At 29.9% G+C, this 231,857-nt stretch overlaps 2 protein-coding genes across 9 annotated transcripts; both read right to left on the minus strand.

The window, feature by feature from the left end:
• Positions 1 to 24,156: 24,156 nt before the first annotated feature.
• Positions 24,157 to 167,364, minus strand: LOC142317691 (TATA-binding protein-associated factor 172-like). Of its 8 annotated transcripts, XM_075354252.1 has the most exons (30): positions 161,746 to 162,313; positions 124,393 to 124,516; positions 103,680 to 103,921; positions 90,582 to 90,710; positions 86,215 to 86,396; positions 83,435 to 83,677; positions 83,144 to 83,302; positions 80,526 to 80,661; positions 76,770 to 76,906; positions 72,206 to 72,474; positions 70,807 to 71,011; positions 67,190 to 67,339; positions 66,912 to 67,077; positions 63,713 to 64,056; positions 60,988 to 61,828; positions 57,602 to 57,708; positions 55,824 to 56,091; positions 54,099 to 54,334; positions 50,522 to 50,659; positions 48,769 to 48,920; positions 48,074 to 48,215; positions 44,871 to 45,078; positions 42,626 to 42,726; positions 36,292 to 36,432; positions 36,037 to 36,173; positions 34,310 to 34,321; positions 34,082 to 34,216; positions 28,277 to 28,439; positions 26,195 to 26,331; positions 24,157 to 24,354 (listed from the first exon to the last, which is right to left on the minus strand). In XM_075354252.1, exons 2-30 carry the CDS (start codon positions 124,401 to 124,403, stop codon positions 24,336 to 24,338), a joined length of 5,310 nt encoding a protein of 1,769 aa, XP_075210367.1. In that variant the 5' UTR covers positions 124,404 to 124,516; positions 161,746 to 162,313; the 3' UTR covers positions 24,157 to 24,335. The 8 variants fall into 8 exon arrangements, 1 of the variants encoding a protein (XP_075210367.1); XR_012754769.1 differs by lacking the exons at positions 24,157 to 24,354; positions 26,195 to 26,331; positions 34,310 to 34,321; positions 161,746 to 162,313 and adding an exon at positions 167,226 to 167,364 and having other exon boundaries at positions 28,300 to 28,439; positions 36,044 to 36,173; XR_012754768.1 differs by lacking the exons at positions 24,157 to 24,354; positions 26,195 to 26,331; positions 34,310 to 34,321 and having other exon boundaries at positions 28,300 to 28,439; positions 36,044 to 36,173; positions 161,746 to 162,312.
• Positions 167,365 to 194,693: 27,329 nt separating this feature from the next.
• LOC142317493 (protein O-mannosyl-transferase TMTC4-like) lies at positions 194,694 to 195,935 on the minus strand. The gene is made up of 2 exons (XM_075354056.1): positions 195,793 to 195,935; positions 194,694 to 194,869 (listed from the first exon to the last, which is right to left on the minus strand). Exons 1-2 carry the CDS (start codon positions 195,848 to 195,850, stop codon positions 194,694 to 194,696), a joined length of 234 nt encoding a protein of 77 aa, XP_075210171.1. The 5' UTR covers positions 195,851 to 195,935.
• Between the last annotated feature and the right edge of the window lie 35,922 nt (positions 195,936 to 231,857).

The following is a 231,857-nucleotide window of genomic DNA, read 5'->3' on the forward strand; positions in this document are numbered from 1 at the left end:
CTTAAGTAGTAGTCCTTCTTTCCAGACTGTGTTATACGCTGAACTTAAATCAATAAACGCAGCAGATGTTTTAAGCCTTTGTTGAAATCCTTTCTCTATACAGATTTAAGCGAAAGGAGCAACTTCTTCCTAGAATAAAGCCAACCTGCTCCATTGGTATGGGTGTTAGACGCACAAGTAGTATTCTTTCTAAGATCTTGACACATACACTTAAACGTGTTATTGGTCTGTAGCTTTCGGGTTGAGTGATGTCTTTCCCAGGCTTAGAAATGGCGATTACTTTTTTTTCTTGAAAAGTTTTGGTAACTCATCCCTTCGCAGGATATCATTATAAAGATTTAAAACCCATCATTGTGTGTTTGGACTGATGTGTTTAATAAACTCAGGATATATGTTGTCTAATCCAGCTGTTTTTCTGATTTCAGCACTGAATTCTTCCAATGTGATATGGTCCATCATATTGCGGAGGAGCTGTTTATGAATTTTACGAATTTCACCAATTGCATACCTCACTTCTATCCCCCCTTCAAGCAATAACAAGTACCTTTACCTAACTACAGTTACTGATGGCTAGATTAAATGTCTGTACCACATAAAATGATGTCAAATCTGACAAGGATTTGAGCCCAGAACCTTCTGGATAAAAACCAGAGGCACTGCCACTCCACCACCAGAGGTTGTTGGAGTAATAACAATGGTTTCAAAACTAGAGGTATGAATGAAGCACTACTACAAATAACTCTGTAGTCAACATGGATGTGGATCTATGATGCTTCAATCATCATTGTACACCATGCTTAACTGTTTGGTTCAGTTTTTTAGCTCTGAGCATTTCCCCCCTCCATATTCATTTATTACATTTTAATTCCAAATATATTAACTAAAATAATTATTTTTTAATGTTTAGCACATTAATAACAGTGTAATTAAGCCGGTAGTGAATGTGTAAAGAAAAAGGTCTGTCAATAAAGGAAGCATTAGTGATTACTTTTAGAACATAAATGCGTAGAGTCTAGCCAAAGTAAGAGAATGGATGCAAGATCGTATGAGACTAAGAGAATATTTGCAGATGATTTTGGGATTAATAAACAGAAAATTCATCAATTTTTAATGAAGATTTGATCAAGATGGTTGCTTTCTAATCTGTCACAAACTCAATAATAAGACAACCGTGAACAGTAAACAAGAAACACCCAACCGGTAAAAAAAATTTTATTTTGCGGTAGAGAATGAAAATTCATATTTTCATTATGATCCTGGAAAATAAAAATCCTGAATGAAAATCAATAATCACTGAAAGGCAAGAATATATAGTTATCAATTCCACCGAAGGAGAATTGTGACTTTAACAAAATATTATTAAATAATTTTAATAAAAAAAAAAATTTACAGAATTGCTCCTTTGAAGTGAATTTCAGTAATCGATACATTTCCTTTACTTTTAATTCAGTTATTTCGACTTCTCATTGTGTAAATAATAATTATTTCCTACTCATTTTATTTTCAGTAGTCATTGTAAAATGCAAAGAGAAATAAAAAAACACTTTAGTGAAAAAAAAATCCTATAAAATCTACATTCCGAAAACAAAAACAAGTTGCTTTTTTATATTATATAAAATAAAGTAATATATTACGCATTATTATAGATTGGTTCAAGTTTTTATTCTCATTCACCGTTTAAAAAACTAACCGATTGTTGTTTTTGAGAATCATACAAACTAAAATTTCATTTTCACTAAAAAAAAAAAAAATAAACAGAATTAACAGAAAAATATAATGTGATATATCCAATGAATGCTGAAAAGCAAACTGTGACAATTATCACTCAAATGTTGTCAACCAGAGCAGCAAAAAAAGCCTTTCTGCTGTCATGTCACTTATTGCTTGAACTTAAATTATAACTTGACCTGACAGTCATATAGCAAATTGTATCGAGTGTATGGAAGGCCTAAGGAAGAACAAAAAATCTCTGGAAATTCAATTATTCACTGGGACCACAGTTAGTTATTGCTTCAGAGGATGAAATGGCAATTTTGTAGCATGTGAAAATGCCATGCATGACCGGGATTCAAACCTGGGACCTCCGGATGAAAGGCAGGCCAAGACGCTACTACTTGCACCATGGAGGCTGGCAAAAAAATGCTGATACTAGTAATAAAAGAAAACAGTGAAATGTAATTAGTAAATGAGGAAAATGTACAGACATTTAATTTGACAAAAGATGCAATTAGTACCCTCAGAACTCGCATAACTTATGCAGGATTAAGAATTCGATCAGAGGTTATGCTCAAATATAAAACTATGTGAACACAAATTTATAATATCTAAAAACTATATCCATATACTATTATTAAAAAAAATTATATAGATATTTCAGCTAGAAATACATATATTATTTTATATGTTTGAATACAAATGGATAATCTGTAGATACAAATTTAGGTGAGAAAATAGTTCACACTAAAGCTGAAAATAATTCACTGTCAAACTATAATTCACTAATCACACTATATCAGTAAAATTTAAATATTACAAGTTAATTTTTTTATTAAAAAAAATATATATATACATATATAATAAAAGCTTAATCGTTTATTATTACTTAAACAGCAAAAAAGTCTCTTATTGGAGAGCATGATGAAACATGAAAACACTTTAAAATTAAACGACTTTCAAATTATTATTTTTCCAAAGACTCTACAGAGTTAATTTATTGACTTCATCTGTGGAATACCTGGTAACAATGTTGTCAATAATGAGTCACTTTAGCAAAGATAACAACCCCACTAAGTATTTGATTGAATTATCCATTCAGTCTATCTTGAATTTTGTTATTTTATCTTGTTTTTATGTTTATAAATTTAATACTGTTTAAACATGATGTAAATTTCTTTCTTGAATACTTTCTATGTTGGTTGATATATGTTAAGACTATGTATTTTCTGTCAGTAGATGCATTATAGATTTTATTATATAAATGTGTAACCATTAAATTTGTGATACTGTAAAAGAATAGCTGTTTTTACTTAACTTTTTCTAATAATTTCTGAGAATTATCTTGGATATTTAATATAATAACAAACAGTTATTCCCACAGATTCATATAAAGAGGCTTTGTTTTAGTTTTAACTATTTTTCAATTCCAACAAAATAATTAAAAACAAAATGATTTTTAACCGAAAAATCTTAAATTTTTAGATTAAAATATAAATTGTTTAAAACAAAAAAGTTAGGTAATAAAAAAAAATTTTGGCCTAAGTGAAGTTATGCAAAAATCATGATTGCATTGGCAGTGTTAAATACAAAATTTTTGAATTAAAAAAAAAAAAAGGTTAAAAAATTAATAAATTACAATTTAATTAAATTACTAAAGTCTAATTCCATACTGATGTTAGATTACCGTACAATAATTATATTAGTATAAAAATTTCTTTTTAATTCAAGTACTGTCTATCAATTCACTTAATTCGTTGATAAAATCTATAAGAAAAATACAATACATATATTCAAAGAGTGAGAAAAGTCTTTTTTCAACTATTTTACATATTTAACGGTTATTTTTTTATAATCAAGATAAAATAAAAAAAATATTTAATTTACCATCACGGTTTTTAATAAACAATAATTTTATTGATGGCAACATCAATATAATAAATAATCAAACAGTAAAATCAATGTCAAAACTAGAAATGCAATATATGCAGTAACACTGCATGAGCAATTTGAAAAAAGAAAACTGTAGAGAATTACAAGAGAAATAGTAGCAATAGTAAATAATTTGACAAATTCCATTTAAAGGCACTCACTCACATACTTATATGTCACATACATTCATTAATTTGATATGATTGGTGTATTAAATATTTATTCTTCTTTATAATATAAATATAACAAGTTTCTATACAATATAAAAGATTCAAGAATTATGCAACTTTCATAAAATCATAAAGATTACTTTATTTAATAAAAAAATAAATAAAACTTTATCAAAATTAAATATGTAATATATAAAAATATATATTTAGGTAGTAACAAAAATAGAAAAGGTTAAAGTTAAAAACCTTTAATAGGCAAGAAAAGACAAATATTTTAACAAAAAATATACTACCGATTTAGGAACTTTAAAACAGCAATAAAAAAAAAGAAAACATGCACACGTAAATTTTCGAAACGGCTTAACAGTGCTGTAAAGGGCAAACTTTTTTTCACTGTAACTTTTAATTTCGTGATAGGTTGATTTTTTTTTTTAATTTTTCTACGAAAACATAGTAAATCGTGGTACTGTTGTGCTAACGGGGAAGAGACTTTTTAGTACCGTTAATTATTGTGTTTAGTTTACTGATGTTAAGAAGCTGTATGCAATTTATAAATTAAACAAGTTCAGCGAGCGTAGGTTATGTTTGGTTAGAAAGTCGACTCTGTGTACTGACGAATCCTATGTACAATATAAATAAATCCTTTTCCATATTAGCTATTAATTATTTCTCATTAAGGTTTAATAAATTAATTATTATTAATATTATTGTCTTTAGTTTTTATATCTTTTTCTACAGTATCTGATAAAAATAAATTTGTAACTTAACTTTTTTTAATAAATTCAGTAACAATTATCTCTCTAAATTCGTCCACGATTGCGCAGGACAATAAAACGAACTAACGCGGGGACGTTTTTATTTTTTACACCGATCTCTATATAACTAGAGAAGGGACATATATTAGAATTGGTAGTTTGATGCATAAACTAGCGCCACTAAATGAGTGGTAGAACTAAGTAAAATGAAACAGTGCATGTGCAGAGGTAAGCGCAAGCGTACAATAGTTTTATTTAGTTCCCAGCATCTCATTCTGTGGCGCTGAAGAATGCTTCAATTAGAACACTTATTGTATTTTACACCAAAAGTTCCTAAGTTCCTCTATCCAGTTATATATATATATAAAACTATATAACACTATATATATATATAGTGTTTTTTATCACTTCTTTATTAATATTAAGACTTGTAAATTCTAATTTGCTTTTAAATGAACAATTAAGACTAAAACAATTAACCCTTATTAAACTTATAAATGTGAGATGTGCTTCATATCTTAAGTACTGCCCGTACTTACTGTTAAATTTATTATTATTTTTTTTTTAACCTCCGGGTCCAAAGTTAGGTATTGCTTTAGAGGATGAGATGAATGACAATTTTTGTAGCGTGTGAAAATGTTATGCCTGACCGGAATTTAAACCCGGGACCTTTGGATGAAAGGCCAAGATGCTACCAACTGCGCCATGGAAGCATCAAATTTATTATATTACTGATACATATGTATACTCAGACGGTTGATTCTATGCAAATATCTTAAGACTCTGACAAAAATCGGGGTGATATGTGATTATAAGTACTTAACAAAGGAGTCCTTTTTAGCCTCTGTTATCTCAATTCTTCAACTTCCAACATACTGGAGGTGTCTCTGTTAAGCCGAGCATCTCAGTAAAAGGTGTGGTACCCAATTCCGGCAGAAAACTGAGTCAGTGAGGAGATAGGATCTGGAGGTCAGTGAAAGGCAACAAGAAAAAACTACTAGTAATTTTCCCTTGGCAACCTTATAGCTTTGCTCAGTTCCAGTTGTACAGAGCTTCAAGTTCCCCATTTGAATCTCATAGGGGGAGGGAGAGAGGAAGACAGGATTGAGACAAGCCAATATATCATCACAGTTAAAAACATTCTTATGCAGAATAAGAAAAATTGAAATATGGAACCTTCGCAGTCTCCTGCAGTTCAGTAAACTGGCAATCATGGAGAGGGAGATTCGTTAAATTGCCTTGGATTTTTTTTGGAATGAGCAAGGTTCATTGGAAAGGATGTATGACCCATAATATAAACACAATGTATTTTTCAGGAAGTGTTAATAAGAGTCAGAATGGCATTGAAGCAGTTGACCTACTGAAACATGTATATGAAAGGATATCACAGTTGTAAAGACATATCCAACTTTTTCAAAATTTCTAAAGGCGTTGTATTCTCTCCCCACAACTGTACAACATATATGTGGAACATGTCATTAGAAAAACCCTTGATGGGGCTGGACTGAAGACATATCAGTTGATGGAAAGACCATTAATAATTTGCAGTTTGCTGACAATACCACTCTTCTTGCCAAAACTGAAGATGAACTTGCTCCCTTACTAGTAAAAATCAAGTACACAAGTCTTAAGATATGGAGTAGTTATCAATATCAACAAATTTAATTGATGATGATGAAGATGACAGAGGTGAATAAGTCTAACTCAGGGTTCAATTAAAGGAACTGGAGGTGATGCACAATTTTATTTACCTGGGGTCAACCATCTGTGACAAGAGAAGTTTGGAAAAAGAAATATGAAGGTGAATAAATTTAGGATAAATTGCCATGAAGATCATGAGTATCTGGCAGAATAGAGCAATAAATTAGAATACAAAGGTCCATGTTATTGAAACGCTTGTATTTTCTGTATTCTTGTACGAGTGTGAAACTTGGACCCTCAAGGGCAAAGATAAACAACGTACCAACTCTTTTGAAATGTGGTGTTTGCGTAGGATGCTACAGATACTATTAATTGTAAAAAAAATCAATGTTTCAGTTGTTGAAGAATTGAACATCTCAAAATAACTTTCTTCCTGTGTCAATCAGAAAATCCTTCAGTTTTTTGAATATTGTGACAAGAAACAGAGAGAACCTCGAAAAAGCCAATGTAGAAGGAAATATTGAAGGGCAACAGACCACGGGAAGGATAGCAAGCAGATGGATAAATCAAGACAAAAAAGTCACTTATTTATCAATACAACAGGCCTTAAGGGGAGCTGAAAATTGTGTCACAACACTCTGCAATGAGTAAAAATAGACTGATGATGATGATGATGTGTACACTCCCTATTGTTGTTCTTTATCTTTATGTATTTTATCTCTTTTGGTTTTATGTATTTACCTTTTTCTTTGTAACATAGTTTTTAGTTTTTGTATTCTGCACGTAACATCTGAGGAAGGTACTGTGTACGAAACAGCTGTCACTTTTTAAATAAATTTTGTGAAAATCAAAAAACATTCTGTTTTCATTTCCTTTTTGAAAGTAAAGTAGGTTCACAGCAACATCAAATCAATGTTAATTCGTTTTTTTTATTTTGATGCTATTATGAATAGCATTTCTTCTGTTAGGTCAAATTGTGAATAGAAAGTCCTATTGTGATATTCTGAGGCAGCTCGAAGAAAATATCCAACAAAAACAGCCTAAAAAAAGTCTTTATTCATCCACCATGTTAATGCATCAACCCACATGTCACTTTTGCATAAATTTGTGGCATTTACTAACATGACATATTATTCCACAACTTCCTTACTTACAAGACCTCATTCCATGTAACTTCTGCCTGTTTCTGAAGATGAAACTGCAACTTAAGAGGCAATGTTTTGAGCCCATTTAAGAGCCACAGACCTATTTGCATGAGGTAATGAATGATTTCATTGTTATGAGAAAATTCGCAGAGTGTTTCCAATCACAGGAAAGATAGTGTGATTGAGTTATACATGTAGAAGGAGACTACTTTAAAGATGGTGCTCAATAATTTGTATAAGTTGCTTGGAAACTTCTGGGTCCCACCTGTGATAAACTTAATAACTTTTCTATACAATGAAAAGTTTGCTACATTTAAAAAAATAGTTTAAAATTTATATAATCAATTCCCTTACTATTAAACCATTTTATGCTTTTCATATTATTAAACCTCAATGATATACTTTTCCTTAATCTGAACTGATTTGTTTTTAGACTGAATTACTAGTACTCAGCTGATAACTATCTAAATAATAAAGGAACTAATCATTAATTCTAGGCCTAATACACCACTTCAATGTTATCTACGATTTATGTAACAGCAAACAAAAGCATAACTTTTGCCTGTACAGTTTACAAAACTAATTTTAATTATTATATCTCATATATACAACTGATGGAAGAAAAAATTGAGTTTTATAAATATTAAAACCATTTTCTACTTTATGTTTTAATTTGGAATTTATTATGTGTGACTGGTAAGTTTTAAGACAGGTGCGGCCACTACTCAATAGGAGGAGGTAGGTTTGCCCACGAGTATAGAAGGGAAGCTTGTTTTGTCCTTGAAAAGATCAACATGATAACTTTGCTCAGTATAGAATGCATCCTAGTAAATTCTTGTCTTCAGTTCTTAGATGATTGATTTCACAAAATGGATGAAAAACAGAACAAGTTTATGTAAAATTTTGTTTAAAAACTGGAAAAAAGCTTCAGAGATTGATGAACTCTTAAAAACAGTTTTCTAGAATAAATGTTTGATCTGGTTCAACAGATTCAAAGATGTCCTTGATACAGTAAAAAATGACCCACAGGACTGGCCGTTCACTTAAACCACTAAAACATTCAGAAAGTTTGCAATTCAGTGCGCTCTGACCATAGACTTAGGGAGATAGCTGGATGAATTGACTCTTAAGTTTCCACGTACTTTTTCAATTTTAACACAAGATTTAAAGGTGGGTCAAGTGTCTGAAATTTATTCCGAAATTGTTGTCAGACCAGCAGAAACAACACTGACTTGATGTGTCTCAAGAACCGATTAATAGAACTGAAAATCACCCAAATTTGCTGAATAGGGTAATTACAGGCAAACATGGGTTTATGGGTATGACCCAGAAACAAAGACAAAACCATCATAGTGAAAGAGTCAAACTTCACCACAACCAAAAAACATGACAAAGTTAGTTGAATATTAAGACAATGTTAGTGGTTTTCTTTAATTCTACAAGTATCATGTAACATGAATTTGCACCTAGGGGGCAGACAGTCAACCAGGAATACTATGAAAGTATCCTTCAGTGTTTGCGTAAAAATTTGCAGAAGAAAAGGCCTGTACTCTGGCGAGACAAGTACTGGGTCCTCCACCACAACAATGCACTGGCTCATCATGTATTCTCAATTGCGGAATTTTTTGTCAAATTCCAGTACTTCTGCAACCCACCTATTCCCCTGATTTAGCCCCTGCTAATTTCTGCCTGTTTCCAAAATTGAAATTTTTGAAAGGGTAATTGTATGACTCGATTGAAAACATCTGACCAAATATGGAGAGGGTTCTTAACAACCTTAAGAAAGAACATTTCCAGGAATGCTTTTCAAAAGTGGAAACAAGTTGGAGTCAATGTGTTCAGTCAGAAAGGGACTATTTTGAAGAAGATTCATCACAATAGCCTATATCTACTGCCATTTTGAAATTACAAGCCCGGTCTTAAAACTTTCCAATAACACCTGATATTTAAAGGAAACTTACACAAATTCTGTAAAATCATTTATAAAATGTACCCGACTTTTTATATTGTTTCCAGTGGTCAATGTTTTATTGAAAAACTATTGCAATATGATCTCATTTAGATATATAACAGGGGTGGAATCAGCTGCCTCCCCTGGATAACATTAAACTGATCGTGGTCACCTTACTAGCCCAGAAACAAACTCAATAGCGACTGAGCCACTGAAAGTGTTCTAACTCAAGCCTACACAACTTAAGTGAGACCCATTACGGAGTATGGAAGTGAACTTATCTCAACATCGTCTAGTACCAACTTGGAAAAATTAAATAGGATCCAGAATCAAGTTCTGCAACTCGACTCGGTCCTCTCTGTTGCCGGTCCTCTCCAATAGGTACAATGGAACTCCAAACCCAGTGGACACCCAGTAGTACCCACTGGAAATTAAAAGAAACATTGAAGCCATAAAGTTCAGTGAACAAATAAGGTGCCTCGGCATAGACTATTGGGAAAATTATAAGCCATCTCACCAAAAACTGAAGACCCAAATGTCCCTGTTGGTAAAGATAAAAGAGTTAACCAGGACATATGAATTGGATATAGAAGACAGGAAAGTTTTTCCAGCATGGCTATTAGAAAATATTACCTTACCTAGAGCTGCAGGGAGGTTGTACCAGGTCCAATCTGTGGGCAAGAGTAAGATGCTGCCAACAAGATTAAAAGCTATTGTCCTGGAAACGATTAATAAGTGGCACCCTGCTGTAGACTGGTTCTAAATTTACACTGATGGATCTGCTAGTGGCACATGTGATAATGGTGACGCCGAAGTTTTCTCTCAAAAATTTTAGATATCGGAACCGGTGGGAATGATTGCATCATAATTTGATGGTGAATTTCGCGCTATCATGCTGGTCTTAAAACAGCTAAGGTTTGCCTCTGGAAATAGAACAGTTATTTTTGTTGATTCGCAAGCGGCGGTGTGGGCATTTACTTCTTTAGAGGTAAGTATATCTGTCGACGTCTGGCAAGGAAGAGAAATGATGGCAGAGCTGCTACACACCGGTTGGACCATGATGCTGCAATGGAATCCCAGTCACAGTGGTGTCTGGAGTAATGAGAGGGCGGATAGATTGGCAAAAGAAGGTTCCAAGAAACTGCAACCACAGGCCCCTCTTGAATTCAGTACGGTAAAAAAGATTATTACAGAACAAGGTGAAGGTAAAGGCAAACAAAAAACGTGCGACCAGTGCTAATGCCAAGCAATGGTCTTCATTATTGCTGCCTAATGCGAGAATTCCCCACAACCTTCTGCGAAGTGTCACTGTAGCCTGTTTCAGGATCATTTCTGGACATGACTGCTAGAGTACTCCCCTATATAGAATTGGATAAACCTATATAGAAGTGGCAGACATCCCTGCGTGTGGGTTATGCAGCTCAGGAGATCTTATGAATGGTGTCCATCTCAATACATGTGAAGCACTGACTGAAGTTTGACGATTGCCACAAAGGCAATCGTCAAACTTCTAAATTAACTAAATTAACAGGTGAGTAACAAATATATATTAATTTAACTGTCAACACATAATATTTTTATAAAACTGAGAATTTGTTATACAGATGTACAGTTTTATTTAAATCATTCACCTGCATTTAGAATATTTATGAAATACAAACATACCTCAGACAGTACAGGTAAGCAACTCGTAAAGTGAAATTATGTATAGTGATCTTACGGTGGCAGAGCATGTTGAAAGGCAGTTTTTTAAATAAGCTACTAAGCATATTTGCTCAACAGTATTGGTCTTTAAAAACATATGGAGAAGGAGGCGACTATGAGTGGTAGAGAGATACCCTACCACAGCATGGTGGAGTAGCGCCAAATAAGTTAGGTGTGGATTGAAACTGAAAGAAATGTTTCCACTTCCTATAGTGGTTAATGTGTTCAATTAACAATTAATTCTTAATTCAATGCAAAAGCAGTTCAATAAAATTTTTTTGTGGAATTTTAACTAACATTGTCAGTGTGTTAATCGCGGGCAGCGACTAACTTTAGTCGTACTACTTCCATTACTCATGAGAGTATCCAGTAAAAAACGAATGACTCTTCTCGCACACATATAAATTACAAAAATAACAAATTAAGGTAGTTCGTAACTACTCATTAAATCATATTATATTACCTATTCTATATTTTCTAACAAATCTGTTAAGAAAACGCATTTCTTATAACAAAAGTATTAATTTCGTTCCACTTATTATTTAATGAATGTTACAACATATTTAGAGTAAAAAGGTCATCTGAACAAACGTAAAAAATATTATAAAAATCATTACCCAATTCAAAAGCTATCAAACTGAAAAAAAAAACAAATTAAGTTTACAAAACCATACCTTTCCGGCCGCGATGTTTTCCATCTGAACTTTCTTTCCAGCATCTCGTTTTGTATTTTGACCTGCAACGCATAAAATACAATTATTAAAATATATTACTAGATAAATAATAAGTATTATTAAAGTTTATGATCAGATATTACGTACTGAGAACTAAAATAGGTGTTGAACCTGGACCGAACATTGTCACAAAAGCAAACACGAGGCTATATTGCTGAAGAGTTCTTAACCTATAAATCTAATACTGAATAATTTCAACCGATTGAAAAAGTAATCATAGTAATCAGATAAAATAATAGTAATTTTAAAGAAAAATTATTACATATATTTCATTAAATAATTATATATCACGAAAATATTCCGACAAGTATTATACAGACTTTTTAAACATAATTATATACATAGTTGGATGTTGCAAAAACTATTTGTTAATAAAAGTGATGTTGTCGTATACAAAGTTTTCACTGTATATTAAACTTTCCCAGAATACATAATAACCAGAACAATTTTTTAAATATAAGTATATTTGGTTGACTAGAAGGCCGTGGTTTTATGATGGAAGGCAATGCTCTGCGAACAACGTCGTTTAGCGGAGGTTATGATTTTTCGATAATAGTACATTATTCAACGAGACTATGATGACAGCCATTAATGCGCGACTGTGAAGTTAGTAATTTAACTTCGCGAGAGTGCATTAATGACTATTATAGAAATTTGCGTACCATATTTTTTTCTATAGTTGAAAAAATGTAGGGATTATTGATTTAAATCACTGATAGAATACATTGTTTACGGAATATTATTTAAAAAAGATTTTATAAAATACATTAAACTATACATTTCTGTGTAAATGGGTTATTCAGGCAGAAAGAAGTGACTTTTCTTAACTATTGATAGGTATTAACGACATTTTTCTCTCAGTTCCGAATCCGGTTCCAGCCGCGTGTCAAATTTTTAATACAGCCGTAGAAAAATATAATTTTCTTGAGTTAATTCCCAGTTATGAAAATTATGTCTTACTTTTTTCTTAAATTTTACAAAAGCTTATGTTTTAACTATTACTTATAAAGCAATACATGTATACTGTTAAATACATATTTACTAACAGTATTAGAATTGAATCTATAAATTAGGAAGTACAATGCACCAATTATATCATCATATCTGCCTTATAAAACTCTTCAAATACATTTTATACATTGCAGACACTTAAAATATTTTATGTATTGAAGTAAATAAAATAGTTTAATACATGAAATAAGTATAATGTATTCCAGAAAGGATTATTCTACTATGAGAAAGACATGCTTGATTCAACGAAAATCATATTTTTAAAACATTACAGAAAGACATCTGTATTTGTTGGTCAATGATTTCTATTTTTATTAATTTAACTGACTACTGTTTATAATTTTTTTACATAGTGTTCTTAAAAATACGTTGAAGAAAATCAATGGAAAATGTTAAATGTATAGGAAAATTTACCAATATAGCCCTGAGGTAGGTAATCCCCACGTCCGGAACACAACATCTACGTTCCACGTCCAGGGCGCTAACAGCCGTACTTATGTACAATACATATAGCTGGCTAACGGGGCTCCGAGTAAATTCCTCGGATATGCTTTTCTTTTGACCTGTTTCCACCTTCAGGTCCCCTCATGGATTGATTTTTTTTTTTGGCCACCTGCAGGATATGAACAATTTATGGATTAGGAAGTGGACATATACCAAACTTAGAGCTGGCGATGTGGCGGCTACGGTCGAAGTTATTTGCAGGTGTAACGGAGACCTTTTGTTGTCCACATGCCCCCCGCGATGGCAAGCATGTAGTTAAGGTGCCCATGTTGTTCGGAGCATGGGAGCCCTGAAAGCCTCGGTGTGTAAGGGCCTGGAGTCAGTGCAGAGACTGCGCATCCGCTCTCTGCCAGGACATATGCCGGTTCCACCGGAGTACCGGAACGGACCTCCAGGGTTGGTAGCCCTGGAGTGGGGGTGTACCCCGGCGGCTAGCCTTACTACAGAAGGGATTTATTGTTCATGCAAGTTGAACAATTAAACGTGGCAGAGGGTGCACGTAAACACCCTCATTTAGAACCAGCCGTTTCGCCTGAGGCAAAACGGAGGAAAAGTACGGAAAATAAAAAGATAGAGATTGAGGCTAGAAAAAGCTTACAAAAAGCTTTTTTTAAAAGTAGTAATGTACCGAAACCCAAATATTTGGTCATTACAAAGGAGGATGGAAATTTCTCGAGGGTGAGTCCTTTTCTCATCGCTCGAGAAATAAACAAATGTGCTGGAGGTCCTGTTAAAGAAATAAGGAAAACTTTTACGGGACTTCATGTAGAGACTGTTAATGATATACAGTCTCAGAAGATTCTAGGGCTGAAGAAAATTGGAGAGCTAGCGGTACGTGTTGATCCCCACGGCACGCTCAACACCTCAGGGGGTGTTGTGGTCTGTCGGGATCTTTTAAATTGTAGAGGAACAGGCAGCACAAGGAGTAATAGAGTGCCGTCGATTGAACATGAGAAGGAACGGTGAGGTCTTACCCTCAGCTTCTCATGTCCTCACTTTCAACCGGCCTACTTTGCCGGAAAAGATAAGAGCAGGGATTCACCGTTTGGATGTGCGGGCATTTGTCCCACAGCCAATGAGGTGCTTTAAGTGCCAACGCTTTGGCCACACCGCTCTTAGATGCGAAAGACCGCAAATATGCGTGTGCGGTGAAGAGGTGCATGAGGGAGAGCCGTGTAAAGAGCCTCCTACATGTATTAATTGCAAAGGAGCGCATTCTTGTAGATCAAGGAATTGTCCTGTCTACAAAGATGAAGTAGCTGTGCAGGAAGTAAAAACCCTGCAAAAAGTCAGCTACTTCGATGCAAAGAAGATAGTTAACGCCCGTAAGCCTAGAGCAACAACATCTTATGCTCAGGCTGCGGCTACTGTTCCTGCTCCTGCTCCGATTGCTGTAGATGAGGCTCAAATTATAAATAAACTTGCGCCTACTTTGGCTAACATGATTGAGAGGATCATCGAAAAGAAGATGAAACCTTTTGGCAATAAAGAATTTGTTAAGCCAAAGATAGTGGTACAGCCTGCTGAAGATAAGTCGATAAAAGTGAAAGTTGCTCCTCCAGAAAAGAAAACGGACACCAAACCAGAATGTCAAGTCCGTCTCAGCGAGATTCTTGATGAAAAGAAAAAGGTGATACCTACAGAGTCTGTTATGGAGGCTCCCAAGCCTCCTGTAACTGAAGTGGCCTCTAAGCCTCAGAGGCCACAAAAAATCACACAGGGGGGGCGAGTGTCCCCCCTCCCACAGGCGGTGACCGGTGCGACCCCCGTGTTGGGGAGCGGCCAGGTTGCCGCCTCTCAATCGGCGCCTGAAACCGGCGCTGATCCATGCCCGTCGTCGTCGGCGGCTTCGGTGGTCTCCGATACGGAGACCGGAAGCCTTACAGGCGACGACCTTCTCCGCGAACACGATGCTGTTCGTAGGATGGAGAAGAAAAGGAAAAAGGGATGGCCGAAAGGAAAACCCAGACAATAATTTAATTAAAAATTAGCGAGTCGATTGTACAATGGAACATCAATGGATGTTTTTCAAACATCCATGAGCTCCAACGCTTGGTACATGACGTAGACCCGATTTGTATATGTCTGCAAGAAACGCATTTCCGCCGAAATGAAAATTTTAAATTAAAAGGATTCGATATATTTCGGCGAGATCAACCGCAAATGTAAGAGTTAGAGGTGGAGTAGCTATATTAATATCGACTAGAGCTACCACCGAAGCGGTTGTTCTAAACACAAACCTACAAGCGGTCGCCGTTAGAATGAAGCGACCGCTTAAGATCACTGTGTGCAGCATATACTTACCGAATTACGATTGGAATAAGGATGACATAGAAAGACTAATTTCCGAGCTTCCCCCACCTGTTTTACTGGTGGGTGACTTTAACGCTCATAATTCTCTCTGGGGATCGGATCGAGTAGATCCCCGTGGAAGAGAACTGGAAGGGTTCCTGATGAATTCAGAACTTATTATTTTAAACGACGGATCAGGAACCTTTTTCAATGCCAGAGATGGATCGACGTCCTGTATAGATCTTGCACTTATAAGCGGATCGATAGCACCGAGGTACAGCTTCCATGTTATAGACGATCTGCATGGAAGCGATCATTTCCCGGTGCAAATTGTAACTGATGTTACAAGAAAAACATACCCCATCTCTAAAAGATGGTTATTTGATAAGGCAGACTGGACGAGCTTCACAGCTAGAACGATACTCCCAGAAACAACTGGAGTTATCGGAGACGATGTCGACGCCATAACAAATGCAATAATTGAGTCGGCATCGAGATATATTCCCAAAACATCTGGGAAACTTACAAAGAAACCCGTTCCATGGTGGAACGATGAAATAAGTGAAGTTATAAAAAGAAAGAAAAGGGCGTATAACGCCTTTAAGAAGCGTCCTAGTATAGAAAATCTTGTTGCCTTTAAGAAATACAGGGCGTATGCAAAACGTCTTCGAAAAAACGATCCTGGCAGCAATACGTGTCATCCATCAACCAAACTACTACTGCATCAGATGTTTGGAGGAAAGTGGAATGGAATGCAAAGTTGGCAGGAGTCTATTACTCCCTATTTTATCGCAGAACCTGGACAGAGTCCCTTGCTGCTGGATCATTCTAATCGGGCTTGTTTTTTTAAAAGGTTATTTTTAATCTCGGATCTAATTTTTCAATTTTTGTCTATTATTATTTTAGTGAATTTAAGACGGATTTAATTGCATTCCAATCCGTTGTTAAACCAGCGTTATCGAACCCATTTCATGGGCCGACCGCGGAAGGCTAGGCTTATAAAGCCTGTCCTCCCGACGTAATTCCCCTTCAGACCGTCCACTGAAGTCCTTTCGGTGCTAACTCTTTAATAGGCTAGCAGGAATACGCCACAACGGGGCACTACCTGTAAGGAGGGAGCAATGCGTCCCCTTTTCCGAAGGAGTCGCAATTGCTGGGTTATTTTATCTTATTGTAAGTTTTGAAAAGGAGAGGATGTTTAGAAGCTCTTCATCCGCTTCTGGTATGGCTGCCCTTCAGGACGCATCTCTGCTGGGCTCTGTTCCGGACTCCAGTCCGTGATGTTGAGACGAGTGGCTGGTCTTCCTTCTTCTTCATCTTCATCTTCTCCCTCTTCTTCTCCCGAAGACCTCTTCATTCTTCTTTGGCCTGCACTTTCCTAGAATTGATAGTAACCGAAGTTACATACCATTAACTTGGAGGAAAGTGAAGGCGATTTGTGGGCGTAATGATTTTGCTCCCATAACTAGCCTTCAAGATGAAGATGAAATAAAAGATACTCCATATGAAATTGCAGAGCTGTTGTCCAATCATTTCGAAAAGGCCAGCAAAACGGCCAACTACGAGGAAGGTTTTCGAACCAAAAAAGAAGAGCTCGAAGGTCTACTAAATTTTAGAACTGAGTATAATTACTCATATAATGTACCATTCAAAATGGAAGAATTCGCGAAAGCGTTGGAAAAATCAGGTAACACAGCTGCTGGTCCGGATGAAATCCACTATAATATGATCAGGCAGCTGAATACCACTGCAAAGTGTAGATTATTAGAACTTTATAATAAAATATGGCGGGATGGAACGTACCCGCAGCAGTGGAAAAAAGCTCATGTTGTTCCAGTACCAAAGAAAAATAAAAATTTAACAGACCCCAATAGCTACCGTCCTATTTCTTTGACGTGTGCTATGGGGAAAATATTGGAAAAAATGATTAATAATCGACTCGTCTGGGTTTTGGAAAAAGAAAACCTGATATCACCGTATCAAGCAGGTTTTCGACAACACCATTCTACCACTGATCAAATGATCAGCTTAGAGGACATTATATATAACAGCTTTATTACAAGGAAACATTGTGTCGGAGTCTTCTTTGATCTTCAGAAGGCTTTCGATATGACCTGGCGTCATGGTATAATGCTCCAGTTACATGAATGGGGCATTCGTGGCAATCTGCCTGTTTACGCCATTCTGGCATAAAGTTTTTCCGTTATTTCTACGAATTCACAGCTAGGGTAGGTCCCGTTGCTTTGTTACAAGGAATGTTTGAATTCCACTTGGTTTCGTATTGCTGGGTCCGTAAAGTCCACCTGTCTCTATTATTGTTATTGTGTGCGAACCTCCCCCCGTCATCCTTAGCGACCGCGCCCCTTATTCTATCGAGCTATTTCTGACTACCCTTTTCAAACACCCGTTATCTTTTCGTCCTCTTACTAATATACACACACACACTCTCCTGTCCAGTACCTGGATCTGGTTACCCCCGCCTTTTTTTCGCCATCTTTTCGACAGAGTACCTCCAACATCTCACCACTGCAGTCGCCTCGGGCAATACTCTCCTGCAAAATCTGTGTTAACATTCACGCTCAAGCAGAATTTCAAACTCATCACAACACATTTGAGATTCCGCGCCTCACTCTACCACTAAACCACATCACGCCGCTGTATTCCTGGTTCACCGTGCGGACTACGCCCAGGACTACAGAGGTATTCTTCCGTACTTGCTGTTACGAGGTCATCTCTGGCAAATATTTGGGTGCTACAGGCAAGTTCAGTTTTTCTTTACTCATTACGTTAAACCTTTATGTTATCATTCAAATTTGTGGAACATTCAGTTCATCCTACCTATGCCGTTCAAGTTTCAATTTCACTTTAGTACAGTCACGACAGGTCACTTACAGAAGGCTGCCAATTCAGCTGCAACCCATTTCATGTGCTCAATTAAGTTCAGTGTGATTATATTGTAATTAATTCTTTTGTACTGTAATATTATTGTGTATTTTTCTACGTCAACTAAAATTACATTTTTACATTATTTAACGTTAAGTTTGTGGTTCATAAATCAGGAAAGGCCAATGCCAATCAAGATTTACTTTAATTTATTTTTCTAAGGTTATGACATTTGTTCATTACTAATTTTTCAATATTACAGCATTTGTCAGTAATGCAATAGTTTTCCAGTCATATTATGTTTATTGACGTTTTGTTTTTCTAAGTATATAATTGTAAACCTCATTTTAATAATATTATTACTGATATGCTGATTTCAGTTGATATTTCTTATGTGAAATTAAGTTATGTTTATTTCATAATTTCATTTAATTTAAGGTTATGCTTTAACATAAGTTCAGTTGTTTTACATAATTAAAAGTCCAATTTCTTTTGGCAAATACTAGCTGTGTGTTTTTTTATTTTTTAACTTTACCCAACACTGCCTATACTGCTCAGCAACTACATGAATGACCGCACCTTCCAAGTACGCGTCAAAAATGAATATTCATGTGAAAGAATATTGGAAAATGGCATACCGCAAGGTTCGCCGTTGAGCGGTACCTTGTTTACCATTGCCATTAATAAATTGATATTAGCCATTCCAGTAGAAATCAGCAAAAGCGTCTATGTTGATGATCTGGCAATCGTATATGCCAGCAATAAGACTGCTATGGTGAGGTACAAACTGCAACGAGCGATCAATGCTCTAAATGAAGTTGCAAGGAATACAGGATTCCAATTCTCACCAGAAAAAACATGCTGTGTACACTTTTGTAGGAAGAGAATTCCTCATCAAAGTCCTGCTCTGACAATTGATGATAATCCAATACAATATAAAGACAGCGTAAGGTATTTAGGACTAGTATTGGATAAATCCCTTACATGGGGATTACATATACAGGACTTGAGTGATAGATGCAAAAGAGCCCTAAACATTATAAAATGTTTATCGAACTTAAATTGGGGCTCAGAAAAAGAGATATTATTGAGACTGTATAAAGCATTGGTTCAATCTAAACTAGACTACGGATGTATCGTATATTCATCCGCTAGAAAGTCGCACTTAAGAAAGTTAGACGTAGTTCATAATAGCGGAATAAGATACGCAACAGGTGCTTTCCGCACAAGTCCGGCGGCTAGTCTGATGTCTGAAGCCGGAATAATGCCACTACATTATAGAAGAGAGATCCTCTTGTTAAAATATGCAGCAAATATATGGGCATTCCCTGCTCATATAAATAATAAATTGTTTATGAATCATCCCATGGCTGCATTATACGAACGTCGTGCTACCTATTCCAGACCAGCCGGAATTAGGTATCACGAATTAAGAAGAAAATATGAAATTGCTATACCAGAGACACTAGCAATTTCTACTAGAGAAATACCGCCATGGCTCTTGCCAGCGGTAAATACAAGTTTGGATCTCTCTCAAGGAGAAATAAAAAAGAAACCAGCAGTGATCATCCAGCAGGAATTTTTAGCAACCGTCAGTAGTTACGAAGAACATATTAGAATTTATACTGACGGCTCTAAAACCGAACATGGTGTTGGATGCTCGATATATGTAAATGAAGAAGCCCACTCTTGGAGACTGCCAGATGTGGCCAGTGTCTACACGGCAGAACTCACTGCAATTCAGCAAGCTCTTCGCTACACTGAACACTATTGCGAAGAGAGAGTGCTAATATGTTCTGATTCATTAAGTGCACTCGTCGCAATTCGGAACAAGAACATTAAGGATGTCCTAATTGCAAACATCCTGTCCATTTTATACGTACTAAAACAACGAGGACAGCGATGCGTATTTGTATGGACTCCGGGGCATGCTGGTATTACAGGTAATGAAATCGCAGACGAAGCTGCCAGAAAGGCAACAGTCTGCGATGATTTAGATGCATTTCCTGTAAGAGTGGCAGATGTTAAAAACCGTCTAACAAACATAGTAAGAAACAAGTGGAACGCTGAATGGAGGAGTTTAAATACAAAATTAAACTCAGTTAAAACTTCTCCTTATAAATGGAAAAGCGACTTTAAGTTGACTCGCCGTGAACAAGTAGCGGTGACCAGACTTAGAATTGGTCACACGCGATTAACAAATTTATATTTGTTAACCGGCGAAGTGAGACCAATGTGCGGTGTTTGTAATAAAACACTGACAATCAAGCATCTAATAGAAGAGTGTACCATATATGAGGACCTCAGAAAGAGGTTCCGTCTTACAAATAATATTAGTGCTGATCTGGATAATGGAAATGAAGAAAATATAGTTGCATTTTTACACGCCAGTGGACTTCTTAAAAGTCTATAAAATGGAAGTTTAAAGCTGTGGTAAAAGATACTCTAAGCGGTAGTTTTATATATACATATAAGGGAGTCTCGAAGCGTGGCACGTATAGTGACGGGAGGTAGCCCTCTTGCCTAGGCCATTTTGGCTCACCTGCATTCAAGAGCAGTGAGTCGGGGTGTGTCCGATGATGGCATGGGGGACCCTCAAGGGTGGATTGAGGGCGCGAGGCTATGGGTGTACGCCGTGCATGCCTATGGCCTGATATAAGAAGGATTCAACTGCCACGACTGATATACTGCTCAACGACGGTTCTGGTCGCCCCGAGAGTGCTTAAGCAAACTATAAATGAGACTTTGTAGAAGAAAGAAAGATATGGTATTGATTAGTTTAATTTTAATTTTAAGTTCATGGTCTTTTGAGAACCTATCTCAAATTTTAATATTGAGGCCCTTTACACCCCATAAGTGTTTGTGATTGTCCTTGTCTTTCATGTTTTAATGTTTATTGTGAAGTTTGTGTTTTTAAATAAAATGTAAGGGCCCTTTACACCCTTACATATGACGATCCTGATGGAGATAATAATTTCTTTTAAAGAATGTGACGAGGCCTAATGAGCTTAGCAGTCGATGCCCGTAAAAATTCAGTTAAAAAAAAAAAGTTTACCAATATATTTATTTTTTTTTTAATAAAAATTGTTAAAAGTATATAAATTTTTTTACCTTAGATTTTTTAATAAAATAAAAACAGTATATTGCATTAAAACATGTACTTTTCATACATATATTGGTCAAGAATATAGAACAGATTTCACATAAATTTTTCTATAAGCTATCAGGTTTTTATCATCCAAAGAAGAATGAACTTAATACTAAAATATTAGTTTACATTCCCAATTCATTTTTTCCTAAACAAAAAAACTGATGTGAGCACCACATAACTTCCTTGTACGTCTGCTAAATTGCATATACACATTTTTACTGCACTTTAAACTTATTTCATTTGAAAGTGAGATATGGTCCTCCAATTCTTTGATAAAAGTGGACAGTTACACAATTGCTAAAATATTAGTTTTTGACATCAAATATTTATACAATTATTAATTCAAAAATCTAACCTGAAATATTAGATCAGAGTAAAAGTCCCTTGATTACTCTTTATATAAATTGTTTACCAAATAATCTAATAATAAAAACTGATTATTCTACACTATAAGGTCAAAATTAATATTTGTAACCAGTAAATGTCCACAGTAAAAATTACTAAAGTGAATATGGCCAGTAGGTAGAGAACAATGATAGAAAATATGCTTGGCTCAAACTTCAGGTATCAGCCATTGTCAGATGGTTGGTGAAATGGTGAAGCTATGGTAATTAGAACTGATTGCTGGCATGCTTAAAAAAAAATACAAATAATATGTAGGGGGTGCTGGGGGTTGAGTCTTTATATGCATATGTATGTCATTATTAGCTGATCCCATTGCTGCCAGAAAGCTATATAAAAAGTGGCGTTCTACTATCTGCTAAAATGATTACTAGTGAGATAATCTGGATTGGACCAGTGGCAAATTAAAGGAGGTAATAGATTTTAAAGTCTCAGTTAGAGAAATTAATAAGTGTAATGTAATCCAATTTAATTTTCACTAAGCTTCTGTAAAATTTAAGCATATGTGGTCAATCTGCACTCCACATATTACCATTGATTTTTTTAACACTTCTCATCTTTTTAAATATAAATTTTGAGTTCTCAAATTGAAATACCCAAAAATTATATTTAATGAATAGTGAAATTTAATATAGATTAAAAAATAATTTTAGTGTATAATTGGTTTGCAAATTACAAGCATATGTATGTATGTTGTTTTATAAACTGAACATTTAAACCCAATATTTTTCACTCAGTTTTTTAATGAAGAAATTGAATTATGCAGCAATGCTCTACAATTACTTTTGACTATGAAGATACATAAACAGCAAAATCACTGACATAAACACATGACAAGTATTTCAGTGTATTTTATGTATATGTATACAATTAGTCATATTAAGAAATTTATGTCTTTGACTGCCCATAAATACTTTATCTAAGGCTGTTTGCCAAAATTTTTGCTTGGACATCAAAACAAGTTCAAAAAAATTTACCTTAAAATCAGCATCTTTTTGTTGAATATAACAACAAAATAGCAAATTTTCAAAAAAGTTCAAGGTTTTCAATATTTTAATTATTGCCACAGTGCTGTCATCCTTCTATTTTTTCCTTTCCTACACTACTGAAAAAAGGTTACCTTAGAAATTTCAGGATATTGCTTTGGCACTGTAAGTTATTACAATGTTATTCGATTATTTAACAATTGGATACAGTAGTACTGTTTTAAAAGGTTATCAGTCTGTTTATATACAACATAAAAGGTAGATAGATTATATTGTATTCTTTTTTTTAACAGTTTTGGCTTCCATACAAAATTTCAGCTAATCTGGTTGGTAAATAAGATACCTACACCTAATCAAATATTAATATCTTGCTAAGGTACAACTGTTTTAAAAAAGGTAGAGTATTTTATAAGCTACATTTTTTGTCTGCTATACTTACTAAGTATAAAACCATGAATCTTATCATCTGCTATTTTAATATGGTTTTTTGGAGAGAGTGATGATAAAGATATTGTTAATCATATCTAAATTGAATCACAAAAGTCAATCACTGACAAGATAAAATTCTCTTGACATATTACAATAGATTAGTTCAAGAGATGAAAATATAAAGCGACAAGTAAAGGTGAAATAAAAATATGATACATCAACAACAGAAGTTTCATTTGAGATTTTTTCCCTCCATAAAATCCATATGCAAACAATTTCCAATCACATCAATTTAACATTAAATATTAATATGTAGGAGTGAATACATTTTGCTTTAAATGTTAAGTGTAAACTTAAAAAATATAGATGATGAAATATAATTGATTATTTATAAAAAATCACAATATGTCTATAACTCACTCTTTAAATACCTTTCTAGATATTTGATAAGCGAGTTGTAAATACTTTAATATTTCACAAAAGTATTAAAAAAAGTACAAAAGTACTTAAAATGACACTATTAACCACATTTAATAACATTTTAATTTAAAAAAAATTATTTTAATTTTATAAAATTGATATAATTTAAATTTATTATGTCCTTTTACAACATTATTAGAGCTAAAAAATTTGTAACACTATAATGTTATAGGAATTATGAATAAACAGTTTCATTATTATTTAAAAGAAACACACATATAAGAAAATAAAAAAGCATTTCTTTCTTTCATTTTCAAATGTTGCAATCTTGAATCTTAATTTAATGGTAATAATAATAATGATTATAAAAATTCAGTCCACTGCTTTAAGTGTGTGTCTATATAACCGAGTTTTTAGGAAATATCACCCAGCAGTCTCCTTTTAAAAATACTTATAATATCAGCTATAAAAAATATTTCTACTTCTATTAATGTAGCTCTTCATAGAAATTCTTATGTTACTGGTTCGCACCTGTGCAAAAATATACAGTCTCAAAGTACAGTAAATCCTACTGCATATGATTTTTATTATATCATAAAGTAGGGTTAAATTTGGTTTTACATGCTCTAATTATCATGAAGAATCTATTTCACATTATATCTGAAAGTAGGAATTCATGAGGCTGATTACTGAAGAACCTTTAAAATAAATTTACTCCACCCCAAAAAATTCAAATGGAACCTACGATAATTATGATGTTCACTTATGATATTTGCAATTAATCACAAAGCATTTAACAAAGTCATTTGAATCTGTAAAAAAAAAATTGAAGATGACCTTTGTATTACATTACTCTGTGATGTATCAATCTCTTTTTGTTATGTAATTAGATTCGCACATCAATACATGTGTGCGCCTACGTGCATAAACACACTTCTTCAACCTCTGCTGTAATAAATTATATTTTACGTAGCAAATCCAGTAAAATTAATTGATCAGTTAAAAAAGGAATTTAAAAATGCATCAATCCACAAAATGACTGAATTAAGTAAACAATTAACTGATTATTATTATCATCTCCGAAAAAATGTATATTAAAAATATGGTAATCAGTATTGCTGATATTATGTATGCTTCTATGATGAAAATGATATTAAAATGGGCTTTTATGATGATACAGAAATTCATATGAAACTCACCAGTCAGTCTTTTAATAGCAGATATTTTCACTACAGTACTCAGTGCATACTTGAGAAATTTAATTAAGTAAAAAATTTCTAACTGCAACAGAATATGAACATAAGGGGAATATGAAGAAATTAATATAAGGGGAAAAACAAAAATACAAAAATTTAGCAGTAAATTTGCTGGATTTTTAATGATCTAAGGAAGAAAATATCTGTTACAATAACTAATACAGATATTTTATTAACTCATGAATTAATAATACTCTCCTGTACACAACAAAAACAATTTATACATACGATTTTAATAGAGAACAATATATTAAGAGAACAATTATATATAATTTTAAACAATAAAGAACAATTTTAACAATAAAGAACAATATATCAAGAGAATAATTTTGCAGTCTTTGAATATGAAATATTTATATAATTTCAGTTTATGAATAATAATTATAAGAAGTGAGATAATTGTTAGAAAAATTAATAATTAGAGGAAGTCAAATAAACATTTTGAAATGTATGAAAATTTATGTATAAAATCAACTAAGTAACTATTAAAATACAAAGAAGCAGTTTTTAACATACATAAATTAAAAAATAACTTCCTTGCTGTAGGTTATGAAAATGTAAAACTCATGTGTATTGATTAATATACTATTTTCAGCTTTTACTCTACCCCTTGTGAAAATTAACTATAAAATAAATTATTACCATTATAATAGAAAATATATGGGTGTTTCATGAATATTATTATAGTATTGTTATATACACTTTACAAATGGACCAAACATCACATGACAATATTAATGTTGCAGTTAGATAGTTACAAGGGAAAAACAATGTAAAACTTCAGAACAGTTTAAATGCTTTAGGGTTTGTTTTTGAACTAGCCAATTTGCCTTAATATTTACTTTTTTTTATGTATACAGGTTATAGTACAATAAATATGACTTAACTTTGACACACCTGGAAAATTTCTTTTAAACAGAGAAATAAAAAGGTCTAAACAGATAAATTTTATAAAAAGAATGAATTTGAGAGGTCACAGAGAGATATTTTTTACTTTCATTGAAGTTGTATGACTAAATGATAAAATAATACAATTTTTGTCGTTCCAAATAGAAGAGCAACAAAATTATCAAGTTATTTATTATCATAAATAATATAAGAATAAGAAAAATTACCCCATAATTTTTTCTTCCAATGTAGCTCTAGTTATCAACCTGTAAACATTAACAACTTTCTTCTGTCCAATTCTGTGAGCACGATCCATAGCTTGTAAATCTTTCATTGGACTCCAGTCATGCTCAACAAATATTACCTGAATAAAAAATAAATAATTTATTAAAACATAATAAAGACAAATTTACAGAAACAATGAACAAGAAAAAACAAATTAAGCAACAGGCATTACACTTTAATCTAAAATTAGAAAACATAAAAATGAAAGATACAAATAAAGGTATTGGATTAAAATTCATATGTTACAAGTAAAACAAAAATTATTATCAGTCAATGCCACTTAAAAAATAAACAACTTTTTTCACTATGTTATATAAATATTAGTATTAAAAGAAAAAAAAAAAGATTGCCTCTCATAAGAGCTATTTGGACCAATTTCTTTCAATATCTCATCAATTGCTTACAGTAATTTGAAAATTCTCAAAATGCTGCCTTCCCTGACAGTTATCAAACATATTTAAATAACCCCCCTTTACTGTTAAGGTTTATTAATTCCTAATGATTTGATGTAGAATTTATTTTCTTGAAATCTGTACTGTTTAATTATACTACTTTCAATTTCCTATCCTACATTTCCACCTATTTGAGGAGATAGGTAGAAATGACCTTTACATTTCTCAAATTACATCCGGGGGTTTCATAAAATTTATTGTTCATATTTAAGATGATAGACTTAATTTAAAACCATAAAATTTAAATTAAAATTTGAAAATGAAATTAAAATTTCATTTTAAAGCCATAGAATAAAGCTAAATTATAATTATTAGAAAACAATTAATATATGCCCACAAAATAGCTTAGTTTTATATTATGTTCACCTGCTGTGAGTATAATGCTCCCTCGATCTCCTATCAGTTGATAAAGAAAACAGTATCTAATATTGTTTTCAAACGATAAGTGACATATATTTAATACTGAGGAAGTGGTTATGCCAGATATTTGAAGATAAAATAGTACATTTTTTCATTAGTAATTCATAATCACTGACTACAGTGATTGCAATGAGGTAACTATGACTCTCTGTAACATCTACTTCTTTCAGCTTACTTGTTTAGATACACGATTCAATATTGTTGCATAACAAAATTTCATTGGATAATGTTTTTTATTGCTTGTGTATGAACTGTGTTTAAACTATATCTAGTAGACTGTAATAAAAATAAGGGCTGGTTCAGACAAGCTCTATAGGAGGAGTATACAGAATCACTATTATTGCCTGCCTTTTAGTTTTAGTGGCACCTCTTACAACCTCATAATGAAGCCAAAACGATATTACTTAAATTCTTCTGCCAAAAATTAATAATTAAAATGTACTGGAAGGAGCTGGAAGCACTAAAGCAATACTTACATTCATAAATAACTGCATATGATAAGACTCTCACTTAACATGTATAATCTTTGAATTTTACTTCACTTATATTTTAATTAAGAAGATGAATTTATGATTCTGAACAAAATAAAATAGAATATAATTACTTTGTAATAAATAATAATTTTCCAACCAGTTTTCTAGCTATTGCCAGGTCTGGGTGTGTATGAATAGGCAAATGCAATTACCACTACCGGCTTACCAGGCCTGAGTAGCTGCAATGTAAGTGTAAATGTACTGGTAAACATGTAGTCTGGAATAATCTCAGGTTGACCATTCAACATATAAAATTCATATAAAAGTAACTGCCTTTATAATGACTCTAACCTTGATAAACAAACATTTCAAAAAGTAGAAATAGACTTATAACATTTTTCAAATTTTTTACCTTTTTATAATGATATATAATATACATTTATATTTTACAATAGATCATTGTCCACTTTGTCATCTATCTAATATTATGCTTTTTATTCAGAAAAAATAATTTAAATTTTAGTGATTTAAACTTCTCTCAGACCTTATGAAATCAAATTACTGTAATTATACAACACAATAATCAGAAAAAAATTTAAATAAAAATTTCTTCCATTACCACTAAATTATGATATAATAACACTAAATAGATATATATTATACATATAATTAAACATACCGTATCAGCTCCAGTTAAATTGAGGCCAAGCCCTCCAACATGTGCGGTTAATAAAAGAACATCAATTGTGGGGTCGTTATTAAACTGTGTTACAACAGAATGTCTTAAACCAGGTGGTATTGAACCATCAAGCCGAAGGTAAGTGACACTAGGCATGTTCTTCCTAAAGAATAGAAAAAAATTTTACTAAACAAAAATATTATCAATAATGTACATCATATATACTATGACTATTTTTAATAACTGTTTGCAATTTTTCACCACAAATCAAAACTGTTTTATTCAGAGATAATAATAAGTTCTGGCAAATGCTCTTAAAAGTCTTCCATGCAGCTTTCGCTTCCTCATTTAATGTACTATTGAAGTTGTCATCTATAAATAAATCTGTAATCTGAAGTCCTACAAAGATTCCTTCTTTGAGTTTTGCTTCACTGATCTTTGAAAACTTATATTTTATGTCAGAAAATTCAAGCCCACTTTGATTCATTGCTTTCACAAAGTTTTTCATAAGCCCCAGCTTTATTGGAGTAGAGGTAAGTAAACTTTTTTGAATCAACAAGAAGTGCATTAACAACATTATTCTTTCCTAGAGTTAATGCTGTTAAGTTTGGAGGAAAACTAAGTTCTGAGCCACTCAGACTTGCAGGATATTTCAGCTATGGGGTTATCAACATAAGATGACTTTCAGTCTGGAGAAGACCACTATGATGCTCAAAGGATGTTTGGCAGGTTCATGTTTCGATGGCTGGCCAGCTCATAAAATACGTTCAGGCTCAAAAGTACTTTGGGGTGTTTCTTGATGAGAAAATGCAATTCAAGAAGCACCTTGAATTGCACTATGTTATGGAGAAGGCCTGTAGTACATTCTTCAGTATTTGGTATGTGATCAATCCTGATTGGGGGTCTTAATTTTAAGACCATGAATATCCTGTATAAGGGCATCTGCGAGGCAATTATGCTATATGTGGTGCTTGTTTGGTTGGGTAGTTTAAGTTTAAAAGCTAACGGGACATATTATTGAGGGCTCAACGCCTTATACTTTTAACGTTAGTCGGTGGCTACCGTATGATTTCATGGGAGGTGATTTTGGTGATGGTGGGCGTGAAACTGATAGACTTGCTTGTGTAAGAGCGTGTTATGTTGCAAGAACTTAGGTGAGTTAACTTCTGACAAAGTCTGGGAAATTGAATAACATGGTAATGCTTTGTGGCAGGCCAGATGGGATGGGATGGATATCTGTTTCCTGATATTAGTTTACAGGGCACCTCTTGGGTACAACTGAATAAGTACATGACAAAATATCTTTCTGGGACAGGCTGCAGATATTCAGCCTGGTGGACTCAGGAATGTGTCTGTAATGTAGACAATTGGACGACGTACATCATGTTTGTTCAAAGTATGAGTTGAGACTCATGGAAATCTGTCAGGTTGATATTACTGGGTCGGCGCTGGATCTACATGACAATTGGAGAAACCAGTCCAAATGGTTAATAGCTGAGAATTTTATACACTATTTGGCAAAAGAAAGGATTGCCTAGGAAATTTAGGATGCTGCCTGGGCCTTCCCGTGTTCTTCTTTTACTTGTTTTGTAATTTGTTCATTTTTGTTGTTGGTTTGTTTTGTTGTAATTGTGTGTTGAACTCAGTCTTTTACCTTCAGGTAGGTAAAGGATTTCAGTTCCTTTCCATATTTTGTTTACTCAGTCCTGTTTGAGACTAATGTAACATGTGTTTTGTTTTTAGTTTGCTGTTTTTTTTTTTAGGGGTAGTAGTATCTGATGGAAATGTCACATGTGGCATTCGCATCAGTGGCATCCTGACTCGGCAAAAGGCGCCTTTTGCCGAGGTTTTTGAAGATGACCTCTGGTAAAGCCCCTTATGGGCTCTGGAGGGTATGGTGGGGGGGTGTGGCAACCGCAACTGTCACATGGTGGGTGTCTTCCCCTATGGGGTCAGGATGTCTCACTCGCAAAGAAAACAACAATATCTGGTGAAACCAAGTTGAAGACCTAGCAACAGAGCAATTTCTTTCAAGTCACCAGAGATATTCCACTAAAATTCTTCACACTTTATTTTATCTAGTGGTAATGTAACTTTCATGTTACATGTTTGTAAGTTAATGTAAGTTAATGTAATGTAAGTTCATGTTAATGTAAGTTTCATGTTAATGTAAGTTTGTTTCAGACCCATGGTGTAAGCTAGTGGCACTGATGGAAACTCATTTCCAATGTGCAAAAGTATGGCTTTCAGACTAGCTTTAGATGAATCAATAAACGAATGCCACCCCTCTGTTTTGTATTTGACCAAATGATTCATTACGGACAAAACTTTATTACAGAAAACGTGTCCATCTTCAAATACAAAAAAATTCTTGAAGTCATTATGCCTATTTATAAAAATATGTACTTTTATTTCATACTGGAGGAGTTTCCAACCATTCAATTGTGAGTCTAAAAGTTCTGCCTTCATTTTTGATAAATTCAGATCTTGTACAATGTCAATGAGGTCCCCTTGTGTTAGAAAATGTGGTTTACTCATATGAACATGATGGTTCATAGTTTGGATCAGCCTTACATCATCATTATCCTTGGCCAAATCTTCGTGCTGTTGATCATTGCTAAGTATGATATTTTCTGGTGGTTTAGACACAGGCAGTTCTTCACTATGAGCCACAGGCCTTATGGCAGATGGTAAAATGGGTATGAAATAGTGTGCTTTGATTTTGAACTAATGCCCACAACATTAGTCAGACAAAAATAGTTTATGTGCCGAGAACCCTATAACCAGCTTGTAAGGTATCTGACACAGGTAGCACAACAAATGTGAGGGGTCAACGTTTGTCTATTACACAGTATACAAACACTACAAAATATATGCACTACATGTCTTGAATTTAAAAGATGAAATGTAAATTTAGAAAACATCATAACTGAGAAACGTTTACAGTCAACTATATTGTATCAGCACATATGCATGAAATATCTACAGGTATCACAGAACACTGAACACAGACTGGCTACGACTTGAACGAGTAACTCAGATAATTAAAAGAGATGTTGCTTGTAACATCACTTAGACAAACAACGATGACAGTCTATAAGAAAGCCATTTTCTGACTCATCTTAGAATTGCATCATCCAGCAGTTATGACTAATTATATTGTTCTATGCCATTGCAGACTTTCTTTCATAACAAACTATACTCATTACCATTTATAACGGTGGTTTTACTGACTACTTGTCGGTAGCATCTACTTGCCTTATCACCCCCACTATGTTCCAACTTTCCCATACCATATGACCATGTACAAGTTACCACAAAAACATGGCAGTGTAAGTGTTTCTGTGACTGTGATTGTAGGAGTGCTTTCTTGTGTGTGCAGTCTATTGTTAAAAATTTCTGTACTTTCATCAGATTTACTAAGTCAGAGTAAGAACTTTGTGTATAATGTTTGTTTTACTTTTAACATTTAAAAACTCCCAGTAATGTTTTTTGTGAGTATTTTTCCAAAGCTCAACAAGCCACAGCAGATGGTTGTTGTGTTTCTCTCAGAACTGTTGAGCAAATTACTGCTGAGGGTAATAAGACCACTACCAAAAGGAAAGCTGATAACAAAACAAATGTGAATTCTTTTTCTTCTCCAAAGAAAAAACAACCACATAGTGATAGATCTGAATGATTTTGATAAGGATGTAATCCATAATACCATCCTTAAGTTCTATGACTGTGGGGAGTATCCTACCATTCACAAAGCAAAACATACGTTACAAGAGAAAATTTATCACTGTGGTAGCATGATGTCTTTACGGATAATTTTTAAGGAACTTGGATTTTCATTCAAAAATGTATGATGGTAGAAAGTTTTTAATGGAAAGGCAAGATGTTATTTTATTATGGAAGGCATTCCTTAAAAAATGCATAAAATTTGAAATGAAAAAATCCATACCCTATTATTTATTTAGATGAATCTTGGGTAAATCAAAACCACTCAAAAAATATAATTGGCAAAATTTGTCAAGTGCAGGTGGCTTGAAGGTAAAGATTCCCATTTAATTTTATGTGATGCTGGATCAGCCAGGTATGATTTTACTAATAATACAAAATTAATATTTCAATCGAAGAAATCTGGTGATTTCCATGACAAAATGAATGCAGAGGTTTTTACAACCTGGTTCATGGATTTGCTTTTTGGATTAGAAGAAGGATACGCCATTGTCATGGATAACCAAGTTACCATTCCAGATACAAGGAAAAGGTGTCGACTAGCAACATAAAGAAATCGAACATAAGGGAATGGTTAAAAGAGAAAATCATTGATCCTGGTTCTGTAGTCACTAAAGTTGTAGTAGAAAATACAAAATTTATAAGGTTGATGAGTTGGCAGCAAGTATGATTTATGACGTGGTACGCCTTCCATCATACCACTATCAATTTAACCCAATTGAATTTCTGTGGGCCCAGATTAAAAGAGATGATGATGACAACAGTACTTTTAAAGTAAAAGATGTTAAAGTGTTGCTGAATGATGTCATTGAACGTGTGTAACCACTGATGACTGGGTTAGGTGCATTAGTTGTGCTGAAAAACACAATATTGTCAAAGAAGGGCTATGAGAAGAAACAATGAATCATTTTGTTATAAATCTTCATGATGACAAAGACAGTGAACCTGATGATTTGTCAAAGTAATTTACTTTTTGTATTTTAAGATTGTAAAATAAATTAAATTTGTATATTTTATAAAAATTTTGTAGTCAAGTTAAAAGTATATTTACTTTTTTTTTAATATACAGTGCTGTTTTATCAGTAACGTTCATATTATTCAAGTGATATAAATTTAAGTGATCATCTATTTAATCACCTTTCAGTGAATAAGTATGAGTGATTAACATTGCAGTTCTGAAGATTTACCCCAAAATTTACTGAAATAAAAAAAAACTGTTTTGACAAGGTCAGTAATTTACTAAATTTATAAAAGTTATTTTAGACTTTTCATTTTATTTTAATTATTTTTAGAATAGGCCTATAATAAATAAAGGCCAATAATAAATAAATTAATCTTCTCTTATCGTAACTGCTTTCCGGGATGATGATTTATCGTTTACGCTATTAAAATTATTACCATTATGATTATGCCTACAGCAGTATTTATTTATAACTTACACGGGATAATATTACAGTATAACCAAAACTATTAAAAAAAAGTTCTTAATTTGACAATTATTTTAGGTCAGTAGAAAAATAAACAATGAAGATTATTACTACTGCAAAGATGATGATTATGTTATTTAAATCAGATTATTTTCTCTAAGATATGTATTCAATTATTACAATATGAATTGTACACAAATTACACAGTGAGCAAAACATTGCTCATCGCAAACAGCCTGTTTGTGAAAGAGCATATATGTGTATAAACTGAGATCCTATAGCGGGGACTGTATGCTGCGCGTGCAACCCGCCTATATTAACGGTAAAGTTTATAATCATTTTTAAATGCTTAATCAATACAATTTTTATATTCATTTATGTATTATAAATACATAATACCATAACATAATTGCATAATTTCCATAACATACATATAGCACTGAACAGGGTGTAACTTGAAAACTAAGGAGATTAATGAAAAATTCTGTTAACACTTTTAAGTTCAAGGGGAAAAATAGATATAGACATCACTTCTATTTGCTCTAAGAGAAAATTTTGTACACTAGTGTTATTATAAATGTTTTACGTTTAATAAAAAGTACTATATACTAATTAATTAAAAATAATTAATCAAATTATATAACTGATTACTTACTTAAAAAGATCATTTTCAACGATATCTAACATAGCCTTCAATTGACAAAATACAAGGGCTCTATGCTGATTGACGACAGGTTCCGTGTTACATCCGACAGTATCACAACCTATGCCACAATCTAACAACAATTGTCTAGAAAAAAAATTCAAATTAAATATAGACAAATCAAAAAGTAATTTTTCAAAATTACAATCTAGTTGTAGATAATGCATAAATTCTATTTACTTACGAGAAGGTGTACTGTAAATAATTATTTTTATAACAAAAAATATAAAGCAATTTATAAGCATTCTATAATTTATTGGGGAACAGTTGACCTTAAAATGTTTTAAGGTTTTTGTAGTTTTGACTCAATGTTTTTATGAGAGTGTGCTAATGTCCTTTTTCTCTAAAAAAAAAATACTTTTTCTCTTTTTAAAATCATTAAGTGAATGTAATAAAAAAAAAAAAAAAATGGTAGAAATAGTTATTAAAAACTAAAAAAGAAAAAAATTACAAATAAAATTAAATAAATACAATTAACATTTTATATATACTGAAATTTTAAAATTGAATTCTTAGTTTTTATGAAGCAAATCTTGTATAAAAGATTCTAACTTCTTTTATCAAAAGTTGTGCAGGTAAATTTGATATAATTTAATTTAAGATTCTGTTACATTATACAAGATCTGCTTAACAAAGAAAACAAATTCAAATTAAAACAAAAAAAAATGGGATGGCACAATGCTGTTAGCTACATGGTGATGCAGTAGTTTATTAGTAGTTCTCAAACTACACCAGTTCGTTGCCGTTTTAGATTTTCATTTTTATTTTATAGTAGCTTGAATAACATAATTTTAAATACACTTACTTCCAGACTGAAATTCAAACTTGAATCTTTTGGACGAAAGGCAGGCAATGGAAGACATATTTGGTGTCTATGACAGTTTTGCAGGTGAAAAAGATGAAGCAAGAATGAAGAACAAGCTGTACATTTGTTAAATTTTGTATGAATGGGGAAAACCTTTAGTAGAGATTTATGATGCTACAATATGACTATGGGGAAGTTGTATACAGTTTTATGAATACATTTCAAATTAGGCACTATGAAAACGGAAAACAATGCAAATCTGAATGCCCATCAACATCAACTTACTGAAAATAAGCATAATATAATTGAAAATAAGAATGCTATTATCAAAGAGAATTTTTAATAGCCAAATGAAATAGAAATCTGTTTGATTTGATCAAACTAAATTTTTCAACTGATTTGGCAAAGAAACTAAGCATGCATTTTGCATAAAATTCAAATTAAGCATAATTGCATCACAATCTTTGACCAACAGTTGAATCGTGTTGTCAGTCATGAGGTTTTTTTTTATTGGTAAAATGATAATTAAAACATTTTGTAAGATACCATAATAGGTGATTAGATAAGCATGTAGTTATGATGTGGAAAGCAAAGCAAAGTCTCTGCTACTAGCAGAGAAAATTACAACAGCCCCCAAAAATGCATGCCTAAATATTTCAAACATTAAGGACATGTTGATTTTCTTACTACATTAAAAGGGTATTGCTTATGACTTTAAGTCAGCAATTTATTGCTGTTGCATTATAAAAATACTCATGAATTATTCCTCTCAATATGTTCCTAGTGAATTGTGTGATGACTGCCATTTCTCAAAGCCCCAATCAACTTGGCTACTGTGGACTTTTTCTTAATTAAAGACTAAAAAAATCAACCTTAAAAAGTTTCATTCTCAAATAACCCGACTCCAGGAAGTGTAGCAATTAAAAAAAAAAAAAAAATGTTTAGAGCAACAATAAATCATGCAGGGAAGTATTTTGAAGAAGCTAAATTAGATCAAACAAATATATTTAAATAAAGTTTGGTTTTTATATGGGTAGCTATTATGAGAAACTTCAAAACACAGTGAAAATAAGAATACACAAAAGAGTAAGAAAAAATCAATGTCTTACTTAAGTGCTGTATATCGTTTAGACTAGAGTTCTGACTTGCTAACTGTTTATAAATCTTTTCATATTCTGGATGCTGACGTGATAGTACTAATTTTGGATGATTGCAAACATTCTGAAGATACCTTAATGCCTATTAAAAAATAAAAATAAAATATATTAATTTTTTTAAAAAATAAAACAATTATTCAATTTTTTTTTTTTTTTAAATATACTCTGAATTTAAAACAATAACATTTTTTTACACACACCTGGAATATATGAGTGTTACTCTGGATATTGCTAGTGTTTTGTTGCTTTCCTAATGATTCAGTTAAGGACTGATGTGCTTGTGTATGCGTGAAATCTTCATATAGTTGTTCTTGTAATGGACTAAGATCACAGTAGTAATCCTGCAAACAATAAAAAATAATGAATTTTAAATCAATAATTATTCAATAATCAAATTTTTTAAGATTATGCTGTTCTATCTCTTTGTAATTTTTTAGTTTAAAACAAAATATTATTAATTGTAAGATATATGTAATTTCATAAAACATCCTCCTGTATTGATATATTCAATACTTAGAATGACAGAACCAGAACCCAATTTTTTGTTGTTGAGTAATTTCTGTCTTGGTAGTTTCACTATTTTAAATATTTTATACAAAAAGAGTTCATAAAGAATGGAAATGGTTTAATAACTTTTCAACAGTTAAATTATAAAAAATGAAAATTCCACAAATTCTCCTATCTTGAAACATCTTATTACTTACTTCCTTGTAAGAAGTAAAGGAGTATTGAGATTGTGAAAAATTTCAGTTTCAGATTTCAACAGAAATATCCATTTCTGGACTACTTTTGGTGTGACATTTATATGTACGTATGTATCTCGCATAACTCAAAAATGATTAGCCGTAGGATGATGAAGTTTTGGATTTAGGACTGTTCTACTTGTGCACCTCGCTTTTGATTGCAATCGACTGGACCAAAAGTGTAAAAAAAACCCAAAATCCAAAAAAAAAAATGGATTTTGGACTTCTTCTTAACTGCAGTAATAAGTCCTCATTGAGTGCTTTTCAACGTTATATCATAAGCAGTATTTATTTTCACTAGTTCCAGAGTTATAGCCAAATCAAATTTTAATTAATGAATTATTTGGATCTTACAACTTCATCAATTTGAATCAGACTTCATTTCATTTTTCTTTTTAATTTAAATATATTGATTTTATTAATAACTAATTATTAACCTTCGATAGTAAATTTTTTTTAACAATAAACAATAATTCAATAAAGAAAAAAAAGAATATGAAAAAATATCAGAAGTTATTAATGAAATAAAATTTTATGTAATTTTTATTTAAAAAAATGTGAATATGTAATTTAATATGTGTACAAGGAAGTCACGTGGTGTCCACATCAGATTTTTTTTTTTGTATGAGAACAGGAGGGCTAACTCAAAAATTTTAAATGTTTAAGGGTGGTATTGTGACACTTCGTTTTTAAGAACATTGAAAAAAAAATTATATAAAAAAACTTCAAGCTATAACAACCCTAACTAAAATGATGACCCTTTAAAATCTTTCATAGTTTAACATCAAAACTGATCAACAGTACCTCTTAAATAACTACTCAACAATGAAACACTAACAAATTTAATTTAGCAAATGTTACGTTACCTCAAAATGATTTATTTTCTGATCTGACATCATCAGGTCCAATTTAATACCCTAACCAAAATGGGAATAGGACAACAGGATACTTTTTACAATCAATGGGGGTGTGGTATTAGCAATATTTTTTCAGGTAGGAACATCTGGTAAATTTCATTTTTACATGTTTAATTATTAAAAAGTTATTTAAGGGATCCTTAAATTATATAAGTATTTTTTTAAATTCCACTAGTATAAACCACCTCAAAAACTCAAAACCTGGAAACAACCTGTTTACACTAAAGAATAATAGCAACTTGATCATGTCTTCATAGAAAAAAAACCACAGCAAATAATTCTACACTGTAGAAGTCCTCTGAGGAGTAGATACAACCTCAGATTACTACATAGTCAAAATTAAAATTAAATTCACTCCCCAAAGGAAGCAACAAAACCAAGCCCCTAAATTAAAAGAAAAATAGACCCTACCTAATTAATCAAGAATGAAAATTATCAAAAAGCTATAAAAAAAAAAACAAACTTTAAGGTCTACTCAACAACCTTAGACATATCGCCCCTATAAAACCCCCAAAAAAGCATCAATGGTGGAACAGCAAATGTGACAAAACAGAAGAGACTAGACATCAAGCATGGATATTATGCATTGAACCCAAAAATGAGAAATATCCTTCCAAAATCTAGTAAAACAAAAAAGAAACCACCTGAACTCTAAGGAAAATAAAAAGGCAACACCATGCAGAAATATTTAAATCAATAGAAGAATTCAACAAAATGCAGTCAAGAAACTACCAAAAAACCTTCAAAAACCAATTCCAAAAATACAAACCCTCAACCATACTAATGAAGGTTGAAAACCATAATACGGTCCATAACAGTAAAGACAAAGTGGAAATCCTAGCTAAATATTTCAACAAACTTCGAAATTGCAAAGAACCGACAGAACTTCTAAACTTCAACATCTACACCCCAATAACAACACCACTGGAAAACATCTACCCTCCCACAATAAAAGAAGTCTACCAAGCACCGGGTGAGATGAAGAATTATGAAGCAGCAGGAGAAGAACAGATCTTTGTAGAGATCTGGAAACATGCAAGAAGACCAGCAAAATCACCATTGATCAATAGCTTGTAAACATCTGGATTAAAGAATAACTATCAGAACACTGGATGGCAGACCTCATCTAACTGCTACACAAAAAAGAGGACAAAACAGATCCTAACAATTACAGGGGGAATCTTACTCCCAGACACAACATACAAAATTCTTTCAAGAATCATTCTCAACAGGATGTGTTTACAACTCAAGAAAGAACTAGGAGAATACTCAGGGAGGTTTCAGACCCTGGAGTAGCTGTCCAGATCAGATCATGAGTTTCAAGCTAATAATAGATTACAACAGGAACAGGAACAGAAACATGGTGATAACATTTGTAGATCTCAAGAAAGTTTAAGACTGCATCCACAGAGAATCCCTACTAAAAATTCCAAGACATCTCAGACTACATCACAAATTAATAAACAATATAAAACTGACTGTCACAAACACTCAAAAGTCAAAAGTGAAATTAAGAGGCGAACTGTCAGAACCATTTGAGATCAAAACAGGACTGTGCTCTGGAGATGGTAATGAGGGAATGGCTCAAAAAATTCACCCCCAAAAATAAAAATAAGCCGAAAAATCAAAACAAACTGCTTTGTTTTCAATGTAGACTTGGCCATGCTAGCAAACAACATTGACAAAGCTAAAACACAAGTACATCTACACTAAAAAATGTATATCCACAAATGTAAAAATAAGACACTACAACATAGTTATAAAACCAGAAACCACATATGCAGCACTCTTCCAGTTGAATGAACAATCAAAGACTGACAGACTTCAGGAAATCAAAATAAGGATTGGAAGAATCTGGATTAACAAAAAGTACCAGAAAAATGGGCAGCGGTGGATCGTGTCCAACAAAGTCGTGTAGAATCCATCACTGATACTATGTGTAAGAGGAGACTAGGATTCTTTAGACACATCATGAGGATGCAAGATTCAAGACTTCTGAAACAGTTGATACAATACAATTTTGACAAGAAAAACACCAAGACAGGATGCAAATAGGTCAGAGAAATAAGAGAGGATCTGAAGGAAATTCGCCTTATACCAGAAGACACAACCAACAAAATAAAATTAAACAAAAAAAATCAAGGACAAAAACACTCGTATAAGAAAGAAACTCACAACACTAACATTTTCATTACCAAAAAGGACATGGAGATCGAAATGTATGAAAAAGTACTGGGAGGATTGCAAGGCTTTACAGTCCATTCGAACAGACTTTAATAATGGGCTGACTAAAGTGATTCTTTGCGATCACAAAAGATGAAAAAAAAAACCACCTAGAATAGAACATTGAGATAAGACATATCTTATCTTAATTTTACCAGGAAAGTTCTTTTGCTGGAACCCACATCCTCAGTCATGATTGAAATATTTAATTAAACAACGTATTAAAAATATTAAAATAATGAAAATTGTCTATTAATTTATTATATGAGTGTTGTCATTTGTTGCAGTTTTTATAAGAATATCTCCCTCACACCAAAAATAAATAAAAGAATAAGATAAACAATCTTGTGCAATTTATAAAATTAAATGTGATGATTATGATTGTATTTACATAGCACCAAAAAAATTCTTTAAAACTAGATTTCTTGAATATTATAGAAAATAAAAAAATTATAAATTAGGGTTATCTAATATGGCAGACCATCTGAAAAATAAAAAAATTCTATTTCTGATATTAACACAAATTTAGAAATTAATAAAGATGACATAAAATTAAAAGTATATTCTATATTTAAATACAAACAAAATTTCAATATGATAAACCATCAGTTGTTTGAGGGAGGTGGCTTTATAAAAACTGCAACAGATAGCAACACTCGTTTAAATTAATACGCAATAACGGAATTATTTCTATCATGACTGAGGATACGGGATCCTGTGAAAGTACTTTCATGAAAAATTAAGGTAAGATATGTCTTATCTCAATATTCTGTACTAGGTGGTTTATTTAATAGAATTTAAATATATACATACATACATATTTTGCATGTCCATTTCAAAAGAATAAAAAAGAATGATTAATAATTCATGGCTATTATAAAAATCAGTTAAAATAAAAATGTAATAAAAACTAAAAATAAATGGCAATCAAAAAGACATTAGTAATAATTTTCATATTTTTAATAAATTTTATTTTTATAATCTCTGAATAAAAAGTTTTGATACATGGTGAAAAATTGTAAAGAGTTATTGTTAAAGATAGTCACGGTATATATGTTTTATCTAAAAGTTGGTAGTAGTATGCAGAATTCACTGTACAATGTTCATGGATAAAATCAACATGCAAAAGTCCTTTGAAATAAAAAAATACTGTGGCCAGAACCTTTCCAGCTGACAGTCAAGTTTTGGATTTAATAGGTGAAGTTTCTTCTGTTTTTCGCCATTCCATATTTGCCTGTTTTGATTCTGGGGTGTAATGATGCACCCAAGTTTTATCACAGATCATGGTTTGATGCAAAAAAATTTCTACTTCAACTTGGTAACAACCGCTCGCACACCTCTAGCTGATAGAGCTTCTGACCTTTGGTGAGAATATGAATGACCCATCGTCTTGCCACTTTTTTAAATCTATGGTCACCAGTAATGATTGCCTGAGCATTGCTATAGCTTATTCCGATCTCAGAAGCAATTTCTGCAATTGTTAATCGACGGTCATCCTTGATAAGGCGATGAACCATGAGAACATTTTCAGGAGTAGCACTTGTCCTTGGGTGATGATAGTGACCTTCATTTTCAACTAGTTCTCGTCCTTCTGAAAACTTTTGGCTCAAGTGTATGATTGGCCAATCATACACTTGAGTCTTTTTAAATGTGTTTACCCTGACTGTGCCTGAAGTCTTCTCACAATTTTGGATGGTTTTAAACCCTTTGCTGTGAGAAATTTAATAATACGTAGTAGCATAACACACGATGACACCTCCTGATCTGATATTATGATTCTGAATAGGAAAAAGTAGTGAGTTGGCTTTTTTAAGTGGGATCCCCACCACACATCCCTACATACAACACTGAGAAGCCATGCCCCTCTCCATTAGCCATGCGTCAATGACAACAAAAATTTCAGTTTATATTTTATTCACCCTCGTATATGTGTAATTATGCATACTATAAGTCAAAAATAGAATTTTATTATTAATATTGAGATTTTTTCATTATTTTAAATCTCAAGGGGATGGTGCTGTATCATTAAGTAACAGAAATTTACTGTATATAGTACTATACAGGAATCATTGACAGCTAGATATAAATGATGATGGAGATCTTATTCCTAATTTAGGTATAATAAACTTTATTAATATGTTATTACGTTTGCAAAAAAATATAATAATTAAATACATTAAAAAAAAAGAATATATGTACAGTATAAACCAATTAATTCAGATTAATCCAAGCCAACAGCAATAATTTCTAATAATAATTTTAATGAAAAAAAAAAAGAACTGAAATATAAAATCATTCTAGTGAGTGTTAAATACAAAGTTTAATTATTAAAAGCCAGTATTTTGGCTAAATATGTAAAGTTTTATCAAAGAGTAGATTATCTGAGAATGGTTGTTACTTCTCTGTAACTGTTAAAATGTTGTACTTGTATCAAAATTGGATACATACAAAATATTGCAATGTGATTTCTAATACAGTATCACTATCATTTTATATTTTTACTACTGAGTACCTTTGTTTTGTTGTATTGTTATGTTTTAATATCACCCTTCATATTTGTTGGCCTTATTTGAGCATGAATACATATCTATTTATTAATTTTCATAGTCAGTATTTATAAACATAAATTCTTAAAAGTAAAATTTTTATACCTGAGTAATTTTTGGTGGAAGATCATTTAGTACATCCTCTTTCATTCGTCTTAAAACAAATGGAAGAACTTGTCTATGAAGAGCTTCCATTGCCAACACACCTTTACAACAAATATAACAAAAATAATAAATCTAAGTTATTTATTTTTTTTTACATTTTGAACATATTATGAACACATATTTTAATGAAAAATAAGATAAAAAACCTAAACCAATGCAGGAATCCATGACCAACAAATTTGTAAGCCAGCATGCTAAAGTAATATATATTTATTTATATCTGGGTAATTTGGAAAATTCTTGGTCTGATGCAGAGATGGGGTAAGTATGATTGATCAAATGACTATGAAATTTGTCAGATATGATCCTTTAGATGGCATATTGTGAAATTTCAGATGTGTGCATTTAATTGCTTGCTTGTGGCAATCGAATAAAACAAACAAGTTTTGACATTTTTTGAAAAATGAATAAAATTGAAGTTCAAGCTGTTATGCATTACTTTGTTTTATAAGGTTTAACCCTGATGGACATAAAAAAAGGGTCAGATTACACTTTAAAGGATTCTACTCTTTTGTTTTCAATGGTGCAAAAGTGTACAGCTGAATTTAAATGTGGTCATACATCCACGTAAGATGGCGATTGCTTGGGATGACCAAAATTCGCTGACTGATGAAATTTCACAAAAATTCACAATTCCATATTAGATTGCTGACTTAACATATGTGAGCTTGTTAACATTGTAAAAATTTCAATAGATCGTGTCCACTATAATTACACGATGTTTTGGGTATGAAAAGGCTTTCCACTTGACTGGTGCCCATTTGTTAACATGTTTCAAGGGTGTTTAGGCTTATTTAAACGTGATTCAGCTGAATTTTTTGACATTTTATAACAGTAGATAAAACATGAATTTACCATTGCATGTCAGAGACTAGATAGAGTAGATAAGTAAAAGTGTGCCAAAGAAAGTAAAAGTGGTTCAATCTCCAGAAAAAATCATGATTACGTTTTTCATGGTGTGGTGCTTATAGTCTAGTTGGAAGAAGGTAAGTGTACAAACATTACAATTCACTACTGAACCAACTGAAGGATTCAGCTCAGATGTGGCTTTTTCACGCTCAGATGTGGCTTTTTGGACACATTTGGCCAAAAAGAAAGTGCTCTTTCACAAGATAATGTGCCTAAACATAAGTCCTGGTTGTTGCTGCAAATCTGCATCACCTATGCTTTGACATCTGCTGTATTTAGCTTCCGGCAATTAATTCCTCTTTCCAAATCTGATGAAATGGGTTGCTGGACAAAGATTTACTTCAAATGACAAGGTTAAAGCTAAAACAACCACTTATTTTACAGAGTAGACAAATTAGATTATACCAAATGCATTAAAAAGCTAGAAATTTGTTGGTCTAACATGTATTTAATTGCAAAGTGAGAATGTTGAGAAATAAAATAAAAATTTTAAAAAATCTTAAATTTTAAACTTAACAAATGGCCACTTGTGCAATATAAAACCATTGTGCTGGAATAATCAAATCAACCTAGCATAACTTACATATTAATAAAAATACTACTACCTACTAGAACAAATTAATAAGCACTAACAAATTTCTAGTTTATAAATGAGTTATGGTAGCAATTGAGCATTATGACACAAGATGTGAAATAACTGCTATGTTTCAACCAAATATGATCAATGGGATTATTATTATTAATGTGATCAATTAATGTTTTACAGATAATAAACACCTAGAAATTTAATTTAGTGAACTGAGTGTGCATGGAAAAAAGGAGAAATTTAGTAATCTAAGAAATTACTTAATAATTAGAAAGTATCTGAAGTTGAAAGTTTTATAAAATTTGCTAATAAGGAGATACCACATATGAAACAAAAGTTAACAAACTATAAGAAATATGTTACTAGTTGTTTGTCATATATTACTCATGTACTACATACTAATGATGTTAAGACGTGAATACAATAACTAACCAATACAATTTAATAGAGAAATGAGTAAGCTAGTTAAATTAATAATTCTTAAGAGAGATAAAGTGGTTAAAAAGTAAATAATAAATCTCATTATTATGAGAGCTATTATGACTTATCTATTTTATTAACTTGAAAATTACCGGATAATTAAGCTTTAATTTTACAATGTGAATATTTAGAAAAAACAAACTAGATATGATTTTTGTAATAAAAACACACACTCATTCATAATAAATAAATTACTTAATTTATAATTACCAGCTTCTTGATCACGTTGAGAACTTTTCGGATCTCTGCTAGCTAGAATCGGTCGACTATATTTTGCAGTAAACTGTCGTTCAGTACCAAGAAATCCTGGCATTAAAAAGTCAAATAAAGACCACAATTCAAGCACGTTGTTTTGTATGGGTGTTCCAGACAATATTAATCTATGATTAGCCACTAACTGCTTTATTGCCTTTGAAGACTGGAAAAAAATTTCAGCAAAGTTTTTTAAAATTATTATGGCGCTGCTTATTTTATACAATCACAAATTTTCAAATGAAAAAGTACAAGTAATTTAAAATAAACCGTATTTTATATAAAAGAAAAGCAGTCTAGTTATTCTCACTGACAGCTCTATAACAACCCTGTAAGAGTAGAAATGAAACTATAAATAGTTGATTCATGGTAGGCAGCACATATTTTTTAAAATTACAATTTCAAACAGTTAATCCCAATAAAAAACTTGTTTTCTTAACCAAATTATGAAGACATGCAAGGAACGGTCTGATTTATACAATGGTATTGGTTCATTCATAGACAGCAGAGCCATAAATATTCAAGAATTATCTAAAAATAAATATTTTCAATATTTTGTTAAAACCTAACTGCATTTAATACAATAATGGGCTGCAAAAGCATTAAAGTTAAATCTTTTAACAGGAGAATTGTTACACTGCAAAAAGGAAATTGATAGTAACAGACCAAATTGTCACATTTGCACTTTGTCTATGTGCCAGCTACAATGAATACATATATTATTGATAACAACATTAAAATATTTGGGGAACATAGATATCATCATGTTAGCAACTACCATACAGTCCAAACTATTCTGGTCAAAACAGCAAATGAAATGCAAATTTTGCTCCACCAACCAAATTTTTGCTCATGGAAACTCATTTAATTTGTTTTTACCTTAAATTTTAAAAATTCAGTTATATCTCTTTTACTAGTATTTGCTAAAGTCAGTGTATTTACAGATAAAGTTTACACTCAAAGTAATAAAATTGCTTTCTTTTTCAATACAACTGAATTTTTTCGTATATAGTAACTTTCAAGCATAAAATGCAACAGAATTTGGATATTTATCTAGATAATAAGAGATGTTTTACAACTAACATGATTTTCAATTTACAAAAATATTTTATATCAAATACAAAAAATTAAATTTTTATATTTTCATTTCCTACAAAACTGAGGTTGGATAAGAACTTTTTCACCAGTGTATAAGTATCAAATGCCTCTATATAAGTTTCTGTCCCAATTCCCAAAAAAGCTTTGATCATTTCTTTCACTTCTACAACATTGGAAAAATAAATTTTCCCATGATATCCCACTAACTTTTCAAACAGGTGAAAGTCAGCATTGGTGAGGTTAGGGTTGTACAGTGGATAGTGGTGGTTTTTAATCAATAAGAATTCATAAGAGAAGTAATGATTTCTGTGATATGCACCCACAGAGTAAGATATTAAAAAATGATTCTATATGAAAGTCTAGCTTAGCTGCTTAGTTCTTAATTATTTCTAAGAATTTCTTTATAATGATCTATTTATAACAATTATAGCACTGATAGCTGTTTCTCACTCTAAAATGTCAACAAGGATAATGCCTACACAAATTTTTTTATTCACTTACGAGACTGGTCTTTTGATATGTAGGTACAGAATGTCAGCTATTACTGAACATGTCACACTAAAGAAATACATTTTTTATTTTAATAACATCTGGTTTAAATGTTTACAAAATTTTTTTCACAATTTTGCATTTTGTTTCTTGCCCATTACAAATAGATTATTGAACACACATCTTGGATGTAAACTAACAAGGCTGAATTCGTTTTAGCACATTCAAAATTAGACTGATTGAAAACTTGGACTGGGATCAGCTTGGAGTTACTTGATGCAAAATAAATCATTTTTTTGTTCTAAACTCAGCTGAGAAGGCCAGAGTAATATTTGTAGCAGCAGATTTATAACGGATTTTACTATTTGAACACTTAGTATTTTCTTACATAAGGTCCATTACTTGAATTGCAGTCAGTAAATAAACTGATCTTATATTGTTTAAGTCTTTTTAGTTCCAAAAGTGTATTTTAATACTGTATAATACTGTACTAAAGATCAAATTTTTTTTGTCTTCAGTCATTTGACTGATTTGATGCAGCTTTTCAAGATTCCTTATCTAGTGCCAGTCGTTTCCTTTCGGTATACCCCCTACATCCTACACCCTTAACAGTTGTTTTACATATTCCAAACATTGCCTGCCTACACAATTTTTCCCATCCAATATTAAAGTGACTATTCCAGGATGCCTTAAGATGTGGCCTATAAATCTGTCTCTTCTTTTAGCTATATATTTTCAATGCTTCTTCCTTCATCAATTTGCCGCAATACCTCTTCGATTGTCACTTTATTCACCCACCTGATTTTTAACATTCTCCTATAGCATCACAATTCAAAAGCTTCTAATCTTTTCTTCTCAGGTACTCTGATCATACAAGTTTCACTCCTATATAAAGTATATATAGTATATCTATATACTATGCTCCAAACATATACTTTCAAAAATGCTTTCCTCATGTTTAAATTAATTTTTGATATAAGCAAATTATATTTCTGACTGAAAGTTCGTTTTGCCTGTGCGGCATTTTATATCACTCCTGCTTTGTCCATCTTTAGTAATTCTATTTACCCAACAACAAAATTCTTCTACCTCCACAGTCTTTTCTCAACCTATATTTATATTCAGTGATACATCTATTTACTTTATTTCTATTACATTTCATTACTTATGTTTTGTTAAAAATCAACATTAAAATAATAAGCAAACTAACGTTAAAAGCTATAACAGTTTCATTGAATTTAAGCCTGTTACAGAATAGTAAAACAGTATTTATAACAGCTTGTAAGTTTTGGTTAAGTTAAATTTAATCTAGTAATTTTAGAAATGATATATTACTAGTAATAGTAAACATTTTTACTATTACTAGTAAAAATATTTATATATTCATTTTCCACTGTTTATGAGATAACTGCAAAGTGTAGTGCAATTACATAAAAACAAAAAAATCTCCAACTTAAAAAATTTACGTGTTGCTAAACACGATTGGTAGTTTCTGAAATTTTTTTATAGGCCTGATTGATATGGGTAATTTAAATGTTAGTAAATAATAAACAAAATATATTTTTAATTCTCACCTTCGTTTTTCCATTCTTAATAACATGTCCTTCATCTAAAATACAATAATTCCATTTTATAGCTGAGAAAAAATCAATATCTTTTCTGACAATATCATAAGAAGCAATGATAAGGTTATGCTTTTTTACTTTTGATCGTAATCTGTAAAATGAATAAATCATATTAAAAAGAATGCATTGATTACTAATCTAAGTACAATACAGTAATCCAGTAAACAATGAATCCTTCAATAATGATACAGCAACTGATACAGTGGTTAAAATGGCTGTTACATAAAATTTTTGGGTGGAGGCTTTCAGTGCTACTAATATAATATACTAGGTAATAAAATATATCATATTCCTTACTTATCAACAATGACCACAGATTTACACAATGCAATTATGTTTTTTTTCTTATAGGAAAATAATTTCATTTTTAAATAAAAATAAATACTGTTTATTGTGTAATTCATTTGAAGAGCTTATTTTTTTTTAAAACTTTAGAATTTGAAAAAAAAACAAATATGATTAGTACATAGATTACTCAAGTTATCATCCTTATCTATTCAAGAAATATTTTTAAATATTCAATAGTTAGTTTAATTTATAGGAGGTTTTTTTACCAAAAATCTATTTGCAGGAATGGATTATTTGTAGCAAAATATAACAAGTAATTAAATAATAAATCCATATATAAAAAAATTGTCAATTACCTTTCTCGTTCAAGTGGTGGACCAGCATACTGAAGTGGATTCAGATATTCTTGTGATATAAACTTATCAACTTCATACACCCAGTGACCAGTTAATGTAGGTGGACATATTACCAATGATGGCAGTGGTGCACAGTCTGGACTTTTGTTAATCTATTGAAAATATATATATGTATGCATAAAAATATACTCTACAAATTAGTTGCTCTAGTAGCATCTAATACTAATAAAATAAGATGAACACAAAAACACAGAGTGAACAGAAAGTTGTTTTATTGTTTTTTTGTCAAGTAAAGTATAAATTGGGAAAAAAATTAATTTATTAAGATAAACAACATTTTTCTAATGGAAAGAAAAACTGATCCATTAGAAAATCAATAATATATTATCAGCAAACATAAAATAAAATTCTTCATTTCATTGTTACTGATACATATCTGCTGACCTAACTTTAATAATTATAGACATGTAATTGATTGCTTATATAATTGTTTTACCTTTTCTGCAACTGCTAAAAAGATTTTTTTTATGAATTTTAATTTATATATTTATGAATTCATTATATTTTAATTAGCCAGTAATGGAAACTAATTGGCTAGCTAGGTATGATATTGTGAATAAGAATTGTATGGAAAGGAAAGAGGGGAAAAGAATAGCCCTTAAGTAATTACAAGACCCTAAGTCCTTGAATACTTAGATAGCATTGGAGGTTAAAAGAAGATGCAATCAAATGAAGCTGAAAGGACATATTGATGAACATAATACAGTAAATAGGCAGAAATCCAAGTGACATTTAAACAAACTCTGGAATAAGGAAAAGGATTACAGCCAGGGATGTGGAGAGGATGCTTGGAAAGATACATGTTATGGATAGAAGGAGGAGAGACAACTGTTATGTTACTGACTTTCCAAATAAAGGAAAAGCAAATAAGTTTATGTAACCGTTTACATATATAAAGTCCCAGATCTAGTTGCAAGGTAAAACACTTCTCAACCCCAAGCTCAGCTATTTTTCTAAAATATGCTACAACAGGTACTGATTTTTGTGAGTGGAAGAAGAAAAGGCGTGGACAATTGTTTTCATGGTTGACAAGAACCCAGCACAGATATAAGTGGACTTACATTTTTTTTAAACCAAAAATGATAAATTTGATCATGAAAATGACAGTGTAAGCTTAATGAAAGTTAAATTAAAGTAATGGTTACAAAAAAGAGCACACATCCCATTAGACCAGTAGAATCTTGTCTTGCAAGTTAAGAAAGATTTCTAAGCTAATTAAAACAATTTACTTAACCCTGCCACATTAGATATAGTCATAACTCTGTCTTTCCTTACTACAGGAATGAGTTATTTAGAATACAGTGTAAAGTAACATATATACACTTTTTTTACAAACCTTTTATTTACATATTTAAGAAGTCAAGAATTAATGTATGTTTTATTTTAAAACTGATTTTTAGAAATGTTGCAAGGTTTTGGAACTGTTAAAACTGGAATAATAAAACATAAAAAAAACTAGCTTAGAAAAATATCAACCATTTCAAATTCACTGATTTTTCTAAAGAAAACATGAATTAAAAATGTCCTGAGAAAGCTGTTACATTTTTTCAGATATTTATTTATACAATAAATATAAGTGAATAATAATAAAATTTATAATATTTATCAGCAGACATTTAAGGAAAATAATGGGGAAATAATAGACAAATAATATTTTAACAAAGTTAAATATATATAATTATTAGATACAAACCTTATATTGATGTTGTCTATTATAATGGTCCCCAGCTAAGATGCATATTGACTGTAAAGTCTTACCTAATCCCATATCATCACATAATATGCCGTGCAATTTATATTTATTCAAGAATGCTAACCAATTTACACCAGCCTGAAACGAAACACCACATGTAAGTTAAAAATGTACTAAGAAGACCTACTAAGGATATTTGGCAGAAAAAAAATCGTCTATAAAATTTACTTTACTCAAGACTCATTTTTTTAATATTTATATAATCAAAATGAAATTTTATATTCTCATAAGCAAGAAAAACCAAAATATTCTTTAAGTATGCATTTAATGTGACAAATTATTAATAAATTTTTATAGTATTAGCATATTTTATATAATGGCTGGATATGAGTGTATGCTTAAATTTATATTGGGCAACTAAATAGGGGACCCCACAATATAAATATCTGCAATCAAGAGATACAGTAGAAATCTTTGTCAATATCAAGGCTATAAATTACATACTACATAACCTGATGATTTAACAACAATGAAAATGTCTCAGGGAGTAAAATCCTGATTATAAAAGGACATGAAATAAGGATTAGGTGTCAAAAGACTATCTTAATAAATCACTAATCCACATCATCAGTTAAACAATGCTGTTTGTAGTTACCCTATGAACTGGAAACTCTATTGTAAATCATACGCATGTATAGATCATGATAATAACTAAGTTCTACTTAAATCTACATAATCTTGTCAAATCATTTTTCTGAAATTCAACTATCTTTTAAATTCAATTATCTTTGCTTATTGTCAAAATACTTACCATAATTGCCTCTTGACTTTCCAATAAGATCCAATAAATCTATTAAGTTTGCAGTTTAATTGAATACTTCCACAAACCACATAATTTTAGGGATATGGGAGGGTTTCCCTTAGGGAAGTCACATCTGTTTATTAAGTCACATCTGAAGATTTATTATCTGAAGGAAAACAATTTGCTAATAGTAAACATAAAATCTTTGACTGGTAGCATACTGCTCTCATCCTAGTTTAAGATACCTTGACTTCTAAAGATTAGTCACATACTGAATAGATCTAGAATAAGATCCTATTGAGTGCGGTTTATTTCACTACATTGTTCCTCTTTAGTATATAATCTCTTTCTAATTAGTATTGTTTTCTTCTACTATACAATTATCATTCTCTGATACTTATTAGGTGGGTCATGTGATTTGTCAAGAATTATGTTTTATGACGTCTGCAAATAAAGTAATGTGACTAGTTTTTTTGGCAGCCAAAGTGGCAACACTGTAAAGTTACTAGTAAACATATGGTTATATGAACAGCTGATTTATATTAGGTATTAATATTTTTAGTTTATTGTTGCCATGTGAAACATAAACAAGATTTCTTGAAACAAGTTTTTTTGTGCGTTACAAAAATGAGTGATACTAATTTTAAGCAATGTTGTGCAATCAAGTTTTGTGTTAAATTCAGTGAGAATGCTATTAAAACTTATTTAAAATTGAAAGGGCATATAGAGATGATGCTGTCATGGGCCCAAGTTTTTAGGTGGTTTAAAAGATTTTCAGATGGTTGGGAATCAGCTGTGGACGATCCATGCTCTGGAAGACAGTTAACATCAAAAACTGACAACAATGTTGAGCGAATCAGAGACTTGACAAACTGGCAATTAACTGTCAGAATGATTGCAGAAAAATTGAATTTGAATCACACCACAGTCCATCAAATTTTGACAAATGAATTGGACATGAAAAAAGTTTGTGCAAAATTGGAACCAAAAAACCTCACTGCTGAACAGAAAAACAAGGTGGAAGTGTGCTGCTCTCTTCTAGGACAAATTGAAAATGATCTTGATTTTCTAAAAAAATGATATTACTAGTGATGAATCTTGGATATTTGAGTACAACGCAGAAACAAAATGCCAGAGCTAGGAATGGCACACTTCAAACTCACCAGATCCCAGAAAAACAAAAATGAGCAAATCAAAACTATGCTAATTTGTTTCTTTGATAGTAATGACATTGTCTATAAGGAGTTTTTGCCTACAAGACAGACTGTAAATCAATATGTTTATCGAGAAATTCTTGAAAGACTGCGGAAAAGAGTTGGGCACGTGAGACCAGCCATCAAAGACAACTGGATGCTGCATCATGACAATGCAACTTGTCACACTGCACTCTCAGTTAATGTGTTTTTGTCAAAGAAAAACATTCCTGTAGTTACTCAACCAGCTTATTCACCTGACTTAAGTCCCTGTGTCTTTTTCCTGTTCCCAACCTTAAAAAAATACCTCAAAGAATACCATTTTGGAACAGTAGAACACAAAAATAAATGCAACCAACAATCTGAAGGATACTGCGGTTTCTGAGTTCCAACACTGTTATGGAGCGTTGGAAAACCATTTGAAGCATTGTGTGTCTTGCCAAGGGAACTATTTTGAAGGTGGTAGAGTACATGCATAATTGGATTGCAAATAAAAGGTTTTTCTGAACCAGTCTCATTACTTTATTTACAGAACCCGTATATCTGGTGGCTACAAAAAGCACAACTTGGGCTGGGGTGCAAAGTTTAGTCCTAATATAAATAGCTGTTTCTTAACATAGGCTACTAGTTATAATATGCTTTGTGCATGCTCATTTCAAGATTATGCTCATTATAATAGGCAGTCGATTGTACGGCAATAGAAATAAGATCCTATACCTGTTCTGTTAAATCAGCTTATTTTCTTTATATTGTTTTTTGGAAAATTTAACACTGAATTTTTTGATTAATAAATACAGAATTCTCTTCTGCACTTAGAAATAAAATCAACAATAACAACTATACCATGAATACTTTATTAGTAACTTAATATATGCATGTTAGGCGTCACATCCAAAAATATTTATACGATCTAAAATAAGATACAACCCTTCTGAAACAGGTATACTCATTCTCATATTAACAAGTTCTCATGTCAGGCTTACCACGAAGATTGAGGAATGAATGGTTTTCTGTTGACTTTTTCAGTGAGCTAAGCTATTGCACATTAGCATACCAACCTATCAAAATGAAGATTTTATACTGTGTTCACCACAGGCATTGGCTACATAATGATTATCATTACTCTCACAAATGCGGTTCTGATTGGTATTTCTTGTATTTTCAGGTGCTCTAGATGAATCAGTTATAAGAATAGTCAAATACAATAAATTAAATTTTTATACCCCTCTTCTAGAAACACTTGTATACAGGGTCTTTACTTAGTAGGAGACTGTTGTCTTAGTTGGGGGTTATTGTCTCTATCTATATTAATCTTGTCATCAAAACAAACTATGCATGGTAAAATAACATAATATATTTCAAATAAAGAACTTAAAGGGAACATCATATAATTGTTTAGTCTAAAATGTAACTTTCAAATATTTAATCGAATAATGAAACACCCAACTGATAAAAGATTAATAGGTATTATAAACCTTACAAAACTATTCTCATGCTTACAAAATACTACTTCTATGTGATATTTACTCTAAAGAAACAAATAAGAAAATTAAGTTGACAAGCATGCAAAAAAAAAAGAGACCTGCTGATATGATCTGAGTTCTGCATATATTTTAACAGGTACAACATAATCTGGTATTGTTTTTGGATTAAATAATTGTTCTAAAAATGCTTTATCTTTATCCTTTTGTTGCACTAGTGTTGTTGTCATCATTGGAGGATTTGGCACAGCTCCGTCTAAAGGCATTAACTGTATAAGAGTTGCAAAACAATGTGTAGATATTTGCCTTACAGATGATTCATGATCACTCATACGTCCTAGGGGAAAAAAGAAGCTTTTATTATACAAAACATTAAACAATACCATTTTAGTAAATGATTAATAAATGGGCTAATAATACAATATTCTCTACAAATAGAACTTATTTTTGTGGAGGTTCCAGGAAAACGTTCATTCGGTAACAGGGTTTTAAAATGTGGTATAATGAATTACCTTATCAAATATTAATAAATCTATAAAATAACAGGATGTCCAAATACAAGGTAGAAAATATGTTTTAGTCTTATTATCAGTAAATAAATAAAAATTTTGTACACAAAGTTGTAGGTCGATTAAAAAAAATTAAAATATTTTTTTGTATCTTTAGATTTCTTTAATAAAACATATTTATTTTCCTAATACGCAAAACAAGTAATGGATAATACAGTAGAAAAATTATAATACATATTAACACAATAATAATTACATAATATGTAATTAATACATATTATTATAATACAGTAGAAAAATTATAATACATATTAACACATTAATTAATACATATTATTATAATACAGTAGAAAAATTTATTACTTTCTAAATAAAATAATAAATATGAATTAGAAAGCAAGAATCCAAAGAATTATGATGAAGAAAGGCTTCATTGTAGTCATGAAAAAGCCCAGATAAATAAGATTTTTCTAAAAGACAATAAAATGTTTTTAATAATTGCTAATAATAATTTAAAATTTTGTAACATTAGTGCCATTTTTAAAAAATTCTTCATCTAAAATAACAATAAACGCACCAACAAATCACAGATTAGCAGCAGGACCAATCTATCACAACAAAAGATTCTGCATTACCAAAATTTATCTTCAATTAAATACATGTTATTAGAATAAATTTTATTTCTGATAGCTACAGTACAATTAATAACACTGAATCATACATGAAGACAAGACAAAGGCAAGTTAAAAATTATCTACACTTTTCATTCTACAATTTATTTACACAAAGGCAGGAATTCGATATGTACATCATTTTTCTGCATAGCCACCTCCCTTGTAAATGCACTTGGTCCAGTGGTCCACAAACTTGCATATTCCTTCCAAGAAGAAGGTTTTTGGTTGGTTGTGAAGCCTCTTTTTCACTGCTCTTTTTATGTTTTGTGGTAAAGTAACGACCTTGCTAAACGTCCTTGAGTGGCACAAACAGATAAAAAAGAAGCAAGCCCAACCAGCCAGTTTATAATAAATATAAAGAGATAAATTTCATCATTCAGGATTATGTCTACACTTACTTTAAGTAAATTAAATTTTTATTTTACATTAACTTAAGTTATCCATTTCTAAATCAAAAAATAAAGTTAGAGTAAATTTATTCAACTCATAAGTCAACAAACAAAAGAGTATAAAATTTTTTTCATACTCTTGCTCATAACTATCTTCCTTCTCTTTCTTGAGTAATACAAAATAAAAGAATAATAACTGACATTTAATTTAACTAATATTCAATAAGCACATAATTTTAATCTGAAAAACTTACCTAGAAGTGGAATCACAAGTAACACAATATAAGGTACAATATCAAACTGTAATTTTTCAATGATGCAAGCAATTGCTTCAGCAGCACCTTGTCTACAAGTATCATCATCTGTAGTATTTAACATTGGTAATATATAATCAACAACTGCTTGCATAATTTTTACAGAATCTAATGTTGATAACACGGCTAAACAACGTGATGATAAGTGTCTAATTGCTCTGTATGGATTTCTTAAACATTTTAACAATTCGGGGACAATAGCCATTAACTGAAACAAAAAAAAAATTAAAACTAAGACTTACAGAAACATAAAGATATGGATTAATAAAAGAATAATAAGTAACTTGATATCTACCATCAGTAACCACGGAATATGATGATTGGTATGAAATAATTAACGATAATGATAACTAACAATAGACAGGTAAAGAATATAATGCAGTATTCTAACATAATATACATGGTCAGGAAAAATTAAATTTAATTAGAAAGTGTTTTAAAATTGATTAGATTTAATATTTGAGGATTGTAACATATTAAAATGAATTGAGATGAATTTTGAATTTCATTCAACTTCTAACCCAAAACTTAAAGAAAACATAATATAAGTGTACTTTCTATTTTCACATGTAAGCAAAATCTCACACAATTGAGTTACTTGTTTTCCAGAAAAATATAAATTAATTTTCTGAAAACATAACAGCAACAGAATATAAACAGCATTGGCTCAAGATTTATAAAATAAAAGAAAACATATAATATCTTTTATGTGATCAGACAGTTTGCTTTATTTAGAATAGAAATCTTTTTCTAAAGTGAAATTAATTAAAAACATATATGTAACCTTTACAAAAGGCTCAAACTACTTTGAAATATTATTAAGAAAAACATGTAAACTTGTGATCTTGACTGAGATTGAATTACACTATCCCAATCATATGTAACTGTATATAGTGGAATGAAAAACCTACCTTGGAAAAATTTAACAAACAGAAATTTAACAAATTTAACAAACTCAATTGAGATGCATAAAAAAAATGTCTGCCTTAACTATATTGCAAACACCTTGTTCTAATGGTTACTATGTGGTTTCACCACAATAAGCATTTACTCAATGAAAAAGCACTTATAAGTGCTAAATTTTATAATTCCTTCAGATTAACAAAATGTGAATAACTGGCAACATCTTATGCTTAACATGGCTGATGATTAAACTGTTACCATTTATTATATCTGATACATTATCATGAATCAGTTCCATATTCATATGAAGAACCACAAAGGAATAGGTAACAGCTAAGTTTTTTAATTAAACATTTTTGTTTTTGTTTTTTCTGGATGAAAAATGCTTTGGCATTATCACTGGATATGACACATTTGTTGCAATAAACAAACAGATATCACATTTGAATTCTTAATCAGAAGAATAAAAGTTCCAACTACTTGGCAACTAGCATGAAGAGCTGATACACACACACCACAGTAAATCAAATCAGAGTGTAAACAGATGGCCTTAAGAAAAAACAACACATGATCTAAAATTTCCTTATCATTGCCAAGGAATTGTAAAATTTTTCTGGGCAATTTGTATTTAAGACACAAAGCTGCATTAACTTATGTAATCCACAAGAATGTGGCGCACAGTCAAGCGGCTGTCAATTGTAATTTGTAAAACTTGGACACATGAAATACAGCTAAATTTCAATCATACTACAGGATAAGTTTACGGAATTGTATCATCCACAAAAAAGATTTAAAAGCATAATATAAAATTTGACCTGAGGTAAAAGAGATTTATGAATGGCTGGTGATGTAATTTCTAAAACTTGTAATGTACCAACTAAATCTTCAGCAACTGTATCACTATCAAAAGTTGAAAGATTATCTGCAAAAAAATAAAAATACATTAATAAAAAAGATTAAACTAAAAAAGCTGAAAATTTTATTATGATACCAAAATTAAAAATATTACTGGATTATAGTGCGCTTCTTCTGCACAGGACATTAATTTTATGCAAAAAGAAATAAATGTGTGATTATTTTATATTGTCTAGTCTAAGTTTTTAAAATATCAAATAAAAATGTTTGGCAATGCTTTTAATTTTTTTATAAACAGTAGATGACTGAGTGACAGAAGTCTTTGAAGAGCTCATAATATATATTTTTTAAATGTATTACATCCTCACAACCTAATCTAACTCTAATGTGTTATTCTTTGTCTTGTTTTTTCTCATTCACATTGAATTCTTAAAAAGCTTCATGACTACTTTTTTGCAATCTTTACAGAATGGCTGTAAACATTTTTTTGTATTATTCTCATTTCTTCCAAGTTTTATTTATATCAGTAATCTTGAGATCTTCTTTATATATACAATATTTTTTTAATATATATTATATTCAATATTATTTTCTAGTTTACCAATGACTGATTTAACTTTATACATTGTTTTGAATGGCAAAATATCTTTTTTATTACAATAAAAACCACGGTTAAAACACAACAATGTTGAATTCATAGTACTGTAAGGAATAATAAATTAAAAGACACAGAAAACTATACATTGCTTTTAGTATCACAGTTTTCAACAGAATAATTACTAATTTTCAACTGCAACAATCATCTTCAACTTTTTTTAACCACATTAACTGTACAACACTTTTTAGTCAAGAGTTTTATGGCGCATAGCTGTAAATTGAAAAAATTATAAACATGTATATAAATATAGAGCAAGAGTGCATTAATAAAAGTGAAGTGTATTTTCTAAGTAGTATTATAAATTATAATTGTAGTGTAGATGGTTGTATTATAAATTTAAAACCAGAGGCATGTTTTTTAAAACATGCCTCTGGTTTAATGAATTTTTTTTAAATTCATTAAATTTAATATTATGAAACAACACTAATCAATATTTTATGCTTCTAGGCATACTATTCATGATTTTTTATTCTTTTATGGTACATAAGCATGTGACAAAAAAGGAAATTTTTTAATTCTGTATGTTATGTCTTTATGAATGAATTCATGTTTTTCCCACATGATGGCAGCATTGTCTATAATGTATATCAATATTTTCAACCATTGTAGTTGCATAGTTCAAATTTATGAATGGTACAAACGATTTCAAGAAGACTGAAAACAAGAGTTAATGTCCTAATAAACTGACAACTGATGAAAATATTGACAAAATAAAGTACAATCAATAATAATCGAATCACCATTAGAAAAGAGAATCTTTTACAGTTTGTGTGGGAGAATTTTCAACAAAAGTAACACTGCAGCATATTTATTAGCTAATATTGCTGATAACTCAAAATTATTTAAACACGTCAAATAGGTGATGAGATGGGGGTACAGAGCTATGATTTGACACAAAGACCAATCATCCTGATGGAAGCTTCTTGAAGAACCAAGACAGAGACAAGATTGTACAATCAAACAGTATTACTAAGTAGTTTTATGCTATTTATAAGAGGCAATCTGAAGAATACAATCACAGATATGGGTGAAACATTCTTGACTTTTGCACCATGATAATAGTCCAGCTCACACTTTACTATTAATTTATGATTACTTAGTTAAAATAACACCATACTGAAGCTGTAGACTTCATATCTCCAGAGATGGCACTCTTCAATGTTTTCCTGTTCTTATTAAAAGGATGATTTATGATGATAGATGATATGAACAATAATTAATATTGTCTTAAGTAAACTTAAGACAATACCAAAAAAATGCTTTCTACAGATATTGAGGTTTGGAATAAACATTTGAGTATGTCACATCTCTTGCGGACTACTCTGAAGGGAATAATTTGTACCACTAGTAACAAATGAGAATGTCATTGTTCTTCAAATAATGTAATCAGGAATATCCTTAATTTGTCTAATAAATCTTATTCCTGTAGCTTCCTACATTTCTTTCTTCCTACACTTTATTTATTATTTTATAGGTGATATAATTAAATACTGATAAACTTAATTCATCATTGTGGGGGGAACATAACAAGAATATATATAACTCAAGTATAAATAATAAGAAAATATATATTGCAATTAACTATATTCCAAACACATTTAGAAATCAGTTTAACAGTTATTGGTGTAAAAGAAACTATTTTAATAATCTGATGATACATAATACATGAACTATTTCTTTGATCACAACTATAATCTGCTACAGCATAAATCATGTTGCAGATGCAAATTCGGATACAAAATTCTTACTTTGTAAGTTTTTCTGTGGACAGAACTGATGAGAACTTTTAAACCAAAAAAAAACTCAATATGGAATTAGATTAATGAATTGACATGTTTAGGCAATTAAACTGAATGCTTTTTTATAAAATATTTTTTAAATCTATTGGTTGAATAAAATGTGGAAAAGATAGGCAATGATACCAAAATTAGCTAATAACAAAATATCTAATTTAATGACAGGTCACAAAGACGTTCTTATTATAAAGATAGCATGGTGAGTACAATATACACATACAACAGCCATCAGTGAGAAACAATAGTGTTTTGATTCTTTAAAAATCTATCAAAACATTTTAAGATGTTAAGCTTTAAACTTGAGTTTAAAATTAATCTAAATTAAAATTTTCCAATTCTCAAAACTAAAAAATAAATAATTTAGAAATCAGAAAGTCTATTATTACACCAATAGCTGTTCCATTAACTTAACTTACAAATTATGAAAACATTATTTAAAAAAATAAATAAATAAAAAATAAATCAAACAAATGTAAACTAACTGTAAAGATTAACAGTCAACTGCTTTCAACCTTATAACAACTACAATAATCAGCTTAAAAATAATAAAAGTAAATAACTGGCACTATAAGAAAAGGAATCTTAAAAAATACTGTTTGCTCAGGTAGTATTTTTTTGTTAATTGAATACTTAGCCAGAAAAATGCAAAAACTAACAAAATTGATTTTTATTAAAGCTAATTATTTTTTAAAAACAATTTTTACTCTAAATCATTATAAAAAGACTAAAATCATTCTTTGGATCATGAATTAATAAAAGTTCATGCTGAATGATTAGTTTTTTATTTCATTTATATTTTTTCAAACTACAACAGATTAAGACACATTTAAAAAGTTATTAATTACAGTATAAACAAACGACTAAGGTTAATAAAGTAAAAAAAAAAAATTACCAAAATTATTATTTTTGACCACTTCTTGTAGATGTTCAATAATTATTTCCCATAACTTAGGCAGCTTAGTTGGTAAATTTGCACCAAAATGAGATGCAATAGTTGTAAAAGCATATGTTGCACCAGTTCTTTGGGTTTTATTCAATTTTTGTGTATCATCTTCTGGTCCAAATAATTCTTCGATTGGAATATCAGTAATTGGTGGTCTACCAGGACCTCTTCCCCCAGTTGAATTAGCTCTTCGAAAAGCTGCTTTCTCTGCTGATTTTTGTTGATTAAGAAGCGTTAATATACCGTTATAATTATCTGTATTATTGAAAAAACTTAATGAATTACTATGACTATTAACACTACTGGTATTAGCAGAATTATTAGTAGGTTTTGAGGAATCGTTACTACTTGAACATTCACCATCCACTTTTTTAAATATTTTTGGTGTAAATTCTGGATCGGGACGTAGGAATGTACATAGATTAGCAATAATTTTATTATTCGGACACGGATTTCTTTCGACACATAGTAACATTAATTCAGCTAAATTTTTAGCAGCAAATAATTGTAATTCTTGATTTTCTTCACGTTTAATTGATTCCATAAGTGGTTTAATAACTGGATTTAATTTTTCAGGTAAACATCTTAACATTAATGTAGCACCAGCTAATGCTGCTTGTGTAGATACTGTTAATAGCTGTTGATCAGAACTTGTCTGTGATACAGATCCTTGTATCGATTTTCTTCTACTTTCTAAACTTTCAGCTACTTTAGGTTTTAATTTACAACTTGAAAGTAATTGTTGTGAAGCTGGTCCACTCAATTGTTGAATTTGTTCTAATGTTAGAACCTGAAACAAAAAATTATAAAATGAGAAATACTTATTTAAATGCAACATTAACTTTACCAACTGAATCTTAACATTTACAATTTTTCTCTAGAAGTATGACAGAATTCCTGATTTTTTATTTTTATTTTATGAAAGATGTTTTTTGATAAGTGTAATTTTAAACATATAACAACAATTTTTATATAAAAAAATATATGAAATAATCAAATTTATATTTCAAGAATTTCAGTTTGGCTTCATTTAACTGTTCATCAGAAATCAGAGCTGAATCCGGAAATACAATGTTTTCATTCCCATGTTCATATGATATTTTTTCCTTTTTTCACATTTGTAAAATAGGTTCTGAAATTCTTCCAATTTCTTCATGAGACTATTTGAATATTAATTAACATATTCAATTGGTTTTTAAACTTTTATATGAATATAGGTCATATGAATACTTTTATATGAATATAGGTCTAATTCCTATAGATGTTAACTGTAAATTTAATCCACACCTCAGCTTTTACCATAATTATATTTAATAAATAATTTACTATCTTAACTCATGATTATTTGGTGAACAGTAATCTCCTGTGCAACATGTGACTGGTATCCATGGTTTGCCATATATTACAGCTTTTGTTTTGAGATTAGGGTTCCTTCTTTTTCTTTCATTACTTACCTCGAGATTGAGTACACTTAATCATTATAATATATTTCTTCTGAAAATCTACACAAGTTTATTTTTAATTACTAATTTCAACTTAAATGAAGTTTATACATTTTCCCCATGAAAATTACTGAAACTTGTACCATATCCAAAGATGAATTTACTAAAGAACAAATTACACTTTTTTGAAGGATTTGCTAAAGTAAATACTTAATATTACCAGGACAATTAGACAATTTGTTTCATTTTTCTTGTAGATGAATAGTTTCTTGTATACAAGAGTTATGTTTTTTTTTAAACAGTTCTGTACGAAAACGTTTTACAACTCTGAACTAGTTTTAATGGTATATTTCCTTAGATCTAACAACATCTCCATTTAAATAACAATTCATTAAAAACTTCTTTTATAAAATTTAATATGGCCTAACAAAAACTAAAATGAAGAAAGAAAATGGAAACAAAGTATTCATAGGCATGGCTAAAACTAATTCAGACTGGGGTTTTCAAATCTTATCAGTAAAGCAATTTTATGATTACTAAATAATTATAGGTTGATGAGAGAACCGGTTTAATATTACAATCTTAAAAACAGTCATAATTAATTTGTTCTTAAACAAAGTTAATCATGTTTGTTGTTAGACTTGAACTGCAGGTAAGATAGTTTCTTCCTGCATGTTGAATCCACAATACTGTTGTACTCATTATTTTTTGTACCAACAACTGTGAAGAGGTAGAGCAGTAAATCATGAATACTTTATTTATTAAAGCATGCAATTTAAAAAAGTCAAATTTTTATTACTATTAATTTTAATATAGTTAATTTTTAATATATTAGAAATATTTGTAACACTTCTTGGTAATAAAACATTGATAACTGGGAAATTATCAGAAAAGAAAATAATATGCTTGTGATGTTAATGTTACAGAAGAATGTTGAAAATCAGAAGTTAAAAAGTTATGAAATGAACTGGATTTAAGATGTAACAGATAGAGCTATTTATTAAAATCTACAGTTTTAGTTTATTTATAATATATATTTATATTTGAATAAAGGGTAAAAAAATATAGTAAAAAAAGGTAAAAAAGCAAATGTATGAATAAATGTAACGGATGGTTCATGATGAGAACATAGTAATTACATTGAAATTAAAAGATTAACACAAAACAACAAATAAGAATAAAATAGCATCAAAACACTCAAATAATTAATAATAAAAAAAACTTAGATTTACCTTTTCAAATAAATCCTTATCAAATGGAATCTTATAATGTTTAAGCATAGCTACAAAATCTTTAGCCTCTTGGAGTAAACGTATAAATGAAACTGATATCTCATCAAAGTAAACATTTTCATTTAATGTGCAATGTAAACGAGATGTAAGAGAATCAGGACACGGTACAGGACGTTCAAGACGACCCCATTCTGTGATAACTAAACCGGTTACCATTCTTTGCAAAGCTGATTTTGAATTAAGATGTGCTAGAAGTACTTTTACATAACAATCTATTGGTGCATCCATATTAGGAGTATATATAACACCAGGAGCTGGCTTAACAATATAACATGAAAGAAGACCTGCAACACAATAAATATTTAGATAAAAAAAATGTAACAAAATAAATATATATAATTTAATCAAATGCAAGTAAATGTTTAATTTCAACTTTAGTTTTAATCTGATCTTGGCTGAGCAAATTGTTAATACAAAATAAATCAGAAACTACTAAAAAATCTGGCTTTATAGTTGCCCCAGTGAATCTACGAGCTTGTGATTTCATGTACTGACATCTGATTATACTATTGTTTTCCAAAACTTTATTTTGACACGCAATTAATTTTATTTCATTTTTTGATTTGCAAACAATACAGGGGCTCAAGCAATACATTTTTGTTGCGTGTTCAATTCTTTCCACTTGAGTTGATTACATGTATAAAAATGCTTAATGACTCAATCCTGTAAACAATAACAATTCCTTAACGAATGACTAATGCTCTGATTGATATTATGTACAGGCCTACAAAAATTTAAACATGCAGTTAGAAATGATGTCTTTCATCACGATTACACTTAGATCCACCATTCATAGTACACAATGTTTGTATAAAGAAACACACTTTAGTCCAGTTTATATTGTGTTCAGTGAAGGTATTCAGATAGTGTTTTTGTGGAGTCATAATATTTTATAATTATTCATTTTTTTCGAATTTTTTTGTAATATATTATTTTTTGTTTTATTTTTATACATGAGTTAGTGCAGTTTGTTATGGCAGAATTTAAATCTGCGGTTAAGAAAAAAAAACTTTGGAGTCAAATACATGAAATTATCAATAACATTTATGATTTTATGAAAACAGAAGCTCTAAAAGTAGGTAAATTAATTGATGACAAACATATAATTGGCATTCAAAAATGCAAAGAAAGAACTGCTGCTGCTTGTGAGATATCAAGAACACAGGTTCAAAAACTCTGAAGAGAAAAAAAAGACATGATTCTTCAGTCAACATCTCAATCATGTTCTTTTAGCAAGCCAAAAAAATATAAACGACATTTGAAACCTGTCAGTGGACTGGACAGTTTTGATTTAGGTGTAGTTAAAAAAACAGTTAATGGATTTCATTCAAAGAAGAATGAATTACGTACTTTAAAAAAAATAAAGCAAGAACTTCAGTCATCTATTGATTTTAAAGGCAACTTTAGCTGTTATTTTGAAAGAGTTAGTTTCAAATGGTGTAAAACTGAAACTATCTATCTGATAGTTATTAAGAGTACGTATGATAATAAGTAATACTTCAATTTCATATGAGGGAGTTGATGTTTTCAGGCCGAGTAGTAATACACATGCTGCTTGTGACATCACAAGCTCATACATTGGCTGGGCCAAGTATACACTAAATTTTTAATTCAGGCAGTAACAAATCTTTTTTTTTTTAAATTATAACTTTCATATGTTGATTTTTTTTGGGGTGCAATTCTTTGTAAAGCATACCTTTAGCCACATATTTCATATACTGTCTATTTTCATAATTTTTTATGTAAGTAATTTTATATAATTCACATACTACCATAAGGCAGTGATTTCTATAGAAGTGACCAATGATCAAATTTTGTTAAACAGATTCTACACAGAATCAGTTTTTTACCTGCAGAAGAAAAAAACAAACCGTAAAATATGTCCTCAATAAAAACAAATTAAAATTTGAAGAAAATTATTTAAAAGGAAAAATAAATTCTTAAAGAAGGAATCTAACAGTCATTTTATACTTCTTACAAGTTGCATGGCTGAAGTTTCTGTTTGTTATTTACTTAAAAACAAAAATGAAAGAAAAAGGAAAAACTAGGAAGCATTAAAAAAAATTTCTATCTATATTTATACAACAGAAACTCAAAAATAAAACAGTGTAATACGTCTACTTTAACAATTCAATGCTATTTTACAATGCAGATTTTTAAATTTGACACTCATAGCAAGATTGTATAATTTTATAGTTTTTAACCATTTGTTTTATTTCATAAATGCAGGTAGAAAATTTCTTTTGCAGTGTAGCTTAAGTGTGGCTTTCATTATCATAATAATCTCCTTGAGGCAGGTTCCTTCTACCATAACAGTTACAATTTCCTTTTAGATAAAATTTTTACTATTTGTTGGCCTTTCTTTTTTATACCTTCTACCCTGATGATCCTTTTAGTGACTGTTTTAATCAATTCTTCTTCTCTAAACATATGTCTCAGCCAGTTAAGCATTCATATTCTGAAGTTTTTTCTACCCATTATTTCTTAATTTTTCATTTTGCTTGTATTATTAATCTTCTCCAGGCCCACATTTCAAATACCATGCAACCTTTCCTTTTCTTAAGTGCCCATATTTCACATCAATAAATGACATTTTTGTCAAAAATGTTACTGTTTTATAAAATTTGAAATTATTATGGATAAATATAGAAAGTCTGCTTCTCATAAATTCAAAATTTACAACAATTTATTTTTAATGTAATTATAGAATTAAATACCAGCTGAAGATGTGGGATTCTGCGAAGATCAATTGTTGGATTAATGTGGTAAGTTTAACTTATCTATTTACTGTGTTTTGGTGGTTTAAATTTCATATAATATTAAACATATAATCTTAATTTTGTATTAAAACTATTTTAATTTCTTTAAGGCATGATTTTTCTGCATTTCCCTTTTCATTATTCTAAGAATTAAGCCATCTAATATTTTTTGCAGTACCTATGAAAGTGATTGTCATTCATACAATCATTTTATCATGACACAGCAAAATGGAAAAAACTAGTCTTAATAATAATAGTAATAATAATAACAACAACAATCGTATTTAAGAATAAGCTTATATTTATGAATAGTTCTATTTAAGAATTACTGGTCATGCTTATAACCAATAGAAAACAAATAATTATTTAAGTGAACTAACCATGCATTCTTGAAGCCATACATCTAGCTAAAACAGCATTTTTTTCTCGTATTGCAATTGGAGTTGTTTCAGAACCACCAATGAAATGTTTAATCTCACAGTTTGGTGTGAGACCAACTGTTTCTAAAGTATGAAATGTTTTATTACGATTTCTAACTTTTTGATCCTGAAAAATAAATTAAAATTTGTAATTTGTCATAAACATAACCTTTTATTAAGAAATTTAAGAATGATATTTTAACATTTTTTCAAGGTATAGCTAAAATTATTACACTTACCCTGGCAGTGGTTTTTGCATGAATAAGTAAAGATGGATCATATGGTATTTTAAATGGCTGCATGGCTAGACATAACCATGTACTAACAAATGGACAAGATGCCATTAATAAATTATCCAGTTTACTATTAACAACCAGATTATTCCATACCTGAAAAAAACAAAATAAATAAACAGACTGAGAATAATTAATATAAAAATAAATTAGTAATTTTAATAAAGCTTTATTTTTTAGTAGCTAAATCTTTCATAATAAAACTACGGAAAAACCTAAGAACTTAGCAGTAACCCACTTCAAATAAAACCATAAAATAAATAACCTAGCAAATTACATCCTAGTAGTAGAATATAATTATCTGCAGAACTAATTTTAAGGTGGTAAAATTAGTTCTGCAGATAATACTTTAATGGTTAAGTAAGTTTAGTACTTTACTGGTTAATATTATTATTATTACTTTCTCTTTTTTCATATTGTGCTTCAGCTTCATTAAAATGTATGATTAAAATATATTTAAAAAGAAATAAAATACAGAAAGGTTTGCTTACCACTGATATAAGAAACTGATATGCGAGGGCTATTTTTTAAGTAAGGTCTGTGTTTTTAATAAAACAAAACTACTAAAGATTGTCAAAAAACGTTTTTTATTTCACTCAATCTTTACACTTTACATTACTACCTTTCTACATAGTTACCTCGTTTGTTTAAACATTTATCATAGCGTTTTACTAAACTGTTTATGCCCATGTCATCGCAACCTGTGAAGACAACCATTTTTCAACGGTTGTTTTCACTTCTTCACCGGTGTCACCTCTGACTGCCGAGAAACTCCTTCAGGTAGCAGAAAAGGTAATAACTCTTTAACACAAGATCCGGGCTGTTCGGTGGGTAATCTATTTGATCCCATCCAAAAGATCTGATTAACTCTAGAGTTTGTGCAGTAGAATGTGACATGCATTATCAGGCAACAACAAAACTCCAGATGACAGTAGGCCACTTTGCTTTTTATGTATGGCATGCCAAAGCTTCGTCAATGTCTCACAATACACAGCTAAGTTTATTGTTGTCCTTTGGGCGTAAAATCAAATAACAGGGCATCTAGTCTATCCCAAAACACTGTTGCCATAATCTTGCGTGTTGACATTGTCTGTTTAGCTTTCACTTTGACTGGAGATGTTGTGTTGCCATTCCACTGACTGCCACTTTGATGCTGGAGTGATGTGAGAAACCCATGGCGCGTCTCCTATGACAATGTGGTTCAAAAGTTCAACTCTTTCCTCACTGTACTGGATCAAAAGTGTTAAAGCACTATCTATTCACCTTTTTTTGGTGTTCTTCAGAGAGCAGCCTGGGAACCAATCATGAGCACAGTTTTTTGAACTGCAAGATTTCAATAATAATATAGCACTGACATTGAAACGTTTGAGAATGTCACCGACAAAGACGAAATTGTGAATCGCTTCATGAATTTTTGTGTCAACTTCATGCACCAAATTGGGCTGATCGCAGTTCATCATGGACATTATTCCACCCATCCTTGAACAGTTTTACCCATTTATGCACTTTGATGTAGCTCATGTATAGATATGTGAGGCCCATAAGCCTCACATATTTGGTGATGAATGTCTGCTACTGAAAGGGGCTGCAGGCCACTTAATTATTTGAAATATTTTAACTTTACAACACAACCATACACAGTGATGCTATAACTGCAAATGGCATCTGCATTTCCACAAGGTATGCTGAGAGCCTGGTGCATGCGCTTTTCAACAGTCATGCAAAATTTACATAGCTACAGCTGATCAGACTTTACTTAAAAAATAGCCCTCGTACATCTTAATTTCTAAAAAATATGTTTTTAATAAAACACATACAAGGTGAGCAACTTAAAACGAAATGGCTACAGATTAAAAGAGTTGCAACATATAATATTTTATAAATGAAATAACAAAAATAAAATTGTAAAATCAATTAAATTCTGTATTTACATTAACAAAAGTTAGATATACATCTTATTTTTACAAAGGATATTTGAAGCGAGTGCCCTAAACAGTAATGTACTTTTGTGAAAAAATGATCATATTGAGAATCATCAGACACAAAACTTTGTCAATGGCATCGACTTCTTGCTGAATGTTCCATCTTCAGTTCATTGACAGTACGAGGATCTTTCATAAACTCAATACTTCAAATAGCCCCGAAGGAAAAAAATCGCAACTACATATATATGAGGAACAAAGATGCCATGCTTATGACAGTTTGTTCTTTTGTAAAAACTGTAGAAATGCATGCTAGTGAATTAAAATGCCCAGGTAAATGAAATCATGCTTTGTCTGATGTGAAATATAGCATCAGGTTTATCTGTTTATCAATAATGTTTTTGAGAAGCTAGTTCCATTAATTAAGACATTTTGGTTTGTATGTTTTCTTTAGTTGTTGACAGTTGATACAAGATAAGTCCACCGGGCTGATCTAGTGGTTAACTCATCATCACAAATCAGCTGATTTTGAAGTCGAGGGTTCTAAGATTCAAATTCTAGTAAAGGCAGTTAATTTAATACGGATTTGAACACTAGATCGAGGATACTGGTGTTCTTTGGTGGTTGGGTTTCAATTAACCACACATCTCAGGAATGGTTGACCTGAGACTATACAAGACTTCACTTCATTTACATTCATACATATCATCCTCTATAGTAATACCTTATGGTGGTTCTGGAGGCTAAATAGAAAGAGTTGATAAAAGATGTATTTTCAAATTTAAATCATGAATAATTACAGCAAGATGTGTATTTTACACCAGTCTGTTGTGAAAAGTTGTATACAGATTTTTTCATACAGGCAAAAACTCTTCTTTGAATTCATCCGTAGTCCTAACGGAAGGAAGCACATTTTATTTGAAACCAAACATCTTGTATGCTTAAGTGCTTAATATAAAAAAAGAGAAAGTAATAAGTATAGCTCTCAGAATAATTAGAAGCTCTAATCTTTTGTGTTGATCTGAGGTAAAGATGAGGTTAACAAAATATTCATCAAAACTGTTACAGAATTATATGATAAAATCTAACTCTTCAATAACTACAACTAATTAATTCAATAAAATCTCAAAACTGTTTCTCTAAGTTGTTTGTACTTACTAAAATACCTGCACTACAATTTTGCAAATTAGTAAAATGTTTCCATCCATGGTTAGCAATAGTTCTATTAAATACACAGTTAATTAATAAGATCCAGTTCTTAAAAAGTTTTACATATTCGTACACCCATTAAACTAAATTATGTACTTTTAGCATAATAAATATACAGGCAAGCATAAAAGAAAGTGATTTTTACAAATTAACCAAATTTTAATGAAAGTACTGCAATGAATGTGAACAGAGAACAGTTATGAAATTTCATCACTTTTTATAGCTAACATCTGTAATGCTGGCTACAGGAAAAATATAATTTATGAAATTAAAGGGGAGTTTTTACTGTAAATTTATAATTGTTCAGGCTACATTATAAACACACTGCGCCATTGATGGTAACATTACAAATAACTCTTTTATAATTTCACTATTGTATAACTTAAACCACTAAAAAAGTAAATAAATTTATTGATAAATTAGATTACTAACTTTTTCCACGAGATCCAAATTTGGTTCTATAAGTGCTCTTTGATAAATATAACGTAAAGCTTCTTGTAAAATATTATAATCCCATAACAATGCAGTACCTTTAGATGACGTTAATGTTAATAATGTTTGAAGTGTTGCACGACGGACAGATGAAGCATTATGCATTAGAAATGGCCACAGTCTTGATACGACTAGTTGATCTGGACTAAAATAAAATTCAAAAAAAAAAAACATTATTTATAAAAAAAATCAATCAAAATAATAAAAAATTACAGAGTGTGTGAAATCAATCAATGCAAAGAGGTCTAAGACGATACAGAATAACAAAAAATATTAGTTAAATTATAAAGAAGTGGTTCAGGATAGTGATAAATAAACAAATAAGTATAAAATCAATAAAAATTGAAAGATAATTTTAATTACTAATTCACAATTACCATAAAAAAGAAGTCCCTCAAAAACATATACAATTTATATTATTAAAAAACAGAAATATACTGCCTGCAAATGAAATATTTTTATTTATTTTCTTAAGAAAATGTCAAGAACATTATATCGTATTTGTAAGTTACACAATTTTTAACTTAAAATATCTAACTTCATAAAATTTATATCTTCTGATTTTATTTTTGTTTTTTAGCAATATCATCCTTATACAAACTATTCAGTCTCTAAAACTTCAGTCTGGTAAAACTATCTAAATCTTCAAAGGTGTTTAAAGTCCTTGGTTGGTAGATCTATTCTTTCATCCAAGTTCTCTCATCGATTGATTATCTAGATAGGTATCATGGGAATTTGGTATTTTTCCAAATTTAATAGTTTTCAGCAGTATCCATGTGCAATAATGACATAATCAATTTTGCCCCTGTTATCCCAATGCCATTTTATTGTCAATTCATATTATTTGTGTCTAAATTGTTAATAATATAAGGAAGAACATTTCCTTAAACCACAAGGCTGTGCCACACCTGGAATGCTCAGGATCTAGCAACTTAGAAATTGAAGGGTGTAAAGTACAGTAAAATTCCAGATTAATAAAAAAATTCCTATTTATCTTTAAAATTAAAAACATTGGATACAGTTACACTGATGTATGTGTGCTGCTGAATTTATTAGTGGCTTTATTAATGAGCATGCAGTTGATTCTCTCAATAATTTACTAAAATAACCAAAAAATAGTTTAGCAAAGTATCTTTTTATGAGAAATACACACTCTTACAATTTATTGTTACTTACAATAATATCAAATGAAATAGAATGTTGTTACACTACTATGTACTGAATAATTGATTTTATACAATTTTATGTATAAAATCTTTTAATTCCTAAGAGCGCTGTGTAAATTAAAATGAAAAAATAAATATATATTATCAGAATCAAAATATAATTATGAAATTACCTGATCATATCTTTAGTTGCAGGTATATTGAGTAATGCAGCTAGTAAACCCATAAAACTATTGCAAGCAGCAGCTAATTCATCCTGGTCAGCTAAAAGATCCCATAAACATTTAACAATAACTGGTATTTCATGAGGTAATTTAGAGACTAGCGTTGACGCCGCTGGAATTAAAGAAGATGCAGCAACTGCACCCACATCATCTACTTCATCACTCAAACCAGTTAGAGCCGATGGAAATGCTATCGGCAACAGTGTTTCCATGAGATCCTAAAAAAATAAATACTTAAACATTTTTCTCTAAGTACAACAAAGTATGAATTATGCATGAATAGTATTATAACTTTTTAGTTTTTTAATTATACATTAAGTTTTTCAAATTTTATCTACTCTTTTATGGAACATACAAAACTAGGATTATGCTTTGTAGATAATACTATTCATAAGTATTTTAAGAAAAAAATAACAATAGCAATGTTCTGGCACTCTGTAACATCTTGTTATAGAATGTATGTTATATTTTCTGAAAACAACTAATCTATTTCTCTATAAATAAATGTTCCACTGTTACAGTATGAGAAATGGAGCCATAGCGAGAATTAATAAATAAGTTTTACTTTCATTTTTGTTAAAGCAGACCAATAATAAAGCAATCACCAATTTGTATTAAATATAGTCCTATCAAGTACAGGCTTACAGAAAAAATATTCTGTACAAGTATCAAGCCTCTACTGTATGTTTTATGAGTATACGATGGAATGATTATAATTATTTTAAATTACTTTACGTACTTAAAAATAGCACAATTCCCTGAAACATAAGTAAATGGTAAAAAAAGGCCAGCAATTTTAGCTTCCAAGCATTTCATCTTTGGCAAACTATTACTTTGGATGAATTTTATTAATAAATCCCCTTAGTTTAAATAACTTATGGATTAGCTTCGGCATGCTTTCAATTAATTTTATTATGTATGCTTATGTATGCTCCTATCGCCCACTGATTTTCTTATAAAGAATGTTAACTGATGATGACTTTACATAATCAGAAGCTTGTTTTTTAATGAGACCACAAATTTTGATGGTTTAAGATCGTCAGATCACAGGCAACAAATGATATCAACAAAATGAAGGTAAAAAAAAATTAACTTCAAACAAAAATATAATTTTTTTTAATAATTCTTAACATTGTAATTCGATAACGAAGCAAAAGCAGTGATAATTTAAAATTACCTCTACTAAAATTTTCGATATAAGTATATCTTTTAATTTCTACTTCAGAGCACAAAGCTTACAGAAAGAAGTTAATCTAATAAAGCAAAACTTTATTAAAAAATAAAGTTAAAAAAAGTGTTGAAGAGATCTTAATAGAAAACAGCAAAACATTACATTTTAAGTGTTAAAAACATACAACCAATGAAATATACTAAAAAACAATTTTTTACTGAATAAAATTAAGGGAAAACAACTCTATAAATTTTATAGAACAAAAAGATATAATGTAAAAAAAAGGTATTTATAGTTAAGCACAAGCTTAAGTAAAATAAAAGAGAAACGGAAATGGTAGATCGTAACATTACAGGTGGGGAGGATCTAAGTGGGGTGGAATGAAGGGTCCCGTCTTGAAAATCATGATTTATTTACGAATATTCATTATTTAAATATTTAAAAATTTACATGAAAAGTAAAATGAGACTGAATATGCATCTTTAATCGTTAATATAAAATGAGTTTTACTAAAACGTTTTTAATAAAATGTTTAAAAAAAAAGTTTATTTTATTTATATTATAAATAATAAACATCTTTAAATCATAATAATTTATACTATAACAGACCTGCAAAAAATAAATTTTATCGGTCACTTAATTACTTAGTGAAGATGATGTAATGCATTGTTTCCCACAGGTAGGATGTGTTTCACACATCTACTTGTTGCTTTACAATGTCACATTCTTTCAATAAATATGATAAAAAGCTTCTAAGGTATAACTACTTAGTTCCTTTCTCTTTCTGAGTAATGATGATTATGGCTAGACTGTGATGATGGAAAAATGGTGATGACTGTAGGGCTGAACATCATTTAGATTTCAGTGACTTGATGTACTGATATGCAACAGTGTGTTCAGCTGTGAAAAGCCACCAGGCTTCATTCTGTACTATCCTTAGCAAGCCTAGAGTAGGTGTTCATTATTCTTGATAATTTCTGTAAAGTTTTTGGGAGTAACTTTGGTCTGGAAAGATCTACAACCATTATGGTTATGGCATCTAACATATTATTATATAATACACAGTAAATTTTTTCATTTATTTAATTTTTAAAATATGAACAAATTTTATATTTAAAAGCACTTAAATTACAGTGGCAATAATTTTTTTTTAATATTAACATCCTGCAACTATTGCATTAAGAAAAATATTAAAATCAAATTGTTTTTAAATGCAAAATGCAGTTTAGCAATGTAATGGAAATATGAGTCATGAATACTAACAGATTAATAAATCTGTTGAATTATTAATCTGTTTGTACAAACAATTGTATGACAGTTTGTATAAACAATTCTCTTTCAAAGAACAGTTTGTTTTTGTTTGGCAGAAACAGAAACGCCCACCTTCGTTGGAAATATAAATTAGGGTCTAACATCGAAGTATTATATGGAACAATATGACAATGTTATCCAATGTCTTGTTGTTTCTTAAGACTGTGCTCTGCATTCAAATATTTAATGTTTTAATGTGTTTAAGATTTTTACTATTTTGCTTGTAATATTGTGCTTTTTGATTTTATTTTTTATATTTCTGTTATTTATTTAATATATCTGTGATATTTACTGTTTGTTATTACATAACTAGTTTGTATATTATAGAAATGTAGCTTCTAGGTGCTAATAATGAATCTTTGTTGTGCCCCAAAAAAAAAATCTATAGATGGCCTTGACTTTAACGTAATTTAAGTAAGTCTGTTGAGACTCGCCTGTCGCTCTTTACAGAATTTCCATAGGAATTCATTTCCAACAGGACTCAATGATTTAGCACCTGAATTGTAGAGCACCTGATTTAGAGAATTGCATTAATGTTCCCATACTGAGAACACAAAGACTAAATTTTATAAATCCAAATTCTATAAATCTACTTTGGAACTTGTGTGATGCAGTTCATAGTTCTATCTCATAAAAAAAAAAAAAAAAAACAATGATTCCTTATTTACCAAATGATGAGTTCAGGAACTAAATTGGTATCTAATATAAGAATTTCTCTATTGTATAAGTTCAATAATAGCTAATCCCAAGATTGTGCATAACTTCATACATCTTCAGAACTGTTAAGTCGTTTCATATGAAGTATTGTGGCTTTTGTGGGAGACCATTAACAGAAGTTTTGGTTATTAAGTGTTGATAAATGAAAATGTGCTTCTCACTTGTCAAGGTGTTAGGTGTCAGTTTTTGGTTTTCACTAATCAACTGTAAAAAAATTCCACGGAAATTTGCAGTTTTTGTAGTTTTGTTCCCAAAATGTATTAATATCTTGAATTTTATAGGGACAGAATAAGTCCTTATGTAAAATATGCCAAATTTTATTAACCAGCTCAGCTAGAGTACAGCATAGGCATAAAAACTACAGGTTTCTGACTAGCACTGCATACATTTTATGGAAACATTACATGACTCCATACATTTTATTAAAAATGTTATAAAAGTTTCACTTAAATACCAGAGTGATTCATGATCAACGCCCAGAAAAAATTACTGAAGATTAATTAATGAAAATTTGGATATATGTTCTTCTTATGGTGTAAGTGCAAACTAAGAAAGGATTTTTTGAAATTTAGAGTTTAAAGGGTTAGAATGGAGTAATAATGAAATTTACTCTTTTTTTGGTAACAAATGAAGTTATCAACCTGATTCTTGGAGTAAGAGAAATTTCTTAGTTTGGCTGAAGAAAGGTAAAACAAATGTTGAATAATGTTTGCAAATTTTCCCCATTTCCAAGTATTATATTTACTTGATTTGAGCTTGCAAATACTCTTCAGATAAATATCTAAAAAACCATTTTTGGGTATTGAATTTTAATTTTTTATGAATTAAAAAATAAATTGTTTTTTTTTTTTTTAGATTTTTGTCATTTTATGCTACCACCATTAATCAATCATGAGATTTGGTAACATTGTGATGGTACTTTATGTTTGCAATTCTGATTATGTATTTCATGAGCAAAGCTGCAATGGGAAATCTAAAAACCAATTAGTGGTTCTTGTACAGATCAAACTGTAGCTCTGAAGAAATTACAATACAGTTGATATTTTTTTATAAACTGAAGAGGCTTTAATTTTTATTTATCATTAACATTCTCACAAGCATGAGTTTAATGAACACTGGGGGTGTTCCATTCCAGATGGGAAGGGTGTTTGGACTTGGCTGGCTAAACACCCCTGAGCGTCACGGGAAATGCCAACAACCATATAGTACAGGTGAAGCCGCAACTGGGTTGCTAGTTATAAACATAAAATTATTTTACATCAAACTGAAAAAAAAAAAAAGTAACTGCAAACATATTTTAATACACTTCCATACCTGTCGTACAGCAAGTAGATATTTAAGTCCAAGAAGTCCACCATGTCTTACTTCCCATTCTGTATGTTTTAGTAATTGCATTAATACATTTAGCACTTTTTCTACACCATCTCTACTCATCAGATGTACAACTGAACCTGTTAAGTGCACACATACATGAAAGTAAAAAAACTGGATTTTTAAATTAGATATCTAGGAGATGTAATTTAATTCATAAATTGGTGGAAAATCTTTTTTTATTGCATCATCTGATCTTTTGGAATTTATTCTATTCAGTTTTCTCTTTACAACTTCACACACTTACACAATCATCTGTTTGATTTAAATTTTACTAGAAAGCAGTTTTTCAAAAGCCTCAAATGTTTATTATTAGTATGAAATTTTAGTAATTGAGCAAAAATCACCTCCTTTTCAAAGCTTTCTTTAGCTGTAGAAAAAGGGGAAATTTCATGACATTAAGGCCAACTTTAAAGGAGGAATTGGCAAATTTTTTGAGGAATTTTTGAGAAGGTTTTGTATCTTCATATTATTAATAGACTGAATTTTAGAAAGTTGTTGAAGGATAAACAATGTGGTTTTCGCCCAGGCAGGGGCATGAAAGATACTATTATCAACATTGTTTCTTCCAGTGACTATGTCTCAGGTATCTTTTTGAACATATCAGGGGCTTTTAATAATTGGTGGTGACCCTCTTTCCTATTTCAGCTGCAGAAACATGATTGTATGCAGAATAAGCTGAATGTGTTATATAGTTATTTTAGCAATCAGGACGTTATCTCATAAGTAGGAAAAACACTATCTAAAGGTTGTCTGCAGGGTGGTGTTTTAGGACCTCTGCTCTGGGTTGTTGAATTCAATTCTTTGATGCGGTTGAGCCTACCAAGTGGATGCAATATCATTGCATATGTGGATGATGGGCTTTCGCTGGTTAAAGGAGATTTGAGGTACGAGATTGAATTTAGGGAAGCCCAGGCTTGCAAGATACTCCTGTTATGGAGTTTGCAACATAAGATGCAGTTTAGTCCAGAGAAAATAACGATGATGTTGCTGAAGGGCAGGCTAACTGTTATACAACGATCTCTTGTATCAGTTGCATGAGATCGAATTAGGTATGTCCTGCTGCTGAAGTATTTAGATGTTATCCTTGATGAGAATTTTCTATTCAAGGAGCACTTTCAATGTGCTGCCAAAAAAGTTTGTTCTGCTTTCTTCAGTGTTCGGAGAGCATTCATCCCGATTGGGAGCTTATTTTAGAACCATTCGTGTTCTATATAAGAGTGTATGCAAAGCTATAATGCTGTATGCACTTGTTTGGGATCATTGAATGAGCTACAAATGTTATAGGAATATTTTGTTGACAGCCCAGTGTTCTCTTATTGCTATCTGTGATTGGTACCTACAAGACTGTTTCTCGAGAGACAGTCCTTGTTATTTCTATTGATATCGTTGCAACTGAGCACCAATTATGTTATGATGGCAAGAAGGTAGGACAACTTACCCTGGGCGCATAAAAGAAATAGACGACCAAGGTTTCCATTTATGGTAGGTCAGGTGGACTGAATTGTCCAATGACCATTACATGTATGGTATTTTTCCTGATGTGAAAAGTATGCAGATAGTTAGGTGAATTTCCTCCAATCAGCATTTTACAGTTTCTTTCTAAACATGGTGCTTTTCGAGATAGGTAGGCCAGATCTGGTTTGATTGATTCAGGCTTGTGTCCGGAGTGAAATGTCACTGATGATGTGCACCATGACTTATACGTCTGCCCCAGGTATAAAGCTGAACATACCAAAGGAGCTAGAGAGCTTGCGAGGATCAATTCTGGTTTTGATCTGCAAGAACACTGGAAAACCAAAATTGATGGAATATAATTGCTGGCTTCCTTAGATTCTTAGCCCTGAGGAGGATGGCTAAGAAGGTATGATGCAATTATAAATGAATAGATAGAATAGCAACCTGGGAGGCTGGCTGCCTGAGAACTTACTTTGTCAATGCAGGTGTTTTGGCATCAAGCCCCAGTTAGCTGAGATATTCACTGTTAGGATGAGAATAGATTTGCAGAGTACTCTGTGATGGAGCTGCGATATGGGAGGGTGTAGGCATTAATCTCGCTCCCAAAAGTGTACCAGAGCAGAGATAGGCTATGTTTTATTAGATCATTAAATTTGTGAATCTGTTTCTTGATTTTTAAGTAAATCAAGAGGACTTAAGAGTAATTGTAGGACAAAATTATTGTTGTTTCCATCAATACTTGTTTTGTTGATATGGGGATAATATTTTTGGTGTTAGACTCAATCAAGTGTCAAGAGTGCACTCTAATTGAAGTTAGATATAGGAAACATTATAGTGTGAAACATTTGGTGTTAGAGGAAAGTGCAGGGATCAGACTTCTGTGAATTGGTTAATTTGATAGTTGAGGGTTATAAGTTATGGTAGCTGGTTGAGGTTGCAAGAGGCTATATGAAGGCAGTAGTAAGTTGTGTAAAAACAACGATTGAAATGTTTGCCAAGACATTTGCATCAGTGGTATCATGACAGAGGCCAAAATGATGACTGTGTTATCAGGTTTAGGTCTAAAAGATGACCTCCAGAAAATCCCATCAGGGCTAGGAATGGAGAGGGTGATGTGGCGACTGGGATCAACACAAGTCTTCCCCTTTGGGGGTCAATTGCTAAAAATCTATTTAGGAAGAAAAAAGAGAAGACAAATAATATTATAAATATTATACAAGAATTTTCCTCAATTAAAAATTTCCTTTAAGTAAATTAAATAAGAAGTCAGTGCCTCAGATTTTGGATTCCCTGAAATAAGCCAAAGTTTGGTTTTTTATTCTATAATATGACAAACAAAATTTTTATTACCACAAGTTTAGTAATAAAATACAGTATGTAGAAAGTGGCATCTGATCATCTGAAGCAAGAGACTATTGCATGCATGATTTTAATTACAAAAAAAAAATGCAAGAAGAAAAACCATACAACTAACAGCACAATTCTTTAGCCAGCAAATGAGTATAAGTTGGCTTCACAAATATTAAATCTATTTAATTCTGTTTCATTATTTAATTTTTAAATGGCTTGTAACCAGTGTAACTTATAGGCCATTGAATATGAGTTTCATCAAAATGAAAATAAATAAATTTAAAAAAAAGTTAGTGAAATCGATAATCAAATTTATTAATTTAATATAAAATATGCGTATCATTTCTTTTGATTTTTTCAGTGCTTTTGAACAATATCGCTAAATAATTATCAGAAACTAAATTTATATTTGCTTACAACATTTACATTACCTATTAATGGTTATTGATTATTACACTTATCTTCAAATGTATTTTAATTATAAAATATTTTTATGACAATTTTTAATAATTTTATTCAATCTTTCATAAAAATAATTTTTTATGCATGTTTTCTATTTTAATCACAGCTTTCAATATTTCACTTTGTGGGTTTGAAACAATTTTGGTTTTTGGGCAGAAAATGGCATCAACTGTCTGCCATTATGTATCAATATCATGTATTGATATATGTATTATGTATCATGTATCAATTGTTATATACTAAGAGTTTTAATGTAATTAAAACAAATTGTTTGATAACTATTTCATGCAAATTGTGATGCTGATTGGTACCAATTAACAACTGTAGTATAGATTATTTTCCTTTTAACACATTTGGTTACAGATAATAGATAGATAAAGATTTATTAAAGCTTATTTTAAACTTCCCAACTGAGTTTTATTTACCGACCTAAAACTTGAGAGCACGTTTCTCTGACTGGAGCAACAACTTGGTCAGAAACAAAATCACCAAATCTATCCAATGCAAGAACACAAACTAATCTTAGAGATACATCTTCTAACCATAGCTGATGCAACTCCTCCATCTAAAAAATTAGTGATGCATTAATAAACTGACAATATTTTTAACCAGAACTAAAATCATAAAAAAAATTATTTGATAAATAACTGATGATAATGATATCAAATTTTTAAAGATGTGAACAGTGTTTGGCATAATTCTTACATTTATTTCAAGAAAGATTATCAAAAAAGACTAATTCCAAGAAAGAAGGGCTATGCTTAAAGGTAGTAAAATAAATGTATAAATATAAGATGTCAAAAAATGGCACAGAAATTAAAATTTAAAACTAAATCTGCATTTTTATTGATAAAACAGTTATAATCAATCAGGTATTTTACCTCTTACCAGTTTTTAATGAGATAACTCATCATTAACTACCCTGATAAAAATTGTCCTTGACAAAATAATTCATCATCCACTTTTTTGCTGAAAAGTGTCTCTGAAGAAATATTTTATCATTATGAATTGAGCCATTTTATTCTGTTTTTTGACGAGTTACTGCAATGTGTGTGGGTCTAGTTCCATTTTTACGCTAATTTAACAGTGACATGCTAGTAGCATATTGGCTCTCTATTCTAATGTCTTGTTTCATAACAAGCTGTTATTGAACAGTTGTCATCATGCATTTGTTTTCGTTGTTTTGATCATTCCTTAAGTTACATATGTGTTAGTTTTATTATTTCTTTGTGTAATTTATTGTTTCTATAATTTTATTATTATTTTTGTGTAATTTTCAGTCATATTTTTATCTCTAACCGTTTGTGTCTGTGGATGTGACATATGTAAATATGAAATAACAGTTACTGACTGTGTGAGTAAACAATCTTGAATTTTTTATATGATTAAATGATCTTTGTGTTACTACTTGAATTAATTACTAATGTTTTACAATGCTATTGAAATGACAATAAGGTATTGTTAAGTGATGTTTATTAGTAAAAAATGGCCTATTCATCACATGTAAATGATAATGATATAAATGAACTTTTAAATATTATTTTTTACATTGCATGAGTAAAAGTAAATAAATAGGTCCTTAAATTAGTTTTTTTTGTCATATTTCATTGCATAAATAAAAAATGTGTAAAAAACATGGGCAAAATAACAAAGATTTAGTGAAAACAAAAGGGTATAATAATATGATTTTCTGTTAAAATAAAGAACCATTAAGGGGTTAATGGATAACTGTGAAATTGAAACAAAAATTAGTCAGTAGACATAAGCAGTATTATTTAGATAAAATAGTAGAGATGTCCAATATTTCCAATAAAGCTTCAGAATATTCAGGTACACCTTACAAAATTACTTTATCTTTAATTATAAAAATCAAATCTCATTAATAAAAAAAAATATTGTTCTGTTTCTGTAATTTATTAAAGAAAACAAATGATGGAGTTTTACCTGTATTCTGGAGGTATGTAGAACTAAAATCCATTAACTTACTACAAGTGGTAAAATAAAACTTAAGCATTATCCTTGTTTACTATTACTATTGTTTATTTTGTTTATTGTTTTGTTGGCTATCTGTCAAATATTTTTAATTTTTTTTTTTAATATTTAGTATTTTTGTGAATCAAACTTAATTTATAAAGTGATATTTCTGACAATGAAAGTAATATTTTTACTGAAGAAATAAAATATAGTGTAATAATTTATGCATTTACAAAAACATCCAAGAACATAAAAATTGGACATTCAATATGGTAAATAATTTTTTATATAAAAGTAATAATAATTTTATGAAAATAAGTAAAAATAAGTAATATTTGTTTGAGCTTTCTAACAATATCAAAAATCATGTAAATGATTAAGTAATCATTTGTTTGATATTAGCCCCCCAATACATTTGAATGAATACATACTTCACACTTATGGACATACTTACTACATTTATTAATTATAAATGTTTATTTATCTCCTTAACTTATCATTTGAAAATATTTCATTATTTATAATTTTTGTCTCATTTTTCTACAATAATTTTACTTGTAACTTGCTTGTATTTATTTTAATAAAAAAATAATTTAAATTCTTATTATCTCCAGTCAGAAAGGTTTAGGTGACAATCTAAATGACACAAAAATCCTAAATAATAAAAAAAATTACATAGATATAAAATTCAACCTGCTGGGCTGGTCTAGTGGTTAGCTTGTTGCAAATTAGTTGTTTAACAGCTAATTTTCAAAGTTGAAAGTTCAACTCAAATCCCAGTAAAAGTTAGTTGCTTTTATATGGATTTGAATACTAGAGTGTGGATACTGGTGTTCTTTGGTGGTTGGGGTTCAATTAAACACACATCTCAGGAATAGTTGATCTGAGTGTATAAGACCACACCTCATTTACATTTCATACATATCATCCTCATCTCAATGGGCCATTTGGGGGTTCCTTACTGTTCATTAGTTGAACAGATTGCAGCATACACATTAGGAAAAAGAAATATAAATTCAAGTAACTTAATATGTTATAATAAAATATCATAATAATAACAAATAGAATATTACCTGACTGGAAGGCATATCAGCAGATTTCCCAGTACCACGGCCATGAATTTTCAACAACTCTCTTAAAGCAGTACCTGCGCCATGTCTTACTTCCCACACAGGACTAAAAAGTGATGCACACAAGGAATCAGCAAATCCTTCAAGTGGCCAGTCTATTGCCTATTCATAAATAAAAAAAAGTTTAGTGATGAAATTAAAGTTTTTTTTTAACTATCAATACTTCAAAATCAGAAATATCAACGATGATATGTTCACAATTGATTTGTAAATAGTTAATGAGAATAAACTTACATCAGGACCCCAAGAACCAGTTAAATCAGGTACAGGTAAATTTTCAGCATTTCCAGTAACTTCTATGTCTTCCATTTTAATATCCTCTTCTTTTTTAAATTTCTTTTTATCAGGTTCTTCTTCTTGATTATCTCTTGATCTTTGCTTTAATAATGCTTGTCTTGCTTTTCTTCTTTCTCTATTAATTTCACGTGAACTTAGACCACAATGATTATTTGCATTAACAACTTCAGACACATTTAGCTGAAAAAAGAAAAATCAAGTAATAAGTTAATAAAAAGCAATTATTTTTTTCCTTAGTTGTTTTCTTTATTTCAATTCAATTTCACACTTTTAAAAACAATTAAAAGTAACATAACAGCTAATGTACTATGCTTTACTTATAACAAAACTAGTTTAAGATTTAAAAATTAAAAAAGCCCTAATAAACTAGTTTTAAACAAAGGTGGACAGCAAATGAATATCAAAAATCTGTTGCTTAGATTCACAACCCGCTATCCTCTTAGCCAACTAGCTATCCTGAAGATATTGAAATTTTGTTGATGGAAGTAAAAGAAGATCAAGTGAGTGAAAATATGTTTTATATATTATTGGCTGTACATGGGTTGTCTGTAAAGTTTTGAGCCTACATAGAAAGACATATTTTTTCTGTCAAATATAGTTTTATTTTTTAACTTTTTAACAAATCCTCCTTTCAGCCTATACACTTTTTCCAGCAATGCTCTAACCTCTTTAACCCTTCCAAACAGTGGCTGACGTCTTGGACATTGTTTACGGGGATGCTAATCCCATCATTTGCCACCGTGAAAAGATGGGCAGCTGAATTTAAACATGTTCATACCAGCTTGGTTAATGATAAGCATTCGGGATGGCCAAAAACTGGAACCACCACTGATATCATCAAAAAAGTTCTCCAAATTGTACTGGACAACCGAAGAATTAAGGATAGAGACATAGCAGAGACTATGGGCATATAGAAAGAAAGTGTTTGTCATATACTAAATGAAGCATTAGATGTGCATCAGCTATCTGCATGTTGGGTGCCGGGTTTGCTCGCTTTGGACTAAAAACGCATTTGAATGAACGATTCCAAGGCCCTGCTGGAGCAGTTTAAGCAAAACGAGACAGATTTTTGCATTGATTCACAAATGTAGATGAAACATAGACCCACCACTACACTCCTGAGACAAAACAACCTGCTCCGAAAAAGGCAAAGACGGTTCAATTGGTCAGGAAGGTGATGGCAACTGTTTTTTGGGATAGTAATGGAATTTTGTTTATCGATTATCTTGAAAAAGGTAAAACAATAATAATGGGACAAAGTTATGCATCATTTCTTGACAAACTGAAGGCAGAAGTTGCAAAAAAAGAATAACGTTTGAAGAAGAAAGTGCCTTTCCATCAGGACAATGCGTTTGACAATCGCCATGACTAAAATTCATGAATTACACTTTGAATTAGTTGACTATCACCATATTCACCTGATCTGGCCCAAAGTGACTTTTTCTTGTTTTCTAGCCTTAAAGTTTTGCTTGGAGGAAAGAGATTGTGGTCTTTTTTTGCAATTTCTGCCATCAGCTTGTCAAGTATTGATGCGTAATACTGTCCCATTATTGTTTTACCTTTTTCAAGATAATCGATGAACAAAATTCCATTACTATCCCAAAAAACAGTTGCCATTACCTACCCAGCCGATTGAACCGTCTTTGCCTTTTTCGGAGCAGGTTCAGCAGGTTGTTTTGTCTCAGGAGTGTAGTGGTGGGTCTACGTTTCATCTACATTTGTGAATCAATGCAAAAAATCTGACTTGTTTTGCAAGTAAACCCGGCACCCAACATGCAGATAACTGATGCACATCTAATTCTTCAGTTAATATATGACAAACACGTTCTTTCAATATGCCCATAGTCTCTGCTATCTCTCTATCCTTAATCCATCGGTTGTCCAGTACCATTTGGTGAACGTTTTTAACGATATCGGTGGTGGTTTCAGTTTTTAGCCGTCCTGAATGCTCATCATCAACCAAGCTGGTATGAACATGTTTAAATTCAGCTGCCCATCTTTTCACAGTGGCAAATGATGGGACAGCGTCCAATTCGATTTTCATTTGCATAGGCATATTGCCTTTCAAATGCAAGTATTTAATGAAGCCACGATATTCAATTTTTCCATTTTTACAAAAACACTCACAATGGCTTATTCAAATGATTATCAAACAACAAATGAGTGTCAAAAATGGCTGTACCTTTCAATGCATGCACGAATACATTTTCTAACTTTTGTTGACCAGTGCTGCCATCTTCATGTTGAGGCTCAAAACTTTTCAGCCAACCCTAATAAATATACATTACTAACCAATCTTAAGCAATTTCTACAACTACTTTTTCTATCTCAAGAACACTAGCATTAGTAGTGTAACTTACTATAAATTAACTACCACTCACATCATGTATCACATCAATGTCAGAGTTTGCTGACATTCACTGGCAATGTCTATTTTTTAAACAAATAAATAAATTTGAGGATAGATATTGAAGATTAACTTAATTTGACAAAAAATGGGCAGAGAACATACTTAAAAAAATTATTACTGTTTAGTATAGAATTTGGAGGAATGGAAAAAGCAGTTTTCATTCATTTCAGTAGATTCCAAGGAAAAAGCTTGAATTTTTATCTCTGAGCTCCACTGAACTGACTAGCAACAGTCTCAAATTATAGATTAACTATCTAATCAGAAATGATTTCTCACAAAATCAATTTAAAAAAACTTGTATATGTACCTTGTTATTTAAAGGAAATGGTGTGGTTGGTTTAATATCTAAATCATCGGTAGTTAATAAATCCTTATTACTAAGTATAGGTTCATTGCCTGATAGGCCAAGTATAGATTCACTTCCAACCAGTCCAATTCGTGAATTTAATTGTTGACACTGTCTAGCTAGTCTCTCTTTATTATCACCATCTGCAGAAAAAGAAAAAAATTAATTTGATGATCAATAAATATGATAACAAAATCAATCATATAATTTAAAAAATAAACTGAATTGTTCTCAGCAGTACAAGTCAACAGGACTTGTTCTATCAATGAAAACATTAATTCTATACTGTGAACAACATAATATCACATAGTCTTCACAGATTCATCCACTTTCTTAATGTGAATTAAAAAAAATTAATACATAGTTTGTTTTAAAAGAGAGCTCATTTCTAAACCATTGAAGCTAGCAAATATAAAAAAAAAGAAACATGCGAGAATATTTCTTCTATATAGTAATTTTTTGTGTTGAGACCAAGTTCTACATGGGCTCAAAGATAATCTCAAACTATGCAGTAATTATTTCTCTTTTGTGAATTGATATCATGAATACATGATAGCTAATGAAGTATTCATATAGCATGCTGTAATATATGTCTGTTCAGAAAATAACCGAACATTTTTAATTACAAGCCAACAAAATTAAGTGATGTGTGGTTGGCAGCATTGTGTTTCACATAACCTGCTCTGTAACCACATGTTCTTCTAATACTTAGTTTTCGTGTTACTATTATTTGAGTGCAACATGTTTAAGTGTTAGTAGTGATTTTTGTAATTTGTGGTTTTCAGGAGCAATGATGAAACGTAAAATTTTGCATGAAACTGGGGAAAACTTTCACAGAAATGTTTCAACTTTTGAAATAAGCTTACGAAGATAATGCTCTGGGTCGTATGCAATATTATGAATGATTTTAATGATTTAAAGGTGGTCATCAATCGACTAAAGATGACCCTTGACCAGGAAGGCCTTTGACTTCAACTGATGACATCTGCATTCAGAAAATCAAAGATCTTGTGCATGCAAGCATGCAAATCACCAATTGATTGTCAGAGAACTTGCAGAAGAGGTTAGCATCTCAACTGGATCATGTAATGACATTTTGACTGAAAAACTGAACATACATCGAGTTGCAGCCATGTTTGTTTCTCATTTGATGATGAAGAGCAGAAAAAATACTGAGTGGATGTTTATCAGCAACTTCTTGAACAAGCCAATGATGATAAAAAATTTATGCAAAGGATCATAATGGAATTTATGCAATTTTAATGGAATTGTGCATCTTGAATTCTTGCCGCAAGGTGAAATAGTGAACCGTGCGTGCTATCAAGGTGTTTTACAACGGTTACATGAAAAAATCTGCAAAAACAGACTAGAATTGCAGCAAGACAACTCATGGTTCCTTCACCGTAAAAATAGTCCACACCCTCAGCTTTGTCAATTTGTTAGTTTTCTACCCAAAAATCAGATGACTGTCCTCCCTCAGCCTTCCTACTTGCCAGACCTGTCTCCAGGAAATTTTTTCTTAATTCTGAAATTAAAATCAGTGATGACAGGATGCTGTTTTCTATTGATGACATTAAAGCAAATTCATCATGGACCTTAAAGGTCATTTCAACTGAAGGTATTCAGGACTGCTTTGCGAAGTAGAAGTAGTAGTTAGAAGTTGCTATCCAGGAGTACTTTGAAGAGAACAAGGACCAATAATCTGTAAAATTAATAATAAAGATTAAAGAAATAAAGTTCAGTTATTTTCTGAACAGACTTTGTATGCTTGCCTTCAATGAAATAATATTACTGAGTTAGGACATGCAGAAAAATTTTCAGTTTTATACTACAAAAAAAATCATTTTATATTAAATTTAGTATCAACAAATATGATTAAGAAAATCATGCATAAGCATTCTTATCTAACAAGGGGTGTACATAAACAACTATAGTAGGATTATTTAAATTACATTTGAACTTTGTTTTTATTACTTATGTAAACAAATATTCCACATAGAAAAACTAAAATTGTATTTTTTTATTTTTATTTCCTAATGTGTAAGTTACAATCTGTTCTACTAGTGAAAAATAAGCAATCCCCCAACAGCCCAATGACATGAGGATGATATGTATAATATCTAGATGAGGTGTTGTCTTATACAGATTCAAGCCGAGGATTCCTGAGACATGTGGTTGATTGAACCCCAACCACTACATCAGTATACATTGTCTAGTATTCAAATCCATATAAAAGCAACTAACTTTTACTAGGATTTGAACCTTGGAACCTCCAACTTGGAAAATAAGCTGTTAAACAATTGATTTGCGATGACAAGTTAACCACTAGATCAGCTCGATGGGCTTGAAATCTTATTAAAGCCTGAATCAGTTGATATATGCATATATGATAATTTTTCATCAGGTGAAGGAACAGAAATAGTAAGGTATTCACATTTTGTGAAGAGTAAACTCTTCTATTCAGAGTTTTAAAACTTGTATGCATTTTAAATTTATAAAACAAGGTACTGGAAAAGATATTGACAACCACTAAATTGAAAAATATAACTTATGTATAACTATAATTTAGAATGTGTACTAAATTAAACTTTGTATTAACAATACTAGAAAGATTAACATAAGTATATAAAAACTTCTCATATAACTTATAAGATATATTATTAATTATGAATAAATTCTTAAAAGGCAAAGTTATAACATAAGTCAGGTGTAATTTTTATAGATTCACGAAGTTAATAAATTGGTTATTCACATATTTTAGATATTCAAAAGTTCTTGTAAATAATTTTTTTTAAAGGGGTCAGGAAACATTTTTATCTTGCATAATAAAATGTTCACAGAAATTTCATCCTCATTTCCTTTTAATTAGCCTTTTTCATTTTAAAGGTTTTTTTTGAAAGTAATTTGTGTGCCAGATGTGTAAATATGAAACTGGAATTTACCCATAGATGGCCCTAGCTGTCAATGTAGTTACCGACAAACCGCATCATTGGCGCTATTTTCTTTCTTTGACACCTGACAAAGATTTTCAACTCACAACAATACTAGTTTCATACAACAGCATAGTTTTAATTAGTGTTGAACATGTCGAGTTTTGTACCTACAGCATTGATTTTCTGTTATCATTTAAAGAAAACTGCTGCAGAATTGCATCGAATGCTTGTTGAAGCTTACAGTGAGCAGGTTCTTAGTAAATCACAATGCTCTGAGTAGTTTAAAAAAAAAATTAAAAAGTGGCGATTTTTACGTAAGAAATAAAGAAAGTGAAAGACCACCAAAAAGGTTTGAAAACAGCGAATTGCAAGCATTGTTGGATGAGGATGACACTCAAACATAACAACTCACGGATCAATTAAATGTAACACGAGAAGCCATCTCCATATGTTTAAAAGCCATGGGAAAGATTCAGAAAATGGGATAATGGGTTCCACATGAACTGAATGAAATACAGCCAAAAAAATGAAAAACCACTTGCAAAATGCTGCTTGTCAGGTACAAAAGAAACTCATTTCTCCATCGATTTGTGACCGGTAATGAAAAGTGGATATATTTTGATAATCGTAAGTGTAAAAGATCATGGATAACTCCAGGCAAACCATCAACATTGATTTCAAGGCCAAATTGCTCTATGTTTGGTGGTACAATGCTCTGTGTTTGGTAGTATCAAAAGGGTGTGATCTATTATGAACTACTAAAACCTGGTGAAACTGTTAATACTGAACAATACTGACAACAAATGATCGATTTGAATCAAGCATTGCATGAATAACGACCAGAATATCAAAAAAGGCAACATGAAGTGATTTTGTTTCATGATAATGCACCATCACTCACAGCAAAACTGATCAAGGAAATGATTGAAGGATTCAGTTGGGAAATATTTTTGCATGCAGCTTACTCAACAGACTTGGCTCTGTCTGACTAATATTTATTTGCATCGATGGGACATGCACTTGTTGAGCAGTGCTTAACTTCTTATGAAAATGGCTCGATGACTGGTTTGCCTCAAAAGAGCAACAATTTTTTTAGCGTAGCATTCATAAACTGTCAAGAGAAATGGACAAAATGTATAGCTAGTGATGGACAATATTTCAAATAAAATATTTTTATCATTTTCATACAATAAACGTGTATTTTCTATACAAAAATTCCGGTATCATATTTACACATCTAGTACAAGAGTCTATTCTTCATTCTGAATTTATAGATTTTAGTTAAAAGAATAAAAATGCACAGTTCCATATAATTTTCCGAGCCATGTCACTTTGCTAATAGTTTTGTTTAATCTGAGATTCTTATGCAATATAATAAAATAAAAAATACTCGACCTGCAGAATCAATATCAAAATCGTATTCTTTGCCTTCTGATCCCATAAGGTATGCACTATTTGATATTACATTCATTATATTAAATGTAGAAAACCGCAGTCGACCAGCATGCCACAATCCTTCTTTTTCTGAAAAGAAGAAACAAAACAATCTTTAATTAAACAAGCTGTATTTTTCCATTTTAATTGTTCTTAACAAAATAAGTTTCATATTACAAGGTTTATTCATGGACATCTGAAACAACAATAGACAACTCTTTACACAATCTAAGATGATAAAAAACAGCTGCACATTACGAATCTAAGTAAATATGATAGAGTGTGTTCAGCTGAAAGTAATTAATAATTACTTTTCCCTAGTTAGGCATGGAATTTGTCACACACTATAAATTTCTTAAATTCAAACTTATGTGATAAATTAATCATCTATAAGAAGAGAAAAATGCTTTAATCTTTAGCCTAAATCTTATAATAAATGTCAGAATGATTCCATAAATTCTACAGTTCACTAGAACAACCTAAAATATAAAATGGATTAGTTAATAAAAAAATTCAATTTTAGTATTTTCTTTTAATTCTCTATTATTCCTAAACTGAAGTGCACCTTTCTTGGGCAAGTGCCTTAGAAGTTGGGTTTGATGCCCTGGTTCCATTTATGGTATCATGCTGGTATGTTCTGGTAACTGGTATGACAACCAAATCGTTATTCAAGTTAGTAGAGTATTGAATGTATTTACAAACATGATCATTGGTATATTTCCTAACTGGAGATTGCATGAAAACTCAAACTAATAACTGAGTTATCTAATTCTTTAAGCCTGAGCTTCTATTCCTAATTTGTATATATGCATTAACTGAAAAAATTTGATTACAAAAAATTGATTCTTCAGAATTTAAATAATAAAAATAAATAAATAAATAAATAAATATATATATATATATATATATTACACACTGGCTGTATGGATAAAACACAAAATAAAAATTTTTCTTTACATAAATCTCACTTATTAAATTATTACCTTTAGGATAATCAAATTATCAAACTGTCAGAGACTTAGAACTTCATTTTGTGAAAAAGACTGTCATATTAAATTTTTTTTCAAAGAAAATGGAAAAGACTTTAATCTAAATAATCATTATCAAAGCCAAGAAAAATATTAATTAAAATGATACTATAGTAGATCCTAAAATAAAATCAAACCTCTAAATGAATGCACTGTATCTGAGGAGAATGGGATTCCAACTCACAATTCAATATCATATGTCTACTATACATGTAAGAAGAACTGTAAGGAATAATTAAAAATTTTGTTGGACTTCATTTCATTCATTATTTTTTTTATAACTATAATTTCAGTCCCACTCCTGTCTTTCCACTTTATTAGCAGAGGATGTTGTGGGATAAAAGTATACCTCTAGTAATAAAAATAAACAACTGAGGAAATAAATTCAGCAGAAATAAAAAAAAAAGTAGCTCTACTCTGAATTAAATTTTTTTTACACTTCTCAACAATCGCATCATCAGTTGCTCTATATAATTTTTCAAATCGTTGGTTCCAAATTACACATTAAAATTAAAAACCCTACACTATATATGAGATCTAAAATTGTTAAAAGATCCCTTTCAATTAAATCAAAACAGAAAAAACTAAAATTTTTTAAATTAAAAAATTTTAAATTGTAAATTAAAATTGAAACTGCATATATATAAAATATGAAGTTATTAATAAAATTAAATTAAAAGTTAAAATTAAAATCAATAAAAAAAAACAAAATAGAAATCCATGTAGACATTTACATGGATTTCTATTTTGCTTTTATTAATTTCAGAAAAAAAAAGTTATTCATGAAAAAAAACAAAATTGCTGAATTCATGATAAACGTTCAAAAGTAAAGATGCATAAGCATGTTTCTTGAGCTATAAGAAATGCCAATGTTAGAATCATAACAGGTGATGAAATTTGAATTTCATCACCGGTTTAATCTTTAAACAGAATAATCATTGCATTAGAAACTCCTACATTCATCAAGATGAAAGAAGCTGTAGAAGGTCTGAAATTCAAACTTTCTATCTCAAAAATAGTGTGAATTTGTTCCTTTCAACATTAATAAAATCTTGATTTTTGTTCTGATGTTTGGAGATTTATTACAAAATGTGTAAAAAAAAACTTTGCTGCAACTGCAGTTTACTACTAATTTACATCCTATCCATTGGTTGTTCACACCATTAAGTTTCCTGATGGTGAATAATTTTATTCTTGCTTGTCATGCTCTTTTTTTACCAGACCTACTTACTGTGACTTTTACCTTTTTCACCAAAATGAAATTGAAACTGAGTGGCCGTCATTTTGAAGCAGTTCCTATAATCCAAAACAAGTACTCAACGGCATTTCTACAGTACTTTTAAAATCTAGAAAAAAAGTTGGGATTACTGAATATATGTATATTTTTTATTAGAATATATTGAAATTATAAGTACAGAATGGTACTTGCAAAAGAGCTACTTTGAATTGTTCATTTGATAGTTTTAGTTGGTAAGATTGAGATCATTTTCTTCCCTAATTAGTACTGTTTAGTTACAGGGGTCTTGGTTAAGAGTGGATTAAAGTAAAAGTATTATATAAAAACAATAACCATTATTAAGTTGTGCAAGACCAAAATTTCATTGTCACTTCTAACTTTGGTATCATTCATATATTGAGCGATGAGGTATCACTTATTATAGCGTGAGTAAGTGGTACACTTCCATGCTATAAAGCACGAGTTGAAATTTGTAGTCTGTAGTATCAGTGTTGGATTAGAAGCATCCCAGGCATAATAAAAAATATCTGAAAACCAAAATCGTCAAGTGTTTTATTCCTGAAGAGTTCTAAGCATTCTGCATGGTAATATACTGTTATTAGGCTTCCTCATCACACAGTACAGAGTATGCAGATTCTCATTTTAGTTTTCATCTATTGTAAGATTTAGGTAGTCTGAAAATTTGTTATATAAAAGGTTTCTTCTGAAAAGTTTTAGCCAAAATATGACAAAACCAAAATTTTGTGAAATATATTTAGATTTTTGATGGAGCTGACTTTGATCTAAATTGTTATATTTCAAAAAGGAACTTTTTCTATTGGGCTGTAGTGGATCTTCCTCTTTTAAACCACCAATCATTACATAGTGAAAACTTCAGTGTGAAATGTCTTCATATGGATTATAGGACTTTTTTATTTTTTGGAAATGATTGCTTACATGATACTGTGACATTCAAATATTTCTCCATGCTGAGTTGAACAATTACATTTCAGAATGCTGAATTCCAGAATGTATTCTTTGGCCAATGAGTTCACCAGATCTTTCAATTGTATTTTTTTAGGAAATTTTTAAAAAGCGCCAGTGCTCCCACATCATCCTCATTGTCAGCATTAATGAACTAAAAACTAGGATTTAAGAAGAGATTGAAGCAATCTTTGCTGAGATGTCCCAGAAAATTTGCATTAACAAATGCATAAATTTTTACTCACCAAAGGTCTCGCATCTGTAGTGTCTTATCTCTAGGAAATTAAATTTTGTAAATTGAATGATGGATTGCTATTTTTAATTCTCAAATAGTCATGTAAATATGAAAACAAAAATAGGTACTTTTCCGTGCTTATTTAAATCATCCATTCTCATGAAGCAACCAGAATTGATTATCGCACAGCTTTTATCAATACATTCTTGAATTAATGTACTTAATACATAATTTAAAAAAAAAATAATTATGCTTTCATTAATTTTTTTTTATATTATCAAATAAACATTGTACTCCTTAAAATCTGTATTATAGATTTTTGTTTTCACTGAAACATAATTATAGCCAAGTTTCTTTTTAATATTGTATAGTTTATTAAACAAAAGTCTCTTGTTGTATAATAATGCCAAGGTGTATGGTTTTTTTATTGTTATTCTTGAATACTTGTTTGCTTGATTCTTTGTTTGCTTATAAAGAATTAACAAACTTTTATTTAAATAAGCTGCTTTTGTATGTTCTACATCAAGCATTTAGGTCAATTATCTGCATTTATTAATTTTTTTATGCTCAATAAAAGGTGTATTGACGTAATAATTGAAATAATTCATTACATTTCTTTTGTATGAAACATCTTCAATTAGTACTGGCTTTCTACTGTCAAATTACATAAACAGTCATTATTCAATTAAATTAAAAAACACAGATATTATTTTTAGAAAACAAAGCCATCATATTAAATCTATCATCATGCTTCATTCATCTGTAATAAAAAATTCTAATTGTTAATGTGTTACCACTAAGTTTAAAATTGTAATAATTTTAATAATTAATGATGCAACAGTAATGATATCATGTAGGTTTCTTCTGCCTCTTAAATATCCTTGAAAATATTCTTTTTCTTACTGCATCATACTTAGCAATCAATAAATACACGATCCATAATTTCCAGAAAAATATATTACAAACTGCAAATAACGTTGTGTGATACGTAAACAACTGCTTAATACCAAAACTCTATCTATGATTTATCAATAGACTTCTCCAGAGTAAGTCAACTACTATTTGTCTTAAACATCCCTCCAATAATCTTGTAAAGTATACTGTGAAGCAGCAAAACAAATAAAATCCCCAATCTCTGGAAAATTTCTATACTAATCATATACAACTTGTACATCCTTTAAATTGAAAAATATGTAACCTTAGGGAATTTATTATTTGGCAACGTAAGTACTTACTTATTCCAAATATGGATGTCTTCATACAAAGTTCAACTCTAATAAAATAAATAGGAATTACTTTTGAAATAAAGAAATTTTTAATAAAACTGAACTTGAATAATTTCAGTGTTGTCTTAATAATGAAGAATCTAAATCTTAACAGCATATAGAAAAATAGTTAATACCATTTCTCTGAACAGTGTAACGATAGCAAGCTAAGATTACATTTTGATTTAATAATTATAGTTTTTTGTACTCCAGTGTTTGATGGTTTTTCGGTCAGAATTCTTTCGGACAAAACTGACTGACGTGAATTTTAGACAGTAATTAGGGAATAGCTCAAGGAACAAAAGTTATATAGTGCCGAAGTGTGCTTTAACCCTGGGGGTGGATGCCACCCCTTCTTGGGAATGGAAATGATTAATTATTTTAATTAATTAAATTCAAAATAACCGCAGAAATTGATGGAGGAATAGATTCTAAGTAAAATATGTTCTATAAAAAATTTTTGTAGTCAATACTTTCTGAGTTATTTGTGATTGAAAATATTGATTTTTCATCCAACATTGAAGGATTTTCACAAATAACTCAAAAACCTTACGTTTTATCAAAAAAATTATTATTAGAAAAAATGAAGCTTATAAAATAATGAAGAGACTGGTTTTTTTCTTCTGTTGATACAATATGAACTGAGTTATGTCTCACTGAACGTAACTTTTTGTTCACCGAAAACTGAAATCAAACCTTCCAACGTTAAATAACAGAAAATTTTTTTGAGGAAAATTGATAGGATACTTTTTCAAAGCACTCTTGAAAAGACTTTTAAAATTAGCTTTGGTGAAAGTCATTAGCATGAAAACTAACGGAGTTACGATGAAAATAAAATAGTTGTTTTGTTTTTTCGAGAAAAAAAATCAGCAATGAAACAAATGAATTTTCTACAATTGGAATTGAACATAATCCTTTTACAATTTACTTTATTTAAGTACTAGCAGTATGTTCTAGAAGTTTGACTGGTTTGGAATTATCAGATTTGAAAAAAAAGGTTGATTCATATTTGATAAATGTTTTGAAATTTCTTAAAATTTTTCTTTTTTTCACAATAATTCAAAAACTAAAGAAAATACGAAAAAATACTACAGTACAAAAATATAGTCTATTTTTACTGAAATATTTTTTTTTTATTTCTATAGAATAAAAATTAGGATGGTTAGAAGTTTGCATTTCAGTGCAAGGACCACCTTCCTCAAGCCTTTAAGCTCAAAAACTTCTAAAACAAAGGACTCAAGGAATCTGAACTTTACCTTGCCTTGTCTTGCCTTGTCGCCCTTGAAATTCCCTGCAAAATGGTTTTTTGGGCAATTGGATAGCTCAAAAATTAAGGAAGTTATTGTTGAAAAACCAATTGTATTTTTTCAGTGAAATTTTTGGAGCATGTAAATTTTTATATTCTCAACAGTTTCAGAGCATTTATGAATATATGTGAACACATTCCTCCTCTATGAATCATGAGACCTTGCCGTTGGTGAGGGGGCTTGAGTGCTCAGGGATACAGAGTAGCTGGACCGAAGGTGCAACCATATCGGAGAGGTATCTGTTGAGAGCCAGACTAAGGAATGATTCCTGAAAGAGGGCAGCAGCTCTTTCAGTAGTTGTTAGGGGCGTGAGTCACAATGACTTAAACGGCCGTATCAACATCACTCAGTCCTCTGAGTACTGCGCAGCTGAAAGCAATGGAAAACTACAGCTGCTTTTTTTCCGAGAAAATGTGGCTCTCTGCATTTTCACATAGCAACAATGGAGGCGCCTTCCTTGGTAAAATATTCCGGAGGTAAAATAGTCCCCCGTTCGGATCTCCGGGTGGGGACTACTAAGGAAGGGGTCACCAGAAAATTAAAAAATAACATTCTACGAGTCGGAGCGTGGAATGTTAGAAGCTTAAAAAAGGTTGGTAGGCTAGAAAATTTAAAAAGGGAAATGGGTAGGACAAATGTGGATATAGTAGGAATTAGTGAGGTTCGGTGGGAAGAGGAAGGCGACTTTTGGTCAGGTGATTTTAGAGTAATTAACTCAGCGTCAAATAATGGGCAGGCAGGAGTAGGTTTCGTGATGAACAAGAAGATAGGGAGGAGAGTGGAGTATTTCAAAACGCATAGCGATAGAATCATTGTAATAAGGATAAAATCAAAACCTAAACCGACAACGATTGTTAACGTTTATATGCCTACAAGCGCCCATGATGATGATGAGGTAGAGTGTGTATACGAAGAGATTGATGAAGCAATTAAACACGTAAAGGGAGATGAAAATTTAATAATAGTTGGAGATTGGAATGCAAGCATTGGAAAAGGCAAGGAAGGAAATATAGTGGGTGAATACGGGCTGGGCAAAAGGAATGAAAGAGGGGACCGACTTATAGAGTTTTGCACGAAGTATAATTTAGTAATTGCCAACACCCAATTTAAAAATCATAATAGAAGAATATACACTTGGAAAAAGCCAGGCGATACTGGAAGGTATCAGATAGATTATATCATGGTTAAGCAAAGATTTAGAAATCAACTCGTTGACTGCAAAACTTACCCTGGAGCAGACATTGATAGCGACCATAATTTGGTGATAATGAAATGTAGATTGGGGTTTAAAAACCTGATGAAAAGTTGTCGGATGAATCGGTGGAATTTAGAGAAGCTTGAGGAAGAGGAGGTAAAGAAGATTTTTGAGGAGGACATCGCAAGAGGTCTGAGTAAAAAAGATATGGTAGAAAATGTAGAAGAAGAATGGGAGAATGTTAAAAAGGAAATTCTTAAATCAGCAGAAGCAAACTTAGGCGGAATAAAGAGAACTGGTAGAAAACCTTGGGTTTCAGACGATATATTACAGCTGATGGATGAACGTAGAAAATATAAGAATGCTAATGATGAAGAAAGTAAAAGGAACTATCGGCAATTAAGAAATGCTATAAATAGGAAATGCAAACTGGCGAAAGAAGAGTGGATTAAAGAAAAGTGTTCAGAAGTGGAAAGAGAAATGAACATTGGTAAAATTGACGGAGCATACAGGAAAGTTAAGGAAAATTTTGGGGTACATAAATTAAAATCTAATAATGTGTTAAACAAAGATGGTACACCAATATATAATACGAAAGGTAAAGTCGATAGATGGGTGGAATATATTGAAGAGTTATACGGAGGAAATGAATTAGAAAATGGTGTTATAGAGGAAGAAGAGGAAGTTGAGGAGGATGAAATGGGAGAAACAATACTGAGATCTGAATTTAAGAGAGCATTAAAAGATTTAAATGGCAGAAAGGCTCCTGGAATAGACGGAATACCTGTAGAATTACTGCGCAGTGCAGGTGAGGAAGCGATTGATAGATTATACGAACTGGTGTGTAATATTTATGAAAAAGGGGAATTTCCGTCAGACTTCAAAAAAAGTGTTATAGTTATGATACCAAAGAAAGCAGGGGCAGATAAATGTGAAGAATACAGAACAATTAGTTTAACTAGTCATGCATCAAAAATCTTAACTAAAATTTTATACAGAAGAATTGAGAGGAGAGTGGAAGAAGTGTTAGGAGAAGACCGATTTGGTTTCAGGAAAAGTATAGGGACAAGGGAAGCAATTTTAGGCCTCAGATTAATAGTAGAAGGAAGATTAAAGAAAAACAAACCAACATACTTGGCGTTTATAGACCTAGAAAAGGCTTTCGATAACGTAGATTGGAATAAAATGTTCAGCATTTTAAAAAAATTAGGGTTCAAATACAGAGATAGAAGAACAATTGCTAACATGTACAGGAACCAAACAGCAACAATAACAATTGAAGAACATAAGAAAGAAGCCCTAATAAGAAAGGGAGTCCGACAAGGATGTTCCCTATCTCCGTTACTTTTTAATCTTTACATGGAACTAGCAGTTAATGATGTTAAAGAACAATTTAGATTCGGAGTAACAGTACAAGGTGAAAAGATAAAGATGCTACGATTTGCTGATGATATAGTAATTCTAGCCGAGAGTAAAAAGGATTTAGAAGAAACAATGAACGGCATAGATGAAGTCCTACGCAAGAACTATCGCATGAAAATAAACAAGAACAAAACAAAAGTAATGAAATGTAGTAGAAATAACAAAGATGGACCGCTGAATGTGAAAATAGGAGGAGAAAAGATTATGGAGGTAGAAGAATTTTGTTATTTGGGAAGTAAAATTACTAAAGATGGACGAAGCAGGAGCGATATAAAATGCCGAATAGCACAAGCTAAACGAGCCTTCAGTAAGAAATATAATTTGTTTACATCAAAAATTAATTTAAATCTCAGGAAAAGATTTTTGAAAGTGTATGTTTGGAGTGTCGCTTTATATGGAAGTGAAACTTGGACAATCGGAGTATCTGAGAAGAAAAGATTAGAAGCTTTTGAAATGTGGTGCTATAGGAGAATGTTAAAAATCAGATGGGTGGATAAAGTGACAAATGAAGAGGTATTGCGGCAAATAGATGAAGAAAGAAGCATTTGGAAAAATATAGTTAAAAGAAGAGACAGACTTATAGGCCACATACTAAGGCATCCTGGAATAGTCGCTTTAATATTGGAAGGACAGGTAGAAGGGAAAAATTGTGTAGGCAGGCCACGTTTGGAGTATGTAAAACAAATTGTTGGGGATGTAGGATGTAGAGGGTATACTGAAATGAAACGACTAGCACTAGATAGGGAATCTTGGAGAGCTGCATCAAACCAGTCAAATGACTGAAGACAAAAAAAAAAAAAAAAAAAAGTGAACACATTAAACTGTACATATTTATGTATAAGTATATCCTCATACATGTAATGTGTGTGTATACAAACACTCGCATGCACGTGCGTGCACACATACATATTTATATACAGATGAAAGTATAGGTAGGAGAAGAAAAGTAATGGAGCACACAATAGGTGAACACCTGCTGGTGGATGAGAACTTTGTGTGCTTAGATGTACGAGTATAGGTATATTGCACATATATATATGTGAATGTACATTTCTTATATGATGTAGTCAGTCTATTTCCAAACTCAGGTGTGGTTCGGGAACAAATATATTCGTCCAACTGACTGGGGATGAATAATGAAGGCTCTTTACTTCCAATTAAAATGCAAAAAATGCCTGCATCAGAAGAATTGCTTCAAATGATAATTTGCGATTGCAAAAAAGGATGCGGCGCTACTTGTGGCTGCAGAAAAGTTGGACTTTTTTGTAAACCTACCTATGGTACATGCTCTGATGACATTTCTCAAAATTGTCCTTCAATTACTGACCAAGAGGATGAGGTCGGCGGTGATGACAGTTCTAGTGATGATCTATAGTTACAATAATAAAACGTGCTATTATAATGTACATAAAATTTTTATTTCTCTCCTTTAGTAATTTTATAACTTTAGTTTTTAATTTTAAGTAAACATGAATGTTAATTTTAATCACGAGGCTGGTTTGTAAGGTTTGGGATGTTGCAATAAATTATAAATTAGATTAACTGTAAAACATTTATAATTCATTATAAATGCACCATTAAAATATTTTAAGCTGTTGAAAACTAAGTCTTTTTTCACCATTAGGGTGGATTCTAAGGGTTGCAACGTTGTAATACATCATAAATTATGGTTTCAGAATAAGGAACAATGTTTATTCTTCACATTTAAATGATTTTGAGCTGCAAAACACTTCTATATTTTTAACAATTTTTTTCATAAGGGGTGGTTTCTAAGGGTTGAAAAATAGTAAAACATCATAAATTATATTCCAGAACATAAAAGAATGTAAAAAATAAATATGTATTCATAAATAAATATGAATGTAAATATGTATTCTTCATATTTAAAAATGGTTTTGATCTATGAAACATTTAAAGCTATGATTTTTGAATTTTTTTTAACAAGATAGTTTTCATCCCCAAAAAACAAAAAGCACACATCAGGAATATATAACTTTTAAAGCAGAGGTTAGAAAGGCTTAATTATAAATTTTCATAAAAATCTATGTTGTCCGAAAGAATTCTGAGGTAACAATCGATTTTTATTGTCAAACACTGGACTATTAATTACTGGGAGCGAAGATTAAATTTTGATTTAGTTATTATCAAGTTTCTTTAACTACTGGGAACAAGTTGGGCTATACTTATACATTTTTTTGTTACTTCTACATTTACATGAAAATGAAAATAACGCTTCCAAAAACAATATTCATTGCAGTACTCTAATGGTGACTCACTCCATTTCATACACCTGAATTTTTTCTTCCTAGAGATTTATTAAAGACAACTTTAATGTTCAAAGTAAAAAATTTAGATTTCATATTCCTTAAAAAATTTCTAGCTAGCTATAAAAATTGCAAACAGAATCCGCCAAAACAAAGGTATCATCTGCAAATATCATTAAAATAACAAAATATCCTCTATCAACTGTGCCAATTTCCAACCTCTTCCACCTTAAAACAATTTGTTAAATCTTTTATAGATTGTACAAAGAGCTAGCGACAGTTTACATCAGTTTATCTCAGTTTACATTTGTTTGTATAGTCTGTTTTAATAAAAAAAACTTACAAACAATCATAATTTCCCTGCTAGACCCGTTTAAAATAATTCATACCAGAGCTTAACCTAATTAATTGAATTAAAAAATACCCTTTAAATCTACAAAGATTCTGGAAAAACTTTTTTACCTTTGCCATATTTGAAGAAATAACAGAATTTAACGTGAATATCCTTTACAGTTATTAAACCCAGCTCGCTTATTGGGAAACAAACTTGCTTCCTCAACTTATGTCATTAATCTGTTGCTGATCAATACGTTTGTTATACCATCTTACTTGCAGTCAGCCTATAATAGTTGATGTATACTGTTGTAAATTATTTTGTAAATGTTGCATTTAGTAATTTCTACAAGCTTTTTGTACAAGTTTTTTATTCCTCTACATTCCTTTGCTGTTGTTTTATCTTTTGTACCAATGGACCAATCAGTTAATTATTATCAACAGACTACACTTATTTGAATTATACTTTTATTCTTTAATAAATCAATATTTTCTGCACCCTCCATCAAAATCTTTGAAATTATTGTGTAAAGTATTAGTATCGGGATTTTCAATATACATTTTATTTGACTGATCTTAACATAAATCTAAAGGTTTCTTTATCACTATCATTCCAACAAAAATATTTTTTATTGTTGGGAGAATGCTTATTAATTATATCACTTTTATGAAACTAAAACTTTTTCATGACTTTCAGCAACACATGTTTTCAGTCAGGATCTCCTGGCAATTTTGATAACTGATCCCGATGAATAGTTAGGGAACTCATGGGTTTTAAGACAATGATTTAATGATTGAGTCCATCATCCTTGCAAAACCTCTACTACTTTTATATTAAATTAAATCTTAGGTCACATGATCAAAACATAAATACTTTTTCAAGAATTTGTAAACAAACATGTGATATTCATTTCTCTTTTTTATTTAAATGAATGATCTGCAGAAAAAGTTTGTCAAAACAAAAAAAAATACCAGTTTAAAAATAATAAAAAAATATAATTTTAAAAAACACTGGCAAACTGATAAACATTAATTCTCTTTTATATGCAAGCATAGATCTAAGAAATCAGAAGGTAAATTTGTTTCTTTTTGTTTTTAATTTAGCTTAATGACATAAAATTTACAAATTTCAGTTCTTGTTAACAGTAGGGTAAATTCCTAATTTGATAAGTAGACCATTCTTTCTCACCACTCACTTTCTTCCTTATTTCTGAACTCTTCTTTACCATTATCAGTTCTGCGACTGCAGGTTTGACCTTGCTAGATTCTCCATGCTGAGTATGTTGGGATCTAACAGTCAATGCAATCTTGATATCCGGTAAAGAGGCATTTTCAGTGAACAGATTTGAGGGGGGCAATATTTCCTACCCATGATAATATACCATAAGCACCAATCAAGCAAAGCCAAATCTCCTAATACCCGAAAAACTTTACAATAAATAATTTTTTAATCCAGATTATGTTTTTAATCATTTTTTTCCTTATTACTTAAAAATCACTAATAAAATTTGATATTTGAATGCAAACCAACTTGATGCTATCAATAATTACATAAAATTGTAGTCTACGAAGCGGTTATCATTTGTATATGAATAAGTTACTAATGATTTACAATCTATTCAATTTAACAACAGCTAAAATAAAAATTTGATACTTAAAAGCTGATAAGCATGGAATCTTATATTTCAAAATTATATTAACCTTATATTTTAAACTCTTTATGTGTCTCTACTCATTAGAGTAAGATTTTCAACTGCAGGGCATTAGTCAATGAAAAATAATCAAATTAAGTCTGTAGAAATTATTTTACCATCATTTCCAGGAACACCGGGTGGATCCCACTGGGGTACATTTTTCAGTATTGCTTCAACAGCTTGTCCAGCTGCGATACGAGTCTCCCATGTTGGACTACGTAAATATGTTGTTAAACGAGATAAAAGGTTATGTAACTCGTGAGGATGTAAACGCTGTACCTCTCCAAGTTGTGTTGCAGCAGCACGACGTGTGACTGGAGATGAGCCTGTCTCAAGCAGTACAAACAGTCGATCCAATCTACAATAATAGACAATTATAGAATAATTAATAGTAAAACACATAAAAAAATTTTACAATATTCTATAGTAGGTGTGGACAATGAAAATTGGCTGACTGATAATGTTTGAAATAAGAGGTCCTCAAATATACCGAAGAAAAAAACAATTTATGGTAACAAAATGAGAACAGTGGAAAAAAATTAAAAATTTACTACAGGTTTGAAATACTTATTTACTTAATTTTTCTACATAATTACCATTTTGTTCCAAACTCTTTTGATATTGTGAAACAAGCTTTTGCAAACCCATTGCACAAAATTCTGCCCCCTGGGATTATAGCCTCTATTGCACCAAGATTTTCAACTCTTCACTTTCCTTGAATCATTGAGATGCAAGCCAGTTCTTGAGGTGTTCGAAGAGATGATAGTCACTGGGTAGGACTTTTTTTATCAAACTCCTACTCAAACTTTTGGACTGATTCTGTTGTGCATGCTGCTGTGTATGGAAGTGTTTTATTGTGAAGAAGAATTCCTGATCTCAACATTTCCTGTCATTGGTTTAAATGGTACGATGCAGTTTAGAAAGTGTTTCACACAGACTTCTGATGTGATGGACGTTCCAAATTCCATGAAATCAATCAAAAGCACATCCTTAATATAATTGCCATGATTTCCTTTGACAATGGGTTTGTTTGAATTTTTTTGGTTTAGGTGAACTGGATTGATGCAACTGCATGAGTTATTGTTTTGTTTCAGCATTAACATATGAAATCTATATTTTGTCACCAGTGATAATATGGAAAAAATTTGTCTCCCTTGTAATTAAAGTGTTCGAGAAAAGCACAAGCAGATGTCATTCTATAATCTGTAAGCACCTGTCAACATTTTCAGCCCTTGTCAACATGCACACAATTTATGATAGAGGTCAGTCACAATTCTCAACAATGTTGGCTTTTTAACTTCAGGGAATTCTAGACAAAAACTGCTAATTGTAAAGTGACAATTTTCTCTTACTTTTGCATTCACATGTTCAATGAGATCGTCAGTCCAGTCACTAGGCCTGCTACTTCTCTGTTTTTCATGAACATTTAAAAGGCTTGCCTTAAACTCATGATAAAATTGCCCCACTTTTCCTTCACTCATTGCAGTAGTCCCATATGTTTCACACAACTGACAGTGAATTTCAGCAGCATTATGTCCTCTTGCATATAGAAATCTAATCACTGAATGAACTTCACAATTGGCAGGAATTGTTATTACTGCACTCATTTTAACACACTGTCTCACAAAGGCAAACAACAATGAACTGACAGCAATGTGGCAGTTACATGCTCAACAGACCACTTAAACCTACTGTGCATGCCCGAACCAATCAGTGTGGCAAGTTGCTATTTATAACTCATCGTCCCTTAGTTTACAACAGTGTCTAGTATTTAGCTAACAAAGACTGGTGAACTTGGTTGTACATTAAGATTAGAATGTATAATGCAATTAATTAAGAATAAAATCTATTTGCAAAGAACAGAGAGAAACTGGATATTTTATACAAAGTTAAATGAAAGTGTATTGCTAAAAATTAAAATGGTGTTGACACTTGTTATGAAAAAGAAACCATGTTACATGCAGCAATCTATTACTACACACTTAAAAATATATCAGTTTAATTTCAGAAGCAAATAATTTTGGTAATATATTAATTAATACAATAATTCCAATAGAAATTGGGTATGTTTTAAGCAATTAACTAATTTTGTGATGAGATACCCTGCATTTTTCAGTATTTTCTAATAACAATATTTTTTCGCACCGATTTAAAATCTGTAATTGGTTTTCAGCAAGGCATAGTAGTTACACTGTTATGTCTTCATCTTGAACAGTTAGATTCACCAACTGACTGTCACTATCATTTGAATTTTAGTACTACTTTAGTACCATAGATTTTATTGTGTTGAAGCACCTCTTTTTTTATAAAAATAAAATTAGCAATAAGAGAAATTATATTTTGAAATCAGATATTTATTAAAATTACTAATATCATAAATATTATCCAGATGAAGCATCAGAGTTTAAAAGGGTCCTGAAAGATTGAAATATACTAATTGTCCTTAATAATCCCATTTCTTTTTCCTTATCTGTGATTTCTTCTTCTCTTCCTCTACTATCAGTTCTGAGGTGCAAGTACAATTCTACTATGAGTAGATTCTTCAAACTTAGGACGGAGGGCTAGCTGACTGATGGCCTGAGAAGCCACTTTAGGGATGAGGTGGATATTCCCGGCAGACTGACTGGAGACTCTTGTTTGGTGGCTGTAAAATTCTAATGACTAAAGTGCCATTTGCCAGGTCTCCACTTTACATATCTGGGGTCTAAAGATGAAAGTCTGAAGAACACGACAAACTAAAGAACTAAACATATTCACTGTTAATGGTTACTTCATCTTAACCCTTTTTTTACTTATTTTCCAATTTGAAACTCATTCTGAATAGATCTGTGTAAATAAAAGCAGTAAAGAATTATTTGCAAACTTAGTCATGCATGATCCTGAAAAAAATAATATATGCCATTGCAAGACTTGTGAATAAAGCAGTAAGGAACATAAAAGGAGAAAGAATCGATAAGTCATAGTTAAGAAATTTACAGCTTGGGAAAAATATAAATGAGAGCACAGATTTTCTCACAATTAAGTAATTAAATTCTTAGTTTTAGCTGTGTGACTGACAATGGGTAGATATTGCCATGGTAAAAAAAAGGTAAGCGTTGTATACCATTTTGAAAAATCAAATCATCTAAAATAAAAATAACCTTTCCCAAGAACTATTATTTCATTCTTCCTCTTATAATAAATATTTTACTTACTTAAAAAAGAGCATGCACATATGATTTAAAATAGATTACATTTTTAAAACTAAGCATCTTATTTGTTAATTGTAATATTTAAGAATTTCCTTTTTTTATGCACTGTATTATTTATTTATCAGACTTTGTTTATTTATTACATAGTAAATTTGTATTTTTATCTTTCTATTTAATAAAAAAAAAAAAATAATGATAATGATAATTAAATACTTAAGCATGCATGCTTATTACAACAACAAGGAAACAGGAAAATGAAACAAATAAATAAAATAAACTATATAAAATCTAAAAAGAAAAAAATTGTAAGTAAAAAAAGAAATACCATGACTAATTTTGACTAAAGAATTACTACTTAAACACAAACATATAGTCTATAAAGATATGATGTTAAGATAAAAAATATTGTGTGATAAATATTTATGAAGTTTAAATAATTCTACAGTTCAAATATAATGTAACAGCAATTTATAAATATTGTTTTAATTACCTTATTAAAACAAAATTTTTTTGTAGAACATTCAGTATACAATCAAAGAATATATATACAATAAAAGCACTACTTTTTGATTCATTAAACACTGCATAATAAAATGTTGAAGTATGGTTCAACACTTAAAAAGACAATTAAATTAAATAAACAAATTATTTAAAACATTAACTGTATAGAGTACACTCACACATTCATTCATGGATGTTTAATACAATGAAAAAAAATTTGTTTGAATAAGATTTTAATTTTCTTTTTTTGTCAAAGATGAATAATTTAAAATTTAACAACTCCTTAAACAGTACCACCAAAACAGCAAACTAATATAATTTCATTAAAAAAAATAAAAAAGTAATTACATTCTTTATTAAAGAATAATAAAGTAAAATAATTACTTTATTATAATTTAAATTTTCGAAGGTGTTTTTTTTATCAATACTGCACCCCACAAAAAAAAAACCAATTCAATAAAATAATTATCTTTCAATTATATTTCAGAAGCTAGCCGCCTATAAAAGCAGAATATTTACAGTAAAAAAAAAATACTTGATTATTGGAAAATTCCATATTTTTGTTAAATTATGCTTCATATCATCAAAAAGAGTAAAAAAAATATGCTGCAATTTATGGATTGATCTACCCATCAGTGCTCAACTTCCACATTAGTAACTATGTGGATTGATTACAAGGGGAGAATTACTTCTGGTACGCACCTAAACCAATCAAAAACTTTGTGCAATCCTTGAACAGAAAAGGTGTCTCCAGTCAAGCCTAGCAGGCCAAAAAGTGGCTGTTCCTCCTTTAACTTGAATAAGGAGAGATTAACTTGGTAACTATGATCCTGCATAATTTATTCTGGAAGGACAAACTAGCTTACAGGAATACTGACTCATGCATATACATTAGCATTTAAAATTTTATTGTCTTATTTTAACAATTTAAAGTCAGTAAGTAGTTAAACAAAAGACTTAGAATTTTATTTATACATATAGTAATTCTACTAAATCAAAGAACATTTACTATAATACACTTTTAAAAAGACAATATAAATATCTGTTATTTCTTTTGCAAGCACAAGCATATCTGTTGAATTCAGAGTACACTGATTTGTTTGGGAGAGTGTTTGCTGAAATCGAAATCTACCTTTGTCATGCCTCCCTAAACTATAAAAAATTTTTAAAATAATAAGGAAATCAGTGCCAACATAGATTGTCAAACATTACATTACTTGGCATTTCTTAAATATTTTTTTGTGATGCTGGCTGAAATTCAGAGGCAAATGATTGTTCAACTTTAGTATTAATGTGATGGACAAAAAAAAATTATGAAGATGGTGTAGCATTCAAAGTAAATCTCAATCAATACCAATTTAAGGAAGCTCACTGACAATGAAATTAAAAAAAAATGACTTATTTACAATCTTAAATTTGAAACTATTTTTCTTTTACCATTTCTTGTGAAACTCATGATAAAATTGTCCACCAATATTAAGGTTACAAGACTAGTCTGAGTACTATGCACGTTAACACAAGACAATCATAAAAAAATGCCAATGGATATGCATTGGAAATTTTGATTTGCTATATATAATGATTTGCTATATGGGCTTTCCAATATGACTGTTATCAGAGATTAAACTTGTATGATCTATAATCCTTTACAACAAAATTCCATTATTTGAATGGCATCATCCTCTGACACCAAGGTAACCATGAAGTTTAAACAAAATCCATCCACATGTAGGTCGATAATCACAATCGTTTAAGATTTAGTGAACCGATAAACTTTTCATACCACAAGGAAAAATGAATACTGTACAAGCCAACAATGAATCGTTTCAGACACTGTACTGAACTATATAAAACTGATGGTTGACAAACAAGCACTGGGCTGTGTGTTAACATGCATCCAAAATTTGCAACTGTAATGTTTTAAGGGAAAATTCAGATGATTTTTGAAAGAACCACAATACAGAATGAACTTAGCTCTGAGCAATTTTCTCAAAAAAAAAATTAAAAGGAATCTTTGGGTGGTAAATGATCTAAAAGTGATAATGAATTGAAATAACTTATCAAGCATTATTTAAACAGATGGAGGCTGCCAACAGAGGTTTCTGTTGTTTTAACAAAAAATAAAAAAATAACTAATTATAATATTCTTAGATTAAACATTTCTATAATCTATTGTAAAATATAAGATTCTGGGTTAAAATCCCAGTCATGCTCGGAATTTTCATATGCTACCAAATTCATCTAACATCAAGAAACTGTATGGCATTAACCTGTTATTTCTGTAATAAAAAAGTGCTATATGAGGGGGCACAAAAAAGGGAATTATTTAAGGTAACACCTTGAAAACATCAATCCCCCTGCAAAATTCTGCCCATTAGATGATATTCACAGGGAGCTATAAGTCGAGCAAGTAAAGGTGGGGAGTAACCGCTATTGTTTTTTGTCAAAAAATGTTGATTTTCGATGTTGTGTGGGGAGGCGCATTGTCATGATGAAGCAGCCAGTCCCCCGATTGCTAAAATTAAGGTCATTTTTTCTCACTGCCTCATGCAATTACTTAAGCACTTGCAGATAGTAATGTTCATTCACTGTGGTGTGTGGTGCCCTGAGGAACAGATTCTAGGTGAATAACTCTCAAGGACTTCACATTTGATTTCATTTGCTGTGCTTTTGATCTGGGAAATGAAGCTTTCTTTCACTGGCTGGACTGTTGTTTTGTTTCATGGTCATACCGTAACACCAAGATTCATCCCCTGTTATGACTTTTGACAAAAAATCTGAATCAGTTTGTGCTTACTTTTTCAATTCCTGGCATACTATCAGACGGTTCTCCCTCTGGTCATCAGAAAGCAGTTGTGGAACAAACTTTGCTATTACACGTCTCTGGTTTAAATCTTCACTTAAGATTCTTTGGCATAAATTCCAGTTATTTCCTCCAATTTGTCAATTGTTCTGCGATAATCAAACATGATAGCACCATTCACTCTTTGAACATTTTTGTCTGTTCTGGATGTTGAACAGCAACCTGAACAGGGTTCATCTTCAAGTGACATTTGGCCACTTCTGTACTGATCAAATCACTTGTAAATTCTTGCCTGGCCTAGAGCTTCCTTTCCATAAGCTTCCTGAAGCATTGAAACTGTTTCTACTGCTGTTTTCTTTAACAGGAAATAAAATCTGATGGTGTGTTGCTCTTTAAAGTTTACATCACTGAGAACATTGAGAGTGGCTTAAGAAAACAATCATCACTCTCTCTCTCTCTCTCTATGGTTTCTCATGAATGCTACCTGGCTAACTAAATCTAGTCTAGTAAATGTACCTAGCAAAAGAGGGCATCCCAACCCTATGGGGAAGACACCTGCCTATTGACGTTCTGGTCAAACACCCCCCCCCCCTGTCCACAGCACTGTTAGGTTTTAACAGGAGTTGTCTATCGCCCTCTGACTTTTTACATCTTATAGTAATAAGCCTAGCCTTGTTGGGATGCCACCAATGTAAATGCCTTGATAGACATTTGCATCGGTGATTTATTAACTCAGCTTTTGCCTTCGCTGTAGGCCTCGTCCGGACATCTTGAAGCAGGAGAGGGATTCCCAACACTGTAGGGGAAGACACCCGCCTAGTGACGTTCCAGTCACCACATAACCCCCCCTCCATTCCTAGCCATATTAGGCTTTAATGGGAGCAGGAGAGGGCAACACTGCCAACCCACTTGCCTGCAAAAAAATAATTTTTATTTTTTCTGGTTATTCCCCTACATAATAAAAATAGATTAATAATCGGCCATTTTTATTTAATACAGTACCAATAGTATAAAATGTAAAATGTTATATACATAAAGAATTCATATAATTATACATTACAAAAATATAAATAATAAAAGAAAGTTTAACTTCTAGTTAGATGATGATTAATTATCTGTAAATTAGTACAGTATTAATTAATAATAATTATTTTCAAGTATTTTATTGATATAATTAATGTAATAAGGATTATATAAAATCATATAATTGATATTGGCAATAAAATTCAATCATTAATACTTCAGTAAAGACAGATAAATATAAATGCAAGAGTTTATATGGTTGTTCATTTTATATAAATATATTGTACTTTTTTATAATAAAAAACCAACTTGAACAGCCCAAGTACAGAATTATAAAGTAAATGAAATGACACTTACCTTTTTTCTTTTTCTTTTTTTTATGCCAATAGCACTTTCGTAGGATCCCACATCATCAGTTGTATATAAATTATATAAAATTACATATCAAATATAACAATTTTTTTTTTATAATAAAAATTAAAATTACTATCATATATACAAAACATAAAGTCAATTAAATAAAATAATTACATATATTTAAATATGATGTTAATTAAGAATTAAAACTAAATTTAAAAATAAAATAGAAAATTTATACCATGCAACCTGGTCAGCCACTGTTACATTACTGAGTGGATTTGATTTGAGATTATTTATAAACACTCTGATTATATCTATTTTTATCTAAAAGTGTGCTGCCATCTGTTGCTGCTTTTATAAGAGTGTCATCTTCATATTCTGTCTGAAAGTTGATCAAGTTGGAAATTCTTTTGTACTTATATATATAAAATCTCTCCAAAATGTCCAAACTTTTACTATTATTATTTTAATTAATTTCTTGATTTCCACTATTTCCAAATTTGTCCGAATATCATATACAGAATGTTTGTTATTAATAAGGTGGTCAGCAACATTAGATAAACCCAATTTACCATTTTTATAATTTCTAATGTGTTCTAAAAATCTATTTCTAAAATACTTATTAGTTTTACCAATGTATATATATGGTCACAATCATTGCATTTTATTTTATGAATTCCCATGATTTATATAAGTCAGTATGATAGTTATTTTTTAAATATTTTATTATATGATTGTTTGTTTTGTATGCCAGTTTAAATTTACTTTTATCATAAATATTAGTTATATTTTCAACTACATTATCAGTGTATAAATATTTTAAATATATGTTTTCAATTTTTTGTGTATCATTTACAGGTATAAAAGTTGTGGTATTAATTTTTGAAATTTGTTTTTTGTATGTATTATCAATTACAGAAACATTATAACATTTATAAATATTATAAAATAAAATACAATGACTGTGACCATATATATATATATGTGTGTGTGTGTGTGTGTGTATGGTACACATACAAAAACTAATAGTAAAATGATGTAAAACTAATAATCTTTTAAAACTAGATTTTTAGAACACATAAGAAATTTAAAAAATGGTAAATTGGGTTTATTTAATGTTGCTGACCACCTTATTAATAACAAACATTCTGTATCTGATATTTGGACAAATCTGGAAATACTTGAAATCAAGAAATTAATTTAAATAATAATAGTAAAAGAATTAATAGTATAATAATTATAGTAAGGTACAAAAGAATTTCCAACTTGATCAACTTTCAAGCAGAATATGAAGATGACACTTATAAAAGCAGCAACAAATGGCAGCACACTTTTAGATAAAAATAGATATAATCAGAGTGTTTATAAATACTCTCAAATCCACTCAGTAATGTAACATTGGCTGCCCAGGTTGCATGGTATAAATTTTCTAACTATTTTAATTTTTAATTCTTAATTAACGTCATATTTAAATACATGTAATTATTTTATTTAATTGACTTTATGTTTTGTATATATGATAGTAATTTTAATTTTTATTCTAAAATAAAAATTGTTATGTTTGATATGAAATTTTATATAATTTAAAAACAACTGATGATGTGGGATCCAGCGAAAGTGCTATTGGAATAAAAAAAAAGAAAAAGAAAAAAGGTAAGTGTCATTTCATTTACTTAATAATTCTGAACTTGGATTGTTCAAGTTGGTTTTTGTTTATAAAAAATACAATATACTGGTACAGAGGAATATGGATCTTATAAGTATTGAATTTAAAAAAAAAATATATATATATATATATATGTGTTATATTATATATATATATATATATATATATATATATATATATATATATATATATATGTATAAATGTGTGCTATGTATACAACTGTTAATTGGTTTAGTCATTGTTTTTTAAACTACTTAAAAGGAAATATATTCAATGCGATAACTGGTTATAATCCATTCCATTATCCTAAGTGGAAAAAACAGCAAAATTAAGTTGCTGCAGAATGCTGTCAAATCAGATCTATTTAAAATTTCAATTTAACTATTTTATCATTATAAAAATACACAAAGATCTTCAGTTGCACAAACTCAGTTTACATCAATTCAAACCAGCACTATTTTTATTAGACAGTAAAATACAGAAAAAGCTCATGATTGTCTTTACATGGAATATACAAAAAAAAATCCTTCATGACCCCTTTTGTTTTTCAAAATTTTATTTTTTCCATAAAAAAATCAATATTCTATGAAATTATAAGTATTCAGGCAAGTCAATATTTAAGAATATAACATTACATAAAAGTCCTCCTTTTAATAAATACTGTTAGTAATATTTACAGAAAGAGGTTGAAAATCTGCTGCTCAATATTTACAACCTGATGAATTTAAATTGAATTCTTGCAAGTATAGGAAATATAACACAGTCTAACTTTATTTTAATGTAAAAAGAGAAATAAATATTACATTAAAATAAGAATACACAATGCTGCAAGATTCTATTATTTAGGTAGTAAAATGACAAAGGATGGATAATGTAAGTAAAATGCTTAAAAGCAGATCATTAACAGAAGAACAGGCTACGTGCAGAAAACAAATTTATCAAATATTTATACAGACTGAATGTTTATAACAGTAAAACATAGAAAATAATAAATTCAGAAAGTTAACAAAATAAAGTTTAGAAATGTGATTTTATAATGGCTGTTCAAACACATTTTTGCACTGTTGAATAGTACATGAAGGTCACAGTTGTTATCACATTTAATTATAAAGTTCCCCACAGAACAACATTTTCAGAGTAAAAAAGATTTCTAATACAGATGGCTAATCTTCTTCAAAATGAATAAAAGGATTTAGCAATCACAAGTGTTTGAGAATGAAAGTAGTGTAAAAACAAATCTTCATCTTCTTTACAGTAATCTCAAACATTTATTCAAGATTATATATTTCTCATATACATATATACATTAATTAAAAACTAAATTAAAAAAAAATTAGGAATTTTTTTTTTTGTTCTTTTTATCTATCGATATTTCTTTAAGAATCCACCTTTTTATCACAAAAGTTATAAAACTGTACAGAAGGAAAAGGTAAATCTACATGGCAAAACTATGTTTAAAGAGTACTGAAAATTAAATTAAATTTGAAATGACTGCTCTTATTAAAAAATAAAGGAAAAAAAGGGCTTATAGTAAATTCTAAAATGATTAGATTGTTAAGTATTAAAACACTCTGAGTTAGTTAATTTAGCTGTGGCAGAAGTTTAGACAGCAAAAACTATATGGGGAGATGATATATATATATTTTTTTTTTTTTTTTTTGTCTTCAGTCATTTGACTGGTTTGATGCAGCTCTCCAAGATTCCCTATCTAGTGCTAGTCGTTTCATTTCAGTATACCCTCTACATCCTACATCCCCAACAATTTGTTTTACATACTCCAAACGTGGCCTGCCTACACAATTTTTCCCTTCTACCTGTCCTTCCAATATTAAAGCGACTATTCCAGGATGCCTTAGTATGTGGCCTATAAGTCTGTCTCTTCTTTTAACTATATTTTTCCAAATGCTTCTTTCTTCATCTATTTGCCGCAATACCTCTTCATTTGTCACTTTATCCACCCATCTGATTTTTAACATTCTCCTATAGCACCACATTTCAAAAGCTTCTAATCTTTTCTTCTCAGATACTCCGATTGTCCAAGTTTCACTTCCATATAAAGCGACACTCCACACATACACTTTCAAAAATCTTTTCCTGACATTTAAATTCATTTTTGATGTAAACAAATTATATTTCTTGCTGAAGGCTCGTTTAGCTTGTGCTATTCGGCATTTTATATCGCTCCTGCTTCGTCCATCTTTAGTAATTTTACTTCCCAAATAACAAAATTCTTCTACCTCCATAATCTTTTCTCCTCTTATTTTCACATTCAGTGGTCCATCTTTGTTATTTCTACTACATTTCATTACTTTTGTTTTGTTCTTGTTTATTTTCATGCGATAGTTTTTACGTAGGACTTCATCTATGCCGTTCATCGTTTCTTCTAAATCCTTTTTACTCTCGGCTAGAATTACTATATCATCAGCAAATCGTAGCATCTTTATCTTTTCACCTTGTACTGTTACTCCGAATCTAAATTGTTCTTTAACATCATTAACTGCTAGTTCCATGTAAAGATTAAAAAGTAACGGAGATAGGGAACATCCTTGTCGGACTCCCTTTCTTATTAGGGCTTCTTTCTTATGTTCTTCAATTGTTATTGTTGCTGTTTGGTTCCTGTACATGTTAGCAATTGTTCTTCTATCTCTGTATTTGAACCCTAATTTTTTTAAAATGCTGAACATTTTATTCCAGTCTACGTTATCGAAAGCCTTTTCTAGGTCTATAAACGCCAAGTATGTTGGTTTGTTTTTCTTTAATCTTCCTTCTGCTATTAATCTGAGGCCTAAAATTGCTTCCCTTGTCCCTATACTTTTCCTGAAACCAAATTGGTCTTCTCCTAACACTTCTTCCACTCTCCTCTCAATTCTTCTGTATAAAATTCTAGTTAAGATTTTTGATGCATGACTAGTTAAACTAATTGTTCTGTATTCTTCACATTTATCTGCCCCTGCTTTCTTTGGTATCATAACTATAACACTTTTTTTGAAGTCTGACGGAAATTCCCCATTTTCATAAATATTACACACCAGTTTGTATAATCTATCAATCGCTTCCTCACCTGCACTGCGCAGTAATTCTACAGGTATTCCGTCTATTCCAGGAGCCTTTCTGCCATTTAAATCTTTTAATGCTCTCTTAAATTCAGATCTCAGTATTGTTTCTCCCATTTCATCCTCCTCAACTTCCTCTTCTTCCTCTATAACACCATTTTCTAATTCATTTCCTCCGTATAACTCTTCAATATATTCCACCCATCTATCGACTTTACCTTTCGTATTATATATTGGTGTACCATCTTTGTTTAACACATTATTACATTTTAATTTATGTACCCCAAAATTTTCCTTAACTTTCCTGTATGCTCCGTCTATTTTACCAATGTTCATTTCTCTTTCCACTTCTGAACACTTTTCTTTAATCCACTCTTCTTTCACCAGTTTGCACTTCCTGTTTATAGCATTTCTTAATTGCCGATAGTTCCTTTTACTTTCTTCATCACTAGCATTCTTATATTTTCTACGTTCATCCATCAGCTGCAATATATCGTCTGAAACCCAAGGTTTTCTACCAGTTCTCTTTATTCCGCCTAAGTTTGCTTCTGCTGATTTAAGAATTTCCTTTTTAACATTCTCCCATTCTTCTTCTACATTTTCTACCTTATCTTTTTTACTCAGACCTCTTGCGATGTCCTCCTCAAAAATCTTCTTTACCTCCTCTTCCTCAAGCTTCTCTAAATTCCACCGATTCATCTGACACCTTTTCTTCAGGTTTTTAAACCCCAATCTACATTTCATTATCACCAAATTATGGTCGCTATCAATGTCTGCTCCAGGGTAAGTTTTGCAGTCAACGAGTTGATTTCTAAATCTTTGCTTAACCATGATATAATCTATCTGATACCTTGCAGTATCGCCTGGCTTTTTCCAAGTGTATATTCTTCTATTATGATTTTTAAATTGGGTGTTGGCAATTACTAAATTATACTTCGTGCAAAACTCTATAAGTCGGTCCCCTCTTTCATTCCTTTTGCCCAGCCCGTATTCACCCACTATATTTCCTTCCTTGCCTTCTCCAATGCTTGCATTCCAATCTCAAACTATTATTAAATTTTCATTTCCTTTTACGTGTTTAATTGCTTCATCAATCTCTTCGTATACACACTCTACCTCATCATCATCATGGGCGCTTGTAGGCATATAGACGTTAACAATCGTTGTCGGTTTAGGTTTTATCCTTATTACAATGATTCTATCGCTATGCGTTTTGAAATACTCCACTCTCCTCCCTATCTTCTTGTTCATCACGAAACCTACTCCTGCCTGCTCATTATTTGACGCTGAGTTAATTACTCTAAAATCACCTGACCAAAAGTCGCCTTCCTCTTCCCACCGAACCTCACTAATTCCTACTATATCCACATTTGCCCTACCCATTTCCCTTTTTAAATTTTTTAGCCTACCAACCTTTTTTAAGCTTCTAACATTCCACTCTCCGACTCGTAGAATATTATTTTTTAATTTTCTGGTGACCCCTTCCTTAGTAGTCCCCACCCGGAGATCCGAACGGGGGACTATTTTACCTCCGGAATATTTTACCAAGGAAGGCGCCTCCATTATTGCTATGTGAAAATGCAGAGAGCCACATCTTCTTGGAAAAAAGCAGCTGTAGTTTTCCATTGCTTTCAGCTGCGCAGTACTCAGAGGACTGAGTGATGTTGATACGGCCGTTTAAGTCGTCCTGACTCACGCCCCTAACAACTACTGAAAGAGCTGCTGCCCTCTTTCAGGAATCATTCCTTAGTCTGGCTCTCAACAGATACCTCTCCGATATGGTTGCACCTTCGGTCCAGCTACTCTGTATCCCTGAGCACTCAAGCCCCCTCACCAACGGCAAGGTCTCATGATTCATAGAGGAGGATGATATATATATATATATATAGCCCCTGTTTCCCATGATATATGCTTGTAAAACTTAAAAAACTGGAAATAGTTTTTTAGTAATTATATGTGGGCTCTTGCTCTGAGTTGTAGCTATCCACAACTTATAACATATTTTTCAAATGCTTAACATGTTTAGAATCGAGTGAATGCTCGAATGGTGTGGTGCTCTTCAAGAGTTTTTACATTCTGGTCTATAGTCACGGCTATCATCATAAATTCTAATAGCTCTAGAAGTACTCCTATCTGTAATTTTGCTGAACTAGGCATTACAAGAATATTAATACCAAATTGAAAGTCAAATCTACATCAATTAAGTGTATGGCTTACGCTGATCGAACTTCATAGTTCCAGATATAAAAATCTATGGGGTACTACTTTACTTGCGTGAGAGGATAAGTTTTTGTAGATCCTGCCAGATTAGACAATGACATTAAATTTAGTAAAACACATAATAACTGTCTGAAGAAGTCAATATTGACAGAGACAATAACAATTGATGTAGAAAATGACATTAAATTTAGTAAAAGAACTTCTAGGTTAATTATTTATTTATTTGTATATTTATATACAAATAAATATCAGTGTTTCTCAACCTTTCAGTATTTGCAACCCAATTTTCAATCATAATTTTCATCACTCCCTTCTCTTATACAATAACAATATATACAACAACAATATATTTTGAGTATCTTGACGCTTAAACTGCACTACGATCTTAATTATAAACCTTACAAATTACCAAGAGTAAGTAAATTTATTGATAGCTGGCAACACTGATTCGCTGTATTGACAAAACCAGAATCGATGCCTCTCTACTGCTCTCTGTCTTACATCTGCCACATCAGACATTCTCACGACTTCACAAGAAACTCCGATTTGTCTTGAACATTCTGGAATGTCTGTGCGATGGTCTGCACAAACGTGTATAAGTGCTGCGCCTCGTTCAATTCCAGCCAGTCTCAGTCGAGTTGATCCTTCTATCGCTACTGAATTTATCATGAATGTGTATATTGTAATTTGCATATTAATTACAATTTACAGTATTATATATTCAGGGCAGTAGAGTTATACAGAATCGTGAATAAATTTTAAGTGAGCATACGACAATAGTGAAGCATCAACAGGTGCACAGATGAGCATGGTTCAAAAAATAAAATCAAGAAAATATTCTCAAGAATACTTAAATTTTGTATTTACCAGTACTAAAGTAAATGAAGAAGAAAGGCCCCTGTGTGTCATTTGCTTAAAAATTCGGGCAGCAGACAGCATGAAACCTAATAAACATTTGGACAATTGGAAACGCTTCATAGTGAGTATGAAGTATAAAATCACATGAAAAGCAAGCATAATTTAAAAAAACACTTTGTGAATGAAAAAGCTTTACTAGCCTCTTACAAAATTTCATATAAAATAGCCAGATGTAAAAAGGACTCACACCATTGGTGAAGAGCTTATTTTGTTAGCTGCAACTGAGATTGTAAAAACTATGTATGGAGATAATTTTGCCAAACAATTACAGTCCATACCTCTATCGAATAATATTGTTGCCTATCAAATTGGTGATGTAGCTGAAGATGTACAGAGCATCAGCTTTATGGGAAGTTGCATGACAAATTTTTTCAATTCAGTCTGTTGAGGCAACAGATAGCAATAAAAATGCTCGTTTCATTGCCTTTGTTCGATTTTGTGATGTATGTCAGCAATAGAAGAACTACTTTTCTGTAAACCAATAGATCTCAAAGCAACAGCACTCGCATTATTTGCTATCTTAAATGATTTTACAAACAAGGCTAACATAGAGTGGAAAAATTGCATCAGAATATGCACTGAAGGTGCTCGTTCAATGTCTGGAAGATTCCAAAGTATACAAGCACTCGTGAAACAAAATTCTCCACAGTGTGTCTGGACACACTGCATGATCCACAGAGAACCTCTGGCTTCCAGAGAAATGAGTTCTGGTCTGAATATTGTGGTAATGCCAATTGTAACCAAAGTAAATTAAATAAAAATGAGTCCCCTAAAATAAAAAAAAATCTTTTTTTTTACTTTATAAAGACATGGGTGCAGTACATTCAGCGTTACTATTTTATTACAAGGCAAGATAGTTATCATGAGGAAAATTTTTGCAATGTATTTATGAATTAAGAGATGAAATCACCATTTTTCTAGAAGAGGAAAACTGACAAGCCTAAAAGTTTCGAGATTGTTTATTTATGATGGAATGAAGTTACTTGGTTGACATATTCGAGAAATTAAATACCTTGAACCTTCAACTCCAAGGAGAAAATACACACATATGTTGGATACAAGTGATAAAGTTAATGTTTTTGTAGAAGATTGGAATTGTGAAGCAGAAATTTAAAGCAAAAAATCTATAAATGTTTGCAAATGTGGATGAATATATCATAATTTACAAGGCTGAAGAACAGCATGTGAAAGTTGTTTTGTAACCATTGAAAATCATTTATCCATGATGGCAAAGAATTTCAACTACTATTTTCTTGCTGACAACTTGGTAGTAAGTTACGAGTGGATTATGGATCCATTTCAAAATATTAGATATAGTAGTTGTATGTGCTATACATACCACATATATCTGTACCGCTACAGATAAGTGGGGTAAGGTGGTAATCGATTACAAATTTATTAATTTTCTTTAATATCATTTAACAGATTTTTATATTAATGGGCAGACTTAATTAAAATGTTTCCTTAAAGGAAATAAAGAATAGGTTATTCATTTTTACATGAGATAATACTGCTACATTCAATTTCAGCTAGGGAAACAACACCAGAACCTCCAGGAACACTATGTACAAACAATCACTAAAATTGTTTACTAAATTTTTAATCTAGAAATGATTTCTAAAATCATTCCTTTCTTGTGTTTCATAATTTATTTGATCATCCCAACTCCGTAGGGGAAAGACCTTGTGATGTTACCAGTTGCCACACCACCCCCTCTGTTCCAAGCCCTGAGGGGCTTTACCAAAGGTCGTCTTTAGACCATCTAACTGATTACATCTCACAGTCATCAGCCAGGCCTCGGTCAGGATGCCACTGATGTAAATGCCTCGGCAGACATTTGCATTAGTATAATACAAATCAAATTTTGCCTTCATGTAGGCCTCAAACGGACATCTTCACATCCAACTTAACATGATTCCCTTAAACTAACTGATCAAAACCGTGGAAGTGCAAGCCCCGAGCCTAGTCCAGATTTGACAGCACCATTTGTGACTGTGAATGCCTCAGAAAATGAACGAGTTTAAAGTTAAATCAGCGCTACACTCATACCAATAAAAATGATGCCTTATGCAACATACAAATTGAGACCAAAAACACAGAAACAGAAAAATCTAAAAAAGTTCCAGAAATGGCAGTGGAATTGTGTTATTATAAATTTTGAGGTTATTAATGAGTTTATGTTTTCTAAATTTTAGGTTTGTTATTTGTTTGATGTAATTACAGAATTGTGTATCAACCAATGATGCAGGATCCCACCAAAGTCCCAAAATCAACCATTGGTATTAGGTTTTTCTGTGTTTTGGTAGTTAAATTGTTATTATATATATAAATATACAAAAGAATTTTTAAATTCTACTTCTGTAAAATTATCAAACTTAAACTTAATCATACATTCCTGATAAAATTTATATAAAATTAATCTTCACAATTAGTTTGTTTTTTTATTGAATTCATTTATTTATAAACTTTATTAATTGAATGGCTTATGATAATAAAATAAACAATCTAAAACAAAAATTAAATTTTTAAATAATAGTACAAGATCCGACAGCTGATTTCTCCAGGTATCTGTTTTTTTTTAATGAATCAGATTTAAATGAATTATTAATGATAATTTAATACATTACTGCCGGGTTGCCTAGCAAAAATTAGCCGCAATTACCTTTAATTAAATATATTGTAATTAATTTATTTTAACGAATAGCAACTATACTTTTTTTAAGTAACTTAAACATCACTTGCAAGAAAATGATGTGAAGAATGTAAAAAAATATGGTTGCCAGTTCTCAGTCAGCCGCAACCTACAAGTTGTCAGGTGTAAACAGATATGTTATTGTTAATTATTTACGCTCATTATGTTTTTCAAGAAAATTATATAATAAATTGAAGTTTAATTTTTTCTGTAAACGATAACATATGGTTGCCTGTAAAAAAATGGCCGCAAAAAGAAGGAATGTGCATGCTGCTTCATGTTGTAAACAAGAACACAGCGTGACTATCATGTAGAGAAGAAATTAAACTTTTTTACATTCTTTTTTCCATTTTTTTTTTACATTCTTCACATCATTTTCTTTCAAATGATGTTTAATTCACTTAAAAAAAATATAGTTGCAATTCATTAAAACAAATTAATTACAGTATATTTATTAAAGGTAATTGCGCCTAATTTTTGCGGTACTAATGTATTAAATTATCATTAATCATTCACTTAAATAGAGTTTCATTAAAATAACAGATACCTGCAGAAATCAGCTGCTGAATCTTAGACTATAAGCATAAAACAACCTTGTAATTAAAATAACTAAAAGGTGAAAATTCCACCTTACCATCAAATGAAATATATGCTCTCTAAATCTTTCAGTTTTTCAAACCATCAAGAGATTAAATATTATATTAAGTCAAAAATTAAAATGAGTAAATTAAAATCAGTTTTTTGAGTATACTGCTGACAAGCAAACAGTCATGGCTGTAATTCATTTTAATTTTTGACTTTATTTTAATCTCCTGATGATGGTTTGAAAAACCAAAAGATCTAGAGAACTTATATTTCATTTGCTGGTAAGGTGGATTTTTCAATTTTTAATTATTTTATTAAAGTATATCAACGGAAACCATGTTTATGAAATTTAATAGAAGTAATAAGCAAAATTTAAAACTGATTTTAAAAGATAATTACAGAATAAAAACGATACACAATAACAATTTATTTTGGGTTAGTACATTGAACAAATATAGTGAGAAAAGACAGCTTTCCTGAAAAACTGAGATTAATCAATCAAGGATGTTAAATTATAAAAACTAACAAGTGAAAAATTTTACAATTTCAATCAAGCAACATTAATTTAACACAATAAAAAAGAGTTAAAAGAAATTTATAATGGAGATATAAAATTAATATAAAATATACAATTCTGTTCATTTACATCTGGTCAGACATGGTCCAGATATACAGGTTGCACACAAAATGATCCAACATTTGGTTTTGTTAAAAAATATTTATTTCAATTACAATACAGAAAAGCAGAATAAAACGTGTTTACTATATATCTGGAGATCATGTTCTGCTTTTTTTTGTGTTGAAGAAGTTGCTAGATAAGATGGTGGTCATATTGTACATGCAATAAGCAGAACATAATCTCAACATATATAGTAAACATGTTGTATTTTATTTTCCTGTATTGTGATTCAAATAAATATTTTTTAACAAAAACAAATATTGGATCATTTCGTGCACCACCCTGTAAATGAAAATCTGGATAATCCAGAAATGTCATATATTATTGAAATTACAAAAAGTGTGATAAGTAAAATGGGAAAACTTATTTGAAACCATTTCTACTCTACGTATTAATAATACAATCACATTTCACTTTTAAGAACAACTTTGAAGAAAAACAAACCAAACAAAATAGGAAATCGGCCAACTATTTTCTTTATGAAATATAGTAAAAGAAGTGAATCAAGATCTTAACTGTTTAAAAATTAAACTTACAAAAAAAAAATTATCAGAGGAAACAAAAATCCCCATCAAACTTGAGATGTAGGTGATAAGGAAGACACAAAAGAATAGTTATAAAATAATACTGGCTTGTGAAATTTATTAAGAAACTATTGATATTGAGAATGATTCCAATAATAGTGACAAAGAATAATAACACTAGGCCCATGTGTGCTTTACTTTTCCCTTATTACATAACTTCACTAACTTTATGTGAGCATTACGCAAGTATAAAAAAGTGAGAAATCTTGCAGCAGTAAAAGTTATTAAAAAGCAGTGCAGAAAAAAATAGAAATTATTGCTTCAAATTAACTTTTCATATGTTAAAAAATAATTTTTAATAGAAAATTTAATACCGAGTTTTCATGCTTTAAAACATTTTGGGAAGTCATCTACTGTACAGAATACTAAGTTACAGTGCTTAATCTTTTATAACGAAAAATAAAAATATTCAAATACAAATCATGTACTTTGTAATCATTACAACCAATTTCAATGTTCTATTAGTTATTATTAATATAAATAACATGTTTGAATTATTGATATTCTATTTAATAATTACTTTTAATTTTTTATAAAAATCTTAGTTTTCATACCTTGAAGTCATTTTGTTATTATTATATCGATTACTTTCTAATGAACTACTTAATTATCACAGCCAAAATTTCTTAATCGTTTCAATTTCTTTCTTAACACGAACATGTCAGCAACAATTCTCTCCTAGAACAAAACAAAATCAACAAAAAATTATTATATTAAGGTAAGAAAATAACATTTTGATATTCCCACAAACAACATATGTGTTGTATATTGCATTAATATTAGTATATTGCATTCAATATAACTCATTAATTTTAATAAACAAGTAATCATAATTTTTATCACTGTCAGATTTCCTCTTTCAAGTTTAATAGGCTTGGGCCTTTAGTCAATGGTACTACCCTCTATCTCATTGTGCAATTAACAACAACTATCCCCATTATATTAATCACAATACATCTCTTCTCTAAACTCTCCTGTCAATATGCTAATCCAATTTACCTCCAATCTTTGTTATTCGTTATTTAAAAACCTGCTCAACATAACAAAAATCAAAGCAATTCATTTTCGTCAGTTAAAAAATAAAATCCAGAGCTTTTACTTGTATTTAAACATGTGTAAACAATACATATATAAACATTTGTATACAGTGTTAAGCTGTAGTATTTATTCTTTGAATAATAAATATTCATAAAATGAGATTTCCATAAAGAACACGTTTTTCTCATAAATATTTAAAGTAATTAACAATAATCTATTTCTAAAAAAAAAAGAAAAAAACAATTACTAAATGGATGGCATTTACCATACAGATAACATCAGTAATTGAATTTCATTTGAGATCTGAATAAATGAGTTAATTATCTACATTTATAAGGAAGCCTATTAAATAATTGTAATTATCAGTTAAATAGCTACATTTTTTATAAATAACACAATTTTTTTTTTTTTGTCTTCAGTCATTTGACTGGTTTGATGCAGCTCTCCAAGATTCCCTATCTAGTGCTAGTCGTTTCATTTCAGTATACCCTCTACATCCTACATCCCTAACAAAAAATTGTTATATATTATAAAAAAAATTAAATATTATTTAAAATTTCTAAGTTTTTAATAAACTCTCATGATTAAATAAGAAAAAAAACAACAAAACATTTAGTAAAACTTATGATTTTTTAAGACTGGAGTCAATAAATAAGAATTAAAAATATTATTTATGATTAGGGAAAAATAGAAAGGTGTAATTTTTTTAAAATTAAAAGTTGGAAAATAGGTCGGTACACTCAAGTATAAATAAATACTTTATTCAAACCAAATTACAACTAAACTAATTCACATCAAGAACCGTAGATATGCTACTCCACAGTAAACAAAAAGGAACTGTTCTAGAATTTGCCTGCAAGAATTAAGGGGAACCATAAGAAAACCTTGGTCAGAGTGCCACTACCAAATAAACAGAATATTGAATAGAAAAGTCATAATAAATCATATAAATACATAAAAATAATAATTTTATTTAAACAACAGAAATGAAATTACAAAATAATAAATAAAATGGCAATTTTAAAGTCATTAATTGATAAATATCTGAGTATGTATTTAAGTATAGATTAAATGAGTGCATAAAATTGAGATTTATTTCATTAATATTAATACTATCAACTGAGTAAAACTAAGCAGAAATAAATTATTATATTTATGTTTAAATTAATTGATCAAAAGATCTTTTAGATATACAGGCAGTTCATTAAAAACAGGACCTGAAGTAGAAATATTTCTACTTTGTTATAAAATGAAGTATTGTGCTGAACATTTATACAATTATCAATGGATTTTGAATTTTGTTTATATGTCATATGCCACTATAGTTCCAGAATTACACTTGAAATAAATCTGTTAAAGCAGAAAAATAATACTATACTTTAGCCAGAGCTAACTTCAGAGCTTTGTGATGACCAAGTTGCCATTTTTGAGAAACACAAAATTTTAACTTTATATTCTTTACAAATTTAAAAAGCTTTAATTTATATCTACAAAGAGCAATAATAATTAATTGATTCCATAGCAGTATGTTTAAATACATATTTTAGCAGTTACAGGCTAACACCACTTTAGAGTGTAACAAAGAATTCCGTAGTGCGAGAAAAACACCAAGCAAAACTTTGATTTGAACCCAAGACCTACTTGATGAAAGGCAAAGTTACTACCATTCCGTAGTAAAAGAATTAAAATACTATGGTAAAAGAAGACAGGAAAATTAAAGTTGAAGTCTGTCTAAATGGCTTTCAACTTAAAAAAATATTTCACAGTTTAATATCATAAAGTTGTATAACACTATCATTCAATATCCGTTTAATTAAAATTTTACAGCAGATACATCTAAAATATATTAAAAGAGATATACAATAATGTTAATTAATTTCTTTAATTATCTGTAAAACTATTTTTACAGCTTTTAGCTATAATTAAATATTGCATTATATTTTATCATACACTCATATTACTGTAAATAATTACTCATTAGTGAAACTGCTTTCATTTTACCATAATATTTTGCATTTTAATTGATTTCTATACAAGAAAAAGTCTATTTATAAATAATAGTAAATTGATTATACATCATTTATATTAGATAATAAAAATGTGAAACATATCTGTTTAAATCAATAAATATTTTATTTTGGTATATGTATCTATATTGTTTGACTTTTATATGTAGACTGACTTGGTGATGCAACTGGAAGAGTTAGGGGTAACCCAACATACCTTTGATAAGTATTTCTTGAAAAATGATTCCTGAATAAATACCATGCTTACTTAGGATAATATATTGCATTGAATATACTGGTGTGTATCACAATTCTGAATTCTCCAATACTTATAACTAAAAATGATACCATTACTCTGTTCACTAAAGACTGTTAATGTCATTACCAAGAAAAATAACTTAACTCTTACTTAATGCTAAGTTCCTAGTCCTGTTTCAAGTTTAACTGATAGATATAAAAAAATTAAGAAAAAATTGAGTTGCTGATAAACCAGTGACTCCAAAGTGATGATTTGTTAAGATATAAAACAGTGGAATAACAGATATAAAACAATGGAATAACATGTGACAATCAGAAGAAAGTACTTACTATATACTACATTGCAATGAAAAATATTTTTGGAAGAAAATGTTTTTTGGTAAAATATGGATAAGTGAATAAAAATCAAATGCAACACTCGAACCACTTTCCAGTGATGAAGTAATTTATTATGCAGAAATATAACAGAAAAAGAAAATTAATTAACATCTATTGATTAATATGGAAATAACAGTGACATTTTGTATATTCCACAATGAAATTGTGGCACATATAGTGGATAACAGCTTTATAAGAAAATGGGGAATATTAAGAAAAGATGATGATACGCTTTATTAAACCATTTAGTCCAAAACAAATAAGCAATATAGGACAACAATACTTATCTAAGTATTGTCCTTCTTAGAACAGACGTGTTTACTCGTTTCATTGTCATAATTATCAAACAGAGCTGGTGTGATTGTAGTGCACCTGATCTTCAATCAGAGTTGTCACAAAAAACAAATAAATAGTAAAATTTTATGACAAATATTATAAACATTTTAAAATATATGCTGTGGTTTTTGGAAAATGTCATATCAAGCAACAGTATTTTTTAAATATATTTCATAATGCTGTCATATTTTATGAAAATTTTCACTAAAATTTAACCAAATAATTAACAAGTTATATAATTGAAACTTGTATTATATAATATTTAAATATGTTTTTTTATTAAAAGTACACTAAAATTAGCAAAATAGCTTGCTCTTACCAATTAGTTTATATATATTTTAAAGATTTTCTCAAATTTGAGATAGGAGAAATGGTCTAAGAGGAAAAAATAAAATAACTAGAGTAATTATGTTTTACCGATGTTTTTTTGGTACAAACCAAAAGTAAGTTAGGAGTTCTGAATGAATGTACTTACTGCTAGGAGAGACATTCTGCTTGAAAATAAGTAAGAGTAAACAAAAGTAATAAGTTATGATAGAAACAGTAATTAATTAAATTTTGTGAATTAATATAACAATAGTTACAGAATTTTGATACTTAAGAGAGTAAAATTACAAAGGACTAACAAAGTAATACCAACGATTACGAATTAAAGATCTAAGAATTAGAAAAAAAATTCTTGAAAATATTTCTACAGAATGTGGGCCCTTTATTGTAATGAAAAGAAAAAACAGAAAGAAAAAGAGTAAAGTTAAAATGAAAGAATAACATAACAGCTTTCAAATGAGTTATTACTGGAGAATGTTGAAAATTATACAGTTGAAAAAATTCACAATGAAGAAGTTTGTAGAAGATGAGAAAAAATTGTAGCAGAAAGAGGTTGGTGAGCTATGCATTAAGATGAATGTCTTAATAATATCTTAAACCTGGATAGGTTTGGTTAATTTGATTAGAGGGATCATACATACAAGTAAAAAACTATAGAGGAAACAAATATTAAAATATATAAAACAGATAAATGAGGATGTAGGATGTAGTAAGTATAGTGAGTTTAAAAGATTGGCACAGAACTGAAGGGAATGGAAAGTAGCATCGAACCACTCAACTGATAACATGAGACTATTGTGGTACAAAGAAAATATCTCTTATTATCTATAGTTTCTACTATTTCAACCAACTAACACATTGAAAAAACAACAATTATCAATAGGTTAGGTTTTCCAAATATACAACTGCTGGTTGGTCAGCTTGGTTAGGAGAGTTTCTTTTGCATATATATCTCTGCGTGTATGTGCGCGCACACATGTGTGTAAAAACCAGCAGAGAAAATCTTTAGTTCTTAATATAAAACTACTCTATTAATATAACAATAATTACTCTTTAAATGTTTATTGTTTTGTTTTACATAAAATGTGAATTAATTGTTCAACTTTAATAAAAATTAACTAGCCTACCTGTTTTAGTGTTTCAGTTTAGCTTGACTGTGAGAATACTTCCAATTAAAAAAAAGTAGCAGTTTAGTTTTTATAAAAATAAAAAAATTATTTTTTTATAATGTACACATTTTTTTTATTAAACAATTTAAGTTTTTATTTATCAGTAATTATACTGTTTACAAGTATAAAAATTTCAATGTAATTATACTTCATTAAATTAAAAATATATAATTGATAATAACCCTTGACATTTATTTTTAGAAAAATATTCTATTAAACAAAAGAATTCATACTATTCCATTAATACATAATTAATTGTCAACTGATGCAAATATGTGATTTTGGGCCCATACACAACATATATTATTACAAAAACATCTCTGTTATTTTTTTACAGATATCTTTCTTCATGTAAATAATCAATTCATTAATTTTGTTAATTTGGCATATTCTATTTTTAAGTTAACAATTTTATACACTTTCTGTAGCTAATAATAAAAAAATAAAATAAAAAATATTACTCTTAACATTTATAGTGGTTTTTAAGTTATTGCAAACAACAAATATTTTCATTAGTGAAAGCATCTATTAATCAGTCAAATGTATATTAAATCATGCACACATATGTGTGGTTATGCTATTTTTAAATGTACTAATAGTATTTATCTTCAACTGATATCATATTTCCTGTTCGTATACGGATTAATTTATTAAAATTTGATTTTCTGATTCATTTAATAATTTGACATTAATACTACAGAGTATAAGATTTACACAAACACACACACACACATATATACAGTAAATAAAAACAAGGATATGCAGCAGGGTAATAAAACAAGAAATATATTTAAAGCTAACTTTTTAAGAAAACATGTTTAAAGTTCACAATTTTATCACTGGATAAATAGATATTCACTCATTCACACATTAAACCCAAGATATTAGGGTCTTTATCTACAATCTCCCACACACAAGTATTGACTGGCTTGCATTTATTTTTCCTCAACTGTGGTCTTATATCTAACCATAATTATGTTTATGTAGGTCTGAGTCATTATTATTTAATTTTTGAAAATTTTAGAGTGATATACTTTTCCTTTTTCTTTTTCCTGTTTAACCTCTGGGAATTACCATTCAGGTATTACTTCAGAGTATGAAATGTATGAGTGTAAATGAAGTGTAGTCTTGTCAGTCTCAGTTCGACCATTCCTGAGATGTGTGGTTAACTGAAACCCAACCACCAAAGAAAACCGGTATCCATGATCTGGTATCCATATAAAAGGACCTTTATTAGGACTTGAACGCTGGAACTCTTGACTTCCAAATCAGCTGATTTGGGAAGACGCGTTCCACTAGACCAACTTGCTGGGTTTAGAGTAATATACTGGAACGGTTATTAATACCACCTAAATACTAAAAAAAAAACACCTAAGTTTATGAAAACATAAATCTAATTTTTCTTGGAAAACTATGACCTAATTAATGAACAAAAACCATAAAATTTTCATATGTACTTAAAAAAAAAACTATATGATAAAATATCACAAATGGATTGTAAAAAACCATGGGCGATTTTATTTTCACGAGTTATGAATCAAAGAATCTATCTCAATTGTATGAACTGTAATGTTATGATAGGCCTCTGTAATGAGTTGTTATAACATTGAAATGTAATATAGGGTTACAGATCAAATGTTTTGAAAGAAAGCAACTCATTTCTCAGCAGATTCTTATTTGATAAACTTCTATATTTTTTCTGTTCTCTTGAATCTACATAAAAAATATTGTTTTTAAATCTGTCACTAATACACAATATCATTGTCATCTGTCATAACAATATCATTACTTCTGTTTGAAAAGAATTCAACTTGTCTTCATTATTCTATTAGAACTGCAAATAAAATTAATCTTAATTTATAGAGAACAAATAAATATTTAAATGGTTTAGAACATATAGGAGTAATCCTTTATGATGAAATTCCAAACAAAGAAAAACTATTAAAAAGTTAAGAATGTTTATCTCTGTTTTATAAATGAAACATGAAGTTCATTCTGTTGTTATCATCATTAATTGTAATGACAAATTTATTAATTCAACAATTAAAGATGGAGTTAATGAAATAAGCTTCCTATTTTTATTTAATGTTACATCGTTATTAATGTATATAAACATAGTGTACGTATTTTATATACATTTTAAAAACTTTTGGACCAAATCAAAAAAAAAAAAAAAAAAATGGTTAATGGTACAAATATTTTTCCAAACTGAAAAGTTAAAAGATTAAAATAACTTTGAAGATTAATATAAATAAGTTTTTAAAACAGATTTAATTATATTACGATTATTTTTGAAAATAATATGAAATAGGAACAAAAAAAAGAGTGTGGTACATCTAGATTTCCTAATTTTTATAAAACTTACTTTTTCTGTCATATTATCACCATTACTGGCCTAGAGAATCATACAATCAGAAATCTTATGGTTTTCCACTTTGTAAACAAAATACTTTTTTTCTTTAACAGTTAAAATTATTAAAACAAAGATAAACATATTGATACCTTTGATAAAGTTGCAGGCCTTTGTATATCTTCTATCAAAAGTATTATACCCGATCAGAAAAATACTGGGCGACTCAAAAGGACTTTAAAAGCATATAAAAATTTATTTAGATAACTTACAAATTCAGTTGAGGTCTCATTTCCTATTTCATAGCAAAACATCAAGTTTTGACTTGCGTAGTTCATTAGTACTGAATTTGTCCACCAGTATTGTTAAAAATGGATACATTTACTGGTGTGGAATGTACTTGTGCTGTGTGTTTTGGTTCAATGCAATTTTCGTAGAGTACAGTAGGGAGCCTCCTAGTAGGCATACAATTTACTCTTGGCATCAAACCTTCGTTGAGACAAGTTTTTCTGTTAAAACAAAAAATCACCAGGATGCCCAGACTTCTCTGAAGCTGCTATGGTACAACTTAGAGAAAGCTTTCCATGTAGTTGAAAGAAATCAACTCGGTATGAATCACATGAGATTGGCTTTTCACAAATGACTGTTTGGTGCATACTATGTAAAAAATGCACTTGAAGCCATACAAACTAACCACGATTTAACAGATTACAGATGATGACAAAGTTGCTCGGCTACAGTTTTGTGATGGATAGAATTGCAGACAATGATACATTTTAAGACAATGTAATTTTTAGTGATGAGTCAACGTTTCACATCAGTGGCAAGGTGAACAACCATAATGGCCTGTTCTTGTACCAAGAGGTAATGGTACTGTTTATCTCATTATGCTTCAAAATTTTCTAATTCCTCAGTTAAACAATGATGACCAAGATGGATGCCACTACTATCACCACCTCACTACCACTTATAAGTCTGAGATTTTCTTGCTACTTAATTGCCAGGTCGGTGGATTGGGCGTGAAAGTCCAATTGCATAGCCACCTTGCTCCTCACATTTGATCCTGTTAAATTCTTTATTGCAGGGTTTCATTGAAGATCGGGTTTATGAACCACCTTTGTCTGGTGATCTTGTTGAGAAAAGTCTTCGAATTAACACCATAGCTGCAAAGATAACACCCAACTTGCTGGCTACAGTCTGGAATGAGATCGACTTCAGGTAGGTAGGATGTTTGTTGCATTACAAATGGAAGCCAGATTGAACCAAAGTAAATGTTGGAGGACAAACCTGATGTGTTATTCTATGAAATGAGACCACAACCAAATCTGTAGGTCATCTCAATACATTTTTATATGGTTCTGAAGTTGTGAAATACTTTTTGAATCACCTGGTATTAAATCTATGGAAAAATAATCCAGAGAGAATGGTTTTAATAATTCAATGAATATTAAACTGTGATATTAATTTTTTACTAAAATGACAAAATTGTAACAAACTATTTCTGACAACAATGGATTAACTGTAGGCAAATTCTTGAAATGCTATGTTGTCTAAGTTTGAATCAATCAAAACAAAATTTCAATGAATTTTACTAAAAAGAGATAAGATGATTCTGTCTGCAAGATAGAAAATACATAGACAGAATTTCATTTACATACAATAATTCAGTTTCAGGTTCGTTGACCAAGCAAAGCAATCCTCTTTTAATTTGACTTTTGGGTATTTCATCTGTTCATATGTTTGTAAAAGTATGTCATAATTATCTTAATTTTATTGTAGTGATAAAATTAAGCATTCCATTTAAATAACACTTTTAATTTTTATTAAAATTTATTAAGAAAAGGAAACAATTTACTCTTAAAATTCAGTTGAAAATATAATGTATTTTGTTGGGTAAACCTTCAGCAATTGACAATTCCAGTTGTTAAATTTGGTATAAATTGAGCAAGTTCACAGAACTAAAATATATGTAATTTTTTTTCTCATCACCAGACACTCAATTTTTTTGACATATTCTTCATTCCTTAATATTCTTAGGAAATATTTCAATCTGAAAGCATTTTCTACATCCTATACTGTCAATTATTTGCTTTATGAATTCTAATTCCTTCCTCCCTAAAGTTCTATAATTATCTATTACTAAAGTAATCCTGGGTGCTTTACTATATGACAATCCACTAACCTAGTTCTTGAGATAATCTGTAACAAGTGTCTCTTCTTTTTATGTATATCTTAATATTTTAACTTCTTTTAAATACTAAAGTGATAAATGCTTTTAATGTTCATGCTCAACAAAAATATCTTTTATTAAATTAATTTTTTTTCTATTTTTAAACAATAAATACTGATGATTTCAATGAAAAAATTGAATGATCTCTTTTACACATTTTTGGTTGTTTTCATTGGGACCTCTTCAGAGCCACTGTTGTTTTTATTTAATTGTATAAAGAGAAGGGTAATGTATTTGGATATTATGTTAGTATGTGCTCCTGTAGTTTCAGAACTCTAGAAAGTTCCACAAAACAACTGCTGTCAAATAATTTATTTCAATCATGTGAGTGATAACAATAATATGTTTATTTAAAGAAAATATAACAACAGATTACAGATGCAGCCTTTTTCAATGTGAAAAACTAAAATAATTTAGCATTTATCAACTGACAATAAGTGCAATCTGAAATGAACGTGAAAAACTAAACAGTTTTTTGTTGCATCTAACAATTAAACAACATAACACTAATTAAAAATAATCACAAAAACAATAAAAAAAATAATCAAAACATATTTGAAGCTCACTTAATATACCAATAAATGTAAAAATGAATATCAATATGTATTTAAATTTAAATTGAATCAAAGAAATTTTTTAAATTAACTGTTTGAAAGTGTTGCTGAAAAAAAAAATACTATATGTTACAAATTAGTTAATAAATATGGTTTGAATACCAATTTCTAAACAAAACATGTCTTATGATTAAATAATCAAATGCTTTGTCTTTTTACTATAATAAGTGAAACTGACTCCAAGGCAGCTAAGAAAAATAAAAGTAAACAAATTGGGCTAGCAAGATCCACTATCATGTAAACTCTTACCCTAGCAAAAAGGGAATTAAAAAAATATCAATCTTCCTTATGGTTGACTCCTATCTATGGTAAATTAATTGATTTGATTTCTATTAAATAACAAAGGAATTAAACAATAATAAATCTTTTTAATAGGTTGATAAATCTATATTATATAAATAAAAATTTGAATCTTTCAGCATATAAAAAAAAAATTTTATGCTGCTAAACGACACAATTTATTTGAAACTGACAAAATAAGTTAAAAATATCAGAATTGATATACAAAGCACAAAAGATACTTCTAACTTTTAAATATTAAAAATCAAGAAAAATAATGGGTTAGCCTATTTTAAAAAATGATCAAAAACTATTAACCCACTTCTTCAATTGTTTTATCCACCAATGTAAAGCTGAAGTTCCTGGAATTTTGTATGTATATTTGTGCCATAATTGTAATGGCTGTAAGTAAACAGAAACAAGATGCATAACACTCCTGAAGTTACCACAACAATTCTCAATTACACTAGGCTTATCAAGGAAGATAGCCAAAAAGATACGCTCTATGTAACACCTAGTGGAAGCTGTTGTAAATCCGACACGGTTGTTACAAGTGTCCGTCACAGTGGATTTCTCCACCACAATTAAAAAAAAAGCTTATTAAGGAAAGGCAAAGAAAGCTTACTAAGGAAAGCACTAAACAGTGCCTTCTTCAGTTAAGCCAAACATACCACTGCTTGTCAACCTGCCAAGCTCACCAAACTGCAGATGATGTTCAGCTCAATAAGTGACATCTTCAATCGGTTCAATCATGAGATTGGTTATATAATGAACATTATTACTCTCATAGAAAGCAACTGACATCAGACTGGTATAAATAATGTAATTAAGCAAATTACTGTATTCTTTCAATCCAGTAACAATAAATTAAACACATATGTATATTATCTCTACTAAGTAGGGAACTTGGAATTTTAACAACAGTAAAAAAAAAAATACCTTTTTTAAATTAATTATAAAAAATAAGTCATATATATATATATATTTTCAAAATTAAATTGAAAAAAGCGGAATATCAATTTTTTATACAATAGAAAATTCCCAACAGATTTAAATATGTTTAAAAATATTAAATAGCAATTTACCTGAATAATGATTTTTGATGAAACTTAGAAAAAAACAAATCAACACATTAAATTAAAATTATCTGAAATTTCATTTACAGCCTTTCTATTATTACGTTCTGTATAACTTTAAATAGCAGGAGGAAAAAATGTAACTTTTCTTTTTTAATTATACCTAACAGCTTAGATTCTTTAATTAGAATGACACTAATGAAAAAAATAATTATACAACACATCATGAATAATGAGACAGCGTATAAATATATGTGCATACTAACATATGTATGCACTTGTGGGAGGAGAATGCAAAAATATAGAAAGATGTCAATAATAAATGAAAATGATACAAGCTATCATTCCTTCATTATATAGTAAAATAATTCTGTAAATAAAATAAATACTTAATTCAAATAGAGTTCATATAACCAATTAAAATGTAAAATAGGCCCAAATACTTATACTAAAAAACAAGTAATATAAAATATTACAAAAAAAAATTCCTTTTACGTAATAAATAGGTATCATGACTACAAGGTATTATAAAATAAAACCACTTTTTTTAGTTTTAAAATTATGTAGGTATTTTACAAAACCCCAATTTCAGGCTTTTACATATGTTTTGTAATCAAGTTTATTTCTAACACAAAAAACCCTGATGAACTGAAATTACATAAATTAACTTTACAAAGATATAGAACAGGAAAAAGTATTAAAAATAAAAACATTACATCATTTTAATTTATTTTCACTTAAAAACTGGTACACCTACAAAAAAAACTGCCTGAAAGAAAAAAAAGATTGCAGTTAAAAATCTACCTTCTGTTAAAAATAAGGAAAAGAATACACTGAAATGACAAAAAGTGACTGCTAATGAACATTATCTAAAAATGTATGAAATATATAAACTTTCTATTTTGAGTTTCGGAACTATTTTTTTTTTTAATTTCTGTATCAAAATACTTGGAATTTTAGGACGACACTTCTGAAATAAAAAATTCCTACTGCTTGTATGGAAAATTTATTTTTGGTTTTGAAAAGTTTCTATATGATGGAGAAAAGAACAATGAGATTACCAAAGTTACTTGAATATATGTGAACAAAAAACTAAGTACAGATAGAATTGAGAACCTTGATTTTTAAAGATTAACTGTCAAGTTAAACTAGAGAAAACAAGAAAAATGACAATAAAAAATTAAAATAATATTATATTTTCCATCATGTCCATAAAATTAATCAAAGGTTGGCAGATATCAATCCAAGCATGATTTAATAATTAAACATGAAATAATAATCTGAGTGAAATCACCTTAAGAGGAGAAACTTTACTAGTTGACAGCATTGTTATAACTATTAAAAAACAGTATACTTTGTGGAAAATCCTTGAGCCTGCTAGTGTTGATCATATGGTACATCATTTTCTAACTATTATTCCTGCAGCTGAACAAAATTGTTGGTAACTTTTATGCTCATTTACCCTAACAGATATACATGTATAAACATTTACACAATTGTTCCACTTTTAAATTCAGAATACTATTATCAATCAATTTAAGGAAATCAACATCAATATTGGGTAGTATAAAAGTGAATCTATACTCGTATTTATATGAAAACTTGCAACAGAGAGATTATAAGACATAATCTGATACAGTAAAAATATAAACGTAGATACATGGCAGAATATAATTAATATCATAAGTGGTCACTTATTTTCTCATACAGTTGAACAATACAATTTAAAAATAATAAAACTTAAAAATTGTTAAATAATCTGTTATTAAAAAATTATTATTAAACAATAGGATTTTTGAAATCTGCACACTCATTTTATAAGAGAGGACTTCTTCAAATCATTATAAATTACACATAGCAACACATTCTATTTTACAAACACTACTAATACTACAACACAAGAGCAGTAATATACGTATAGCGGCTAGTATTATGCAAAACAAAATAATACACAAAAAGAAGAAATATTCAACTGATATAAGTTATTTATTTTTAAAGAGAAATAAATACCAGTTAAAATAGTTTTCGTTTTTTTTTACGTGATTACTCCTTTTTTAATTAGACAGAAAAAACACTATGCTGGTTACTGACCCAGAACTGTTAAATTATATAACACACAATAAGTTACATCCCCAATAATTAAACAGTTCTAAAATCATGTATGAAGACATACACATACAAAATTCAATAGGAAAAAAATGTTCATAATGAAAATAAAACTTCTGAAGTTTGTTATAAATATTAACAGGAAAATCCAAAGTTAGAATTGCATATCCATCATAGATTGTTTTCTGTTTTAAATCTTTAGTATCTCTTATAAATTAAATCATAAAAGAATTTATGGGTAATGTTGAGATGCATTATTATTTCTTAAATTAAACTTTTTAAGCTAATCTAAATTCAATACTTTTGGCAATGTAAATTCTACACATATGTTATAGAGTAAATCACATACACAACATCTAAGAGAATTAAATTATAATGTACTATATTAATTAAGAAAACCAAATAATACCAGAAAAAATAAAACAACCCACTGTATTTATAAAGGAAAAATTAATATAAGAAAAGAGATTAAGTACAAATTTCTAGGAAAAACGAGATATGATAAAAGTTCAAAAACAGATGAACTCTGGACTTATCTGTCATGAACACTTCATTTCCTTAATTATTTTTTTGTCAAAACAACTCCATAAATTTTATATAAAAATAAAATATAACAAATCACAATATTTTACACAGTATCAAAACCACCCAACCTAATATAAATTCTCTACTTTAAGAACAATGATTAGCAGACTACACACAACACACATGCACGCACGCAGAGAGAGAGAAAAACATTTGAAACTGGATTAGATAAAACAAGAAAATAATTTACATTCATCTAATATTATATTACACTAACTAGTCAGGGCTCACTCTTCCTGTCTGGCAGGAAACTATGCTCTCTGGATCTCCAAGTGTTCACTGTTCTCAAACTCGTAAAAATAATACTGATAAATAATAATTAATCTGTTCAATTTATAAAAGCTATTATATACTGTAATTTCTTCAGAGCAAGTTTAATTAGCATAGGACTTGAAAGTTTGAGTGATCTGAAGTATGCGGTTTCAGGATGTTGTTGACCCTCAATCTTAAAAGTAGTAGTACCTGGATATCTGTTCACAGACACACACAATAACAATGGCAATGGCTGTGTTGGTCGAGCTGTCGCGCTGTGTACTGTTATGTCTGTTCAATTGGAAGTGTGCTTTATTAGATGATATAAACGGAGTAGAGAAATAAGGATTTGCTTCACAAAAAATAATAAATTAGTCACAAAATTCTACCCTTCTATCAAAATCATCTCCACAAAATACATGAAGTTGTTTTATCATCTTGGCCGATAAATCTTAAATTTCAATTTCTCTAGTAAACTTACTCTGGATATTTTCAGACAGACATTTTTCTGGTTAATGTTTGTGACTTCCTTACTAATTCATCTGTGACAAGTTTGTTGTTTTCTAAAATATAACTAGTTCAGCTTACAAAAGTTATGATAAGTCAGTAGTGGAGAATTGTAAAATTATACAAAGGAAATGCTCAAAAATTGTTTTAATATAATAATAAAAATCTGAAACTAAATACGCATTCCGATTGTTAAAAAAAATCACCACAAATACAAGGGGAATCACTATAGGATAATGAAAATATAAAATCTCAAAATAAATGAAGAAAATATAACAGAAATATTAGTAAGGAAAATAAATTTTAATGCCATAAATTTATGAAAAAAACTTTTCATATTTAAAAAAAAATAATAAAGCAAGCATTCACTAATCTTATCAACTGACATAATGAATATAAATAGCGTTATGCTAACATACAGCTAAATGATTACTGAACTTTATTTTCTTTGCACTTAATATCTTGAAAATTAAACATTTGAGTAAGTTCCATTAATCTATCGAATAAGCTAATTTTCATTTTGATTAATTTTATTTATTTATTTGTTTTAATAGATGGTAGGGGGGAAAGCTTTCCCTCTCTTTTTCAGTTTAGCTTCTGGAACCAACATATGATAATTTCTTCAGACGATGATATGTATGAATTTAAATTAAATGTAGTCTTGTACCCTCTCAGGCCGATCATTCCTGAGATGTGCGATTAATTGATTAATTCAAAGTGATTCAGAAGGAAAGGGAAGTAATCTGAGGATTTATTTCAGTGCTTGAAATAAGGAAAAAATTAAATTATGCCTAGTGAAAGATTTCACCTGGATTTCAGATCCCCCCCCCCTGGTGAAATAAGTCATAATGAAATTTTTAATGCATTATATAAGGGTACACTTGATAGTTTTTTTTACCTGAAAGAACTATATCTCGTGTAGTTTTCATGTTCCCAAGGGAACTATTTCGAAAGTGATAAGAGTCCATGTTTAATTGGATTGTAAATAAAAAGTTTTTCTGAACCAGTCTCATTACTTTATTTACAGACCTTGTATGTCAAATTCATTTACCAGTACATCTTCCATCTAAGAATTGTCTTACTTCATTTGTAAAATTTTTGTTGGTCAAGTTGATAGTACATTCAATTTGTTTTGCCAATGAGAAATTTCCAAGCACTAAAGGAAATCCATTGTTTAAAAATTCCAGATAATTTCTCTCTGTGACATGTAGTTCTAGTATGAAAGGGTATGTCAGGAGGAGACCCACCCCTGTGCACACGATGCAACTGCCGCATGACTGTGCACCACATTCTCGTGGACTGTGTATGTTATTCGGCATTGCGTCATCAGTTTAATATACTCAGCAGCATTCGTGATGTCTTGGGCAATGATGGCAGGGTTTTAGAGCGAATGTTTCTCTTTTTGCATAGTACTGGGTTACTGCAAAGGATTTAATATACTTATATATGTTTTTCTGTAAGGAGAGTTTTTTAATAATTTTAACCTTTATTTTTGATTTGATTTTTTAGTTTAATTTTACTATCCAGGTTGGGGAGTTTTGCACAACCCATCAGGGTTAGGTAAGTTTTTATACTTTCTTTATTCTATTATTTTATCTTTAATGTTTTATCAACTTTGTCTGTGATATTAGTTTTGGGTTTTACTTTGCCTTCTTGGCTTGTTTTAGTTAATTTGTATTATATGATTAATATTACATTTACACCTTGTATAGCTTATTATTTCGGAGTTATATTGTACTTTTAATAATAACTACAGAGCGATGATAACGCCCAAGCGTATTTCGCCCACAAACAAAAAAAAAAAAAAAAAAAAAAAAAAAAAATGAAACGGCCTATTAATTGGTTGTCAATCATGCTACACCATTCAACGTTACTGAAATTTGATTCAGCTGCAGCATATGGGGTTTCTTCAGACTATCAATGTGAATTCCCTGAGTTGTTTATTCCATTATGGGTACAAATAGCTTCATCCAAAAATAGCATAAACAGAATTAAATTTAATATCCTTCATACTATACTTAGTGGACTTTTGAATCATGTAGAAATTCTTTGCATTTGTAGGACTAAGCTATACCACCTGAAGAATATTTTCCCTTTTATCACCACATACCGGCTGACGTTCAGACGAAACATGAGTGCTGGAAGTGTATAATTCTAATGAAATTATTAAAAATTCTACAAAATACTTTACTGTTTGGAACTACTCATCCAGGATACATACGTTGGTATTCTTCCACTGCAGCTGATGCTCTTCGATTGTGAAAATTGTACAAAAATATCATATCAGCATATTCTGACATGAGTGGAGATGCAGCATTTTTCAAAATGTAATTTTACGTTTTTAACTTTAGATTCCATTGTAAATACTTTAAAATAATGTAGGTAAAGTCTAGAGTATAACAAACACTTCATAACTTAATTCTCAAAAATAATTTAAAACACAATCAGAATTATGCCAAAAACAACTAAACCACTTAACACATTAACACCTAACAACAATTTTATGATAACAATTAATAGAAGTCAAATTAATTTCAAAGCATTAGTTAATGTTGACAAACTAATTTTTCAAAAGTCTACTAAAAACAGCGGTTTTTAAGTTTTTCAGATTCGTAACATTTTTCTGTTAAGTATTGTTTTTTAATAACAAAAGTTGATTTTTTTGTTGTTTTTCATTCATAGACTTTACTACATTAATTTTCTCAGAATTAAATTCTCTTAAGTTTTAATAATAAAATATACAATTTATTAGTCACTTAACAGAGTTATTGTTCTCAAACCTTAAAAAACGTGTTTTTTTATCACAGAATTTTTCTATTTAATTTGGATATTATGAAAACTACAGGAAATAAAATTCTGGGACCTATTTTATTAGATTTTTCAGTTCAAAATGCATAAGAAACCATCAAGTTTATCCCTTACATAACACTAAAAATTTCACTATGACCTCATTTCACTGGGGGAACTGAAATCCAGGTAAAATTTTTCAATAATCATAATTCTGTAACAAAGCGTTTTTGGGCATATATTTTGTATGAACTTTTTATCGTATTTCAAGCTCTAGAATCAGTTCCCTAATTATTTCCCTTTCCTCCTGAATCGCCAAGTATAAAGGAAAACATGGTGATAATCAAAATATTCATGTAGAGTTTTTGCAAATCTTGACATTTCATGACCCCCTCTAATACAGAGAACAAAAAACACAATTTTAGGTCTGAAAAATTTCAAATGGATATATATATGTTGATCTATTTTTTGCTTAACACTAAATTGGATGTAGAGCAATTTGCCACAATGATTTCTATATAATGATGTCATTAAATTTTTGTTTCAATTGGTTAAAGGAGCAGAAAGATATAGATCTCATGAGTCCTATGTATCTTAAAATTTTACTCAAATGATTAATGAATTTTTTCACATAATTTAAAGTGCGTTACATAACTAAGATACATTCTGATTATGTTTGGGCTTATTCAAACACGCCATAAAGAGATGGAACAAAAATAACTTCTTTCTTCTTTTGTTGTTTCTGGATTCAGGCATATTCCAGTAAATTAAAAAAAACAACTACTGCTTATATGGTGCTACCGACATAGAATAACTTTCTTTGTAAAATCCTGTGAGATTTCATAACAAGATTATATAATAAAACTAGTCAAGAGTATGCCAAAGCAAATCTATGGAGTACTATTGTATAGAGGAATTTTACGTTATATAACTTTGCAAGCATTTTAATTTTTTGAAAACGATTTTCCACCACTTACTACTTATGATTTTACTTCATTAATCATGTAGCAAAGCTCTTTTATTTTAAGTGTATGAATGAATAAATTTTCCTTCTATGTTAAAAAAAAAATTCAGTTAATTATTTAAGATACAGTATTGCAAAAACAGAATTTTGTAAATGTATCAACTGCATTAAAGTCTAAATAAAAATAGAAAGAAATTATTGGTGATGTTGCAATAATATGTATATTTTTTTCACCAGTCAGGTCAATTGACTGTTTTCAGAGATTTCTTTTTGTTGTAAGTAGTTTTGCACATTAATCACATAAGTGCAATTTCAATCAACATATAACAGTTATAAGTGCAGTTGCATTTGGTTAATTTAGATAGGAAATAAAGTAATTGGTAGAATTATATCTCATTTGTTTACAGATAGATAATCTTCTGTTACTGTTATTAAATGGGACAAAATCTTATAATATTTAAACAAGATAATGCTGCATAGTTTTTTAATGAGTATAAGCAAATGTTTATAAAAAATTCATTAACTTAAAAAAAAAGAATGATTAACAATATCTACATTAAAGACCATATGTCATTTTCAATTGTGCATTAACATATATGAAAAAATACATTCTTACCTTTTGTCTCATATAGTACAAAATAATCTTAAAAAAATATCCTTGAAAAGATTTGTTATCTAAAAATAAAACCACGTGAACTGCATGTAATTAATATAAATATATATATATATATATATATATATATATATATATATATATATATATATATATATATATATATATATATATATATATATAAGATTTTTAATATAAAAAAAGAACTTTTACCCTCATCAGCTAAAAAAGACATGTACAAAGTGAGCTATTGCTTTAAAAAGAATTTTAGGGAACAAATAGTGAAATAAAGCAACGAGCATCACTCTGCAACTGAATAAATCTGTAATCCCCTAATAATATAAAATAATAACCACAATGAGAGAAAATCACACCGCAATATAAGTATAAGTAGTTTAGATTATTTCAACAGAAAAATAAAAACAAGCATTACATAAATCTCTTCTTATAAAGTGTAGTTGCAACTAGTAAAGTTGCCAAATTTAATATATATGCCTTTTTTTTTTGGTAAAAATTTGAGTAATAACAAAATACTTTACTACAGGAACTTTGAAATACACTTATTTACTTCTTTAAAAGCTGTAAAAGTAACAGATATAAAGGAATGCAAAACAGAGTGATAAATTATGGCATACAGCAAAAAAAAAAAAAAAAAACTATAGGAGCTTGGGTTAAAAAGGTATTCCACAAATTAAAAAAAAGTTATGTTTATGTGTGTTGTTACATGTAAAAAATCATCATTCAGAAATATTAACTAACAAAAAACAAGTCACAAACATAATACATTAAAATAGAAACTGCTTTAGTTAATGAATAAAATAAATGAGAATGAGTATGCATGCACACACCCATACACATGCATGTGCATTTGTATACTGCAGATAAGTGGGAGGCAAAAGTGAACAGCAACTACAAAAACTTTTTAAAATTCTAACAAATGTAAAAGTTAAGAAATTTAAATAAATTTTCAATTTTTAGCCACATCCCCAAAATACTGCCAAACTGGATCCACCATCGTTAAATAACAATCTACAGAAACAATTTAGCTCCAAATGAATTTGGTCATATTTCTCTATATTTTTTAATTCTTTTCAAGACTTTCTATGTAGGGCAATTTCAGGCACTTTCTTGGACATTCTAGATGTACGGAACCACCAGGTTATTTGTTAGTTTTTTATTTCAAGACCCAACTAAGGTCTTAACTGAACCTAGTAGTATTTAATTAATAAGCATTTCCTTTGTTAGTTTTTGAAGATAATTTATTACTAAATTATAAATTCCAAACTTAATACAAAAAAAAGTAAAAAAAGCAAAATTTGATTTATTATTTAATACTTGAATGAAAGATTTATTGCAATTGTCTTCTACATTCAAAACCATGCTGTGAATAAATTTCAACTAATTAAGCATTTTTAACAACTAGAACTAATATGTAATGAATATTAATTTAAAAGTAAATAATTAAACTTGGAAGATAATACGCTAAGAATATGTATTGCTTAATTAAATAACTTTTTAAAAAACAAACATATTTTTCTTGAACATAGTAATATTTCAAATAGTTAAACATATTCTGCCTCATAAATTAAAAATCATATTAGTCATGACTGCCTTCAATAGTACATATAATCAATCAGAATTTTTATAATATTAAGAGATTGTATTTCTTGATAAACAATTTACAAATTAACATATTTATTTTCTGTAAATTGATGCAATCATCACATGAAAGTATATTATTACAACCATAAATTAATGGTTTTAAGTATTATTACAACCATTCATCCCAAATTCATACTTAGAATGTTTAACAAAGAACTTAATGCAATCATTTTCTCACAATGTGTCCTAGATGTAAACTAACGTATGTTAGATTGAGTATGTAATAATTAAAAATCAATTTAAAAAAAAAAATTGAATTTATAGCAATATATTGAATAGCATATATGGAATCTATATGAATTTACCAACCAGGCTCTGGCCTGTGGACACCCACTGTGGTCATCATCCTCATGCTTGTGAGAAAACTGATAAATAACAATTAAAGCCTATTCAATTTATAATAATTATCAGTGTACTGCAATTTCTTCAAAACAGTAAACTCCTGCCTTAAAAATAGTAGTTATATCTGGTTATTCATCTTTCATGCAGCTAAAAAACTGCTTTGCACAGTTCTTAATGTTTACCCAACAAGTACCACACGATGGTGACTATACTTCATTTGTCTTTTTATTTTATTTTATGTTTTTAGTCAAGTAACCGGGAGGCAAATGTAGTAGGTCATGTTGCACCCTTAGGTAAACGTGGCCGTGTTGGTTCAGCCTCTGCACTGTACAATATTGCACGTTTAAAGTTACTTTTTTTGACAACCAAAATAGGCATAAAAAAAGACAATCACATTTTTATAGAAAGTTTAATTTCAAACACTGCAAGAAGTATTCATATTCAAATGGACTAACAGTCTGGCCATAATAAATTTGAATAATGGCAACTCAAGCCATTAAAACAACCAGTATCTTAAAACCGTGAAAAATTTCATAACAGCAATAGTCCTACGTTCTTTCCAGGTATAAAAACTATATACAAAATTTCACCTTAATCTGGAGTAGTTTTTGCGTATTAACAGACTAGATTTTTTATATACATATAAATTTTTTTTCCAGCCTCTGCAAAGTACAGAATTAAATAACACTCTTTCTTACCTTTACTTTTTTATGTTTATCAAAACATGTTCGGGCCTAAGCCCATCTTCAATGATATTTTTTATTTTGTAAAAATTGTTTGTTAATAAAATTTAAAAACATTTAAAAAATTCATAACAAATATTTGTTCAAGAGAATGAAGAAGTATTGCAATAACTTAATAAAAAAAAAAAAAAAAATATATATATATATATATATATATATATATATATATATATATATATATATATATATATATATATATATATATATATAATATATATATATAAAGATGAGAGAATTATAAAATTTTCATGCCATAAAAATTAAGATGACTGAAAGCTAACTTCCATTTTATAAATACCTGCTCACTTGTAAATCCATAAAACAATCTAAAAATTTACTGTTATACAATTATGAGGCAGATTGTAAATTTGTACAATGTATAACAATAAAATGGAGGTATAAATTCATATTTTTTAAATACTTCACACATGTTCAATATAACTATCTTTATTGATATCCAGACATACTCCATTATATCCTATATGCTTTTAATCATACAAAAAATTTTAAGTTCTAACAGATCAACAGGGAGAAGAACACAAAAACTTTACCCTTCAGAAACCTCCAAAGAAAAAATTGCATGATATTAACTTCAAACTTTTCCAGCATTTTGATGTAAAAAGACACACTTCCTTATACCAATAGTGAGAATTTCCACCAGTAGAACATGTAGGATTTAACTTTCAATCTCTTATGAACTCGGCAAACTATTTTTAAGGAGCGAATAGTGAATTTGCAGTGGCTATGCACATAGGCTTGTTTAATGTGACCTATAGTCTCAACAGTTTGATCTGAACAACCCTATTAAGGAGCGGTTCACAACTAACCTTCATCCAGAAATTTTTCATATTATTTTAGATTAATCCTTCTGGAATTTGGCATGAAGTTATCAGTGCACTGTTCAGAATGTATGTAGAGTTCATACAACATTCTATCACACTGAAATCTCTCTCATGTTGATTTAGCATAACTTTTCAAACTCCCACTTAGCAAGAAACCATAGCTACAATTTCTTAACAGCATTTTAAAATTTTCTAACATTTTAATGTGATAAAATTTATATTAGTTTCATCATTTTTTAAATTATTTAAAATGATTCATTCTTTAGTAAATAAACCCAGTATGAATAAATTAAACAGAATAATATGAAATGAGTAAATAAGTCACTGAAAATAAAATAGTAAATATGATCCTGGGTAAGACTGTAAACTACATATCTTAAAATCTGATGGTTCAGGAACATCTTAGAGGTAAAATCTACAAAAAACAGTGTGAAATCTCAAAATTTAATAAACTTGTTCTAGTCATTAAAATGAAACAACATTGAATTCAATTTTGCTGCAGGATGTTTGTGTTCATTAATAAGCAATAAATTCATAAAAATAGTATATGAGAATAAACAAACATTAAAAAAAAAATACAGTAATTTATTTGGTCATATTATGACTATCCATAAATTGGAATAATACATGAATTATAACAAGTTTCTAGAGATAAAAGCAATCATCAGTTGTAATGTGGAGATATGAGGCGTTATTTAACAAATATGTCATACTTTTTGTTATAAAGTAAAAAGATATGTATATATATTTTTTTTCTTAAAAAGCTTTTTCAGGTAATTTTTTAAGATGAAACAAATTTTCCTTCAATAAAAAAATGTACAAAACAAACTAAATTTAAAATTGAATAGCTGGTAATGCAAATATATACTTTTTAAACAAAAAAAAAACAAAAATATATATATATATATATTTTTATATATACACTCATTAATGATGGAGTAATGTTGAGAAAGGGAGTATAAAGATATAATAAAAACCAAAAAGACAAGAGGTAATGTAAATAAATGTAAAAAAAAATCCAAGGAAAATAATAGCTTTTTCAGTTCTTTAAATGTTGATCTTTTGAAGTTAACTCAAATTAACAACTTGCTAAACATTAATTTGAAGCCAAATTCAAGCAGAATTAAAAAGTATTTCTTTTTATTTCAAATTTTAAAAACTTATTTTATTTTACGATTTTTAGTATTTTTTAATGAGTATGTAAAAAAAAAAAAAATACTGTTTATAAGAAAACAACCAGTTCACATCGAACATAAAGGCAGAAAACCTGCAGCTACTTACACAAAAGCAAGAAAAATTCAGAGAAATGATGCTAAATAACTGGTACAAAGTATTTGTTAAGGTAATCAGAAATGAAGGAATATATATGTATTATGTGTTTAAGTTTTCTAATCAATACTCTTTCATTTTCATGTAAAAATACTTTGAACAGATTTTAACAATATGCCTTTACAATTACAATTACTAAATTAAAATAGTAAATCATGATTACGACAAAACAAAATAATCTCAATCTTTGTAAAATATATCATTTTATATACAATTGTTTTATATTTTTCAATTTTCAAGACTTTCAGTAGGGAAATTTCCAGCACTCTCTTGTACATTTTAGGTGTGTGAAACCACCAGCTATTATTTATAACCTAATTTCAAGAACCAAAAATCAAGTAAAATTCAGTTATATGCCTGCAAATTTTTTAACATTTTCTATACACCTATACTGATGTAAATATTATTATATTTAGCATTTTGTTTAGTAAATTCTATATACAATATTTACATTCTATTTATACAGTAATTTTATATTTTAGTATAAAAATCCTAAATATAAGGTATTTCACTTTATTATAATTAGTTTTAATGAAATTGAACATTTTATACTGTTATTAAACCACAATCTTATATACACATTATTGTTGCAGCCATTTAACACTTGCCTTCCAGTACATGTTTAATCGATTGGCATCTGGAAATAGGCTTTTCTTCCACATAAATTCACATAAATCATTTGTGAGCAATTCCCATAATGTTGCCTAAAAGATTTTGCAACTTCCCACATTCTTTCAAAAGTATTAGCGTGTGCACCTGATATGAAGTCTATGAACTGTTTGGTGTGGTTGACAGTACTATGTTTGTAATGTTAATTCCTGTTCTAAATTATATGAGCTGTGGGTGCAATGCGATTAACAGTAATAGGGAGCAAACTATCTACTTTTCTATTTTCTACAGCAAACAAAAAATACTCACCTGTTTCACTGCAAATGTCTCCAAAAAACCTATTGCTGTTTGTGAACCTGGCCAACATTATATTTGTGTTTTGTAAATAGTCATTCACCAATTACCACAATCAACCCTGGTCCTCCTATTACTTTGGATCTTTTTAAAAGTTTAGCAGCACACACTTCTCACAAATAGTAATACCAATCCACATGTTGTGGTTCATTTGCAATTAACACTTGCAGATCTTAAAATTCACTATTTTGTACCTCAAGCTGTAAATGTTTATTGAAAGTATTGTTGTTGTAAATTGTACAGTTTTCTTGTTTAACGATACTCTCCCACAAAGTACTCTTGGGTGATTTAACAAGGGATTAGACTGTAATTGAACATCTTCTCCACAATCAGTTTTATGGCAAGCCAGCATTCTCGACTTTTAGTTACACTTAATGTAATGTTGTGTCCATTATTACATGTTTTCTCCTTTAACAAAATACTACACACTTGAAAGAAAGAAATACATCACTCTTTAGATTTACAATTAAAAATATTAATTAAACTGAAAATATCACCAGGAACCTGCATAACTTTTCACAAAATCACAAACTGAATGCAATAACTCAATATAGGTAATGAACTGACCTAACATTAGATTGCATATGAACTGATCAGCATGCTTATTTCAATAATGTGATTACGTAATGTCGATTCACTCCCAGAATACCAGGAAACACTTATTATTAATGACTACTAAGTTTCTTTATTACTATAAAACACATTTATATCAACATAAATATACAGAAAATGTTAAAGATCTGTACGCATATAATGGAATTAGACCAAATCTTCCACAGTCGTGGAAGACTGTGGAAGGACTACAAAAGGCCATTATATGCCTATATAATTCTATTGGTCTATTAATTATAGACAATGTTTTTATTTCTCTAGTGTCTTAAGAAGGTATCTACCCTTTAGTCTTAAGCCACTTTCATATCGATACACATTGCTTCTCTGTCACATATGTAATTAAGATATCAAAACTCCTAGGCTACCTACACGATAACATTGTGAGAACAATTGAAATAAATGAAAGAAAAGCCTGAATATAGTTATCCTAAGAAGAAATGCTTAAACTAGTGAAACTGATTAAAGGTATCAAATTACACACAAAGTACATATGAACAAATTACTTATCTAATTCATTTCATCCATTTTTTTGTTTTCCAGTGTTTTAAAACAAATATTTACACCATCATTCTCTAATAAATAGCAATCTATGATCACAACTTTAATTTTTAAATCATTAATTCCCAAAATTAAATCTGTAATTTCCCACAAAAATATCAATTTTAAGTATTTTATTAATAGAATTATGCTGTTCTTTTCATTTTTAAAATACAAAGAAAATGGAAATTACACATAATTGTGGAAGAAAAAATGAATTGAAAATAATGAAATATTTTTTTACTAAATAGCTTTTTTGAATTTTCAACAACTTAGGATTCAACTAAGAAGAATGTTAAAGAATTTGTTACTTTGTTAATTTTTTTCAACTGTACTTCAAATCAAGCTAAGGATATCAAACTACTGATTCTACACACTACCTAAACCAACTATAATCTACATAATAATTAAAATTATAAAAATTTACATGATGAATTGCAAAATAAATAAAATAATTGAGTATTACATTATGTAAAAAAAAAAAAAATGTTTAACATTCAAGACATAAAGAGGGAATGATAGTGAAGAGTAACAATAAATGAATTTCATCTAAGCCCAATATGTGACCACTAGGTTTAAAACAGATGTTATAACTATACAACATGTCAATGCACTTGATATGTAGTTAGCTGTACAATGGAACACCATCTCTACACATATAACTGCACTCAACATTAACATTTTAATATGCTATTTTTTTATAATATTACAACTCTTCATATATTGAAAAGTACCATAAGCCAGGGTAACATTTTGGTAGTGCTTTCGCTTGGTTAGGTCAATAAACTATAGTGCTATATATTTTTTTTTAACGCATATATAACAGATTGCAATATTTTTTTATTTTAGGAGGGAACCAACTTTATTTGATAATCCATTAGATCTTCCATCTGATTTCAGCCATTAGGCTAATTGTGTATTCACTAGGCTGATCTATACATAGGCAGCCACCCCCACTCCATATCAGCAGTAATATAGTAAACATAAACTGGCTCTAAAAGTCTGAATATCTTCAATAAGCAACTAACTGGGATAGACTTAAAGCCACAGAAAAAAGTATGATGAAGAAAGAATCAAGGTATGGAAAATAGTGAGTAGTAATAAGGAATGGTTGAGTACCTCTAGGGCAGCAGATGCCCATTTTGGTCCCAATCCCTTAAACGACTTACGACATTTTTACCCAATTTAAGCAACAGATTATCAATCAATGATTCTGCACTGACCAGCTTAAATATATATCGCTACAAAATCAAACATAATATTGAATCTAAAAATATTTTATCTTTAAACAGTAATACATATTTACAAATAGCCAGAGGAGTAACTCTGTAAGGATAACAATTGAAGTAGCAAAAAACTCCTAAACTTTTAACATTGAAAGTCTGGGAGTTGTGTAAATTAAAATTCCTGTAACCAAAATTTCCAACTAATGAAAACAATTTTTTTTAAGAAAAGTAGAACTGGTAACAAAAAATGAATGAACTCAGATATTTTAAAAAGATAATTCATTAGTATTTATTAAAAAAATCATGGCCAAATTTATTAACAAGGAATTATCTCTTAAACAATGAGTTATATATTAAATGAAATTTGAGCAAACATATATAAAAAATCAATTCATTGTTAAAAAAAGTAAAGAATTAATTTCTTAAGAAATGTGAGACTGGCTAAATACAAAAAGATAAAAAGCTGGCAAAAATTTGGATTCTTACCAGACTTTTTAAAGTTATTAACTCTTTTCTCTGAGAACTTTGGCCTTGACAAACTATTACTAAAAAGAAAAATAAGTGAAACATTAAAATACATAAGTATGCAAGTAAATAATTATGCAAGAAAATAATTTTATCTAAATAAAAATCTGAGGAATGGGACTCATATTGGCCACATCTCCCCAACTTCAAGAAAAACTGTAACCAAAATTAAATAGTACTGATGACCCAAATTTAGAAATCATCGTACAGAATCTCACAAAAACTATTAATCTTGAGTGAAAATATCAAGAAAACTATGACTGATAAAAATGCTTATAACCCCTCATCCCTGAATAAAATTGCCCAAATACCCGAAAAGAAATACTTATGTAATGGAATTATCTAATTAACATAAGAATGTGACTTTTGAGTAGAGAAATGACAAAAAGAGATTTTTGCCCCATTTCTTTTTTATGGTAGTTAGAATAAGACCCCAAACATCATTGGAAAGTATGTTAGTTACCTAGGGACAATAAATTAAGTAAAAAAAATTACTTACTCTTAAAATAAAAGTAAAATTTAAAAATATAGACCCATAAAAATAACAAGTAATGAGTAAAATTTGTAAGGGAAAGCAAAAATAATATTAAAATACAGAAAGTGACAAAGATTATGTCAATGTGATAAAAGTAATGACATTTGGTTGATTTTCATGAAGTAAAAAAGCAGTTGTAATCTTGGTAAAGCAAAAAACAAAGTGTTTTTGAAAGACGTCTGTACGCAGAAGGCTTTTAATAGAGTAGACATAGGTTAATATCATGAATAGACATTAACTGTGCCTTATTAAATAGGCATCCTAAGTCGTAGGTTAATAAGTACAAAAAAGAATGTAATTTTTTTTAACTGAATGGTATCACATTACAAAGGATCAACGGTGGTATATGTACCTTGGTAAACTGAAAAACTTACTAATTCAAATGCAGTTATAACATGTTATATCTTTTTGAATAACCCTTAAACATTACTCCATATGATATGTTATTAGTGAACAGTTTGAATTTCACACATTTCCTGAATACTTAGAGCAAATTTAAGGCATTAAAAAAATGTTTGGAATTGCTATGGCTGGACAATTGATGAATGATCTAGTATAAACGCATAACATTACCTTAAACTTTTGAAATGGCACTATGTATTCATATGGCTAATAAGATAAATGGAAAAATTAAATGCAATATTTCATAGGTGGAATTTTTTCCTAAGTTACGCAAATTAAGTGAAATTACTAATTGAAGTACTGTACTAAATGCAAATAATATTTTTCAAATGTACTTGTCCAATATTTTTGTGTGTTTTCAACAGCAATGCATTTGATCCTTTGATAATAACATGATAATACTATTGAAAACATTAAAGAAAAGGTAGAAATTTTTGCATAGATTTTAGTATAGTTATTCTTGTTTAAGTAGTTTTATTAACTTAAACAAGAATATAACAATTAATAATACAATAACTGAATTTACTTTCACTTATATTAAATATTACAATTATTCAATAATTATAGGCTTAATTGAAACTTTCAAATAAACGTGAGTACACTGAGGGGGTGGGGTAGTAGGGAGAGTGGTAAGAAGACGAATATGATTCTTAGTTACAGCAACTTGTTTTTTAATGATTCTGGTTACAGTTTATCAAGGGGTGGGGGAGGTATGGTCAACGTAAGTCCATTCCTTAAACTTTTAAGAAAAAATTAATTAAAATTAATTTCTTAGATAATTATTTACTTGCATTCTTAAATATTTCACTTAATTTTCTTGTTGCGCAAGAAAATGTTGACGATGAAGTCTTTGGTAGAGAAGAGTCCCATAACTTTCTAAATTTAGCCAGGAAAGTTATTCAACCCTTTGCTGGTTTTTTATCTTTTTTATTTAGTCTCTCATTTTTTTGGAGAAATTAATTCGTCTTCTTCAATAATTTCTTTTAACAACCTATTGATTTTATATTTTTGCTTTCACTTTCACTTTATATATTACTTGTTATATATAATTGTTCTTTAAATGTTTAGGAGATCATTTCATGTTAAAAAATTTTGCCACCATTTTTTAACAAGTCCTCATAAATTTTATTTTCTTTCTAAAAAATCTGTACATATTAACCAATGAATTGTTTGAAATTTAAAATGTTTCATGCTTACATTAAAGTTGAAAATTGTTATTAATTATCTGCAAATATATTAATAAGAACTATGATCAAGCATGTTTTGGTTTTGGATAAAAATTATTAAATTTTTACTGTCAAATGGTAAGGTATTAACCACAGCAGAAGCTGTCATGGAATACTTTCTTTTGACATATAAGAAAGTATCTGTCATCTTGAAGATAAGAAAGTTTTTTAATTCAGAGAATGTATTCCAAATAGTTCTAAAACATCCGAAACTGATATGACTTATAGGATTTTTTAATTTGTTTAATGAAGATACCTTTTTTGAAATGACTATTATTTTTAATTCCTGAAATACACGAAATGACAAATAATATCCTAGAAGGAAAAATAGAGATCCTCAGGATGTGAACATAAAAAGAATGCTACTGCAGGGTGAGTTTTACAGTTCATCCTAACAAAAGACCAGCATCTTTTAGCCAGAAACAGTTACTGGTGTTACAAATAAACATTTAAAGCAGCTTGTGATCCTCTACAAAATGATCAACACTGGAATGACTACCTCAGAGTTCGGCACAGTTTATGGATCCCTAACCCTATTAAGAGATGTTTTTGTCATATTGATATTTTAACTGTGAAACTTTCAACCCAAAAAATATTTGGAACAAATATAAACATGAACCACCTGACCATTCATGCCAGGAAGTATCAATTTCTAAAATATCTTTAATTAACCTACTTCTCGCAAAAATTGTGGTTTGAAAAAAATCGCTTTAGCAATGGCATCATCTGGAATATTGACTACCTCATTCCAAGAAAGAAGGACAGTCCATTCAATGTTTAAATTGTATTACAACCCTCAAACTCTATAGCACATTGCGTAACATAAAAAAATTCTATGGTGGGAAATGTAATTCAAAATATTCACTAATAGTGTGTTTGTCTTTATTTTTGGTGTTACCACACAGCTAAAAAATTTCATAAGAGGTTTCTAACTCTAGTGTAATACGTGCAACCTTAATGGTAATGGGAGGAATAAATACATTATGTGGAGATTTTTGTCAAACCTTACCAATGGCGATAAGATTGAAAGCTTGCCTAAAATCTTCATACCTCTGGCCAATTATTTTCCTTTAAAATAAGTATCAGGATAATAAAATCTAATTTTATTTATTTATTTACAGGGCAAAAAGGCAAAAGGCCAAGGCAATGGCAATGAAAAAAAAAAAACTATTACAAGGATTTATTATAGTTATATTCTTTATTAAAGTTCTGTGCAACTTTCCCCACAGCCAGCACCATCCAGTTATTATAAGGCAGGTAGCCAAATTTCTCTCATGACCTCTGTACCCCGCCCTAGATGGAACTTCAAAAAGGCTAATTGGGAAAATTTTTCTAGGGATCTGGATAAATGCCTAGGCTGGATACTATCAATCAGCAAAAACTATAGCAGATTTATTGGAGTAGTAACAAGTACTGCTAAGAAGTGCATCCCTAGAAGGTTTTACAGAGAATATATCCCAGGGTATATGGTCCCAAGATAGCGAAGTTCTCTACCGAAGCTTCCTTGAAATGGGGGATCAAGAGGTAACAGATGAGCTTCTCCATAGCCTCGATGCTGCAAGACAACAGAAATGGTGGGAAGCCCGAACTTTCAGACTTCTGAGTCATCATGCATGGACTCTGCTAAGAAAATTAGGAAGCGGATCTCCTATTCAGAGACCAAAAGCGAGTGTCTTCCCAAACACCGTAGCATCCCACATAGTGGCAACATCCAGAGCACCAAGAGAAAGGGCACACACAATTGAGATAAAATGCGAACTAAGAAACTTGAGGAGGAAGGCAAGAGAAACTGCGGAAAATACGCAAAACTTTGGCTGGCCAGATTCTTCACTGACATAATGCAGACTGGTAGTGTGCCTAGAGAGTTCAAGCAATCGAAGGTAGTAGCCATTTTAAAACCAGGGAAACCAGCAAACTTACCTAAGAGCTACTGGCCTATAGCATTGCTATCAGTGACATACAAATTACTAGAAAGGCTTATCTACAACAGAATCTGTCAGAGGATATATGTTATCACAATTGAACAAGCATGCTTTAGGCCAAAACAAAGTTGCACCGACCAAATTCTCTCGCTCACATATATTGAAGTGGGGTTCCAAAGAAATCTTAAAACCTCTGCTGCATTCGTTGATTTATCGGCCACTTACGACACAGTCTGGAGAGAAGGCATGATTTGTAAGGTCTTCCATGTAATCCCATGCAAACAAACAGCTCGCCTCCTTAATAACATGTTGAACGACAGAATGTTCCAAGTTATCATGGGATCCGATATAAGCTCACTGAGGAAACTCAAGAACGGCCTGCCACAAGGGTCGGTACTTGCGCCTTTCCTTTTCAGCCTCTATGTTGCAGACACGCCAGAGACAAGATCTAAAAAGCATGGCTACGCCAAAGACTGGGTGCTAACAATAAAATGTAAATCATTTGAAGAGTCGGAGGAGGTCCTGATGGCTGACCTGGAGAAACTGGGAAGGTTCTTCCGGAGATGGTGCCTCCAACCAAATGCTAGTAAAACAGAGATGTCATGCTTCCATCTGAGTAACAAGTTCGCTAATAGGGAGCTTAAAATTCTATTCGAGAATACATGGCTCTTTCACAATAAGACACCAAAATACCTAGGCATGACACTTGACAGAATGCTTTCATTTAAGAAGCACCTAATGAAAACTGCAGAGAAATTGAAAGCGAGAAACAATATTATGCATAAACTCTGTGGAACAACATGGGAGCATCGGCTTCCACTTTGCGCACATCGGCTCTGAACCCCGGTCTTCTTGGCTGCTGAATATTGTGCGCCAGTGTGGCTTAACAGTCCTTATGTTCATTGAATTGATGCTCAACTTAATAATACTATGAGAATGATTGCTGGGGTTATCAGGTCTACTCCTGTGGAATGGCTCCCGGTATTGAACCACATACTACCCCCAAACCTGCGCCATATGAATGCTCTTGTAAGAGAGTACAAGAAGATTACAGACAATCAAAACCTACCAATACATGAGGACAATTGAGGATGCCAATCGTGGTTGCCTTTGATTCAGAAAGCCACCTATCAAAACAGCAACTGCTGCCACAAAGGATGGATTTAACCTGACGCCTGGCGTCAAGAATGGACCACAAAGCAGAATAACCAAATCCCATGTATTACTCAAAGGCCGCCGGGTTTTGACTTGCTACGTAAGACATGGTCAACGCTAAACAGAATACGAACTCAGCATGGTAGGTGCGCCTATTTCCTGTATAAATGGGGTAAAACACCAACGCCTCTTTGTGAGTGCGGTGAAAATCAAACTGTTAGAAACATCACAGAAGTTTGCCCTAGGATAGCTTATGAAGGGAATCCTGAAGATTTCCTGATGGCAACTCCAGAATCAGTAGCATATATTAATTTGATAAATCTTTGTTTGTAATTTTGATTGTAATTGGTGTTGTGTTTTGGTGCCATGCTAAATAAATAAATAGTTATGTTTTACAATTTTTTAATGTTCATTTAAAATATATACGTATAATATAATATATAATATAATAAATAATATATATATATATAATAATAATATATATTAATATATAATCATTAATAAAATTCTTACTTGGTTGAAAAAAAACTTATTCTATTAAAATTGTCTACCACAATAATCAGAATTTTCTTTGTCAGTGAAATGGATCGCATATTGTAAATAAAACTGCAAAAATTTCTAATATTGCATAAGGGAATACATGACTGTACTTCATTTAGTACAGGATTGTATCTATGTAATACTTTATGAAAAAATTGTACATCAATGTATTTTCTGTAGCATGCTAGAGATAGTAAATTATAAATTAACTTCAGCTGTTGTTTGTCAAGATGTTGAAGATGAAATTTGTGGGAAAGCAAAGAAAAATGTTTTTCTGGATATATTCAATGTTTTACAAAGTATAATCTGGTAATTCCAGGTGGAGATGCAATATTCGAGTATACTTAAAGAGCAGGATGCTAGTGTGTGGATCAATAAAAAGTCTCGCAAGCCATTTCAACAACCAAGATTTCACTTCACCCTGCTCACAATCCTCTCCCAGGAAAAGTATAGCTTAAGAGAAAAATACAGCCTCAAATAACAAAAGATGCCTACACTGGCGACAGAATCTACAATAGTACTTTTGTTAACATCATTAACAAAAACTAAAAACAGCAAAAGGCCAAGATTGGAACCCTATGTAACTCCAGATGTTGCGTAGAATTCATGATGGGAAATATATCCAGCATATTTAGCAGCAAAAGTTCTACCACTCAGGCATGAAGAATTCCACTAATGAGATGCTCACCAAATCCAAATCTGGCCAACTTCTTCAAGAATAGGTAGTGTGATATTTTATCAAATGCCACACTACCTATTCTTACTCAATGCTGTTTGAAAGTCAAAATAGATGGTGTTCACCTGGTCTATGGAACAGTTCTGCATGAAAACATGTTGAGAACATGTTAAGATGTTAAAACATATTAAGAGAACAATATATCTGAGTGAATCAAAATTTAAAACAATGAGCACAGCATGGAGGATTCAACAATTAAATGTTTGCATGCTTAATGATTATAATGTTAAAATAAATAATTTAGAACACTCACTACTTTATTCATAATCATGCAAATTAATTTTCAAAATATAAAAAAAAATTAAAAAGTAAATTAGATTTTGCAATTATGTACTAACCCTATAATGTGTTTATTACTACATAAGAGTCTATTTCCAAATCTTATAACATTCACATTTTAATTTTGACCATAAAAAGGACTGTAATAATGAACAAACGTATCTTAAGTATTAATATTATAATTGGTACTTTGACATACTATAAATTTTCATAGAGGAATAAACTTTAATAATTGATAACTTTAGGAGGGAATTTTGCAGTCTTTGAATATGAAATATTTATATAATTTCAGTTTATGAATAATAATTATAAGAAGTGAGATAATTGTTAGAAAAATTAATAATTAGAGGAAGTCAAATAAACATTTTGAAATGTATAAAAATTTATGTATAAAATCAACTAAGTAACTATTAAAATACAAAGAAGCAGTTTTTAATAACGATATGAATTTAATTTTTTATTTCCCTTAACACAAATAACTGACAATAAATGAATATGAATGGATACTGAATTACAAAACAATTAAGCATAAATTTTATTATTATTAGTATTTATAATCAACTTTCTTACATAATCAATATTTGTGAATTTAACATAATGGACCATGAACAAACTAATATTTAAGATATTTTAAAACAAATCAACAAAGAATAAATATATTTAAAATTAAGAAAAAGAAAAAACTATAATCTATATTAAAAATAATCATCTAATAGGTTTTATTTTAGATAATTACTAATGCTACCAACTAGAATAACCATCTGCACAATCAATTTCTAAATAAACATGAATGAATTTTTATTCTAGGAATCAGAAATAAACAAAAGTAGCCTGTGGATATTATGACTACAAGTATATTATCTGCACTGCAACGTATATATGTAATGTGTGGAATTGCACATATTCTATATAGAATAAATTTTAATGAGAAAGATGAAATTTTATTTTATCAATATAGGATAAAATGATAAAATGCTACTCCTCTGCTGGAATTGAACCTGAGATAGCTGATTTAGAAGCAGTCATGTTGACTTCTACAAAATTAACATTTCAATAGGTCTTATTGTAACACTTTAGTAAAATCAATACAATACATTAACACTGACAATAAATATGTGTTGTGTCTAAGCTACACATAAAACAAAAATTTCTACTGTTTGTAAATCATGAAATGAATTGTTGGGTGCATTTTAAGGAGATAACTACTGACCTGCAATGGGATTTACAGTCCATTGTGAGGTAATAACATAAACTGAAAATTCACATTTTTTTCAGTAGGTAATATAGTTTTCTGAAAGAGCTTAAAAAATTAGTTTCTTGATGCAGTATGAAAAAGCAATGTTATAAATCATAATTAATGCTACAAAAGCATCAGAAATTGTTCATATTTTGTTTAAACTGGTGTCAGAATATCTCTGCTACATGAGTGGAATATGATAAAAAAATTTGACAAATCCCCAGTACATGTAGACAAATGATAACATTTCAAAGATACACACATAAAACAAATGCTATCTTAAGACACACAACATCAGAAATAATTAAAATTCAGTCATTTTTAAAATTAAAAGTCCTCAATTATACCTTAAAACAATAGAAATTGCAGTTATATTTGAAAGACTCTACGTTCTAGTGGTGAACGCGTCTTCCCAAATCAGCTGATTTGGAAGTCGACAGTTCCAGCGTTCAAGTCCCAGTAAAGCCAGATATTTTTACACGGATTTGAATACTAGATCGTGGATACCGGTGTTCTTTGGTGGTTGGGTTTAACCACACATCTCAGGAATGGTCGAACTGAGAATGTACAAGACTACACTTCACTTACGCTCATTACATATCATCCTCTGAAGAATTATCTTAACGGTAGTTACCGGAGGCTAAACAGGAAAAGAGAGAGAGTAAATTTAGTTAAAAAGTGGATGTGGGCAGACCAAAAGAATCCAGTGCACATTTTCTGGACTTAAAAAAAAGAAAAAATAAGCTATTTTTTTAGGTATGATGTGTGGAATCTCTGAAAGGAATTACGAACTAAATGCTAATGTGTCCTACTTGCAGAATATGATTAAAAAATGAATTTTATTCAAAACAAATGTGAATGTTCATTGCTTATAAATATGGACGTACTGGGAACATTGATCTATTACACGCAGAATTCTCCAAAAACTAAAATTTCTGCTCTATTAAATAATTTAGAATAAATATGCTATTCTTAAAGAAAAAATATTTGACAGAAACATTTCACAAAAAAACCATTCTTTTTTTCTCCAAAAAGATATAAGTGTACGCAGAAGTACATTATAACTTACAATATTAAATTACAAACGTTACATATCTTAATTTTAGATGATAAGATTATTTAAGTACATATAGCTTCATTAAAAAGACACAAGACACAATAATATTTTTATTTACATTTAAAAAGTACTTTAAATAAAATACCATAAATTAATATTTACCTATATGTTTAAATGAATAAACAGATCACAGACAGAACATATCTGTTTTTAAAAAAATCTACTGTGAAAATTTGGCAGTCATTTGATTACATTTGCTCCATAGAATGTTGTGCTGCAAGATAAATTTCGTTATTATCCTAATTTTAATATTAGATACAAAAACACTGTTCTATCTGATAATAATTGTTATAATTACTTATGTAGTGTTTAAAACAGAAAAAATATTTACAATACATAATATTTTGTTAAAAAATAAATAAAAGATGTTCCTTATTGTAATAATTACTTTATCAGAAAAAAAACTTTTTTTATTAATTTTAATTGGTCGTGATTACTATCATCATTAACCTCTAAATTCCAAAAGTATGCATATACCATCACAGGAATTTCTGTTTATGTAATATATTGTTTTAAACACAATATCATATGATGGATGCTTGATTACAAGGTATTTGGTTTGTTTAAATAACCTTTTACAAGAGACAGTGGTTCTCTGGTTTGTATTCAATGTGTAAGTTTTATGATGCAATAATGACATGTTAAAACTTCAGGATTGTTAAACTTTACTATTAATTCATTTAATAAAGTAAAAAAAAATGCAGCTAGGCTGAAGCCCAATTTGATGAAGCCCAATTTGATGATTATGAGAGATGAATGTTTTATATTTTATAATTAGCGCACAATAAAATAGTTGCATACATATAACAACATTACACAAAATTAAATTTATACAATCTGAATCTTTACTATCAGTAAACAGCATTTTTATTATTGGAAGTTTAAGAAAATCATAGAAATTTCAACAGTGAAATTGTCAGCTTGAGATACTCAAATACTTTTTTTTTTAATTATACTTATTTCTTTTATTATGTTATGACATATATAATACTAGCATCCCCGTCGCAGCTTCGCCTGTGCTATATGGTTATTTTGTTCTCCATCAAGGCCAGGTGATAATTAGACGGCTTGGCTCACCTATCTCGTCCTTCCTGTCTAGTCAGAGGACTCTGTCCCTTGGATGCTGCTGTGTTCATTGAGTCACACTTGTGAGAATAAAACGGTAAATAAAAATTAAAGCCTGTTCAATTTATAAAAAATATCAGTGTATTGTAATTTCTTCAGAACAACAGCTTAGTAAGTACAGGACCTGAAACTTTGAGTGAGCTAAGAATGTGGGTTTGAAAACCAACAGCCTCCATCTTAAAAATATTAGTTATAACTGGCTACCTGTGCTTTGTATAGGTAAAAATATATTTTGTCTGTTGTTAGCATTACCTGACAAACACCACTTAGTGATCGTACTTCATTATTCACTTTAAAGTTTTTTATTTTATGTTTTTTAGTTGAGTAATCGGAAATAGGTACAGCCAATAATATGACAGTGGCAGTCATATTTATTTAAGTGAGATATATATTTATTAACACATATTAAGTCACATATTAACAGATACAGTGGCTATGTTGGTTGAGCCGCCACACTGTACGCTATCACACCGCTTAAAAAATTAAAATTAAAAAACCTGAAAATGGTTTTTAGATATTTTCTGAAGAATATTTGCAAACACCAAACTAGTAAATATCTTGTTTAATATAGTCAGAAATGGAGAAAATTTGCAATCATTGTTGAAATATTTTTATTTAGAAAAATCTAAAAATTGGTTTTTAGATATTTACATGAAAATTACACACACCAAAAATCAAGTTGATGTTTTCATCTGTTATGGAGAAATTTAAAAATAAAAAAACAGTAAATTTTATTATTATTCAATTTTAACCCTTTAAATTCAGAATTTCAAAAAATTCTTTCTTGGGGTGTACTTGCACAATAAGAACATGTATACAAATTTTCATCAATTTATCTTCAGTAGTTTTTGCTGGATGTTGATAAAACAGTCAGTCAGGACAAGTTGCTTTATAGGTACAGATATATGTTAGTAGTACATTCTATCTTATTTCAGTTTAATTTCTTTATTCTTATTTAACTAAGATCCATTTTTTAGATTAATTTTAACTAGCTTCCATTTCCTATTTTAACATTTAGTTACAATTTAGAATGGTTTTCATTTAATTATAATTTACATGATTAATTTACTAAGGTAGAGTTACATTTATATTAATACTATATAATATTATACTCTAACATTTATATTAAAATTAACTTTAAAATTCACTTTAAAATTTTTTTAAAGTGAGTTTGATGTTAACCATTATACTTATGTCAGCTAGTAAAATTACTCGTACATAAAATCTGTGAATATAATCTGTTAATTAAGCTGCCAATGATCAGTGAGCTAAATGCCTGTATTGAAATAGACAAGATGTAGTTTATGAAAAGAAAATACAACTGAGGAAGAATATTAACTATATGATGAGTGTATGAATTAGCTTCAAAACATAGGATTGTTTCATTGTAATTCTGCCAAACATTGCTGCAACTTTAGTGACATTAATAAATATATATGTCACTTCAGCTACTACCCAGATGTTTTTGGGTGAATAAGGGACTTACTGCAGCCTATTCCAACTGTATGAACTCTCACTGTAAACCACAGATGACATTTTGTTGATCCTGTGATGTAAGCTGTCATGAGAGCTAAGTACAAAGATGGTACTGATTTTTTGATAAAATAATTGAAAATATTGTTAAATTCATCCTTTTCAAATAAATTTTTATGTATCAGAATTTATAGTATTTTCATCAGCTGCCAGGCAGAACCGAAACAAATATTGGTTTAAATTTACATGGTTGGAGAGCACTCAGGCTCCCATTGCCCTTTAAAATGAAGGAGAGGCATACCATCCCCCCAAATCCTGTATAAACTTATACAAAGATCTTCCTTTAGTCGTGGCATGCCATTCTTGCTGCCATGCTTCTATCACAAGGCTGTAAAGCCTCCTCCGCAGGTGGGAGATGGGCAACTGTTTGAAATTTAGAACCATTGAGATCACCATTCTGCTCCAGTACAGGCCCAGCTCGAAACCACATCCCAAATACCTTGGCCTACCTGCCTCTTCACAATTTCCATATGGCCACCCGAATTTTCACCACTAAATTGATTGGAAGAACCTTTCCCAATACAATGGTAACCTTGTAGAAGGTTTTTTAAAAATAACAGTGCATACAATTAAGGCTCAGCGCTGAGGACTCCTTAAATTTTGAACAAATGCTTGGTTTCTTTCCAACCTTTGCGCCCAAACGGACGCCACATAAGACGCCCTTCTCTTGAACAACTTTATCAAGGATGTAGCGGCAAAATCTAGGTTTGTGCAATTTTACCAATTTGTACAGCTCAGACACATACATACATCGGCACATACATTTCACAAACCAATCTTTCATATCTTGTTTTCTGCTCTTTGAGTTAGGGATTTTATTGATTTAAATATTATGGTAAGGAGCATTGTCTATTACTAAAATACTCCTCGACTCAAAATTTTGCAGCAATTTTTTTCTTTCATCCATTTCATAAACATATCACTGTTAACATTATCATGATAGGCCCCAGTCTGATTTGTCATGTTTTTTCCATGTTTTCAAGACATTTGGGATGAAACTTTTTCTCTGCTAGCATAAATAATTATTAATCTGAACCCTTTAGATTGGACGTCAGACACTATTGTTGGAATTGTCTGACCACGATTGACTTTTAAGGTGACTACTAAATATGTATGGTTCACTGAGATAAATTATGGGCCGTTCTTGATTTCTGAAATACTTTATTGCCCTCAGAAAATAAATTTTTTGTTCAAGAGTAACTGGTATTTCAATTAATAGTTTTCTGTTATTCTCCATTTGAAACCAAGATTCTTCAGAATATATTTCAAACTGCTTTTTTGCCCTTCAAAGTTAATACTCTCTCGTAGCTCTTGTAATAAAATTTTCACTGTAAGAAGGCAATGTTTTTGCAGGTGAAAATTATAAACTATTTGTCTTACCATACATTTATCAAAATTATCCAGTCCTGTGATACACCTTTTAAAAGTCAGTCGTTTGAAAAATGTTTTATTTCGTTGTCATCACTATCTTTTTTTTTCAGTTTGGTAATAATTGTTGTCACACATGCTCAGACACACCACATACTGCAGCAGTTCTAACTTGAGCCTTTGATAAAGGAATTGTCACAGCCTTGTTATCTGCTTCTTCCTTCATAAACTTGTAAATGTTAGAAATAATTTCTCTGCCTTGACTATGAATGATGTGTCCTTTCAATTTCCATTGAATACCGCATATAAAAACTATTATCCATTCAGAAATATAAGGTAACTTAAAATGATTTACCTAATTCCAAATATCTATATATTAGAAGTCCTAAAAACAGTAACATTTAATAAAAGATTGACTATTAACTTTTGTATTTAACTTGTAAGTGATCTATTTGATTTCTTTAGTTAAATGAATATCAAAATGAAAGTCAAATTCCTGTCATATTTGTTCTAACAAGTCTACTGAAACTAACAATATACCAATAACCATTCAGACTGTAACCAATGGTAGCACAATCACAGCTTAATGTCCAAAAAGAAGAAAAACGCATGGCATAATACGTAAAGGCCTAAGAGGCCAAGTCATGATATCTGCTGTGACTAACTCCAATAAAAGGATGCATTTTACTGAAGTAAGAATAGACATACACATGCCAATGAGGGGCTATCTAGTAGCAAGATTTTTGTTTAATTCTGATAATACAAATCATATATCTATCCAAATACAAATGATTGGTTGCTGTCTTTTCATGAAAAAGGAAGTCATTATACAAGTTTAGTGCAAGTAGATTTTCCCATACAAAATCACTGTGACACCTTCACCTTATCACTTAAATGATACTTGTTTCATCACTAAATACAGTATAAAGAGTAAATCATTTCTTCTACAGTTTCATGAATTATAAAATAAAATACCAGTTTTAGTAACTTCTCCATTGGTCTTGTAGCTTGAAACAGCTTGAAACTTATATGGTTTCATTACCTAATAATGCCTCAAACAACAAACACATAATCTACGGATTCTCAATACTGACTAGCTCAGCAAGCTGACTTATAGAGCTACACTGAAAACTGTTTTAGATTTATCTTATCTTATGAAGCTGCTTGCAGCAATGATGCATGCCCTCTGAATACCCCAATGAATTAACTCCGTACAAAATTCATCATTAATCACAATTAAAAAAAACCTGCTACACACAAAGAGCTTGGACTGCTTCCAGACATCACTTTCTCAGAAAAATTGTGAATATCAGAATTAGCGGAAACATCAAATGGTAACCCAGCAAAACTCAATAACCTCTTTCATTTGATGTATATGTGGTTGATAAGTACAGAAGAGATTTATTAAAATCAGGTGAATCACTAAAATTTCCTTGTTGAATAATTTGTGATTTTATATCTGACTACTTTTAATTTTTTTAACTGAGGACCATTATTACTAGTGTTGTAAAATTTAAATATAATTAAATAGAAGTTAAAATAAGATTAAAAAATACCTTATGCCATCCTTTTAATGGCCATTTTCTTTTTTTATGTAAGTACCCAGTCAGAACCTCTGGTTTCTTTTCAAACCTTTGACCATCTCTAAGGCCTTCCAGGATTTCCCACTCAGATCCACGTCTGTTTACCCGTTTATTAACTGGAAAAAACAACAGATAAACTAGGTCATAAAAAAAAAATTAAGACATATTTTTTTTAACATTTTTAAAATAACAATGAAACAACAGTTCTTGGATATCAACAACCTACGATTTTAGTAGTATTATTTATCATACACGACATTAGTCGTCCTAAACAAAGTTCTGAGCTTTTTGTTTCTTAAATTAATAACTTCACAATCTATCTCATCAGAACTTTTATTTCACTCCCTCTTTCTAAATAATCAGTCTGACATGCTCTTTAAGATACATAAAATAAGATAGTAAGGAAAGTAAAAAAAAGGTAAAGAGTAAAATATAAAAAAAGATAAAGAGTAAAAAGTAAAAAAAGATAAGCTAAATAAATTTTTAAGCCACTAATTGGAACCCTTCTGACACTTTCACCTAGGAAATCAAAACCTGAATCACTGAATAGCCCAAAAGTAGTCACTATCCTACACCGTAAGAAAAACAAATATAATAGCTGACTCAATTATCAACTACCTATCCAAGAATTCTGGATAAGAAGAAAGATAAAGAAAGATGAAAATAATCAACAAAGAAAGGGAGTGGCAGTCTTCTAGAAATTGAAGTACTTCACAATCTGCCTAAAATCTAAGCATGTTAACATTGCATGTGATATAGATAGATATAGCACTTGCAATTTTCAATATAGAAGTAGAATTGATGGCTAGTCAATAATATGTAAATACAAACAGTATGACTGGAAAAGGCTCTCCACATTGTTTAACTATGGCGATAGACAAGTTGATTTATAAAACTTGGATTCAATATTTGCAATTTTTCCTGACTTCACAATCTTCAAATTCCAGGGTTCTTGTTTTGAGACATTGCAGATGTAATGAAAACATCAGTGTCAGCAGATCTTAACTTTGGTAATCTACAAGAATTAATTTACTAAGCACAGCTTCAGGAATTTGAAATATTTTATTATTTATTTAAGTTACTACAAATACAGTATCAGAGTTTAAACTAAATTCAAATTCTAAACCTTCCAAATGAAAAACTGAAACTCCTATCCTGCCAAGAAAGTTATTCTAGACCTTATACCCTTTAAATTCAGGATGCTACTCCACTGAATGTGGCAAATTATCAAGTTGTTAAACTATGCTAATCTGCTATATTAGGGTGTAAGTATTTGCAGCTTCCCAACACCCAATATAAATGCAGACATTAAATAATCTATAAGTGTAATTTAAAGCACTTGGTAATTGTGTCTTTCTCAACTGTTAGCTTGGTTGTTTAACTTATAAAAATATATCTAAACTAATTAAACAAAACTTGCAAGATTGTTTTACTTTTCCTGAGATTAAACACTGCACTATATCTTATTTCAAATTTTCTTGAACATCTCAATCTCTTTGTTGGTAAAATATTTTTTTTCCATTTACTCTTAGGATGCATTTAAAGAATAAATTTCTAAAGGTAAATAAATAAGGTCTATATCTATAACAATTTTTAAATAAATAGTTTTTTTAAATGTTTAGTTTTTAAACAGTTATAAAAAAATAAAATATAAAATTAAGAGAGTACATCACGTAATATTATGTTGATCAGCTGATCATTCAGTTTAGCAAGTTTAAAAGAAAACACACTGAAAAAAAACAATAATTTTTTTTATTTTTATTTCACAGTTTATTTCCTTAGAATGTTTACTTTTGATGTAACTAACAAATAGCACTAATATTTTAATGAACCTACCACTACAGTAAAGACTTTTTCTAATATATTTTAAATAAACAAGTTTGGCAATTTATAAAACTCTGCATAATATTTCTAAGGGAAAATTGCACATACTCCTACATAATGCTTTACAATCATTCAGTGAAATGTCACTGCCAAGAATACTGAGGAAATGGAAACTTTATGACCAAGTGAGTGTGTGTCATTTGTTAATTTGTGTGCTTATTTCTTTCTCCTTTTAAATAAAGTTTAATGTGTTTTGGAATCGATAATCAATGCGTAATAAGGTTTGACGTTCTCAGAATAATTGTTACCATTAATTTATTCTGTTATGTGTAAATTTCTTTCTTTTAAATTCAGTTGTAGGTTAAGGAGATTAAAAAATTGTGTTACATTATTGCATGCATTTTTCCAAGCATTTAATATAGAATGAAAAGCAAAAAAAAAATTATTTTATGATAATTAACATATAAGAAGATATAGAAAATGAGAGATCGCATTACTACCAACTTATTAATATTTTCACTAGATAACAAAAAAACTATTATGAATTACATATGTGTTTTTCCTAATCCACAGTAAAATCATTATATAGAAAAAAATATTAAACAAAAATAGAATCAGACACAATCTGATTTTTACATTTTGTTTTTTAGGTGAAGCTTATTTTCTTGAAAAATGGAACAGGGTTTATGAAAAATCATAAAAGATAATCCTTAATCTAATCTTCAGAATACACAACTTCAACAAGTACAATTAGATAATAACACCAAATATTTTTTTTTCATATGTAAACAATAAAAAATACAATTAATCAACTGAAAAAAAAATTTTCTTTTAACTAATCATCATAAACAGTAATAAGTAGGACAGATTAAAATGTTTAAATGACGTAAAAAATATGATTAAAACGAAAAATACCTATTTATCTTTTATACATTATAATATCAATAATAATAAAACAAATAAAAAAATATGAACAAGCTAAATTAAAAATGCTGCTAACATTATAAATCATTATTAAACAAAATAAAAAAACAAATAGCAACAGCAGAATATTACAAAAAAGTATTTTATAGCCTAAAATTATTTCAACCATTATTCATTTAACTAAATCTATATTACAGTACTTAAACAGCAGCAAAAATGTTATACAACTAATGGAATTAAAAATAGTTTCTTTAAGATATTATTTATTTTATTACAACAGCAATATATTATGTTTAGATTGCATAAGATATAAAATATAAATGCAGATTTCTCACACAAGGACATAAGCAATAAACAAATTCTATTCACAAAACTTAATTTTTAGTATTAAGAAAGAATACACTAATCTCAAAACAGCATTTCTTTAATTAAAATAAACAAACACTTCTTCATTAAACAAAAAAAATATATATCCTTTTTACCATAGTTCTACAAAAGAAAAAAAAAATTTACACAATTTCTGCTAAACTAATAACAAGGCAAAATAAATATATGTTCAAGATGAAAATTTAATAAAAACTAACTAGCTGAATTACCCGAAGTTCCTTCTGGAATTCGTTTCTCTCTGTAACCAGTATGGAATTTTATGGTAAAAATTATGATAAAAACAGATTTTCTTCAAAATATTATTTTTTTTTATTTTCTTTTTATACTCTGCTTGTTAAGTCACATCATTTATGAAATTTACATTTTATACTGCTAAATTTGCTGAAAATTTGATGAGGCTTTAATTTTTCTGTAGATATTTTTTACTGTGATAAGAATCATTAAATGATAAAAACACTTTTTCATCAAGAACGAAGCAGGATCCCCAAGAATATTTCAATTTGTGAAAGTTCCATTAAAATCTTTTTCATGATAATCTTGAATGTAAACAGACTGGTAACTATTTAAAACTGAATAATTTTAATTTCAAATAAAGGTAAAAACAGTACACATACAAAAAAAAAATTGGTTGTAGCAGACAGTCATGTTTACAATATGAATACGTACGGACTAAAATCAGCGTTGAAGAGTCTGACTTTTAGTGTACGTGTACTCTTTCTTAAATCAGCAGCTCAAAACAAAGTTAATTAAGATAGATGCTAACTAAACATTTTGATTAATATTTATAAACTGCATAAAATAATATAAATAATATTTTTCCCATTTAAATTTAAATAATATTAAAAATATGGCAAAAACTTAATAAACAAAAAAGTACCAATCAAATTCGATAAAACACAATAAAACAAATATGGTAAGCATGAATTGCATTTTTAAACATGAAGTTAAATATTAGTTACTAAAGAAAACTATTAGCATTATACATCAAAGGAAAGCAAATACTGATAATAGAAATAGTGGAAGAAAAAATTATTCTTTAAGGCATGAAAACAAGTGAAAAATTGTAAAAAAAATATATCAAATTATTGAATGTAACAGCAAGCCACAGATTTTTCTTACTTAACTTTACTTTTTCAAATTGTAATATCAAAGGTATTTTGTATGATCTTAAAATTGATCCTTAGATTTGTTTCCACTGCAAGGCTTAATACATTAATGGATAATGTAATCTCATAAATAATGAGATTATTTTAAATATAATAATTGGTTATACTAAAGATGTATTTTCTAATGGTGGTGTAGATATATTCTCTCTTATAATGCCTTTTCAGTTCAGGCAGACTTGTTCTAGATTCCTTAGCCGAGTTTCCACTTTTTGAATGCTACGTAAAGTACAGCATTCAAAAGATCTATAATAAATAACCAGTTATTGTTGTACATATTTAAAAACACCCTAACAAACTAGGAGCCGTTTCATATGTTTAATGCTTTCCTTACTAACTTTTTAATTTTGATAAACGGAACTGTGATTACTAGTGACTTCAATGTAGACCTGCCGACAACTATTAGATATGACAAGATACTACTGATTTCATTGTAACATCAATGTACCAATGCAAATTACAAATAACAATTTTTGAATGGATTTAATGATGAAAAGTTTTTAAACTCTTACCAAATTAATCCTTTTGTTTTAGAAACAAACCTCTCAAACCAAACTGGTGAATTGATTTGTCATAATGCTACAATTTTGTCATAATGGGAATAACTTTCTGTAGAAACAAAAAATGAAGCAAATATTAAAAAGGGGTATAACAGGGCTGTATATTGTCATCTATATTTGATCTACTTATATACTCTAATAGAATTAGAGAAGTGAGTGTAGGTGTAAATATTCATGGAGGAAGAATTGACATGTTAATATTTTCAGATGATGTAGCTGTAATTGCAGAAAGCAAAGAGGACTTGCAATGAATTTTAACTGTTACGGATAGGGTACTGAAAGAAAAATTTCACATGTGTATGGCCATAAAACCTAAATACTGGTATGCACTAAAAAAAGGATGACTAGAACAACAATAAAACTCAGAGATGAGACTATTCAGGAAGTGGAAGAGTTTACATATTTGGTAAGTAAAATAACAGGTGATAGAAGAAGCAACAAAGAAATAGTGAATAGAATACACCAGGAAAATAATGCCTATAACAAAATCAAAAATCTTTTTACAGCAAATAATATAAGCCTTGATTTGAGAAAACAACTGAGAACATCTATGTGGTGTATTGCATTGTATGGTAATGAGTCATGGACAATTGGGGAAGAGGAAAAGAGGAGACTTTTGCCTTTTGAAGTATGGTGTTGCAGAAGGATGTGATGAAGATAAGTTGGATGGAAAAAGCATCAAGCGAGGAGATTTAAGAGAGAGAGTTAATGAAGAGAAAAGCTTTTTGAAAAAATTAATATTACACATTCCTGTTAATAGGAAATAGCTAATAGGAAAACTTGTTAGGCACTAGGGTCTAGTTAAGAGAATGATAGGACAAGTGGAAGGGAGAAATTGTAGGGGAAGGCCTCTGTTGTAGTTCCTAAAACAGATAATGTACAATGTACAATATACAATAGCTAAAGAGAAAGGCTGATAAGCAAGAAGAGTAGAGAGATAATGACAACCAGCCTATGGGCTGTTAATCAAAATTAGAAGAATGGTAAAAAATATAATCAAGCTGAAAGACTCAACATTTCTGAGAAAGAAATACCAAACAGCTTCAGACTCTTTTAATCAAGAGTTCTAGAATCTTATTCTTCTAAACAAGAGCTGATATTAAAAACAGGATTACATATTTTTTGAAATTTAAAAAAAATTACTGTTTAGATATCTGTTTCAATGACATTTAAGTCGCACTATAAAAATAAGAAAAAGGGCTGTTATAATAATAGCTTAAAGATATTTTATAGATAGAAGCAGTTGTTACATAGATTTACATTCTATAGATATTAATTTTTACCAGGTACACTAGTAACTTTAACTTTTTTTAAAAATGTCCATGAAGCAAAGATTTTATTGAATAATAAAATCATAAAAAATATAAAAGAATTTACTGCAATTAAAGATGTTTTACAATAACCAGATTTACAGGGATATTTCTGATACTTAATATCATTGAATTTTCTTTGGTAATATTTGCAATAATTTAAATTTAAATATAAATGTAGACTGCTAAAATTAATTATCTAAAAACAACTACAGTCTACATATATCAGTGATTATTTCTTTGCAGGATTTTAAATATATTTTTATAAGTTTAAAGCTTTCCAAAATTTAATCAAATATTTTAAAATATGAATCTGATTATATTACTGACCAATCAACACAATTAATTAATATGTCTTTTGCTGATTGTGAATTTCCACATAGAATTGTAGTGTTGTCACTCCTATTTATAAGATTGGAGGTAAGCAAGATAGGCAAATTTTTGTTTTGCTTACCTTTTCAAAGAAATCTGAAATTCAAAATTTAGCTCAATGGTTTTAGGGATATCTATCAAGAAGTATTTCAGAGTTCTACATCCTATTAAGTTCTTTTGGGACATTACCTAATGCTTGGCTGTAAATGTTGATGATGTAAATGTTTGCTGATGACACTAGGATAACTCTACCTCATAAGGACAAGTTAAATAAAAACTAGAAATGCAGATTGACCCCAATTAAACATAAGAATAATGATTGCCTTCTGTAAAATGATTGATCAGAGAAGTATAATTTTAATAAATTAGAACAGTTTTAACATTTTTCATACATAGCCCTCAAATTTTCATAATTTTTAATATAAACAAAGAAATGGAGAAAATTATTTGTATACATTTTCAAGTACATTTTTTTAGTACATTCATTTCCACTCACAATGAATTTTTGTGTTTATAATTAATGTTTCCTCCTCTATGAATCATGAGACCTTGACGTTGGTGAGGGGGCTTGAGTGCTCAGGGATACAGAGTAGCTGGACCGAAGGTGCAACCATATCGGAGAGGTATCGGTTGAGAGCCAGACTAAGGAATGATTCCTGAAAGAGGGCAGCAGCTCTTTCAGTAGTTGTTAGGGGCGTGAGTCAGGACGACTTAAACACCCGTATCAACATCACTCAGTCCTCTGAGTACTGCGCAGCTGAAAGCAATGGAAAACTACAGCTGCTTTTTTTCCAAGAAAATGTGGCTCTCTGCATTTTCACATAGCAATAATGGAGGCGCCTTCCTTGGTAAAATATTCCGGAGGTAAAATAGTCCCCCGTTCGGATCTCCGGGTGGGGACTACTAAGGAAGGGGTCACCAGAAAATTAAAAAATAACATTCTACGAGTCGGAGCGTGGAATGTTAGAAGCTTGAAAAAGGTTGGTAGGCTAGAAAATTTAAAAAGGGAAATGGGTAGGACAAATGTGGATATAGTAGGAATTAGTGAGGTTCGGTGGGAAGAGGAAGGCGACTTTTGGTCAGGTGATTTTAGAGTAATTAACTCAGCGTCAAATAATGGGCAGGCAGGAGTAGGTTTCGTGATGAACAAGAAGATAGGGAGGAGAGTGGAGTATTTCAAAACGCATAGCGATAGAATCATTGCAATAAGGATAAAATCAAAACCTAAACCGACAACGATTGTTAACGTCTATATGCCTACAAGCGCCCATGATGATGATGAGGTAGAGTGTGTATACGAAGAGATTGATGAAGCAATTAAACACGTAAAAGGAGATGAAAATTTAATAATAGTTGGAGATTGGAATGCAAGCATTGGAAAAGGCAAGGAAGGAAATATAGTGGGTGAATACGGGCTGGGCAAAAGGAATGAAAAAGGGGACCGACTTATAGAATTTTGCACGAAGTATAATTTAGTAATTGCCAACACCCAATTTAAAAATCATAATAGAAGAATATACACTTGGAAAAAGCCAGGCGATACTGGAAGGTATCAGATTATATCATGGTTAAGCAAAGATTTAGAAATCAACTCGTTGACTGCAAAACTTACCCTGGAGCAGACATTGATAGCGACCATAATTTGGTGATAATGAAATGTAGATTGGGGTTTAAAAACCTGAAGAAAAGGTGTCAGATGAATCGGTGGAATTTAGAGAAGCTTGAGGAAGAGGAGGTAAAGAAGATTTTTGAGGAGGACATCGCAAGAGGTCTGAGTAAAAAAGATAAGGTAGAAAATGTAGAAGAAGAATGGGAGAATGTTAAAAAGGAAATTCTTAAATCAGCAGAAGCAAACTTAGGCGGAATAAAGAGAACCGGTAGAAAACCTTGGGTTTCAGACGATATATTGCAGCTGATGGATGAACGTAGAAAATATAAGAATGCTAGTGATGAAGAAAGTAAAAGGAACTATCGGAAATTAAGAAATGCTATAAACAGGAAGTGCAAACTGGTGAAAGAAGAGTGGATTAAAGAAAAGTGTTCAGAAGTGGAAAGAGAAATGAACATTGGTAAAATAGATGGAGCATACAGGAAAGTTAAGGAAAATTTTGGGGTACATAAATTAAAATCTAATAATGTGTTAAACAAAGATGGTACACCAATATATAATACGAAAGGTAAAGTCGATAGATGGGTGGAATATATTGAAGAGTTATACGGAGGAAATGAATTAGAAAATGGTGTTATAGAGGAAGAAGAGGAGGTTGAGGAGGATGAAATGGGAGAAACAATACTGAGATCTGAATTTAAGAGAGCATTTAAAGATTTAAATGGCAGAAAGGCTCCTGGAATCGACGGAATACCTGTAGAATTACTGCGCAGTGCAGGTGAGGAAGCGATTGATAGATTATACAAACCGGTGTGTAATATTTATGAAAATGGGGAATTTCCATCAGACTTCAAAAAAAGTGTTATAGTTATGATACCAAAGAAAGCAGGGGCAGATAAATGTGAAGAATACAGAACAATTAGTTTAACCAGTCATGCATCAAAAATCTTAACTAGAATTTTATACAGAAGAATTGAGAGGAGAGTGGAAGAAGTGTTAGGAGAAGACCAATTTGGTTTCAGGAAAAGTATAGGGACAAGGGAAGCAATTTTAGGCCTCAGATTAATAGTAGAAGGAAGATTAAAGAAAAACAAACCAACATACTTGGCGTTTATAGACCTAGAAAAGGCTTTTGATAACGTAGACTGGAATAAAATGTTCAGCATTTTAAAAAAATTAGGGTTCAAATACAGAGATAGAAGAACAATTGCTAACATGTACAGGAACCAAACAGCAACAATAACATTTGAAGAACATAAGAAAGAAGCCCTAATAAGAAAGGGAGTCCGACAAGGATGTTCCCTATCTCCGTTACTTTTTAATCTTTACATGGAACTAGCAGTTAATGATGTTAAAGAATAATTTAGATTCGGAGTAACAGTACAATGTGAAAAGATAAAGATGCTACGATTTGCTGATGATATAGTAATTCTAGCCGAGAGTAAAAAGGATTTAGAAGAAACAATGAACGGCATAGATGAAGTCCTACGCAAGAACTATCGCATGAAAATAAACGAACAAAACAAAAGTAATGAAATGTAGTAGAAATAACAAAGATGGACCACTGAATGTGAAAATAGGAGGAGAAAAGATTATGGAGGTAGAAGAATCTTGTTATTTGGGAAGTAAAATTACTAAAGATGGACGAAGCAGGAGCGATATAAAATGCCGAATAGCACAAGCTAAACGAGTCTTCAGTAAGAAATATAATTTGTTTACATCAAAAATTAATTTAAATGTCAGGAAAAGATTTTTGAAAGTGTATGTTTGGAGTGTCGCTTTATATGGAAGTGAAACTTGGACAATCGGAGTATCTGAGAAGAAAAGATTAGAAGCTTTTGAAATGCGGTGCTATAGGAGAATGTTAAAAATCAGATGGGTGGATAAAGTGACAAATGAAGAGGTATTGCGGCAAATAGATGAAGAAAGAAGCATTTGGAAAAATATAGTTAAAAGAAGAGACAGACATATAGGCCACATACTAAGGCATCCTGGAATAGTCGCTTTAATATTGGAAGGACAGGTAGAAGGGAAAAATTGTGTAGGCAGGCCACGTTTGGAGTATGTAAAACAAATTGTTGGGGATGTAGGATGTAGAGGGTATACTGAAATGAAACGACTAGCACTAGATAGGTAATCTTGGAGAGCTGCATCAAACCAGTCAAATGACTGAAGACAAAAAAAAAAAAATTAATGTTTCCAATAGTACACATTCAGATAAAAGAGCAAACTCCTTTGTAAAGTATTCTCTGAATTGTCTGCTAAGTTCATCACACAGAATCATTAAAATTTGGCAATATTTCACTGCATGCAAAAAATCATTGTTTATAGTGAATTTTTCAAGCATTAGGAAAATGTTCACATTTTATGTTACTGTTATTCGACATCAGATTTCATGAAATTAGGTTGTTACTAATAACATAACCTTCTCATTATCAGTGACATAACCACAAAAAAATTACTGAAAGCTGCTGAATAAACTTAATATTTCTTATCTTATTATTAACTTTTCATTCGTATTTTGAAAGCACTGTTGATGTAGAAATGAAGAAGTAATAATAAGATAAGAAACATTATTAGATTCTGTACTGTGGTGGATTGCTGAGTTTTACTTTTAGTCTTTAATATAATTAGTACAGAGGAAGATATGGATAACAATAAAGTAAGAATTGATTTTACTAAATTAATATTAAATATATATATATATACATATTTTCTTTACATCATTTATGGACACACTGTAATTTCTTGTTTGAAAAATCTTTAACTTAAGTTAAAGATACAAACTCATGAAGCTTAAGTTAAAGCTCTTAACATGAAATTCTTCAAAAATCAATTTTGGTTTTTTGATGTTTTTTAATACTTTGAACTCCCTCTATGAATAATGAGACCTTGCCGATGGTGAGGGGGCTTGAGTGCTCAATGATACACAGTAGCTGGGCCAAAGGTGCAACCATATCAAGAGTGGTATCTGTTGAGAGCCAGACTAGGAATGATTTCTGAAAGAAGGCAGACAGCCTTAACAACGCCTTGTTATAAGGCCTTAACAACTCTTTCAGTAGTTGTTAAATGACCTTATCAACATCCCTCAATCTTCTGAGTACTGTGCAGCTGAAAGCAATGGAAAACTACAGCTGTTTTTTTCCCCAAGAAAATATAGTTCTCTGTAGTTTCATTTAACAAAAATGAAGGCACCTTCCTTGGTAAAATATTTTGGAGGTAAACTAATCCCTCGTTCAGATCTCTGGGTGGAGACTTCCAAGGAAGGGGTCACCAGAAAATTACAAAATAACATTCTACGAGCCGGATCGTGGAATGTTAGAAGTTAGAAAAATTTGGAGGGAAATGGATAGGTTAAATGTGTAGATGTAGTAGCAATTAGCAAGGTTCGGTCAGTTGATTCAACTTTTGGTCAGCTGATTTTATAATAATTAATTCAGCATCAAATAAAGGGCAGGCAGGAGTAGGTTTCATAATGAACAAGAAGATAGGGAAGAGAGTAAAGTACTTCAAAAAGTTTGGTGATAGAATCATTATAGAAAGGATAAAATCAAAACCTAAACCAATGATTGTTAACATCTGTATGCCTACACAAGTGCCCATGATGATGATATGATGCAGTAGAATGTGTATACAAAGAAATTAATAAAGCAATTAAAACACATAAGAGGATGAAAATTTAATAATCATTGGAGATTGGAATGCAAGAATCAGAAAAGGCAAGGAAGTAAATATTGTGGGTGAATACAGGGTGGGCAAAAGAAATGAAATAAGGGACCAACTTTTACACAAAGTATAATTTTAGTAATTGCCAACACCCAGTTATATCAGGTAGATATCATGGTTAAACAAAGATTAAGAAATCAACTTGTCGACTACAAAGTATATCCAGGGGCAAATATTGATAGCGACCATAATTTAGTGATAACGAAATGTAGTTAGGGTTTAAAAACCTGAATAAAAGATGTCAGATGAATTGGTGGAATTTAGAGAAGCTTGAGGAAAAGGAGGTAAAGAAGATTTTTGAGAAGGACATCAAAAGAGGTCTGAGAAAAACCAATAAGGTAGAAAATATAGAAGAATGGGAGAATGTTAAAAAGGAAATTTTTAAATTAGCAGAAGCAAACTTGGGCGAAACAAAGAGAAATGGTAGAAAACTTTGGATATCAGTGGATGTATTGCACCTGATGGATGAACGTAGAAAGTATAAGAATGCCAGTGTTGAAGGTAAAAGGAACTATCCAAAATTAAGAAATACTATAAACAAGAAGTGCAAATTAGCAAACAAAAGAAGAATGGATTAAAGAAAAGTGTTCAGAAGTGGAAAGAGAAATGATCATTGGTAAAACAAACAGAGCATACAGGAAAGTTATAGAGTATTTAGTGGCACAGAAATTAAAATCTAATGTGTTAAATAAAGATAGTACACCGATTTATATACAAAAGAAATGTTCTAATATCCATTCATTATAAAAAGTGGATGGCTTGTAGCTGGCATGAAAATATAAACTTACAACCATAAAAAATTGTATACATTACTTTCACACATGTGTGAAAGTAACAACTGCACTGACTCTAACCAAAAACGCATATGCTCTTATATACTTGGTAAATAGCTTCTGGAATATTCCCGTCATGTCGTGAAATGAGACTATTCTAGAAAACTCTTGTTACCACAAGTACAAGTAAGATGGCACCAAGGTATAAAAGTATTCTTAAACCTTCTCATAGATGGTCCGAGTGTCTTTATTTTGTAATTAGTCTTTTTCAAACTGCTGTTTAATTTTAAATTTTTCAAAAATTTGTTATTTATAAATTTTCTTGTTTTATTTTTTTTTCCATCTTGGAAGGGGAAGCTGCCTCCTTCTCCCCCTCTGGATATGCTCATGCATGAAAATATTGGTAAATTGGAGCATTTTATTGAAAATATTCTTCATAAATTATTTTCAAGAAAAATTATATAACTTTTCAAGAAAAAATGGAAAGAGTGAATAATTAGTTTACACATTTATAAGCACCTTGGCACTGTTTCTCTAAAAAAAAACCTTACAAAATAATTCTAAATTCTTTTACTTATAGATTCATTTTAAAGTAAAATCTAAATAATAAAAGAATTATAAACCAAATTCCTATAATTTCATGTAAAGTTGTATGGTTTATGTACAAAATCCTTTATTATATATTTTATGTAATCTAAATTTTCAATTCCCACAATGAACACTTAGTATTATGCTCAACACTTCATTAGTGTTAAGTTAATTACTCCTGGATGACTTTATGATAACTAATTCTGTCACAAAATTCTAACCTCTATAATCCTCTTAAATTCTATTTGATATTCTTATTCTCACAAGCCACCAAATTTTTTAATGCTTTCAAAATCCTATAAACTGCATTCGATGAGCCTCAATTCTTTTTCTTTTAGTTTCTCTATTATCTATTTTTTTCAGCCATAGAGTGATCCAACCAATATTCACAAATAATTTTAAGAATTTCTTTTTAACTTCTGAACTTATATATGAAAGTTTTTTTTTTGCAAGAAAGGTTTTTCATGGTTGAACCAGCCTACTATTGGTATCTTCATTTCAGCACTTAATCTGTGGCCTAACTAAACATCTTAACATGCAGAGTTCATGTCATAATTTTCATTTCTCTTTCTGTCATATATCATAACTTTGTTTCATTTTTTTTAGTTATTTTACAAATTGAATTTCTAACCTAATATTGAGTTTATGCCCCAATATTATCTTAACTCACTTTTGTTCTGTTAAAATAAAAAATGTTACACTCAGTACATTTTAATTCTCTCTCTTTAGATTCTCTACTTTCCAGTCACTCATTCACTTCATTTAAAAAATCTTCTATAATTCTGAAAAAAATTGTGATAAATGGCATTTCTGTCTCACTTCCTTTTTTATTATTCATTTATGAATCAGATATGTATTGTATTAATGTGTATCACTTTAAACCAATTATCAAATTGGATATTATATCATCAATACATAATTTTTTTAAATAATGAAGTACATTGAAAATATAAAATTAATAATGTTAAAATGGTTACATTGTATAAAATGAAAATATATATATATCTACAGTTGTTTACAAATTAAATTGAACACAAGAAATTTTTGTTTATTTCTATATGTTGTGGCCACACTGCTCAACCACATCCATTCTTTAAGTTGTCTGTATAACGTTAGGTTATTGTTCTTTGATTTTCATGTTATAAATTGTGTTTTATGAAAGTTTATTTTATTTTCTACTTCAAAAATCATATTTTCGTATTTTGTGTTCTGTGTCTTGACTATATAATAACAGACATAATTTCAAGAAAGCATTCAAAAATTGTTTCTCTTTCTGAGATTACCAGTATAACACAACCATTATAATAGCTTCTGAATGTGGTGTTGGACTAGGGACAGTGAATGTTATTTTAAAACAATTTAAAGAAACTGGTTCCTTTTCACTTCAAAGTTAAGGCAAACATGTCTATAAAATAAAAACTATCTAACACAGGATTGATTATTAGTGAAAAAAAGTAAACTTGATTCAGAATTATCAGTGAACTTAAATTGAGATATAGCAGCCACTGGATTACATGTGAAAAATGTTATTAGATACCAACTTCTTGCATCTGGACAGAAAGCTCATAGACCAACTAAAAATCAGCTTTTAACACCAGAAATGGCAAAAAAGGCTGTTGTGGGCCAAAGCACATCCTAACTGAACCAAAGAAGGCTGGAAAAATGTTATATTTTCTGATGAGTCACATTCTTATGTTCAGAAGCAATTGCTTCCATATGTTAAAAAAGCATCAGATGAAAATATATCACCAGCTCATATCCAACAATCAGTTAAACATCTCCCAGAAAAAAAAAATTTGGGACTGTTTCACATTTGAAGCCCTTGTTCATTACTTAGAGTAGATGGTACATTGAAAAGTGATGGGTATATAAAAATTCTGAAGGAAAAGGTCGTAACACAACTTCAAAACAAATTCGCATAAGGTAATGAAGTGTTTCAACAAGATTTGGCATAGTGCCAAAAAAGTAGAAAAGTTTTTCTACTATAAACTTTTTTTTTAACCTCCAGGACCACCATTAAGTATCACTTCAAAGGATGAGAAGAATGATTTGCAGCATGTGTGAAAATGTCATGCCTGACCAGGTTTCAAACCCAGGACCTCCGGATGAAAGGCCGAGACACTACCACTCACATAATATAGTTTACTAGGAGAAATAAAGGCAAAAGATTAGTTTTCAGGTTTATTTGAGCCTGTAAACAAGTTATCAGAAAGAAACCACTTTGCAAAATTGTTGTAGAAAAAGCTTTATCTTTCAAAGCTATACATGTGATAGGAACAATATAAATAATTAAATTCAAATTAATCTTACCTACTGGTTTTGTTATCAACAAAAAATAGACTGCGATAAAAAAGTAGAATAATGGTACACCAAAATAAGATTGTAAACATAATTCTTATATCATTTGTATGAGTGATTAAAGGTACACAACCCATAAACCAATCAAAGCACAGCCATACAGGGCATAGTAATAGCCAACTATTCAACGCATATATGTAATTATAATTTATTACCTAAAACAAAAACAAAAAATATGCAAACTATTATAATCCATATACAAGCTTAACAAATTTCATTTTAAAAATATTATCTACAGTAGGTCATTTACTTGAATGTTTCAACTGCATTTGAATATAAAATTATGTGAATATTCCAATGACAAAATTTTGTTAATGTTTAAAAAGGGCACTTACAGTCTACATTAACACATACTGGACCCTTAATAAACTTTGATTAGAAAAAAAATGTATCTGTGAAAAAGTAAATGCAACATTAAATGCCTGAATGGGGATCCCTTTATCCTCTGATAAGACCATGGGTACTGTCAGTTGAGCCTCTGATTCTGCCTCTGACACAATTCTGGTACTTTTTTGTACATGATGGATCAGCCACTTCTCTATTGTACTCAGTAGAGTAATGCCATTTTGTGTAACTGTCCTGGGATTGCACATAATTTTACTGTCCAAGAGTTGTACAAAATAATAAACAATAACAAACAAATGGCTGAGGTAATGACTGGGTAAAGCCAGGTGTCTTTTGCCTCTAAAATTTACCAGTAATACAATTTGATAATTTCTAACTTAAAATTTGTATCTTCGCTTCAACAAATTTCAACATTGCAAGAAATTTAATTTCTGCATAGTTGTTTATAATTATAAATAAACATTATGGAAATATATATACAGTAATAATCTACCTTCTAATATACAGTATATCTTAACTGACTTCTCTAATTAATTTTTAAAGAAGTTTAGGACACTGTAAAGTAAAATAATGGTTCTGATTATAGCAGATTTTGAGTAGTATATTTGGTAAATTGTGTTATATGTGTACCAATATATTTTGGCACCTGAAAGCATAAGATCATAGACAAGATTATAGTCGATCACACACATTTAATAATAAAGCACAGTAGGGTATATTCAACAGAAACATGAACTGCTGGAAAAAAAAACAGAGAATGATAGAACACACTGTTTGAAGTTCCTGGTGTATTATAAGTATTATCATCTACAAGGGCGGTTCGGAAAGTTCATGGCCTAAGAAAGAAAAGACAAAATTTCTTACCAAATTTTTTTTATTTTTCAACATAGTCATAGTCTTTTACAGTATTATACTTAGTCCATCGCTTTTCCAGCTTATTTATTTCTTCAGTAAAGTACAATTTCTCAAGCTCTGCAAAATAGGCGTCAGTCTCAGTTATGACTTCGTCATTTGAGGTAAATCTTTGCCCACAAAGTCATTTATTCAAATTTGGGAACAGGAAATAATCACTCTGAGCTAAATCTGGTGAATGTGGAAGCAACTCAAAACACAGTTGTGAATTTTAGCAGCAACAACAGAAGATGAGTGTGCGGGTGCAATGTCTTGGTGAAAAAGCAATTTTTCTTGCCCGAATGTGGACATGTGGTCTTAATAGCTTATTTCAATTGCTCCAAAAATGCTGTATAATATTTTCCGGTAATTTTTTTTCCTTTTTCCAAATAGTCTATGAGCACCACACTACCAACATCCCATAAAACAGTGGCCATGACTTTTCCAGCTGATTGAACACTTTTTGCATTCTTTGGAGCACTTCCAATGGTTTCGACCCACTGTTTGGACTGCTGCTTCATCTCAGGGCTATAATAATGAATCCACGTTCCATCAGCAGTAACGAAACGTCGCAAAAGTTCAGTTGAATAGTTGAACATGCCCAAACAGTGCTGAGAAATGTTCATTTGAGTGCGTTTCTGGTCAACCATTAACAAACACAACACCCATTGTGCTGATAGCTTTCTCATATCCAAATGCTTGTGTAAGATATTGTGAGTATGATCTACTGATATGTTGTTGTCTACTGATATGGTATTATGTTTGAAAGTTCACTTCAGGGCAAAAAGTGCACTTTATATAAAAACTATTATGGTACAATATAAGAAGAATCAATTCTGCTTTTAATTGATGAATTCTGTCTTATTTTTCCAATTGGTGGTTTATTTACAAACATTTATATTTTTATTAAACATTCTGACAGTTGCCAACTTTGTTTTGTTGTATTACAAATTTTATGTGAAGCAGCAAACTGGAAGACCTGATAATCTGACCAATACAGTTTGTTAACTCAGCCAATTAGATATTCCATCATTGTAGTTTGACAGCTATACGAGTGTGCTTATATGGCCAGACAGATAGAGGGGAGTCCCTGAAGAGACGCAGATAACATCCCTGGAAGAAGCTCAAAATACAGAGAAATTCAAGTAATAAACTGCAGCTAATCATCCTGATCAGACTTCCAATTCTGGTCATACTGTGGTGAACCATGATCACTCTACTACAGTGTTTCTCAATCTGTGGGGCCCGCTCCCCCTAGGGAGGTATGATAACACTAGATGGGGGGTGTGAGCACATCAAAAAGAAAATATTACTAAAAAGATTTATTAATTTACTGAAAGGAAAGCAAAACAAAATACATTTACATGAAAAAAATACAACTTTCACGTTTTTCTTCAACCTTGTAAGTTGTAACACTTTCATCCATATTTGCAAACATTTCTAGGTTTTTTGCTTTAAATTTCTGCTCCAAAATTCCAGTTTTATACAAAAACCATTAACTTTATCACTCATATCCAACATATGTGTATTTGCTCCTTGGAGTTAAAGATTCAAGGTATTTAATTTTTCAAATATGTTGACCAAGTAGCTCAATTTCATTAAAAATAAACAATCTCAAAATTTATCAGCTTCCAGTCGATTTTCCTCCTCTAGAAAAATTGTGATTTCATCTCTTAATTCATAAACACGTAAAAATTTCCCAGGTGATAACCATCTTGCCTCGCAATAAAATAGTAACACTGAATATACTGCACACATCTCTTTAAAAAGTGGAGAAAAAATTCTTGATTTTACGGGTCTCATTTTTATATAATTTATTAAGTTACAACGATTGTTAGCACAATATTCAGACCAGGACTCATTTCTTTGGAAGCCAGAGCTTCTCTGTGGATCATGAAATGTGTCCAGACACACTGTGGAGCTTTTTGTTTCACAATTGCTTGTAATTTTTTGTGCGATTGCACAATTGCTTGGAATCTATCAGATATTGAACAAGCACCATTGGTACATATTCCGACGCAATTTTTTCACTCTATGTTTGGCTTGTTTATAAGGTCATTTAAGATAGCTAATAATGCGAGTGTTGTTGCTTTGAGTTATATTGGTTTGCAGAAATTTACTTCGTCTACTGCTGACATACCATCACAAAATCAAACATAGGCAATGAAATGAGCATCTTTATTGCTATCTGTTGCCTCATCAAACTGAATTGAAAACAATTTGTCATGCAACTTCCCAAAAAGCTAATGCTGTACATCTTCAGCTATATCACTAATTTGACGGGCAACAGTATCATTTGATAGAGGTATGGGTTGCAATTGTTTGGCTAAATTATCTTCAAACATAGTTTCTACAACCTCAATTGCAGCTGGCAAAATAAGCTCTTCATCAATAGTGCGAGGCTTTTTACATCTGGCTATTTTATAAGAATGTAAGAGACAAGTAAAAGTTTTCATTCACAGGCTTTATCATTTTTTTTTTAAATTATGTTTGCTTTTCATATGATTTTAATTTTAGTTCAAAGAATTCTCGACGTTTGTTAACATACACACTATGAAGCATTTTCAAATATTGTTTAAGTTTATTAGGTTTATTAAGTTGCTACCAAAATTTTTGAGCAAATGACACAGGGACCTTTCTTCTTCATTTACTTCAATACTGGTAAATCGAAAATTTAAGTATTCTTGAGACTACTTTCTTGATTTTATTTTTGGAAACACGCTTGTCTGTGCACTTCTTAATGCTTCACTATCATCTACTGCTCGCTTACACCCACTCAAAAATTTATCCATGATTCTGTATAAATCCACTGCTGTGAATATTTAATACTGTGAATTGCAATTAACACACAAATTACAATATGCACATTCATGATAGATTTGATAGCACTAGAAGGATTGAGTTGGCTGAGACTGGCTGGAATTGAACGAGGTGCAGCAGCATTTATACACATTTGCGCAGAATGTCACGTAGATGTTCCCGAATGTTTGAGACAAATTGGAACTTCTCGCAAATCTGTGAAAATGTTTGATATGGTGGATGTAAGACAGAGAGCAATAGAGAGGCATCGAGTCTGATTTTGTCAATGCAGCAGATTGGTGTTGCAAAATATCAATACATTTATTTTTTCTAACTAATTTGTAAGGTTTGTAATTAAGATTGTAGTGTAGCTTTAACATCAAAATATTATTATTGTATACATTGTTATTATATGAGAGGGGGGAACACAATGAAAATTATGATTGAAAATTGGGTCGCAAATACTGAAAGGTTGAGAAACACTGTTCTACTACATTAACAAATTAACTTTTGAGAACTACTTTGGAGTTTAGATTCCTGAGTTGGCCCAGCCATCACTGTTATCAACTCCAGGAGCTCTCAAATCAAACACCTGTTTTCAGAGCCAATCTATTAAGATGAATGACAACCACAATGAAGACCATCCCTGCTGCTGAGCTACTAAATGGTCCTTTTTAGGACCATCAAGCAGCTCTTGTCAGTTTCTGGTAAAAACACGATATTGCTTAAGCCTCATATAAATTAATAATCAATTTTCAAAATTCACATATTTAAAAAATAAAGAGGGAAATTTAAAAAAATAAATTAAATTACTAACCCTAATGATAAAACTATCAGCAAAAGCTGCAAGATTATCAAATTTCTGAAATGTTGGTGGTGAACCGGCCATTATTTTCCATCTTACATAAAAAAGTAATAGACCAGTAGTCAATATTATAATGAAACGTAAAATTAACATATAAATAATAAATAAATTGTTCTTATTTAATCTGTAGTCATTATTTGCATTTTTAACACCGCTGCATTCATTTTTGGGATTATTTCTACTGCATAAAAATCTGTTTATTGTCACTCTTTTATGATCAACACTTAATCTTTCATTACGTAATGTAAAATTATTTTTACTAAAAAATGATAATATATATTTAACTACATTTAATTTGTTAACAATCCACACATCATAGATGAAACAAATACCCTGAAACATACAAGAAATAATATTAAATAAAATTAATTAGGATATAATAGTACACTTTACTATTTCAAAAAAGTGACAATTATCACAATTTATTATATTTAAACTGAACCTTGAATACATCAAAGTTAATCCTGAAGAAATAATTGTTCACAATTTTTATTTTTATATGTTCTGTTGTTACGTTCACATTCCAATAAAAATTATAATTCCATTAAAATTCATAAAAAACATTTTTGAGAAATTCAACAATGAAATTTAACAAAATACTTGTAAGCAAATCTAATAACTTTTTATTCAGCTTAGGCTGGTAATACTTTTATTTTTATAGTGTTTACTGTACATAGTAATCATAATCCTCAATAATGATAAAAGTTTCCATCCCCTTCACCTGCTAATATATCACAAACTTTTCTATAAAAGCTAGTGTAAGTAGATTAAAGTCCAATCCTAGGAATCTAATACAAGAAAAACATTAAACTATTCAACATTAATTTAGTTTGGTTAATAAATCGGCATATATAAATAGAGTACTTTAAAAATGCATTACATGAAGTTAACGTGCTGTGATATTAGATAATTAAACATTCCTAAAAAGAATAAAATTAAGCTTCAATGGTTAGTTGAAAATTGATAAGTAGTTGTTGGTCATAAAATAACAGATTACTTTTATATGATGTTTTAGTCTAAAATAATGAAATGAATTTCATACAGTTATTGTGTAATAAATACACATAGTAGTCGGTGTTAGAATACAAGTTAGTATATACTACAACCATTTCCAAAGAACATATTTTTATTTGAGAAACTTTTATAATGTATCACCATTATAACAAACCATAAAATAATTACTAAAATTGAACTTTAATTATAAAATATATTGCAAAACTTAAGTCACAGAGAATTTCATACTTACATAACTTTAGAAATGCTCTCTGTATAGATTTATCTACTCAAACTTTAAAGATTTGGAATTTGTATTGTAATAAGAATCACAGTGATGCTTTCACCACAATAGGAAGAAGGCAATTCCATTCAATATTATCCACGATTCAAAAAAAGGATCATTCACAAAAGTGTCAGACTATTGGCAGAAATCAAACATGAAACCAACTGGTCTAGAAACCACTACGTTAGCTGACCTCTACCCCGAATGACCTATCAAAAGTTTAACTCATCTACTACCTAATCGAGTAATCAACTATTATATTTTTAATACAAGAGAACAATGAATAACAACCTAGAGGATTTATACTGTAATATAGCAAACAGAATAATTTTAAATGGCTAACAGCAAGAAATAGAACAAGAAAAGACAAATTTAATGATTAAATAGTTAATTGATGGTAAAATGTTTTCAACATGTTCATATGTTTTTAAACTCTTTATTAATTAATAAGCCAAACAATATTGTTTATCATACTGTATTAACATAGTATTTTTAAAAGCTTAACTCTAACCCCATCTGGTTGTGAACCTAAGAAAATATATTACATATATATAGAGTAGTGTGTGTGTAATTTTAGTAATTGTCTGTATATAAAGTAAAATTAAAAAGTTACTCCACATTAAATGTTTGTTAAATACATTCTTTTAGTTAAGGAATATATTTTTACTTTAAACCTATATATAAATTAGTGTTATAAATCCACTAGCTTATTAACAGAAGTGCAGATTTAAGAGGAGATATATCCTATAAGAGGAGACTATCCTCCAAAATTTAAGCATCTGACTTTTACTTCTTATGTAACATCAAAAACAGTTGTGCATTCAGATCAATCAACAATTTGAGGTTTGACAGCAGTATCCAGCTACAAGATATAATGTTTTCAAGCATTACTAAAAGAATAGAGCTGTTTTGAAAACAAAGGCCAAAAATTTCACCACTTATGGAAAGGTAAATGTTTTATAAAAATAATAAAAACTAACTGACCATTGGAAGTCCTTGTTTCTACAATATCTTATATAATTATCTAATGCAAATAAATGTTGTTGGTAATATATAAAAGCAAAGAAAGAAGATAGAGAGCATCAATACTGGTAATCAATAAAAATTATTAAAGAAGGGAGATATTTAATTAATAAATAAATTACTTACTGCTTCGGTGTGTATAGGATGAATGCTAAATATTATAGCACATAAATTTGCTGCTTTGCAACAATTACCACCCATTAATAATTCAAAAACGTTTTTTGACAATAAACAAACAATACAATGTAATAAAATATTAAGTAATCTAAATTGATAGGGGGACAATATTCCATTGTTTAACCACGTGTTGAACCTGAAATAAATATAGAAAATACAATCAGATAAAAATACAGCTTCTGATTAAAAATACAAGATACATTAATTTCATATTTCAAAATGGTGAAAGAACAAGCAAAAAATTCAGTGATCATTTTTTCAAGAGTAACAGAGGAATAAAGGAAATTAAAAAGGATTATATTAGAATATGAGTTATTTAAGTAATTTTTTTAAATAATTGATATATTTTCTAAAAAAATTCAAACAGCATTAAATAAATTATTTATAGATTCAGCACAAGGGTTTAGTCAACCCAATATTTTGTTATATACTAATATACCTTCATACATTTTTAACCATTTACTTGACAATGCAACAAATGAAATTAAAAAAAATGGTTGCCTGATGTGTTCATGAAGAGGACTGAATATTATTGTGCATAAAAAATTAAGATTTTATTTATTTATTTATTTTTCTTTTTAATTTATCTATAAATATATTAATTATTTACTAATATGATTCCTTAAAACTAAATCCTATATAAGTTACGAATTTAAAATAATAAAATAAAATACCATTCATTAGTACAAAAAAACTGTGGGTAAAGAAGCTAGCTTACACTATCAAAAACTCATATTAAAACATTCACTGGTGCATTTAACTACATCCAAATAGCATACAATTAATTTGTCTTGCCAGACTAAGGAAACTAATTGTAACTAAGTTTGTTATGATAATAGAACATTTCCATAATTTTAGGAAACGCATAAATGTTTATTCAATCAGTTCAATGCTCTGCTTGAAAACACTGAAACTGCATTAACCAGACACTGTTAATATGTAGTTAGAAGTTACACAAATACCCGCAATTATTTATTTCTAAGATTATAATCAATAACAGTAATTGAAATTTTAGTCTACTGATGTACAATGTTCATTTTTTATTCAGTTTGAATGAAATCACACTTCTTTGTCCAGTTTTCTCACCTCGTTAATACACATGTACACTTTTCCTTTACTATAGCCATGAATTTCAATTTTGTATAGCCTTAATTGTAACAGAATAATTGCTGAATCTGAACTCAAGATTAAAAAAAAGCATTTTAAAAAAATTATCAACTTAATTTTTACTTCCTTGTACGATGTAAAGAAAGTATTGTGATTGTGAAACATTTCGGTTCTCATATTTCAATCGAAATACTCGTTTTGACCATCCATGAATCCATTTTGACTGGTTTCAGCATGACGTCTGTACGTACATATGTAAGCATGTGCGTTTGTATCTCGCATAACTCAAAAATAACTATCCGAAGGATGTTGAAATTTTGGATTTAGCACTGTTATAACATCTAGTTGTTCATCTCCCTTTCTGATTGCAATCAAAATTAAAATTTTAATTAATGAAATATTTGGATCTTAAAGGGAAGGCACATTGGTTCAAATCAGACTTCATCTTTTGTTTTTTAAACTTTTTTTATATTAATTTTTTTAAATTCTTTTTTTTAATTTAAATAAATTGATTTAATAATTAATTATTAACCTGTGATTGTAAAAAAATTTACAATAAATAATAATTCAATAAAAAAAAATTTTAAAGTCAGAAGTAGTTAGTGAAATAAAATTTTATGTGCTTTTAAAAATGTGTAATGTAATTTAATAGGGATTACAAGTAATACAAGTAATAAAGTGATTTTTACTATATCCTAATATTTCATTTAACATTGTTGAATTAATAACTGTATAAATATTTTATGTAAATAAAAACTAATATTTCAGCAATTGTGTAACTGTCCACTTAATTAGAAAATTAAGGAGATCGTATCTTCTTAATTGGAGGATCATATCTCACTTTCAAATGAAGTGCAGCAAAAAATGTATATATGTAATTTAATAGGCATACAAGGAAGTCATGTAGTGTCCACATTAGATTTTTTTTGACAAGTTACAGTAAAACCAATTTGGCAATCGCAAACAAATATTTAAAAAAGGAAAAAATATCCTAACATAAATGTTTAGGTTATATCTAAAGAAAATGATTTTAAAAATTGTAATATTATTGTGTTTATACAAAATATAATTTCATATAAATGTTTTATAACAAAGGAAATGTACAAAATTTCTAACGCAAACATATGAAAGCCTCAGAAGTTTTATTATTTTTATTTTTCCTAATGTGTACATCGCAATATGTTCAACTAGTGAACAATAAGCAACCCCCCAAACAGCCCAATGAGATGAGGATATGTATGTCACGGTTAATAAAATTCCAACCATCAAAGTACACCGGTATCCACTGTCTAGTATTCAAATCAGTATAAAAGCAACTAACTTTTACTAGGATTTGAATCTCAGAACCTTCAACTTCAAAAATCAGCTGATAAACAAACTGATTTGTGACAAGTTAACCACTACACCAACCCAGTGGGCAAGCTACAAATTAATTCCTTTTTTTTTTTACTTACTTGGTTAGATGATGACGATTCAGCATCTGATTATATATAATCAACATCTGCATCGATATCACCTACTAAATAATCTGAAATTTCATTATCACTGACAAAATATGGTAATACTGAAACCAATTCTTCCTCAGAAATAATCCAACTTGCACCTATTAATCATCTTTTCTTAGGCTTGTCAAGAGAGCAGAAAAATCAATGGGGGAATTAGATGACTTTGGGAGTACAAATGCTCTTAGTTGGAAAATCTAAACCAATTTTCTGAGCGACAAAAAAGTAGAAACAGATTAATTAAAGTATTTCAGTACAAGTGTGTCTTGTCACTTCCAAGGCGGTAAAAATTGATGATGTCAACAGATTTATTCAACAAGTTTTTCACTGATAATGATAAACAAAATATTAATATTTTTAGTAGTAAAACAGGCCAGTAAAATAATGTAGTGATGTTACTAATTTTTTTTTAATGGTAAAATGCACAAGGCAGAAAGGTTATTATTACTGTTTCTGCTCCTACTACTACTACTACTTATTTTTTGTAGAAACCCATCCTCATTAAAGATATGTAAAATACTGTTAATACAATTTCTAATTTAAGAGTTGTAACAGTATTTTATCCCCAATTATTACATTAAAAATATGCAACCAGTAACTGTTGAATCTCTAAGCATATTAATCAATAAAATTTTCAATAGTGCTATATTTTCTGAAATTCTAAGGATTTAGAAATTAATACCAATTCTTAAATGGGGAAACACAGTTGACTGGGAGTTCATAGGTTAATAAATTTGATGTCCATATTTTCCAAGGTAATAGATAGTACCATGTACGATCAAGTTTTCAGTTTCCTAAATGATTGGAAATTTCTTTACTTAACCGGCTCGGTAATATTCCCAGTAAATCTACTGATACGGGTTTATTACATGTAATTAAATCTACTTTAGATGCAACTGAAGATAAGAGTTATACTTTTTGGACATTATATGATTTGACAAAACATTTGACAGATATTTATTGACTAAATTATTAGAATATTGGTAAATACTTTTGTATATCTACTCAAAGCGACAGAAAACAAGACAGTATTCTTTATTGACACCCACTTTGCTCTCTCTGCTGGTTATAAAATGTGGAGTAGCACATAGATTCCTTTCTTTTTATTATCCTATTAAATGATTCTCCGTCATTTATTCTATGTGATTTTGCACTGTATGTGGTGATATAAGTTTTATTACATGCGATTGTGTATCACACAAATTTGTTGAATTAGCACAAACATCATTTCATTTCACAAGGTTAGACAGTGATTATGAGTTATTTTCTATTAAATGAGAAAAAGACTCAAGATTTTATTTTTAACTTAAAGAAAAATGAGAGCAATGGATGGAAACAGGTTAAGTTGCTGACTTTCATTTGGGCTCTGATTTGAGTAGGAAATCCCATGTACAAATGTTATAAGGAAAATTATCTTTTACTATTCTTTTTGTCACTCATAAACTAAGATCCCTATTCCCAATGAAAACACTCTTTTTTGTCTACTTCCTCCTTTGTCATATTACCTGCACACTGTATGAACACATGTGGAAATGATCCTGCCTCTGTAAAAGAAATATAGGAATGACATCAAATGTCATTCCATCAAATCTTTTAAGCCAAGAAAACACACTCTTCAGTATGCTATAATTTTTGTTACTATCATTTTGTCCATTTTTAAGATAGAACCAACTGACCTACAGATCCTCCTCTTTTTCATTTATACTTTTATAAATATATACTGAAGCTTTAAAATAACAATTGTAACTTCTGAAATAAAAAAACACATACACATATAAACACAAATACAGAAAAAAAAATTACCAACCTGAATGATAATATTGTAATAGGCCTATATGATTTATGACTCTGACTATGATTCATACGTGTACCCCAAAAATCATTATAAAACAACTCTCCAATGGGTGTTGTTTAACATCTTTGTTATTAACGATAGCTTCTGAATCATCAAATACAAACTGACCATCAATTGAAATTATAAAACAACCTACTGACAAAAGTACTATTAATAAAATATATTTGGTTCTTGATAAACCTAAAACAAACAAAAAATAAATAATTTACAAAACAACTACTTCACTGCTCATTCACGTAAAAAGAGAGTAGATTATAACCATAGTTTGCTTATAAAAATTACAAATATTATTAATAATTTCCCTTTAATATGTTCTCCCCAAATTTTTTGTGGTTATTGCAATTGATAACCTACTCTATTAGTTATGTACTTATACCACTAGTAGTAAATTGGTACATTAGGTTATATGAATGCCTCTTAATATTCACAAATAATGTCAGACTAATTCATGTATTAAAATACACTCACACCAACATGCTTACCTCTCAACATAGCCGAGAGAAATATTGTCACATGAGCTCAAGCCCATTTGATGGCAGCACTGCATCAAAATCATTCCAATATGTGACACAGTGACATCAATTAATCTCACAGAATGCTAAAGGATTTACTTCTATGTAAATTTAAATCAAAACTCAAACATCTCTACTGAAAACATATTTTTATTCTAATCCAAAATGTGGGTTTTATAAATCTAAAAATAAACATAGATATGCCTAATGCAGATATATGTGTTGTGTGTGTACATGCATGCCTACATAAAAACACATACACACATCTTTTTATATGCAAACACAAAGAAAGTTTTGGTTCCATTGCATGATTTATGAGATTAAGAGTATGCACATTCATATTTAAATTGTAATTGAAAGGTATTTTAGTGATTATTTAGTAGTTCTAGATGAATCAGGTACAATATTATGGTGAGATCTGCCTGAAATTGTACAAGATTAACTCCTGCCTCATAAGTGAGTTAATAAATTATAAACTAGCATATCAACTAAATTAAAAAATGTTGAAAATCACCATCAAATCATGATTTACTCTACTGTAACACAACTTACAACTTAACTTAATTAGAAACCAAGAAAAAATATGCTTACAGGGAACTGGAACAAAATAATCCCATGATTCAAGATTCTTTTCTTTTTGAATTTCCATTTTTCTTCACATTTTCTGATAATAATATGTATAATATAGGCTATGTTATTACATATCAATGAAAATTTATTGCAAAATATTTAAAGTACCAGCAATCTGTAATAAAAGTATAATTACTTAACTAAAATTTTGTATTAACAAGAAAAAAAATTAAATTTAGGCAACTAAATTCAGCATTCTTTATATATATATAGTAAACAAGTAGAATACAGTATCTTATCAATCTGTGTTGTTTTGTAACATGGATTTTTAGGACTAATTTTTTAATATAAAAATCTTTTGCTAGCATCAAAAAATTACCTCACGTCCCTCTAAATCTCTTTTTATCTCACAACTTATGAAGTCAGTAGTGGATAATTTGAAGACTACAATGCTTTTAAAAATACCCACAGAAAATGAACACAACTAGACAATGTTCAATAGTGGAGAAACATTAAAAGTTTTGGTGTGATTTCATGAAGTAAATTTTGATGTGCGAGTCATTACTTGTAGATATACATTCAAAACTAATTTCTTTTTTCCAAGTCTAGAAGATACATTTAATTACAACTGAGAGAGCTGTAAATTGATATATACTACACTGTGCAAATTAATTGAGGCAAGCTATTTTTTTCTCTACATTATTATGTGATTACCAGTTGTCTGAAACCGACTTAAACTGGTTTAATCGCCTTTACGTGATGTGACTGTTCAACCTTGACAATAAGAAAGCAGTTTGAATGGTTTTAAAGTGGAAGTAGTCACTTTAGTTGTGAGCCTTTGTGTGTGGTACGTGGTCTCTTTGTGTAACATGTGTTGTTTTCGTGTGTTTAAAAATGGATTCCAAGGAAGCATGCAAAAATTATTGCTCTTAAAAATCACACTTCTATGACAGTGAGAGATATTGCTTCTGCAGTTGAAGAAAGCAAATCAAGAATTCTGACGACATTCAAAGAATCTGGATCATCTCCAAAAATTTGAGAAAATATGGACGCAAACAGAAAACTACTCCAAGAACTGTTGAAATCCTAATAAGAAATAGTAAAATTAATTCCAAGAAAAACAAGCTCAAACCTTAAAAGAGATTTATAGGCAAAACTGGTTTTGATGTTAGTAGTTCAACGTCTACACCATAAACTTCTGGAAGCTGGACAGAAGGCAAGAAGACAAACAAAAAAACAATTTATCAATAACATATAATATCAATAATATGGAGTTTTATTATTGTAGGTTTGTCCCCTTCTAGGTTACAGATATTCAAATCCCCTGGTTCTGTTTTCCATAATATCTCACAGAAAGTGCTAACAATCATGAAATTTGGAATTGAAGCTTGTACATCAAGGAATTGACACCATTCATTTTCTTATTAGATAAGGGATTGGGGAGACAGTCTAAAGGGTTAGAGAGTGATCTACTAAGAAAAAGGTTGGACTTAATGAAAATTTTAATAGCAAGTCTTCTTAAAAAAATGTAATATTAACAAATAATATAAAAAAAACATTAATTTTTTTAAAAATAAAGCATCCCTAGTCATTTAGATTGAATTATTCTAATTTTTCTAACATTTGGCTGTTTAAACATTAATGATGTAAATTTTTCCTATTTTACACCAAAAGTGAGGCATAATCAGAGCAGGAGAAGTTTAGACCCTAATCAAAGGGATTAGGAATAATAAACTTATCCCTAAACATAGTAGATCTAAATATATTATTACTCTACCGTTAAAGCAGTACAGTAATAACAGCATACAGAAGTAAAAGTATATAACACAACCATGATATACTAAGTACACACAATTCAAATCAATTTTTTCAAAAATAAATTTCTACCTAATTAAAAAAATTGCCAACTATATCAGCTGATGTCAAGGTAGTGACAAGAACGGTAGCTTGATGGCCATTAAGAGTAGTTTTAAATGTTACTGTGTGATTTTTTAAAATATTATATTTATTAAATTTGGTTGTTTATCATTTAAAAAGCTTATAATTTTAAATAATTTTCATCACTATTACGGAAAAAGACATGCCAAAAAAATCACTTTAGACAGGATAACATTGTCACAGGTTTAAAATCAAATTATGAACATTATAAAACCTACCCAGGTTTAATAGAGTGCCGGCCTCCGTGATGCGAGTTGTAGCGTCTCAGCCTTTCATCCAGAGGTCTTTATTCAACTTTATTTATTCAGTTGTATTTTTCACTAGACATGACTTTTTTCAGAAATGGTTTGTTTGTTTTAATCACATCATAAAATTCAGAAGAACGTTCTGAATTAATTTTAACATTTAGCAAATGTTTTTATAACAGTAGATATTGAAAGTCTACCCCTTTCTGCAGACTAAATGTTCCCCGTAATTGAAATAACTCTATCAACTGCAACAGATGTCCCACGCAAAGATATCACAAACTCAACCATTTTAGAAATATTGCAACATGAAATATCAGTCTTTTGAAACACCTTAAAAATTGCTTTCTACTTCTCTTCAATAGTATACGGTACTTTTTCAGAACTTGAACCACAACCTACCCTTTGGTTTTGAATTACTCGGTGTAACAATGTACGTTCATCAACTAGATCAAGAATACCATGAAATTTCATTAACAACTTGTGCACTCTCTTCTAAATCAGACCAGGCAATTTCAGTTCGTAAATTTAATCACTGAAACTTACTAATTTTATCCAAACTGGTTCTCCAAAACTCTACGTATTGAATACTAGAATTATAAAAATTGTCTATGCTTGAGAAGAATTTTTGTTCCTCAACATCATTATTTTTTTTATGGTGCACAGCAATTCTCTGGCAGAAGACGGTATAAATTTGTGGGTTTTTCTTTCCTAAAGTCGACAAATTAATTCAGACTATGTATTAAATGCTTCTGTTGTTGTGATAGAATTAGCTTCCAATTAAAGAACTACATTATTAAATAACTGTAGAGTACCATATAAAAATTTCAAATACAGTTCATTTTCTAGATTTTCAAAAAAATCAAATAATTTTGGGCATTAGTCACAATATATGAAGTATGATTTTAGGCCATCAAAAATGAAAACAATTCTTTCTAGTGCAGTTAACAAACTAAGGAACCTTGCGTTGCTATGAGATAATACTTTTTTGAATCTGTTTCCAACTCTTTTACATTTCGTTACTCTCTCTGTATATATGTGAAAATATTTATAAATCTTTATAACAATAACTTCTATGTACAAGGATAGAGAATATCATGCTGTTTGTACTGAATTGTATACAACGCGAGCTGAACAACCAGTTCCTAAAGTAGGTCTATCTAAACCACTTTAAACTTTTCTGAACACATTTTCATTCCCCTTTCTCTTCACACCACCAAAATTACTGTTAGTGTTATCAGCAGTATAACAAACCAACTTTTCTTCAAGTTTGTATTTTTTCATACACTGCAAAAGATACTAAGTCAAAATTTAAGCAATTTCACCTGACACTTCATCAAAATTTAAAAGTTTAGCTTGAACTCCTTCAGACTGAAATATCTTACAACAATCGGAACAAGTTTTACTTCACTTCTGCTTAAGCTACCCATTGTTACTGTTACATAATTAATGTTTTCCAGAGAATGCACAACACATTATCAAATATAAATGGTGAAATAACATTAATTGCTTCAGTTTTGGTTCTAGCTGATGAAAACTTTGGGTCTTATAACCTTTTAACCATTTTAGATGTGCAATCTGATGTTTTGAAAATGAGTTCATGTCTAGCAGTGTAGCATGAAAATGTAGCTTCTTTAGCAGCACACCCACTGTTATTGTTATTGCCATCTTTGGCTTTAAAAAAATCTCTTATATTTGCTGAAGTAGTAGCATTAATAGTAGCACTTCTATGTTTAGCTGTTTTCACATGGTCTTCAATATCACACTTAAATTTATGTGTAACAGAAAATTCTCCATTACATAGTGTACAATAAACACATACATTGTTACTGTCATTACACAATTTCAAAAATTTGTATTCCTGTTGCAGATTAACATTAAACACACATTTTCTTTTGCCCGTTGCTAAATGATGAAACAAAAAAATAGATAGAGATAAAATGGCCAAAAATGTGTAAACGAGTTACTTCACACATGAAAACAACATAAACACATTGTCAAGGTTGTTAGCAAATGGTTACGTAAAAAGTTGTAGAGAGACTGGTAGCTATACCTCCTTCAAAATCAGGCTCCAAGGTCAGCTGAGAGATGCATGGCCATATGAGAATGTTCAAAAACACACAATGTCAAACATGAACGTCTAAGATTAAAAAAAATCCTTGCCAGTCATAAAATTCTCAAACCCCAGACATTTTTGTAACCCTGCACATTACCCCAGGCAGCACAAAAACACCAGGACTGTCTGGGCTAATCCCGGATGTATGGGAAGCCTAGTAATGTAACATGTACAAATATAATTGAAAATTTTAAGAAAATAAAGCCAAGATTATACCAGAGATTTAGACGGAAAACTGCTGTTATGGAAAGAAAGGACTAACCAGGTGACAGGATAAGTACAGGCACTATTTTGGGAAGAACGGTTATTAGATTATACACAATTCTCAAAAAACAAGCTTAAGAACTCAACTTCATGGAATTGAAAGAACTGGAGAAGACATTCAGCTCATAGACTTCATTCTTTTAAAGTAATATTACTATTACTAAATGTAAACATATACATTAAATGTAGTATCTTTTATATAAATACAAATTTTGTATTTTAAAATGAAACACTCTTCTTGTAACTTTATAACAAATCACTTGATAACTGTTGATGTGGCATGAATCTAAAACAAGTTTAGATAAAATGAAGATGTCATTTCTTAAATACATTGAGGATTCATATTTTGAGAAAAATGTTCTTTTGTCAAACTGTACTTCCCAACAAAAATAAACTGTGGTAATTTATTTATTCATTCGATCCGGTAACTACACGGTTATACATAATTACAACTACTGCTCCCTATTGTTTTCTATGGTGTCAAATGAATGTTTGACATATTTATTTATACCATGTGAAAAATATTAAACCTAGTTGACATTTGGACCCCAAACCTATTTGAAGCATATTTCTTCAAAAAAGAAACAACTGTCACAGTAAGTGCATCAAAAGGCAGATTTCTGGTTTTAAGAAAAAAAGTATGTCGCACTGCTGTAATGATTTATGAAAATAATATTACTTTGGGTGTTTTAGCTAGCTTTTCGTGTCATATTATATTTCATGTTATGTTAGTATCATGTGTTCTTTTATAATAATGTAAGGTAATGTGTGCTGTTCCATAAAATGTATTATTATACTTGTATATTTGTGTTTTTTTCTTCCTCCTTTTCACAAAGTTGTTAAGTTGTGAATGTATCAATCGCTTAACATTGCTACTTGCCAACAACCCACTTTGATATTTTTGCCTATAGTTTGCATCGTTTTGAAGCCATGTTCACAAAAAAAAAAGTTCAAGTTGACCCAACATTATTAAAACTTCAAAACTGATTTTTTGGACACCAGTCCCTTTTCTTCATACCAGATCGCATTCTGAATTATTGCAAAATTCAATTTTATTTGTTAAAACTTTTTTTAACAAAATTAGCTCGGACATGGCAGAGCTCTCAAAAATTTGATTTGGGCTACAAACATGATGTTTTGGGACCATTGTGAAATCAGCTCGAACCTACTGATGCTCACAAAAATCTAATCTTGTATTTCTAACCTGTCACCCTTCAAATTACCACATGAAAACTTTGAAAACAAATTAAAAAATTCAGTTTTTTCCCTCTAACTCTGGTTCCTGCAAACAAATTCACTTGAAAATCAATAGGGTTCTATTTTTACTATGTTTACATCATCCTATTAAGTTTCATCAAAATAGGTTAAAAATTGCAGCCAGTAAAACGAAAAACCCTGAAAATTTACTCAAAAATCCTGTTTTTTTACTTTAACTCTGAACTTTGATTCCTGTGAACCAAAGTTTTGGTTCATTTTCATTTTAAAATCAATAGGGTTATTACCCTAAGGGTAAACCCCTATATGTTTACTAGTAACTTTACAATGTAGCCACATTGGCTGCCAAAAAAAACTAGTGTCATTACTTTATTTACAGATCTTGTATAATGATACAACTTGCCTCTTACAGTGATTTTACTTCCAAGGTGAAATATTATGAGAACTATTTTTACTTTCTCAACTGTTAAATAAATAATAGCAGGAAAGTATTGTTATTGGGTTTTAAATGATCTCCTTGAATTTTTATTTTCCATGAAAGAGTTAAGTTAAAAAATATTGAAACCAAGGATGCAAATTCTGTTTGAATGAATGTAGATTAAAATAAATTCCTATTCTATATTACTCAATCCATTATTTTTTACACCACCACTTACAGCAATAGACCAGTGTCATAGAACCATACAGGCATGTTGTTATTTTATTTAGAACTACAAAAAATTAAAGGATAAAAAAATGTTTTAAATGTTATTTTTATTGAAGTAGTCCAAAATATTATCATTTAAAATGTTTTTGAATGCATTTTATGGTACAAAATGCCTAAGAACATTTTCCATCAGCTAACCCAGGTTTATTTGTTTTTTTTTAAAATATACTAAGTTTTTATTATTAATATTTACTTATTGTTTTTTAAGCTACATTTTTATCTACTTCATATTATTAATAATTTTTTTTTTTTAACTAATCTTTAAAAACATAATAAACTCACATTCTTTAAGGATATTTATTTTTAATCATTAATTATATAAAATACTACACGATTAAAAGTAACATGAGAGTGTTCTACTTAGTTAAAAGTGATATATAAAAATTGCAGTGACATTCCTTTATATGGGGATAAACTCATAGTGATACTGGACCCTAAAACACATTAAATGTCTTTTTTTGGTTTCTTATTTATATTAGAACATACACAGTAACATAATCAAGGTTATTAATGTTTTGATACAGGTACTATCTGTTTCATTAAATAGTAATTAATTAGTCTCAACTTCCCAGGAGATAACATCCCCCAAGGGTATTTTATTTGTAATTTGTAGAATATCATTTCTATATGATAATTGTAATTTGCAGAAATCACAAGGTACAATTATTTGTACCTTGTGATTTTATTTTGTACTCGGCTCTTAATAAAAAATTTGTGCAAGTTTCAAATTGGAAAAAATGGAGTTCTTGTTGAACCACAAAATGGATTTCCGGTGACAACACTGACGTATCTCTTACTACATATGGTTGTGTACCATCTATATCTACTGCTTCCATATTTTTTCCCATTCACCTTCTTAATTATGGTAATTTCATTACTATACAACTACAAAAAGAACAAGACCTCCTGCTTTGCTCTTCACTGTCGACACTTTACATCAGTAGCGTATCTACTTTTTTAATTCATTTTCTGATATTCTTTTGCTGTAATTACCAATTACCTCTTTTAATAATTCTCCCAACGTAAGAGAATGAGTGAAAGTTACCAAAGTAATAACTTTATTCAAAATAAAGCATGTTTATTTACTATGTATATATATATATATATATATATATATATATATATATATATATATATATATATATATATATGTCAGAATTAAAGTTTATCAGACTTTCATTCTGAAAACAATTCCACTGAAATGTAAAAGAGTTTCACTGACAGTAATTTTTCAGCATATGTTATGTAAAGATTAAATTAATTTAATCCTAAATATATATGTGCATCTCTTTTGAATGGAAAAGTAATTGAAATGCTTACCCAAAGGGGCCTTCAAAGTATATAGCTTTTCTATGAATTACATCCACTATGCCTTTAAGATCACTTTCAAGACCTATAGGTAACTGTAAAAATGCTGCATTATGTCTTAATTTTGATCTGCAATAAAATGAAAAACCTGATAAATACACATAGAATTTCAAAATAATGACACAAACAAAAAAAAAAATAGTGGCAAAAAATTACATGTAACAGTGCAATATCCAGCATCATACATATATTGCCAAGTAACAAAATTAAAACAATTCATATAAAAGAAAAGACTAACAGAAATAATAAAATGCTAGGACATAAATAAAATTGTAAACAGCATCTCTTATAACTTACTGATTTTATAACAAATGGAACAGTTCTAAGGCATTACATCTCATAAACTGTAGGACGTAAAGTTAGAAAAGTGTAGATGGTCTAAGCTACATTTAATAAACTAGTTCCTATACATCACCAACGTTACACAAATATAATGGTACTTATTAGTAACATTTTTAAGTTAGAAAATTATTAATCTGTTCATCAAAAAGAGGTTAGCATTATCACCTGCAGATCTTCTGTAATGTTGGAAATTAAAGTCCAATAAGACATAGATTGAAATCCAATTTGTTAATTCCAGTTCAGTCACAAGTTGACATAAAAGTATAGGTACTTTTATGCCCAGAAAAATACGCACAGGGAAACAATCATTAAATGCACCAATAATAAATGATTCAATAACTTCAGGTCATTGGCATGAAGTTTATAAATAGTTTGTAATTTAATGACTCAAGATAGTCACGTGTAAAATTTGTAACTGTTGTGCTTTATCAGAGAACTAAGTGCTAAATAAACATGTAACACAGAATCTTCAGTTAGAAAGTGAAAATGAAAAAAAACAACAAAAATCCTAAGTAATTGTTTGGCCTAACTTTTGTATCAATTTTGCTAATAATAATCAACTGAACTGAAACAAGAATAAAACTTTAGGTGTAATAAGATACTGACACCTAGATGTCTGCTAGGGTTGATGACCTACACATCAAAATCATAAAATAATATTATATAATATAAAAATAAATAAAAAAATAAGTAAAATAAAATCAAATCAGGGAATTACATTTAGAACAGATAAGATAAAAAATGCACTTAAACTGTCATAAAATTATAATAAACAACTTACAACACACTAAGTTTCAAAATAGTTTTCATTTAAACAACAAGTTATGACTTACGATGTTGCTCCAGGATTAGCATCTATTTGAGAAGTGCATTCAAAATTTGAGAAACAAAAACATGTGATTGTTAATAATGAACTTATACTTTTCATTTTTAATAATTCAAAAAAATGGCACAACGTTTTTCAAAGGGTAAGATGAAATAGTATTTAACCAACATCTAAAATGGTGTTAAAAAATAATATTACAGTAATGTATTGTTAAGTAAAATTATTGTTTCTACAAAAAAAAAAACTTTTGGCCCTACAGCTCCTTTTTGTTTTCACTCTTATTTATAATCACCAACAAATTCATTTGTTTCCAGTTTTTTACAAGCAAGACTGTAGGCTACTTTTGAATTCTATACTAAAACTGACATTAGAATCAGATGTAAATTCTAACAGGATCATTTTCTGTCAGTCACCACTGTTATGGAGTCAAGTAAGCCAGCTATGTCAATGTGTCTAAAACACGATACAATGAATCAATTTTCAAGAATGGAAAAAATGAACAGTACTGACATTCATTTTCGTCAAAAGCCCATTTATGATGTTCAAAGTAATGTGAGTAGGTCAGCAATAAAATTTCATCATCAGAAGCTGGTAAAGCAAATACTGAGGATGAACCTCGCAGTAGCCATCCAGTTTCTGTGACTGATGAGAAACACCAAAAGAAGGTGGCTGAATTGAATCAAAATGGCATTGCATCACAGAACGAGTCACCATTCAGACAGGCATACCATAATAATGAGCACTACACATTACTGCGCAAACAGATTACTGTAAAATCTGTTTGCATTGTGTACTATGCAAACTCACAGAAAAAACAAAGAACAGGGAAAGGAGAATTGTAAACAACTTTTACAATTCGGCCACACACATCATGAATAACCACCAAAGTTCTTGTGAAGTTGAAATTTGAACCTATTCCACACTCACCAGATTTGGCATCATGTGATTTTCACTTCTTTCTGCAGTTAAACAGAAATATTAAGGGTGTTCATTTCACCATAGTTGATGAACTGAAAGACACAGTGAGGATCAACAAAAGACCACAGTATTCTTCATTAATGTTAACAGAATGAGAAAAATGATTCACTATTGGCAGAAAGTGAGTAGCTGTAAATGACTATATGGAAAAATAAATGTAAGTGTTGTAGCAAATAAAAGGTAGTTTTATGCCAAATTTGTTCAGTTGATTATCTCTTTTCATTTGCGAGTTATGAGAGACTCCTTAACAGTGATTGTGCATTATATTTCAGCCGTACATAGGTGAAAAATTACACTTTTTCCATAGTAGAGTTGAAATCACAAGAATAAAGAAAAATAACTTAACATTTTTTTTAAATAGAATAAAAAACCAAGAAAAACAATATTTCATCAACTATAGTCAACTCCTGGTTATTCGTGAGCAGTTTAACCACATTGCAGTTTAACTGTGATGCCTCCCAGAAAAAATAAAGTTTTAAAAATTATAAAGTTCAAAATTTTTCATTTTTTCATCGTTCTGTGATTTAGTTCTTAGGTTTTAGTCCTTCACTCATTTGTTACTTGAATTATGAATATGATAATACAGTATTGTGGATATGATAGGACGATAAATCATTGTGCAATATTATTATGTTACGAACTACAAAATTCAATTAAAAGGAAGTGATTTCAGACATTAAAACAACAATCAATCGAGTCTTATTTTAAAAATAATATCTGAAAGAGTAAAATGGACAATTAATTTTTTTTTTTAATGTCTGTATTTTGTTGTCGTTAGCTACTGCAGTTCTAAAAAAAGTGCTTGTTAACACAATACTGTATATACAATCTATTTACATACAGAATTAGTGATAGTGACCACTTGAAATATGTTAACATGTTTTGAATAAACTTCTGGATATTACTTTTACCAGGTACATAATAGTGTACTATATTCTATTTTATTATTTACAGTAATATCTTAATATAATAACGTATGTATATACTGAACTACTGCAGTACAATATTAGTCATTTTAACACATATTACTCAACTAAATATTATTTTTGGATCAACCGCAATTTTGCTATGATTTTGGATTACCTGCGACCCTCTTCTCAGTTATTATCATGTCAACCTTCCGTGAACAAGACGGTCATTTGTTAATAAAGAGAAGATTGGGGTTATGCAGCAAGCATTTCTACATAGCCCTTTCAAATCTACCTATCATGCATCTCATGAACTAGTGATTCCCTGGTCAACAGTGCCAAAATTTTACACAAGAAACTAAGGTTGCACAGATATAAAGTCCAGATATTGCAACATCTACAGCCAGATGACGGCCCTTGTAGTGCTGCATTTGTGACCGAGATTTTGCAACGGATTGATAACTACAATGAGTACCTGCACGATATACGTCTTTCAGACAAGGCTACTTTCCACACTTCAGGTAAAGTAGACAGGCATAATGTGAGAATATGAAGCTCAGAAAGCCCATACTTTACCAGAGAAAAAATCAAATTCCCCTAAAGTGAATGAGTGGTGTGATTTATGCACAAGAGAATATTAGTCCCTTCTTCTTCATTGAGCAATCAATAACATCTAACATTTACCTGGATATGCTGCAACACTTTGCCATACCTCAACTAACTGAATTGCAACCTAGGGTGTGGTTTTCCAGCAGCATGGCACACCACCATATTGGGGATTACTAGTTTGATATTTTCTGAATGAATCATTTCATGGGGCAATGGATTGGGTGCAAAGGTCCCACTCCCTGGCTACCACAATCACCAGACCTAACTCCTTTTTCCACTGGCGTTTTATTAAACACAGTCTATGTAACACCCACACCTGATCTGGACACAATGAGATGAAAAATAACTGAAGCTGTTGCTACTGTTACTGAAGAAATGTTGACCAACACATGGCATGGAATTGATTATCAGTTGGACATTCTACGAGCGACAAAGCGCGCACATGTAGAAGTTTATTGATATGGTAAAAAAAAAAAAATAATTTTTCTTTCTTTTGCCATAAACCGCACAGCTGTAATTGTAATAGTTTTTTTTTGTAATCATAAAAGACTTTATGGACACCCTGTATTATTTATTATTGGTATCAAAGTAATACTACAATGGAAGTTACATTTATTCAATCCACTTTACTGCCTGGGATAAAACTCTTCACACAAATTAAATTCAATGCAGGGAAATATCAAACTAGGTAGATAATACCAGTTAATTAATTTTGCCAGTGTCTCAGCCAAAGAGATAATTGATATACAGCAGATCATAAGACCAATTCGCAAAAATTGACTTTTTTACACATTTCAATATATTAACTTCTCATTAATTTTAAAGCTAGTTCTTTGGAACTTCATGGGTTCCCTCCTCCAAATAAGTAAATAACTTGCATAAATCTTTTGACTGAGGAACTGAATCTGTGTGTAATCTTCTATCAAAATTCTATGGTTGAACATAGTAATTTTACAAAAAAGAGGGAATAAATATAACCAGATATTAGAATACATGCAATTATAAAATACATACAAAATATGCAGACAAAATAAATACTACAATAATCATAAATTCATTCATTCCTTTTCCTTGATCGTGGAAAAAAAAAAGTTTTATTCCTAGCTTTCCTCAGAAAAATAAGTTCTTAACTTATAGTCTAACGCTACTGATTCATAAAAATTTTACATATTAATTTTCTCAAATTTTTTTTACATCTTTGTTTTATTTGTAATGCACTATTTAATAATTTATTTTTTTTAACTAAGAGAAAACATCTTTTAAATGATTAAAAAATGCTGAATGCTCAAAGATATGCCAAAAACAGGCTTTTTTATTTATTAATGCTTCAAGAAATATTTCAATTTTACTGTTAATACAATATAAATTTACTGGGAAAATATTACACCTTTACAAAACAAGGAAAAAGTTAAAAAAAATGTTTTTTTAAACCAACTACAGAAAAAAGCCACATTGCAGTTGATCTTCACTAAATTTTGTCAACACTGTAGTAAGAATATATAAAGAATTTCATGAAAAAAGAAAAAGAAAACTGTGATTTTGGATACCATGATTTTCTGGGTCAGTCTGATGAGTTTTTGGTGAGGAATAATTCTGTAAGTACTAAATAATATTTTTCTACGTTCAAGTTTTCACTCAGATGAGGATGTGCTTACAGAAATGATATAGAAATGTAGAATTGATATTCTGATTACACTTATTTTATTTATTCATTACTGTTATTTTTTTTAGTCAGTTTTTCTTTTATTTTAATGAAAAAACATTATTGATAACTAGTTATTTTTCTTCACAATTCAAGAAATCCATTTTAAATGTCTCTAATTATTTCTATAATATAATTTAATGAGCAAGAACATCAATGTTATACTAAAGTTCAGTTAGTATTTAAGTCTCTACAATCACTTCAGACTGTAATATAACAAACTGATTAAAAAATAGCTCTAGAGATGGAAATCTGTACACATTAGATACACTACCTGCATGTTAACTTGCATGCATAATGCTCTACTTCCTTACGCTATTAAAAAAATATAAATTAATCTAGAAATCATTCAAACATTTACTATATTCCCTCAGCTGTATTCCTGGAGAAGACAAAAACAGCCACCTCTTAATTTCACAAAAATTCCCTTACTTTCTTCAATGTAATGAAACATAAATACTTGTAGACATAAAAAACAAACAAAAAATTTTGAATACAAGATGGCCAAAAGCAACTGATACATTACTCCATTAACATAAGAGCGTCAATCAAAGATAAACTAGAATTTGTTTATAAAGCGTTATTGATATTAAGCAAAATTACGAATAGATTAACTTATTTTTCTACATATCCTTCAACAAAAATATATTTTCTTCACTAGAAAGGTGGTAGCTCCCTGATCATCTCATCAAAAAAACATGGCTACTCCAACAACTAGCTGCAAACTAACGCTTGACTGCAGCATTATCTTTGGATGTACTCCCTCCTAAAGCTTAAAATATAGTAATGTTAAAAGAACAGATTTTACTATAATTGGTAAAAAAAAAAAATGATTGACTTATGATTATTTTAATCATAATCTGTACAGATATTAATTATTTAATCATCGTTTCATTGTAAATAATGATTAATTTAGAAATAATTAACTTACTGAAATTCAGGACTTAATGCTACATAGATGTCACTATAAAGCTGAAGTAGAATTTTTTCAATAACATCAGGCCGCTTTTCTGATAAATAAATTACCAAATGAATGTTACCTTCCTTAATTAATTTAACCTAGTGAAAATGAAAATGACATTTTATTACATGCTATTTAACTACTGCTTAACTTTATAAATAAATTAACAGACATTGTTTTATTTCAAATTTGCTGCTGTTGTTACAACTACTACTACTAATAATAATAATAATAAAATAATGAATGTATGTTAATTATCATAATCAAAAATGTTGCACGCTACCTGAATAAGACTCTTGAAACTTACAGCCCTGCCCATGACTGAAAGAATTTTATATCATGTTTACTAAGTATAAGTTAGTGAGATGTGAAATGGTTTCTCATAATCCCTAAATTAAACATGCTGTTGGACAGTGTCATGCCAAACTCATTGAAATGTAGAAGGAATCAGCTCTAGATCTGACACCTTCACTCGTAGGATGAACATCTTTACACTCAAGAGAAAGCAACTCTGAAGTGTCTCTTGCATTTAAAGCAATTTACAATTTTCATATATAATTAAATATCTGTTATATATTCTAATTAGTAGATAGTTCAAATTGGAATATCACCAATGATTATTTTAGGTTTGCTCATGACTTATTGTAACTTCTTTTACTAATTTATTTTACTTTTTTTAAAATTATAATAAACAAACTTTACACTTTATTTTTTTCTAATAGCATTTATGACTGCGTGACTAGAGAAGGAGGTTTTTAGTGGGCGAGAGCCCTGCACTTGCCGGCAGAGCTTTCTCCTCCCCCTACAGAAAAAAATAAATAATAAAAAACAATATTTATGAAACTTTAATACTATAACATTACCTTACAACAGAAGAAAATACTCTATGGTCTATGTTAAAAAAAAAATTAGTATTATTATTCCAATTGATTTTATGTTTTTTAAATAAATTTGATAAATTCTATTATCGACTATATAATTTTAATACAAGAAAAAAATCATTATAATTACTGGCTACGAAGAAAAATATGACTAGGAGGATGGATTTTCTTTCAGGAATATTCCAAATAGGAAAAGTAAGTCTGCGACTAGATTTCAACCATTAGATTCTTTAAATTTTCAAGATTTAATTTGTGTAACTTTATGTTAATGTTGAACTGTGTTAGGCTGTGATGAGGAATACCAGGTACTGTATCTCTTTCAGTTACCTGCTGGAAATTTTAAAAACGTTTCTGTTAAAGTTGTATGCAATTTATAAATAATTTAGAACAAATAAAAAGTGTTTGTGTATATATAATAATAACAATAATCCAATGTTGTATATATGCTTTTTTTCCAATTCTTTGGGAAAATTAAAGTATTGAGTAAATCAAAAAGATAAGAATAGCTTTATCTTTATTGTATTTTAAATGAGAAATCAAGACATAATATCGATCTCAATACTACGATAAATATACCATTTTTTATGGATTACCAAAGTTAAACTAATGCTAAAGTATATATCACTATATGTTTAGTTATGATACTGATAATTATTGAGATATACCGTGCCACATAAAATGGACATGGCCTCAATGCCACCTTAGTGATTTAATAAATGAGTTCTTCAGCAATGTTTTGCAAAACTTTACGATTCAAATTTTCCTCATTAGGTAGTTCTTGAGTAAATGAACTTTGAATGGGTTTAAATTTGTTATCTTTCAATGTTTTAAACAATGACCTTAGGCTTATGTCATGTTCTTACGCCACTATTCATGTTAGGCAATTGGGATTGTTCAATGAATTTTACTCAAATTTTTCTCAAATATTCACATTATATCTAACAATTTATTATCAATGATTGAAAATTTAAGACTCCTCAGATTTTATTTATCTACAACACTTCCAGTTTAATAATGTAAGTCTTGATTTTAATTTAACACAACCTTACAACTTGCAAATTTTACTCTACATCAAACTTTATCATTAAAGCCTCTACTCATGAAGAAAGTGTTTCAAGTTCACAGTGTTATTTTGTAAATAATGTTAATAAACAAGATAGAAGCAATATGGAAACTGGTTACTACACAAAATTATTAACTTAATTATTTGAACTGATCATAACAATTACTCAAGAGAAATACCTAATTTAACAACAAAATAGTCTAAGGGAATACCCATAACCATGAAGTTAGCTTCAACTTAAACATGATAAGAAAATATTAACCCTATATTAATTTAATATAGCCCTATATTAATTAAATTAAGATAGGGCTACTTTGGATTTGGTTACAAATTTATTCATTATAAATGATTTTAATTGCAGTTTTAAAAATTAATTTGAATAATTATTTGTTTCATTTTTAATTTTCATAACTGGTTTAATCTATTCACAAAAGAAATCTAATTTTGTTACCTCAGCTGTTTGGTTGAGACATTGCAACAAATTTATTTCTTTTTTTTTAATAAATCTGCACTAGGCATTATAGTTTAGACTCTTTTATTTAATCCTCTAAAGCCCCCATTTGCAGTCCATCTCCAAGCCAAAACTTTGAATAATTTACCAATAAAATATCCTGCAAGTTTTACATCTCTACCTAAAACAGTTTTAGGGGTTGCAATACTCTTGTTGTCTGTCTGTCTGTCTGTGTCTGTGCGTGTGAATGCATGTGTGTGTGTGTTTTAATTAAGCAATATTCTAAAATTGTTCCTGTGAAAGGTTAATGTAACTGGTAGTTAGTATCACTTGTAAAACTTTTACTATGATACTAAATTTCATTTGAATTGTATTTTTATATTCAAACGTAATATTTAAAAATATCCAAATTAACAGGTAGAAATTTTGAATAAAGTTCATAAACATAAATAAGTTCTGTATTCTTACCTCCACTGTTTATATTTAAACTAACCATAAAATAATATCATATTTAATAGCACCAATGTCATCTGCCATCAGTATTTCACAGTGAAAAATTAGCAAGCACAGCACGTTATCTAATGCAAGTTGAATGAATAAAATTTTGTTCAAAAAATCTATTTCTCAAGTTCAGTAAATTACAGTATTCTACTATTACAGTAATGTACAGCATTCAGGTAACATAGCAAGTTCTAGATTCAATTCCAAATAAAGGGCTGGCTTTTATCAGAATGTTTCTTTTATTTAAAATTACACTAATTTAAAATTTAATATGACTCAAATACCACAAAAGTAACTTTGAGAACCCTCCTTTCCCAACAATAGTTTTAAAAAATAAATAAATAATAATAAAATAAATTTTTTGAAATTATAATGTAACTTTGTTAAATTAGAATACCTGTAAATATTCAAAAATTTTGTTAACTGTTGAAAAACTGTACTGGATTTTTTCTGGATCGGGCAAAGAAATCAGAAAAGATCTATCCATAATAGAACAAAGTTTGAAGAGTTCTTCAGGATCATATAAATTTCTCAAAATATTCACAATTATTTCAGCTAGATGTACTGTCAATAATCTGTTTATATCATCTCCTGAAATATTAATGCTAATTAAAACCAAATAACTGCTTTATAAATTTCATTTAGAATAAATATGATGTATGCATGCATATATATCTTTATTTACATAATAAATATCTGGAATATTAATTTTATTCTAATAGCATACAGCTGAAACAATCAAAAAACAAAACGAAGATATTCAGTTTAATTTAACAGATACGAATTATGTTTTGTAATAAATGTAATTTATACAGTCAAAAAAATGGTAACTATATTAGTATAAAAATCTTAATGTTAAATTTAAAAAAAAAGTACTAAAACTACATTTACAATTTTCCCCCTTATGAGAAACAAGGCACACAGTAATCATTAAATGAAATGTGTCAATTGATAGCCTTCATTTACAGATAGTTGCTTTTTTTTGTTGAAACCATCTCCATTATTGGTTAATGTGATGTTTGAATGGTTAAAAGGAAATCTTGCAACATGGCCATCAAATAATCCGATTAAAGGTTTACCAAACATCCATCTTCTTCAAAGAAAAAAAGGCCAGTTACATCAAAATTTACTGATCCATACCACACAGTTACACGTTCTAAGTACAGGTGTGCTGATATGGTTGTGGATCTGTTGATGAATTCTCAGAAACTACACCATAAAGCACTTGCATGTTTTAATAATGAACAATGAGGTCTATTCTCCATCGCTTACCAAGCCACCTCGATTTCTCTGGCGAGTGAACAATTTTTTCTCTCCCATGAGCCTTTTTCTGCAACACTGCAACAATAGTTCTGAAGTTTTCTAACCGCTTCAATATCATGTTCTGTATCAGAACTTTGTCTTAAAGCAAACATTGGAATGAATATGAAACCTCTGCAGTATTGGCACGACTGAATCACCATTTTCAAAATATATTATAAAGCTTGGTGTACCACTTTGCCATTTCATGACTACTAAAATTCTATTAATTACCTAGTATAATGCAAATGCCCCAACTTTAACTAGTTGAAGTTGCAGCTAACTGATGTATATAAAATTGCTATCTCTGTTACATACACTAGACACCATTTTCTGCAACACCAACTCTTCTTCCATTCTCTCACCTTTACCTCTATTTGTTCTTCCAACAACCACTAAAACATCTTTCAAAAAAATTAAGTACAAAGTACATCTTTCACACCATAGTGTTCATTATGCTTTTAAATCTCTAGCAACCTAGAATACTTAAGCAGCTATATTCCTAAATGACGCACTGTTCTTATTGTTTTAACAGTAATTTCATGCTAAAAAAAATAAATATTGCTCACATTTACTTGTCTTTTAACTGTTATTTATTGTTTATCTTTATTACCTTAAAGTTTTAGACTGATACCATTTAACATGAGAGATAATAAAATTAATATCACATAAAATGTGACCTTATTGTTACTCAGATACCTAACACAGAATAAAACTGATCGTGTATCATCTTTATCTTGTTTTATGAATGCATTTTTATCTCTAATAATAAACACTTCCTTTCAAAAAAGTTAAAATGTAATCAAAACTAAATAAGAAACAGAATCTAAAAGCTATTATTGTTATCTGGTAGCAGATTCTGCGAAACTAGTTTAAAACTTACTATTTAACATCGATGTTAGTAAATCACTACACAATATTGTTTCCTTAATGCTAATTAACTGTGAGCATTACCTTATTAAAGTAAAGGATGATTTTTTAGTCACTGATATTCAATTTTCCTCTGATGTCACCATTACAAATTTTTGTTCAGCATGTGACCGTTTCATCAATTGCTCTTTTATAATATTGTCTATAATGATTTTCTGATATTATTGTCAATGAATAAATTTGCATTTAAGCCTTTTTGCATTTAAACCGTTTCAAGACATTTAACCACCATTAAATCAATATTAGAAAGCGATGAAATTGTAGTCATCCTTATGTTAGTATCAACCTAATATCAAGGAACATGCAAAAAAATGTAACACTCCTAATCATGAATCAGTTTCAAAAGAAGTGATTAGAAAGAACAATCAATGTAAAGCCTTGGAACAGCATGCTCACATCAAGCCAACTCAAATCAGAAATGGAATCGGCATTTTCAACTTCCACATTGTTTGCCGACAGCAAATATATGTGTGAGAAAAATGGTTCATGATAACTTTTAACCAAATAAAGCATGTAATGATCAGAATGGAGCATGCATGTGACCACAGTCTGTGTAGTTCAGAAAACAACTGCAACCAGTTTATGTGTTTGGGTCTGCTCTCAGAATTGTAAAATAAATCTGAAAGGAGATTCCTCAATGAAAGTGGTGACAGAAAAATGCACAATAAAATAATACCTACCCAAAAGATGCTGAACATTGATGAGTACTTCTTTATGATGAAACCCAGATACATCTGAACTATCGCTTGATAAAGTCGATAAGATAAATATCATAACAGCAATATAACAGTCCTAAAACACACAAAAATATCCACAATTTTTTTATTATTGATGACAGCAACTGGATACAAATAGATATAAAAAGCATCAATATTAAAAAAATTTTAATATTATGTTAAAAAACAGTAAATATATTCTTAAGTTTACATCTGGTTCTGTGTCCTTAAAAATTATCATTTTATAAATATTACGTAAGGTTAATAACATTAATTTAGAGAAGTAACTATTAACATTCAATATTAATATTTATTTATAATGTTTAACATACTTATTAATTAATTAATGATTAATATTTTTGTATTTACCTATACTATTAATATTTATCTGTTAATAAGCCTTTCACCTTGAAGGTCGGGTTAAAATTCTTTCTGTACACTATACATTTTTCACATCATATTCCCTCAGACAAGCTTTAAGATTATATGATGAATTAATTGTCCAAAAAAAATAGTGATAAATAAAAATATAGTGCGCAAGACCGATTTTTACAACATAATTATTTTACAAATAACTTTATCTGTGTTAAATAAAACATACAAGAATTTTTTTATTAGAAGTAATGAAAACATATGAATCAAACAGACATAACATGTAGTGCAGATTGTTTACATACAGCATTACTGTTATCATACATATTAATAAGAGTTTCATATTAATAACACTGATAAACATAATTTTTGTTTCCTAACATGCAATAAATGATTTTAATCTGTTTTTTGATGCTGAAAACAAATATGAACTCAGAATCTTTCTATCATCCACATTTTTGAAAAATTTTAAAATTTTAATTAAAGGATTTTTTTCATTTTTCAAAGTAAAGTTAGCATTTTAAGCTCCTATATTGTATTTTGTGAGCTTATTTTTTATTATTTAACTTTTTATTATTTAACTATAAATAAACAATACTAGACAAAGAATTAAATCATATCATAGTCACATATTATGACATCATATCTAATACTGAAGAGTTAGCCTTCATGAACAAGATTAATTGTGTCTGTGCAGGTCAAAACATGTAGCTGAAAACACAGCTGTGTTGTTTGTATTAAGAACTGAATTTCAGAATGAATTAATTTTGTTCATTGCTGTCTTAAGTTTGTTAACAGTGCACTGTCATAATGCCTCAAAATTGTGTAAATGATGTGGATGCGTTTTATTATGTATGTGGTGAGTTTACCGTAAAATCAAATAGAAAAACCATTACACCTTTAATCAAAAAAGCACATCATTTGCACTTTCAGTGTAAAATTGTTGATCAGGATAAAATGTGGGTTCCTCATATAATATGCACTAATTATTCTGTATATTTAAGAGGATGGCTGAAAGGTACACAGAAGCTTTGCCATTTGGTGTACCTATGGTTTGGTGTGACCCAAAGGATCATGTAACCGACTGTTACTTTTGTTTAACAAGTTTGTCTGGGATTTCTAAAAAATCTAAACATACAGTAGAATAACCTTCATTGCAATCTATAGGCCTGTACCTAACAGTGAAATTATTCCAGTTTCTGAGCCACCTGTGAATGTGTTTTGAAAGCAGCGATGAAGAATCAAGCAGTCAAGACTGCAAAGTTGGAATTTACTTCAAAAAAGTACAAAAATTTTGGGCTTTCAAAGCCAACAATAAAGAACTTTCTCAATACTTTATTGATGAAAATAATTTGGTTTATTGCACAAATATTGATGAGCTTATGTTACACTTAGGACAAGTTCATAAATCTGAGGACTGGCGCCTTTTCATAGAATCGACCAAGTATAGTTTAAAAGTGGTTCTACTACACAACGGTAACAAATATCCTTCAGGACCAATTGCTTAAGGTATTAATTTGAAAGAGATATACGATGTGATGAGACGTTCTTGAAAAAATAAATTATAAAAAGACATAGCTGGAACATATGTGGTGATTTGAAAGTTATACCTATTTTGCTAGGCATGCAGTTAGGCTATACGAAGTACATGTGTTTTCTTTGTGAATGGGACAGCCGAGCTAAGGATAAAAATTATGTTACCAAAGAGTGGAAGAAATGAGACAACTTAACTCCAAATGGGAAAAGTATTACTAATGAGCCCTTAGTTGAACCCAAAAAAAAATACTTATACCCCCTCCCCATATCAAGCTAGGACTAATGAAAAATTTTGTAAAAGCAATAAAGAAGGATAGTCCCAGATTTTTGTACATCAGCAGAAATTTCCAAATGTAAGTGAAGGAAAAATTAAAGAAGGAATATTTGTTAGTCCTCAAATAAGAGTTAGTAGTCAAAGATGATGTATTTAACTCAATGTTAAATAATGTAGAAAGTGCAGCTTGGGCTTCATTTAAAGATGTTTGCAAACTTTTTCTCGGCAAACAAAAATCCAACAATTACCACAATGTTGTTAATCAACTTTTTACTTCATAAAATGCTATGGGATGTAATATGTCTTTGGAAATACATTTCCCCACTCACATCTGGATTTTTTCATGGACAACCTAAGAGACGTAAGTGACGAACATGGTGAACGTTTTCACCAAGACATTTCGGTAATGGAAAGCCCCTATAAAAGGAAAAGGAATACTAACATGCTAGCCGATTACTGTTGGACATTAATTCGGGCTGTGCCTGAGGCTATTTATAAAAGAAAAGCATCAGCAAAAACATTCTAACACAGGTATGGCCATACAAAATTATAAATTTTACAGATTTTAACTATATTTTCCCTTAATTTTTTTTTAAGCATAATTTATTTAAAACTAAGGGTGATAGAAATTTTCTATTTACAGATCTGTAATGTACGCAAAAAAGCAATTCAAGAAATGATCGGTTTTTGTCTATCAGTGTAATATGTTAAATAAAAGTTGGAATATACAGCTTATTCCATTTAACGTGATAATAAATTAACAGATAATATTATCAAACTGTTAACTTCATCACCTTTTCCAGGTACTTATCATTTGTATAATACACAGAAGAAAATATCCTGTTTAGCTTTCAATTGTCGGTGTTAATCTTTCTATTGTCAAAATCACAATTATTTATTCACTAAGTGTCTAAGAATGATTAAACATTTCTATTATCTTAGTTATTTGTGCAAGCTGGGGCAATGATATTATGAGAAAGTAAGAATGAATCACAGTTTCACTAAAGGAATGGAATAGAAAGTTCAAATCACCAACTCATTTTAGTATAAATTGCCCCTAACTTCATTTTTTCAACAGTATCACACATTTTAATAATCTAATACATGTGTTTTATCAATAAGTTTTGTTTTGGAACCCTCGAAGATTAACTGTGCTTACTAACTTTCTGTGAAGATTAACTTTAATGTTTATTACATTATGCTTGGAAATTAATTTTATTTATGGTGCAGTCTCTTGCATTTATTCCAAACTAGTAGACAAAATTTGTGCTTCAATATATTTTGTATTATTCTTTTGGTGTGCACCAGCCATAAACTACAGTAAAAAAAAAGAATACCTTATGGATATTAAAAAGAAAACCGATTCCTGGGCAAAGAGTAAAATAAAACCATTCTGAAATTTTAGGAACCAAAATTAAGGGTAAGCTTCATGATTTCTTATGGTTTTTGACCAGAAAAATTGAATAAAACAGGTTTCAGCCAGTAGTTTTCATGATATTTGTCGTAAAACAGAAAGATCTGTTGTCTGAACAAATTTTGTTAAGTTTGTAATACAAAATCTTCATTAAATGACTAATAAATGCATATAATCTATTATCAAAACTTGTAAAGAATTAAATTCTAAGAAAATTCATGTAAAACACCCCAATAAGAAACAAATTAAAAGTTAAAGAAATTTGATTTTATTGCTAATACTTACCACATAAACGAAGGGATTACACGGAAAAAGCATGCTTGCTTTCTTATTAAGTGCAATGATACAATAAAAAATGTATTCGTAGTGCAGGCGGCATCTGTTTTAAAATGGGCATACTTGGACCTTTTCTATGATTGTTAATTTTTACTTTAATCCTTCCAGAATATCATCAGAAATGATTATTTCATTATGCACCAATTGAAAAAGGTGTGCTTAAATTTTTATTGTACAAAATGTAAAAAAATTATAAAAATATCCATTTTTTTCTCCTATTTCCCTAGATAACTCAATAACTGTTCATTTTAGAGAAAAGATCGGAACAGGGAAAAGTTTTATAATTAAATTTTACAAACTATCATTAGTTGCAAAGTGAAATATACATATTGATGCAAAAATAGCAATAACTGTAAAAAAAAAGAAAAAAGAAACAAGATTTTTGGAAATTTTTTTCTAGTAATTATATTACACATAGGACTTCAGATATTCCTTCAAAGAACTTTTTGATATGATAAAGCAACATGCCAAATTTCAAAAAAATCGTTCCAACAGTTTTTTCACAATAATTTTTGCAATTCAGATTTAAGAAAAAAATGTGATTTTTCCAAATTGTGTAGGGCCTGAAATAAAGTCTCTAGATACTTGAAAATTTAATCACATGTAAAAGAGCAGTCAAACTTTCAAATGCATTTTTAAATCTGTTTTAAAAACAAAAAAAATGTTTAAATCTGTTTTTATTTTTTTAAATTATTGTTGTCTTGTAAGCTAAAAATTTCAAATATTATACTGGCAAACATGAATTACTCCTAAATATTGGCCTATGAATTTCTTGATAATAATTTATTCTAAAAGTTGCACAATGACGGTCAACTTTCATCAGTTACATCTCTAGAGATATTTAATGAATTGAAACTTTTCTTTTTTCTTTTTTCTTTGAAGAAGCATCTTTCCTAGTACTTTTAAGCTGTGTTTTTTAAAATTAATTTGGATAAAAATTTGTGAAGCTATTTAATTTGTTTATAAGCAGAGAAATTACAAGTATGTTTGAAAAATTCTCTAGGCTCTCCTAATAAACTTTAAATTTTCCAAAATGCATTTGAAAGTTTGAATGCTCTTTTACATGTGATTAAATTTTCAAGTATCGAGAGATTTTATTTCAGGCCCAACACAATTTGGAAAAATCGCTTTTTTTCTGGATTGCAAAATTATTGTGCAAAAACTGTCAGACTGATTTTGCTTAAATTTGACATTGCTTTATCATATCAAAAAGTTCTTTGAGGGGAAAAATGAAGGTCCTATGTATAATATAATTATTAGAAAAAAATTCAAAAGAATTCTTTTTTTTTTTGGAGAATTATTGCTATTTTTGCATATAATATTGTATTTTTTGATTTGCAACCAATGATATTTTGTGTAAAATTTAATAACAAAACGTTTTTCTCTCTCAATCTTTTCTCTAAACTGAACAGTTATCGAGTTATCCAAGGAAAGGAGAAAAAAATTAATATTTTTGCGATTTTTTTACATTTTGTTCAATAAAAATTTAAGTACACGTTTTTCAACTGGTGCATAATGAAATAATCATTTCTGATGATACTCCAGAAGCATTAAAGTAAAAATTAGCGATCATATAGAAAAAGTCCAACCCAAAATAGATACTATCTGGACTACAAAGATAAAAATAAAATTAAGAAATTAATAAAATAAAAGTACTAGTGTTAATGTTTTCAGACAATAAAGTTTATGCAACTTTCTCAAATTCACTATAAAATTGAAAATTATGATTTTATGATTTCATAATTTACGATTTTTTATTTTAATTACATGATTTATAAATTATGATTTCTTAAGTGGTAACACAGAAATCAACTGGCAAACAGCAAATTTTATGTTTTGTCATCAGTGCATTTGCATGTTGTGTGTTACTTTTGTGAATTATTTCCAGTACAGTGGAGTTTAATTAAGTATGTGTGTGTGTGTATGTGTTTTAATTGAAATCATGCTACAGCAATACCTTTGTTATTTTATGACAGGAATATGCCAACATGGTATTTATCTTGGAGGTGTGTGATAGAAATGAAACTTTTTTTTGTTCCTGCAGAATATTAAAAACGTTTTCCTACATGCAGAGTTCCAAATCCTAAAATAATTATTGGAACATTCAATATGCTATGAGAAACAGATACATTTCCCAGCATTACTGCTTATCATGACCATTCTGATGAAATCATCATTGGGGCTACTCAATGCAGTCTGTTAGTAAACCATACTTTTCCCGGTAGTTCAGTTTCCCAGTCTACAGTGTGGAAAACACTTTGTAACAAGCTGTATTCTTACCATAATCAGCAGGTAAAAAATCTTCAACCAAGAGATCCTACTCTTTGTTGGCAATATTGCACTTGGTTGAATATGAACTGCCAACTGCACGGGTTCATTTTATTTACTGAAGAGGCTCCGTTTACTTGGAACGACACCAATAACTTTCGCATCAAACACACTTGGGCAAAAGTCAAACCACACACAACAGTACAACATAATTTCCAACAATGATTTAGTATCAATGTGAGGTATGATCTAGTTTATCATTAGTTAAATGGACCATTCATTCTGCCAAGAACATCTAAATTCCAACATTTATTTGGAATTCCTTAAGAAACAATTGCCGCTGCTATTAGATGTTCCACTAACATCAAGATACTGCATGTACCTTCAGAACAATGGTAAGCCTCCCCACTTATCATATGTCATACAAGCATAATTAAATGAGTAATTTCCAATGCGATGGATTGGCCACAGCAAGCCACATTTTTGGCCACCAAGATCATCTGATCTAACACCATTAGATTTTTGCATTTGGGGCTGGTTGAAAAGTATTGTGTATAAGAGAAAAGTTCTTAAGCGTGAAAAGTGGTTGCTCATACTATAAATTAAGGAAAACCTTGCAGAATTGCAGAGAGCAAAACTAGCAATCTGAAAGTGTGGAGCCAAATGAACTGAAGTAGGGCAAATTTTTTAAATGTACTGTAAACTTTCTTAAATGTAACAATTACATTTTTATTTCTTTCCTCCCTATCGCTATAGGAGATCTATAGCTATAGAAGGTAAAGTATGGTAATTGGTCCAATTTGGGAATATGCAGTTTTTACTGGATCTTTACATTTGACATCTAAGAAATCCAAAAGTCAGATGGAAATTTTCCGGATGAATACAGTCATCTTTCTTTCTTTTTCTGTTTAGCATCCGGCACCAACTGTGTTGTAATGCCACAGTGAGGGGTAGAATTAAATAAATGAATAATATTTAAAGTTTAAAAATGTATTTAAAGTGGCCACGAGTACCGCCACACCCACGCAAATGAAATACAGTATGCACATGCGCTTTAGTTAGAATCAATGAATTAAATAAACAAAAAATATTATTTAAATAAAATGATAAATAAAATGATATTTAAATTAAATATTTAAATAAAATAAAATAAAATATTTAAATAAATATTTAAATAAAATGATAAATATTTTTAATTAAGTTGTGTGAGTATATGCTGTGCATCAGAAAAAAGCAGCATGGCAGAAAAGTCCTACAACTATGTTGTCAGCTTTTTTTTTTAATTTTATCAAATGTATGTAACTTCATTTCCTGAAGTTGATAACATTTAAAATACAGGAAGTATTAGTAATAAATTCAAATTTCTTGAACTTGTATTTGTTTTCTATTGGGTTATTTTACATGAATATTCTCAGAATTAATTATGTATAAGTTTTGATAATAAATTTTACGCATTTATTAGTTACTTAACAAGGATTTTGTACTAGAAATGTAAAAATATGAGTTTTTTGACAATAAATTTTTTCAGTTTTACATTGGATATTATGAAAACTACTGGAGGTATGGTTCTGGAACCTCTTTTAAAAATCATAAGAAACCATCACGTTAATTTGGGTTCTTAGAATTTCAGAAAGGTTTTATTTCACTCTTTGCCCAGGAATCTAGGCAAAATCTTTTGCTAGTCATAATTCGCTACCAGAGTGTTTCTGGACTCATGTTTATATGAACTTTTTTCATTATTTTCACAGAGGAGAATAAGCTCAGAACTGCCATTAACACTATGTGAATCACCCTGTAAATCAATGAAATACTTCTAGTTTTAGCCACTTTGAAAAATTTTGATGATATCAAATATGGTTAAAAACAAAGTAAAAACTTCAACTTCAAAAGAAATCACATAGTGAAATCAACATTAGAAATGTAGTTCATGTCTGCAAACAAGATAAGTGCTTGAATAGTATTTTCTTAAGATAAAAAGCTGAAAAACTTACAATGAAATTTGTAAAAAGAATTTTTTTGCTTCAAAGAGTTGGTTTCACTATTATAAATAAAAGTATTATTTATAAATTTACGTATGGTGAACAAAAAGGCACTTATTCACAACAGCAATATTCACTTATAAACTGCATGATTATTTCTTGATACCGTTCAGCTGTGATGGTCTTCAAAAAAAAGATAGTTCTGAAAATTCTCTGATGAGATACACCACACCACATTGGGGTGAAGTCAACCTAATTTTTTGCCAATGTAATGGCTATTCATGGAAAACATATGGGTTCTCTGAAGACCATATTCTGTAATTTTGACTGTTAACATATCCTCTAAGATGAAACCAAGCTTCATTGCTGAAAAACAACCTTGTCTAGAACAGATACGTTATTTTGAATAAAACTTTTAAACCATCAACAGTACTGCATTAGTTTCTTTTTATCTGGTTCTTGGAGCTGATGACTTACATTAATTTAGTACGAATGTAATTTTAGAACTTTAGTAGCCTGATGAACACTTCCGTAAGGTAGCCCAATCTGGTTAAAAAAGTTTTTAAAGAGACTTTATTGGAGAACAAAGAAGTATTTCATTTATCATCTGCAGACTGTCATAAGTTAAAACACTTGGACAGCCGGTACACTTACAGTCATGCACATTACCTGTATCCAGAAAACAATTAAATAAACGACATATAGTGAATTTGTTTGGCACATTAGCATCTGGAAAAGCATTTAAAAAATTTTCTTGAAAATTACTTTGTGTACTATTTCAACTCGCAGTAATTCACAACAATAAAGACACGTTGTTCTTGTGTAAAAGACATTGCTGCTGGGACTAAACAAACTGCTTGGTGCCATGCCCATTGTTGTTTGGTGGTGTGGTTTAGCAATGCTACCATAACTAATCTGTCACACAAAAAATTACCCTAATTAAAATATCTTTTTCAAATTTAACTGTCATTCCTATAAGGCAAAAAATTTTGGGTTGCGCGACTTTACAATCACTCTGTATAATGTATTGTTGCATGTAAATAATAAAATTTTTATAAACAAAATCAGGTGATGATAATAATAGCAAGTTGCTACTGACTTGTAACAAACCACTATCCTATTCAAGCGATATGGCAAAGAGAGGGCATGAAAAAGAACCAATAATAATCTATTTAATTATAAGCAATTTTATTAATCACTAACAATACAAACAGGCTATAAATATAAATTGTAATTCAATTGCAGCACACTGATTTGATAGATCAAGTAAGAATTTATAGCATTTTTGTGCTCTATCATAATTTAATATTTATTCTACTTTTTATACAATAAGATGGAGCATGTTTCTGCTAAAAATAAAACTTCAAGTTCCTTCAAAGGAAAAAGGTATAGTTATGTAAACTTAAAGAAAAATTAATTAAAATTTCATGTGAACAGCAACAATTTGGTTTATCTACAGAAAAGTGCAAAAGAAAGCTTTAGAAAAATCTTTTTACTGACTTTTTGAAGAAAAGTATGGTATTACTTTTGTTTCCATGATGGGAATATGTATATATATATATATATATATATATATATATATCCAAATACTTCATTAACATTTTGACTGTTGTGTTAACAAAATTTGAAATTCTATGAAATATAAACCACTAGAACACAGTAATTAAAGAAATTAAACTTACTATAATTATTTCCAATAACCGGATTTTGCAGTATCCCACATCTTCAGTTGGTATTAAATTATAAATTTATTACATTAAAACATATTACAGTACTGGACAGCAAAATTACATGTAAACTTATAATAACATCATTAAAAAATATGTTTTAATATAATAGATATAGAATTTAATTCCATTGAACATGCAGGATACCAAGAAAACTGATTGGAAATGAATATGTTTAGTTTAACTTATTAATTAGAGTTTAATTATTATGTTTTGGTAGTTTATATTTCATGTACGTATATATATATATATATATATATATATATATATATATATATACGTATTTTAATTTCTACTAACACAAACCATCTAGTACAGAATTTTGAGAGAAAACATATCTTACCTTAATTTTATCAAGACAGTAATTTCATAGGATCTTGCATCCTCAGTCGTGACTGAATTATTTAATTAAACTGCATATTAAATAAAGATATTAAAATGTTAAAAAAGAAAGTAAAATAAACCTTGCACATGGTGTAATGTTTGTTACATTACTGTAATATTACAGTGAAAACTCATGTTAATTTATTATATGAGTGGTGCTATCTGTTGCTGATTTTATAAGATTGTCTCCTTCAAACACTGTCTGATGGTTTATCAAATCAAAATTTTGTTTGAATTTCTATAAGTAATTTTTTCAAATATTTATAATCTTTTGTTATGTTTATTTATTTTTTAATATTTCTAAAGTTGAATTAATATCAGAAATAAAATGTTTATTGTTTATTAGATGATCTGCCATATTAGATAAACCTAATTTACTATTTTGTAATTTCTACAGTGTTCAAAAAATCTAGTTTTAAATGATCTACTTCTTTCCACCACAATCAATACATTTAATTTCATAAATTTCATACAGATTGTTTATTTTATTATTATTTTTGTTAAATATTTTATTGTGAAGTTATTAGGTTTGTTTGTTGGTTTAAATATTTCTTTATTGTAAGTTTTAGTAATTTGTTCAATGATATTATTAGCGTGTAAATACTTTATATATATTTTCACATTTTTGTGTCTTATGTACTTTTTGTAATGTTATTTTGTTTTGATAGTTGTTTTTTATAAATATTACTAGCTGACCCTAAATAAAACATTACAGAATTCACAAAATTTAACCTTTCACTTAACCCCCTGTTCCCTTTCCCTATTCCCCCTTTTTTATATATTTCCTTTCTACCTTTTTTCTTTTCCTCCATTTCTGTTTTTTCCTCCTTTTCCAATTTTCCTTTTCTTTTTTATTTTTCCCTTTCTACCATTTTCCTGCATGTAAATTCATCCAGTAGTTTTTTAGTCTATAGCAGACACACATATGAACTTTGCCTTATTATATATATATATATATATATATATATATATATATATATATATATATATATATATATAGTCTGTTTGTATATTTCTTTGTTTGTTTTGTACCACCTAGCGGATATAGTTTTTGTAAAAATATTTGTTTTCACGCAACTAATAAATATTCTGAATATAAGCCAAATTGGACCATAAATACAATTTTTCAAAATATCTTAAATCTAGCGCCACCTATTGGGTCCAAAACTAATTTAGAAATCATCGCGGGCATCACACAACTCACCAAATTTTCATCACAATTAGATGAATGTCTGGAGCACATACTGAATAAACAAACATTAATTTATATATATATATATATATATATATAAGATTAATTAACGTAGCATCATATACATTTTCAATTGATATATGTTTTATGTTTATTTTTTTAAACATCATAATCATAGGTTATTTTTTAATTTTTCTTTGTTATTATGGGTGTACTGGATTGCTCTATTAATCATATTTGTATGTACATGGTTCATTTTAGTATTTTTAATTTTAACAGTTTTAATATCTTTTGAAAAAATGCAGTTTAATTAAATGAATTCAATTATGACTAAGGATGCGGGATACCACAAAAGTACTTTCATTATAAAATTAAGGTAAGATTATCCTATCTTAATATTCTATACTAGATGATTTAGAATGTAATATATATATATATATATGCACACCTGAATGTGAGGCTATCAACATAGCCTCACATTTCATTTAATTTTGTATATGTGTATTTTTCAAATATGCTAATGCAGTGAGTCACAGTGATGAGGGAGTTTAAACTTGATACTTGCATGTAGGGTCTACTTGTTAATCAAACATATGTAGTGCATTGTACTCTGAAAATCACTGCATTTCTGACTGTCAAATAGTGAGGATGTCAGAAACGAAAAGTCTATCTTCTTGCGCAGAATTGTGCAAGTTTTATAAATTTTCAGCATGAAAATTTGGTTGGCTATGAAATTTTTCCTTGCAATCTCTAAAAATCAAAAGAAGTACATCGGTGCAAAAACTTTCTGGATACATAAATATAAATATTCCATAAAATACAGGGTTATCATAAAAGAATGGTGCGGTTTTGAACATGGTTTAAATTAAAACAGAATTACTTACAGTTTATGTTTTTATTTTTCAAATTTGTCATCTCAAACATTTTTTTACATAATTAATCAATTTCAATATGTGCGCCCTTAGTCGCTCTACAAATGTCCAAACGATACTCAACTTCTCTCCAAACATTAGTTAACATTTCTTTGTTAATGGTTACATTGCTTCATTAATCCTGTTTTTTAAGTGATTTAGGTGGCGAATGTTTTGTGTATAAACAACGCTTTTGATGTACCCCCACAAGAAAAAATCGCAAGGTGTCAGGTCTGGACTCCTTGGATGCCAAAGTATGGGTCCTTGCCGGCCTATCCATCGATCTCCAAATTTTTCGTTCAAAGCGTCCGTGACCAATGCATTGAAGTGAGGGGGAGCACCATCTTGTTGGAAATGAAGTTGATGAATGTTTTTGAGTTCATCCAGCTGAGGAAAGCAATAATTGGTTAACATGTCAAGATATACAACTCAATTAATTGGTTTTTCAGCAAAGAAGAAAGGCCCTATTACACGATTTTTCATCATACCACACCAAACATTAACTTTAGGCAAATCGCGTTGTTTCTCAATAAGTGCGTGTGGGTGTTCAGAGCCCCATATTTGTGAATTGTGTCTGTTAACACATCTATTCACATGGAATGTAGCTTCGTCTATAAAAATTATATCATCTAAAAATGATTCATTTTCACTTATATTCTGTTCGACATTTCAACAGCGAAATTGTAACGTTTTACAACCATCATCGGGTTTCAATTCCTGCAGTATCTGGATTTTATAAGAGTGTAATTTCAGTTTTTTATGTAAAACTTTGTGAACTGTTGATTTTGGAATACCTAATTCGACGCTTCGACGGGGGATGGACTTCCCAAGACTTCTAATTGCCAATTGTCTAATTAGTTCAACCATTTCGTCTGGTTCACTTGGTCTGCCGGTTGATTTCTGTTTCTTAGCCGATCCAGTTTCTTCGAATTGTTTGAACCAACGTGTTCTGTTATTTTTGTGTGGTGGAGCTCTTCCGAATTCACATCGAAACACACGTTGAACTAAAATTATGGATTTTAATTCAGCCATCAATAAAACACACTTTGCTTTGTCTTTATCCGCAACAACAATACAAGAACTGGCGTTGTGGTTACAACTGCTGATAAACAAACTTTTGGGTTGGAGGCTTTCAGGGATACCAATATAACATCTAGAAATTTCACTACAATCTTCCTATGAATTACTGAAACCGCACCATTCTTTTATGATAACCTGTATTATTAAAAGAAAAAGACAAAACTTATGATCTTTCACTGATGGCTAATGCCAATTAAATTACTGCTTGTTTTGAAAGTTATTCATACTACAATTAAGAAAGGAGAGAAATCAGTTTTAATTAGGAGAAGAAATAGTAAAACAGAGAAACTAATTTCTTATAAGTTGTTTAACCAGAAAACTTCTTAAAAATGATTGAAAAGATATGATTATTAAAATACAATATAACAGCTAAATTGAATATGCACAATCATTAAGAATTGGACAAAGTGATTGTGGAAATGACAAACAAGAGAGGATAAAACAAATTCTTGAAGGAGGTAGATTGATCTAGATGGGAAAAATTATGTCTATGGTGGATGTGTGCATTTGACTGGCCTTTAATTTTTATTGATAACAGACAGTAACTGAAAGACTAATAAAAACCATGATTTAAGGTAAAATTAACTCATTTCAATTGTCTCTAGATGAAAACAGTATACTCAAGAGTTAATTGTTAAAGCTTTCTAAGAAGTCAACAACAAATTGGTACTGAGACAATGAAAAGTTCATAATCAGATAATGAAAATGGTAATCAATCTAGTAACAATGAAAATTAATGCACAAGATTAGAAAAATAAATTCAAAGTTTTTTTTTTTAAGACATAGATTAATCAATTTTACAAATAAATATGTTTAGCTTGTGTGCCCGTGTGTGAGTGTGTGTGTGCGCGCGCGCACACACACACACCATATTTTTATATGGCAAATATATTTTATAAATATGTCAAAGTAATAAAGAACTGTATATTTGAAGAATAGATGCAGAAAACTTTACTTCAAAACTGAGATAATCAAAACACGAGGAGGTAGATGTTTTGCAATTTGTATAAAAGAGATATTCATAGTACAGATATAAAATTAAAGATGTTACAATTATTAGATTAGATTATACACTAAAATACAAACAATAATAGCCCACATTTGCACTATCATAACCTTTCCTTATTTAAATTACACAAGCTGTTTTTACAGATATGAAAATATGACGTATGCATACACAACATTCAAATTAATGCCAACACCAGTAATAATATTCTACCAATATTATTCGAACATACAGAAGAAAAGGGCAACACCACAAGTACCAAGGCAACACAACAAGATGGTAATCTGAACAATTGTTAACGTGAATTCACAAAATATACCCCAAATTTACAGATAAGTGCAAAAACGGTAAACAAACAAATCTTCTTGACTATCATAAAAAAAAATTTAGAAGAACACTTTCATAATATACAGAAAACTAAAAAAAAAAACAACCATCCAAATTCGCGTAAACTACCTGCTGCTAAAAATAGCAGCCACAGACTTTTAACATATCCATGTCACCTGAAGACCATATATACTGTACAACTTAACACTAAACACTTTCTACTCACAAACACTTACAACAACATACTTGCAGACTTAAATAAATAAAATGTACAAACATAAATAACAAAACAAAAAATATCTCACTAAATTACACAAACTGAGACTCCAAGGAAATCTCATAAATTTAAAAAATCTGGATATTCAGTGACCTTCAAAATCTGCAAACTTAGTGGCCTTTACTGGATAAACAAAATAAATCATTGTGCACAAACACAATCGCCAAACAAACACAGTACTTGTTGTGGTTTATGTAAATTTAACTGCTCAATGTTCTAAATATTCTATAAACAAAATTCAGCTTCAAATGAAACTAAAATGAACATTAAAAAGCCATACATAGTTAACAGAGTCTACCTAACTGAATGATTAATCATATTTAATTTTTGTCTAGTTAATATATGCAATTATAAAATGATGATAGTGTAATATTGGAATAAGGTTTCGATACTAAAATAATAATAAGCATAATGACATATGGATTATATCATATTTCTATAATTGTGTGTAGTTAAATCTAAACTTACAATTAGATTTTTGGTTTGAATATAAGTAAAAGTTTAGATTTATAATAATAAAGTATTGTAATAATAACTTTTGTGTATTATTTTGGTTAAATATAACAAAATACATCCATAACTTCCCAAGGGACTTACCTTTCCTCTTTACTTATTCTGCATCCTGTCTTTCAGAAATTAAATACAGTGGAAAATGGGCTGACTTTTACAATAAACCTGCAATGTTTGGGAAACAATAGCTAGGGTAAAAACAATCTGTGGGTTTATCTGTTAAGTCCAACTAGTGGTATTACTTGTTGAAGTTTAAGATTAGTAAATACACAGATACAAGTTTTATTTCCACCTGGGGTGTATGAAGCAGTAGTGGCATTGCTAACATTAAAGAGGAGGGGATAGTGCACAGTGATATGATATTGTAAATAACAAGAAGCCAGATACTTTGTTGCATGTGCTTCTGCTGATATTAATCGTGTCTCCCCTTCAGTTCAGGAATCGATCCCCACACTGCGTGTCAATTGAACTTTC

The sequence above is a fragment of the Lycorma delicatula genome, chromosome 1, assembly GCF_047948215.1.
Source record: "Lycorma delicatula isolate Av1 chromosome 1, ASM4794821v1, whole genome shotgun sequence".
Lineage (NCBI taxonomy): Eukaryota > Metazoa > Arthropoda > Insecta > Hemiptera > Fulgoridae > Lycorma > Lycorma delicatula.

Coding starts and splice junctions, on each gene's coding strand:
- LOC142317493 (XM_075354056.1), bottom strand. CDS start 195,850: ATGGAAATTCAAAAAGAAAAGAATCTTGAATCATGGGATTATTTTGTT. Junction 194,870..195,792: donor TTATTTTGTTCCAGTTCCCT/GTAAGCATATTT, acceptor TGTTTGTTTTAG/GTTTATCAAGAACCAAATAT.
- LOC142317691 (XM_075354252.1), bottom strand. Junction 56,092..57,601: donor ATAAATCTCTTTTACCTCAG/GTCAAATTTTAT, acceptor TTTTTGTTTCAG/TTAATGGCTATTGTCCCCGA. Junction 36,174..36,291: donor GTAACACTCATATATTCCAG/GTGTGTGTAAAA, acceptor ATTTTTTAATAG/GCATTAAGGTATCTTCAGAA.